This window comes from Mobula hypostoma, chromosome 11, assembly GCF_963921235.1.
Source record: "Mobula hypostoma chromosome 11, sMobHyp1.1, whole genome shotgun sequence".
Classification (NCBI taxonomy): Eukaryota; Metazoa; Chordata; class Chondrichthyes; order Myliobatiformes; family Myliobatidae; genus Mobula; species Mobula hypostoma.
This window is the reverse complement of record NC_086107.1, coordinates 3,821,050-4,109,407: the sequence shown is the minus strand read 5'-3', so window position 1 is coordinate 4,109,407 and position 288,358 is coordinate 3,821,050. Positions and strand designations below refer to the sequence as shown.

Sequence of the window (288,358 nt, the reverse complement as noted above, 5' to 3'; positions counted from 1 at the left end):
ATGGAATTGATGGCTTTCTTGCAAAGTTTGCAGATGATATGAAGATAGGTGTAGGGGCAGTTAGTTTTGAGGAAGTAGAGAGGCTACAGGAGGACTTAGACAGATTAGGAGAATGGGTAAAGAAGTGGCAGATGGAATACAGTGTTGGGAAGTGTGTGGTCATGCACTTTGGAAGAAGAAATGTAAAGGTTAACTATTTTTTAAATGGAGAGAAAATACAAAACACTGAGGTCCAAAGGGACTTGGGAGTCATTGTGCAGGATTTCCTAAAGGTTAATTTGCAGGTTGAGTCTGTGTGAGGAAGGCAAATACAATGTTAGCATTCATTTCCAAAAGACTAGAATATAGAAGCAAGGATGTAATGTTGAAACTTTATAAAGCACTGGTGAGGCCTCATTTGATGTACCGTGAGCAGGTTTGGGTCCCTTATCTTCAAAAGGATGTGCTGATACTGGGGATGGTTCAAAGGAGGTTCACAAAAATGATTCTAGGATTGAATGGTTTGTCATATGAAGAGCATCTGATGGCTCTGGATGGCATTCACTGGAATTCAGAAGAATGAGGGGTGACCTCATTGAAACCTATTGAATGATGTATGGCCTTGATAGTGGATGTGGAGAGGATGTTTCCTGTGTTGGGTGAGTCTAAGACCAGAGGAATGGGGAGGGATTTCTTTAGCCAGAAATTGATGAATCTGTAGAATTCTTTGCCAGGAGCAGCTGTAGAAGCTAGGTCTTTATGTATATTTAAGGCAGAGGTTGATAGGTTGATTGGTCAGGGCATGAAGGAATACATGGAGAAGGCAGGATATTGGGGCTGTGAAGAAAATTGGATGAGCCATGATCAAATAACAGAGCAGACTCGATGGGCCAAATAGTGTAATTCTGCTCCTATGTCTAAATGTCTTACGTTCTGTAATAAATCTTATTCTGATTCTGAGGTTATGGTTTCATCTTTACATACAAGAGGTCTGCTCAACAGTCTGAAAACAGTGGGGCAGAAGCTGCCTTTGAGCCTGGTGGTACATGTTTTCTGGCTTTTCTATCTTCTACCCGATGGGGGGGGGGGGGGGAAGAGAGATTGTCCAGCTTGGGTGGGCCTTTGATGATCTAGCAAGAAGCGTAGACCGAGTCCATGGAGGAGAGGCTGGTTTCTTGTGGTCATGGGCAGAGCAGTTGCCGTACCAGGCCATGATGCATCCAGGTAGGATGCTTTCTATGATATATTGATAGAGATTTGTAAGGTAAGTCATGCATGTAGACATTAAGTTGCAACACCATAACAAGGTATATTGTGAGGGCAAGAGTCCATCTCGTCATACTGCAGAACCAATAGTCTTATGACCACAAAGCAGAAGCTACCTTCAGCCTGGTGATACATGCTTTCAGGATTTATATTCTTTGCTATCAGGAAGAAAGTACAGGTGCCTCAGGACTCACACCACCAGGTTCAGGAACATTTATTACCCCTCAACCATCAGGTTCTTGAACCAGAGGGAATAACTTCACTCAACTTCACTTGCCCCATCACTGAACTGTTCCCACAACCAATGGACTCATCCAAGGACTCTTCATCTCATGTTCTCAATATTTATTGCTTATTAATTCATTATTATTATTTATTTTTGTATTTGCACAGTTTGTTGCCTTTTGCACACTAGTTGTTTGCCCACCCTGTTGGTTGTGGTCTTTCACTGGTTCGATTATGTTTCTTATATTTATTCTGTATGCTTGCAAGAAAATGAATCTCAGGGTTGTATATGGTGACATATACAGTATGTACTATCATCATAAATTTACTTTGAACATGGAACTTCTGCCCGAAGGGAGGGAGGAGAAGAGAGGTTGTCGGGGGTGGGTGAGGTCTTTGATTATATTGTCTGTTTTACAGCGACAGTGTGAGTGGAGACAGAGTCCATGGAGAGGTGAGGCTGGTTTCTGTGATGTGCTGAGCTCTGTCCACAACTCTCTGCAGTTTCTTGCAGTCACGGACAGAGTAGTTGCCGTACCAAGCTGCGATGCATCTGGATTGGATTATTTCTATGGTGGATCAATACAAATTTATGAGATTGAGCGGGGATGTGCCAAATTTCAGTGGAACTATGGAGTAAAAATGCAGGAAAGAGGAAGAGGGTTAAATTCCTCACCTCTCGTGTCTGCCTCACCATTGAACGAGATCAGCTGGAACAGTGGCTTCACATCTCCACAAAGACGTGGAAGTTCACTTGGCTGCTGAAAATTGCTCCTCATGTATAGGTGAGGGCAAGAATTTGGGTGGAACTGGTGAGAATAAAATGGGATTGGTGTAAATGGGTGGTTGATGGCCAGCCAAGACTCAGTAGGCCGAAAGGCCTGTTTCAAAGGTTTCAAAGGTACATTTAATGTCAGAGAAATGTGTACAATATACGTCCTGAAATACTTCTGCACAACCATCCAGGAAAACAGAGAAGTGCCCCAAAGAATGAATGGGAGTTAAATGTTAGAACCCCAAAGTCCCTCCCATGCATAAGCAGCAGCAAAGTGACAATCACCCCTCCCCCACCAGCAAAAAAGCATCTGCACCCTCCACCGAGCACTAAAGCAGGCAGCAAAGCATTAGCAAGGACACAGACTTGCAGTACCCCAAAGACTACTCGTTCACCCAGTATTCGACATACCACAGGCTCTCTCTCTCTCCCTAATAAGGGAGAAAGAGGTGTCTCCGTTTCACAGCGAGAGGGGAGACATAACAAACAACTCGCTGATTTATGATGTTAAAAGACCATTGCATCGCTTTTTCCGAGCTCTGTGCCCAAAGAACTCGGGTCTCTGGGCATACATTTCCAGCAGCCAGCTCGCTGCTTTCGATCACCCGTGTACTACCACGACACACTGGATTCCCGTAGAGACACCGACCTTCGGTCCGCCTGTCTCCAGAGCCACGAGATTCCGGAACTCCGAAGGCCAGCTAATCTCTTATGCCGCATCCTTGGCATATCACATAACAGCCAGTCATGAAAGAACCTTGAAAGGCAAAAATAGAGATATTAAAGATGGAAATAGAGCTGTTTCTGAAGATGTAAGCAAAGGCATCAGCGTTAGATGCCGTTGTCTCCTCCTAAGTGAGGGGACATGCGGTATTTCTCCACAATCCGGTAGACCATCATCTCTTACACCCTATCCCAAATCATGGCATTACCCAAGTATTTCAAAATGAATTATTTCACCCAGTAATACCCTGTTGGCATTGGCGCGTGGCCAAGTTGGTGTTGGCGCGTGGCCAAGTGGTTAAGGTGTTCGTCCAGTGAGTTGAAGGTCGCTAGTTCGATCCTTGGCTGAGGCAGCCTGTGTGTCCTTGAGCAAGGCACTTAATCACACATTCCTCTGCGATGACACCGGTGCTAAGCTGTATGGTTCCTAATGCCCTTCCCTTGGACAACATCGGTGGCATGGAGAGGGGAGACTTGCAGCATGGGCAACAGTTGGTCTTCCATATAACCTTGCCCAGGCCTGCGCCCTGGAAACCTTCCAAAGTGCAAATCCATTCTCTCATGAGACTAACGGATGCCTACAATACCCTGAAGTAGAAACTCCACTGCATCACCAGCACCAGCCTACACACCATCAATACAGAAACAGCCAGAACAGGGCCAGTAACATCATGAAGGATCCCACCCATCCTGCCTATGGACTGTTTGTCCCACTGCCATCAGGGAGGAGGCTATGTAGCATCCACACCAGGACCACCAGACTCAAAAACAGTTCCTTTTCCCAAGCTGTAAGGCAGATCCACACCTCCACCCAGTAACACACCCCCAAACACCACTACTTTATTATTTCCTGTCAGAGTGACCTTATGTACAGACACTCATGTGCCTAGTATCATTTTATGGATATACACTCAATCTATATATTAAAATTTCCACAGCACAGAAAAAGCAGGTATTCATGCCAACTGGTTCCTATCCTCCACATGAGCCCCACCCTGACTCCTTCGCAATGCCTTATAATGCTCAGCTATACACCCTTTGTCACCAGAGTTATTACCGGCAGAAATATCAATTTTATCTCCCTTACCAATGCTAGTTACAACAAAAACAGATTGTACCCCGCAAAGAGGGTGGCTGTCAGAACGTGTTTGAGTCGGTTTGTTATGCCGAAGTTCCATGCCTTTTAATCTGTGTACAACTAGGAGATTGAGATAAAATACTGAAGGGCAGAGACATATCATGTCTACGAAGATCCGTACAGTCAAGTCTATGGTATTTCTAGTTGCGATGTACGGCTGTGAGAACTGGACCATTAGTGAAGATGAATACAAAAGGATCAACACATTTGAACTTGGATGCTGGAGGAAAGTGTTAAGAGTTTGTTGGACAGCAAAAAGATCCAACAAGTCAATTCTTGAAGAAATACAGCCAGACTGCTCACTAGGGGGCTTGATTATGAGACAAAAGCTCAAATATTATGGCCACATCATGAGTAGACAGGATTCCTTGGAGAAGACTCCCGTGTTTGGTAAAACAGAAGGTAAAAGAAGGAGAGGACGACAGAGGCTACGATGGATGGATAATATTACTCAGACAATGTGTATGACCTTGGGCGATCTTGGAGAGGCACTTTCCAACAAGAAGGCTTGGTGTGCAGGAGTCCGTGAGGCCATGAAGAGTTGGATTCGACTTAACGCCTGAACAATAAACTACCAGGAGAGATGTAGACCAGGTGGACCCAAATTGAGAAGCAAAACAGGTCACAGGTGCACTGCGAACTAAAGCAAGACGCTAATGAAAATAACCAACTAATAATCGGAGGAGGAGCATCAGAGCCTGGAGGATTCTGCTGCCCCCTGGTGATGAGATCAACACATGACAGTAACTATGGCCTGTTGGGGTGCCACAATTGCATTGTGGTTAGCACAACACCATTACAACCTGGGCCATTGGAGTTCCAATTTCAATCCTGGTGTCTTCTATAAGGAGCTTGTATGTCCTCCCTGTCAAATGCATGGGTTTCCTCTGGGTGCTCCAGTTTCCTCTCACAGTCTGAAGACATACTGATTAATATGTTAATTGGTCATTGTAAATTGTGGCATGATTAGGCTAGGATTGAATCAGTGAGTTGCTGGCAGCATGGCTTGAAGGGCCAGAAGGGCCTGTTCTGTGCTGTATCTCAATAAATAAATACATAAATTAATGGGATCGTGCTGTGTGTAGACTTACATCTCTGTTTCCTATGATAAACAGTGATGACTCACTGCATACCTCCTTCCTTATGAAGATCACTTCAAAAGTGATCAGTTATTTAACCAGCCAGTATAATTATCATTTCCTTAATGGCAAAAAGAATCAAAGTGGAGAGAGGATAGGTTGTGGGAGCACACACTCGAAGGGTTGAGTGCTCTACGTCTGTTCCTACATCGTGTGGCACAGGGAGGTAAGGAGATGAAGAATGGAATTGCTCTTCTAAGTAGCAGCATGGATTCATTGGGCCGAGTGGCCTTGAGACATTACCGGATAAAATATAATAAGCTCTTTGCAGAATATTCTGTTAACAGAAAACAAATAAATGTAGGTTTATTGTACAAATTTTTGAGTAGAGGGCAGAAACAGCTAATACAAGAGGGCATATTTTAAAGTGATTGGTGGAAAGTATAGGGAGATGTCAGAGGAAGGTTTATTTTACACAATGTGGAATTCCCTGCCAGGGGTGGTGGTAGAGACGGATGCATTAGGGAGATTTAAGAGACTCTGGGGGCTGGATAGGTCTGTAACAGTGTTGTAGCTCTAAATAAAATAAATCTTAGAGTGGAATTTTAACCAATGACATTTTCTTTTAGCTCAGGGGAGATTCAGATACAGAGATATTTCCACCTGAGTGAGATATAAATTAAGGCCCACATATGGATGAAAGAAAAATGGAGGGTTATGTACACTGTTTCCTGTAAGCTGTACCGGTGCGCGGCCGCGCAGTAACTGAAACACTCCCGCGCACATAGCCTTTGCGGCCGCGCGGCTGGAATTTTCGTTCAAATAATGTTTTATAAGTGCCACACAGCTTAATTAAAGTGCCGTGTTAACATTTCTTGCTCACAGCAATAGTTGGTCCGCGTGGCTGTAAAAAAAGAGAGAACGTTGGGAGAGAGGGAAGGGATAGATTATTGGACTGATCCTGGAGCAGGTTAAAAGATCAGCCGTTCTATGTACAGCCATCTATTTAAACTAACTGTACGTTAGGTCCTGTTCTACTTTCTCCTCTAATTCCCATCAACTTCCCACACTTTACGGTGGCCACTCATCACACCAACCCGTCGTTGGGATGCGAGAGGAAACCAGAAGACCCGGCAGATGTCAGAGTGAGAATGTGCAAATCTCCGCACAGACAGCGCCCGAGGTCGAGCTGGGTCGGACCAGCGTCTCCAGCGCTGCGCCACTGTTGGAGAGGCCATGGGGACGTTCTTCAGCTTGGTCCCAGGAATGAGAGATGTCAACGCTGCCGAGAGAGCGCACAGGCTAGGCCGGCCCTCGCGGGGTAGGGCAGGTTAAAGGGAGATTTAATGGAAGCCCCTGCATTCACAGAAGGGTCTGCCAGACACGGGCGCTGAATTAGGCTATTCGACCCATCGAGTCTCCTTCGCTATTCCATCACAGCTGATGCATCAGGCCAAGCAGCATCCATGGAAAAGAGTAAACAGTCGACGTTTCGTGCCGAGACCCTTCATCATAGTTGATTTATTATCTCCCTCAACCCCATTCTCCTGGCTTCTCCCCGTAACCTTTGATACCCTTCCTAATCAGGAACCTATCAACCCCCACTTTAAATATACTCAATGACTAGGCCTCCACAGCTGTCTGTGGCAGTGAATTCCACAGATTCACTACCCTCTGCCTGAAGAAATTCCTCTTTATGTTGATGTAACTGAGTCGCCTGACTCCAGAATCTCAGACTGAAAGCAATCAAAGATACAGAGGAAGACGCACGGGACGAATTCTTCGTTAGGCGCCGAATTGCCATGTTCCCGAACTTGCTGGTAGGTGCAGATACGGGAAGAGCGGTCAATAGAGAATTGGATACATCCCGAACAGGGGAAGGCTGTAGAAGAAGGAAGAGAGGAGTGAGTAATTGTGGATCAACACGGGACAAAATGGGCCGAACGGCATCACTTTAGAGATGCGGCGCTGGCATTACTGAATTGATGCACGGGACAGGTTGGCGGGCGGGCGGGTCTGGGATCCACGCCGCGCACTCAGAAGCGACCGGTGCTTTTAAAATCTCGCCACCACCACCACCACCAACAACCCCCACCCACCCCACCCCTAACGTCCCATTTATAAACACCTCGACCCCCAACTCAGTGCTTCTGGCAAACTGAACAACAGCGGCAAACGCGAGCAAAGAGTTTGTAACGCATTCGGGTGAGTATTGGAAATGGTGACTGCGTGTCGTTTCATTGGGTTTGAACTCGATGCTAAAAATCGCGGGCGGTGGAGCGATAGGACGTGGAGACGTGGGTTTCATTCTGGGCTGAAGAACCGAGCGATAATTAAATTATGTTTTGGCAATGTCAAGTCAAGTCGGGAAGTGAACCAGCTGAAATGATGCTCTCTTTGGTCTCAGATCTGATTTGAATCTAATCAATAATTAAATTAGCTTTGGTAATGTCAAGCCAACTTGGAGAGTGAACCAGTTGAAATGATGCTGTTTTTGGTCTAACTCTGTTCAAGCAAGTCAGAATCAGATTTAGGTTTAATAACAATGGCATATGTCCTGAAATTTGTTGGTTTGCAGCAGCAGTACAAAATCATTTTTTTTAAATTACTATAAGAAATATATATGTATAAATTAATTGAGGAGTGCAAAAACTGAGCAAAGGGGAGAGGTAGTGTTCATGGGTTGATTGTCCATTCAGAAATCTGATGGTGGAGTGGTTGAAGCTGTTCCTGAAATGCTGAGTGTGTGGTTACAGGTGTCAGTGAGTTATATCATGGAATGATATTTACTGGACTAGATGTCCAACCTCTATTCAATGAGTTATTTTTATTGCGATGCATATTGACCAATTTTGATTGTTTTTTTATACAGTCTCCATGGACTTGCTCGGAAACCTCTCCCAATGCCAGTGTCTGATCATCCTCTGTGCTCTCTGCTCTGCTTTCCTATCCGAGAGTCGGCCAGTAAGGTGATAAATCATTCAACAAATGTTTTAAGTAAATGTTTCTTTTCGACAAACTTTTAATAAATACCTGCACATCACCTGTACCCACTACCTACTAACCCACCCCTCCACACCCGCAGCCACCACTGCTTTATCATTTCCTGTCAGCCACTTCATGTACAGATACAGACACTCCTGTATCTAGCGTCACTTTATGGACAACATCTGTGTATATAAGCTAGCTATTTATTGTGTCTTTTATTATTGTGTTCTTTATCTTTTGTGTTTTTTTGTGCTGTGTTGGATCTGCAGTAACAATTATTTCATTCTCCTTTACCCTTGTATTCTGGAAATGACAGTAAACAGTCTTATCTTATTTTCAGAATTGTTTCCAATATACTCATTTGTCTTGGATTGAGATATGTCTCAGGTATCTTGGTGTTATATTGGTGTCCTTGTCTAAGGAGGATATTTACAGTATTTACAGAACATAGAGGAGTACAGCACAGGAACAGGCCATTCGGCCCACAATGTTGTGCTGAACCAGCTAAAAAGTAAATAAAAAAGCACCCTCACACTAATCCCTCCTCGCTACACCATGTCCATATCCCTCTACCTTCCTCACATCCATGTGCCTATCCAAACATCTCTTAAAAGCCTCTAATGTATTTGCCTCTATCACTATCCTAGGCAGCACATTCCAGGCATCCACCTCTCTCTGAGTAAAAAACCTACCCCTTCCATCCCCCTTGAACCTACCCCCTCTCACCTAAATGCATGCCTTCTGATATTAGATATTTCAACCCTGGGAAACAGATACTCTCTCTCCATTCTATCATTGCCTCTCGTAACCTTGTAAACCTCTATCAGATGAAGATCAGCCTCTGGCACTCCAGAGAAAACCGCTCAAGTTTATCTACCCTCTTGTGATAGCACGTGCCCTCTAAACCAGGCAACCTCCTGGGGAACCTCTTCTGCGCCCTCTCCAAAACCCCAACATCCTTCCTATCATGAGGCGACCAGAACTGTATGCAATACTCCAGATATGGTCTAACCAACATTATATAAAGATACAGCACTTTTCCAGGCCAGTAAGCCCACACTGCCCAGTTACACCCATGCAACTAACTTACCCAATAACCCGCATGTCTTTGGAACTGGAGAAACCCAATTGCTGGCACAGTAATGCCCATCACGCTAACGGTCACATTGCTGTGCTACCCTTCCCCCTCTCCCCCTCCCCCTCCCCACCCAGGAATAGTGTTGGAGTCTAACGTTTTAATCCAAGAGGAAAGGGGCACAAAGCTGGTTCACAAACAATTTATTAAATGCAAATAGAACTACGAAAGATGGAAATGTATTTATTTATTGAGATAGAGCGGAATAAGGCCTTCCAGCCCTTCAAGTCACGCCTCCCGGCGATCCCCAGATTTAATCCCCTAGCCTAATCACAGGACAATTTACAATGAGCAGTTAAGCAACCAACTGCTATGTCTTTGGACCGTAGCAGGAAACCAGAGCGCCCAGAGGAAATCCACATGGTCACAGAGAGCATACAAACTCCTTACAGACAGCAGTGGGAATTGAACCTGGGTCACTGATGTGTTATCCTACGCACTAGACTGCCATTTGTCTTATTTTGAAACATGCTCCTGAGATCTTTATTTATTTTAGTTGTACCTAAGATCTGTATTTATCCTTGTATGAACTGTGTTTAAGTTGGTATTGGATTTGTTGTCTTCCTCTGCTACATTGACAACTGTATTGGTGCTCCTTCATGTACCCATGCTGAGTTCGTCATTTTCATCAACTTTTCCCCTGATTTCCACTCTGCCCTTAAATTCACTTGATCCATTTCTAACACCTCTCTCCCCTTTCTTCATCTCTCTGTCTCTATCTCTGGAACCAAACTGTTTACTGATATTTTTTATAAACCTACCAATTCCCATGGCTGTCTTGACTATGCCTCCTCCTCCCCCACTCCATCTCCTGTAAAAATACCATTCCCTTATCTCAGTTCCTTCATCTCCACCAGGATGAGGCTTTCCTTTCCAGACGTCGGAGATGTTCTCCTTCTTCAAAGAATGGGATTTCCCTTGCTCTACCATTGAGGCTGCCCTCACCCATATATCCTCCGTTTCCCAGACATCCACGTTCAACCCATCTTCCTGCTGCCTTAACAGGGATTGAGCTCCTCTTGTCCTCACTTACCACCCCATGAGCCTCCAGATCCAACACACCATTCTCCACAACTTCTGCCACCTCCAATGGGACCCTACTACTAAATGTATCATTACCTCCCTCCCCTCACTGTCCACTCTCTGCAGGGATCACTCTGTGATTTCCTTATCCACTCATCCCTCCCCACTGGCCTCCTTCCTCACACATATACCTGCAAGGAACAGAAATGCTATACCTGCCCATTCACCTCCTCCCTCAGCTCCATTCAGAGCCACAAACAGTCCTTCCAGGTGAGGCAACACGTCATCTGCTAATCGATTGGGATTGACTACTGTATCCAGCACTCCCAATGTGGCCTCCTTGCCATTGCTGAGACCCAACGTAAATCGGGATACCACTTCATCGTGCACCTCTGCTCCATCAGTCAAAAGCAGAATTTACTGGTGGCCAACCATTTTAATTCCGACTCCCATTCCCATTCTGACATGTCAGTCCATGGCCTCTCTTGCCACAATGAGGCCACTCTCAGGGTGGAGAAGCAACTCCTCATGTTCTGTCCAGGTAGCCTCCAACCTGATGGCCTGAACATTGATTTCTCCTTCCAGTAACTTTTTCCTCCTTCTCCTTCTTTTCCTCTCCCCTTCCCACTCTGGCATCTTACCTCTTCGCCTCACCTGCCTGTCACCTCCCCCTAGTGCCCCTCCTTTTTTCCTTTCTCCCATTGTCCACTCTCCTCTCCAGCCCTTTACTTTTCCCACCTACCTGGCTTCACCTATCACCTTCTACCTTGTCCTCCTTCCCTTCCTCCCACCTTTTTCCTCTGACATCTTCCCCTTTCCTTTCAGGTCCTGAAGAAGAGTCTCGGTCTGAAACGTCCACAGTTTATTCATTTCCTTAGATGCTGCCCATCTGCTGAGTTCCTCCAGCATTTTATGTGTGTTGCTCTGGTATTGGTTTATTCCTGTCACATATGGAGATACAGTGAAAAGCTTGTCTTGCATACTGTGCATACAGATCAAATCATTACACAGTGCATTGAGGTAGAGCAAGGTAAAACAATAACGAAGTGTAAAAGTTACTGAAAAGATGCAGGAGGGGTAAATGATAAGGTATAAACTCATAATAGAGTTTGAGGCCAAGAGTCCATCTCATTGTATAAGGTATCCATTCAAGAGTCTGATAATAATGGGCTAAAAGCTGTTCTTGAGCCTGGTGGCACCTGCTGCCAGGCTTTTGTATCTTCTGCCCAGTGGGAGAGGGGAAAAGAGAATATCCAGGCTGGGTGGGTGTCTCTGATTACGTTGGTTGTTTTACTGAGGCAGTGAGAAGTGTAGCCAGTCCATGGAAAGGAGGCGGGTACCTGAGATGTGCTGAGCTGTGTCCACAGCTCTCCGACATTTGACTTATTTTCAGATCGTCGGTAAAATCCATAGTTGCCTCATGTTAGCATTTTTGTACATTCCCTGTATTTTCAGGATTGTTTCAACAGTCGGTATATGTCTTAAAAGATGCAGGGCTTTGAACTGCAACATTGACAATTCCTCCACCCCCACCCCCCGCAAACACAGATACTGGTCGATCCATTGACTTCCTCCAGCAGATTTGATTTTTGATAGAGTATGTTTTATATGACCATAAAGATTTCGTGCAGAATTTATATAGAAATTCGAGTCTTGAGATTGGTGCATAAGATCAGAACCTGTCTTTATGACTGAGATTTATATTTGCCCTATTTTTACATGTAAGTGCAAGATTTGTGTTTTACTTTCAAATCTGCCCATGATTGTAATTGTTCTTATTTCTAATTCTATATTTGTCATTCCATTTCCAGTCCCGTTGTGTCATTCTCTCTGGTGTCCGAGAGCTGTGTTCATCTTCTGCTAACACATAACTGTAATTTCCATTTGGTTGTTTGGGGCTCAGCTGTTACTTCATTAATTCTACTCACTGGTGAGGTCACACTTGGAGTATTGTGGTCAATTTTAGTCACCCCGCTCTAGGAGAGATGACATTAAACTGGAGAGAGTGCAGAAGAGTTTTACAAGGATGTTGTCAGGACTTGATGGGCTGAGTTATAGGGAGAGGTTGGAGTTTAGAGTGTTAGAGACTGAAGGGTGATAATACAGAGTTGTATAAGATCCTGCGGGGTATAGACAGGGTGAATTGAGGATATCAAGAGTTGGGATATCAAGAACTAGAGGACATAGGTTTAGGGTGGGAGTCGTCAAGCACTACTGCACAGAAACAGGCCATTTGGCCCAACTAGTCTGTGCCTTATCCCATCGACTCACACCTGGATCAGAGCCCTCCATATCCTCCCATCCACATTTCTCAAGTGCAACAAACGAACCTGTATCCACCACTTCGTCTGGCAGCTCGTTCCACACTCACCTCATTCTGAATGAAGAAGTTCCCCCTCAGGATCCATCTAAATATCTGACCTTTCACTATTAACCCATCACCTCAGTGGAAAATGCCTGTTTGCATTGACCCTATCTATACATCTCATAATTTTGTAAACCTCTGTCAAATCTCCCCTCATTCTCCTGTGTTCCAGGAAACAAAGCCCTAACTTATTCAGGCTTTCCCTCTAACTCAGGTCCACAAGCTGAGCATCATCCCTGTATTCTCTGCAACATCTCTGCACTCTTTCAATCACATTGATATCTTTCCTGTAACTAAGTGAATACAACTGCACACAATACTCCAAATCTGGTCTCTCCGGCATCTTGTACAACTTCAACATAACAGCCCAACTCCTGTACCCAGTCACCAGATGTATGAAGGCCAAGGCTCCAAATGCTCTCTCTATAACTTTATCTATCCGTGATACCACTTTCTTGTTAGATTAGATTAGCTTTATTTGTCACGTACATTGAAAAACACAGTGAAATGTGCCATTTAATTCAACACACAACACAACAGTGTGTGTACTGGGAGCAGCCCACAAGTGTCACCATACTTCCGAAACTAACCACAACTCACTAACCCTGATCTGTACATCTTTGGGATGTGCGAGGAAACCCGGACTAACCCCACATGGTCACTGGGAAAAAGTGCAGACTCCTTACAGACAGGCGCAGGAGTTGAACTCTGATCGGTGATACCGGTGCTGTAAAGCGATTGTATTAACTGCTATTTGACCAAACCACTGGTAATATGGAACATTGGATCTATATTACCAGATTCCTCTCTTCTATCACACTCCTCAGTACCCCACCCTTCACTGATGCGAGCTGAGACGAGGCAGAATTGAGGTGGATGCCAGACCCGAGATGGAGGAAAGATTTGAGGTTTGATCAACTCAAGCCCCAAGCCAGATTGGAAAGTTCGGGTATGGGCCAAGTTGAGGTGACAGGGCCCGGGTCCGAGACCGAGGAACAATCCCAGGTTTCGATGATTTAAGCCAGATTGAAAGGCAGGGTATTGTGGTTGGAAGCAAGGGTCGGACCAGTTCAGTTTGCTGCTCCACAAGGTTTACTTGTCTCTGTGCTGAACCAAGGCTGCGGCCTGCAATTAACGGTCTCCTGACTCATGAACTTCAGTTCTGAATGCTGTTTGCTTACTTTTACTGTTTGCATGATTTTCTTTTTCTCTCTGTACATTGGGTGTTTGACGTCCTTCTTTTATTTTAATGGCTTCTATTGAGGTTCTTTGTTTTGTGTCTGCCTGTAAGGAGACGAATCTCAAGGTTGTATATAGTATATATACTTTGATAATAACTGTACTTTGAACTTTGATTTTTTGTTTTCATCAGTTGGACATCCAATGTATAATGATGGAAAGCTGGGGGAATGCGCATTGTCAATGTGGAAATATGACATGGACTCTGACCTCACAACCTACCTCATTATGACCTTTGGCTTTACGGTCTACCTGCACTGCCCTCTCTCTCTAGCTGTAACACTTTATTCTGCTTTCCCCTTGTACCACCTCAATGCGCTGAGCAGGATCAGGTTCTTTATCACTGATAAATGTCATTGTTTTGTGACAGCAGCACAGAGCAATACATAAAAAAATTACTACGTTACAAAAAGAAAAAATATATATTTCATAAATAGATTTGTATATGTGTATTGCTTCAATATAAATACAGAGAATTCTGATTCATTGGGCCATTGTTTAATCAGGCTAGCCACTTGTATGGGACAATTCTTAAAGAACAAAACTTATTCGAGAAAATGGCCAAGATCCCCTTGGTTTATTTATGACACTGTGCTGTTTAATTGGGACAGGAGGCTGTTGTTGAACAGTTTCTAACTATCAGTTGTACGCACTTGTCTGGTCATTAGACTCCACGCCGTACTTAGAGCAAACAGTTTTTAAATAGCGTCAGTCGCATGTGTTTGTTTAAAAAGCAGTGACTTTTGTTGGCAAGAAATAAGCAGTAAGACAATTCAGAACTGTTTTGCTCACCGCGGTTTCAAGCACTCAGACTCAGAAATGCCAGAAACGGCCGGGAATGAAAATGAAACTATTGCACTACTTCAACAAGTTAGGGACGACGAAGAATTTGAAAGTATCAACAGTCATCTTAAATATCAGCTTTGGACCCCACTGGACACTCATCTCTCACCAGTGGCTCCAAGTAGCTGTTTGCATGTGACTGCTGGAAACCCAAAACAGGTGAGGGTAACTGGCGGGCCCATACCCCAGTGAGATATGGACTTGCCTGTCCTAGCCTGCAAAGTCAGTTCCAGCGGACTGGGTAGATAAGATCTACAGTGCAATCCAATGGCCAGGAAAGAGGTTCTGCAATGCTCCATGGAGAGTGAAGGGCGTGCCAAGGCTCAGAGGTCATGGTCATCCATTGCAACCAAGGAAGACCCCAGATGTGATGACTTCATATACAACTGGACCCAGACTTACGAGGCCAAGAGATGGAACTGCCCCAGTGCAACATCTTTTTCTCTTTAAAAAATTGCCTGCACCATTTTCCTGTGATCATTGGATATGACGTACAACCACCAGTAATGTTGATAGTCTTGTAATTTGTTCTGTACTTCATTTAAATACACAATTTGTTACCCAATTAAATGGTACTTTGTCTTATTTATAGCTTTTTAACTATTTCCATGAAACTTTGGCTATTTGGGGCAGCCGCTTAATTGGGCCAAAATGTTCTGATCCCGATGTGTCTTAATTAACCAGATTAAGAGCTTTGCACAGTACAGTTTGCATATAGTGAATATATTACTTATAGTAATATAAGTTAGATTATTATATCTAAATTATAAAATATATAGTATAATAATACACTTATTAAATAACTAGTTAGATAAATAAATGGTGTATATATAAAAATAGTGCAAATTTACTCAGTAGGGACAACATGCAGAACAAGGTTTTCTCACTGTACCTTGGTACATGTGATGATAACAAAACAATTTACCAAAAATATGAACTTTTGTTTTTGCTCTGAACTGCGTGTTCTTCTGTTCACATCAGGAGGTCGGTGAGTGAGATGCAGCTGATGCACGACCTGGGGAGGCTTCTGTATGACAGTAAGAGGCAAGAGCTGATCAAGGACGTGGTGAGAAATATTCACACGGCCAGCGAGAAGGACATGACCCCCTACCCTGAGCCTCTAGGCCTTAAACAACCTCGCTCGTGCAACCTCGCGCCTGCAGCAAGAAGACAACAAAGCAGGGGGAAGAAGAGGAGAGCAAGGAAGAGCTTGCACGAGAAAACCGAGAACGTGAGTGCTGATGATATCTTGGAAACGGGAGCACCGCAAGGTCCCAACAGTCTCCCAATGGCTTCTCGCTATAACATGTCATTTCCCCTGGATTGAACAAGTTAGGTTGCTGGTAGATTAATTTGATCCAGTATTCCCTTGGAAATTAAATGTAAGCTAAAAGCAATTATTAGTGTCAGTGTCCAAAGCATGAGAGATGGAAAACAATGCAGTCACCTCTCAAGAGCCCTCTAAAATGCAAGGTAATCCCATCACTTAAAAGGACAGACAGGATGGGTATTAAATGCTGTTCTTTTCAGCAGTGCCCAGATCTTTAAAACAAAAATTAATAAATCAAATTAGCGTACTTTTCAGTCCACTTTGAATACATGCTATGTCACAGTACCAATGTCCGGTTTATTCACTGTCGATACTAAAGCTGCCAAACCAGTTTGCTATCAAATCAACTATTGGTCCAGATTTCAAATTTCCTTTTCCCAGCTCCACGCGGTCCAACAACACTGACCTGCATTAATATCGCACCTTTCACAGGACAAGGAGTCATAGAGACATAGAGCATTGGCTATGGCTCAATGGGAGAATCCTCTTCAAGTTCGTTTATTGTCATCTGACTGTACATATATACAACCAAACAAAACAACATTCTTCAGAACCATGGTGTACCCACAATACATATATACAACCCAACAAAACAACGTTCCTCTGGACCACAGTCACCCACTATATATATATACACACACAGCACATAAATCAAAATATTACCATAAATAAGTTAATAGAATGTAATTCAGGATGCATGTAGGGCACAACACGTAAACAGCTCACTGTCCTAGCAACGAGACCTTGGTGGTAGGGTGTTCTTTACCTGTGAGTTAGAAGTGAGGGTTGATGGTGTCTCCCTAGTACAGGGGTTCCCAACCTGGGGTTCACGGTCCCCTTGCTTAATGGCATTGGTCCATGGCAGAGAAAAGGTTGTGAACCCCCGCTCTAGAAAATTAGCAATTTACCATTAGATGTGGTGTTTCAGTGTGTGATAATGGTACAATAGAGGAACAGGCTATTTGGCCCTCAATATTAGTGTTGAACACAATGCTGAATTAAACTGAATCTCTTTTGCCTGTACACTATCCATATCCATGTCCATATTCCTCCGTTCTCTGTGTCTCTCTAGTAACATAATTGCATCTGCTTCCACCATCACCCCGAGTAACTTGCTCCGGGCATTCAGCACTCTGTCAGAAAAACCTGCCTCACTTATCCGCTGTAAAGGCCCCCCCCCACTCACCTCAGGGGAGGCACAGTATAGTGGCTGGCATCATGCTGTTACAGCACCAGCAATCAGGGTTCAATTCTGTAATGGGTTTGCAATTCTCCCCGTGACCACGTGGGTTCCCTACAGTCGCTCTGGGATCCAGCCACATTCTAAAGGTGCTGGGATTCGTGGGTTGATTGGTCACATGGGTGGAACTGGGCAGCACGGATTCATTGGGCCAGAAGGGCCGGTTGCTGTGCTGTGACTCGAATTAAATAAATTAATTCATGCCCTTTCTATTCTACCCTGGGGAAAAGGTTCTAACTAGCTCCCTTATCCATGACTGTCATAACTTTGTTAACTTTACCTAGTCTCCTCTCAGCTTCTGCCACTTCAGAGAAAATGACCCCAGTCTGTCCAGTTCTCCTGACAGCTCATGCCCTCTAATCCAGGCAGCATCCTGGTGAAGCTCTTCTGCACCCTCTCCAAAGCCTCGACACCCTTCCTGTAAACCACAGCGTCACCAGGAAAGTGTACAAACTCTTTGTAGGCAACTGCATTGTTAGAGAATCATATCGCATACTCTGCAACAGTCCAATGTGCCAGCATCCCATCTGGTACATGGGGATATAAATTTACGGCACTACCATGCCACCAGTCTAGCAGCTGCTCACACTCAGGTATACTTAACTAAATATATGTATATCTAAACACCTTGTTAATGAGAGAGGGCAGAGGAGAATGGCCAGACTGGTTCAAGCTGACAGGAAGGTGACAATAACTCAGATAACCACACCTTACAGCAGTGATGTACAGGAGAGCATCTCTGAACACTCAACACATTGAACCTTGAAGTGGACCAGCTACAGCAGCAGTAGACTACAAACATACACTCAGTGGCCACTTTATTAGGTACAGGAGGTAATTAATAAAATGGCCTCTGTGTGAGTGTACATATAATATACGTACACCACAGTAGCCTTGGTACTGTATCATATCATAGCTCGGCGCGTCAGAGTTCAATCTCAGTGTCCTCTGAAAAGAGTTTGTACATTCTCCCTGTGAACCGCTTGGGTTTCCTCACCCAGTCCAAAGACATAGCAGTTAGTAGGTTAATTGGTCATTGTAAATTGTCCTGTGATTAGGCTCGGGGTAAATTACTGGGTTGCTGGGCGGTGAGGCTCAGTAGGCCAGAAGGGCCCGTTCTGCACTGTATCTCTAAGTATTAAATATATAAAATATATTTAAAGCCTTTCCAGTTGCATCTGGAGGTGTCCAATAATGTTGTGTTTACTTCAGGGAAAGAAGAATTCTCTCTGTGTTGTCAATGCAGGTTTAGAATTGACACTTTATAAAATCTTTACTGGACTTGTAATTTATGTAAAATTAATGTAATGTATTTTCCTACCGAATAAGGTGCATATTTATTCTTTGTAATTTATGTTTTGCATAATTTATGACTTTGTAAAAATGCACTTTTTGTATGATAAAATTGCACCAGTATTACTTTGGAGATCAAAGTATTCTCTTGCTGCCATTAGTAATGTCATTATAAACAGACACTTGCACCGCAAGGCAGTGTCTGACTCACCTCCCACACCAGATGGTGAGAGGGAGAGTGTCCTTTGACTGTGGTATCATTTGCAAATCGCTGGAGACCTCAGCTGTCACAGATGTTAATCGTTATGACGCAGCCTTGCCAGCAAAGAGCAGCAGGAGACCTGGCAGAGAGAGCCGCATCTAGGGTATGAACTAACCGAACAGAAAGTCACATGGGACATTCTGACGTCCGAAGCCAAGACCCTGCCAAGGGTCTCCATGTCCTCTGCCAGGGACTGCCAAAGCAATAAACTTAAACATCCTTCTCTGTGGAAAACTAAAACTATTTCTCGCAGTGAAAAATATTAATATGTAGCTCCAGAGCAACACACAAAATTCCAGAGGAACTCAGCAGTTCAGGTCGCATCTATAGAGAGGAATAAGCAGTTGATTTTTTGGGCTGAGACCCTTCATTAGGTCTGAATCTTCGACTATTTATTCCACTCCATCGATGCTGCCTGACCTGTTCAGTTCGTCCAGCATTTTGTCTGAGTTGCTCTGGATTTCCAGCATCTGCAGAATCTCTTGTGTTTACGATACGTAGCTCTAGATGTTAATAAAATGTTGAAGTAATTACCATGACATGGACTTTAAATTTTACAGGATAATGCTCGCAATTGGGTATGGCCGTCTGCTCATCAGATCAGAGGCACCGTGGTAGCGTGGCGGTTAGCTTGACGTTATTACTGCCAGGGTGTTCCGGAGATCACAGTTCAATTCCAGTACCGTCCATGAGGAGTTTGCACGCTCTCCCTGTGAAACACGCAAGCTTCCTCCACATGCTCCGGTTTCCTCCCTCGAAGCTGTACCGGTTAGTGGGTTAATTGGTCATTGTAAATTGTCCTGTGATTGAGCTAGGGTTAAATCGGTGGGTCGCTCGGTGATGTGGCTTGTTGGGCCAGAAGCAGTCCTGCATGGTATCTCTAAACAAGTAAACAAACAAACAAATAAATAAATTACAAGTGGTTTCTGGCTCAGCTCTCCCAAGCTACTGGGCACAGAAATGTATTTATTTGTTCAAGATACAGCGTGGAACAGGCCCTCCAGCCCTTTGATCCACACCACCCAGCAACCCTGAACTAAATCCAGCCTAATCACAGGACAATTTACAATGACCGGTTAACTTACTAACCAGTACGTCTTTGGACTGCGGAAGGAAGCAGGAGGAAACTCACAGGGCAGACGTACCAACTCCTGACAAAGGATGTAGGAACTGAACTCTGATCTCCGACACCCAAGCCGTGCTAACTGCTATGCTACTATGACAGTATTTACTGAGTTACATTTGAAACAGTGAATTTTGGCAGTTGCTCTGTGCTTGTCCAAATGGATCAATTCCTGGTAAAATCTATTTCAGCTCAATAAAGTTGGGAAGATCCTTAAATATGTCTCATCTTTGAAATGATGCATTTGTGTTACTGAACAAGTTGTCAATAAGCATGTCAAAGTTTCTATCACCACAGTCACTGCAAATCTGAAACAAAACCTGATAATGCTGGAAACAAAACAGAATAAGAATCAGATTTACCAATCAGATCCCACTTTATTAGGTACACCAGCTCGTTAATGCAAATATCTAATCAGCCAATCATGTGGCAGCAACTCAATGCATAAAAGCATGCAGACGTGGTCAAGAGGTTCAGTTGTTGTTAAAACCAAACTTCAGAATGGGGAAGAAATGTGATCCAAGTGACTTTGGAATGATGGGGTGCCAGATGGGGTGGTTTGAGTATCTCAGAAACTGCTGATCTCCTGGGATTTTCACACACAACAGTTTACAGAGTTTATAGAGAGTGATGCAAAACACAAATAACATCTGGTGAGCGTCAGGTCTGTGAGTGAAAATGCCTTGTTAATGAGAGAGGTCAGAGGACAGTGGCCAGACTGGTTCAAGCTGACTGGAAGGTGACAGTAACTTAAATAACCACATGCTAGAACAGTGGTGTGCAGAAGAGCATCTCTGAATGCACAAAAGGTCGAAACTTGAAGAGGATAGGTTACAGGAGCAGAAAACCACACTGGGTTCCACTCTGAACCTGATAGAGAGGCCACTGAGTGTATTGTCATTGACATAGGACATGAAATTTGTCTGGTCAGGTCAGGTCAGGTCAGGGGCAGAGTCAGGTCAGGCAGTATCTCTGGAGAGAGAAATGGATTTGAAGCTTTGGGTCAAAGACTGATCATCAGAATCCTTCTTCTTTTCATGGACCTGAATAATAAGAGTCCATTTCGTTCTCCACAGATGCTGCCTGACCCTCTGAGACTTCCGAACATTTTCTGTTTTCAAAATCAGAATCAGGTTCAATATCACTGACATATGGCATGAAATTTGTTGTTTTGCAGCAACAGTACATTGCAATAAATAATAATAAAAACTATAATTTAAAATAAGTAAACATTAAAAAATAAATTAAGTAGTGCAAAAGTGAGGGAGAAATTGTGAGGAAGTGTTCATGGGTTCATTGTCCATTCAGAAATCTGATGTCTGAGGAGAATAAGCTGTTCCTGAATCGTTGAGTGTGTGTCTTCAAGCTCCTGTATCTGCTCCCTGATCATAGCAGTGAGAAGAGGGCATGTCCTGGGTAATGGGGATCCTTAATGACGGATGCCACTTACTGAGACATTGCCCTTATTCTGTCATCTTCCCCCCTTCCTTTCCAGAACTGAAGAAGGGTGCTGGCCCAAAACATTGACTGTTTATTAATTTCCTTTGTAATGCCTGGCCTGCAGGATTCCTCCAGTATTTTGAGTGTATTGCCTTTTAAAGATGCTCTCGATGTTGAGGAGGCCAGTGCCCATGATGGTGTTGGCTGAGTTTACAACTTTCTGCAGGATCAGAAACAGCTTAAAATTTTCTGTCAACTTTCCACATCAGCTTTTAGTTTGCATCCACCGATGTCGTTGTGTCACTGCTGGAGCAACACAGGTACAATCCTCACCTCAGCACCCACCACAAGACAGAAGAGCAGAATTAAGCCATTCGGCCCATTGAGTCTGCTCTGCCATTTGATTATAAGGCACTTTGGGTTTGTACGAGGGGCATCAGAAAGATTATTATTTCATTCTCCAAGGACAATATTGTCCAAATCCATGACCATGATTGTTCTTGGCAATTTTTCCTCCAGAAGTGGTCTGCCATTGCTTTCTTCTGGGCAGTGTCTTTACAAAATGGGTGACCCCAGACATTATCAATACTCTTCAGTGACTGTCTACCTAGTGGTCACATAACCAGGACTTGTGATGTGCACCAGCTGCTCACACGACCATCCACCACCTGCTCCCATGGATTCACGTGACCCTGATCAGGGGCTAAGCATACCTTGCCCATGGGTGAGCTGCAGACTAGCAGAGGGAAGGGGTGCCTTACAGCCCCTATGCTAGAGACTTATCACCTCCCTGCCACCCCACATAGATAGACACTTGAACAAAAGAAAAGTGGAGGGCTATGTGGGAGGGAAGGGTTAGAATGATCATGGAGAAGGTTTATAGAGGTTGGCACTACATTGTAGATAGTCCACAGCCTGGCTGTGGAAGGAGGAGTTTTTGGCATGGGACTAGAAACGCCATCTCATAAAATCCCAGATCTACAGAAATGGTAGCAGAATCTCCAAAGACCTCATCCCTGGGAGAGAGGGGATCTTCACCTGGAGGATGTATGAAGTTGTATGGTGAACAGGGAAACCACGAGGCTGACTAACCTTCTATCAGCCCAGACAGAGGTCTCTGTGGAGATGCTGTTGGCCACCTCTGCCCCAGTAGGGGTGATGGGCTAAAGAAGAAGAAGACTACATCGTGGGCTGACTACTACTGTGCTGTACTGTTCTATGTTCTATGTTCATTGCACACAACAGCAGAGGAACATTGCTACCCAAAGGTGAAAATCATTTTTTCGAACTCACTATTTGTGCAAATTCAAATTAATAAAATGCAGTTGTGTCTTGTTGTCAATATATTTATTGTCAAAGTACATGTATGTCATTGTGTACAGCCCCAGATTCATTTTATTGCGGTGACACAACAGAATCAGTGTAAGGAGTTTGTACGTTCTCCCCCAGTTTCCTTCAGGAGCTCCGATTTCCTCCCACGGACCAAAGACGTACTGGATGGTAGGTTAATTGGTCATTGTAGATTGTCCTGTGATTAGACTCGGGTTAAATCGTGGATTTCTGAGTGGTGTGCCTCGAAGGGCTGCAAGGGCTTATACCACTCTGTATCTCTATAAATAAACATCAGAAATCCAACAGGACAGACAAACAATCAATGTGCAAAGGGCAACTGTGCAAATACAGAAAATAAAAATAAAAATACAGAAATAAATATCGAGAGCATGAGATACAGAGTCCTTAAAAATGAGTCCATAGGTTGTGGGAACAATTTAGTGATGGGGCAAGTGAAGTCAGGTTCCTCTAGCTGAAACTCTCTGTGACTCACACCCGATTATCCCGCACAAGGTTACTACAATTCAGCTACGTACTTCATGTTTGCAGTGTGGGAACTCTCGTACATCGGTAACCCTGGAGAAACTAGCTGCCTTCTGTAAATCAGGCATGGTCTCTACTGTAAGAGTCATGCCAACTGCACACGTTTTCAAAGTAGCACCCTTTTGGGAATTTGTTAACGCTGAAGAGTAATATAATAGTAATTTATTCTTAATATATTCATACAGACAATGTAGTTCAAAGTGCTTTACAAAGGGATAAAGTGCAAACATGAAAATAAAAGACAAAAAGATGTTAGTTAAAAGAAAAGTTAAATAAATAGGTTTTGAGCTGGTGTTTAAAAGTGTCAACTGAGTCTGCATCCCTTACAGTTTTTTAGGTTCCACAGTTTAGGAGCATGCCTCAAAGAAGTTGACCTGCCAATTTTCTTTTGTGTGGGATTGTTTAAATTAAAGAGATGGGTGGAGGAAGACCAGAGAGCTTGGGCAGGATTATAAAACGAAAACAATTCTGTGATATACTCCGGTCCCAGATCATTGAGAGCTTTAAAAACAAGTAAGAAAACTTTAAAATGAATTCTGAAGATACAAGTAGAGTGAAGATAAAATGCAGAGTAGTTAGGATGGGAGTAACATGTTCTCTCATCCTGGTTTTGGTTAAAAGTCTAGCAGCAGCATTCTGAATGAGTTGAAGTTTGTCAATGGATTGCTTTGGAAGGCCAGTAAAAATGCATTGCAATAATCTAGTCAATTTGATATAAATGCACTCAGCAACATCTAGTTCAGTTTAACAAGAAAAAAATCTGATCTTTAAACAATACTACAACCTTAAACTGAAAGATCAATGTCAAGGGTCACTGTTGTAAATCCACTCTGTGAAAGGGCTGATGTCATAGTTTAACTTCCAGATGAGAAACTCAACAGCAGTTGGGAATTACATCCCTCTGCACAGTCCACATTCAGGGACTTTGCGTCTTGCCTCTTGGGAAGACATCACTGTGACATCAGTGGTAACAAAAGGAATGTTGATGCATGGGTCACCCTCTCTGTATATAAGGGAGTGTTTTCACATCAAGACACATCAACTCAATCACAGAGCGTGCACAAGAACAGGGAGTAGCAGCATCAACCTCTTCAGAAGTTTGGACTGGAATTCCACTAAACAACGCTTGGAGAATTGGTAAGTGATATTACTGGTGTTATAGAAAGTTTGAGTTCTAGATCATCCGGACTCATTGATGAAAATCCATAAGAATCTTTACAAGTTGATAGTTGCCTGGTTTATTGATTGTGTGTTTTGTGATGTTAGGATTGACCTAGCATATGGCTGGGATCTTAGGGTCCAAATCAGGCAGCATCTACGTAGGGAAATCAACAGTTGGTGTTTTGGGCTGAGTCATTTCATCGGGACTGGAAAGGAAGGGAAAGAAGCCAGGATAAGAAGGTGGGCGAGAGGAAGAGGAAGGAATATATGCTGGCAGGTGATTTGAGAGAACAGGTGAGGGGGATGGTCAGGTGTGTAGGTCAGGGGAGGATGGATAAAGTAAGAAGCTGGGAGGGGAAGGATGGAAGGGATAAAGGGATGAAGAAGGAGGAATCTGATAGGAACGGAGTGTGGACCGGGGGAGAAAGGGAAGGAGGAGGGGAATGAGAGGGAGGTAATGGGCAGGTGAAGAGATGAGAAAGGGTGAGAGGGAAATCAGAATGGGGAATGGAAAAAGAGGAACAGCAGGAGCAGGGAGAAATTATCAGAAAGTAGAGAAACTGATCTCATGCCATCAGGTTGGAGGCTGCCCAGGCGGAATATGAGGTGCTGATCCTCCAGCCTGAGTTTGGCCTGATCACGGGTGGGTACTTGTCACTACATTTGCTCTCTTTTCACACTATTTGTTTCATCGTTTTGCTATGCACAGATAAGGATGTGTATATATCTGATTGAAATTTATCACATATTTTATGTATTGCACTGTACTCCTGCAGCAAAACGACAAATATCACGACATATGTCAGTGGCAATAGATCTGATTGAAGAGGAGGCCAGGGAAGGAACTGTCAGAGCAGGAATGGAAAGTCAAATTCAACTGGGTAGCAGCTGGGAGATCCTGCATTTTGGCAGCAGATCAAGCAAAGGTGTTCCACAGTTCCTCCAGCAGTTTGTGTGTGTTGCTCAAGATTTCCAGCATCTGCAGGATCTCTTGTGTTAGGGTCCAAGCCTGCCGCTCTCTATGGTTGCTGGACTGGTTGATAGGGTGGTAAAGATGTATGGTACGCTTACCTTTGTTAATCATGATCCTGAGTTATGCTAGGAAGTTACAGGATGCTATAAAACTGCTTCAGCCACACCTGGTGTATTGCATACGGTTCCGGTCACCCCATTACCAGAAGATTTTGGAGAGGGCTCAGAAGGACTTTACCAGGATGCTGCCTGCATTTGAGGGAATGTGCTATAATGAGAGGTTGGATAAATAAGGTTCTTTCCCTGGAACAGCAGAGACTTAAGGTAGATTTGATAGAGGTTTACAACATAATGAGAGGTATACAGTGCTGTGCAAAAGTCTTGGGCACTTATATATGGCCAAAATACTGTGCTGTATTTGTCAATGTGGGGTGGTGGAAAGCAAGTTTGTAAATCTGCTGGGAGCAAAGGATGTTAACAATGCCATGGGCGGAGCACCATGGGAGGGGTGGGGGACAGGGGGCAGCAGAGGAGTGCCGGCGTGGGAGGGCAGTGTGGTGCAGGTGCAGACACACCCAGTCCTGAGACACCAAGCAAGGTCACTTGATCCCAAACAATTGGTTTACTGATCATTACAGAATGTCTCTCTGGTGCTTCCCACTCCCTGCCTCTCCCTGCCCCCTTCCCACTTTCAGTCCACAACAAAGACACATATCAGAATCAGGTTTATCAACACTCACATATGTCATGAAATTTGTTATTTTTTGGGAGAGCAGCAGGACAGTAAAATGCATAAAATTACTACAGTACTGTGCAAAAGTCTTAGGTACCATAGCTATGTATATTTTGCACAGTGCTGTACATTGACAACCAGTATCTTCTTCCTGGAATTGAAATGTCTAATAACAGAGAGTATGCATTTAAAGTTAAAAGTGTACATCTCAAGCAACAAGAGTATCCATCCATAGAAATTTGTAAGAGCCTTTGGAGACACAAACTAAACCTCAAGTTCCAAATAAAGCAGAGCGGTTGGCGTACTTTCTTCACGATTACATCAGTCAGTTGGGTGCAGGATAGATCTTCTGACACTTGGTGCAAAGGAACTTGAAACTGCTCACCCTTTCCACCGCTGACCCTTCAATGAAGACTGGCGAGTGTCCTCCACCCTGAATCCACAATCAGCTCCTTGTTCTCGCTGATGTTGAGTGTGAGAGGCTGTTATGTGGGCGCCACTCAATCAGATGAGAATGGAGGGACATGGACCATACGCAGGTAGATGAGATTCATTCAATTAGGCATCGTTAGCTTAATTAGAGACACAAGAGACAGCAGGTGCTGCAATCTGAAGCAACAAACAATCTTCTGCAGGAACTCTGCAGAGCCTGTGTGGGGGAGCGGGGAGCAAAACTATTGATGTTTTGGGCCAAAACCCTGCATCAAGGCTGCATGTTAGAGTCCCGCTATCCGAATTCAACATGAAACAATTTCTTTCCTCCTACAGATAAGATTATAAGAAACAGGAGCAGAATTAGCCATTCGGCCCATCGAGTCTACCCCACCATTTCATCATGGCTGATTTATTATCTCTCTCAATCCCATGCTCCTGCCTTCTCCCTGTAACTTTGGACATCCTTACTAATCAGGAACCTGTCAACCTCCGCCTTAAATATACTCAATGGCTTGGCCCCCACAGCCATGTGTGGCAGTGAATTCCACAGAATCACCACCTTCTGGCTAAAGAAATCCCTCCTTGTCTCTGTTCTAAATGGACGTCCCTCAATGCTGAGGCTGACCCCTCTGGTCCTAGAATTTTCCCCCTCCCCCGCAGGAAATATCCTCTCCACATCCACTCTACCTTGGCCTTCCAATATCCAGCATTTTGTGTGTGTTGTACCTTGCTAGTCCCTTTAATTTGCTCTGTTTATTTATGGTAATTAGAATAATTAGGCTGGCACGGTAGTGTAGTGGTTAGCACAACGCTTTAAAGTACAGGCCACCCAGGCTCAATTCTCACTGCTGCCTGTAAGGAGTTTGTATGTTCTCCCCTTGAACCCGCAGGTTTCCTCTGGGTTTCCAGTTTCCTCCCACAGTCCAAAGACGCACCAGTTGGTAGGTTAGTAGGCAGATCATTTTAGATTGTCCTGCGATTCGGCTAGGGTGAAATTGTTGGACTGCTAGACGGCACGGCTCAAAGGGCTGGAAGAGCCTATTCTGCGCCTTGTCTCAATAAATAAAGAAGTAAATAATTTTAAGTCTTTGCACTGTTCTGCTGCCATAAAACAACAAGTTTCACCTCATATAAGCAGGGACAATAAATCTGACTCTGATTCTGACTGTGAAGTACAACAGGTTACTGTGATATGGAGTGTGCTGCTTAAAAAGTTTAGGAGTGGATTCAACTAGACATTATGCAGGGAATGGATACTTGAAGGGAGCACTCTTGGATAGAGAGAGCCAGCTTGGGTAATGGACTGAATATTCTATCACTGCATGACCTGTAACCAGTAAGCAAACGGTTATCTTTTGCCTTCTTCATTTGCAGAGAAGATGGTCTCCCTAACCCTGGCACGTCTTGGCCTTATCGTCGTCTTCTGTGGCATGTCCTGGATTCTGTCCTGCGAGGGCCGACCCAGAGGGTAAGGCACTAGAGAAATGCCCTGCAGTGTATTGCAAGGGACAGGGCTCTTATGAAATTATATATATGTCTGTACTTTCCATTACCTCTGTAAAGCAGAGACCCCACCCACCCTGGACATTCGCCCCCTCCCCTCAGACAGAAGGTACAAAAGCCTGAAAGCATGTCCGCAAGGTTCAAGGACAGTTTCATTCCGCTGTTTTAAAGTTAAAAGTGAATTTGTTACCTTGCATATACAGAAATCTGCCACATACTACCATTAAATGCATTTTCTTGCGGGTATTTACAGGGAACAAATTAATACAATTGAATTTATGAAAACCTATACATAAGCAAATAACATACAGAAAATGCTGGAGGAACTCAGCAGGCCAGGCAGCAGCTACGGAAAAAGGTACAGTCAACATTTTGGGCCGAAACCCCTCGGCAGGACTTAAAATGATGACTGTACGTTTTTTCCATGACCTGCTGAGTTCCTCCAGCATTTTGTGTGTGTTGCTCGGATTTCCAGCATCTGTAGATTTTCTCTAGTTTGTGATATAAACAAACAAAACTGTCAAGCAATCAATGTGCAAAAAAAAAGAAAACTATTGAACAGTTCCCATTAAATAGTTCCCTGGTATGATAAATTGGACCCTTGACCTCACAATCTACCTCGTTATGATCTTACAGCTTGTTGTTTACCTGCTCTGCATTTTCTCTGTAACTGTTACACTTTATTCTGCATTTTGTTATTGTTTTCCTTTTTTCTACCTCACTGCACTGTGTAATGATCTGATCTGTATGAACAGCATGCAAGACACTGTATCTTGGTATATGTGACAACAGTAAACCCATTCCAATTCAAAGTTCAAAGTTCAAAATAAATTTATTATCAAAGTGCATGTATGTCACCACATACAACCCTGAGATTCATTTTCTTGCAGGCATACTCAATAAATCTGTAATAGAATAATAACTGTAAGAGAATCAATGAAAGACAGCACCAACTTGGGCTTTCAATCAGCGCATAAAAGACAGCAAATTGTGCAAATACAAAAAGAAAGAAATAACATACATAAATAAATAAGCCATAAAGATCAAGAACATGAGACGAAAAATCCTTAGGTTGTGGAAACATTTTGGTGACGGGGCAAGTGAAATTGAGTGAAGTTACCCCTCTGGTTCAGGAGCCTGATGGTTGAGGAGGAATAACTGTTCCTGAACCTGGTAGTGTGAGTCCTAAAGCCCCTGAACCTTCTTCCTGATGGCAGCAGAGAGAAGAGAGCAGGACCTGGGCGGCGATGACAATTCCAGAGAAAAGAGAGCGTGGCCTTAGTGGGGAGGAGGGAGGGAGAGATCCCTGAAGACAATTCTAATCTCAGATTAGCAATCTTTTTTCCGTAGGATGAGGTCGGTTACCGAGCATCAGGAGATGCACGACAGGGGTCATTTTCTCCAGGACTGGAGGAGGCTGCAGTGGCTGGAGAAGGTGATGGAAGACTTGCACACAGCTGTCGAAGTCTCTCCTGGTGATGCAGGTGTGGGGAAGACAGAACCGCCTTCTCTTCCTCAAATTCCAAACTATCTGGAGGAAAGCAGCAGTCGCCAACAGGACATGAGACCAGAGAGTTTCCTTGCCAGTGGTCCAGAGGAGGGAGCAAAATGGGATCTTTCTGGTGCTCAGAGGTGACCGACACTCAGAACAATCCATTTGGAGATCCTGCGAGTGATCCCAAATAAATCAACTGCTCTAGGATATAAATGCATAAAATCACCTTTATTTCATTGGACAGGAACAGGCCATTCATCCCACAATCTCTGCACTGGACATAATGCCAAATTAGACTAACCCCTCTGCCTGCGCGTGATCCATTCCCCTCCATTCCCTGTGTATTCATGCACCTATCTAACAGCTTGATAGAGGTGTATAAGATTATGAGAGACACACAATGGACAGCCAGCAACTTTTCCCCAGTCCGCAATGGCTAATATCAAAGGACATCTGTTTAAGGTGATTGGAGGAAAGTACGGGGGGCGGGGGGGGATGCCGGAGGTGGGTTTTTTATACAGAGGGTGGTGAGTACCTGGAACACCTTGCTGGGGATGGTGGTAGAGGCAGATACGGTACACTAGGGACACTTAAAAGATGGAGAGCATAGGTCCCCGAGGTTCTTAAGCACCTGAATTGGAGGGAAGGGTTACACTGATCGTAAAGTAGGATTATATGAATTAGTCCAACATTGTGGGCTGAATGGCCTGTTCTATGCTGTAAACTCTTAAATATACTATTGTATCTATTTCTACCACTTCCCCTGGCAATGCATTCCAGGCACCCACCACTCACTGTGTAAAAAACTTGCCCCTCACATCTCCTTTAAACCTTTTCCCCTCTCATCTTAAAAGCACCTTCTGTAGTATTTGACATTTCTACCCCTGGGTATAAGATTCTGACTGGCCACCCTACCTGTGTCTCACATAATTCTATAAAGTTCCATTTAATATTTTAACCACAGCTAAGCTTCTTTCACATAGGTTTTCTGAAATAAACACAAGCTAAGAGATATTTATTGTTATTTATATAATTTATTTTTGAGATTACGTTTCTTATTTATCCTTAAATATGCATATTGTTCATAATCCTGATGCATTCAAAAATAAAAATAAAATTCTCAAGTACTGTTTCTTTCACTTCCTGTTTCAGGAGAGTCTTTCTGAGATGGCTGTAACTTCTCAAGGATATACTTCAAAGTCAAAGTAAATTTATCATCAAAGTCATCATACACTACCTTACATTCAAGTTCAAGTTTAATTATTGCTCAAACCATACATGAATATAGACAATCAGAACAGAATTCCTCCTGGGCCAAGGTGCAAAACACTTTACCAAATGCACATAGCAAATAACACATATGATTATGATAGCAGAACAACATAGGAGGAACAGCAAAGAGGAAAAAAAAATAGCCCAATTAATAAGCGGCAATTAATTATTGATGGGAGATTGATGGGATGCTGTCCTGGTCCAACTTGTTCTTCCACTGTGCAAACACCTGAGGGCAGCACTGAGCGTACCCTGGCATGAAGCACCGAGCAAACACTGCAGGGTAGAACAGATGGGAGGGCCCAGTCCCCAGCCCAGTACCAATACCCACAGAGGGCTCTGCTCTCTCCCACACTGCCTCCAGTGTCTCCATGCCTGGGCAACTGCAGCAGGCGACCCCGCGCTGAAGGCCTAGACTTTGACACAACGGAGACAACACAGCTCCCCCCACCGTCAGTCTTCCCAATGAACCAGTGAACAGGACTTGCAGTATTTTACATTACCAATATCCAGCAGGGTCTTGTGATCACAATAAAAATGTCCAAGACAATCACTCGCACTGCACACCATCAGGGCACAATGGTACACAGCAAGTCTAGGCAACAACACAACAACGATATGCTCCATCACTATCAGGCAACTCACTGATGGGATTGTCCTGCAATTCCTGATGTTATTAGTATCCAGCAGTGATTTGAGATTATAAAAAGTACACACAAAGTGAACAAGTAGATCTTTGACTGGACCCGGAATGGCTACTGCATCCGAGCGCGCCACCTTCTTACCAAAACATAAGAACATAAGAAATAGGAGCAGGAGTCGGCCATCTGCCCCTTCGAGCCTGCTCTGCCATTCAATAAGATCATGGCTGATCTGGCCATGGACTCATCTCCACCTACCTGCCTTTTTCCCATAACCCTTAATTCCCCTCGTGCAAAAATCTATCTAACCTTGTCTTAAGTATATTTGCTGAGGTAGCCTCCACTGCTTCATTGGGCAGAGAATTCCACAGATTCACCACACTCCAGGAAAAGCAGTTCCTCCTCATCTCTGTCCTAAATTTACTTCTACAAATCTTGAGGCTATGTCCCCTTTAAATTGCATATATATTGGTTGAATTAAGTTGGTTGAGCCAGTCTCGAGGAGGACTTCATAGAATGCATCCATGATGGCCTTCTTGAACAGCATGTTACTAAACCTACAAGGGAATGCGCTATCTTAGATCTGGTCCTGTGCAATGAGATGCGTAAAATTAGTGATCTTGTAGTTAGAGACCCTCTTGGAAAGAGTGATCACAGTGTGATTGAGTTTCTCATACAAATGGAGGGTGCAATAGTTCAATCTAAAACAATGGAGACTACAGTGGGATGAGGGAGGGTTTGGCTAGTGTAGACTGGGAACACAGGCAATATGGTAGGACAGTTGAGGAACAGTGGAAGACTTTCAATGAGATTTTTCACGGTGCTCAAGAAAAGTATATTCCAGTCAAAAGCAAGGACAGTAAGGGTGGGGAGAGCCAGGGTGGGGATAACAAAAGAAATAAAAGAAGGCATCAAACTAAGAGCTCATCCATACTCATCCAGTCACCAAGAGTAGTGAGAAACTGGGAGATTGGAAAAACTTTAGAAAGCAACAAACTACCACTAAGCGAGCAATAAAGAAAGGGAAGCTAGATTATGAAAATAAACTAGCACAAAATATAAAAATGGATAGTAAATGTTTTTATAATTATATAAAGCCGAAAAAGATGGCTAAGGTGAATGTAGGTCCCTTGGAGGACAAGAAGGGGGAATTGATATTGGGTAATGAGGAAATGACCAAGGCTTTGAATAACTCTTTTGTGTTGGTCTTCACGCCTAACATGCCAAAGAGAGATGTTTTAGATGTGATGGGAGGTGAGGGCCTCGATACAATAGCTATCACTAAAGAGGTGGTGCTGTGCAAACTTGTGGGCCTGAAGATAGATAAGTCCCCTGGTCCTGATGGAATGCATCCCGGGGTACTGAAAGAAATGGCAGTAGTAGAGGCTTTGGTGATGATTTACCAAAGTTCTCTGGACTCTGGGCAGGTTCCAGTGGATTGGAAGCCGGTGAATCTCAAGCCACTGTTCAAAAAAGGATGTAGGCAAAAGGTAGGAAACTATAGGCCAGTTGGGAAATACTACATAATACATCTGTAGTTGGGAAAATGCTAGAAGCTATCACTGACAAATAAATAGCAAGGCATCTGGAAAGACATGGATCTATCAAGCAGATGCAGCATGGATTCAGCCAGAACAGGTCCTGTTTGACAAACTTACTGGAGGTCTTTGAGGATATAATGAGTGTAGTGGATAGAGGGGAACAGATCAACATTGCTTACTTGGATCTCCAGAAGGCTTTCGATAAGGTGCCACATAAAAGACTTATCCATTGGATAAGAATGCATAGAGTTGGGGTGATTTATTAGCATGAATAGAGGATTGGTTAGCTAATAGAAAGCAGAGAGTTGGGATTCATGAGTGTAACTCTGGTTGACAATCAGTGGTGAGCAGTGTGCTGCAGGGGTCAGTACTGAGACCCCCAAATGTTCACAATATAGATTAATGATCTGGAAGAGGGGGCTGAGTGTAGTGTATCTAAGTTTGCTGATGATACTAAATTCAGTGGAAAAGCAAATTGTGCAGAAGATACGGAGAGTCTGCAGAGAGATATAGCTGGGTTGAGTGAGTGGGCAAGGGTCTGGCAGATGGAGTACAATGTTGGTATATGCAACGGCATCCACTTTGGAAGGAAAAATGAAAGAGAAGGTTATTATTTTAATGATAAAAATTTGCAGCATGCTGCTGTGCAGAGGGACTTGGGAGTGCTTGTGCATGAATCACAAAAGGTTGGTTTGCAAGTGCAGCAGGCTATCAAGAAGACAAACGGTATGTTAGCCTTCACTGCTAGAGGGATTGAACTTAAGAGCAGGGGGGTTATGCTGCAACTATACAGGGTACTGGTGAGGCTGCACCTGGAGTACTGTGTGCAGTTCTGGTCTCCTTACTTGAAGAAGGTTATATAGGCTTTGGAGGCAATGCAGAGGAGATTCACCAGGTTGATTCCAGAGATGAGGGGGTAGACAATGAGGAGAGATTGAGTCACTTGGGACTATACTTTCTACTTTATACTTTATTGTCGCCAAACAATTGATACTAGAACGTACAAACATCACAGCGATATTTGATGCTGCGCTCCCCGCTCCCTGGATTACAAATATTAAATATTTAAAATAGTATAAATTAGTAAATATTAAAAACTTGAATTATAATTCATAAATAGAAAATGGAAAAATGGGAAGTAAGGTAGTGCAAAAAAACCGAGAGGCAGATCTGGATATTTGGAGGGTACGGCCCAGATCTGGGTCAGGATCCGTTCAGCAGTCATATCACAGTTGGAAAGAAGCTGTTCCCAAATCTGGCCGTACGAGTCTTCAAGCTCCTGAGCCTTCTCCCGGAGGGAAGAGGGACAAGAAGTGTGTTGTCTGGGTGGGTCGTGTCCTTGATTATCCTGGCAACACTGCTCCGACAGTGTGCGGTGTAAAGTGAGTCTACGGACGGAAGATTGGCTTGTGTGATGTGCTGCACTGTGTTCACGATCTTCTGCAGCTTCTTTCGGTCTTGGACAGGACAACTTCCATACCAGGTCGTGATGCACCCTAGAAGAATGCTTTCTACGGTGCATCTATAAAAATTAGTGAGGGTTTTAGGGGACAGGCCAAATTTCTTTAGTTTTCTCAGGAAGTAAAGGCGCTGGTGGGCCTTCTTGGCAGTGAACTCTGCTTGGTTGGACCAAGTCAGGTCATTTGTGATATTGACCCCGAGGAACTTAAAGCTTTTGACCCGTTCCACTTGTGCACCACTGATGTAAATTGGGTCGTGCGGTCCGCTACTCCTTCTGAAGTCAACAACCAATTCCTTTGTCTTGCTGATGTTGAGGGATAGGTTATTGTCTCCGCATCATGTCACCAGGTTCTTAATTTCCTCTCTGTACTCAAACTCATCATTACCCAAGATACGGCCTACAATTGTTGTGTCATCAGCAAACTTATATATTGAGTTCGATGGAAACTTGGCTACACAATCATGGGTGTACAGTGAGTACAGCAGGGGGCTGAGTACACAGCCTTGTGGGGCACCGGTGCTCAGAGTGATTGTAGAGGAGAGCTTGTCCCTGTACTCACTGGAGTTCAGAAGAATGAGAGGAGGTCTTATAGAAACATATAAAATTATGAAAGAGATAGATAAGATAGAGACAGGAAAGTTGTTTCCGCTGGTAGATGAGACCAGAACTCGGGGACAGAGCCTCAAAGTTCAGGGGAGTAGATTTAGGATGGAGGTGAGGAAGGACTACTTTTCCCAGAGGGTGGTGAATCTGTGGAATTCTCCGCCCAATGAAGCAGTGGGGGCTACCTCAGTAAATATATTTAGACAAGGTTGGATAGATTTTTGCATAGTAGGAGAATTAAGGGTTCTGGGGAAAAGGCAGGTAGGTGGCGGTGAGTCCATGGTCAGATCAGCCATGATCTTATTGAATGGCAGAGCAGGCTCGACGGGCCAGAAGGCCTACTCCTGCTCCTATTTCTCATGTTCTTATGTTCCCCTACTTCTAGTCTCACCCATCAGTGGAAACAACTTTCCTGCCTCTATCTTATCTATCCCTTTCATAATTAAGTATTAAGTATTCATTTTCTTGCAGGAATTTACAGGAAAATAAACAAAAAATTATAGAATTCATGAAAAACTCACACAAAGGAAGACTAACAAACAGTCAAAGTGCAGAGAAAGTCAAACTGTGCCTAAGACCATAAAATATAGGAGCAGAATTAGGCTCCATCTGCCATTTTTCAGCCCATTTTTCCAGCTGGTCCAAGTCCCTCTGCAGGCTCTGAAAACCTTCCTCACTGTCTACTACACCTCCAATCTTTGTATCGTCAGCAAATTTGCTGATCCATGATCATCTGCCATTTCTTTGTCCCCCATTACTACCTCACCAGCATCATTTTCCAGTGGTCCAATTTCAACTCTCATCTCCTTTTTACTCTTTATATAATTGAAAATACTTTTAGTATCCTGCTTTATATTATTGGCTCATCTGCCTTCATATTTCATCTTTTCCCTTTTGATAGCTTTTTTAGTTGTTTTTTGTTGGATTTTAAAAGCTTCCCAATCATCCAACTTCCCACTCATTTCTATGCAGTCCTTAACTTCCCTAGTCAGCCACTGTTGCCTACCCCTGCCATTTGAGAACTTCCTCCTCTGTGGGACATATCTATTGATTCCCTGAAACTTCAGCAATCTCTACTCTGTCATCGTCCCCGCCAGTATCCTCCTCCAATCCACCTGAGCAAGCTCCTCTCTCATGCCTCTGTAATTCCCTTTATTCCATTGCAATACTGATACATGCGACTTGCGCTTCTCCCTCTCAAATTACAGTATGAATCCAGTCACATTATGATCACCACGTCCTAAGGGTCCTTTACATTAAGCTCCCTAATAAGATCTGGGTTATTACACAACATCCAGTCTTTCCCCGAGTAGGCATTCAATAAATTCCCTCTCTTGCAATCTGACACCAACCTGATTTTCCCAATCCCCCTGCATCACAATTGTGTCATTACTCTTATTACATTCCTTTTCCAGCTCCCTTTGCAATCTCAATCCCGCATCTTGGCTACTATTTGGAGGCCTATTTATGATTCCCGTAATGTTTTTTTTACCCTTGCAGTTTCTTAACACCAGCCACAAAGATTCAACATTCGCTGACCCTATGTCGCCTCCTTCTGAAGATGTAATTCCATCTCTTACCAACAGAGTCACACCTCCACCTGTGCTTTCCTGTCTGCCCTTCCGATACAAAGTATATCCTTTGATGTTGAGCTCCTAACTCTGGCAAATAAAAGTAAATAAGTATTACTGAGATCATGAGTTGTAGAGTCCTTGAAAGTGAGTCTGTAGGTTGTGGAATCTGTTCAGTTTTGGGGTGAGAGACGTTATCCATGCTGGTTCAGGAGCCTGATGGTTGAACTGTTCCTGAACCTGGTGATGTGGGACCTAAGGCTCCTGTACCTCCTTCCCAAATGTTATTTGGGAGAAGAGAGCATGGCCTGAATGAGAGGGTCTTTGATGATCAGAAGGGTCAGAGCCGTCTCTATTTCCTGAGGCGACTGAGGTCCTTTAACATCTGCCGGATGATGCTGAGGATGTTCTACGAGTCTGTGGTGGCCAGTGCTATCATGTTTGCTGTTGTGTGCTGGGGCAGCAGGCTAAGGGTAGCAGACACCAACAGAATCAACAAACTCATTCGTAAGGCCAGTGATGTTGTGGGGATGGAACTGGACTCTCTGACGGTGGTGTCTGAAAAGAGGATGCTGTCTAAGTTGCATGCCATCTTGGTCAATGTCTCCCATCCACTACATAATGTACTGGGTAGGCACAGGAGTACATTCAGCCAGAGACTCATTCCACCGAGATGCAACACAGAGCGTCATAGGAAGTCATTCCTGCCTGTGACCATCAAACTTTACAACTCCTCCCTTGGAGGGTCAGACACCCTGAGCCAATAGGCTGGTCCTGGACTTATTTCCTGGCATAATTTATGTATTACTATTTAACTATTTATGGTTTTATTACTATTTATTAATGATGGTGACTTTATGCAACTGTAATGAAAACCAATTTCCCCCGGGATCAATAAAGTATGACTATGACTATGATGGTTGCTGCTTTCTTGTGGCAGCACTCATGGTGGGGAGCACGTTGCCTGTGATGGACTGGGCTGTATCCACTACTCTCTGTTGCCTTTTTTGTTCGTGGACGTTGGTGTTTCCATCCCAGCCCATGATGTAACCAGCCAGGATACTGCACATCTATGGAGGGCTGCAGAGTGTGGAGGAAGTTAGATGTTGAGAGCAAGAGGTGTTTGCTTGCCTACAGTGCCCTCTCCTGGTGATGCTCAGCTTAGATCTTCAGCGAGCCGTGCCAAAGTACCGCAGGGAAAAATCATATTCTCTAGTGTCGGGAGTCCAGTACAAGGGATGCAACAGTTGTAGACATAAGAATCTCTATGCCACAAAAGCCTGTAGAAATAGAAATTAATGGGTTCATGTTCGATCTCGTTTTGGTCCTTGCACTTTATTTGTCTGCCGGACACAAAGGCTCGACAATGAGCATTCAAAACTGCTCAACGCAGCACCAGCACCAGCCCCCCCACCAACAAGGACAGATATACGGAAAGATGCTGGGAAACAGCCAGTAACATCAAACAATCCCACCCACCCTGCTCATGGACTGTCTGTCCCACTCCCATTAGGGAGGAGGCTACGTAGCATCACACCAGGACCACCAGACTCCAAAACAGTTCCTTTTCCCAAGCAGTAAGGCTGATCAACACCCCCACCCACTAACCCACCCCTCCACAGTCCAACCACCACTTCCTTAGCATTTCCTGTCAAAGTCACCTTATGTACAGACAGTGCATGATCAGGGTGGGTGATCATGATGCAAATGGCCACATTAGTAACTCCAATGACTCACAACTTTAACACACAATGCCCTCAGTGCTGTGCTGAAAGCCTTCTTCACCACCCTGTCTACCTGTGACCGCCGTCTCGGAGAACAGTGTACTGTTCTTTACGCCAGTGTTCCTCTGTTCTACAGCATTCCCCAGGAACCTGTGTTTCACTGTGAACACACTACCTGGATTTAACTGTCCAAGATGCAACACCTCACACAAATCAAAACTGTAACGCTAATACATAAACTCAAGACATTCAGTAGATGCTGGAAATCAAGACCAGCTCCACATCTCTCTAGCTTAGCAGTTCGCGCATCGCTTTACGCCCAGCTGGGGTTCAAATCCCACTGCCGTCTGTGAGGAATTTGTACGTACTCTGCCTGGGTTTCCTCTGGGTGCTCCAGTTTCCTCCCCCAGTCCAAAGTCGCATGGGTTAGTATGCAAATTGGTCACATGGGTGTAATTGGGCGGTGTGCGCTCATTGGGCCGGAGGGAACCTGTTACCGTGCTGTATCTCTAAAGAACCTCAGTGAGCTGGACACCAATGTTGGCCAGATTCAGGGCTTTATGCTTTGGCTCTTGGGAGGGTCACCCATGCCAAACAGGCCAAAGGGTAGAGGCCAGACTAACTGTTGCAGAAACAACAATGAAGAATCCTTCTACATCTGAGTGCGACAATATTCCTGAGTCTTAGTACGGGACTCACATGACTGATGGTAGTGAAAACCAAGGGGAAGCTACTGACACGATGAAGGAAGCCCTGAACACTGCCAGAGATGGAGGACTTTTCATTTCTGCCCTAAACACCAGCGGTGTAAGGGACAGTAAGTATCCCTCAATAAAATAAGAAAGGAAATAAAGTGCTGGAGGAACTCAGCACATGGAGGAGAGTAAACTTAGATCCCCTCCAGTTCGCCTACCAGCCCCGACTAGGAGTTGAGGATGCCATCGTCTACCTGCTGAACCGTGTCTACGCCCACCTGGACAACCCAGCGAGCACTGTGAGGGTCATGTTTTTTGACTTCTCCAGTGCGTTCAACACCATCTGCCCTGCTCTGCTGGGGGAGAAGCTGACAGCGATGCAGGTGGATGCTTCCCTGGTATCATGGATTCTTGATTACCTGACTGGCAGACCACAGTACGTGTGCTTGCAACACTGTGTGTCCGACAGAGTGATCAGCAGCACTGGGGCTCCACAAGGGACTGTCTGGTCTCCCTTTCTCTTCACCATTTACACTTCGGACTTCAACTACTGCACAGAGTCTTGTCAGCTTCAGAAGTTTTCGGATGATTCTGCCATAGTTGGATGCATCAGCAAAGGAGATGAGGCTGAGTACAGGGCTACGGTAGGAAACTTTGTCACATGGTGTGAGTAGAATTATCTGCAGCTTAATGTGAAAAAGACTAAGGAGCTGGTGGTAGATCTGAGGAGAGTTAAGATAACGGTGACCCCTGTTTCCATCCAGGGGGTCAGTGTGGACATGGTGGAGGATTACAAATACCTGGGGATACGAATTTTGCAATAAACTGGACTGGTCAAAGAACACTGAGGCTGTCTACAAGAAGGGTCAGAGCCGTCTCTATTTCCTGAGAAGACTGAGGTCCTTTAACATCTGTCGGACGATGCTGAGGATGTTCTACGAGTCTGTGGTGGCCAGTGCTATCATGTTTGCTGTTGTGTGCTGGGGCAGCAGGCTGAGGGTAGCAGACACCAACAGAATCAACATGCTCATTCGTAAGGCCAGTGATGTTGTGGGCATGGAACTGGACTCTCTGACGGTGGTGTCTGAAAAGAGGATGCTGTCCAAGTTGCAGGCCATCTTGGACAATGTCCCCCATCCACTACATAATGTACTGGGTGGGCACAGGAGTACATTCAGCCAGAGACTCATTCCACCGAGATGCAGCACAGAGCGTCATAGGAAGTCATTCCTGCCTGTGGCCATCAAACTTTACAACTCCTCCCTTGGAGGGTCAGACACCCTGAGCCAATAGGCTGGTCCTGGACTTATTTCCTGGCATAATTTACATACTACTATTTAACTATTTATGGTTTTATTACTATTCATCATTTATGGTGCAACTGTAAAGAAAACCAATTTCCCCCGGGATCAATAAAGTATGACTATGACTATGAAACAGTCAACAATGTAGGCCAGTACCCTTATCTAGACTGGATTTAGGGTTAGATCCTGGGGAAGGGTCTCGGCTAAAAGGTCGACTGTTTATTCATTTCCATGGTTGCTTCCTGACCTGCAGAGCTCCTCCAGAATTTTGTGTGTGTTACTCTGTATTCTTTACTTTTCCTTCTGTGCTACCTCAGTTTTGATGATCTGTCTGGATAACATGCAAACCAAGGCCTTTCACTCTATCAACACACACAAAATGCTGGAGCAACTCAGCCAGTCATGCAGCATCTACGAAAATGATAAACCGTTGATGTTTCAGACCGAGACCCTTCTTTACAACTGAGCAAGAAGGGGAAGGATGCCAGAATAAACTGGTGGGAGGAGGGGAGGGTAAAGAGGCTAGCTGGAAGGTGATAGATGAAGCCAGGTGGGTGGGAAAGGTAAGGGGCTAGAGAAGAAAGAATCTGATAGGAGGGGAGAGTGGACAGTAAGAGAACGAGAAGAAGGAGAGGACCAAGGGGGGAGTAATGGCGGGAGAGAAGTAAATGATTACAGTGGGGAATAGGGGAGAAGGGAGGAGAAATGAACATTCATGCCATCAGGTTGGAGTGTACCCAGACAGAATACAGGATGTTGCTCCTCCACCCTGATCATACATGTGGCAGTGATAATCCAATTATTAAAATATTAGGCTTTCTGCCCACAAAGATGTTTAACTTGCGGTCAATTAAAATTAAAAAATTTCATTCATACATTTTTTATTAGTTATGGGAAGTGAAGGTTACAAATTCGATAAGGACAGATGGAGCTTCAGCAAGACCAGCTGTGAATTAATTGAATGGCAGATCACGCTGGGAGTGAGCGAATCCTCGATTCTTCCACCAGCTCACCGATGCTGATAATAGTGTTCTAAAGGCTGATTTCATCAGACAGGAGCAGAGTAAGCCAGTCTGGACAACCGAGGGGCTCCGTCTGTCCATCATGGCATGGTGTGTGTTGCTCTGGATTTCTAGCATCTGCAGAACCTCTTGTGTTTATTATAATGATTGATATTTTTTCAAACTCTCATGCCTTCACCATGTAATCGTTAAGCCCCTTACCAATGCCAGTCTCTGTTATAGAGAACGGGAAATGTGAGGAACGCGCTGCCAGGGGTGGTGATAGAGGCAGATATATTAAGGACAGTTAGGAGACTCTTAGACGGCGCTATGTTGCTGCTGGAATGCGTGGTGACACTTGCGAGCTGCCCCTCACAAATCCTTAGGTTGTGTTGGTTGTTAACGCAAACAATGCATCTCAGTGGATGTACTATATGCTTTACATCTATTGTACAATATTCTGTGTGTATTGTACATATATTTTGTTTTATTCTGTATTCTTTTGCTGATTGTGCTGCAGCAGTTTAGAGGTTAACATGACAAGATTACAGCACGGGGTGTCAGAATTCAGAGTTCAATTCCGACGCCATGAACCACGAGCCCATGGCGTTACAGCAAAGATTCTAGCATGGATAAAGTATGGCCTATTGGCAGAAGACAAAGAATGGGAATAAAGGGAGCCTTTTCTGGTTGGCTGCTGATGACTAGTGGTGTTTCACAGGGATCTGTGTAGGGACCGATTCTTTTTATGTTATATATCGATGATTGGGATGATGGAATTGATGGCCTGGTTGCAAAGTTTGCAGATGATACAAAGATAGGTGGAGGGGCTGATAGTTTTGAGGAAGTAGAGAGGCTACAGAAGGACTTAGACAGATTAGGAGAATGGACAAAGAAAAGGCAGATGGAATACAGTGTCAGGAAGTATATGGTCATGCATTTTGGTAGAAGAAATGAAAGGATTGACTGTTTTCTAAATGGAGAGAAAATACAAAAAAAAACTGAGATGCAAAGGGACTTAGGAGTCCTCATGTAGGATTCCCTAAAGGTTAATTTGCAGATTGATTCTGTGGTGTGTAAGGAAAATGTGATGTTAGCATTTATTTCAAGAGGACTAGAATATAAAAGCAAGGATGTAATGTTGAAATCTTATAAAGCTCTGGTGAGGCCTCACGTGGATATTGTGAGCAGGTTTGGGCCCCTTATCTTAGAAAGGATGTGAGAAATTGGAGTGTTCAGAGGAGGTTCACAAAGATGATTGCAGGTTTGAACAGCTTTTCACATGAAGAATGTTTGATGGGTCTGGGCCTGTAATCACTGGAATTCAGAAGAACGAGGGGTGACCTCATTGAAACCTATCAAATGGTGGAAAGCCTTGAGTGGATGCGGTGAGGATCTTTCCTATGATAGGAGAATCTAAATACTGCACTGCCTTGGCACATCATTATGCTTCACTGGAAGTTCAAAGTTCAAAGTAACTTTGTTATCAACGTACACCTCTGTCACCGTATACAACACCGAGATTCATTTTCTTGTGGGCATACACAATAAATCCAAGAAACACACTGGAATCAATGAAAGACCACACCCAACAGGGCAGACAAGCAACCAGAGTATGAAAGACAACAAAGGGAAAAAGCAATAATTAAGATAATTAATAAATAAATAATCTATTGATAGCGAAAACATGAGATGAAGAGTCCTTGAAGGTGAGTCCTGAGTTCAGTGATGGGACAAGTGAAGCTATTCTCTCTGGTTCAAGAACCTGATGGTTGAGGAATAATAACTGTTCCTGATCCTGGTGGTGTGAGACCAGAGGCTCCTGCACTTTCCTCCTGATGGCAGCTGCAAGAAGGGAGCATGACCTGGGTAATGGGGATGCCTATGATGGACGCAGCTTTCCTGTGACAACACTCCACGTAGATGTGCTCAGCGGTGGGGAGGCCTTTACCCATGACAGACTGGGCCGTATCCATTACTTTTTGTAGGGTTTTAGGCCATTGGTGTGCCCATATCAGGCTGCAATGCAGTCAGTCAATATACTCTCCACCACACATCTACAGAAGTTTGTCAAAGTTCTGGGTACCAGGTCGAATCTTCACTGACTCCTAAGGCGCTGTTGTGCTTTCTTGGTAATTGGATTCATGTGATGGGCCCAGGCCAGGTTCTCTGAAATGATAACACTAAGGAATTTAAAGTTGCTGATCATCTCCACCTGAGAGCCCCCGATGAGGGCAGGCCCATGGACCTCAGGTTTCCTCCTCCTGAAGTCAATCATCAGCTCCCTGGTCTTGCTGACACTGAGTGAGAGGTTGTTATTGTGGCACCACTCAGCCAGATTTTCAATCTCCCTCTTATACGCTGATTTATCACCACCTGTGATTCAGTCTACGACAGCGGTGTTGTCAGCAAACTTGCATGTGGGGTTGGAACTGTGCTTAGCCACACAATCGTAAGTGTAAAATGAGGAGAGCAGGGGACTGAGCACACAGCCTTGTGGTGCACCTATGCTGATGGAGATTGTGGAGGAGGTGTTGCTGCCAATCTGAACTGACTGGGGTCTGCAAGTGAGGAAATCGAGGATCCAACTGCACAAGGAGGTACTGAGTCCAAGGTCTTGAAACTTATGATTAGTTTTCAGGGGATGATGGTACTGAATGGTGAGATGTAGTCAATAAAGAGCATCCTGATGTATGCTTCTTTGCTGTCCAGATGTTGCAGAGTTGAGTGAAGAGCCAATGAGAGATTGATGAGGGTAGGGCAATGGATGTTGTCTACATGGATCTCAGTAGGTGTTTAGCTAAGTCCTCATGGGAGGCTAATTCAGAAGATTAGGAGTAATGGGGCCTGTGGCAAACTGGCTGCTTGGATTCAGAAGTGGTTTGTGCATAGAAGACAGAGGGTCGTGGTTGAAGGGACTTATTTGAGCTGGTTGTCTGTAATTAGTCATGTTCTGCAGGGATCTGTGTTGGGAGCTCTGCTGTTTGCGATGTATATAAATGACCTGGATGACAATGTGGATGGGTGGGAGAGTAAATTTGCTGATGGTACCAAGATTGGTAAAGTTGTGGATAGTGTAGAAGATTGGCAAGGAACACAGCACAATAACAGATCAGTAGTAGATATGGGCAGAGAAATGGCAACTGGAGTTTTACCCAGATCAATGTGAGGTGTTGCACCTTGGTAGGTCAAGTGCAAAGGTCCTTAACAATGTTGCTGAGCAGAGAGACCTTGGGATCCAAGTTCATAGATCCGTGAAAGTGGCCACACAGGCCTATAAGGTGGCCAAGGCGCTTATGGAATCCTTGCTTTTATTAGTCGAGGCATTGAGTTCAAAAGTCAGGAGATCATGTTGCAACTTGATAAAACTCTGGTTAGGCCACATCTGGAGTATTACGTACAGTTCTGTTCGCCTCACTATAGGAAGGACATTGAAGCTTTGGAGAGGGTGCAGAAGAGGTTTATCAGGATGCTGCCTGGTTTAGCGGGAATGTCCCATCATGAGAGGTTGGACAAACTTGGGTTGTTTTATCTGGAGCAGCAGAGGCTAATGGAAGATCTGAGATTCTGAGAGGCACAGACAGAGTAGACAGGGAGTATCTGCTTCCCAAGGCAGGAATGTCTAAGGTTAGAGGGGATGCATTGGTTAGGGGTGTAGTTTCAAGGGAGATGTGTGGGCTAAGTTTTTTATTCAAGAGTGATGGATGCCTGGAATGTACTGCCTGGTATGCTGGCAGAGGCAAATATATTAGAGGCTTTTAAGAGGCATTTGGATAGGCACATGGATATGAGGAAGATGGAGGGATAAGGACATTGTGTAGGTAGGAGGGATTCGTGTGGGGGTGTTTTTGATTAGCTTTTTAGCTGGTTCAGCACAACACTGTGGGCTGAGGATCCTGTTCCTGTGCTGTAGTTTTCTATGTTCTGGTGCTCTGATGTACGGTGGAGACCATTCTGACTGGGTGCTTTACGGCCTGGTGCAGAGCCTCCATTGCTCAGGGATGCAGGTTCAGCCAGCTCCATCGTGGGCACAATCTGCCCACCATCAAGGATAACTTTAAGAGGCGATGCCGCAGGAAGATGGCACCCAGCACTAGGGACCCTCACCAAATTCTGCAGGTGCTGGAAGTCCAAAGCATCACACACAAAATGCTGGAGGGACTCAGCAGGTCAGGCAGCATCTATGTCAAAGGGTACTGTCAAGGTTTCGGGCCAAGACCCTTCATCAGGACTGGAAATAAAGAGGAGAAGTCAGAGTAAGAAGGTCAGGGTAGGGGAGGAAGAAGTACGAGGTGATGGGTGATAGGTGAAAGCAGGAGAGGGGGCGGGGTGAAGTAAAGAGCTGGGAAGTTGATTGGAGAAAGAGATAAAGGGCTGGAGGAGGGGGAATCTGTTAGGAGAGGACAGCAGGCCATGGAAGTAAGGGAAAGAGGAGCACCAGAGAGAGGTGATGGACATGGAAGGAGATAAGGTGAGAGAGGGAAATGGGAATGGGGAATTGTGGGGGGGGGGTGCGGGAATTACCAGAAATTTGAGAAGTTGATGTTCTTGCCAGCAGGTTGGAGATAACCCAGATGGAATATAAGGTGTTGCTCCTCCAATCTGAGTGTGGCCTCATTGTGGCAGAAAAGGAGGCCATGGACTGACATATGGGAATGGGAAGTAGAATTGAAATGAGTGACTACTGGGAGATTCCACTTTTTTTTGGCGAAGCGGTCACCCAATCTACATTGGTTCTCACTGATACTTTATACTTTATTGTCGCCAAACAATTGATACTAGAACGTACAATCATCACAGCGATATTTGTGATATCTGTATCAGGTGCTCCCAGTGTTTCCTCCTGATACACAGGAGGCAACACTGGGAGCACCTGATACAGTAGATGACCCCTACAGACTCACAGGTGAAGTGTCACCTCACCTGGGAGAACTGTTTAGAGCCCTGTATGGTAGTGAGAGAGTAGGTGTAGAGGTAGGTGTGGCACTTGTTCCTTTTGCAAGGGTTAAGTGCCAGGTGGGCGATCAGTGGGGAGGGACGGGTGGACAAGGGAGCTGCGTAGGAAGCAATCCCTGAAGAAGGCAGTAAGTGGGGGAAGAGGGAAAGACGTACTTGGAGGTGGGATCCTGTTGGAGATGGTGGAAGTTACAGAGAATTATGTGCTGGTCACAGAGGCGAGTGGTGTGGTAGGCAAGGAAACAAGTGAGACATGCTCTTTTCTTTTTGTCCCCAGGGAGGAGCCTGAAGACTCAATATTGAACACACAATATTCTTCCACTCTGCCATCAGATTTCTGAATGGTCCAAGAACTCATGAACACTACGATGTTATTCCTCTTTTGCATTATTTATTTATTTTGTAATCTGTAGAAATTTTATGTCTTTGTAATGTACTGCTGCCGGAAAACAACAAATTCCACGTCATTTAAGTCAGTGAGACCAGCCCTGATCATAACGCCGAAGACATTGCTTGCTCGTCGGTGTAGCCGGCAGTGCGCAGGCGCAGTAGTGGTAGCCGGCAGAGGACAGTGCGCAAGTGTATTCTGCCGGCCTCTGAGTCTCGCGAGGTTTCACGGTGCGGGGCCTATGCGGACCTCAGGCGCCGCACAGCCACGGCTTGAAGTTGGGAATCCACCGTACATTTACGGGTTGCGAGCGGCTGTACCGGCCTCGGCAGGTAGGCACCCTACGGGTGTTGACAGTGTGCAGCGGAACAGGGTGGAGGGTCTGTGGGGGTAGAACTGAGCCGGGGAGGAGAGGGTCCCAGCCTTGGACCCGAATCGTCGCCCTGTTGAAAAGCGGAGGTTGGTGGCCGGAGTGGAGATCTCGGGGAGGCCAGGCTGAAGGCAGAAGGAGGGGATCCCTTGGGGTTGGTCGAGAAAAGAAGGTGGTTCCCAGAGGGAGGAAGGTGGGTACCGAGAAGAAGCGACACACACAAGATGCTGGAGGAGCTCAACAGGCCAGAGAGCATCGATTGGAAAGAGTAAATAGTCAATATTGGTGAAGGAGAAGAGGGCCCCGGTGGGGTGACAGAGGCGTCCGCGTTGGAGGAAGGAGAGGCGGGAGAAGAGGGTTCGGGGGCGGGAGTGGAGGAAGATGTGGCAGGAGACGAGTATCCGGGAGGAGGAGAAGAGGCTGTCAGGATGTGATGGGTGGCGAGATAGGAGAGGGTCCTGGATGGGGGTGTGGTTGGGGTTTTGCCCTGGGAATCCCTACCACCAATTGTTGAATGGGTGGGAAGCTTAAATCTCAAATCTTTGGAATAAGTTGTGTTTAAATGTCCATTTAATGGATGAAAACGTTAGAGTGCAATATGGTATTTGACTGAATTAAGAAAATATTCGAGCAGCTGAGCGAACACTCCAAAGGAAGATATACAGTGATAGACACTTTGTTAAGGAAGAGAGAAGGGTTGAGGGGGATGAGGAATTCCTGGAGCTTGGTGATTTGCCAGCTGATCATTTCGGAAGTGGAGACATTCAGGTTGTAGGACTAGGAAATATTACAGTGATAGTGGGGGAGGGGAATTTTTGTTTTGCTGACAGAAAAATGGAAATTTCTGGCAACTTGTTGTCTTTATATTTAAAAAAAATTCTGTATGAAGTTAAAATCTGTTGATATTTGATGTTTATCCTCTGTTAGTTGGGGTCAACAAGGATGTTGCATCCCAGCTGTCTACATGATACACAAGCCAGGGCAGTATGATATAGAGAACAAGTTACTCATGCAGAAGGCTCCCTGTCTCCATGCAGCTGATTAATTCAAAGGAACGGCAGAGACCGATACAGTTTGGTACCAGTGACGTCGCAAGAGTTGCCTGTCATCCTTGAACATAGGGAATCCAGCTCTGGATTTTTCACGAAGCTTTCCCTATGTGTGGGTATAGCCGCAAGGCAGTGGAGGTTTGAGGTCAGAGATTCTCTTCTCCTAGAAGCTCTGTCTGCCCGAAGCGACTGGTTTTAAGGCACTAGTTATCTGCCTTTGCCCCTTCTTCTGTCAGTACAAATGGTTTCCCCAGGCTTAGTAGCTAAGCTACATGTGAAGGCCAGGAGCTGGACTTGGATGTCAGAGGCTATTTGAGATGTACACCATTGGGAGCATTTAGAAGTTGATGGGAACTTATGCCCACTACCATCCACGGTTATAACGACCTTAGTGAACCCAAATATACAGAATATTATTGGTATTTCAAATCTGTTAAAACGTCAGCACTAAAGAAGGAAATAGAAAAAACAGTTAACATTTGACACGATGAACTCATTTCAGCTTTTTGAACCTTCTGGTATTTCTAGCATTTTCTGTTTTTTATATTTCAGATTTCTAGATTATTGGTGAAGAAAAATGTCTTTTAGTTTTGACAGGAAGGAAGATCTGTCTCTGTCTAGCCTCTCAGGGTTATCCGGGTGTGTTCTTGCTGCTGTCTTCATAGTGTGCCAAGGGAGACCTCAGTGTCTCCAAGGTGGAGAGTCATTTCACAAAGCAGTCTTTTTCTGTCTTCAGACAGGACAATCCAAGGGTACACACCATGTGTAGACGGATGGGATTAGTTCCTGTTGTCAGTGTGGTCAGTTACAGATCTAATGTGTCAAAGGGCTTGTTCCCGTTCTGTCCTATCTTCCAAATATACACTGAGTGGCCACACTATTAGTTACGTACTGTACCTAATAATGTGTCACTTACTAGCTCTGTTTTTAGTTAGTCCTGACAAAGGGTCTCAGCCTGAAACGTCGACTGTACCTCTTCCTAGAGATGCTGCTTGGCCTGCTGTGTTCACCAGCAACTTTTATATGTGTTGTGTTGTGTCACTTAGTGTATGCTTGTGGGTTTTCTGTTGCTGTAGCCCATCCCCTTCAAGGTTCAATGTGTTGTGTGTTCAGAGGTGCTCTTCTGCACATCACTGCTGTAACGCGTGGTTATTTGAGTTATTGTCACCTTCCTGTCAGCTTGAACCAGTCTGGCCATTCTCCTCTGACCTCTCTCATTAACAAGATGTTTTCATCCACAGAACTGACGCTCGCTGGATGTGTTTTGTTTTTTTTGCACCATTCTCTGTAAACTCTGGACATTGTTGTGCATTAAAATCCCACGAGATCTGTGGTTTCTGAGATACTGAAACCACCCCGTCTGGCACGAACAATCATTCCACAGTCAAAGTCACTCAGATCCCATTTCTTCCCCATTCCGATTTTTGGTCTGATCAACAACTGATCCTATGACCATGTCTGCATGCTTTTATGTATTGAGTTGCTGCCATGTAATTGGCTGATTATATATTTGCATTAACGAGCAGGTGTACCTAATAAAGTGGCCACTGTGTTGATGGTTTAAACATTTCTACATGGGCTGCCAATTTTACCTGAAATTTGGTGACTGATGTGAATGAACAATTATGAAGTTCTGAAACACATTGATGAAGGTAGAGCAGTGGATCTAGTGTATATGGATTTCAGTAAGGCATTTGATAAGGTTCCCCATGCAAGGCTCCTTCAGAAAGTAAGGAGGCATGGGATCCAACCAGACCTGCTTTGTGGATCCAGAATTGGCTTGCCCACAGAAGGCAAAGGGTGGTTGTAGATGGTTCGTATTCTGCATGGTGGTCAGTGACCGGTGGTGTTCTGCAGGGATCTGTTCTGGGACCCCTCCTCTTTGTGATTTTTATAAATGACCTGGATGAAGAAGTAGAAGGGTGGATTATTACGTTTGCTGATGACACAAAGGTTGGGGGTGTTGTGGATAGTCTGGAGGGTTGTCAGAGGTTACAGCGGAACATCGATAGGATGCAGAACTGGGTTAAGTGGCAGATGGAGTTCAACCCAGATAAGTGTGAAGTGGTTCATTTTGGAAGGTGCAATTTGAAGATAGAATATAATAAAGTGTGGAGGATCTGAGAGATCTTGGGGTCCGTGTCCATGGGACACTGAAAACTGCTGCGCATTTTGACAGTGTTGTTAAGAAGGCGTATGGTGGGTTAGCATTCATGAACCGTGGGATTGAGTTCAGGAGCTGTGAAGTAATGTTACAGCTATATAGGACCCTGGTCAGGCCCCACTTGGAGTATTGTGCTCAGTTCTGGTTACCTCACTACAGGAAGGATACAGATGCTATAGAGAGAGTGCAGAGGAGATTTATGAGAATGTTGCCGGGATTGGAAGGCATACCTTATGAGAATAGGTTGAGTGAACTTGGCCTTTTCTCCTGGAGCGACAGAGGATGAGAGGTGATCTGATAGAGGTGTATAAGATGATGAGAGGCATTGATGGTGTGGATAGCCAGAGGCTTTTTTCCAGGGCTGAAATGGCAACATGAGGGGCCTTAGTTTTAAGGTGCTTGGAAATAGGTATTGAGGGGATGGATGTCAGGGGTAAGTTTTTCACAGGGAGTGTTGGGTGCGTGGAATGCACTGCCAGCTGTGGTGGTGGAAGCGGATACAATAGGGCCTTTTAAGACCCTCTTAGATAGGTACATGGAGCTTAGAAAAATAGAGGGCTGTGCGCTAGGGAAATTCTAGAGTAGGTTACATGGTCAGCACAACATTGTGGGTGAAGAGCCTGTAATGTGCTGTAAATTTCTGTGTTCTATTATGCACAGTTGAAAAATGTAAACATAAATCTGGAATTGAGGTCTTTGATTACGACATAATTTCCCATTCTTATCTGAACACGACAGTGTACATTGTTTTGATGCTACGGCGGGTGCTACTGGTGGATAATTCAGAGTTCGGTGTACCATCTCATATCGAATCATGGTGTACGCATATAATTGGGAGCATATTTTGTCCTTCCAGTGGTACCTTGAACACAACTTCAAAGCATTTCAAAATCAGTTTTACTATCACTGGCATATGTGGTGAAATACATTGTTCTGTGGCAGCGGTACACAGCACTGCACCTCCTCAATGGCAGCAATGAGAAGACGGCCTGTCCCGGGTGGTGAGGGTCCTTCATGACAGATGCCGACTGTTTGAGGCATCGCCTTTTGAAGCTGGGGAGCCGAGTGCCCATGATAGAGCTGGCTGAGTTTGTAACTTACTGCTGCTTTTTCCAGTCCCGTGTAGTGCACCCTCCATACTGGGTAAAGGATACTTAACTGAGGAATAGTAGCTTGAGATTTGAGACTGAAATGCGATCACACTCCAAGTTCTCATGTTCCAGACTGTGATTATGTATTGACCTTGGGATGAAAGGAGTGCTGGAAAAGTCAGACTCATTGCTCATGCTGTTTCACTGGAGATGCTGATGCTGCAGTCTTACTCAGTATACCTAGGTTCCTTTTTGTCAGTTTTCCATTTCCTATTCCGAAATGTTGGATTGGTGAGCACCCATTTCAAATCAACTTCTCATTCCTTCTGTGTGGATCTGTACAAACAGCAGGATAAAACGTACAACAGTACAGCAAAGTGCAGACCCTTTGCCCACAATGTTTTGCTGACTTTTGAGCCTACTCCAAGATCAACCTAACCCTTCACTCCTACACAGCCCATAATCCTCCTCTTCTGTCATTGATGAAGACATCCTGAGGTAGAAAGAGCAGCACCACCTATTCCGGGTAGTCTCCAACCTGGTGGCATGAACGTTGATTTCTCTAACTTCCGGAGATTTCTCCCCCTTCTCCTCCTCTTTTACTGTTCAAACTTCAAAGTTCACTTGCTTTCAAATGATGTATACTATATACAACCTTGAGATTTGTCTTCTTGCAGGCTGCCACAAAATAGAGACAAAAGAATCCACGAAATATCCCCACAGAATAAAGACAATCGAACACCTAAAATGCACATAAACGAACAAATCATGCAGACAATAAAAAAGTAAACAAATAACATATAGAACATGAATACACAAGTAAAGGAACAAACATTCTGGTTTCCTTCTCCCATATTTTTGGCCTCACCTGCCTATCACCTCCCCCGGTGCCCCTCTATCTTCCCTTTCTCCGTGGTCCACTTTCTGTCCTGCCAGATTCCTCCTTCTCCAGCCCTTTGCCTTTTGCACCGATCACCTCTCAGTTTCTTAGTTCATCCCCCCCTCCTCCACCTACCTGGGTAATGATCTGATCTGTATGAACAGTATGCGAGACAAACTTTTCACTGTATTTTGGTACATATTTCAGTTATATTCCAATCCCAATAGTAGTTAGGCACTGTACCAGGAAGACTGTCTTCCAAAGAAATTGGTAAATTTGTTTAGTATTATTACACATGTGGATAAAGTGAAGCACAATAAGTTATTTGAAATATTACAGAAAACTCTAGATCTAGATTCGAAAGACCTACGCCTAATCAGAAATCTGTACTGGGAACAAACTGCTGCTGTAAGAATAGATAAAGTGAGTCAGTTTGCGAAAATCAAGAGAGGCATTAGACAAGGGTGTGATTTCTCCCCTGATTTATTTAATGTGTACAGTGAAACTATATTACAAAAAGTAAGAGACATCTTGGGAATCAAAGTTGGTGGTGAAAACATCAATAGTTTCAGATATGCAGATACTGTGTTAATTGCAAGTATGGAGGAAGAACTACAAAACTAATTAGGTTAGATTATGAGGACAGTCAATTGCAAGAAGACAGAATGTATGGTGATATCCAAAAAGAAGGAGAATCCTATATGCAGGCTGAGAATAAATGGGGAAGACATAAAACAAGTACAGAACTTTTGTTACTTAGGAAGCTGGGTGACATCAGATGGCAGGTGCGACTTGGACATCAAAAGAAGAATAGGGATAGCAAAAGACACCTTTATGAGAATGAAGAGTATACTGACCAATACTAAACTAGGCATGACAACCCGCCTCAGAGTACTGAAATGTTACGTTTATCCAGTTATGTTATATGGCTCAGAATGTTGAACAATATCTAGTAACATGAGAAAACGAATTGTAGCAGCAGAGATGTGGTTTTTGAGGAGGATGCAAAGAATATCATGGACGAAATGAATATCTAACGAGGATGTCATGAACAGAGCAAACACAAAAAGAGAAATAATGTATGAGATCATGAAAAGGCAACGTAACTTCATTGGACATGTGATTAGGAAAGAGGAGTTAGAAAGCACGGTAATTATGGGAAAGATTGAAGGGAAGAAAGCAAGAGGAAGACAAAGAGAACTGGAAATGAATACCAATGAATTGATCCACTTGACCCGAAACAGGAGTGTGTGGGCCATGGCAGTCAAAGCTCAAACTGGGCACGGCACCTGACGATGATGATGACACATGTGGGGATACATTGGAAAAACCTGTCTTGCATGCCATCCATACAAATCAGTTTATCACAGCAGTGCATTGAGGTAGTCGAAGAGAAAACAATATGTAAAGTATTACAGTTACAGAGAAAGTGAAGTAAGGCAGACAATGAGATGCAAGTCCACAGCAAAGCAGATTGTGAGGTTAAGAATCTATTCTTATCACACTAGGAGACTGTTTAGTAATAGGGGAACGTAAAGTGTCCTTGAGCCTCAGTATGTGATTTTAGGCTCCTGCCTGATGGGAGGGGGAAGAATAGAGATTGAGTGGTGACTTTAATTATGCTGACTGTTTTACTGAGGCAGCAAGAAGTGTGGACAAGAGTCCATGGAGGGGAAGCTGGTTTTCTTTCATGAGCCAAGCCATGCCCACAACTTTCTGCAGTTTCTTGTGGCCACAACCTGAGCGTGATGCATTCTGTAGTTCGTCGATTTAAAAATTGATGAGGATCTAAGGGAATGTGTCAAATTTATTTAACTTCCTGAGGAAATAGAGATACAGCTGAGCTTTCTTTGCCGTGGCATCTGTTGGAAGAAAAGACTGCCATTTACAAACGTTTGTATCTTAAGTTTGCTGTTTTCAAAATTAGGATGTTCTAAAATACTTTTCAACTCCTGAGATGCTGGCATGGTTGGTAGGAAAAGTGTAAATCAGCATGGTATTCACACTCCCTCTTATCTTCTAGGACGATATTAAATATAATTAGCCAGTTTTGTCTATTTCAGGGCTGTGTGAAATAACACTTCCATACATAACCTTACGTACATTTCTGCCATTCAACGAGTGAATAATAAGACATATTTTACACTGCCTTGTCCAAAGCACTGTGATAAGTTACTCTGCCCACCTAGCATAGGATTAAATTATGTGTTTGGCCTATTTTGTCATGTGGCTCCAAGTACTCTGAAACCTCGTCCTTCATAATCGACTCCCAACATCTTTCCAACTACTGAAGTCAGGCTAACTGGCCTATAAACTCCCTTCTTCTGCCTCCCTCCCTTCTTGAAAAGTGGAGTGACTTTTGCATTTTTCTAGTCCACAAGACCTTAAAACAGGAGCAGAATTAGGCCATCTGGCCTGTTGAGTCTGCTCCGCCATTCAATCATGGCTGATGCTTTTTTGTTACTCTCCTCCTCAACCCCAGTTCCCGGCCTTCTCCCCGTAGCCTTTGATGCCATGTCCAATCTAGAACCTATCAATCTCTGTCTTTAATACACCCAACGACCTGGCCTCCACAGCTCATGTGGCAACAAATTCCACAAATTCACCACCCTATGGCTAAAGAAATTTCTTCTCCGCATCTCTGTTTTGAAAGGGTGCCCATCTATCCTGAGGCTATGCCCTCTTGTACTAGACTCTCCCACCATGGGGAAACATCCTTTCCACATCTACTCTGTCTAGGCCTTTCAACATTTGAAAGGTTTCAATGAGATCCTCCCCCCCCCACCCCCCATCCTTCTGAATTCCAACGAGAACAGACACAAAGCCATCAAATGTTCGTCGTATGATAACCCTTTCATTCCTGGAATCATCCTTGTGAACCTCCTCCAATGCCAGCACATCTTTTCTAAGATGAAGGGCCCAAAACTGTTCACAATACTCAAGGTGAGGCCTCACCAGTTGCTTATACAGCATCAGCATCACACTCTTGCTCTTGTATTCTAGACCTCTTGAAGTGAATGCTAACATGGCATTTGCCTTCCTCACCACCGACTCAACCTGCAAGTTAACTTTCAGGGTGTTCTGCACATGGACTCCCAAATCCCTCCGCATCTCAGATTCCTAGATTTTCTCCTCATTTAGAAAACAGTGCGCACATTCATTTCTACTACCAAAGCGCATGACCTAGCATTTTCCAACATTGTATTTCATTTGCCACTTTCTTGGCCATTCTCCTAATCTGTCTTTCTGCATCCTACCTGTTTCCACAACGCTACCTGCCCCTCCACCAATTTTTGTGTCATCTGCAAACTTGGCAACAAAGCCATTTATTCCATCATCTAAATCATTTATATACAACACAAAAAGAAGTGGTCCCAACACCAACCCCTGCAGTGTTGGGACTGGCAGCCAACCAGAAAAGGATCTTTTTATTCCCATTCGCTGCCTCCTACCAATCAGCCAATGCTCTAACCATGTTAGTATCTTTCCTGTAATACCATGGACTCTTAACTTGGTAAGCAGCCTCATGTGTGGCACCTTGTTAAAGGCCTTCTGAAAGTCCAAATATACAACATCCACTGCATCCCCTTTATCCTATTTGTAATCTCCTCAAGGAATTCCAACAGGTTCGTCAGGCAGGAGTTTCCCTGAAGGAAACCATTCTGACTAGCTTGTTCTGTGTCACCAAGTACTTCATCACCTCATTGTTAACAATTGATTCTTAACATCTTCCCAACCACTGGAACCATTCCAGAATCTCGTGATTCTTGAAAGATCATTACTAATGCTTCCACAGTCTCTATAGCTAGCTCTTTCATAATCCTAGGTGTATTCCATCTAGTCCAGATGATTTACATACTTTCAGACTTTTCAGCATCCCAAGCACTTTCTCCTTAGTGATAGCAATGACTCTCATTTCTGCCCCCTGGCACTCCTGCATTTCTGGCATTTCGCTGGTGTCTTCCACAGTAAAGACTGACGCAAAATATGTATTATGTTCGTGTGCCATTTCATTGTCCCTCATTGCTACCTCTCCAGGCTAATTTTCTAGTGGTCCAATATCCACTTTTGTTTCTTTTACTCTCTACTGTGTATCTGGGGGAAAAAAAACCTTTTGTATCCGCTTTTATATTTTTGGCTAGCTGAGCTTCATATTTAATCTTTTCTCTCTTCATGGCTTTTTCAGTTGTCTTCTGTTGGTTTTTAAAAGCTATACCACCGGCCAGCTAAGGGCTCTACCCAAAAAGATTCAATATCTTCCGATCCGATGCCTAAGAATTTGATTTCATTTTTAACTGAGAGAGCCACATTACCCTTTCTTCCTACCTGCCTGCCCTTTCAATACAAAGTGTAGCCTTGGATGTTAAACTCCTAACTTTAATCTTTCAGCCATGACTCTGATGCCTACCATGTCATACCTGCCAATCTCTAACCACACAAGATCATCTACCTGATTCATATACTGTGTCTATTTGAATATAACACCTTCATTCCTGTATTCATCACCCTTTTTTGATTTTGGCCCTGTGTTACACTTTAACACATCCCACTGATTGCTATTTTGTCCTATCATCTGCCTGTCCTTTCTCACAGTCTCATGTCACACCACATCTATTTGTATACCAACTGTCCAGTCCTCAGCTCTAACACTCTGGTGCCCATCCCCCTGCCAAATTAGTTTAAACCTTCCCCAACAGCTCTAGAAAACCTGCCCGCAAGAGTATTGGTCCCCCTCAGGATTAGGTGTAACGCTTCCTTTTTGTGCAGGTCATTTCCATCCCAGAAGAGGTCCCAAAGATCCAGATAACTGATGCTGTCCCCTGCACCAATATCTCAACCACACATTCATCTGCTAAATCATCCTTTTCTTACCCGCACTGCCATGATCAAGACAGGAGCTGATTATAGATTTCAGGAGAAGGACTAGAGGTCATGAACCAATCCTCATCAAGGATCAGAGGTGAAGAGGGTTAGAGTCTTAAATTCCTCCACGTTATTATTTCAAAGAACCTGTCCTGGGTCCGGCACGGCAGTGCCTCTACTTCCTTGGGAGTTTGTGGAGATTTGACAAACTTCTGTAAATGTGTGGTAGACAGTATATTGTCTGGCTGCATCACATCAAGGGAAATTTCTGAAACGCCCATTCGCTGCTGTCGTTACTGTGTGGTCAGGAATCTTTCGGAGGGTAGGCCTCCAAATCCCCGGCCTTGCCTGCTTTTGGCGACCGAGAAGGAGGTCGAATCGCTCGGACAGAGATGACGCTCAGTACTCGGTGTGGGAGAGCTGATCAGAGCTCGAAGTTTTCGGATGACTCAGAGTCGGATTGTGGTCGGTGTGGCAGAGAGAGTTTTTCTTCCCTCTCCCGTCTGTGTGAGATGTGGGACATTTGAGAAACTTTGAACTTTACTGTGCTCATGGACTTCTTCATCACGTTGTGGTATTGTGCACTGTTGTAACTGTATGTTATAATTATGTAGTTTTGTCAGTTTTTTCAGTCTTGGTTTGTCCTGTGTTTTTTTGTGATATCACACCGGAGGAAATAATGTATCATTTCTTAAGGCATGCATTACTAAATGACAATAAAAGGGGACTAATGTGTCTTCATAATCTAAAATACCAATGTCCTTGAATGGAAAATCCTACAAAATGTAGTGGATATGGTTCAGTCCATTATGGGTAAAACATGAAATGTCGTAGGAAAGAAGAATCCATTATCAAGGAGCCTCAGCAGCCAGGTCATGCTCTCTTCTTGCTGCTACCATCAGCAAGAAGGTGCAGGAACCTCAGGACTCGCTACTACCCCCAAGCATCAGGCTGTTGATATAAAGGGGTTAACTGCACTTAAGCTCACTCAACTCATCACTGAAGTGTTCCCACAATCTATGGACTCACTTTCAAGGATTTTTCATCTCATGTTCTCGATATTAGTTGTTATTATTCCTTCTTTTTGTATTTGCACACTTGTCTTCTGCACACTGGTTGAGCACCCTAGTTGAGCAGTTTTTCATAGATTCTGTTATGGTTATTATTCTATAGATTTATTCAATATGCAAACAAGAAAATGAATTTCATTGTTGTATATGGTGACATATAATTAATTTTCTTTGAATGTGGCACAGTCAGCAATCCAGAGATTACTGCCCTGGAGGCCCTGCTTTTCAGCTTTTTGTCTAACTCCCCATATCTCTTCAGGACCGCCTCCCTTTTCCTACCTATGTCATTGGAACCAAAATATACCACAATTTCCAGCCGTTCAAACCTCCCTTTTTAGAATGCTGATGTTGTGACACATCTGATGGTGAAACATTATATAGTTGTGGAATGTGTTTTTTTTTGCTGTAGTTGAGAGAAAAATTGTGTCACATTCCCTGGGGATTAGAATGATTTTTGTTGTTCCATAGTTTAGTTATCTCCCTCTGTCAACAGCAACAAAGTGATACTGGCTGGATTTACTGAATCCAGTGTTTCCAGTAATCCTATCTTGCTTTTCATCAACATCATGTTTATAAGACATAGGAGAAGAATTAGGACGTTTGGCCCATTCAGTCTGCTCCACCAGACGATAATGGCTGATTTATTATTCCTCTGAACCCCATTCTCCTGCCCTTCTCCCCGTAACTTTTGATGCCCTTACTAATCAAGAACCTCTGAAACTCTGGCTAAAGAAATTTCTCCTCATCTCTGTTCTAGATGGATGTCCCTCTATTTCAGGTGCTGTCCCTCTGTCCTAGCCTCCCCTGCTCTAGGAGACATCCTCTCCACATGCACTGTGTCTCGGCTGTGTTATGACCATGGCACCAAGAAAAAATTTCCAATTTCCTTTCTTATGGTTGCTGACTGTTCACTACAGCCATACAGGAGGTTTACACACTAAACAACGGGTAAACTACAGCTTAGTTTCTGTATCCTGATTGTTCATTTTGGGAAGTTCTAGAAATACCCAGCAAGTCAAGCAACAACTGGAGAGAAAAACATTCAGTCCTTCCATGTTGATTACCTTGCCATTACTTAATTTTGTTACATTTTTCTTGCACCTGAAGTATTTTCCCTCCACTTACAAACCTGTGCTTCCATCCATTCTGACCTCCTGTGCGTTCTGGACTTTATTCTTTCAGGAGTTGAGGCCCTAAGCTTGGAATTTTTTCCATTGTTCCCCAACCCTCCAACAGTTCTCCTGCATTTGTTAACACCTACCTTTTCAATTTTGGATATTTGTCCTTGTATCCTTTTATGATCAAGAGGAGGTTGACAGGTGCTTGATTAGTCAGGGTGTCAAAGGTTTCAGGGAGAAGGCAAGAGAATGGAGCTGAGAGGGATAATAAATCAACCATGATGGAATGGCAGAGCAGACTTGATAGGTTTAGTCTTCTCTGCTTCTATGTCTTATCGTCTAAAAGCAAGGACTTCTCGACATCCTAATCATTTTTTAAATTTAAAAGTAAAATGACATGGGGAAGGTGCTTTGTCTCAACAGATCCAGTTGTTGGTCTATCCTATCTGTCTGATAACTTGCTTGTTTGATAATTCAATACACATTATCATACTTTGTCTTTGCTGGATGTGAAATGGATATCTTGTAGTAAGGAAATTGGTGGTGTCATGCTGTAGTCTGCTTACTTCGGGTACCCTGAAATTTCAAGCTTCAAATGGAGGAGTATATAGGAGGGAAGAGTTAGATTGATTTTGGAGTCAGTTGTAAGAGTAGGGCAGTATGGTAGCATAGTGCTTAGCATAACGCTATTACAGGGCAGCAACCCAGGTTTAATTCCCACTGCTGTCTGTGTGTATGTTCTTTCAATGACCATATATGGGTGAGTTAGTGAATTGGTCACATGGTACAATTGTTCAGCACAGGCTTGTTGGGTGGGAAGGGCCTGTTACTGCGGTCCCCAACCACCGGGCCGCGAGGAAACGATATGAGTCAGCTGCATCTTTTCTCATTCCCTGTCACGCCCACTGTTGAGCTCGATCGCACGTGAGCTCATTACGTATGCGTCATCCGTGTCAGCGCGGGAAGGAGATCAACTCCTCGAGCTGGCAAATGACGGCGGGCTGAAAAGTATGTTTGACAAAACATCTCTGCCGGCATTCCGGATCAAAGTCAAGGCTAAATATCCTGAGATAGAGACGGAAGCACTGAAAACGTTGCTTCCATTTCCAATATATCTCTAATGAATGCAACGAAAACTAACTTGCGGAATAGACTGGACATAAGGAACCCATTCGAGTATCGCTGTCTCCCATCAACCCTCGATAGGACCGTCTTGTTGCAGGAACACAAGTATTCAGACAAGGGCTCCCACTGATTCAGCGATATTGGTGCGTTGCAATGATTTTATATGTTCATACGAGGAAAATATGCGCTGTGTGTTTAATATCCAAATGTTATGATGCTATTGACTTATAATTGACTTACATAACCATATAACAATTACAGCATGGATACAGGACATCTCCGCCCTTCTAGTCCGTGCCGAACGCTACTCTCACCTCGTCCCACCGACCTGCACTCAGCCCATAATCCTCCATTCCTTTCCTGTCCATATAGCTGTCTAGTTTAACTTTAAATGATAATATCGAATCTGCCTCTACCACTTCTACTGGAAGTTCGTTCAACACTTACTTCAAGCTCCCCTGATAACTGATTCAGCGATATTGGTGCGTTGCAATGATTTTATATATTCATGCGAGGAAAATATGCGTTGTGTGTTTAATATTAAATTCATTAGATAAACCCTTTTAGAAACGAAATTGAGTGTATTAGCCACTTATCACCTATATTCTGGTCGTGATTAACACCCCTTCCGAGCAGAATCGCCAAAAACAGTTTGCAGAAAAGAAATCGGCACGTGCACGCATGCGCACTGGTGCCCGCGCAAGGCTTCATGGTCATTGTAGTCTTTTCGGGGTAAACAACGTATTTGACTGCTACTCTTGTCCGTTGGCAACCATCTCCGCGCCCTCCCCCCCCCCCCATCGGTTGGCCGGTCCGCAAAGATATTGTCAATATGAAACCGGTCCGCAGTGCAAAAAAGGTTGGGGACCCCTGCTCTATGTCAATTCAATTAAACTAAAAATTTGGTACAACATGGGCCGAAGGGTCTGCACTTTACTGTCATGCTATGTTCTACTGAGATAAGAATTATCTTTAAAATGGATGAAATTTCAGTGTTAAATTGGTTTTATTGCAAGTGTATTTTAGGAATGTTTTGGAGGTGATTAAATCTCCTCCGGTCCAATAGTTTGCCAAACAGCTTCTATTTCTTCCCTTTGTTTTTGCTGTATTTAGAGATACAGCGTGAAACAGGCCCTTCCGGCCCAGAGTCGCCCTGCCCAGCAACCTACTGATTTAACCCTAGCCTAATCACAGGAAATATTACATTGACCGATTAACCTACTAACAGAATAACTGTGGGAGCACCTGGAGGAAAGGCATGAGGACCATAGAGGCAGTCGATTGAACGTCACTTCTCTCCCTGTACTTTCTCCTGGCAATTCCGCGTAATGAATGGAGATGATGGCGTTGATGTGACCTTGGTATGCTAACTTGTTCGGAGCTGATTGCTACACACCCTTGAGAATTATCTTGATTGCCTGATTAACCTAATTCTTAAGAAATTACCTCAATTGAACATTTTTAGAGGTTTGTTCTTAATCTGCTGGAGCAGTTTCCTTTTTTCACATTTGCAAATTCCCCATTTTATTTTAATCCATACTTCAAATCCTTGAAGGAAGTGTTGCATTTTTTTTACTATTAGCAAACTCATCATAGTGTAGATAGGAAGTATAATGTCTTGTAATCCTTGCACTCCAGAAAAGAACAGGTCATTTATTTACATAGAATCAGTACAGGACTTTCAGCTCACGATGCTATGCTGACCCTTCAATATACTCTTAAGGTCAATCTAACCCTTCCTTCCCACGTAGCCCTCCATTTTTCTATCATCCATGTGCCTATCTAAGAGTCTATTAAATGTCTTTAATTTGTCTGGCTCTGCCACCATCTCTGGCAGTGTGTTCCTCGCACACCCACCACTCTCTGTGTAAGAAAATGCAGTTCTAAAGATAAAGAGAGACTTGCTTTATTTGTCACATGTACATTGCAACATACAGTGAAATGCATCACTTGTGTCAAATCAAATCAGTGAGAATTGTGTTGGGAGCAGACTGCGAGTGTCGCCATTTTTCTGGCACCAATATAGCATGCAGACAGTTTACTAACCCTAACCTTGAATCTTTGGAATGTGGGAGGATCCCCATTGATTTGACTTTATTTCTTACATCCCTCACATACATGACTAAAAATCTTTACGTTACATCTCAGTCTAAATGTGTAATCATAGTAATTTATAATCTATAATAAATAGAACAGTCAATGTAACATAGAAATACGCTCAAATCAGCGTGGATTAATCAGTCTGATGGCCTGGTGGAAGAAGCTGTCCCGGAGCCTGTTGGTTCTGTCTTATATGCTGCAGTACCATTTCCTGGATGGTAGCAGTTAGAATAGATTGTGGTTGGGGTGACTCGGGTCCCCAATGATCCTTTGGGCCCTTTTCTCACACCTGTCTTTGTAAATGTCCTGAATAGTGGGAAGTTCACAACTACAGATGTGCTGGACTGTCCGCGCCACTTTCTACAGAATCCTGCGATTAAGAGAGGTACAGTTCCCGTCCCAGGCAGTGATGCAGCCAATCAGGATGCTCTCAATTGTGCCCCTGTAGAAAGTTCTTAGGATGTGATCATGGGGAGAATGTACAAAGTCCTTACAGGCAGCAGCAGGAATTGAACCCTTTTAAACTACTCTTAAGATCAATCTAACCCTTCCTTCCCAAGTAGTCCTCCATTTTTCTATCATCCATGTGCCTATCTAAGAGTCACGATACATTTTCATTTACATTGGATTCCGGTTAATCGGGGCACATTTTGGCCCAATTAAGCAGCTGTCTCATTCAGCTGATTTCATGGAAGTAGTTAAAAGGTATAAAAAAGACAAACTACCATTTAACTAAGTAACAAATTATGCAATTAAATGAAATAAAGGACAAATTAGAACACTTCCAATACCTCTGCAGTAATATAAAACTGTATTAGTTCCTAATAGTTATTGATGGAGGAATTTAAAAAGCCATCCCACTACACAAGGAAATTGGAGCTGACAAATAGACCACTGGGCCTCCCTAAACCTGCCCTGCAATTCACTATCACTGTGACTGTTTGATACTGGTTCCAATTCCTCAACCTTCTACAATTCCCCATTCTCAATTCTTTGATCTTTATTTATGTATCTTCACTTTAAATAACGATCCTGGCAACAGAATTTCTGAGAATTTCTCTCTCTGGAAGGACTTGGCAGCATCCTGTATATCTGTAGTAAAACCTTTCCTTAAACTCCAAACTCTTTGTAATAAATGCTCGTATTCAGTTTGCCTTTGAAGCTACTTGATGGACCTGCCTGCTCACTTTAGGTCATTTGTGCATGAGAATACCCAAATTCCTCTGAACCTCATTCGCTTGCAGAATGGTAGCATAGTGGTTAGCACAGCACTTTACAGTGCAGGTGTCTCAGGTTCAATTCCTGCCACTGCCTGTAAATTGTATGTTCTATCTCTGACGTCTGGGTGCTCCGGGTTTCCTCCCACTGTTCAAAGACGGTACTGGTTAATAGGTTAATTGGTCATTGTAAATTGTCCTGTGATTAGGCTAGGATTAAATTGCTGGGAGATGTGGCTCAAAGGGCCAGAAGGACCACTTCTGCACTGTATCTCAATAAAATAAAAAACACAGTTAAGGAGATGTGTAAATTCTTCTTGAGCCTGAAGGTTGCCACAAACAAAATTAGAAGTAAATTTATAATCAATGTTCATAGTATATGTCAGTGGTCCCCAGCCTCCGGGCCGCGAAAAATGCAGGGGTGCAGTGGTAGCCAGAGCGTACCCAGCACATCTTTAAGAAAAACGACGAGATTAGATTAGATTATGAGGACACGCAGTCCTCTTTTATTGTCATTTAGTAATACATGCATTAAGAAATGATACAGTGTTCCTCCAGTGTGATATCACAGAAACACAAGACAAACCAAGACTGAAAAACTGACAAAAACCGCATAATTATAACATATAGTTACAATAGTGCAAGCAATACCGTAATTTGATTTTAAAAAAACAGATAAAAGACGGATGGTAAAAAAAGTCTCAAGGTCTCTCAAAAGTCCCAACATCTCACGCAGACAGTAGAAGGAAGAAAACTCTCCCTGCCATGAGCTTCCAGCGCCGCAAACTTGCGGATGCAGCATCCTGGAAGCACCCGACCACAGTCCGACTCTCAGTCTGTCTGAAAACTTCGAGCCTCCGACCAGCCCTCCGACACTGAGCGCCGAGCACCATCTCTGCCGAACGCTTCGACCCCAGCCCCGGCCACCAGCAACAGGCACAGCTGAGGATTTGGAGCCTTCCCTCTGGAGATTCTCGATTGCACAGTAGCAGCGGCAGCGAACCAGGCATTACAGAAGTTTCTCCAGATGTTCCTCCGTGCTTCTCACATCCGCCTCTATCAAATCAGGATTGTGCACAGCCCCTATTTAACAAATACGATATCATTTCACCGGAGAGGCTGCACGCGCTGTGTCGCACCACCATCTTCTCCTCCCCCTTTTCACTAAAACAATCTAATTAATTAGGTGCCACTCGGCATGTAAATGTCGGCCCAGATCAGAGGCGATTGCCAATTTCACTTGCTCTATGCGATGTTCACTGCTTTTTCCAGGGCACTGGAGCCTTTAGCTGTTCCATTGTTTGGTCAATTTAAAGGCCAGCCCAGACAGGCTGAAAAGACTGGGCTGTCAGGATCAAGGTGACATGTTGAATTTACACAAACTTCTAATAAAGTATAGGCACTGCCGTGCTTTATTTGTAATGACAGTTACGTGCTGGTCCCAGGACAGATCCTCTGACACTTTTCAGAGAGAGAAACGTCGATCCTTAATGCCGAAGAATTTAAAGTTATTAGCCTTCTCCACCTCAGTTCCTCTAATGAAGACTGGCTTCTGGGTGGCACCTAATTAATTAGCTTGTTTATTTCGGCTTTTTTCTTAAAGATGTGCTGGGTGCGCTCCAGTTACCGCTGCACCCCTGCATGCTTCGTGGTTTGCTGGTTGGGGACCACTGGTATATGTCACCATATACAATCCTGAGATTCATTTTCTTGCAGCCATTCATAGTAACAAAGCAGTACAATAGAATCATTGAAAAGCATTGAGGGACAGAGGGAGAAAAAGGAGAGTGAGAGAAAGAATGTGTGCATAAAAACAAGTAACAGATGGGGTACGAGGGGGAGGTGGGGCCTTAGCAGAAGTTAGAGAAGTCGATGTTCATGCCATCAGGTTGGAGGCTACCCAGACGGAATATAAGGTGTTATTCCTCCAACCTGAGTGTGGCTTCATCTCCTTTTTCTCCCTCTGTCCCTCTGAATATACCTCTTGCCCATCCTCTGGGTCCCCCCCACCCTCCTTGTCTTTCTTCCCGGACCTCCTGTCCCATGATCCTCTCGTATCCCCTTTTGCCTATCACCTGTCCAGCTCTTGGCTCTATCCCTCCCCCTCCTGTCTTCTCCTATCATTTTGGATCTCCCCCTCCCCCTCCAACTTTCAAATCCCTTACTCACTCTTCCTTCAGTTAGTCCTGACGAAGGGTCTCGGCCTGAAACGTCGACTGTACCACTTCCTACAGATGCTGCCTGGCCTGCTGCATTCACCAGCAACTTTGATGTGTGTTGCTATAGGTAATGAAATTGGTTCAGTGTTGACAGACAAGGAGACAGTACAAGGATAGTAATTGGTCTCTCATGTTCTCTCAATGTTAAGAAAATATGAACAATAAGATTGATAACAATTTACTTGAAGGAATAAGCATATTGATATGATTTTAAAGAAGGCACCCCTACAGCTATATTTCATTAGGAGTTTGAAGAGAATTGATAACCAAAAACCCCTGCAAATTTTTACAGTTGTACTGTGGAGAGCATTCTGACTTGTTGCATCACTGTCTGGTATGGCGCGGCCAATGCACAGGATTGGAAAGAGCTGTAGAGGGTTGTAAATTCAACCGGGTCCATCATGGGTACTATCCTCCCCACCATCTAGAACATCTTCAAAAGGCGATGCCACAAGTAGGTGACAGAACTTATTGCCTGTACTTGTGGGACTGAATTATAGGGCGAGGTTGGATAGGCTGGTAGTGTCTAAATCATGAGGTGCGTATGTAGGTTGAAGGTCCAGGAATGAAGAACAAGAAGCTATAGTTCAAGTTCAATTCCAAGTTTATTGTCATCTGACTACGTATATACAATCCCAAAAGAAGTAACATTCCTTTCAACCATACACAAGATATATCACACACAACACATAAAAGAAAATTATACTATAAAGATGTGCTTAGTGGTGGGATCCCGTTGGAGGTGGCGGAAGTTTACAGAGAATTATATATTGGACCCGGAGGCTGGTGAGGTGGTAGGTGAGGACAAGGGGAACCCTATTCCTAGTGGGGTGGTGGGAGGATGGAGTGAGAACAGATGTGTGTGAAATGGGGGAGATGTGTGTTGCTTGAAATTCCAGCATCTGCAGATTTCCTCGTGTTTGCGTATTCATCAATGTTGATGTGATAATTGTAGATAGCCACCTCCCTGAATATGCTCAAGTCTGTGATTTTGAAGCAGTGCTGCAGCACTGGTGTGTCACCCTCTGACCAGATCCTGATCTTTCTGAACTGGTTTGATTTGTTTAACTAGTGGTTGGTATGCAGGGGTTAGCAAAATGGATGTGTGGTCTGAGTATCCAAGGTGAGAGTTGGGGGTGGGGGGGGGGTAGAGTAGCCTTGTAAACTCCAGAAAAGTTGGTATAAGCCAGGTCTAATATATTCTTGCATCTAGTTGCGAAAGGTTTAAGGTGAGAAGGAAAAGATTTAATGGAAACTTTGGGGTCGGGGGAGCAACTTTTTTACACAGTGGTATTTATGTGGAATGGTCTACCAGAGGAAGTGGGCGATGCAGATTCAATAACGAGTTAGCTACGTGGATTGGACTGTTTAGAAGGTTACGAGGAAAATGCTGGCAAGCAGCACTAGCTGAGATGAGGCATTTTGGTCAGCATTGGAGCATTTGGGCTGAAAAGCCTGTTTTCATGCTGTAAAACTCTGACTCCACAGACAGAGAATTAAGACAATAAAGGCTAAGCTGGAAGCTGCTGTCTCGAGCATTGATAAATTGGAACAGTTGGAGAAAGAAAGTTATGTTTTCTGTGCTGGAGAAATGACATTATCTCTACCTGTACTCAGTGAAACTGAGCTTCCAAAGTTCATGGATTTGACTTTGCCTCTGTTTTGGGACTTGCTACCATCATGGAAGACTCTGCAATGTTGTTCATCTTTTTGTTTGAGTGATTACATTGTTCAAGCCGGAAATATTTGCAATAATGAAGTGAACCCTTTTTTTTGCAGGTTATGGGTGTCTGGTGTGCGGACTGAAGGATCTGGTTGAGTGGAGATCTTTAGTGTGGGATGGCTACACGGCCATACCCTTATGATAGTAATTCTAGTGACCCAGAAAATTGGGATCGTCGATCTCACAACAGACCTCGTAGACTCTATAAGCACTCCAGGTTAGTGAATGATTACAAATACTATGTGGAATTTGACATGTTGCATTTGAATTTGCACCTTTGTTTTAGCCTTGATGCATTGATATTTGGAAAATGATATTTGGAAATATTGTGCTGTGGTGTGCATGCATTTCAACGCCAGAAACCCACAGGACTGTGCGGCCCATTGTGCGAATACTGTGTGACTTGCTATTTAGATTAGATTAGATTAGATTCAACTTTATTGTCATTGTGCCGAGTACAGATACAAAAAGCCAATGAAATGCATTTAGCATCTGACCCGAAATGCAAAGAATAGTGTTATTTACAAAATAGCTGCAAATAATAAAAGTGCTACAGCACACAAATATAAAAGTACTGAGACAGTACAACATAACCAACACAAGAGATTTTGCAGATGCTGGAAATCCAGAGCAGCACACAAAATGCTGGAAGAACTCAGCAGGGCAGGCCGTATCCATGGAAATTAATAAATAGTCGACATTTCGGGCTGAGACCCTTCATCAGGTCGTCTCGACACTTCAGCTCTTTATTCCTCTCCATCAATGCTGCCTGACCTGTTGAGTATTTATACACCAGTGCTGTTTGCAGTTGAATTTTTGTGTGACTTAATAATTTCACACTGGTGAAGTGTTCAGCAAAGCTTAAACAATAGCCTGTTTCTATTCTTTCATTATGAGAACATGGATACTTCGTTATGACCTTGCACCATATTGTCTGCCTGCACTGCCCTTTCTCTGTAGAAATTATTCTGCATTCTGTTACTGGTAGATCTTCTACTACCTAAATGCACTGTTGTAATAAGTTGATCTGTATGAACGGCATGCAGTGGACAAGTTTTCCACTGTAGCTCAGTATGGTTGGCAATAATAAACCAGTTTACCAATTGTTATGTACCCCTGGGGTTTCTTTTTGCTGTGGACTGTCACTTTAAGGCACAAGAAAGAACTGAGACTAACTTTTGGATTTCTGCTGAGGGCGGGGGGGGGGCAGAGTCTGCCTTTCAGCTGGTGTTTACACTTTTACAAGGACACTGACTACTGCTGTCAGCTTTTGGGTTGCCATGGAAAGAGAGAGAGGTGGAGTTATTTGATGAACAATCGAGGTTATGGTTTCTCTGCAGCATGTTTACACTTCGCAAGGACACTGTCAGCTTCTGTGTTCTTACAGAGAGAGAAGGGAGGAGCTACTTGAGGGACAGCTGGTTTTCAGCATGGTGAGGTAAATAGAAGGTCAGCTGATAGACAGACAGACACATGATTTTGGACACTGGATGAGCTTTGTTGTGCCCACAGAAAGGGTGGGTTTTTGGAGGATCAATAAGGCGGATTGATCGGTGGCTCTCGCAGTGTGGAAAAGGTGTGACCGGTGGGAAGTTATTTGTGTGTCCAACCCTCACCTGGGTTGATAACTCACCCACAGAAGACGGTCTCCTCTTTTGTGGTCACATTCGGTGACTTTAAAGGAAGAGAAGAGGGGAGAGGAAGGTTTGAAACGGAAGAAACCTAGTGACAAAGAGGTCACTGTTTGGAATCTCCCTCTTTCTAAGTAGCCTATGAGGGTGAGTTTGAGTTCCATTCGAATACGAAGGTGTGACTGTCACGTAGTTAATCCACAAGAGTGGGTTCTCTGTTGAGCGGAGTATCTTTGTGAATCCCACTTGTGTGTTACCCTTGTTTGGGTGTGGTAGTTCATGGAAGAAAGGCACCCCTGTGGCAAATCACTGTTGGAGTTATTTCGTATGTTGTGGAACTGAATAAGTGGCTATCATGTTGTGTGTTTGGGGTTGGTTCCCTTGAAGATGGTCCCCTTAGTGACAAGCTACTGTTGGTGATAATCCATGTGTGGATTCTGTTTGAGTATCCTGTGGCCAGCACTTTGGAATGACCCGTAGCTGAATTTGGGTGTGGTACCACTTATGTTGAAAGGATATTCGTTGAAGATCACTGTCGGTGATATTTCCTGTGTGGAATGGAACAACTTCGGAGATAAAACCTACTACTATTGTTAATTTGTATTGTTGTCGTGGAATCTGTGGCATATCGACATAATTGCTTTCTCTCGACGTTTACCCTGGATTACAAATATCTCTCTCTCATCACCTATTCCGTGGATGAACTGAACTTCCATACTTTACCATCTCAAGACTCTAAGCCTTGTTTCCCCCAAGCTCAATAGTTTGGGAGTTATATTTGCACACATATATACACGTAACACTGCTAACTTGTTTGATTTATCGGGTTATATATTACTGTTTGGTGTAGTTACTAATAAATACCATTAGTTAATAGCAGTACCAGACTCCAAAGTGTTTTCTATTTCTCCTGGTTTTTTAACCCGTCACAGGGTACGTGATACAATGCAACGCACAAAATGCTAGAGGAACTGTTACAGCTACATGAGACCTTGGTCAGACCCCACTTGGAGTACTGTAATCCGTTTTGACGTTGTAGAGAGAGTGCAAAGGAGATTTTCAAGGATGTTGCCTGGATTGGAGAGCATGCTTATGAAAATAGGTTGCATGATCTTGGCCTTTTCTCCTTGGAGTTTCAGAGGATGAGAGGTCACCTGATAGAAGTGTAAAGATGATGAGAGGCATTGATCGTGTGGGTAGCCAGAGGCTTTTTCCCAGGGCTGAAATGGCTAACACGAGGATGTATAGTTTTAAGGTGCTTGGAAGTAGGTACAGAGTAAGGGTAAGTTTTTCATACAGAGAGTGGTGGGTGTGTGTAGTGCATTGTTGGTGACAGTGGTGGAGGCGGATACAATAGGATCTTCTAAGAGACTGTTAGATAGGTACATGGAGTTTAGAAAAATAGAGGACTATGCGGTAAGGAAATTCTAATTTCTAGAGTAAGTTTTCATGATCGGCACAACATTATGGGCAAAAGGGCCTATAATGTGCTGTAGATTTCTATGTTCTAAGTTCTGTTCCCCTCCATAGATGCTGCCTGACCTTGAGTTCCTCCTGCATTTTGTATGTGTTGCTCTGGATTTCCAGAATCTGCAGAGTCTCTTGTGCTTACCAATCTGCTATTGTTTGTTCATGGAGAGAGCTAAACTTGTTCCAAATTTTATCTTCATAAACTACTAAACAATTTTCCTTATCTCCTGAGAGTGTGGTGTAGGTGCAAGCTTCTATCTAAACTATTTTCCTCAAGTCTGTTAATGCGTCAGTGTGACCTGGTTGCAAGCAACCACAGCTTTGAAGCTTTTCACCGTAATTTTCTAGATCATAATGACAAATCCAGTCATGGTCAAGACATGGCGATGAAACATCAACTCCTGCCTGAGGAGAGACTTGGATCTGCTCCAGTTTTGGCTACCTTCACAACAGTTTCACAGTAGATGACATTTCATTGGCTCTTCACTCTGCCCTGGATCATCTATACAGTGAAGATGCACACATCAGGATGCTCTTCATTACACACCTGAAGACACAGGAGCAGAATTTGGCCATTCATCCCATCGAATCTGCTCCACCATTCCATCATGGTTGATCCCAGATTTCACTCAACCCCATACACCTGCCTTCTCGCCATATCCTTTGATGCCTTGACCGATTAAGAAACGATCAACTTCCGCCTTAAATATACACATGGACATGGCCTCCACAGTCTGTAGCAGAGCATTCCACAGATTTACCACTGTCTGGCTAAAAAAATTCCTCCTCACCTCTGTTCTAAAGGGTCAGCCCTCAATTTGACTACAGTGTGGAAATAGATAGATAGATACACTTTATTAATCCCGAGGGAAATTTCGTTTCGTTACGGTCGCACCAACCAAGGATAGAGCGTAAATATAGCATACAAAAAACCCCAACAATCAAACAACAAAATGCAAAACTATGCCAGATGGAAAATAAGTCCAGGACCAGTCTATTGTCTCAGGGTGTCTGGCCCTCCACGGGAGGAGCTGCACGTTCGATAGCCACATGCAGTAACGACCTCCCGTGCCGCCAAGTGTTGTATCACGGTGAAATGTGGCCGAAGTCCAACAGTAAAAAGTTCAATATCCAGTCTGCAAACACGTTCCACGATCGTAATGTATCGTAACCCTGAAGTCTTTATGAATTGGTAACTTTTGTATAATGTAATGAAATGGGGTCTGTGAAATCCTAAGATAGTTTGCTGGTTTGGGTGAGGAAGCTTGCAAATGTGTTTGCATTGTTTGGGGCAAGCTATTTTCTTTGATGACAGTCAATTTGTTTTATGGCCAGAAGGGATGTTTGATAACAGGGGACAGGATGGAACTTCTAAAGATCAAATGTGTGAATGAGATAATGATGAAGATAACAGAGGAATGTAATGTTTTGCTCAATAGAGCAATATAATCTTGTTCTTCGTGGGGGGGGGGAGGTATAAAAGTACTAAACAGAAGATCAGAGCCATTTTCCAGATGAAGCCTGGCTAGAGGTACATCTCCCCTTGCAAGTAAAATAATAAATGTGCTATAATGTGATCCAGTCTGAATTTGTGTAAACATGAGGAATTCTGCAGATGCTGGAAGTTCAAGCAACACACATCAAAGTTGCTGGTGAACGCAGCAGGCCAGGCAGCATCTCTAGGAAGAGGTACAGTTGATGTTTCGGGCCGACACCCTTCGTCAGGACTTACTGAAGGAAGAGCTCTTCCTTCAGTTAGTCCTGACGAAGGGTCTCGGCCCGAAACGTCGACTATACCTCTTCCTAAAGATGAATTTGTGTAGTTTGTTTTTGTGTAATAGAAGACCTAACTGATCAGTACACGACAACAGCTCGGCATTCAGTCCCCTCAAAACTGATTAATGAGCTTCAAGACCTTGGCTTCAATACCTCCTTGTCCAACTGTATCCTCCACTTCCTCACTTATAGACCCCCAGTCAGTTGGGATTGGAAACAACATCTCCTCCACAATCACCATCAGCACAGGTGCATCACAAGGCCGTGTGCTTAGCCTCCTGCTCTACTCGATTTAGGCTTTTGACTCAGGCTAAGCACAGCTCCAATGCCATATTTAAGTTTGCTGACAATACCACTGTCATAGGCCGAATCAAAGGTGATGAAGAATCAGCATATAGGAGGGAGAGTGAAAATGTGGCAAAGTGGTGTACAACAACCTCTCACTCAATGTCAACAAGACCAAGGAGCTGATTATTGATTACAAGAGGAGGAAGCTGGAGGTGGAGTGTGTCAGTAATTTTGAATTCCTAGGTGTTGTAATTTCATTGGATCTCTCCAGGGTTCAGCACATTAGTACCATTGTGAAGAAAACACAGCAGCGCCTCTACTTTCTTAGACGTTGGCAAAGATTAGGCATGTCATCTATAACTTTGACAAACTTGTAGTGGAGAGTATATTGACGGGATGCATCACAGCCTGATAATGGAAACATTAGTGTCCTTGAATGGAAAAGTAGTGGATGTGGCCTAGTCCATCACGATTAAAGCCCTCCTCACCATTCAGCACATCCACATGGAGCACTTTTGCAGGAAAGCAGCATCCATCAAGGATCCCCAACATCCTATCCATGCTGTCTTCTCACTGTTGCCATTAAGAAAGTGGTACAGGAGCCTCAGGACTCACACCACCAGGTTCAGGGAGTTATTACCCCTCAACCATTAGGCACTTGAACCAGAGGGGATAACTTCACTCACCAGCACTGAACTGGGACTATCTGGGAACAAAGAAATATATCTCAGTGTTGTATATAGTGACATATATTGTTAAAACCTTCTAATTATCGCCTGTTACCCGATGCAAGAACACACAGTACTACGGGAGATAAAGCAACTTCTTTATTAGTAGCTCGCTACTGGAAAGAGAGCGCACTTCTCGGACACACACGGGATCCGTACCAGTGGTCTCTCTCTCTCTCAAAGTACAGAGACACAGAGTTTTTATCTCATTTATGCCCAGCAACAGTGGTATTTTAAGACAAAGACCCTTTGGTTACCTTAAAAGGCAAAAGCCATCAAACTGAGATTATGCACAATGAGGTAGTTCCTCATTTTTTTTTAGACAGTTTTACCATATCGTGCAGGGTGAAACAAGAATTGCAAGGTCATATTGAGCCTTTGTCTAACTTAAGAGTATTTATAGGAACATACATCAAAGTTGCTGGTGAACGCAGCAGGCCAAGCAGCATCTATAGGAAGAGGCGCAGTCGACGTTTCAGGCCGAGACCCTTCGTCAGGGCCTGAAACGTCGACTGCGCCTCTTCCTATAGATGCTGCTTGGCCTGCTGCGTTCACCAGCAACTTTGATGTATGTTGCTTGAATTTCCAGCATCTGCAGAATTCCTGTTGTTAGTATTTATAGGACTAGCTTACAGACAAAGACAGAAAAGCGGAACCCAATTCACAAAACATAACTCCTGCAAAATTGTCAGTCCGAAAGCAACACAGGCAGACCACCCAGACAGAAGTCTGAGCAACCCCTCCTTAGAAGGGTCTGAAAACCATCCCCCAACCCCTTCAACCCTTCAACATGTCAATATGTATAGTGCAAAAGTCTTCAGCACCCTACATTTTTAAAATAAATTTTGTTATAGATGTTTAGTTGTTGTCTTCTGCATTAGTATGTCAATAGAAAAGAGCATTCATTTTTCAAAAAAATTAAATGTTAGAGAATATTTTGTATTTCACAGAAAATAACGTATTAAGTAATAGACCCTTTTCAAATAAAAACTTAGTAACTTTGTAGGTATATTGCTCAGTGCATGATTAAACAAAAATAACAAATCGATGCTAATGATCAATGATGTAATAAGTTGAATGAACTAAACTGATTAATTAAAACAGAAACGGGTGTAGAAGGCATCGAACTGGGCGAAGGACAACCAAGCTAAAGAGAGTGTGGCAGATGGGACAGTTTAACCTTCAAATCATCAATTCTTACACCATGACATGATTGAGCATAGCAACAAGATACGAGGTGGTCATTCTGCATCAGAAAGTCTCTCCCAAGCAGAAATTTTGCAGCAGACAGGAGATTAAAGTTGTGTTGTCCAAACTCTTCAGAAGAAGTACAAAGAAACAGGCAAGGTTGAAGACCAGAAGCGCGTTGGTCAGCCACGGAAGCTGAATGCAGCAGAGAAGAGATACATTAAACTGACTTCCTTCTAAATCGGAAGAAGTCCAGCGCTGTTATCAGCTCTGAACTCACAGAAACCACTGGAACCCAAGTACACTTCCGGACAGTGGAGAGAAATCTTGTCAGAAGTGACCTTCATGGAAAGTTTGCCAAAAAGTAAAAAGAAAGCTAAGAGACTCGCCTTTGCTCAAAAACACAAGGACTGGGGTGCTGAAGGGTGGCAGCAAATGCTCTGGACTGATGAGTCAAAATGTGAAGATTTTGGCTCAAACGAAAGGCAGTTTGTTCGTAGAAGAGCTGGAGTGTGATACATGGATGAATGTCTGCTGCCAACAGTGAAGCACGGCGGAGGTTCCCTGCAGGTTTATGGCTACATTTTTGCAAATGGAGTTGGTGATCTGGTTGGAATTAGTGACATCCCCAATGCTGAAAAATACAAATGGATTCTCATCCATCACACAATACCATCAGGGAGGTGTCGGATCGATCCCAACTTCATTCTGCAGCAGGACAGTGACCCCCAAATACCTGGCCACGGTCATAAAGAAATATCTTCAGTTGAAAGAACAGAGTTCTGCAAAAGCTGATATGGCTTCTTCAGAGCCCCGAGCTCAACCATCGAGGCTGTCTGGGATTACCAGGAGAGAGGGAAGCAAGCCAGACAGCCAAAGTCTGCAGAAGAACTGTGGCAAGTTCTCCAAGATGCTTGGAACCTCCTACTAGACAATTTTCTTAATGAAACTGCATGACAGTGTACCTAAGTGAATTGATGCAGTTTTAAAGGCAAAGGCTGGTTGCACCAAATATTAATTTGATTCAGTTTTTTACTGTTTACTGCTCTATATAGTAAATTTTTTGATTCTTTGAAATGTTTCATTTCATTATTTTTGAAAGCATCTTCGTTTACAGAATTTTTTGCAATGACCCATGACTTTTTCCACAGTACTGTACAGGTTTCCCCCGCCATCCGAAGGTAGAGCGTTCCTATGAAACGGTTCGTAAGCCGGAAGGTCGTAAAGCGAAGAAGCAATTACCATTCATTTATATGGGAAAAATTTGTGAGTGTTCGCAGACCCAAAAATAACCTACCAAATCATGCCAAATAATACATAAAACCTAAAATAACAGTAACATGTAGTAAAAGCAGGAATGATATGATAAATACACAGCCTATATAAAGTAGAAATACTTCTCTACAATCATTGCCTGCACTGTTCTCCGTAACGAAAATCTCACGGAATCGCTCTCGGCAAAAACCCGGCACCAGCACTCTGGGCAAAAACACACTCTCCAGTAACCGTTAAGCTATGAAGCTGCCAAATCATACCAAATAACACATAAAAATACACAGCCGATATAAAATAGAAATAATGTTTGTACAGTGTAGTATCACTTACGGAAATCAGGAAGACAGTGCCGAGCACACTGATAATGGTGTGTTAGGCTGAGTCGTCGAAGGTTGGGGTGGTGCAGTGACTCCCCACCCTCCAGGCAGCGACCCGATACCGATCCGCAAAGAGTGCAATGGTAGCCGGGATGCACCCAGCACACCTTTAACAAAAAAGCCGAAATAAACAAGCTAATTAATTAGGTGCCGCCCGGCACGTAGATGTCGGTCCAGATCAGAGGCAACACAACCAGCAATCGCCCTAAACCGACGTACCCTTTCAAAATTAAAGTCGTACTTTTCTGCAATCATTGCAGCGAAAATCTCACGCAGTTGCTTCACGTTCAGTTCCTGGATGACTTCACTTTCGGTCCGTTCGCTACTGCATTCGGTTTCGATTGTTATCCTTCCCTCTTGCAATTGCATCAGCTCTTCATCTATCAGTTCTTGGTCACGGGATGCCAAAACCTCTTCAACATCATCCTCGTCAGCTTCCATAAGCCAAATTCACTTCGTTCACCACAATCGAAATGCTTCATTATGTCTAGTTTTATGCTTACCCTTATGAGCTCTTTTAGGCTTTTCTGATACACAGGCACGTGTTTAAGCAATGCCGGCTAGAATGCAGTTCCGGATGAGGAGCTTGGCTGCTCAGGGTGTGCGCTGCCTTTTTTCGTAACAGTGAAAACACGTTCTGTTAGCGAAAACAGGGAGCTAATGTAGGTTTTTAGTAACAGTGAGGTTTCGTAAAGCAAACGTTGGAAAAGCAGGGGATACCTGTACTTGGATAATTAATTTACTTTGACTTTGAAACCTCACTAATGCCTCTATTTCCTTAGGAGGCTGAAAAAAACTTAGTATGTCCCCTTTGATCCTCACAAATTTTTGTCAGTGTACCATGGAAGGAACATGCCTGGATGCATCATGGCTTGGTATGACAACTGCTCTACTTGTGATCTGGCTCAGCATATCACTAAAACAACCTCCTCTCCATGGATTCTGCCTATGCTTCTCACTTGTCTCAGTAAAGCAGCCAATTAATCAAAGGCTCCACTCACCCCAGGCATTATTTCTTCTCCTCTCCCATCAGCATGGCAACGTAGTGGCTAGCATAATGCCGGACACTGTCTGCAGGGAACTTGTATGTTCTCCTCATATCCACATGGGTTTCCTCTGAATGCTCTGGTGTCCTCCCACATTCCAGAGATGCATGGGTTAGGGTTATTGAGTTGAGGACATGTTATGTTGGCGCCAGAAGCATGGCAACATTTTCAGGCTGAATAAAGGTAATCTTTATGTCCCCCTCTGGATCTTACAAGATCCCTACTCATTTTTCATTCCAATGAGGATCTGCTTAATCTGTCATGACTCATTATGGATTCCTAATTATTGGTTTGGCTCTTTGCATTAATTACCCTGTGCTTCAGTGCTTCACACCAGAATACCCTGTGAAGTCAAAACCACTTGTAAAGATTTTGCTATCTGCTAAATTATTCATATCTTTTTAATTATTTATATCACTTTTCACCCTTCTCTTTTTCCAAATCGTTAGCTTGCTGTTGCTTTTCATGCAGCTGTTCACTGTTATGTCAAAGTACCATAACCAAGCTCAGTTGTTTTAAACTAGCTTTTTTTAAAATGAAAAATTAGAACTCTGTATGAATACCACTGCAATTCCTTAATGAACTTCTATTACAACAGACAACTTTGAAATTCATCTCTAAGTAAATGCTTCATTACTATAATTATAAAAATGGCATCACGTGACCTATTTTGTAATAACTTTTATGGTGTTTAGCAAGCTATTTGTATGCCTTAGTTATAATCCTGTTAGCTTGGTATGTAGCCAGATAATTGATCAGATAAACATTTCACTTTCAACTTTAAACCTTTGGGTGTTGTGGTAACTTTGTAGTTAGGGGTGGCGGAGTTCAATTCTGGCTTCCTCTGTAAGAAAGTTTCTACATTCTTCCCTTGCGTGCTTGGATTTCCCCAGGTGCTCCGGTTTCCTCCCGCAGTCCAAAGATGCATGTCCTGTAGGTTAATTAGTCATTGTCAATTGTCCTGTGATTAAGCTAGTGTTAAATCGGTGGGTTACTGGTGGTGTGGGCTGGAAGGGCTTGTTTCGTGCTGTATCCTTAAATAAATAAAATAAAACACTGGAGGTAACTGCACAGGATTGGAAAAAGCTGCAGAAAGTTGTGAACTCAGCCAGCTCCATGAAGGGCTCTAACCCTTCCAACATTGAGGACATCTTCAAAAGGCGATGCCTCAAAAAGCAGCATCCATCATTAAGGACCCCATCACCTAGGACATGTCCTCTTCTCATTTCTACCGTCAAGGAGAAGCTACAAGAGCTTGAAGGCGCACACTCAACCAGCTTCTTCTCCTCTGCCATCTGAATGAACAATGAACCAATGAACACTTGCTCGGTATTTTTCCCTCTTTTTTTTTGTTCCCCCCCCCCCCTTTGCACTGCTGAATAATTTATTTTTTTATATGCACTACTTATTGTAGTTTATACTTTTTATTACTCTATATTGCACTGTACTGCTGCTGCAAAACAACAAATTTCACACATATGCCAGTGCTATTAAACCTGATTCTGATAATGACCAACACACCATAGCAAATTCTATTACATGTAAATGTATGTGGCAAATAAATCTGATCCTTGATGAAATAGGAAACTAAAATACTTGGGTCAGGCAGCACCTATACAGAGAGAAAACCAGAGCTAACTTTTCAAGTCAATGATCTGGAAAAGTATAAGGGCAATCATGTTTTAGATTGTAGCAAGGGGATGGAGTGGAGGTGATAAGGGATTGTCTTTCATAGGGTTGATGTACGCTTGGTGATGCCATTAATGTGGGGGTGAATTCTTGTTAATCATAGCTGAATTGTCTAGTCAAGTCAAATCAAGTCACTTTTTATTGTCATTTCGACCATAACTGCTGGTTCAGTACACAGTAAAAAACCCACGACAACGTTTTTCAGGACCATGGTGCTACATGAACAATACAAAAACTACACTGAACTATGTAAAACAACACAAAACTACACTAGACTACAGACCTACCCAGGACTGCATAAAGTGCACAAAACAGTGCAGGCATTACAATAAATAATAAACAAGACGAGGACTTTTGGAACAAAGGTGAGCAAAGGCCGTATGTAGCGAGACAAAACAGTGCTGGAATTGTAGGCTGAAGATCACCAGGACTTCCGGAAAACATAGAAGAGAATGCTGGAAATACTGCAGATTGGGTAGCGTCCAGTGAAAGAGAAACTCGAACAACATCACACATTAAAGACTTGAATCAGAATTCATTAATTAATTTGTTCTAACCATATCTGGAAACTCTGATAACCGAAAAGCATGAGTTTGTTGATTATTGTTTTGAGGGCTGCATCCTGTTTAGTCAGATGATTTGATGTTCCTCCTGTTTACTACCAATGGACTTGGCTGGAACAACTGAGATGGCTGAAGGATCAGGAATTGGAATGAGGCAGAGAGTTAAAGTGACAGGTTACTGGAAACTGAGGTGCAACCTAATGAACTGAATGGAGTCATTCTGCAGAAAAGTCATCCAGTCATTGTTTGGGTTCACCGTTTGAAAGAAGACCAACGCATTGTGAGCACTGACTGCACAACTCCAAATTGAGAAAAGTGCATGTGAGTCACTGCGTCACCTTGAGATCTTTGAGGTCTTTGAACCATGGGAAAAGGTCAAAGTTCAGATGTTGCATCAGAAATTGCTGTGAGAAGGAAGGTAGTTGGTGAAGCTTGACCAAGATTAGATAGTGAATGCTGAGAGGGGAATGGAAGATGTTTGGAGCCTGAGGTCCCACACCATCAAGGTCAGGAGCAGTTATTACCCTACAACAATCAGACTCTGAAACCGACCTGGATAATTTAACTCACCATTACCTAACCTACAGGCTCATTTTCAAGGACTATTTACAACTCGTGTTAATTTTATTTGCACAATTTGCCACCTTTTGCACATTGGTAGTATGCCAATCTTTATGTATAGTTTTTCATGAATTCTATTGGAGGCCATAAAACAGGAGGAGAATGAGGCCATTCGGCCCATTGAATCTTATCTACCATTACATCATGGCTGAATTATTATCCTTCTCAGCCCCATTCTTCTGCTTTCTTCCTGTAGGTTCTTGATTAGTCAAGAAGTCAAAGGCTAAATATATCCAGTGATACCTGCACAGCCATCTGTGGCAATGAATTCCACTGATTCACCACGTTCTGGCTAAAGAAATTCCTCTTCATCGCTGTTCCAAGTAGATGTTCCTCAATTTTGGGGCTCTACTGTATGGTGCTGGACTCCCTCAAATCAGGAGGCATCCTCTCCACATCCACTCTGTCTGCACCTTTCAATATCCAGTAGGTTTCAATGAGATCTCCCTTAATTATTCTAAATTCCAGCAAGTACAGGCCCAAAGCCATCAAAAGCTCCTCATATGTTAACCCTTTCATTCTTAGATCATTCTCACAAACCTCTTCTAGACCCACTCCAATGCCAACATGTTTTCTTAGATAAGGGGCCCAAAACTGCTCACAATACTCCTAGTGTGGTCTGACCAATGTCTTATAGAGCGTCAGCATTATATCCTTGGCTCTTATATTCTAGTTCTCTCCTTACTGACGACTGAACCTGCAAGTTAACCCTTGGGGGATCCTGCATAAAGACTCCCAAGTCCCTTTGCACCTGTGATATTTGAATTTTCTCTCCACTTAGTAAATAGTCCACACCTCTATTCCTTCTACCAATGTACATGACCATATATTTCCTTAGACTGTATTCCACCTGCCACTTCTTTCCCCATTCTCCTAATCTGTGAAAGTCCTTCTGTAGATACCCCACTTCCTCAATTCTACCTACCTCTCCACATATCTTTGTATCGTCCGCAAACTTGGCCACAAAACCATCAATTCCTTCATCCAAATCAGTGACATATAATGTGAAAAGAAGTGGTCCCAACACCGACCTTTGCAGCATAGCACTAGTCATGGGCAGCCACCAGAAAAGGCCTCCTTTATACCTATCTACCTCTTGCCAGTCAGCCAATCTTCTATCGATGCTAGTACCTTTCCTGAAATACCATGGGTTCTTATCATGTTATGCAGCCATATGTACAACACCTTGTCAAAGGCCTTTTGAAAATCCAAATAAACCAAATCCACTGACTCTCCTTTGTCTGTCCTGCCTGTTATTACCTCAAAGCATTCCAACAGATTTCTCAGGCAAAAATTTCCCCTTTTAGACTTTGGCCTGTTGGATCATGTGCCTCCAAGTACTCTGAAACCTCAATTGTAATAATAGAGTCCAAAATCTTTCCAACCTCTGAAGTCAGGCTAACTGGCCGATAATTTCTTTTCTTCTGCCTCCCTCCCTTCTTAAGGAGTGAAGTGACATTTGTAATTTTCCAGTCCCCTGAAACCATTCCAGAGTCGAGTGATTCTAACACCTCCACAATCTTTTCAGCCACCTCTTTCAGAACCCTGGGGTGTAGTCCATCTGGTCCAGGTGACTTATCTACCTTCAGACCTTTCAGCTTCCCGAGCATCTTCTCCTTAATTTTAACAATGACACTTACTTCTGCCCCCTGATGCACTCGTATTTCTGGCATTCTGCTAGCGTCTTCCACAGTGAATCTACAGTGAAGACTGGCACAAAACACTGTTTCAGTTCAATCACTATTTCTTTTTTCCTCATTAATAATTCTAGCTTCATTGTTCAGCAGTCCAATTTCTATTCTTGTCTGTCTTTTACTCTTTATCTACTTGAAAAATCTTTTTGTATATTTTATATTATTGGCTAGCTTAGCTTCATATTTCACCTTTTTTCTCTTGATGGCTTTTTTATTTGGCTTCTGTTGGTTTTGAAAATCTTCCCAATCCCTACCTTCCTACTAGTTTTTGCTATATTATATGCCCTCTCTTTTGCTTCTGTAATTCTTTTTACTCCAATGTAATACCGATACATTCGATTATACCTTCTTCTCAGACTGCGGTGTGAATTCTCTAACAAGGTTCACCAGATTGATTCCTGGGATGGCAGGACTTTCATATGAAGAAAGACTGGATGAATTGGGCTTGTACTCGTTGGAATTTAGAAGATTGAGGGGGGGGATCTGATTGAAACGTATAAGATCCTAAAGGGATTGGACAGGCTAGATGCAGGAAGATTGTTCCCGATGTTGGGGAAGTCCAGAACGAGGGGTCACAGTTTGAGGATAGAGGGGAAGCCTTTTAGGACCGAGATTAGGAAAAACTTCTTCACACAGAGAGTGGTGAATCTGTGGAATTCTCTGCCACAGGAAACAGTTGAGGCCAGTTCATTGGCTATATTTAAGAGGGAGTTAGATATGGCCCTTGTGGCTACGGGGGTCAGGGGGTATGGAGGGAAGGCTGGGGCGGGGTTCTGAGTTGGATGATCAGCCATGATCATAATAAATGGCGGTGCAGGCTCGAAGGGCCAAATGGCCTACTCCTGCACCTATTTTCTATGTTTCTATGTTTCTATATTATGAACACTGCCTCTTAGGTGTTCCTTTATCTTAGGCTCTCTAATCAAATCTGGATTATTATGTAACACCCAATCCAAAATTGTTGTTGCCCCAGTCGGTTCAACCACAAGCTGCTCTAAAAAGCCTTTCATCAGCATTCTAGAACTATCCTTGTGGGATCCAGCTCCAACCTGATATCTGTAATCTACCTGCATATTGAAATCCCCCATGACTATCACAACATTGCCTTTTTACATGCCTTTTCTATCTCCTGTTGTATTTTTAGCCCACATTTTGGCTACTGTTCGGAGGCTTGTATGTCACGCCCATTAGGGTTTTTTTTTACCCTTGCAGTTTCTTAACTCTAGCAACAAGAATTCTACACCTTCTGATCCTATGTCACCATGTCACCTTTTCCCGAGGATTTGATTTTAATTTTAACCAACAGAGCCACCCCATCCCTCTGTCTACCTGCCTGTCCTTTTGATACAATGTGTATCCTTGGATGTTTCGCTCCCAACTATGATCTTCTTGCAGCTACGACTCAATGATGCCGACATCATACCTGCAAATCTCTAACTGCACCGCAAGATCGTCTACATTATTCTGTATACTGTGTGCATTCAAATATAACACCTTCATTCGTGTATTCATTAGCTTTTTTGATTCGTCCCCCTGTTATACTTTAACTCATCCCACTGAGGTGCAATTTTGCCCCATCTTCTGCCTATCTTTCCTCATTAGTCTCAGTACACACTGCCTCTGCTTGTATAGCACTGCATCAGCTCTGTCACTCTGGTTCCCATTCCCCTACCAAATTAGTTTAAACCCTTCCCGGCGGCTCTAGCAAACCTACCCAAAAGATATTGGTCCTCCTCTGTTTCAGGTGTAACCCTTTTTGTACAGGTGACACCTTCCCTAGAAGAGATACCAGTGATCCAGAAATCTGAAATCCTGCCCCTTGAACCTCCTCCTTTAGAAAACCTGAAAACCCAATCCGAGACATCCCTGACCCTGGCACCTGGGAGGCAACAGACCATCTGGGTGTCTCGTTCAGATCCACATAATATGCTTACTGCTCCCCTAGTTACGGAATCCCCTATCATTACTGCACTCTTCGTCTCTCCCCTTCCATTCTGAGCCACGGAGTAGACTCAGTGCCAGAGACCTGGTCACTGTGGCTTCCCCTGGTAGATTGATCCCACAGTACGCCCAACTGTATCCAAAGCGGTATACTTATTATTGAGGGGAAAGGCCACAGAAGTACACTGCACTGGCTGCATGTTCCCTTTCCCTCTTTAATAGTTAGCCAGCCAGCCACCCACCTGCCTCCTGCAATGTAGGCTGACTACCTCCTTATAGCTCGAATCTATCACCTCCTCATTTTCCCGTATGAGCCGAAGGTCATCGAGGTGCAGCTCCAGTTTTTTTTTTAACATGGTCTCTAAGGAGCTGTAGCTTAATGCACTTTGTGTAGATGTAGTTATCAAGGAGACTGGAGGCCTTCCAGACTTCCCACATCTCACACAAAGAGCATAACACTACCTCTGGAATCATTCTCAGTGCACTGGCTGTGTTATAACACACAAAGAAACTTGCCTGAAATTTACTTGGAACAGCCGCCTGCTCTTGCCTAAACCCGTTGAGCCAAAGCCAGACCACTCTCAGTGCCCACTCATACAATTGCTGCTCTGCTTACACCTCCTTTCTTTTTATTGGCCCCATGCTGATAAAGAATTGTATTACTTCATTTTCCTGTAACTGCCTGCAAGAAAATGAATCTCGGGATAGTATTTGGTAACTTGTACGTACTTTCAAGATTCAAGATTGTTTAATGTCGCTTTCAGTACACATGTGAAAGAGAACAAAATAATTGTTACTCGAGATCCAATACAGCACAAAAAAAAACACAAAAAATGTAAATACCTGGGATAGCTTATACATTGATTGTATACCCATAAAAATAACTTTGTTAATAAATTTAATTGGACTTTGACTTTGGTGATAGGAATGTGGCAGAAATTATAACATCTCTTAATATAGAGCTACATCATGGTAACAGGCCCTTCCGGCCCAACGGGCCCATGCTGCTCAGTTACACCCCGTAACCAATTAACCTACACCATGCACGTCTACCACGATTTGATCTGCACAGGATGTGACCATGAACTCCATCTGGGCCAATTGCTTGCTGTTGGTTCACTCTGAGAAAGACTGATCCTGATGTTTGGGTACAGAGGACTGGGTACAGGTGCATCAGAGGCTGTTGGGGCAGGTGGCAATCACTGACTTCCTGTTCGAAGCTCATCGTGGAGTGATGTATTGTTACTTCATAGCAGGGGGTCCTAACCTGTAGTCCAGGTCCCTCAGTCAATGGTACACAAGAGGTTGGGAACCTCTGATCTATAGTGTACTTGATTCAACTTCATTTATCACATGCACATTGAAACTTTTCGAGAAGTGTGTCATTTGCATTACCAACCAACGCACACATGATTCCATATATTCCAGTGCCAAGATAACATGACTACGATATTGGAAGAACAACACATAACGTAACATAACAGAACATACTAAGTGGCAAAGCAACGTCAGCAAAAGAAGCCCTTCACACTCATGCACATGGACATTCCTCTACCACCCCCCCCCACCCCCAGAACTCTCAACTCTCATTCATGGACAGTCCTTCACCCCAGGTTACTGGGGGGCTCTGACTTCCGGGCTTCCGATCGGCCTTCAGGCTTTGATTGGTTGCACATGGTGCAGAAGTTAGTGCTGCTGCTTCACGGCTCTAGCGAACTGGATTTTCTGATCTCTGTGCTGTCTTTGTGGAATTTGCACTTTTTTCCTGTGGCCATATATTTCCCTTGAATGCTCCTATATCCCGAAGATGTGCAGGTCAGTAGGTTAATTGACTGTTGTACGTGGATGTTAGGAGAATCTTGGAGCACTTAGTAAATTAATGTATTATTGTCACATGTACCATGGTACAGTGAAAATCCTTGTTTAGCATGCAATCCATGCCAATCATTTCATCACATCTGTGCATTGTGGTGGTACAAGGGAAATGTAAAAAGAATGCAGAATAAAGTTACAGTTACAGAGGAAGTGCAGGTAGATAATAAGGTGCAAGAGCCATTCATAACAAGGTGAGGTCTTGAATCTGTTGGATCCTAAAGCTTCCTAATGGTTGTATGGAAGTCAAGAATGAGGCATCAAATTTTGTTGTTTTATGGCCAATTTATTAAATGTTATAACAGTAAAGAAGAACAAGAGGAAGAAGTGTCAAGAGAGCAAAGACCAGACTAAAAAATAGTCATCATTTCTTACTAGACCAGAGATAACAAAGTTTCAGTGATAACAATGAATCTATAATACAGCCAGATTCATGTGGTGTAACATCTGCTACTAAAAACAAACAAGTTTCTAAAAATAAAGAAGTAACTGTACTGTAATTATTCAAAAATTCAGTGAACAATTAGGTGTACTGCAGATTCCAGGTATTGGACCATCAGTTAGTTTTATTGGGCCATCAGTTAGTTGAGGCAGCCGTTTGTTTGGGACAACTCTTAAAGAATAAAAACTAATTGAGAAAAAAGCTGGAATTCCCTTCATTTATTTGGGACAGCAAGATGCTTAATTAGGGCAGGAGACTGTTGCTGAACAGTTTCTAACTAATGTCAGGCGCGTGCACTTGTGTGGCCATTAGACACTACACCATTATTGGTATGAACACTTTTTAAATAGTGTTAGTTGCATTTGCTTGTGTTCAAACAGCAGTGATTTTTGTCACTGATAGTTGGTGAGAAATAAGCAGTAAGACAATTCAGAACTGTTTGGCTCACTGTGTTTTCAAGCATTCGGACTTGGAGATGCCAAACACAACTGGGAGTGAAAATGAAATGATTTAACTATTTTAAGTTAGGAACTATGAATAATTTGAAGGTATTGACAATCATCTTGGTTGTCACAATAAAAATAAAGATTTGGTGGATGCAGTCGTCGACAGCATGGTATGAAGACGGTCCGTTATCTGCATGAGGTGTCTGCACTGATTTTGTTCATTTACAGTCAATCAAAAGAACACGGCAGTGTACACTGGATGAATTCCTCTACTGCAACTTTTGGGAACTATTACATATATACATATAGGTACCAATGACATAGGTAGGAAAAGTGATGAGGTCCTGAAAGGAGAATAGGGAGCTAGGAAGGGAGTTGAGAAAAAGGACCGCAAAGGTAGTAATCTCGGGATTACTGCCTGTGCCACGCGACAGTGAGAGTAGAAATGCGATGAGGTGGAGGATAAATGCGTGGCTGAGGGATTGGAGCAGGGGGCAGGGATTCAAGTTTTTGGATCGTTGGGACCTCTTTTGGCGCAGGCGTGACCTGTAAAAAAAGGACGGGTTACACTTGAATCCTAGGGGGACCAATATCCTGGCAGGGAGATAGCGAGGGCTACTGAGGTGACTTTAAACTAGAATGGTTGGGGGGTGGGAATCAAATTAAAGAGGCTAGGCGAGAGGAGGTTAGTTCACAACAGGGGGATGGGAACGAGTGAAGAGAGACAGACGGGTGTAAAGTGAGGGTGGAAGCAGAAAGTACTAAGGAGAAAAGTAAAAGTGGCAGGCCGACAAATCCAGGGCAAGCATTAAAAAGGGCCACTTTTCAACATAATTGTATAAGGGCTAAGAGAGTTGTAAAAGAGCGCCTGAAGGCTTTGTGTGTCAATGCAAGGAGCATTCGTAACAAGGTAGATGAATTGAAAGTGCAGATTGTTATTAATGATTATGATATAGTTGGGATCACAGAGACATGGTTCCAGGGTGACCAAGGATGGGAGCTCAACGTTCAGGGATATTCAATATTCAGGAGGGATAGACATGAAAGAAAAGGAGGTGGGGTGGCGTTGCTGGTTAAAGAGGAGATTAACGCAATAGAAAGGAAGGACATAAGCCGGGAAGATGTGGAATCGATATGGGTAGAGCTGCGTAATACTAAGGGGCAGAAAACGCTGGTGGGAGTTGTGTACAGGCCACCTAACAGTAGTAGTGAGGTCGGAGATGGTATTAAACAGGAAATTAGAAATGTGTGCAATAAAGGAACAGCAGTTATAATGGGTGACTTCAATCTACATGTAGATTGGGTGAACCAAATTGGTAAAGGTGCTGAGGAAGAGGATTTCTTGGAATGTATGCGGGATGGTTTTTTGAACCAACATGTCGAGGAACCAACTAGAGAGCAGGCTATTCTGGACTGGGTTTTGAGCAATGAGGAAGGGTTAATTAGCAATCTTGTTGTGAGAGGCCCCTTGGGTAAGAGTGACCATAATATGGTGGAATTCTTCATTAAGATGGAGAGTGACATAGTTAATTCAGAAACAAAGGTTCTGAACTTAAAGAGGGGTAACTTTGAAGGTATGAGACGTGAATTAGCTAAGATAGACTGGCAAATGACACTTAAAGGATTGACGGTGGATATGCAATGGCAAGCATTTAAAGGTTGCATGGATGAACTACAACAATTGTTCATCCCAGTTTGGCAAAAGAATAAATCAAGGAAGGTAGTGCACCCGTGGCTGACAAGAGAAATTAGGGATAGTATCAATTCCAAAGAAGAAGCATACAAATTAGCCAGAAAAAGTGGCTCACCTGAGGACTGGGAGAAATTCAGAGTTCAGCAGAGGAGGACAAAGGGCTTAATTAGGAAGGGGAAAAAAGATTATGAGAGAAAACTGGCAGGGAACATAAAAACTGACTGTAAAAGCTTTTATAGATATGTAAAAAGGAAAAGACTGGTAAAGACAAATGTAGGTCCCCTACAGACAGAAACAGGTGAATTGATTATGGGGAGCAAGGACATGGCAGACCAATTGAATAATTACTTTGGTTCTGTCTTCGCTAAGGAGGACATAAATAATCTTCCAGAAATAGTAGGGGACAGAGGGTCCAGTGAGATGGAGGAACTGAGCGAAATACATGTTAGTAGGGAAGTGGTGTTAGGTAAATTGAAGGGATTGAAGGCAGATAAATCTCCAGGGCCAGATGGTCTGCATCCCAGAGTGCTTAAGGAAGTAGCCCAAGAAATAGTGGATGCATTGGTGATAATCTTTCAAAACTCGTTAGATTCTGGACTAGTTCCTGAGGATTGGAGGGTGGCTAATGTAACCCCACTTTTTAAAAAAGGAGGGAGAGAGAAACCGGGGAATTATAGACCGGTTAGCCTAACGTCGGTGGTGGGGAAACTGCTGGAGTCAGTTATCAAAGATGTGATAACAGCGCATTTGGAAAGCAGTGAAATCATCGGACAAAGTCAGCATGGATTTGTGAAAGGAAAATCATGTCTGACGAATCTCATAGAATTTTTTGAGGATGTAACTAGTAGAGTGGATAGGGGAGAGCCAGTGGATGTGGTATATTTGGATTTTCAAAAGGCTTTTGACAAGGTCCCACACAGGAGATTAGTGTGCAAACTTAAAGCACACGGTATTGGGGGTAAGGTATTGATGTGGATAGAGAATTGGTTAGCAGACAGGAAGCAAAGAGTGGGAATAACTGGGACCTTTTCAGAATGGCAGGCGGTGACGAGTGGGGTACCGCAAGGCTCAGTGCTGGGACCCCAGTTGTTTACAATATATATTAATGACTTGGATGAGGGAATTAAATGCAGCATCTCCAAGTTTGCGGATGACACAAAGCTGGGTGGCAGTGTTAGCTGTGAGGAGGATGCTAAGAGGATGCAGAGTGACTTGGATAGGTTGGGTGAGTGGGCAAATTCATGGCAGATGCAATTTAATGTGGATAAATGTGAAGTTATCCACTTTGGTGGCAAAAATAGGAAAACAGATTATTATCTGAATGGCGGCCGATTAGGAAAAGGGGAGGTGCAACGAGACCTGGGTGTGATTATACACCAGTCATTGAAAGTGGGCATGCAGGTACAGCAGGCGGTGAAAAAGGCAAATGGTATGCTGGCATTTATAGCGAGAGGATTCGAGTACAGGAGCAGGGAGGTACTACTGCAGTTGTACAAGGCCTTGGTGAGACCACACCTGGAGTATTGTGTGCAGTTTTGGTCCCCTAATCTGAGGAAAGACATGCTTGCCATAGAGGGAGTACAAAGAAGGTTCACCAGATTGATTCCTGGGATGGCAGGACTTTCATATGAAGAAAGACCGGATGAACTGGGCTTGTACTCGTTGGAACTTAGAAGATTGAGGGGGGATCTGATTGAAACGTATAAAATCCTAAAGGGATTGGACAGGCTAGATGTAGGAAGATTGTTCCCAATGTTGGGGAAGTCCAGAACGAGGGGTCACAGTTTGAGGATAAAGGGGAAGCCTTTTAGGACCGAGATTAGGAAAAACTTCTTCACACAGAGAGTGGTGAATCTGTGGAATTCTCTGCCACAGGAAACAGTTGAGGCCAGTTCATTGGTTATATTTAAGAGGGAGTTAGATATGGCCCTTGTGGCTATGGGGGTCAGGGGGTATGGAGGGAAGGCTGGGGCAGGGTTCTGAGTTGGATGATCAGCCATGATCATAATAACTGGGGGTGCAGGCTCGAAGGGCTGAATGGCCTACTCCTGCACCTATTTTCTATGTTTCTATATTACACAGTTTTATAGTAATGTAGTGGTATATGTCTGACATATGTTGTGAAATTTGTTGTCTTTCTGGCAGCAGTACAATACATAATAATGGAGGGGAAAAACATGAATTACAGTAGGTATTTATATATAAGAAATAGTTAAATAAGTCGTGCACAAATAGAAATTAAAAAGTAGCGGGTTAGTGTTCATTGTTCATTCAGAAATCAGATGACAGAGGGGAAGAAGATGTTCCTGTTTTAGCATGTTTTTTAAAATCTATTCGATATACGTAATTGATTTGTTCATTATTATTATTTTTTTACTTTTTTTTCTCTCTGTTAGATTATGTATTGCATTGAACTGCTGCTGCTAAGTTAACAAATTTCACGTCACTTGCCGGTGATAATAAACCTGATTCTGATTCTCACAAAGTGCTGGTAGAACACAGCAGGCCAGGCAGCATCTATAGGAAGAGGTACAGTCGACGTTTCGGGCCAAGACCCTTTGTCAGGACTCGGCCCGAAACATCGACTGTACCTCTTCCTATTGGTGCTGCCTGGCCTGCTGCGTTCCACCAGCATTTTGTGTGTTGCTTGAATTTCCAGCTTCTGCAGATTTTCTCATGGTTGCTGATTCTGATTCTGCTATGTCATAGTAATTGAAGATCGTCTAATGTTATTTCCAGTACACAAGTGGAAGGCACCTTTCACTGTGTAATATAGTATATATAACACCCTTAATACCAGCCCACAACCATGACAATAACGCAGAGGAACAAATTGTTGTCACTTTGAATTCAAATGTAAATCTCTGACTATGAACATGTATTTATTACGGAAAGAAAAAAAACATCCCTGACATTGCTTGTGATTCTGCCGACTGCTCCAGCCTTGGGCCATAATCTCCAGAGACACTCAGCCATTTCTTTATTCATCTTATCACCTGCCAGCTTGTATTCCTTCCCACCCTCTCTACACCCCACCCCCACAACTTATTCTGGCTTCTTCCCCTTCCTTTCCAGTCCTGCTCAAAGGTCTCGTCCCAAAATGTTTGACTGTTTATTCCTCTCCATAGATGCTTCCTGACCTGCTGAGTTCCTCCAGCATTTTCTTTGTGTTGGTCTGGGTTTCCAGCATCTGCAGAATCTCCTGTGTTTATTTCTTTATTGCCTACAGTTTAAGCTATTTCATTAGTACCATGCCCTCCCTCCCATGCTCTGTGTACTAGAATTAATCCAAAACACTGCTGCCCGTGTCCAAACTTGGATCATTCATGTCACCTGTAACCCTGTGTTTGCTGGGCTGTAGTGGCTCCTGGTTCAGTAATACATATGGTATCTGACAGTACAATACAGGAACCAGATCCTTTTGAGACACTTCAAACATGACACTGAGTTAAATTCCCTGCTACCTGAATATGATCCATGTTCTTCCATTCTGTGTACATTCATGCTTAAATGAATTGGTTGGGCTTGGCCATGGATATTGTGTCCTAGTTGTCTACGTGATGTGCCAACCAAGGCATTATGATACAGAGAGCAAACTGTTGCCCATGCAACAGGCGCCCCCTCTCCACACGGTCAATGAATCTAAAGGAACAGCAGAGATCAATATAGTTTGTCACCAGTGGTGTCCCAGGAGTTGCCAGTCAGCACTGAACTCAACATAGTACTGCCTTAGGGTCTCCAACTCTAGATTTTTTTCTTCGTGGTTTACTACTGGTGCCTTCCCCATGAGTGGGTATAACTGCAAGGCATTGGAGATTTGAGATCAGAGTTTTCCTTCTCATAGATGAGCTGCCAACCATGGCTGACAAGCCCTAACTGCCCGTGGCGACTGGTTTTAAGGTGCCAGTAATTCGCCTGTGGCCTTTTCCTGTTCTGCTAGGCTTAGGTAGCTAAGCCACACTTGAAGACCAGGAGCTGGACTTGGTTGTCAGAGGTTTGTTTAGACGCACGCCATTGAGAGCACTTAATAAGTAGCAGGAACTTAACGTTTTACCGCCCCCGCCTATAACAACGTTAAGGAGCCCACTTTTAAATATCATTAATGTATGACATTATTTTATCTACTCCACCATTCCCCTTGTCAGCTCTTTCCAGATACCCACCACTGTGTATAATATTTCATTTGTCCCCCATATTCCTTTTGAACATTCCCCTTCTCACCTCAAGTGCATGCCCTCTAGTATTTGTCATTTCTACCCTGGGGAACATCTCCCCTTAGCCTTAGATACTCCAGAGAAGGAAACCAAATTTGTCCAACATCTCTTTATCCTAAGAGATGTTGCTTGACTCCAGCTTTCTCCAGAAGGTGGTCAATTGCTCCAGATTCCAGCATTTGAGGTCTGTTGTCTCAGCACTGTCAGATATGCTTCTGGAAGTGGCATTCTCCTTCCAGTAATTTTTTTCCCTCCTCTTTCCCTATTCTATTCCCCACTCTGGTCTCTTACCTCTTCTCATCTGCCTGTCTCCTCCCCCTGGTGCTCCTCCCTCTTCCCTTTCTCCCCTGGTCCACTCTCCTCTCATACCAGGTTCTTTTTCTCCAGCTCTTTACCTTTTCCACCTATCATCTCTCAGCTTCTTATTCTTACCTCCTCCTCCCTCACTCACCTGGTTTCACCTCTTACCTTGCTTGTCCTCCTTCCCCTTTACCCCACCACCTTATTCTGACAATTTCCCCCTTCTTTTCCAGTCCTGATAAAAGGGAACGTTGACTGTTTATTCGTTTCCGTAGATGCTGCCTGACCTGCTGAGTTCCTCCAGCATTTTGCGTGTGATGCTCTGGATTTCCAGCATCTGCAGAATCTCTTGTTTATGATAACACTGTTTAAAAGCTGTCCTCGAGTACACATTTGGTCATCTCTCCAAACGGCTCCAATTATGGCTTAATGCCAGGGTTTGACTGACATATTAGAGAAGTGTTGTGTTACATTTACTACACTTTTGTTGCTGTATAAAAGCAAATTGTGTGACAGATTGGGATGTTCTTCATTGTGTATCTAATGTTTAGACAAGCTGCAGACGTTGAACTGGTCTTTGTTTAAATCTTACTCTTGTGTTTTAGGAGCCGTGACTGTAGAGTACTTAAACTGAATTCAATCTGTACATCATTTCAGAATGTCAGTCAGGTTTATTATCGCTAACCTATGTCATGAAACTTGTTTTGTGGCAGCAGTACGGTGCAAGAATATGTTAAAAAAAGTGCAATAAGAGAGTAAAATGGTGAGGAGATGGTGTTCATGGACCATTAAGTAATCTGATGGTGGTGGAGAAGAAGCTATTCATAAGACGTTGAGTGTGGGTCCCAACCTGGGTTGCACGGACCTCTCGGTTAATGCTAGAGGTCCATGGCATTAAAAAGGCTGAGAACCCCTGGTTCCTGGTACCTAAGCCTCCTCCCTGATAAGTAATGAGGAGGAAGCTGGGGAGAGCTGAACTATGCACATCTATAGAACATAGAATAGTACAACACAGTACAACACCCTTTGGCCCACATTGTTGTGCCGACCCTCAAACCCTGCCTTCCATATAACCCCCCACCTTAAATCCCTCCATATACCTGTCTAAAGTTCACTAGTGAATCTGCCTCCACCACTGATTCAGGCAGGGTATTCCATGCACCAACCACTCTCTGAGTAAAAAACCTTCTTTTAATATCCCCCTTGAACTTCCCACCCCTTACCTTAAAGCCATATCCCCTTGTATTCAGCAGTGGTGCCCTGGGGAAGAGGCGCTGGCTATCCACTCTATCTATTCCTCTTATTATCTTGTACACCTCTATCATGTCTCCTCTCATCCTCCTTCTCTCCAAAGATTAAAGCCCTAGCTCCCTTAATCTCTGATCATAATGCATACTCTCTAAACCTGGCAACATCCTGGTATATCTCCTCTGTACCCTTTCCAATGCTTCCACATCCTTCTTATAGTGAGGCGACCAGAACTGGACACAGTACTCCCAAGTGTGGCCTAACCAGGGTTTTATAGAGCTGCATCATTACCTCACGACTCTTAAACTCTATCCCTCGACTTATGAAAGCTAACACCCCATAAGCTTTCTTAACTACCTTATCTACCTGTGAGGCAACTTTCAGGGATCTGTGGACATCTACCCCCAGATCCCTCTGCTCCTCCTCCTCCACACTACCAAGTATCCTGCCATTTACTTTGTACTCTGCCTTGGAGTTTGTCCTTCCAAAGTGTACCACCTCACACTTCTCTGGGTTGAACTCCATCTACCACTTTTCAGCCCACTTCTGCAATCTATCAATGTCTCTCTGCAATCTTTGACAATGCTCTACGCTATCTACAACACCACCAACCTTTGTGTCATCTGCAAACTTGCCAACCCACCCTTCTACCCCCACATCCAGGTTGTTAATAAAAATCACGAAAAGTGGAGGTCCCAGAACTGATCCTTGTTGGACACCACTAGTCACAACCCTCCAATCTGAATGTACTCCCTCCACCATGACCCTCTGCCTTCTGCAGGCAAGCCAATTCTGAATCCACCTGGCCAAACTTCCCTGGATCCCATGCCTTCTGACTTTCTGAATAACCTACCATGTGGAACCTTGTCAAATGCCTTACTAAGATCCATATAGATCACATCCACTGCACTACCCTCATCTATATGCCTGGTCACCTCCTCAAAGAACTCTATCAGGCTTGTTAGACACAATCTGCCCTTAGGGTTCGTTACCTAATACTAGATCTAGTATGGCATTCCCCCGAGTTAGCCTGTCAACATACTGTGACAGGAATCCATCCTGGACACAATTAACAAACTCTGGCCCATCCAAACCCTTGGAACTAGTCAGGTGCCAATCAGTATTAGGGAAGTTATAGTCACCCATGATAACAACCCTGTTATTTTTGTACCCTTCCAAAATCTGCCTCCCAATCTGCTCCTTGGTATCTCTGCTGCTACCAGGGGGCCTATAGAATACTCCCAGTAGAGTAACTGCTCCCTTCCTGTTCCTGATTTCCACCCATACTGACTCAAAAGAGGATCCTGCTACATTACCTACCCTTTCTGTAGCTGTGATAGTATCCCTGACCAGTAATGCTACCCCTCCTCCCCCTTTACCTCCCTCTCTATCCCTTTTAAAGCACTGAAATCCAGGAATATTGAGAACCCATTCCTGCCCTGGTGCCAGCTAAGTCTCTGTAATAATTCCATGCATGTATCCAAGCTCTCAGTTCATCACCTTTGTTCCTGATGTTTCTTGCATTGAAGTACATGCACTTTAGCCCTTCCACCTTCCTACCTTTACACCCTTTATTCTGCTTCTCTTTCCTCAAAGCCTCTCTGTATGTTAGATCTGGCTTTATTCCATGCACTTCTTTCACTGCTCTATTGCTCTGGATCCCATCCCCCTTGCAAATTAGTTTAAACCCTCCCGAACCATGCTAGCAAACCTACCTGCAAGGATATTGCTCCCCCTCGAGTTCATGTGCAACCCATCCAATCTATACTTGCATCCTTTTACAGATGTGCAGTAGAGAGCATCCTAACAAGCTACATCACTGCATGACACAGAAACTTGCCCAAGTATGACCACAACTTACTAACCTTAACCAGTCAGTCTTTTTGGAACGTTGGAGGAAACCCACTCGGTCACAGAGAGAACGTACAAACTCCTTACAGACAGCAGTGGGAATTGAACCCGGATCTTCTGCTCGCTGGTGCTGCAGTAGCGTGATACTAACCGCTTCAACTGTACCTCTGTACATGTGACAATAATGCACCAATTTACCAGTACAGTTTTGCATTTCTCAAGTACAACAACAAGCCAACTTCAAGAGGTGCTTCATTGAAATTCTGTGTTTGTGCAACCCGGAGTGTCAGTATAAATGCAACCGTCTGCCACTTCTCATTGTCCACCTGCTCCTTTCATTTCAGTCTGCTGTTTCTGTACTCCCTGGTGTCCTCCCCTATCAGCTCCCCAAATAGGAGAGCAATCCTGACCTTACTTGCTCTCTTAGACGGAGCTGGCTTTACAGCACAGTCGTTTGCTCACCTGGCATCACACTTTAAACATTGCTTAAGTACATAATCTTAAATAACCCATGTGCTACTTTTTGTCAACTTTACAACTCTGTTTTATAGATTTTTTTCCCTTATGGATGTAAAAGACTTCCTTCATCTATGATTTAAAATATTATATAATTTATTGTTATATCATATCATATATTGTATTTACATATTGCTTCCCCAGATGAGAATCACTTTACAGTTAGAGTCATAGAGCACTATAGCACAGAAACAGACTCTTCAGTCCACCTAGTCTGTGCCGAACAATTAATTGGCCCAGTTGCATTGACCTGCTTCTATACCATAGCCCTCCATACCCCTCCCATGCAGGTACCCATCCAAATTTCTCTAAAATGTTGAAATTGAACTCATATCCACTTCATCTGCAGCAGCTCATTCCACACTCTCAACAGCCTCAGAATGAAGAAATTTATCACAGGTTCCTCTTAAGTGTTGCACTTATCACCTTACCCAATGACCTCCAGTTGTAGTCTTACCGAACCTTAATGGAAAAGTCCTGCTTGCATTTACCCTATCTATACTCCTCATAATTCTGTATACGTCTATCAAACCTTCCCTGATTCTCCTACAATCTTGGGAGTGAAGACCTAACCTATTAAATCTTTCCCTGTAACTCGGGTCTTTAAATCCTGGCAACATCCCTGTAACTTTTCTATCTTATCTGCTTTAAACTCTGTTCATTTCAGCATGTGGTCCAGAAACTGAAAAGAACAAACTTTGTTTTCTTGTCTCAAGGGCAGTTTTGTATCTGCTCATTTTAGCTTAATAATTTAATATAGACTACATTCCTCAATGTCACCCTGTGCCGTGTGCTCGTGAGACCAATGTAAAAGAAATTGCTTTTGGTGCCATTGCAAAACCTGTCTAAGCAAGGATATCCTCTGGATGCTATTAAAGTGTTCATTTTTGTCAGCAGGCTTGTGGGTTTAGGGTGGGCAAATGGGTCTAAATCAAAGGCTTTTAATTAGATTAGCTCAAGTAGGGCAAAAGACTATCTTTGTGTACTGTACATGTTTCATAACCATTCATTGTCTTCAAATCATAATTTTATATTTGTTCAATATTGTTTAATGCCATTTCCAGTATACAAGTGTTAAGGAGAACGAAATAATTGTCACTCTAGATCCAATGCAGCACAAAATCACAATCCAATATGAACACAATAATAAAAAAAAACAATAAATATAAATACATAACTCATCAAAGTTGTTGGTGAATGCAGCAGGCCAGGCAGCATCTCTAGGAAGAAGTACATTCGACATTTAGGGTTATATACATGTATCACCATAAAGTGATGCTAGGCACAGGAGTGGCTGTACATAAGGACAGGAAATGATAAAGTAGTGGTGGTTGGGGGTGTGGAGGGGTGGGTCAGTGGGTGGGGGTGTTGATCAGCATTACTGCTTGGGGAAAGTAACTGTTTTTGACTGGTGGTCCTGGCATGGATGCTACATAGCCTCCTCCCTGATGGGAGCGGGACAAACAGTCCATGAGCAGGGTGGCAAGGGTGGGACCCTTCATGATGTTTATATCCTTATTGATTTTTTTAGGATAGGTTGTTAATTATGAGACATTTTTTTGTGGGAAAAATTGTGCATCTCCTGATTTTCAGTGGGTGGAACAGTGGCATATTTTGAATATTTCATTTCAATTTCCATGTAGGCTCTAATGACACAAAGCAATGCTTGACAGATGGTTGTCGAAGCAGCTGGTCGCTGACTGGAGAGGGAGGGAAAAGGGAAAAAAAGAAGTCTTGGTGCATCTAATGTTAAATTACAGCACCTTCACTTCTATTTGGAGTAATTGCAGTCACAAATGCGGAACAAAGGAGGCTTGTGGTAGTGGTGTGGTGCTCCAGACGTCAGAGCCTACACAGCGGCACACTTCCGAGGCAGCAAATGCCAGAGAAGTGATTGAAATTTGTGGCTGATTTGAAAGCCTGCACAGAAAGGTTACCTTGTGAATCAGGCAGCTCGAGAGCTGAGGGCTCTGAAGGCGGCTCAACGATGCAGTGGTTTGCTGCAGGGCTCCCGAAGCTCATAAATAAGGCAGGGAAGTGATGAGTACGGGTCGCGGAGATGCTGAGATTCAAAAGTGATGTCCGAAGATGCTGCCGGCGCTGGCTTCTGTCTACAAGTGCGATTGTACTGGGTTTTATACTGGTCTTGCATTCAGAAATCTTTTTCCTGCTGTTTCCTTCCACTGACATCGAGGTATGTGCAATTATCTGTGGAGGGAAATATTGTCTAATATTGATTTGGAATGGAAAATAAAACTTAGATGTACTAAAATTTAACAAATAAAAACATTTAAATAAAAATTTAACAAAATTCAATTGGAATGAGAAATAAAATTTAGATGCACTAACTTCGATGTGTAAAAAAACTTAAACACAAGAGATTCTGCAGATGTTAGAAATCCAGAGTAACACACACAAAATACAGATGGAACTCAGCAGATCCGGCAGAGTCAATAGATAAAACAGTGTGGTCGAATATTTAAAAGATTATATAAATGACTTTGAGTGGAATGGAGACAGTTTAATCTGTTGTTCAGACAGAGACAGAATTGTTTGAACTGAAGAACCTAAAAGCTTGAGTTTAATTCAGGACGATAGCCCAGAGATGCAACCTCCCAGAAGGTATTCTGTTTAAGTTAATGGTCTGGTTTGATCTTTAACAAGCCTTGTATTTGTAGAAGCTGCCAGAAGCCAACAGTTTTCATAGACATAGTCCTCTGATTTTCCCCCCCACTGATCCACATGGGTATCCTGTTTGAGGAAGCATAAACACGAGATTCTGCAGATGGTGGAAATCCAGAGCAATACACACAAAATGTTGGAGGAATTCAGCAGGTCAGCTAGCATCCATGGAAATGAATAAAAAGTCGATGTTTCAGGCCAAGACCCTTCTTTGGGAGTGGAAAGGGAAAGGGGAAGACGCCAGAATAAAAATGTGGGGGGAGGGGAAGGAGGATCGAAGTACTGGAGGACAGCAGAGATCCCAGAGGGGAAGCAGTGAGAGAGGGTCTCACTGAACTCCCATTGAAGAGAAGGTTTACATGGATACTGAGTTCCTCCAGCATTTTGTGTGTGTGTGTGTTGCTTGAGGAAGCAGCTAGTTTTTAATTTTCCTCTGCTGTCCACCTTAGTACATCATCTGATAGCAGAAGATTGCAATGGCAGGTCTGAATACATAGATGTGGCTGAAGTGATGCGTGTTTTGACTAATAAGGGAGCTCAATTTTAAATTTAAGATGGCCTATTTTTGTAGAACAATCTGAATTTTGTTTTATAGAATCTATTTTATTCAGTATGAATTTCGGATTCTACACTGTTCAAGGGAGATTGAACAATTTTGCCCAGTTGGAACATTACTGTTTATTCTGAGCTAGTATCAGACACATCAGTGATTAATTAATTGATTTCACAAGTAGTATTCAGATAGTTTGTTTATTCAGTACTTGCCAGCGCCATGAAAATTACCAGCTATTTGTCCTATTTATATTTTAAATGTGTCAACTTCCTTATCCTCCCCAGACTGTTACACAATGTTGGAACTTCAGTTCTTTTCTCTGCAGTATGTGAGTGTGATTTATAAGGATGGCACTTGCTAATTTTATGTCTCCAGTGAAGAGTTTGGCAGATCTTCCAGTCTGTAGCCTCAGAATCTTTTCTGACCCGATTATGCGGCAAACACGTCGATATAGTGTGAGCAGGCAACTTTGCTGAATTTGCATTACTGAGTTGTTTAGAAATTGGGTGAGACACAGCTTGAGGGCACATATAGAGTAGTTTTGAGATCAGTGCGGAGAAATGAGCTATTTCACTCAGTGGCTGGTTATGGTGTTTTGTCCATTGCGTGAATAACTTTTCACCCCTCCTCTGCCCACGTCAGAACAACCTTCTGTCACTTTTTCACTCATGCTTATTTAGTGTTAACTTAGACAGACAGGACAAAGATGTGGCAGATGGAATACAGTGTAGAAAAGTGTCCAGTCATGCACTTTGGTAGAAGGAATAAAAGTGTGGACGCTTTTCTAAACGGGGACCAAATATGGAAGTGCAAAGAGACTTGGGAGTCCTGGTGCAAGATTCCTGAAAGGTTAACTTGCTGCTTAAATTGGTGGTAAGAAAGTCAAATGAAATGTTAGCATTCATTTTAAGAGGACTAGAATATAGGACATTATGCTGAGGTTTTATAAGGTGTTGGTCGGACTGCATTTGTGCTCAGTTTTGGGTCCCACATCTAAGAAAGGATGTACAGGCATTCGAGAAGGTCCAGAGGAGATTTACGAGAATAATCCCAAGAATTAAAGGGTTAATGTATGAGAAATAATTGATGGCTTTGGATCTGGAGTTTAGAAGAATGAAGGGGGATCTCATTGAAATCTGTCAAATATTGAAAGGCCCTGACCAAGAGGATGTGTCCTTTAGTGGGGGAGCCTAGGACCAGAGAGCACAGCCTCAGAATAGAGGGATGTTCTTGAAGAACAGAGATGAGGAGGAATTTCTTTCAGCAGAGGTAGTGAATCTGAAGTTCATTGCACAGAAGGCTATGAGGGCTAAGTCACTGAGTATAATTAAATCAGAGGCTGATTAGTAAGGATGAACCTGTTGGAATTCTTTGAGGAGATTTCATGTAGGATAGATAAAGGGGATGCAGTGGATGTTGTATATTTGGACTTTCAGAAGGCCTTTAACAAGGTGCAACACAGGGCTGCTTACCAAGTTAATAGCCCATGGTATTACAAGAAAGTTACTGCAATGGTTAGAGTTTTGGCTGATTGGTAGGAGGAATCAAGTAGGAATAAAAGGATCCATTTCTGGTTGGCTGCCAGTGAGTAGAGGTGTTAAGTAGAGGTGTTCTGCAGAGGTCGGGGTTAGGACCGCTTCTTTTTATGCTGTATATCATTGATTTAGATGATAGAATATATGGTTTTGTTTCTTAATTTGCAGATGATACGAAGATTGGTGGAGGGGCAGGTAGTATTGAGAAAACAGGTAAGCTGCAGAAGGACTTAGTTTAGGAGAATGGGCAAGGGAGTGGCAAATGAAAAACGATGTTAGAAAATACATGGTCATGCACTTTGGTAGTAGAAATAAATGTGCAAACTATTTTCTAAACGAGGAAAAATCCAAAAATCTGAGATGCAAAGAGACTTGGGAGTCCTTGTATAGAACCATGTAAAGGTTACCTTACAGATAGTTGGTGGTGAGGAAGGCAAATGCAATGTTTGCATTCATTTTAAGAGGTCTAGAATACAAGAGCAGGGATGTGATGCTGAGGCTTTATAAGGCACTAGTGAGACCTCACCTTGAGTATTGTGAACGGTTTTGGGCTCCTCATCTAAGAAAAGATGAGCTGCCATTGGAGAGGGTTCGGAGGAGGTTCACAAGGATGATTCCAGGAATGAAAGAGTTATCATACAAGGAACATTTGATAGCTCTGGGTCTGTACTCGCTGTACTTCGAATGTTGAGAGGCATAGACAGAGTAGATGTGGAAAGGATGCTTCCCATGGTGGGGGAGCCTAGAACAAGAGGGCACAGCCTCGGGATGGGGGGGTGTCCATTTAAAACAAGAGATGCGGAGAAATCTCTTGAGCCAGAGGGTGGTGAATTTGTGGAATTCATTACCACAGGCAGCTGTGGAGGCCAGGTTGTTGGGTGTATTTAAGGCAGAGTTTGATAGGTTATTGATTCACCATGGCATCAAAGGTTACAGGGAGTGGGATTGAGCGGGGGAGAAAGGATCAGCCATGATTGAATGGTGGAGCAGATGCGACGGGCCAAATTCTGCTCCTATGTCTTATGGTCTTAAGGATATCAAGGTTCTGGGAGATCAGTGGTGTTATGGATAGCATAGAAGACTGGCAAAGTATACAGCAGGATATAGATCAATTTGCGATATGGACAAAGAAATGGCAGATGGAGTTTAACCCTGTCAAATGTGAAGTGTTGCACCTTGGTAGGTCAAATGCAAAGAGACAGTACACTGTTAAGGATAAGACTCTTAACAGTATTGATGAGCAGAGGTATCTTGGGGTCCAAGTTCATAGTTCCCTGTAAGTGATTACACAGGTTGATAAGGTGGTTAAGAAGGCACATGGCGTGTTTGCCTTTATTGGTCAAGGCACTGATTTCAAAAGTCAGGAGGTTATGATTTAGCTTTATAAAACTCTAGTTAGGCTTCATTTGGAATATTGCATACAGTTCTGGTCCCCCCATTATAGGAAGGATGTCGAGGCTTTGGAGGGTGCAGAAGAGAATTACCAGAATACACCCTGGATTAGAGGGCATGTGCTATCACATGAGGTTGAACAAACTTGGGTTGTTTTCTTTGGAGTGGCGGAGACTGAGGGGAGATCTGATAGAGGTTTACAAGATTATGAGAGGCATAGATAGAGTAGACAGACATTGTCTTTTTCCCAGGGTTGAAATGTCAGATACCAGTGGGCATGCATTTAAGGTGAGAGGGACAAATTCAAAAGAGATGTGAGGGGCAAGTTTTTTCACACAGAGTTGTGAGTGCCTAAAGTGCGCTAGCTGGGGTGGTGGTAGAGGCAGGTACATTAGGGTCTTTTAAGGACATTTAGATATGCACATGAATGTGAGAAAATGAAAGGATGTGTATATTATGTAGGCAGAAGAGATTAGTTTGCCATTTGTTTACAAATTTAATTGGTTTGTCACAACATTACGGGCCAAAGTGCCTGTTCCTGTGCTGCACTGTTCTTTGTTCTTAGGCAGGAGAATGGGGTTGAGAGGAAAAATAAATCAGCTGTGATTGAATGGTGGAGCAGACTGTTGTAATTGTACTGGTATTGAATCTTGGAATTGCTGGTTACGCTCTCTTGTTTAAAAACAGTTCTGGTTCTAATGATTCTCGTTGTATCAATGGTCAATTTTGAAATGCTGGAGAGGTACAGGATCTGTCTCATTTGACAGTGGCAGTGCCATACAATGTAATGGATGGTGTCCTTGATATGAGAGGGACAATTTACTGCAGTGTGTCCAGTAGTGATGAAGGAAGGTGAGTTGGGCTGCTTTGTCTTGTATACAGTGTCATGTTGTTGGAGCTGGATTAATTCAACAGTGAGAATATACTTTTTAACATCTGATTTGTGCCTTGTAGATGTGAGAGTAAACTCCTATAGAATTAGGGGTGTTACCCTAGGGTTTGAGTACAAATGGGAACTCATGATCAGAATCGTTAAGTTTCCATCTCCATAGATGCCACCTAACCAGTTGACCATTTCTAGCATGTTCTATTTTTATTGCAAATTAACCAGCATCTGTAGGTTTCTTGTGGTTTGAGTAAGCTGTGGAGATGGGCAGATGGGGCATGTCAGCCATGGTTGGCAGCTCATCTAGGAGAAGGCGAACTCTGATCTCAAGCCTCAGCTGCCTTGCGGTATACCCGCTCACGGGGAAGAGTTCAGGAGTAAATCCTGATGAAAAGCTTGGAGCTGGAGTCTCTAAGGCAGTCCTACATTGAGTTCAACACTGACTGGCAACTCCTACGATGCCATTGGTGCCAAACTATATTGGTCCCTACTGTTCCTTTGGATGATCAGCTGCATGGAGAAGAGAAGCCGGCTGCATGGGCAGCAGCTTGCTCTCCATTATCATACTGCTCTGGCTTGTGTATCATGTAGTCAGCTGGGATGCAACATCCATGGTTGATCTTAAGCAGAGGAGGGCCTACTAGTAATGGAAGATTGTTTCTGAGGCAGAGAGAAGTGTACAGTTAGTACTAGGACCATTGTTTTTATCATACATTTTTTATCATGACTCATATTTCTAAATTCATGGCTGATGTAAACATGAACAAAGTGGCGGAATGGGTAGATGGGCGGCGAATCATTTTCAATGACAAGAATTGTGGAGTAATCCACTTTGACAGGAAGAATGGGCTGAGGACAGTATAAACTAGAGGGCACAATTCCAAAATAGAAATAACAAATCTGGGGACATAATTGCATCATTCTCAGAAAGTGGAAGGATGGGTTGAGAAAATGGTTAGAACACCATATGGTAGAAAACAAAAAAATCACGAAGATCTTTTATAAAGCAGTGAATTGGTCACAGCTGGAGTATTTTATCCAGCTGTAGGTATTTAAAATCATGCGAATCGGAAGCAGGTTAAATTTGTTGTTTTGCAGTAGCATTACAGTGCAATACATGATTAAAAATCAATGAATTATAAAAGTATATATATCAAACATTAAAAGGTAGTACAAAAACAGAGAGAAAAAATATTGAGGTAGTGTTCATGGGTTCATTGTCCATTCAGGAATCTGATGGCACAGTGGGGAAAAAGCTGTTCTAAAATGTTGAGTGCTCATCTTTAGGCTCCTGTACCACCTCCCTGATGATAACAGTGAGAATTACATCCTGGCTGATGGGGTTCCATAATGATGGAGTTCACCTTTTGAAGGTGTCCTGGACATTGGGGAGGCTAGCACCCGTGATGGAGCTAGCTGAGTTTATTACTTTCTTGAGCCTTTTCTCATCCTGTGGGAAATATAGATAGAGGAAATAAAGGGGTCAAAAAGCCAGTAGAATCATACAGCCCCACTGCTCCATGCTGACTGTGATACTAGCCATCAGTCAAGATGATATATTAAGGTAATTGGCAGAAGATCCAAAAGTGACAAGAAGGGATTTTTTTTTACAAAGGGAGTGTTCATGGTGACATGGCAGCGTAGTGGCTTGCATAACGCTTTACAGCACAGCAATCGGTTTCAATTCTCACCAATGTCTGTAAGGAAACTGTACGTTCTCCCCGTGACTGGTTTTTCTCCAAGGTGCTCCAGTTTCCTCCCACATTCCAAAGATGTATGGGTTAGGTTTAGTAAGCCGGATGAAGAAATTACAAGCAGGGTAGACAAAGGAGATGCAGTTGATGTGGTGTACTTAGACTTACAGAAGGCCTTTAACAAGGTGCCGCACATGAGGCTGCTTAGTAAGGTAAGAGCCGATGGAATTACAGGTAAGTTTCTCGCATGGGTGGAGAATTGACTGATTGGCAGAAAACAGAGTGGGAATAAAGGGATCCTATTCTAGCTGGCTGCCAGTTACCAGTGGAGTTCCACAGGGGTCGGTGTTGGGACTGCTGCTTTCTATGATGTATATCAATAATGTGGACTATGGGATTAATGGATTTGTGGCTAAATTTGCTGATGATACAAAGATAGGTGGAGGAGCGGCTAGTGTTGAGGAAACTGAGAGCCTGCAGAGAGACTTAGATAGTTTAGGGGAATGGGCAAAGAAGTGGCAAATGAAAAACAATGTTAGAAAGTGTATGGTCATGCACTTTGGTGGAAGAAATAAATGGGCAGACTATTATTTAGATGGGGAGAGAATTCAAAATGCAGAGATGCAAAGGGACTTGGGAGTCCTTGTGCAGGATACCCTAAAGGTTAACCTCCAGGTTGAGTCGGTGGTGAAGAAGGCAAATGCAATGTTGCCGTTCATTTCTAAAGGTATAGAATACAGGAGCAGGGATGTGATATTGAGGATCTTAAGGCACTCATGAGACCACACAGAGTATTGTGTGCAATTTTGGCCTCCCTATTTTAGAAAGGATATACTGACATTGGAGAAGGTTCGGAGAAGATTCACAAGAATGATTCCAGGAATGAAAGGGTTACCGTATGAGGAACGTCTGGCAGCTCTTGGGCTGTATTCCCTGGAGTTCAGGAGAATGAGGGAAGATCTCATAGAAACATTCTGAATGTTAAAAGGCCTGATCAAATTAGACATGGCAAAGTTATTTTCCATGGTAGGGGAGTCTAGGACAAGAGGGCACGACTTCAGGTTTGAAGGACGTCCATTTAGAACAGAGATGTGGAGAAATTACTTTAGTCAGAGAGCTGTGGAAGCCAAGTCATTGGATGCATTTAAGGCAGAGATAGATAGGTTCTTGATTAGCCAGGGCATCAAAGGATATGGGGAGAAGACAGGGGAGTGGGGAGGACTGAAAGAATTGGATCAGTCCATGATTGAATGGCGGAGCGATTCAATGGGCCAAATGACCTACTTCTGCTCCTAGATCTTATGGTCTAAGCTGTGGGCATGCTTTGTTGGCGCTGGAAGCATGGCGACACTTGCAGGCTGCCCCAGCACATCCTCTGACTGTGTTGGTCATTGACGCAAAATGATATTTTTCACTGCTTCAATGTTTCGATGTATATGTGACCAATTAAGCTAAATCTCTTTACAAAACTATTCTCTGTTATTGTCTGGCACAGCCAAGGGGTAGTAGTGCTGTGAGAATCAATTGTGGCATATAAAAGGAAGCAAGGTAAGTATCTGCAAAGAGAACTTGCAGGGCATTGGGACCATCTGGGATTGGTACAGATTGATAGGCTGAATGCTCTGTTTTGGTGCTCTGACCACTCTGTGATTCAGGAGCTTGCCATTGCTTTGACAGAGTGCATTGGAGGTCCTTACTGAAGGTTAAGTCAACTATCTCCTGTTTCCTCCCACAGTCTAAAGACATACAGGTTAGTAGGTTAATTGATTGTAAGTTGTTGTGGGGTTAGGCTAGGGTTAAATTGGTCGATTGTTGGGCCACGCAGTGGGCCAGAAGGCCTTGTTCTGTGCTATATCTTGAAATTAAAAAATCAGTAGTCTTTGGAGAGTTGCAGACCGGATTTTTAAAAATGAAGCAAGTTCAGTTTTTCAGTTGTACCTATGTTACCTGTCTCCTGGTCACTGATTCATTGCCTTAAAATGTAACTATGGATGGATATTTCTACATGGCACCCAAATAGGAATACTGGTTGTTGATGAAAATAAATATACCCAGCGTGACATGCACCAATGCTGGAGGACCTCAGCAGGTCAGGCAGCATCTATGGAGAAGAGCAAAGGTTTGATGTTTCGGGCTGAGTCCCTTCATCAGGACTGGAAAGGAAAGGGGAGGAAGCCAGAATAAGAAGGTGGGGGGAGGGGAAGGAGTACAATCTGGAGGGTGATTGTGTGGGAGAGGGGGGATGAAATCAGAAGCTGGGGGTGATAGGTGGAAAATGTAAAGGGCTAAAGAAGGAATCTGATAGGGAAGAGTGGACCATGGGAGAAAGGGAAGGAGGAGGGGCACCAGAGGGAGGTAGTGGGCAGGTGAGAAGAAGTAAGAGGGGAACAAGAATGGAGAATAGTAAAAGAGAGAGGGAGGAGCGGTAGATATTACTGGAAGGTAGAGAAATGGATGTTCATATTGTTGGGTTGGAGGCTACCCAGACGGAATATGAGGTGTTGCTCATACAAGCTGAGACTGGCCTCATTGTGACCGTGGATGTGGAATGGGTATGGGCAGAGGAATTAAAATGGTTAGCCACCGGGATGAAGCGTGTACCCAAATCTTGGTGGTGTGTGGTATCCATGATGGCCCAGAACCATCCTTCAAACATAGCATGCACATGAATAATCCAAGATTTGGCTTTCTTTGGTTTACCACAGTAACAGTATCACCCTCGGGCCTTTTCCCATAATAATGTTACTAACCCGCAGAGTCTCACAATACGAGATTGAACCTATGACTGCCAACATTTTCAAGGACTTTGCCTACTTTTTAACATTGTGCAAACATGACTTCAGCTTTGAATCAAAATCAAGTTTGGTGTTACAGACATGTTTGTTTTGTGGCAGCAGTACAGTGCAATATGCAAGTTCAATTGTCATTCTACCATACACAAGAATACAGCCAAACGAAACAGCATTCCTCTGTTTCGTTTGCAAGTTGCAAAACACACCACCAGTCGTCACATATTCAACAAAACACATATAGCATGTATAATTATGAAAGCAGAAAAACATAGTCACAAAAAATAGAAAATGGCCCAAGGCCCTGAGTATCTGTGACATGGCCTGTAGATTGATGGTGCATGGAATGTTGTCCTAGAGCCACATCTCTTCAAGAACTAGCATGCAGCAGTCCTCATCACGTGCAGCCACAGATGACTGCAGTCCACAATAAGCTGCTCCAAGAAATGGACCCTTGGTGGCCACTTTATTAGGCACACATGCACTCTTGCTCAATTATGCAAATTAGCCAATCAAGTAGCAGCAGCGCACAGGACAGACGTGGTCAAGAGGTTCCATCATTGTTCAGACCATACATCAGAATGGGAAGAAATGTGTTCTAAGTGACTTTGACCCTGGAATGATTGCTGGTGCCAGTTGGGGTGGTTTCAGTTTCTCAGAAACTGCTGATCCTCTGGGATTTTCATGCAAAACATGATTGAGGTTCTCTCCAGAGTTTATAGAGAATTGTACAAAACACAGGAAGCACCTAGTGAATGGCATTTCTGTGGGTGAAAATGCCTTGTTAATGAGAAAGGTCAGAGGAGAATGGCCAATACTGGTGGTTTAAGCTGACAGGAAGGCAATGGTAATTTCAGATAACCATGTGTTACAATAGTGGTGTGCAGAGGAGCATCTGTGAATGCTCATCGAACCTTTCAAGTGGATGGGCTACAGCAGTGAAAAACCATGAACATGCACTCAGAGGCCACTTTATTTTTTACATGCGGCACCTAATAAAGTGGCCACTGAGTGTGTATCTTTTTTCAAAAAAATAAGTAGTGCAAAGAAGTGAGGTAGTGTTCATGGGTTTCATGGTCTGTTCAGAAATCTGATGACAGAGGAGACAAAACTGTTCCCTACACATTGAGGCTCCTCAGGCTCCTGTACCTCCTCTTGATGGTAGCAATGAAAAATGTTTCTGATAGTGATGCACTTAGAGGGCTGAAATTATTGTCAATTAATATTTCATGAATATTTTGGTAAACGGACTCTTAAGTTCAAGAACACGAGAGACTGCAGATGCTGGAAATCTTGAGTAACATAACAGAAAATGCTGGAAGAACTTGGCAGATCAGGCAGCATCTATGGAGAGGAATAAACAGTGGACATTTTGGTTGAAGCCCTTTATGATGTCCAGGAATGCTGCCTGACCTGCCGAGTTTTTCCAGCATCGTGGCTCCAGGACAACATATAGCTCATGCTACTTAGGGACTTGGGCTAGATTATTATTTTTTGTGTGACTGTATGTTTATATGTGCTCTCTGTACCTTGTGCCAGAACTCTTAATTTCAAGAACGTTCTTAAAATCATCAAGTATATGCAAAGCAAAGGTTGATGGGTTCTTAATCAGTCAGAGCAACAAAGGTTTACAGGGACAAGGCAGGCAAATTGGGTTGAGAGGGATAATAAATCAGCCATGATGAAATGGTAGAGAAGATCTGATGGGCTGATTGGCCAAATTCTGCTCTGAGGCTTTTTGACTTGTGACATTGATCATTCAGATGATTCATTTCTTTCTCTGCAGCAACATCTCACACATTTTATTGCTTTTCTTTGGTGGACTATTCTTTCAGTGAGATACTGTTTGCTATGAAAGAAGCATTCAGGTTTTATTGACCTCAGTACTTGTTCTATTTTTCTCCTTGTGCACTTAGGAGAAGAACAGTTGAGAGGTAGGAAGCAAGAGGTTTTAAGTCCCTTGGTTTAACTCGCCAACCCTTGAGTGTTTGCATTGAATATGAACAAAATGTTTGTTAATGTTCAAAAAAATGCATTTTTATATATACACAAGTCTGATTGTGAAATATTGATTGTAAAAGTTTGCATCTCATAGAGCAGCATAGTAGGATTCAAAGTTATTTACTTAAACCCCTCACCCCTACTGGGGCAGAGGCCACTGACAGCAGCTTGCCAGAGACCTTTGCCCAGGCCAAGATTTTCAGTGTCTTCCAGTGTAACCCACCTTCGTGGTGTATGCTTCCTCTCCCAGGGGTGAGGTCTTTGGAGCTTCTGTTGATGTTTTTGTAGCTCTGAATTCTTTCGGTATGGGGTCGCTAGCCCTATGCCCAACCCCTGTTATTTTGCAGCCAGCCTTGAGTTTAAGCTGACATTGGATGGCAGCTTACTGGTAGTTCAAAAGGCTAGGAATATGACTAAAAACATTACTAATAACATATTTTCTGAGGTAAATTGTGGTAAATTATCACTGCAAACAATGAAGAAGCAAGGGAAGGTGAAGCGGACTTGAGGAATGAGCTGTGCTGGTGCGATGCAAAGTCAGAGTGGAATGTGTTTGAGACGGTTTCGGAGTCAGACTTGGGAGTGGAGCTGGAGTGAGTGATTAGTAGAGGAGGCGTGGTGGAGGAGTCTCAGTGCCTGTCCATCAAAACCGGGAGTGAGGTTGAATTGCTTTAAGTGCCAAGCTGATTTGAGAATGTCTTCAGGCTGGGTGGCGAGGTCTAGGACCAGAGTATATCGTTGCTGCGGAGCCTGGATTCTAGAGCGAGGCACAACCTGGTGCTTGGTCGATTTATACGCCAGCCCAGACAGTCTGGAAAGACAGGGTGTCGGGACTGGAGGTGAGGGTCAGGCCGATTTTCCCTGGCTCTTTCACTCATCTTCTCATGGCGCTGAGGCTGTGAGGCTGCTCAGGTTGCTATGCACTCCGTGTCTGCGAGCTTTGTGGCTCCTTGCCCCATTATATGATGAACTTGAAATCGAGGCTATGGGCCTACTCCGGCTCTGGGTCTATGGACTCAGTTTGGTTCAGAATGCTGTTGCTTGCTTTCATTGTTTGCATTATTTGTGTTTTTCTTTCTTTTTCCTCTGTGCATCTTGTGTTGGTCTATTTTTAATTGGGCTCTTTCAGGTTTCTTGCTTTGTGGCTGCCTGTAAGCAGGCAAATCTCAAGGTTGTATAATTGCTACATACTTTGATAATGTACTTGGGACCATTCATGGCAGAGTTGTTAATAGTGAGGAACTTTTAGTTCAGGCAATTTCATTTCTTTTGATCGCCCTAGCACTCAAATGACAATCTGTGGCATGCTTGCCTTCATCAGTCACAACATTGAGGATAGGAGTGGGATATCATGTTGTATCTCTACTTGTGGGTTCTGAGGTTCCTTAAGGTTGTTATAGCCAACCATGGCAGTAGGGATAAGCTCCCACTACCTATTAAAATCTTCCAATGGCATGCATCTGAGATAGACTCTGACAGCCAAGTCCAGCTCTTGTTCATCATGTGCGCCTCAGCTACCAAGCCCAGTGGAACTCTTTCTACTGACAGAAGAAGGGGCAAAGGCGCCATAAAACCAGTCACTTTGGGCAGATAGGGTTCGTCAACCATGATTGGTAGCTCATCTTGGTGAAGGAAAACTCTGATCTCAAATCGCTGCTGCCTTGCAGTTATACCCACCCCCCCCATGGGAAAGACTTCGGGAGTAAACCCCGAGGAAGATTCTGGAGCTGGAGTCCCTAAGGCAGTCCAGCATTGAGTTCAGCACTGACTGGCAACTCCTACAATGCCATTGGTGTCAAGCTGTATCAGTCTCAAACGTTCCTTTGGATTCATAAGCTGCATAGAGAGTGGGAGCCTGCTGCATGGGCAATAGCTTGCTCTCCATATCATACTGCCTTGACTTACAGAGGGCTTCGGTGGTGAAGCAGTCACACAGTGATAGGAAGGATGCCATTAAGATGCAAAGGGTGGAAATAATTCATGAGGATGTTACTGGGACTAGACAGCTTGAGTTAAAAAGATACGTTGGGATTTTCCTTACCGTTGGCATATCGGTGGCTAAGGGATGACCTTACAGAGGTTTAAATACTGGATGCCTCAGCCCTATAGCTGGAGCTCTGAGTCCACTGGGGAAGGTGAAGCCCAAAGTTTATGAATGTGTGTGTCTTCTGGAGGTTGGAGGTGACCTGTCTTAAGGTTGGAGGGCTGTGTATGTGTGTGGTTGGGAGGGAGGTACAAGACATTTTTGCTGTTGTTTTGTTGCTTGTTGTGTTCCCAGGCCATGCTCTCTTTTCGCTTCTGCCATCAGGACTCTCACCATCAGGTTCAGAAACAGTTACTACCTCTCAACCTGAAGGCTCTTCACTCAACTTCACTTGCCTATCATGGAAATGTTCCCCAAACCAAGCTACTCACTTTCAAGGACTCTTCATCTCATATTTTCAATATTTATTGCTTATTATTATTTCCTTTTCTCCCCCTTTTTTTTGAATTTGCATAGTTTGTTGCCTTCTGATCTCCGATTGAATGCCCAAGTTGGGTGGTCTTTCATTGATTCTGTTTCCGTTATGGTTACTATTCTGTAGATTTATTGAGTATCCCCACAAGAAAAAAAACTAAGGATTGTATATGGTGACATATATGTACTTTGATAATAAATTGACTTTGAAATTTGAGTTTTTTTGTTGTGTTCTGTGTTGTTCTTCTGAACATTGTGAGCATGCTGTGTTGACACGAGTGTGTGGTGACACTTGCAGACTGGCTCCAGAGCATCCTTAGGTTGTGTTGGTTGTTAATGCAAACACTGCACTTCACTGTATGTTTGGTTGTACAGTGCTTGGCAAAAGTCTTTGGCAAATGTAAAAAAATCTGTGAAATGAAGATGCTTTCAAAAATAATTTTCATATATCAAAAAAAATTCTATGGAGAGCAGCAAACAGTAAAAAAAAAGCTAAATCAAATCAACTGTGTGGTGTGACCACCCTTTGCCTTTAAAACTGCATCAATTATCTTAGGTACACTGTAGTGCAGTTTTATAAGAAAATTGGCGGGTAGGTTATTACAAGTATCTTGGAGAACTTGTCTCAGTTCTTTTGCAGACTTTGGCTGTCTCGCTTGCTTCTTTCTCTCCAGGTAATACCAGACAGCTTTGATGATGTGGAGATCAGGGCTCTGTGGAGGCCACACCATCTGTCGCAGAACTCCTTGTTCTTCATTTCACTGAGGTAGTTCTTCATGACCCTGGTCATGTACTTGAGATCAATATCCTGCTGCAGAATGAAGTTGGGACTGATCTGGCACCTCCCTGATGGTATTGCGTGGTGGAAGAGAATCTGCTTGTACTTCTCAGCATTGAAGATTCCATTAGTTCTGACCAGATCAGCAACTCCACTTGCAGAAATGCAGTCCCAAACCTGCAAGGAATGTCCTCCGTGCTTCACTGTTGGCTGCAGACACTCATTCACGTAGCACTCTCCAACTCTACTGTGGACAAACTGATTCTGTTTGAGCCAAAATTTTCAAATTTTGACTTGTCCAGCGCGCTTGGTGCCATTGTTCAGCACCTCAGTCCTTGTGTTTTTGTTCAAAGGTAGGTCTCTTGGCTTTGTTTCCACTTTGGAGGAAGGGACTTCTGGCAGCAACTCTTCTATTAAGACCACTAATGTTAGACTTTTCCGGACTGTAGAGGAGTGTACTTGGGTTCCAGTGGTTTCTTTGAGTTCAAACCTTGTAGTAGTGCTGGATTTTGTACTTCTTCAGACGAGTTTGGACAGCATATCTTTAAATTCCTGTCTGCTGCAAAATTTTTACTTGGGAGAGACCTTGCTGATGCAGAATGACCACCTTGTGTCCTGTTGCTATGCTCAATCGTGTCATGGTGTAAGAATTAATGATTTGAAGATTAACTGTCACATCTGCCACACACTCACCATTTAGTTTGGCTGTTCTTCACCCAGTTTGATTCCTTCTACAGCACTATCACTCCCGTCCCCATTCCCTGCCAAATTAGTTTAAACCCTCCCTAACAACTTTAGACTACCTGCCCACAAGGATATTAGACCCCCTGTGGTTCAGGTGTAACCCGTTCCTTTTGTACAGATCATAGCTTCCCCAGAAGAAATCCCAAGATGCATAAATCTGAACCCCTGCTTCCTGCACCAGTTCCTCAGCCAGGCAATCACCCTCCAAATCATCCTATTCCTATCCTTACAGGCACAAGCAGCAATTTAGAGATTACTACCCTGGAGGTCCTGTTTCTCAGCTTTCCACCTAGCTCCCTAAAATCTCTCTTCAGGATCTCCTCACCTTGTCTACCTATGTCATTTTTGCCAACATGCACCAAGATTTGTGGCTGCTCACCCTCACCCTTGAGAATGCCATAGACCCAATCTGAGACATCCCTGATCCTGGCACCAGGGAGGCAACATACCATTTGAGTGTCCATCGTGCACACGGAACCGCGTCTCTGTTTCTCAAAGTAGAGAATCTTAACAATGCTGCAGTCCTCTTCACCTCTCTGCTCTTCCGAGCCACAGCACCAGATTCGGTGCCAGAGACCCGGTCACTGTGGCTCCCCCTGATAGGTTGTCCCCCTCAATAGTATCTAAAGTTGTATACTTATTATTGAGGGGAATGGCCACAGGTGTACTCTGCACTGGCTGTGCAGTTCCCTTCCTTCTCCTGACAGTCACCAAGTTGCCTGTCTCCTGCAGGCTAGGGGTAACTACCTCCCTGTCGCTCCTGTCTATCACCACCTCATTCTCCCGTATCAGTTGAAGGATTTGGAGCTGTAGCTCCAGTTTCTTAATACGTTCTGTCAGGAGCTGCCGCTTGGTGTACCTGGTGCAGATGTGTTTATCCGAGAGACTGGAGGTCTCCCAGACTTCTCACTTCCCACACACAGTACGAAACACTGCCTCTGGAGCCATCCTCACTAAACTACTATGCTTTAACAGATGAGGAATGAAGAAATAAGGACAGGGAGAGAGAAATTTACCAAATACTTAACCTCACCTAAGCCAGGTCTTGCTGAAGTTTGAGGAACCAAACTGGAAGAATGACTGCTCTGCTTGCACCTTTGCTATTTTTACTGGCCCTTTCTAATGAATGCCTCTTGCTGTTTGATCACTCAACTCAGAGAATCTGCTGTGAAGCGTTGCCTGCAAAATCTTGATGGCCTTCCTGACTGAAAGCTAGCTCTTATGCACTTCCTCACATTGATTGTCCAACTTGGAGAAATCTGCAGTGAAACTCTGCTTATTAAATGTTGTTCATGGACCTGACTGAAAGTCATTGATCCTCGTGTGTGTGATCGTTAGCATCCTGTTTGTTATCTTTGTTTCATCATTCACTGGGCATTATACCTAGAAAGTAAACAGGTTTTTATTTGAACAGTGGTCTGTTACTTAATATGTTACTTTCTTTAATGAAATACAAATAATTCTCTGTAACATTTAATGTTTGGAAGATGTAGGTTTGGAAATCTAAAATTTGCTCTAACTGACACACTAATACAGAAGATAAAAAATAACCATCTAAAACAAAATGTATATAAAAAAAACCTAGAGTTCCTAAGACTTTTGCACATTATTGTACACATGATAAATAAGTCTGAATCTGAAAATCATGAGGAGCATAATTAGGTGGATAGTCACAGTCTTATTCCCAGGGTAGCAGAGTCTAAAACCAGAGGACATAGATTTAAGGTGCGAGGGAATGATGTGAAGGGAATCTGAGGGCAATTTTTCAAAGGGTATTGTTTATATTAAATAATTCGTCAGAGTAGCTGTAGTGCTGGGTACTATTACAATGTTGAAGAGACATTTAGACGGGTACCTGGATAGAAAAGGCTTAGGAAATGGACCAAACACAGGCTAATGGGTGTCACCCAGATAGACTTCGTGGTCGGCATGGGTGTGTTGGGCTGAAGGGGCTGTTTCCATGCTGTGTAACTCTGACTCTGATGTTAAGCACGTAAATTCTGAGAAGTGAGTACCAGTCAGAAAGTTGCTTTCTTGGCTGGCTTTTGCCACTCCTCTAACTTCTGCCTTAGGTCCCACACTACCAGGTTTGGGAGCGTTTACAACTATCGGACTCCCTAACCAAGGTGGATAATAACTTCACTCACCTCAACACTGAACTGATTCCACAACCTATAGACTCACTTTCAAGTGTTCTATAACTCATGTCCTCAGTATTACATATTTATTTTCTATTTTCACTGTTTGTTTTATTTTGTACTTTGGCCGCTTGTCAGTTTTTGTGTGTAGTTTTTCATTGATTCTGTTGTATTTCTTTGGTCTACTGTGAATGTCTGCAGGGTTGTATATGATGACATATAATTACTTTGGTAATAAATTTACTTTGAACTTTGAACTTCTATTAAAACCAGCAGTTTCTCAAAAAAATTATATTTATGGGAGGATGAAGGGTCCAAGGCATTGTCCAGGGTCCTTACCACCCATTCCACAATCTCTTTGACCCACTACCATCTGGAAGGAGGTACAGGAACATCAGGACTAGGACTGTCAGACTGGGTAACAGCTTCTTCCCTCAGGCTGTGAGATTAATGAATACCCTGCCACCACCGAGATCTCATCATTAGGAGAGTGATCTGACTATTGCTTACCTGTTGCACACTACATGTAGTTTATTAGCTTATTTGTGGGAATATTTTGGTTTATGTGCTGTGTATGATCTTTGGGTGCACCATGATCCAGAGGAACCTTGTTTGTTTGGTTGTAAAGAGTTTAAAAAGGCAGGTTGCTGCCAACGGCTCTCTTTTGGATTGGGACTTACAGAGTGTCGTGGGAGCTGAATTCTGAAGGAAGGCAGTTTTTTAAAAAAACTTCTTTGAGTGCAAGAAGGACGAGACTGCGCAGGTGCATGACGTCAACAGGACAGCGCAGAGAGTTTAAAAAGGCAGGTTGCTGCCAACGGCTCTCTTTTGGATAAGGACTACAGAGCGTCGTGGGAGCTGAATTCTGAAGGAAGGCAGTTTTTTAAAAAAACATCTTCGAGTGCAAGGAGGACGAGACTGCGCAGGCGCGTGACGTCAACAGGACAGTGCGGAGAGTTTAAAAAGGAGACCACCCTATACAGCGGGCAACGGAGTGAGTGGGAGCAGAGTGTAGGGCTTTGGCTTCAAGGGGCTTCGGCGGTAAATGGGAACAGGCGAGAGCAAAGCACCAACTCTTTTTTTTTCTCCTCCTCCCCCCCCCCCACATTCGCCAATTGGCCCGGGCAGACTGGAGCAGCAGGTCTCTCTCACACAGCTAACGGTACGAGCTAACGGTTTAAAAAGTTTGTTTGTTTGGCGAGGTAAGTGGGTGAGTAGACTTATTTTTCCTGTTTCATTCCTGTAGAATTAGATAGCATGCCTGCAGGGTTAGTGCTTTGTTCAGGGTGTCAGATGTGGGAATCCTGGGAGAGCTCCAGCCTCCCTGATGGCCACATCTGCGCCAGGTGCACTGAGATGCAGCTCCTCAGAGACAACCCCCCCCCCCCCCGTCACTTTACGGTTACATTGCAGACCTCATGCCTACACTGGTACAGTCACTGTGCTATCAGACAGTGGGGAATATCTGCAGATGCCAGAAATCCAAGCAACACACACAAAATGCTGGAGGAACTCAGCAGGCCAGGCAGCATCTACAGAAAACAGTAAACAGTTGATGTTTCTGGCCGAAACATCGACTGTACTCTTTTCCATTGATGCCACCTGCCCTGAGTTCATCCAGCATTTTGCGTGTGTTGCACAGTCACTATCCTACTGTTTTCATATGTCATATTTCCTGCTGCTACCGACAAGAGTTCCTCCTGTCACTTTGTCATTTCCAGTCAGTTACCTGATGTTCAGATACTCCTGCACCTAGCGTCACTTTATGTGGATACCATCAGTCTATGTGTATAAACTAATCTATGCCTGTAATTTATACCTATTAAGTACATACAGCCACACTCAATAGTTACTTGTACATTATGTTTTGTAGAATTGCTGTCATTTTTTTTGTTTATGCTGCATCAGATCCGAGGCAATCATTCTACTTAACACCTGTTTACTGAACAATGACAATAGCCAGACTTGAATATTGAGTGATCAGAATCGAATGCAATACTCCGAATGTAGCCCAGAGTTTTAAAAGCTGCCAAATAACTTCCCGACTCTTGAACTCAATGCCTCAACTTATAAAAGATACATCTTCTAAATCAGCCTGTACGTCCACTTTCAATGAATTATGGACGTGGATCTGTTAAAGATCTTGCAATTAACAGTGTATTTGTCCCAGAGAAATGGTAGAGCTGGGAACAACATTTAAAACACATTTCACGAGGAAATCTGTAGATGCTGGAAATTCAAGCAACACACACAAAAAATGCTGGTGAACGCAGCAGGCCAGGCAGCATCTATAGGAAGAGGTACAGTCGACTTTTCGGGCCGAGACCCTTCGTCAGGACTAACTGAAAGAAGATCTAGTAAGAGATTTGAAAGTGGGAGGGGAAGGGGAGATCCAAAATGATAGGAGAAGACAGGAGGGGGAGGGATGGAGACAAGAGCTGGACAGGTGATTGGCAAAGGGGATATGAGAGGATCATGGGACAGGAGGCCCAGGGAAAAGGAAAAGGGAGAGGGGGGAAAACCCCAGAAGATGGGCAAGGGGTATAGTCGGAGGGACAGAGGGAGAAAAAGGAGAGAGAGAGAAAGAATCCGTGTGTATATATAATAAATAACAGATGGGGTATGGGGGGAGGCGGGGCATTAGCCGGAAGTTAGAGAAATCGATGTTCGTGCCATCAGGTTGGAGGCTACCCAGACGGAATATAAGGTGTTGTTCCTCCAACCTGAGTGTGGCTTCATCTTTACAGTAGAGGAGGCCATGGATAGACATATCAGAATGGGAATGGATTTTAATTCACACATCACGACAACTCAAGCACGTTTAAATGCTTTTATTAGTAAGAATATAATTTCCTTTTTTAAAAGTATTTACTAATGGTTACTATGAATGTTAATATAAGCGATGCCAAGTCATTGAAAGGCACTTGATAAATTCTTCATTTCTTCACTGATGTTGCTCACAGTGTGTCCTTTCTGTCTTTAAATTTTGTTCTTCACAGAGGCATCTGGTAAAGCCTCTTCACCACTCTCGTCACCTTGACTCGATGCACATAACGTCGGAGAAGCTCACCAGCTGCTGCTTTTCAAAGTAAACACTCTCCAATGAATTGGGTAGTGGATTTTGATTGGAGTGGTACTGTTCAGTACCTGTACGATCATATCTCAGAACCTGTGATCCATCCTCGACACAGGTGTATGGGCTGCCATTCTCTGTTCCAAAAAATTGATGAAGGTCTGGGAGAACACAGATTATCTTCTGCACCATCATGAACACCAACCAACCTGGAACTCTCATGGTGTTGATTTCTAGCACTCAGGAGTGACATTGCTGAGTCTGACTGCAGAAACTGGAGTTGTTGCTGCTATTTATTGAGGGGAGGATAAACACAGTGCTCAAATATGGTCGTTGTAATGATGGCTTCATCATATTAGGACATTAACGTTATATCTGCCCATATTTAGTCATTTGGTTCATCTAGTTGTCAACCATTGTTGATGTGTAACTATGTCACACAATTCAGCTTCCCCCAATAGATAGCAGCAACAACTCCAGTTTCTGCAGTCAGACTCAGCAATGTCACTCCTGAGTGCTAGAAATCAACACCATGAGAGTTCCAGGTTGGTTGGTGTTCATGATGGTGCAGAAGATAATCTGTGTTCTCCCAGACCTTCATCAATTTTTTGGAACAGAGAATGGCAGCCCATACACCTGTGTCGAGGGTGGATCGCAGGTTCTGAGATATGATCGTACAGGTACTGAACAGTACCACTCCAATCAAAATCCACTACCCAATTCATTGGAGAGTGTTTACTTTGAAAAACAGCAGCTGGTGAGCTTCTCTGACGTTATGTGCATCGAGTCAAGGTGACGAGAGTGGTGAAGAGGCTTTACCAGATGCCTCTGTGAAGAACAAAATTTAAAGACAGAAAGGACACACTGTGAGCAACATCAGTGAAGAAATGAAGAATTTATCAAGTGCCTTTCAATGACTTGGCATCGCTTATATTAACATTCATAGTAACCATTTGTAAATACTTTTAAAACAGAAATTATATTCTTACTAATAAAAGCATTTAAATGTGCTTGAGTTGTCGTGATGTGTGAATTAAAATCCATTCCCATTCTGATATGGCACACATTTTAACTCCACATCCCATTCCCATTCTGATATGTCTATCCATGGCCTCCTCTACTGTAAAGAAGAAGCCACACTCAGGTTGGAGGAACAACACCTTATATTCCGTCTGGGTAGCCTCCAACCTGATGGCACGAACATTGACTTCTCTAACTTCCGCTAATGTCCCACCTCCCCCTCGTACCCCATCCGTTATTTATTTATATACACACATTCTTTCTCTCTCTCTCTTCTTTCTCTCTCTGTCCCTCTGACTATACCCCTTGCCCATCCTCTGGCTTTTCCCCCCCTCCCCCTTTTCCTTCTCCCTGGGCCTCCTGTCCCATGATCTTCTCATATCCTTTTTGCCAATCACCCATCCAGCTCTTGGCTCCATCCCTCCCCCTCCTGTCTTCTCCTATCATTTGGGATTTCCCGCTCCCCCTCCCACTTTCAAATCTCTTACTAGCTCTTCCTTCAGTTAGTCCTGACGAAGGGTCTCGGCCTGAAACGTCGACTATACCTCTTCCTATAGATGCTGCCTGGCCTGCTGCGTTCACCAGCAACTTTGATGTGTGTTGCTTGAATTTCCAGCATCTGCAGAATTCCTCGTGTTTAAGATGTAAGGCTGTAAAGTTAGCATTCTGGGATACTCTACTCTTCAAGCAGATAACGTGGCCAGCATTTCATTGTTAGCAAGACAAAAGAGATAGTCATTCCATTTTTTTAAGAGGTGAGAGAGGCAAAAAACAGGAATTTGTAGGCCAGTTAGCCTGACTTCAGCGGTTGGTAAGATATTGGAGTCCAGTATTAAGGATGATTTTTCAGGGTACTTGATGACACTTGATAAAGTAGGACAAAGTCAGCATGGTTTCCTTAAGGGAAAATCTTGTCTGATGAATCTAATGAACTTCTTTGAAGAAATAACAGATGGGATAGACGGAGGAGAGTTAGTAGATCTTGTTTCCTTGGATTTTCTCAAGGCCTTGAACAAGGCCCCACATGAGGCAAAATGAGCCCATGGTATTACAGAGACTGTGTTAGGGATCTGGAGCTGCAGCTTGATAACCTGCTTATCAGGGAAAGTGAAGAGGTGATAGACAGGAGCTACAGGGAGGTAGTCATCCCTAGGCTACAGAGGTCAGAAAACTGGGTCACTGTGAAGAGAGGGAAGGGAAATGCCCGGATAGTGGAGAGCACACCTGTGGCTGTCCCCCTCAGCAACAAATATCTTGTTCTGGATGCTGTTGAGGGGGATGACCTGACAGGGGACGCCCACGGTGACCGGGTCTCTGGCACTGAGCCTGGCGCTGTTGTGCAGGAGAGAAGGAGGGAGAAGAGAAATGCGGTAGTCGTAGGGGATTCCATAGTCAGGGGAACGGACAGGAGATTCTGTGAACCTGCTAGAGATACCCGCATGGTGTGTTGCCTCCCTGGTGCCAGGGTACGGGATGTCTCGGATCAGGTCCTGAATATTCTGAAGGGGGAGGGTGAGCAGCCAGTTGTCTTGGTACATGTTGGTACCAATGACATAGATAGGACAAAGGAGGAGGTCCTGAAGAGAGACTTCCAGGAGTTAGGAAGGAAGCTGAGAAGTAGGACCTCCAGGGTAGTAATCTCGGGATTGCTACCTGTGCCACATGCTAGAGAGGCAAGAATAGTAGGTAATCAGGCAGATGAATGCATGGCTGAGAGACTGGTGTAGGGGGCAGGGCTTCAGATTCGTGGATAATTGGGATCTCTTCTGGGGGAAGTATGACCTGCTCAAAAAGGACAGTTTACACCTGAACCCGAAGGGGACCAATATCCTGGCGGGAAAGTTTAATAGAGCAGTTAGGGAGGGTTTAAACTAATTTGGCAGGGGGATGGGAAACGGAATGACAGAGCGGAGGAAGGGGAAAACAGAAATAAATCTAAGATAGTGAGCAGTAAAGATGTCAGGAAAGATAGGTCAAATTTGTAAAGCGAGAAGTACCAAATACTGGTCTTAAGGTGTTATACTTAAATGCACGCAGCATAAGGAATGAGGTGGATGATCTTGTACAGCTACAGATTGTCAGGTATGATATTGTGGCCATCACAGAGACCTGGCTAAAGGATGCATATCTCTGGGAGCTGAATGTCCAAGGGTACACGGTGTATTGGAAGAATAGGAAGGTAGGCAGAGGGGGAGGTGTAGCTTTATTGGTAAGAAATGACATTAAATCATTAGAAAGAGGTGATATAGGATCGGAAGGTGCAGAATCTTTATGGGTTGAGCTAGGGGTAAAAGACCCTGATGGCAGTTATTTATAGGCCTCCAAACAGCTGCAGGGATGTGGACTACAAATTACAACAGGAAATAGAAAAGGCTTTTCAGAAGAGCAGTGTTATGATAATTGTGGGGGATTTTAACATGCGAGTAGATTGGGAAAATCAGGTCGGCACTTGATCTCAAGAGAGGGAATTTGTAGAATGTCTGCGAGATGGCTTTTTAGAACAGCTTGTTGCTGAGCCCACTAGGGGATCAGCTGTACTGGATTGGGTATTGTGTAATGAACCGGAGGTGATTAGAGAGATTGAGGTGAAGGAACCCTTAGGAGGCAGTGATCATAACATGATTGAGTTCACTGTGAAATTTGAAAAAAAGAAGCCGAATTCTGATGTGTCGATATTTCAGTGGAGTAAAGGAAATTACAGTGGCATGAGAGAGGAGCTGTCCAAAGTTGACTGGAAAGGGACACTGGCGGGAAAGACAGCAGCGCAGCAGTGGCTGGAGTTTATGCGAGAAGGGAGGAAGGTGCAAGACAGGTATATTCCAAAAAAGAAGAAATTTTCAAATGGAAAAAGGATGCAACCGTGATTGACAAGAGAAGTCAAAGCCAAAGTTAAAGCAAAGGAGAGGGCATACAAGGAAGCAAAAATTAGTGGGAAGACAGAAGATTGGGAAGTTTTTAAAACCTTACAAAAGGAAACCAAAAAGGTTATTAGGAGGGAAAAGATTAACTATGAAAGGAAGCTAGCAAATAATATCAAAGGGGATACTAAAAGCTTTTTCAAGTATATAAAGAGTAAAAGACAGGTGAGAGTAGATATAGGACTGATAAAAAATGATGCTGGAGAAATTGTAATGGGAGATAAGGAGATGGCAGAGGAACTGAACGAGTATTTTGCATCACTCTTCACTGAGGAAGACATCAGCAGTATATCGGACACTCAAGGGTGGCAGGGAAGAGAAGTGTGCGCAGTCACAATTACGACAGAGAAAGTACTCAGGAAGCTGAATAGTCTAAAGATAGATAAATCTCCTGGATCAGATGGAATGCACCCTCGTGTTCTGAAGGAAGTAGCTGTGGAGATTGCGGAGGCATTAGCGATGATCTTTCAAAAGTCGATAGATTCTTCATGGTTCCGGAGGACTGGAAGATTGCAAATGTCACTCCGCTGTTTAAGAAGGGGGCAAGGAAGCAAAAAGGAAATTATAGACCTGTTAGCTTGACATCGGTGGTTGGGAAGTTGTTGGAGTCGATTGTCAAGGATGAGGTTACAGAGTACCTGGAGGCATATGACAAGATAGGCAGAACTCAGCATGGATTCCTTAAAGGAAAATCCTGCCTGACAAACCTATTACAATTTTTTGAGGAAATTACCAGTAGGCTAGACAAGGGAGGTGCAGTGGATGTTGTATATTTGGATTTTCAGAAGTCCTTTGACAAGGTGCCACACATGAGGCTACTTAACAAGATAAGAGCCCATGGAATTACGGGAAAGTTACATACGTGGATAGAGCATTGGCTGATTGGCAGGAAACAGAGTGGGAATAAAGGGATCCTTTTCTGGTTGGCTGCCAGTTACCAATGGTGTTCCATAGGGGTCTGTGTTGGGGCCGCTCCTTTTTACGTTGTACATCAACGATTTGGATTATGGAATAGATGGCTTTGTGGCTAAGTTTGCTGACAATATGAAGATAGATGGAGGGGCTGGTAGTGCTGAGGAAACGGAGAGTCTGCAGAGAGACTTGGATAGATTGGAAGAATGGGCAGAGAAGTGGCAAATGAAGTACAATGTTGGAAAGTGTATGGTTATGCACTTTGGCAGAAATAATAAACGGGCAGACTATTATTTAAATGGGGAAAGAATTCAAAGTTCTGAGATGCAACGGGACTTGGGAGTCCTCGTACAGGATACCCTTAAGGTTAACTTCCAGGTTGAGTCGGTAGTGAAGAAGTCGAATACAATGTTGGCATTCATTTCTAGAGGAATAGCGTATAGGAGCATGGATGTGATGTTGAGGCTCTATAAGGCGCTGGTGAGACCTCACTTGGAGTACTGTGGGCAGTTTTGGTCTCCTTATTTAAGAAAGGATGTGCTGACGTTGGAGAGGGTACAGAGAAGATTCACTAGAATGATTCCAGGAATGAGAGGGTTAACATATGAGGAGAGTTTGTCCGCTCTTGGACTGTATTCCTTGGAGTTTAGAAGAATGAGGGGAGACCTCATAGAAACATTTCGAATGTTGAAAGGCATGGACAAAGTGAATGTGGCAAAGTTGTTTCCCATGATGGGGGAGTCTAGTACGAGAGGGCATGACTTAAGGATGAAGGGCACCCATTCAGAACAGAACTGCGAAGAAATTTTTTTAGTCAGACGGTAGTGAATCTATGGAATTCGTTGCCACGGGCGGCAGTGGAGGCCAAGTCATTGGGTGTATTTAAGGCAGAGATTGATCGGTATCTGAGTAGCCAGGCCATCAAAGGTTTTGGTGAGAAGGCGGGGGAGTGGGACTAAATGGGAGAACGGATCAGCTCATGATAAAATGGCGGAACAGACTCGATAGGCCGAATGGCCAACTTCTGCTCCTTTGTCTTATGGTATATTTTTACAGTCAGATGATAATTGTGTTGGGGTCCTGAATTACCCCTATGAACTGTGCTTTTGAAAAGAGAGAGAGAGTTATTTAACACCAACAACTTGTTTGTTAAAGAGAGAGAGGGACAAAGACTAACTGTTAGACTGTCACTTTAAGGCACTGGAAGTAACTTTTGGATTTCTGCTGAGTTGGAGTTGGAGATGGCACCGAGCAGCTTGTAAGTTGCTATGGTGACCGAAGGCAGTGTTATTTAATGGGTACTTGATGTTATGATTTTCGGCAGGGTGTTGATATTTCTCAAGGACAGTTCGCTTGCTTGCATTTCTTTACAGAGAGAGGAAGGAGTAGTTATTTCAATGACAGTTGATGCTCAGCATGAGAAGATAAAATAGGAAGTCAGATGATAGACCTCAGACACATGTTCTGAAAACTGAATGACCATTGTTGTGCCCGCAGGAAAAGTGGGTTTTGGGGGATCGATCAGGCGATCGATCAGTCGCTCTTGCAGTAGAAAGAGGAAGAGGGTTGACTGGTGGGGAGTTGTCCATGTGTCCACCCTCGCCTGGGGGATAGCTCCAGCATAGAAAACCAGTCCCCTTTGCTAAAATCGCAGTCGGTGACTTTTAAAGGATTTCAAAGGACAACGAGAAGATTGATGGCATCAGCTCACCTGAAGACTCAAATCTCTCCCTCTCTCTCTCTCTCTCTCTCCATCACTACTCAACTCAATACCATGAACTGAACTGAACTTTACTCATCATTGTAAGACTGTATCTTTTTACCCCTAGACTTAAAGAAGCTTGGTTTTTTCATACATATATTTCCACACTTACTGATATACTTACTTATATATATATAATCATTGCTAACCTGTTTGATTTATCTGCATTTATATTACTGTATTGCATAGTTACTAATAAATGTTAGTAGTTTATAGCGATACTGGACTCCAGAGTGTTTTCCATCTCTGCTTGTTCTTTATTCCCGTCACGGGGTACGTGACACAATAAAATGAACTTGACGTGGGAAAAGTTGTGTAAAAACAAAATGCAATTTTAGTTACTGTATATGGTAGGTAATGGAAAAATGAGTCAGTTTGGCTGGGAAAGAACTGACCTCCATTGTCCATAAAATTAATCCTTGGGGTGTCCTGAATCCGTAGTCCCATTTGTTAAATATTCTTTGGATTATTTTTCCATTTTAAATTGGCTGCTTCAGTAACTGGAGCCATAAACTGTGTTCTGTCACTTGTGCATCATGCCATATTTGTGTTCACACCGCTTTGATGCCGAACCTCTGGCTTTCCTTCCAAGTTTGTGTCTTGGGCTTTAGCAGACACAGCAGTGAGTAACTGCTGATTGCTATTGATAGTATGGTAGAATTGAAAATAAATGGACATGTTTTTGTATGTATTTTGTATGGCTGTGAGTACCTAGGACATTGCATCAATTTTCATGTGTTCTTCAGATTACACATGGGGTGAGATGATACTGTAGTGATGAGAGTACCACTTTATAGCGCCAGTCACCAAGTTCAGTTCTCACCGCTATCTCTAAGGAGTTGGTGCTGCATCGGATCCAGAGTAACAGTTGTTTTGTTCTCCTTTACACTTGTGTACTAGAAATGACATTCAACAATTTTGAACTTTGAATCTTGAATCTTCAGTCTTGAAGTGGATGGGCTACAGCAGCAGAAGATTAAGCCAGGTTCCACCTGGCATGACATCTAATGAAAAGACCATTGTATTGACCTCCCCATGCTTGGCCCGTAGTCCTCTAAACCCCTTTTGTCCATAAACCATGCAGAGCAACACGGTAGTGTAGCAATTAGTGTGATACTTTACAGCAGCCCCAATCAGGGTTCAATTCCCGCCACTGTCTGTGAGGAGTTTGTCTGTCCATCCCGTGACTGCATGGGTTTCCTTCTTTGCTCCCACATTGCAAAGACGTATGGATTAGTAGGTTAACTGGTCACATAGGTGTAATTGGGCGGCTGTAATTGGTCACTGGACCAGAAAGGCCTATTACCCTGCTGTATCTGAAAATAAAATCGCATCAGTTCATAGTCCAGTTTAACATTTCAGCTTTTTTATCGTGGGATTCAAACTCATTACCTTTGGTTTGTTGGTCCAGTTTCTTTATGTACAGTTCTATAGTGAGCTGATAATGTGGATATAGTATACAAGTAGTGTAATTTCTAAATATACACTTAAGGTTTTCTTTCTTTCTTTTTAAATCTTTTTATTGAATAAGTATACAAAAAGGTAAACCATATAAACATTAATACAATGTTAAAATATAATAGAATTCCAGAAGGTATCAATACCAAAAAAAAACTACAAACAATGTAATTTAAACATAAAAAACCAAGATAACATAATAGTATACTAAATTTTATATATATATCAATGGAAAGAAAAAGAAAAAAAACCCCAAAAAAAAACCCACCGTGCAACTAACTAAAAGCAAAGCAAAGCAATGGGCTAACTTGAAACCAAACAGAGTTAAACCTAAAATCACGTCCTCAATCCCGACCTCCTTTAAAAACAGTGAAAAAAAACAAGAAGGGTATGTATTACATTAAATGAAAGTATCGAATAAAAGGTCCCCAAATCTGTTCAAATTTAAATGAAGAATCATAAAGGTTGCTTCTAATTTTCTCCAGATTCAAACATAAAATCGTCTGAGAGAACCAAAAAAAGGTAGTTGGAGCATTAAGCTCTTTCCAATGTTGTAAAATACACCTTTTCGCCATTAAAGTAAGAAATGCGATCATTCTACGGGCTGAAGGGGAAAGATTACTAGAAATTTTAGGAAGTCCAAAGATAGCAGTAATAGAGTGAGGAGAGATAGCTACATTTAATACCTTAGAAATAATATTAAAAATATCTCTCCAAAAAGTTTCCAAAGTAGGACAAGACCAAAACATATGAGTTAAAGAGGCTATCTGCCCCGAACATCTATCACAAAAAGGATTAATATGCGAGTAAAAACGCGCTAACTTATCTTTGGACATATGTGCTCTATGAACCACTTTAAATTGAATTAGGGAATGTTTAGCACAAATAGAGGAAGTATTAACTAATTGTAAAATCTGCCCCCAATCATCCACAGAAATGGTAAGCCCCAATTCCTGTTCCCAATCTACCCTAATCTTATCAAATGGAGCTTTCCTAAGTTTCATAATAATATTATAAATCATAGCCGATGCACCTTTCTGACATGGATTGAGGTTAATTATCGAATCTAAAATATATGTAGGAGGAAGCATTGGAAAGGAAGAAAGTATAGTACTTAGGAAATTTCTAACTTGTAAGTATCTAAAAAAATGTATTCTTGATAAATTATATTTATTAGATAATTGTTCAAAAGACATAAGGGAACCATCTAAAAATAAATCCAAAAACCGTAAAATACCCTTAGTCTTCCAGGTTTGAAAAGCGCGATCCGTAAAAGAGGGAGGAAAAAATATGTTACCTAAAATAGGAATCGCTAACCCGAATTGATTAAGATCAAAAAATTTTCTGAATTGAAACCAAATGCGCAAAGCATATTTAACTATCGGGTTAGAGACCTGCTTAAGGCGTTTCGAATCAAAAGGGAGAGAGGAGCCTAAAATAGAGCCAAGTGTATAACCCTGAACAGATTGTAGTTCCAATGCTACCCATTTAGGAATAGATAGTATATCCTGATCAAGTAACCAAAATTTCATATGTCGAATATTAATAGCCCAATAATAGAATCTAAAGTTAGGTAATGCTAAACCTCCATCTCTCTTAGCTTTCTGTAAATGTATTTTACCCAGTCTCGGATTCTTATTCTGCCAAATAAATGAAGAAATTTTAGAGTCAACTTTATCAAAGAAAGATTTTGGAACAAAAATTGGTAATGCCTGAAACACATATAAAAATTTTGGCAAAAAAAACATCTTAACTGCATTAATACGACCAATCAAAGTTAAATATAAGGGAAACCATTTAGATGAAAGTTGAATAATATGGTCTATTAATGGTAAAAAGTTAATCTTAAATAAATCTTTATATTTACAAGTAATTTTAATCCCAAGATAAGAAAAATAATTATCAATCAATTTAAATGGAAATTTATAATATAAGGGAAGATGTTTATTAATCGGAAAGAGTTCACTCTTACTAAGATTTAATTTATAACCTGAAAAAAAACCAAATTGTGCTAATAACTCTAAAACAGCAGGAATGGATTTCTCAGGATTAGAAATATATAACAGTAAATCATCAGCATAGAGTTATAATTTATGGGACTTTAATCCCCGAGTTATCCCAGTAATATTTGAAGATTCTCGAATAGCAATTGCAAGAGGTTCTAATGCAATATCAAATAATAGGGGACTAAGAGGACAGCCTTGTCGAGTACCTCGAAAGAGAGGAAAAAAAGGTGAGTTTAAAGAGTTAGTACGGACCGAGGCTACAGGGGAATGATATAACAGTTTAATCCAGGATATAAATTTCAAGCTAAAATTAAACATTTCAAGCACCTTAAATGAATAGGGCCATTCTACTCTATCAAAAGCTTTCTCGGCGTCTAAAGAAATAACACACTCAGGAACATTTTGTGAGGGAGTATAAACAATATTTAACAATGTACGAATATTATAAAAAGAGTAACGACCTTTAATAAAACCCGTTTGGTCTTCCGAAATAATAGAAGAAAGTACTTTTTCTAGTCTATTTGCTAATAACTTAGAAAAAACTTTAGAATCAACATTTAATAAAGATATTGGTCTATAAGATGCACATTGAGCAGGGTCTTTATCCTTCTTTAGTATTAAAGAAATTGACGCTCTATTAAAAGATTCAGGAAGTTTACCAAGTTTCAGAGAAGCCTCAAAGACCCTACAGAGCCAAGGAATCAATAAAGAAGCAAAACATTTATAAAATTCAACGGTAAACCCATCCGGGCCAGGAGCTTTCCCCAGATTCATAGAAAAAAATAACATTCTTAATCTCATCCATAGTAATGGAAGTATCTAATATATAAGACATATCCTGTGAAATCTTAGGGAAGTCTAACTTATCTAAAAAATCATTCATATATTTAGAATCTCGAGGAGACTCTGATTGATATAAAGAAGAATAAAAATCACAAAAGGTTTGATTAATCCCCACATGATCCAGTATCAATCGATCATTTTGGTCATAAATCTGATTGATTTGAGATTTAACATAATTAGATTTCAATTGATTAGCCAGCAGCTTGCCAATTTTGTCACTGTGAACATAAAATTCACTTCTTGTTTTCTTTAATTGGTTTACAATCGAGGACGATATTAATAAACTGTGTTCCATTTGAAGTTCAGTTCTTTGTTTGTATAACTCCTCAGAAGGAGCCATAACATATTTCTTATCAATTTCTTTAATCTTGTCCACAATTGGCATCTCCTCCTGCTTCTGTTTCTTCCTCAAAGCAGCAGAATACGAAATAATCTGACCACGAATATAGGCTTTAAAAGTGTCCCAAAGAGTGTTAACCGAGATATCCTCTGTATGATTAATTGTAAAAAAAAGCTCAATCTGTTCATTCATAAAGTTAACAAAGTCCGAATCCTGAAGCAACAGCGAATTAAAACGCCATTGTCTATTATTTTGTATATTGGCCATAATTTTAATAGAAAGCTTAAGTGGAGCATGATCCGAAATGGTTATAGAATCATAATCACATTTAATCACTGAAGGAATAAGACGAGAATCAATAAAAAAATAATCAATTCTTGAATAGGAATGATGAACATGTGAAAAGAAGGAAAAATCTTTTTCCTGAGGATGCAGAAAACGCCAAATGTCCGTCGACCCAGAATCAGAAAGGAAAAAGTTAATCAAAGTTGCAGATTTATTAGGTAAGGTCCGTAAAGGAGCCGAACGATCCAAAGCTGGAGACAAACAGGTATTAAGATCTCCGCCCTAGATCAATGAAAACTCGTTCAAATTCGGAAACTGATTAAACAATGATTTATAAAATTCCGGACAATCCATATTAGGAGCATAAACATTAACCAAAACTACTTTTTTATTAAATAGTAAACCACTAACCAATAAAAATCTACCATTCGGATCAGAAATAATATCCTGTTGTATAAAAGTAACTGAGGAATCTATAAAAATAGAGATGCCTCGAATCTTAGCATTGGAGTTCGAATGAAATTGTTGCCCTTCCAGAATTTAAAAAAATGTAGTCTGTCCCCCCTCCGTACATGGGTCTCTTGTAAAAATAAAATTTGTGCTTTAAGTCTCCGGAACACTTAAAAAACTTTTTTCCTTTTAATAGGATGATTAAGACCGTTAGTATTCCAGGAGACAAAATTAATAATAGACTCCATAAATCCTAAAGTCAACCCACATCGAGGGGGATTGACGATAGGCTCGACCCACGAACCCGGAGAGGAAACAGAACATACAAAAGATACCGGGAAAAAGGACGCAACCAGTACTTCAATAATGTATATAGCCCAAAGAGAAAAAAACTAAAACGTGAAGCCCCTCCCACCACCCCCCGCCCCAAGACCCCAAGGCAAAATCTAAAGCAGACCCGCCGGAAAGAAGCAAGTGCTAAAACTACCCCCATGACTTTCGGTATACGCTCCCTAAAAAAAAGGTATAAATATGAAAAAGATCAGCTAATTGTAAAACAGTAAAAAAGTAAAAAAAAAGGTAACTCAATTAAAATACACACACAACAGAACAAAAGCCAGAAAATATATATTAAAAAAAAACCACAATAAACCCCAAACCCATGAATAAACAAAAAAACAACAAGAAAAAATAAGATTATTAACATAAACTAGTTATAAAAAGCAAAACAAAATAAAATTTAAAAAAAAACTACAAAATTTAAGGCCACACAGGAAATACGTAAGATGACAAACAGGAAGTAACCACCCAAAATCCCCAGGGAAAAGAAAGAAATGACGCAGTTAAAAAGAAAGTTTAGCAACCATATTAAGAAATCAAAAAAATAAACTTTTCTGCCCAAATAGGGCACGAAAAAGTTAAAACCAACCAATTCACAGCCTCCGATCAACGGAGATAATTAAAAAAAATAGCAATTAAGATGTTGAAGGTGACAATTGATCCAGATAACTCTGGGCATCCGATGGAGAATCAAAAAAACGAAGGACTCCATCTGACATGCGAATCCTTAGACGTGCAGAGTACAGCAGCGCTGGTCTTAAATCCATCTTATAGAATTCCGACATCACAGATCTGTAGCGAACCCGTTGGTCCCAGATTGGTTTACTGAAATCTTCCACGAATCGGAATTTAAGATCCGAAAAATCAATAAAACCTTTAGATCGAGCGAATCGAAACAGTCTCTCCTTATCTTGAAAGTAATGAAAACGTAAAATAACATGCCTAGGTCTATCTGACCTAGACGAGTGTGATGGGATTCTGTGAACACGATCCAGTAGCGGTGGTTGGTCAGGAAATACAGTAGGGAATGCATCTTTTAAAAGTTGAGAAAAAAACTTCATGGGGTTGTTAGATTCAACAGCTTCACGCACCCCAATCATTCGTACATCCTGCCGATGCATCCTAGATTCCAAGTCAGAGTTTTTAAAAGTCAGAAAGTCAAGTTTCGTCTTCATTACATTAATTATTTCTTCGATTTTCCCCATCTTAAGCTCACTTTGTTGCGCAGATTTTTGAAGATCAGATATAGCCAACTGATGTTCCGCAATGGATGTTTGCATCTTATCGATTGAATCGGCAATTTTCTGGAGATTAATTGAGATCTCCGTATGAATCAGGTCCATAACAGAACCTGCAATTTCCGTACGAATCATCTCCCTAACAGAGGTTGAAATTTCCCTCTGAATTAACTCTGATATAGCTTTCAAAGTCACCGGTGATTCAGTCGGAGGAAAATCCATGCCTTTCGGTTTAACCGGAGGTTTACCATCCTTGCCGTCTTTCCCGTTCTTAGACATAGCAGATCTAAGTTCCATCCAGTTATCAGAGAGTTCAATTTAATTCAAAGTATTGTAAGAGTTGATACCTTAATGGTTAATTAAAGTATAGCTGATCATAGAAAAAAAAACTCAGAGGTAATGGAGCGAGTCAAGAACGCGACTTCACTCCATGAGCGCTACCGGAAGTCCCCCACACTTAAGGTTTTAAAAATAAGTGTTCAGATTCATTCAGAGCTCAGTATTTCAGTTCCTTCAATCCTATATTTAAGAGCATCAACGTTGCACCAACATTTAAGGTCGGATTTCATATTTTTAAAGAAATAAATTGCATGGTTTCCTGTTGAAATTAACTACCATAGCATCAGAATGGTTGGTGATCCTTGGGTTGTGTAGGTTGTTAATGCAAACCATGCATTTCACTGTATGTTTCAATGTACATGTCATAAATAGACTTCAATCTTGTCCATTCGCCCCCCCCATCCCTCCCCACTGATCTCCCTCCTGGCACTTATCCGTGTAAGCAGAACAAGTGCTACACATGCCCTTACACTTCCTCCCTTACCACCATTCAGGGCCCCAAACAGTCCTTCCAGGTGAGGCATCACTTCACCTGTGAGTCGACTGGGGTGATATACTGCGTCCGGTGCTCCCGATGTGGCCCTTTATATATTGGTGAGACCCGACGCAGACTGGGAGACCGCTTTGCTGAACATCTACGCTCTGTCCGCCAGAGAAAGCAGGATCTCCCAGTGGCCACACATTTTAATTCCACATCCCATTCCCATTCTGACATGTCTATCCACGGCCTCCTCTACTGTAAAGATGAAGCCACACTCAGGTTGGAGGAACAACACCTTATATTCCATCTGGGTAGCCTCCAACCTGATGGCATGAACATTGACTTCTCTAACTTCCGCTAGGCCCCACCTCCCCCTCGTACCCCATCTGTTACTCATTTTTATGCACACATTCTTTCTCTCACTCTCCTTTTTCTCCCTCTGTCCCTCTGAATATACCTCTTGCCTATCCTCTGGGTTACCCCCCCCCCCTTGTCTTTCTTCCCGGACCTCCTGTCCCATGATCCTCTCGTATCCCCTTTTGCCTATCACCTGTCCAGCTCTTGGCTCTATCCCTCCCCCTCCTGTCTTCTCCTATCATTTTGCATCTCCCCCTCCCCCTCCCCCTCCAGCTTTCAAATCCCTTACTCACTCTTCCTTCAGTTAGTCCTGACGAAGGGTCTCAGCCTGAAACGTCGACTGCGCCTCTTCCTATAGATGCTGCTTGGCCTGCTGCGTTCACCAGCAACTTTGATGTATGTTGCTTCAATCTGAATTATTCTGTTTTAGAAATGTTAATTGGAATCTATGTAAATGTATAACAGATTTTTAGACTGTGGACCAAGACCTGAGGGTTATTGTGTCAAGACGTTTACACCTACCTGATAGTTGATTTCTTAATTTTTCTGTTCTCAAGTTATGGACATTTGATTTTGGTTTCCTGAAACATAAGAGCAAAACTATGCCATTCAGCCCATTGAGTCTGCTTTGCCATTCCATTGTGGCTGATTTGTTATCCCTCTGAACCCCATTCCTCCTGCCTTTGACACCTTTACTAATCAAGAACCTATCAACCTCTGCTTCAAACATAACTGATGACTTGTCCTCCACAGCCGTCATTAGCATTGAATTCTGCAGAATTCTGCAGAAGAAATTCTGACAAAAGAAATTTGTTCTAAAGTGATGTCATGGAAGGAAAGTGTTTGTCACTTAGATTCCAGGCGGCTAAACAAACAACAATGTTTACACCAGTCAATGCACCATTAAGCTGGATGCCATCTGCCGTAAAACAAGAGGCAGACAGACAGACCTATCCAAACCCATCTTTACCACATTCTCATCAAATTCCTCTCCACCTACCCTCCAAATTCTACCACTCATTTACCGTAAATTCTGTTCAATTTTATTTATTATTGTCACGTACTGATGTACGATGAGAAACTTCCTTTTGCTTGTCATCCACACGGATAATTTCATTTCATCAACACATTGAGGTAGGACAAGGGAAAACAACAAAATGTGGAATAAATTATTACATTTACAGAGAAAGTGCAGACAGACAATGAGGTGCAATGTCATAATGAGCTAGATTGTGAGGTCAGGAGTCCATCTCATTGTGCAAGAGGACTATTCTAAATCTTATAACAGCAGATTAGAAGCCATCCTTGATTGAAGTGGTATGTGGTTTCAGACTTTTGTATCTTCTACCTGATAAGAGTGGGGAGAAGGGAGAAAGTCCGGGTTAGATGGGGTCTTTGGTTATGCTGGCTGCTTTACTGAAACAGTTGAAGTGTGGACAATTTATTATTGTAATGTATAGTTTTTTAATGTATTGCAATGTACTGCTGCCACAAAGCAACAAATTTCGCAACATATGCCAGTGATACTAAATTTGATTCTGACCTGAGAATGCAGTTGAGTGGGAACATAAGTCCATGATTAAATGACTGAGTAGATTCCATGGGTTGATTGGCCTAATTATGTTTATATGTCTTATGTGAAAGCATTGTACTGGTTAGGGGTTGTATGTAACGTATTTCTTATTTAATGAAGCTGACGTAAACCCAGAAATGGTGTGATTAATAGGATATAACTATCTCCCTTTGGAATTTGAACAGATTGCACTTACAGTTGGAAGTCAACAAAACATGAATGATTGGTCCTTAACCAGGATGACACATTCGTTGTGAAAGGAGACCCAAGATATTTGCAGCTTGCTTAAAAAGAAACTTTGCCTCTGGCTGTTTGCTGTGAAGTTTAAAAAGTAGGAGAAAAATCAATAGAAATAATTTAGCTATAACATTGTTAAGACCGAATGCCATTTAGTCAGCTGGATCTGTTTAAGCATTTAACTGAAATCTTTTACCCAAAGCAATTAGACCTGGTGAGGTCTGTGCAGAGGGATTTTTTATAGTGAAAGTGGAGCTTTGCCATTGTGGCTGGAACAAATCGGTAGCTTGGTTAAATGGTGTTCAGGAGGCTTTTAGTGAAGCATATGGCTGGAGTGCGGTGGAGGAAAGCAACATCCATCATGAAGGACCCCCACCATCCAGGCCATGCTTTCTTCTCATTTATTCCATCTAGAAGAAGGTACAGGAGCACCTCAGGACTCATATCACCAGGTTCAGGAACAGTTATTACCCCTCAACCATTAGGCTCTTGAACCAGTGGGGATAATTTCACTCACTCAACTTCACTGGACTCTTCATCTCATGTTCACTATTCATTGCCTTCTTCTTCTTCTTCTTCTTCTTCTTCTTCTTCTTCTTCTCCTCCTCCTCCTCCTCCTCCTCCTCCTCCTCCTCCTCCTCCTCCTCCTCCTCCTCCTCCTCCTCCTCCTCCTCCTCCTCCTCCTCCTCCTCCTCCTCCTCCTCCTCCTCCTCCTCCTCCTCCTCCTCCTCCTCCTCCTCCTCCTCCTCCTCCTCCTCCTCCTCCTCCACCTCCTCCTCCTCCTCCACCTCCACCTCCACCTCCACCTCCACCTCCACCTCCTCCTCCTTCTTCTTCTTCTTCTTCTTCTTCTTCTGTTGTCTGTTGTACATTGGTTGTTTGTCCACCCTGTTGGGCACAGTCTTTAATCGATTCTATTTTGGTTCTTGGGTTTGCTGAGTATGCCTGCAAAAAAAATGAATCTCTGGATTGTACATGGTGGCATATGTGTACTTTGATAATAAAATTACTTTCAACAGGAATGGAAGGATATGGAGATTGTGTAGAGAGAAGAGATTGGTTTAGTTGTGCAATTTATTACTGATTTAGTTAGTTCAGCACATTATAAGATATAGGAGCAGAATGAGTTCATTCAGCCTGTTGAACCTGCTCAACGCTAACCCTCTCAACGTCATTCTCCTGCCTTGTTCACATGACTTTTCACACTCTTACTAATCAAGAATCTATCAAACTCCGCTTTAAATATACCAGGTTCCGCAGATTCACCATCCCCTGACCAAAGAAATTCCTCCTCGCTTCTGTTCTAAAGGTACATCTCTCTATCCTGAGTCTGTACCCTCTGGTCCTAAACATGCCCCCCCCCCACCACCATTATAGGAAACATTTTCTTCACTCTATCTAGGCTTTTCAATATTCAATAGATTTCAATGAGACCCCTCATTCTTCTGAACTCCAGTGAGTACAGGGCCAGAGCCATCAAACGCTCCTCATACATTAAAACACAAACAAGAGAAAAGCTGCAGATGCTGGAAATCTGAGCAGCACACACAAAGTGCTGGAGAAACTCAGCAAGACATTTCGGCCCAAAATGTCGACTGTACTCTTTTTTTTCTCTCTATAGATGCTGCCTGGCCTGCTGAGTTCCTCCAGCATTTTGTGTGTGTTGCTCGTACATTAACCTTTCATTTTCAACATTGTAGGGTGAAGGGCCTGTTCCAGTGCTGTACTGTTATGTTCTATGCTTATCTGCTGTGTACAGATTTCTATAATTTAATAACAGATTGAGAATATTCAGGGCACCAGACATCAGCATGCTTTGGAAAATCTATCACCAGCCACCTTCCTCATACCACACCATTTTCAGCTTAACAAATAAACAGCTTATAAACTTCACAGATATGTTTCATATAGTCTTTCTTTCTTTTTAAATCTTTTTATTGAATAAGTATACAAAAAGGTAAGCCATAAAGGCACTAATACACTGTTAGAATATAATAAAATTACAGGAAATATTAATACAAAAAAAATGATACAAACAATGTAATTTAAACATAACATACTAAGGTAACATAATAGTATATATATATATATATCAATAGAGAAAAGGGAAAAAAAAACCCCAAAAAAACCACCATACAACTAACTAAAAGCAAAGCAAAGCAATGGGCTGACTTGGAACCAAGCAGAGTTAAAAAACTTAAAATCACGTCCTCAATCCCGACCTCCATTAAAAACAGTAAAAAAAACAAGAAGGGTATATAAATATGGAGCAAAAAAAAGAGGAGAAAAAAATTACATTAAATGAAAATATTGAATAAAAGATCTCCAGGTCTGTTCAAATTTAAGTGAGGAATTATAAAGATTGCTTCTAATTTTCTCCAAATTCAAGCATAATATCGTCTGAGAAAACCAAAAAAAAAGGTAGTTGGAGCATTGAGCTCTTTCCAATGTTGTAAGATACATCTTTTCGCCATTAACGTTTCATATAGTCACAAACACAAGAGTTACTGCAGATGCTGGAAGTCTCAATTAACACACACAAAACGTTGGAGGAGGTCAGGCAGCATCTGTGGTGTGGAATAAACAGTTGACATTTTGAGCTGAGACCCTTCAGGACTGGAAAAGAAGGGGGAAACCAGAGTAAGGTAGTGGGAAGAGGGGAAGAAATATAAGCTGGCAGATGATAGGTGACACCAAGTGGAGCAGAAGGTGGGTGGGTGTTGGGGGGTGGGGGAGGTAAATTAAGAAGCTGAGAGGTGATAGTTGGAAGAAGTAAAGCACTGAATAAGAACGAATCTGATTGGAGAGGGGAGTGGACCATGGGCGAAAGGGAAGGTGGAGGGGAATCAAAGTGAGGTGTTGAGCAGGTGGGGAATGGGGAAAGAAGGTGGGGAGGGTGGAGAAATTACTAGAAGATAGAGAAATCAATGTTCATGCTGATCACAATGTCTCATGCTGATCACAATGTCTCATGCTTTTGAACTCCTAGCATCCCTTGAAAAATATACGCAAAATGCTGGTGGGGGCAGTCGCCAAGGGAATACTTTGTTATCAACTTGCAGATTGTGGCTAATGAACAGGATTATTGAATATGCCTGGAAGCAAATGAGTCTCAGGGTTGTTTGTATATGGTGACATCTAATTACTTTGATAATAAATTTAGTTTGAATTGTTTTTACAGTGAATTTTGTCACTGTTAGAAAATATACAAAATTCACTTGTAAGGTAACTGTACCTCCGCGGTATTGTAGTGAATGGCATCTAAACCACATGACACTGATAAAAAAGAACAGTTACCAAAAGTGTACAAAGAGGAAACTAGTTTAGCCCCTTGAAGGAGCAAAAGTATATTCGTACATTTGACTTTTGGATTTAATGCCATGGGAGCTCGCTCATGTAGGGGTTGTCTGTAAGTTGGGCATTCTTAACCCAGGGTTAACCTGCATTCCTTCGTGCTGTTGGTGATCACCTCCAATTCTAGATGCATCAACCAGAGTACGCAGTTTTTAAAAATTACCAGAACACAATTTTCAAAATCACTTAGTCATTAACTTAGTGAAGAACTCCCTGGACGCTTCACTGTTATGAAACAAAAGTTGATACCATGCCACATAAGGAATTGTTAGAGCATAAACATTTATGCTCTAACAATTAAAGGAGAAAAATGATGGAAAGATTTAGAAAGGAAATTAGAAGACTGCAGATATTGTGGCTGAGCTGACTAGGACTCAGCAAAGTGACACTATAAGAGTAGTTAGAAAATAAGTTAAAATTTGGATAATTGCTTAACTAAAGATTAAAGACAAATAAAGCTAATCATTAGTCTTTATCTCTGCTTGGCACCAGTATATTTCATAAACCTGTACAGGTGGAATGAATATAATAGTGTGAATTAGGACAGGTGTACCAACTTTGGGTAAATTAATTTCCCGAAAGTAGAGCAAATGAGGTGGCCAGTGTTACATATTTTCATTCGTATTTGATCAAAGCAGAGGTGAGAATTTTGGCTGCAGACTAATTGAGCCATCAGCAGTGTGAGCTATGCTGTAGTCTCAGTGTTGGCATGAAATTGTGTTCTGATGTTACACACATTGAAGATTACAACTTCAGTGGAAGAATTAGTAATGAAGTAATCATTTAAATGTTTTTTTTTGCTTTCTTTTTGACCCTGACCAGATTGTTTTGATTTTCAGCGCTCCTTCACGTGCACCAAAGTTTGGAGCAGCCCGAATTAACAAAATGAGCCTCCACGCAGCTAGTGGATATGAGCGGTCGCGGGATAGGCGCAGATCAAGCGATCGATCACGTGACTCATCGCATGAACGGACAGAAGGGCAGCTCACACCTTGTATCAGGAATGTTACTTCACCGACCAGACAGCATCATGGTGGTAAGCAGAATTTTACTTCACAGCACTCGTGTTGTAAATGTTGAGGCTTTGATTTCTCTGTACATGAGCAGTGAGTCAAAATATGGTGAAGTTTCTTTTCTGTTTTTGCTTTGACAGATGGATAGGGTTAGTGTTTTTGAGGGCTCCCCTAACTTGCCAGGGGTGTTGCCAGTTTTGGCCCCAGTTTTAGGCCCCTTGTAAGAAAAGATGTGCTGGCACTAGAGAGAGTCCAGATGAAATTAACGATTATCCCCTGGAATGAAAGAGTTAATGTTTGAGAGCCTTTGATGGCTCTGGGCCTATACTTGCTGGAGTTTAGAAGAATGAAGAGCATCTCATTGAAATCAATTGAAAGGTATTTGGAGAGAGGGTTTCCTTTGGTGGGGGAGATCAGGATCAAAGGGCACAGCCTCAGAATGGAAGGACGTCCACTTAGAACAGAGGCGAGAAGGAATTTCTTAGCCAGAAATTCATTGCCATTGATGGCAGTGGAGGCCAAGTGAAGCAGAGGTTGGGAGGGATAATAAATCTGCCATGATGGAATGGCAGAGCAGACTCAATGGGCTGAACTCTACTCCTATATCTTATGGGTTTTGCTGGAAGAGTGTGGCAGAAGAATGAGAGCCCCACTCTCCATCCTGCTTTGTTAATGAGAGAGGTGGGTTGCTGGGTGATGCGTCTCATTGGTCCAGAAGACTGCTCTGCACTGTTTTTCTAAATACAGGGTATAACAAAAAATATTGAAGATGACATAATGCACAGCACTTGCAGTCGCACATTACTGTCTTCAGCACACTCAAACTCCTGAGAGTCTCCTGATATAATAGTTCAGAGTTTCTGCATTAGTTGCCAGTAATGAAACAATGTTGTTGCGTTTGACAGGCTTACCGGCCTCAAATGTGATAAGTATCAAAATCCTTCACTTAAACAGCCTAATACTGCTCAGGGGAATTAGGTAGGAAAGATGTCTGTCTGCTGCCTGACAACTATTGCCTTCAAGCAAAAGATTATAGTCGTAGTTGCATTTCAGTGTTTTATTAACAGTTGCTTTGATCTATCTAAGAATCATAGAGTTGAACTTTGACGAGATTCCAATAAATGCCCCTTCAGTTGGGGCATAGCACTATTTATCAGTACTGCATGTGCTTTTGTTTTGGTAAACCTGTCCAATTAATCGCACATTGATTTTTTTTCTTATATACTTCAAATGTTTCCTATTCATTAATTTACTCCAATTATTTTTGAAAATTTACTATCCTTTAAGGTGGGGTGGGTGGAGGTGGGACAAACTCTCACTGCCTATAAAATGTTCCCAATGGCGAGCATCTCAAATGGTGTCTGACAACCAAGTGCAGCTCCTGGCCTTCATGTGTGGCTTAGCTACTCAGCCTAGCGCAACAGTTTCTACTGACAGAAAAAGGGGCAAATGCAGGTTACTGGTGCCTTAAAACAAGTAGCTTCAGGCAGATGGGGTTCATCAGCTGTGGCTGGCAGCTCATCTCAGAGAAGGAATACTCGATGCCTAGTCACTGTATCCCCCCCTAAGGGGAAGTCTTTAGGAGTAAATCCCCAAGGAAAAAATTTGGAGCTGGAATCCGTAGGGCAGTCTTGCGTTGAGTTCAATGCTGACTGGCAAGTGCTGTGACACCACTGGTGCTGATCGGTATCTGTCTCTGTCATTCCTTTGGATTCATCAGCTGCTGGAGGGGTGGCTGCTACATGTGCAACAGCTTGCTCTCCATATCGTACTGCTCTGGGTTGCATACGCAACATCCACAGTTGACCCCGCTCAACAGAGGGGCCCTCCTTTCTACCCCACCCCCCCACTGATTCTTAAAGCAAAAGAAGATGAAGATTTGTTTTATTTGTCACATGTACATTGAAACACAAGGTGAAATGCGTTGTTTGCATTAACGACCAACACTGTCTGAGGATGCCCTGGCATAGCCTGCAAGTGTTGCCATGTTTCTGGTATGCCCACAGCTCACTAACCCTTAATAACTGGTATGTTTTATAGGATGTAGGAGGAAACCCATGACATCACGGGAGGAATGTACAAACTCCTTATAGATAGCAATGGGACTTGAACCTCACTCAGTGATCACTGGCAATGTAAAGTGATTGTGCTAACTGCTAAGCGACCTCGCTGCTGCAACATGTGCAAGCAATGTACTTCTGAAATTTATTTAAAAATCGCAAGCTGTTTGTGAGACTCAGCAGGTCAGGCAGCATCTGTAGAGGGAAATGAACAGTCAACATTTTGGGTCAATACCTTTATTCTGGGCTTATTTGTCTACCAGCTGTTTTTTTAATAACTTCAAGTTCAAATTTATTGTCATCTGACTGTACATATACACAACCCAGTAGATATACAACTGTACATATATACATTCCTCCAGACCACAGAGTACCCACAAAATATGTATCACACACAGCACATAGAACAAAATATTACCATAAATAACTTAATAAAAATATCATTCAAAATGCGTGTTGTGCGCGGCACAGCTGAACAGCAAATAGCTCGCTGTCCTAGTGATGAGGCCTCAGTCATGGCAGTGTTTGCATAGTCTCTCAGACTGAGGGAAGAAGTTGTTACCCAGTCTGGCAGTCCTCGTCCTGATGCATCTGTACCTCCTTCCTGATGGTAGTGGAAATGGGTGGCAGGGATCCTCAGCAGTGCTTGGGACCCCTAATCAGTACAGTAAACAGTAAACCCTTAGTGGCGAGACCTTGGTGGTGGCACAGGGTGGCCAGATTTCAGCATCTGCAGTCTCTGGTGTCTCCAATGCATTTCCAAATCTACACCACTCTCACTGTTGTACCAACAGCCTTATTTTAACAGAGAGGTAAGAGGTAGCAAACTCAGTTCCACTGCTTTCAATCTGAAATTGCTAGTCAGAGTGTATAACAGTGCCATCATACAAGTCTTGGAACCACTTAAGCTTCAATTAGCCAGGATTTGGCAGAGAGATCTCTATGCATCTCTTCATCAATGGGCTTAATTCCAATTTGAAGGGCAACAAAACTTGCAAGGTAGAGAATTAATACAAAAAATGGATAAAGTTTCTAGTGTTAAACTATAAGACCATAAAACAGAGGAGCAGAAAATCATTTAGCTCATCGAGTCTGCTCGGCCGTTCCATCATACACAAAATGCTGGAGGAACTCAGCAGGCCAGGCATCCATGGAAAAAAGTACCATTGACCCTTCAGGGTGAGACTCCTGCCAAAGGGTCTCGGCCTGAAACATCGACTGTACTTGTTTTCCATAAATGCTGCTTGGCCTTCTGAGTTCCTCCAGCATTTTGGGTGTGTTACTCGGATTTCCAGCATCTGCAGAATTTCTTTTGCTCACCATTCCATCATGACGGATTAATTATCCCTTGACCCTATTCTTCTGCCTTCTTTCCGTAACCCTTGATGCTCTGACTAATCAAGAACCTATCAATCTCCACTTGAAATATACCCAATTTTTATATTGTAGGTGTTAATGAAATGTTGTCTGGACCTTTCAGCTGGTTAGTGAATCCCCTTCTTTAAAGATTAGCTTTATTTGTCACGCCTACTTAGAAATATACAGTAAAATGCGTTGCTTGCGTTGAGGATTGTGCTGGTGGCAGCCTGCAAGTGTCACCATGCTTTTGGCTCCAGCACGCACACAACTTAGTAACCCTAACCTGTACGTCTTTAGAATGCAGGAGGAAACTGGAACACTCAGAGGAAACCCACACAGTCGGAGGAGAATGTACAAACTCTTTGCAGACAGTGGGAATTGAACCCCAAACTTATAGCAGGCACTGTAAAGTATTATAGTACCTGCTGTACTACCATGGCACCCTTCTGTCACAGCGAAGGAAGAGCGTAAAACTAGAAAGAGAGACTCAGTATTAAGCAACACACACAAAATGCTGGAGGAGCTCAGCAGGTCAAGCATCATCTATGGAAATGAATAGATAGTTGATGTTTTGAGCCGAGACCCTTCTTCAGGACTCAGTTTTTACTGATTACTCTTTGAAGAATGAGAGAAGATGGGGTGAGAAAAAACACATTGAAATAGAGTCCATCAAAAATACTTTGGGATCATCTGGCGTTGAAGATATGTCATTAATGCAAGAGATTCTGCAGATGCTGGAAATCTAGAACAACACACTCAAAATGCCGGAGGAACATGGCAGGTCTGGTGGCATCCGTGGAAATGGATAAACGATCAACAATTTCAATTGAACCCCTTTTACCAGGTCTCCATCAATTTTGCCTGACCTGCTGAGCTCCTCCAGCATTTTATGTGTGTTGCTGAGAATTTTTCATGTCTTGGAGCTAGTGTGTAGCAATTATACTTGATTACTTTCGCCTGTAAACCCAAAATAGATACGACAGTATTTCACAAAATATTAATTATCTTCCTTGATAAATTCAAATATTTTCTGTGAGCATATGATTGAAGTGACAAAAACTGAAGCTTGGAATCTAAAGACTAAATTTGTATTTTGTCTACAAACTGAAGTGTAGTCTATTTATAATGCCTGCATTTAACATTATCAGCAATTTGTGTTTTAATAAATACAGTAGTGAACTGTTATGTATGGTCGTGGAAGTAAATCTTCATTGGAATATTTTTCAAGGCCAAACCACAAACTGCTGCTGTGGGAGCTTAAGACAGTTAATCAAGTTCGATGAATAAAGACCTCTCTAAGTATTCAAAAGTGAATTCTTTGCTAAAGCTTTATCTATGAGCAAGAGAGGTGCTGCAGTTCCGGGAATCTTCAGATCCAAAGGTTGCTGGAGCAAGAGTGGTGGTGAGAGTGGAAGAAAGTGGAGAGCAGAGGCTGCAGTGGAAGAAGCTGAGGCGTGACTGCGCCACAAAGTGCTGGTGGGGGCAGTCGCCAAGGGAAGAGTTGGACTTGGAAGCCTTGAAGTCCCCCATTTTGACAAAGTACAAGGGAGAGAGCGACGAGAACTGGTCCGGAATGAAGAAAGGGCAGCTGTGGAGGAGGAGAGGACCAGCAGAGCAGTGGCAATGAAACAACAAGGAGCCTGGACCAAATGGGAGCAGGTGATTGAGCGAAAGATCACATGGGATGATCTCTGGAAGGTGGATCCACACCGCATCAAGTTCCTTATCCAAGCTGTTTATGACGTCCTTCCTAGCCCATCCAACCTGCACTGCTGGGGCCTTGCAGAACAACCAGCTTGTCCCCTCTGTGAGAAGACCAGTACGCTAGAGCATATTCGGAGCTGCTGCCCCAGAGCTCTTGCCAATGGCCGTTATCGGTGATGGCATGACCAGGTCCTCTGAACACTTGCTGAGACAATCTGCAGCACCCTTAACATCTGCCGGAAAACAAGACCAGTCAAGAATACCATCTGCTTTGTCAAAGAGGGGGAAGGACCATCAGAACACCAGAAAGCAACCGGGTTGCTCTTCACTGCGCAGGACTGGAAGCTAAAAGCAGACCTGGGAAAACAGCTGCAGTTTCCTCCCCACATCACAGAGACTACATTGTGGCCCGACATTGTGTTGTGGTCCGACTCACTGAAGCACGTTCTTATGCTTGAGCTTACTGTGCCATGGGAAGAACGCATGGAGGAGGCCTACGAGCGGAAAAGAGCCAAGTATGAAGATCTGAAGAACAACTGCCAAAGAAGAGGCTGGAGAGCAAAGTGTTGGCCCGTGGAGGTCAGGTATCGTGGCTTTGCAGGCCAGTCGCTCTGCAAAGTATACACTGCACTTGGAATCACGGGAGAGAGAAGGAGGAGAGACATTTCTACCATCACAGATGCAGCAGAGAAAGCGTCAAGATGGCTCTGGATAAAGAGGGCAGATCCATGGGTTGCTGCTAGGGCACAGGCCAGGGTCTGATCAACCCCGGTCGGGTCCCCTGGGCGAGGGTGTATGATGCTGAAAGACCCGAAACACCTGACGACCCCGGGTAACATTGCTGATGATGTGCCCTAGCTTAGCATCATGCAGATGTTTCTGTAAGAAAAAAGAACATTGGAATATTTTTCAAGGCCAAACCACAAACTGCTGCCATGGGAGCTTAAGACCAGCTGCATTCAGTAAATCAAATTGGATGAATAAAGACCTCTCTATGTATTTAAAAGTGATTTCTTTGCTAAAGCTTTATTGATCTTGCATAGACATCATGCCAATTTCTCAAGGCACAAGCTGGCTGATGGTCCTGTGTAATACAGGGCCTTAGTAAAATAACCTTGTTTTAGAAAGTGCAGAGGATTCCAGTTAATTGGGACACATGGGGGTCAGTACATTTTAGCCCAATTAAGTGGCTGCCCCATTTAACTGAAGTTTCATAAAAGTAGGTAAAAAAGTATAAAAGACAAAACTGCCAATTAATTGCGTAACAAATTGTGTATTTAAATGAAATACAGAACAAATTAGAACACTACTAATAGTACCACTGTGGCATAAAACTGTGTATTAGTTCCTCATAGTTGGCGAGAGGAATTCATCCTGTGTATGCTGATATGTTCCTTTGATTAACTGTAAATGAACAATATCAAAACAGACACCTAATGCAGATAATGGATGGCTTGTGTACAATGATTTCGACGATTGCATCCTCCAAATCTTCCTTTTCATTGTAATATTCAAGATGATTGTTGATACCTTGAAATTTTTTGTGGTTCCTGACTTGTTGAAATAGTAAAATTGTTTTATATTTGCTCCTTGCTGTTCCTGGCATCTCCAAGCTTGAAACTGCAGTGAGCAAACAGTTCTGAATTGTCTTACTGTTTATTTGTCACTATCAATGACAAAAATCACTGCTTTTGAACACAAGCACACACAACTGACATCATTTTAAAACTTCACTTGAAGCACAGTTTAGTTTCGAACGGCCACACAAATGCCTGTGACTAATGCTAATTAGAAACTGTTCAGTAATAGTCTCCTGCTCTAATTAAGTGACAGTGTCCCCAATAAACATAGGAAGTCTCTGTAAATATAACACTATATTCTGCATTTGTACCTTTTGAACTTTTATACTACCTTAATGTACACTTATGGGCTAATTTATCATGTAACTCCTGTACCTAGTAAAGTGGCCACTGAGTGTATGTTTGTGGTCTTCTGCTGTAGCTCATCCACTTCACAGTTTTATGTGCTGAGCATTCAGAGATGCTCCTGATACACTACTGTTGTAACACATGGTTTTTTGAGTTACTCTTGCCTTCCTGTCAGCCTGAACCAGTCTGGCCAATCTCCTCTGACCCCTCATTACCCAGGTGTTTTTACCCACAGAGCTCTCGCTCACTGGATTTTTTTCAGTTAGTCGCAACATTCTCTGCAAGCTCCCAGGAGATAAGCAGTTTCTGAGCGATTCAAACTACCCCGTCTGACACCAACAATCATTCTACAGTCAAAGCCACTTATCACATTTCTTCTCCATTCTGATGTTCGGTCTGAACAGCAATGGAACCTCTTGACCATGTCTGCATGCTGTTATGCATTAAATTGCTGCCATGTGATTGGTTGATTAGATATTTGCATAACGAGCAGGTGTACCTGATAAAGTGATCTCTGAGTGTATGTCTTCATCTGATTCAGAGGAACTGATATCATTTGGCTTTTGTTTAGTAAAGAAAGCCCAGAGTATGTGGATTTGTATTTCACCGTCCGATTTGCCAAAAGATGTTTTGAAATCAAATCAACGCTCTCTGTTACCTTTATTACCTTTGCAGAAACCCACATCGAAATGGCTAACTGACTCCAAACCTGTTATACGATACCCAATTCTGTTATTGCTAAACCATCAGTGCTAAGTAATAACTTTGAAATATACTTCAAGGATTTATAAGCCACTTATTAAAGATTTGGTTTCTGTTTACTTACTTCATCAGAGCCACTATTTGTGGCGTCGTACAGCCGCGAGAGATTTTTGCAGTTGTAATTTATCCCAGCAACATTAGGAGTTAGTCTTAGAAAAGTATGGATAGATTCAGTGTAACTTAGAGTCGAAAACTCTCATTAACAACTGATCAGACTCCATGCAAGGGCAGTTCAGAATGAAGTCATGATAGAAAAGTATGGATAGATTCAGTGTAACTTAGAGTCGAAAACCCTCATTAACAACTAATCAGACTTCATGCAAGGGCAGTTCAGAATGAAGTCATGAAAACATCAAACAAGTAATATCCGATGCTGCTGTTATTATCAAAGTAGAGTACAAATTACTAGTTGTCAAGGTTTTTGTTAGACCCTAAGACATAGCAGACTCGGGCCATTTAGCTTTTTGAGTCTGCTCCATCATGGCTGATTTATTTTCCTTCTTAACCCCATTCTCCTGCTTTCCCCCCATAACCTTTGAGACCCTCACTAATCAAGAACTTAACAACCTCAGGTTTAAATTTACCCAATGACCTGGCCTCCACAACTGTCTGTGACAATAAATTCCAACAGATTCACCATGCCCTGGCTCAAGAAATTCCTCCTCATTTCTGTTCTAAAGGAATGTCCCTCTTTTCTGAGGCTGTACCCTCTGGTCCTGGACTCGCCCAGACAGCATAAATGCAGAAGAAAAGGCATATAATATAGCAAAAATCAGTGGGATGTTAGAGGAGTAGGAATCGTTTAAAAACCAACAGAAGGCAATTTAAAAAGCCATAAAGAGAGAAAAGATGAAATATCAAAGAAAGCTAGCCAATAATATCAAAGAGGATACCAAAAGTTTTTCAGATATGTAAGGAGTAAAAGAGAGACAAAGGTGGATACCAGACCTCTGGAAAATGATGCTTGAGATGTAGTAATGAGGACAAAGAAATGGTGCATGAACTTAAGTATTTTGTGTCGGTCTTCACTGTGGAAAACACAAGCAGAACACTAGAAATGCGAGCGTGTCGGGAGAGATCTGAGTGGCATTGCTATTACTGAGGAGAAGCTTGGGAAGCTGAAAAGTCTTAAGGCAGGTAAGTATCCTGGATCAGATGGACTACACCCCAGGGTAGCTGAAGAGATTGTGAGGGCATTAGTAATGAAGATTCGCTAGATTCTGGAATGGTTCCAGAGGACCGGGAAAATTTAAGGAAGGAAGGCAAAGGAAAGGAAATTATCGGCCAGTTAGCCTGACTTCAGTGGTTGGAAAGATGTTTGCGTCCATTATTAAGGATGAGGTTTTGGGATACTTGGAGGCACATGATAAAATGGGCCAAAGTCAGCCTGGTTTTCTCAAGGGGAAATTTTGCCTGAGAAATCTGTTGGAATTCTTAGAGGAAGAAGGAGTAGGAGTAGTAGTCGTCATACTTTATTGAACCCGAGGGAAATTGGGTTTTATTATAGTTGCACCAACCAAGAATAGAGTATAGATATATCAATATAAAACCATAAATAATTAAATAATAATATGTAAATTATGCCAGGAAATACGTCCAGGACCAGCCTATTGGCTCAGGGTGTCTGACCCTCCAAGGGAGGAGTTGTAAAGTTTGATGGCCACAGGCAGGAATGACTTCCTATGACGCTCAGTGTTGCATCTCGGTGGAATGAGTCTCTGGCTGAATGTACTCCTGTGCCCAACCAGTACATTATGTAGTGGATGGGAGACATTGTCCAAGATGGCATGCAACTTAGACAGCATCCTCTTTTCAGACACCACCGTCAGAGAGTCCAGTTCCATCCCCACAACATCACTGGCCTTACGAATGAGTTTGTTGATTCTGTTGGTGTCTGCTACCCTCAGCCTGCTGCCCCAGCACACAACAGCAAACACGATCGCACTGGCCACCACAGACTCGTAGAACATCCTCAGCATCGTCCGACAGATGTTAAAGGACCTCAGTCTCCTCAGGAAATAAAGACGGTTCTGATCCTTCTTCTAGACAGCCTCAGTGTTGTTTGACCAGTCCAGTTTATTGTCAATTCGTATCCCCGGGCATTTGTAATCCTCCACCATGTCCACACTGACTCCCTGGATGGAAACAGGGGTCACCAGTGCCTTAGCCCTCCTCAGGTCCACCACCAGCTCCTTAGTCTTTTTCACATTAAGCTGCAGATAATTCTGCTCACACCATGTGACAAAGTTTCCTACTGTAGCCCTGTACTCAGCCTCATCTCCCTTGCTGATGCATCCAACTATGGCAGAGTCATCAGAAAACTTCTGAAGATGGCAAGACTCTGTAGTAGTTGAAGTAGTTGAAATAACAAGCAGAATAGACGAAGGAGAATCAGTGGATGTTGTTTACTTGGATTTTCAAGAGGCTTTTGACAAAGTTCTGCATGAAAGGCTGCTTAACAAATAGAGCCCAATGATAGTACAGGAAAGATACAACTATGGGTAGAAGATTGGCTGACTGACAGGAGGCACAGAGTGGGAATTATTGGGGCCTTCTCTTGTTAGCTGTCGGTGACTAGTGGTGTCCCGCAGGGGTTAGTGTTGGAACTGCTTCGTTTCAAGTTGTATGTCAATGATTTGGATGAAGGAATTGTTGGCTTCGTGGCAGACAATATGAAGATAGGTGGAGGGGCAGATAGCATTGAGGAAGCAGGGTGTCTGTAGAAGCACTTAGATTGGGGGAATGGGCAAAGAAATGGCAAATGGAATATAATGTCAAGAAATTCAAGGTCATACACTTTGGCTGAAGGAATAAAAGCGTGGACTATTTTCTAAAGGGGGAGAAATTTGAAAAATCAGAGGTGCAGAGGAACTTGGGAGTCCTCGAGCAGGATTACCTTAAGGTTAATTTGCAGATGATAAGGAAGGCAATTGCAATGTTAGCATGCATTTCAAGAGGACTAGAATACAAATGAAGGAATGTAGTGCTGAGACTTTAGAAGGCGGACCACACCTAGAGTGTTCTGAGCAGTTTTGGGCCCCTTATCTAAGGAATGATATGCTAGTATTAGAGACAGTCCAGAGGAAGTTCATGCGAATGGTCCCAGGAATGAAAGGGTTAACATATGAGGAGAGTTTAATGGCTGTGTGCCTGTATTCACTGGAGTTTAGAAGAATGAGGGTGGCATCTCATTGAAACCTATCGAATATTGAAATACAGTGGATGTTTCCAAGAGTGGGGGAGTCTTGGACCAGAGGGCACGGCCTCAGAATTGAGGGATGTCCATTTGAAACAAATGAGGAAAAATTTCTTTAGCCAGAGACTGGTGAATCTGTGGAATTCTTGGCTACAGAAGGCTGTACAAGCCAAGGCATGGGGTATATTGAAGGTAGAGATTGATAGGTTTTTGATTAATCAGGGTGTCAAACGGCAACAGGGAGAAGGCGGGAAAATGGTTTTGAGAGAGGTAATAAATCAGCCATGATGGAATGGCGGATCAGACGCAATGGGCTGAATGGCCCAATTCTGCTCCTATGTCTTATGGTCTTATAGTTTAACATAAACTTTTAGTTTCTGTTGTCTCATTATGTCAATGACTAACACAGTCTGAGGACATGCTTGGGACAGCCCACAGGTGTCACCATGCTTCTGGCACCAATATAGCGTGGCGTCAACTGTTGAGGTAGTGGGAAGGTGGGTTGAGCATGGATGTCTGGGGCTGCTGTCCCTGCAGGTGCCCATGGCTACCCTTTCACTTTGAAGAAAATGGGAAGAAGTTGAAGGAGAAATTGTTGAGTGTGAGTACCAGTTCATCCAGATAGAGGAGGAGGGTGGTGATGGTGGAGGGTAACTTGTTGAATCTTTTGTTGAGAAAGGAGTGAAGATCTTTAAGGCCTTCTTGATGGGGGATAGAAATGTATAGGGACTGGACATCCATGGTGAAAATGAGCTGGTCAGAGCCAGGGAATTGAAAGTTGAGGAGATGGAGAGTGTGTGAAGTGTTTAGGATATAGGTGGGAAGGGACTGAACCAAGGGGAATAGAATGGAACTGAGGTATGTGGACGTGAGTTCAGTGGGGCAGGAGCAGGCAGAGGCAATGAGCCTACTCAAACAGTCACATTTTGTTGCTTGTCATGTTCTGCGTTGTTCTGCTGAGGATGGAGAGCACGCATGGCACCAGTATATGTGGTGGATTGTGTTGGTTATTAATGCAGATGATGCGTTTCACTGTATGTTTCGATGTACATGTAACAACTACATCTGAATCTGATTTGACCTTAATTTTTGATTTAGATTTAGGGATACAGCATAATAGAATGCTATTCTGGCCCAACAAACCTGCTGTGCGCTTTTGTACCCAAATGACAATTAGCCTACTAACCCATCTGACTCTGGGATTCGAGAGGAAACTGGAGCACCCCGGAGGAAACCCAGGGGGTTACGGGGAGAATGTACAAACTCCTTATAGAGAGAAGTGAGAATTGACCTGTGTCATTGGAACTGTAAAGCGTTCCACTAACCCCTATGCTACGGTGCTGCCCCGATTCCTCTACCAAATTCAAGGAGTATTCAAGTACTTCACCAAAACTAATTTCCTTGTTGTTGAACATATGAGGGTGTGTTCCAGTCATATAATTGCTTAAACAGAGAGTCTCTTTCTTCCAACATCATTGGGAGAATTGCATAGTGATGATGAGGGTTTGACACAGATTGGGCAGGAGTTGGGTGTGTCTTTGTGGGGTTTACAAGAAATGGTTTCAAAATGCTATTGCATTTTTGTTATTTCTGCTATGTTATTTTTGCCTTCAGACAGAGAAAAAGATCATATCTCTACTTCACGGCCCAGCAGCCCTCGTCTTCAGAAGGCTTCCCCAAATGGCTCTGGTATCATTGGCAACCTCAGCCGGAATTGCAGCCAGTCCAGTGTTGATGGACCTTGTAAGTCAGGAGGAGAGATGGTTTTTGTGTACGAAAGCCCAAAGGAAGGAACTCGAAGCGTGCGCACTTCAGAGCGAGTGACGCTCATTGTCGACAACACCAGATTCGTTGTGGATCCATCCATCTTCACAGCACAACCGAACACAATGCTGGGCAGGTAAGCAGCATCCACCAGTCTTTCCTGAACAATGTATTCCACTTAGAACCTTAAACCTGTGATTCATGTTTCATATATCTCTGCAAAAGAGTGACAGAACCCTGACATAGTTATCCAACCCCTGAAACCGAAGCTGTGCTCCCGTATGCTTGTGACCACCTAATCATGTAACTGCTATTTGGCCTATTTTGCTTATGCTAGGGAAGTCACATTAATGCTATCCCTGCTCTTTTTTTTCTGTGCAAATGTTTTTGACAAAAGGCATTGGTCGGACCACATATGAAGTATAGTGAGTTTTTTTGACCCTTATCTAAATAAGAATGTTCTGTCATTGGAGAAGTTCCAGAGGAGGTTCACACAAATGATCCCAGGAATGAAATGGTTAGTGTATGAGTAGGTCTACGTCTGTGCTCATTGGAGTTCAGAAGAATGAGGGGATGGATCTCATTAAAACTTATTGAATATTGAAAGGCCTAGATAGAATGGATGTGGAGGGGGTGTTTCCTAGAGTGAGGGAGACTAGGACCAGAGAGCACAGCCTCAGAATAAAAGGACGTCCCTTTAGAACAGAGATGAGGGAAATTTTATTTCGCCAGATGGTGGTGAATCTGTGGAATTCATTGCCACATACAGCTGTGGAGGCCAAGTCATTGGGTATGTTTAAAGTGGAGGTTGATAGTTTCTTCATTAGTAAGGGTGGCAAAGGTTATGGGGAGAAGGCAGGAGAATGGGGTTGAGAGAGAGAGTAAATCAGCCATGATGGAATGACAGCAGACTCAATTGGCCAAATGGCCAAATTCTGCTCCCATGTCTTAATTGTCTTTTCCATTTCAAATATTTATCCATTCCCTGGGGATCACTGGTCTCCTCAGTGCCTGCATCAAGACATCTGGGATTGTGGACGTTTATTTGCAGAGTGCTTCAACCTAGTATCGAACTGCTGCCTAGGCTCTTCATTTACTACCAGCAACTCCCCCTCATCCCTGTCCATTAACCCTAATCTGTCACCTAACTCCCTGTGTCATTATAGAGAGCAAAGATGGCCCCCACACATGAAGAGCTCCACCAAACTCTTAAGTTTCTGAAACTTTGCTCTGCTACCTCCTGTCTGATGAGATGTGAAATCGTATGGGCCTGTCATTACGATTGCGATTATAGTTTTAGAACATAGAAACATAAAACATAGAAAACCTACAGCACATTTCAGGCCCTTTGGCCCACAATGTTGTGCCGATCATGTAACCTACTCCAGAAGCTGACTAGAATTTCCCTACCGCATAGCCCTCTATTTTTCTAAGCTCCATGTACCCATCTAAGAATCTCTTAAAAGATCCTATTTTCGTCTCCTCCTACCACTGTCGCTGGCAGTGCATTCCATGCACCCACCACTCTCTGTGTGAAAAACTTACCTCTGACATCCCCCTTGTACCTACTTACAAGCACCTTAAAACTGTGCCCCTCATGTTAGCTATTTCAGTCCTGGGAAAAAGCCTCTGGCTATTCACACGATCAATGCCCCTCATCATCTTTTACACCCCTATCATCCTCTGTCGCTCCAAGGAGAAAAGGCCAAGTACACTCAACCTATTCTCAAAAGGCATGCTCTCCAATCCTGGCAACATCCTCATAAATCTCCTCTGTACTCTATAGTATCCATATGCTTCCTGTAGTGAGGTGACCAGAACTGAACACAGTACTCCAAGTGGGGTCTAACTAAGGTCTTATATAGCTGTAACATTACCTCGTGGCTCTTGAACTCAATCCCATGGTTGATGTATGCCAACACACCATACACCTTCTTAACAACACTGTCAGCTTATGCAACAGCTTTGAGTGTCCTATGGACACGGACCTCAAGTTATCGCTGATCCTCTACACTGCCAAGAGTCTTACCATTAATATTATATTCTGTCTTCAAATTTGATCTACCAAAATGAACTACTTCACACTTATCTGGGTTTTCTCTAATGCTTTTCCTCTCACTCCCTGCACCTGCAGAATCAGACTTTCCTTCACGTTGGCCCTGAGCCGCAGGTACTGCAGTAGCATAGCGATTAGCACAACGCTATTATCACCACCCGTGGCAGTGTGTTCCATGCATCTACCGCCTTATGTATAAATAAATATATAAGTAAACTAATACTGCCTTTGACAGAGAGAAGTTGTTGCCTCAAGTCTATGCTGGCTATAAAAATGTTCGTATGAATCCCATTCCCTGTTTATTTCCCTGTAAGTCACACATGGCCGTCATTCTCTGATTCTTCTGCCACCAACTTTATACTGGGAGTACATCATAACAGTAAGTCCTTGGCGTGTGGGAAGTCACCAAAGATCCCAGGAAAGCCAACACAACCACATGAAGCATGGGCAGACTACACAGACAACACTGGAGATGAGGTGTTCAATTGAGGGTGACCTGGGTTCAACTAGGTCACTGAAGTTATGCAACAGCCTCTAACCAGTGAGCCACCATACAAAAAGATAAGGAAATTCAAAAAGACTTTCTTACCCGGTGAGTTATGAGAGTATAGAACTTATTGCCACTGGAAATGGTTGATGGTAAGAGATGGGTGTATTTAAAGGGAAAACAGCTAACAAATGAAGGAAAAGGAAGTTATATTAATGGAGTTACTGAGAAAGCAAGAAACTTATGTGCAATCATGAATTTTTTTTTAGCAGAATGCCTGTAGAATGTTCAATGAATCTATACATCAGTGGTGGGAAAACTATTGGAGAAGGTTCTTAAAGACAGTATTTATGAGCATTTGGAGAAGCATAGTCTGATTAGGGATAGTCATTATGGCTTTGTGAGGGGCAGGTCACGGTCATGAGCCTGATTGAATTCTTTGAGGAAGTGACAAAACATCAATGAAGGTAGTGTAGTGGATCTGGTATATATGGATTTTAGTAAGGTGTTTGGTAAGATTCCCCACGGTATGCTCATTCAGAAAGTCAAGAAGCGTGAGATCCAAGTAAACTTGTCTGCATGGATTCAGAATTGGCTAGCCCACAGAAGTTGGAGGCTGGTAGTAGATGAACCATATTTTGCCTGGAGGTCGGGGACAAGGGATGTTCCACGGGCATCTGTGCTGGGACCTCTGCTGTTTGTGATTTTTATAAATGACTTGGAATGGCAGAGCAGACTCAATGGGCTGAACGGCCTAATTCTGTTCCTATGTCATATGGTCTTACAGTTTTTATGGAGCTGGAATGGTACCTCACTACTCTTGAGCTCAATCCCCCAATAATGTAATCACTCAATCAAATTGCACTGCAACTTTGAGGGATCTATGTACGTGAACCCCAAGATCCCTCTGTTCCTCCACACTGCTAACAATCCTGCCATTAACTCTGTATTCTGTCTTCAAGTTGAACCTTCCAAAGTGAATCACTTCACACTTGTCGGAATCGCATACATCTGTCTTCTCACCATATCCTTTGATGCCTTGTTTGATCAGAATGTCCACTTTAAATATAACCATGGACTTGGCCTCTACCGTCATCTGTGGCAAAGCATTCCACAGATTCACTACTCTCTGGCTAAAAAAATTCCTCCTTACCTCTGTTCTAAAAGGTTGCCCCTCAATGTTGAGGCTGTGCCCTCTAGTTCTGAATACCCCCAGCATAGGAAATATTCTCCCCCCCCACATATTCTTTTAAATTCTAGTGAGTACAGGCCCAAAGCTGCCAAACCCTCCTCATATGTTACCCCCTTAATTCCCAGAATCATCCTCGTGAACCTCCTCTGGACCCTTTCCAATGACAATGCATCCTTTCTGAGAACTGGGGCCCAAAACTGTTGGCAATACTCCAAGTGCAGCCTGATTAATGTCTTATGAAGGCTCAGCATTATCTCCTTGCTTTTATATTTTATTCCCCTTGAAGTAAATGGCAACATTGCACCGCATTCTTCACCACAGACTCAACCTGTAAATGAACCTTTTGGGAGTCTTGCATGAGGACTCCCAAGTCCCTCTGCACCTCTGATGCTAGAACTTTCTCCCCATTTAGATAATAGTCTGCACAATTGTTCCTTTTGCCAAAATGCATTAAAATACATTTCCCAGCACTGTATTCCATCTGCCACTTTTTTGTCCACTTTTCCAATTTGTCTAAGTCCTGCTGCAATCACATTGCTTCCTCAGCACTACCTACCCCTCCACCTATCTTCATATCATCCATAAACTTTGCCACAAAGCCATTAATTCCATTATCTAAATTATTGACAAACTCTGTGAAGAGGAGTAGTCCCAATACTGACCCATGAGGAGCACCACTATTCCCTGGCAGCCAACCAGAAAAGGTCCCCTTTATTCCCACTTGCTGCCTCCTGTCTGTAGCCATTCCTCTATCCATGCCAGTACCTTTCCTGTAACGCCATAGGATTTTATCTTGTTAAGTAGCCTCATGTGTGACACCTTTTCAAATGTCTTCTGAAAATCCAAGTAAATGACATCCACTGCCTCTCCTTTGCCCACCTCTCTAGTTACTTCCTCGAAGAATTCTTAACAGATTTGTCAGGTGAGATTTCCCTTTACAGAAATCATGCTGACTTTGACTTATCCTATCATTAGTCTCCAGGTACCCCAACCCTCATCCTTAATAATGGACTCCAACAGTTTCCCAACCTCTGAGGTTAGACTAACTAGCCTATAATTTCCTTTCTTTTGCCTTCTTTCCGTCTTAATACCGCTGTGATGATTGTACGTTCTAGTATCAATTGTTTGGCGACAATAAAGTATAAAGAGTGAAGAACACTTGCAATCTTCCAGTCCTCTGGGACCATACTGGAATCTAGTGATTCTGGAAAGATCATGACCAATGCATCTTTTATCTCTTCAGCAGCCTCTCTCAGGACTCCAGGATGTAGTCCATTTGGTCCAAGTGACTTATCCACGTTAAGACCTTTGAGTTTGCCTAGGCACTTTTTCCTTTGTAATAGCAATGGGACTCACTGCTTCCTGACACTCATTGACCTCTGGCATGCTGCTAGTGTCTTCCACAGCGAAGACTGATGCAAAGTACCCATTGAGTTCATATGCCATTTCGTTGTCAGAATCAGGTTTATTATCACCATCATGTGACGTGAAATTTGTCCTCCATTACTACCTCACCAGCATCATTTTCCAGTGGTCTAGTATCAACTCTCACCTCCCTTCTACTCTTTATATAACTGAAAAAACTTATAATATCTTGCTTTATATAACTGGCTAGCTTGCCCTCATATTTAATCTTTTCCCTTCATGTTGCTTTTTTAGTTGCCTTTTGTTAGATTTTAAAAGCTTCCTAACTTCCCACTCACTTTTGCTACCTTATACGCCCTTTCCTTGGCTTTTATGCAGTCCTTAACTTTTTTTGTCAGCCACGGTTGCCTGCCCCTGCCATTTGAGAACTACCTCCTCTGTCGGACATATCTATCCTGCACTTTGTGAACTGTTCCCAGAAACTTCAGTCATCTCTGCTCTGCCATCATGCTTGCCAGTATCCTCCTCCAATCCACCTGGGCAAACTCTCTCATCCATCTGTAATTCCCTTTATTCCATTGCGATACTGATGCATGTGAGTTATGCTTCTCCCTCTCAAATTGCAGTATGAATTCAATCTTTTTATGATCACCATCTCCGAAGGGGTTCTTACCCAGCACCCAATCTAAGGTGGCCTTTCCCCACATAGGCTCAGGCTCAAGCTGCTGCAAAAAGCCATCTCTTAGGCATTCAACAAATTCCCTCTCTTGCAATCCAGCACCAACCTGATTTTCCCAATCCCCTTGGGTATTGAAGTCCCGCATTACAATTGTGACATTACTCTTATTATATGCCTGTTCCAGCTCCCTTTGCAATCTCTTTCTTTCTTTCTTTCTTTCTTTTTAAATCTTTTTATTGAGTAAGTATACAAAAAAGGTAAGCCATATAAACATTAATACAATGTTAAAGTATAATAAAATTCCAAAAGATAACAATACCAAAAAGAAAATACTACAAACAATGTAATTTAAGCATAAGAAACCAAGATAACATAATAGTATACTAGATTTTATATATATCAATGGAAAAAAAGAAAAAAAAAACCCCAAAAAAAAAACCCACCGTGCAACTAACTAAAAGCAAAGCAAAGCAATGGGCTAACTTGAAACCAAACAGAGTTAAACTTAAAATCACGTCCTCAATCCCGACCTCCATTAAAACAGTGAAGAGAAAACAAGAAGGGTAAATATTACATTAAATGAAAATATCGAATAAAAGGTCCCCAAATCTGTTCAAATTTAAATGAAGAATCATAAAGGTTACTTCTAATTTTCTCCAGATTCAAACATAAAATCGTCTGAGAAAACCAAAAAAAGGTAGTTGGAGCATTAAGCTCTTTCCAATGTTGTAAAATACATCTTTTCGCCATTAAAGTAAGAAATGCAATCATTCTACGGGCTGAAGGGGAAAGATTACTAGAAATTTTAGGTAGTCCAAAGATAGCAGTAATAGGGTGAGGAGAGATATCTATATTTAATACCTTAGAAATAATATTGAAAATATCTCTCCAAAAAGTTTCCAAAGTAGGGCAAGACCAAAACATATGAGTTAAAGAGGCTATCTGCCCCGAACATCTATCACAGAAAGGATTAATATGCGAGTAAAAACGCGCTAACTTATCTTTGGACATATGTGCTCTATGAACCACTTTAAATTGAATTAGGGAATGTTTAGCACAAATAGAGGAAGTATTAACTAATTGTAAAATCTGCCCCCAATCATCCACAGAAATGGTAAGCCCCAATTCCTGTTCCCAATCTACCCTAATCTTATCAAATGGAGCTTTCCTAAGTTTCATAATAATATTATAAATCATAGCCGATGCACCTTTCTGACATGGATTAAGGTTAATTATCGAATCTAAAATATATATAGGAGGAAGCATTGGAAAGGAAGTAAGTATAGTACTTAGGAAATTTCTAACTTGTAAATATCTAAAAAAATGTATTCTTGATAAGTTATATTTATTAGATAATTGTTCAAAAGACATAAGGGAACCATCTAAAAATAAATCCAAAAACCGTAAAATACCCTTAGTCTTCCAAGTTTGAAAAGCGCGATCCGTAAAAGAGGGAGGAAAAAATATGTTACCTAAAATAGGAATCGCTAACCCGAATTGATTAAGATCAAAAAATTTTCTGAATTGAAACCAAATGCGCAAAGCATATTTAACTATCGGGTTAGAGACCTGCTTAAGACGTTTCGAATCAAAAGGAAGAGAGGAACCTAAAATAGAACCAAGTGTATAACCCTGAACAGATTGTAATTCCAATGCTACCCATTTAGGAATAAATAGTATGTCCCGGTCAAGTAACCAAAATTTCATATGTCGAATATTAATAGCCCAATAATAAAATCTAAAGTTAGGTAATGCTAAACCTCCATCTCTCTTAGCTTTCTGTAAATGTATTTTACCCAGTCTCGGATTCTTGTTCTGCCAAATAAATGAAGAAATTTTAGAGTCAACTTTATCAAAAAAAGATTTAGGAACGAAAATTGGTAATGCCTGAAACACATATAAAAATTTTGGCAAAAAAAACATCTTAACTGCATTAATACGACCAATCAAAGTTAAATATAAGGGAAACCATTTAGATGAAAGTTGAGTAATATGGTCTATTAATGGTAAAAAGTTAGTCTTAAATAAATCTTTATGTTTACAAGTAATTTTAATCCCAAGATATGAAAAGTAATTATTAATCAATTTAAATGGAAATTTATAATATAAGGGAAGATGTTTATTAATCGGAAAAAGTTCACTCTTACTAAGATTTAATTTATAACCTGAGAAAAGACCAAATTGTGCTAATAACTCTAAAACAGCAGGAATGGATCTCTCAGGATTAGAAATATATAAAAGTAAATCATCAGCATAGAGTGATAATTTATGGGACTTTAATCCCCGAGTTATCCCAGTAATATTTAAAGATTCTCGAATAGCAATTGCAAGAGGTTCTAATGCAATATCAAATAATAGGGGACTAAGAGGACAGCCTTGTCGAGTACCACGAAAGAGAGGAAAAAAAGGTGAGTTTAAGGAGTTAGTACGAACCGAGGCTACAGGGGAGTAATATAACAGTTTAATCCAGGATATAAATTTCAAGCTAAAATTAAACATTTCAAGCACCTTAAATAAATAAGGCCATTCTACTCTATCAAAAGCTTTCTCGGCATCTAAAGAAATAACACACTCAGGAACATTTTGTGAGGGAGTATAAACGATATTTAACAATGTACGAATATTATAAAAAGAGTAACGACCTTTAATAAAACCCGTTTGGTCTTCCGAAATAATAGAAGGAAGTACTTTTTCTAGTCTATTTGCTAATAACTTAGAAAAAACTTTAGAATCAACATTTAATAAAGATATTGGTCTATAAGATGCACATTGAGCAGGGTCTTTATCCTTCTTTAGTATTAAAGAAATTGATGCTCTATTAAAAGATTCCGGAAGTTTACCAAGTTTCAAAGAAGCCTCAAAAACCTTATAGAGCCAAGGAATCAATAAAGAAGCAAAACATTTATAAAATTCAACGGTAAACCCATCAGGGCCAGGAGCTTTCCCCAGATTCATAGAAAAAATAACATTCTTAATCTCATCCATTGTAATGGAAGTATCTAATAAAGAAGACATATCCTGTGAAATCAGAGGGAAGTCTAACTTATCTAAAAAATCATTCATATATTTAGAATCTCGAGGAGACTCTGATTGGTATAAAGAAGAATAAAAATCACAAAAGGTTTGATTAATCCCCACATGATCCAATATCAATCGATCATTTTGGTTATAAATCTGATTGATTTGAGATTTAACATAATTAGATTTCAATTGATTAGCCAGCAGCTTGCCAATTTTATCACTGTGAACATAAAAATCACTTCTTGTTTTCTTTAATTGGTTTACAATCGAGGACGAGAGTAGTAAACTGTGTTCCATTTGAAGTTCAGTTCTTTGTTTGTATAGCTCCTCAGAAGGAGCCATAACATATTTCTTATCAATTTCTTTAATCTTGTCCACAATTACCATCTCCTCCTGCTTCTGTTTCTTCCTCAAAGCAACGGAATACGAAATAATCTGACCCCGAATATAGGCTTTAAAAGTGTCCCAAAGAGTGTTAACCGAAATATCTTCTGTATGGTTAATTGTAAAAAAAAGCTCAATCTGTTCATTCATAAAATTAACAAAGTCCGAGTCCTGAAGCAACAGCGAATTAAAACGCCATTGTCTATTGTTTGGTATATTGGCCATAATTTTAATAGAAAGCTTAAGTGGAGCATGATCCGAAATGGTTATAGAATCATAATCACATTTAATCACTGAAGGAATGAGACGAGAATCAATGAAAAAATAATCAATTCTTGAATAGGAATGATGAACATGTGAAAAGAAGGAAAAATCTTTTTCCTGAGGATGCAGAAAACGCCAAATGTCCGTCGACCCAGAATCAGAAAGGAAAAAATTAATCAAATTTGCAGATTTATTAGGTAAAGTCCGTAAAGGAGCCGAACGGTCCAAAGCTGGAGATAAACAGGTATTAAGATCTCCGCCCCAAATCAATGAAAACTCGTTCAAATTCGGAAACTGATCAAACAATGATTTATAAAATTCCGGACAATCCATATTAGGAGCATAAACATTAACCAAAACTACTTTTTTATTAAATAATAAACCACTAACCAATAAAAATCTACCATTCGGATCAGAGATAATATCCTGTTGTATAAAAGTAACTGAGGAGTCTATAAAAATAGAAACGCCTCGAATCTTAGCATTGGAGTTCGAATGAAATTGTTGTCCCTTCCAAAATTTGAAAAAACGTAGTCTGTCCCCCCTCCGTACATGGGTCTCTTGTAAAAATAAAATTTGTGCTTTAAGTCTCCGGAACACTTTAAAAACTTTTTTCCTTTTAATAGGATGATTAAGACCATTAGTATTCCAGGAGACAAAATTAATAATAGACTCCATAAATCCTAAAGTCAACCCATAACAAGGAGGATTGACAATAGGCGCGACCCACAGACCCGGAGAGGAAACAGAACATACAAAAGATACCGGGGAAAAGGACGTAACCAATACTTCAATAATGTATATAGCCCAAAGAGAAACAAACTAAAACGTGAAGCCCCTCCCACCGCCCCCCACCCCAGGACCCCAAGGCGAAATCTAAAGCAGACCCGCCAGAAAGAAGCAAGCGCTAAAACTACCCCCATGACTTCCGGTATACGCTCCCTAAAAAAAAGGTATAAATATGAAAAGGATCAGCTAATTGTAAAACAGTAAAAAAAATAAGTAAAAAAAAGTTAGCTCAATTAAAATACACACAGAACAGAACAAAAGCCGGAAAGTATATATTAAAAAAAAACCACAATAAACCTCAAACTCATGAATAGACACAGCAACAAAAAAAATAGGATTATTAACATAAAATGATTATAAAAAGCAAAACAGAATAAAATTTTTAAAAAACTACAAAATTTAAGGCCGCACAGGAAATACGTAAGATGACAAAAGGGAAGTAACCACCCAGAATCCCCTGGGAAAAGAAAGAAATGACGCAGTTAAAAAGAAAGTTTAGCAGCCATATTAAGAAATCGAAAGTAAACTTTTCTGCCCAAATAGGGCACAGAAAAGTTAAAACCAACCAATTCACAGCCTCCGATCAACGGAGAAAATTAAAAAAAGGCAATTAAGATGTTGAAGATGAAAGTTGATCCAGATAACTCTGGGCATCCGATGGAGAATCAAAAAAACGAAGAGCTCCATCTAACATGCGAATCCTTAGACGTGCAGGGTACAGCAGCGCTGGTCTTAAATCCATCTTATAGAATTCCGACATCACGGATCTGTAACGGACCCGTTGGTCCCAGATTGGTTTACTGAAATCTTCCACGAATCGGAACTTAAGATCCGAAAAATCAATGAAACCTTTAGATCGAGCGAATCGAAACAGTCTCTCCTTATCTTGAAAGTAATGAAAACGTAAGATAACATGCCTAGGTCTATCTGACCTAGACGAGTATGATGGGATTCTGTGAACACGATCCAGTAGCGGTGGTTGGTCAGGAAATACAGTAGGGAATGCATCTTTTAAAAGTTGGGAGAAATATTTCATAGGGTTGTTAGCTTCCACGGCTTCCCTGACGCCAATCATTCGTAAATTCTGCCGTCGCATTCTAGATTCCAAGTCAGAGTTTTTAAAAGTCAAAAAGTCAAGTTTCTTCTTCATTACATTAATTGTTTCTTCGACTTTCCCCATCTTAAGCTCACTTTGTTGCGCGGATTTTTGAAGACCAGATATAGCCGACTGATGTTCCGCAATACATGTTTGCATCTTATCAATTAAATCGGCAATTTTCTGGAACTTAGTTGAGATTTCCATATGAATCAGGTCTTTAACAGAGCCCATAATTTCTGTACGAATCATCTCCCTAACAGAGGTTGAAATTTCCCTCTGAATTAACTCCGATATAGCTTCCAAAGTCACCGGTGATTCAGTCGGAGGGAGATCCGTAGCTTTCGGTTTAACCGGAGGTTTACCATCCTTGCCGTCTTTCCCGTTCTTAGACATAGCCGATCTCAGTATCATCCAATTGTCAGAGAATTCAGTTTAATTCAAAGTATTGTAAAAATTGATGCCTTAATAGTTAATTAAAGTATAGCTGACCATAGAGAGAAAAAACTCAGAGGTAATGGAGCGAGTCAAGAACGCGACTTCACTCCATGAGCGCTACCGGAAGTCTCCCCTTTGCAATCTCAACCCCACATCTTGACTTCTGTTGGAGTCCTATATATAATTCCCATAATGGTTTTCTTTAACCCTTGCAGTTTCTTAACTCCACCCACAAAGATTCAACATTCCCTGACCCTGTGTCACCTCTTTCTAAAGATGTAATTCCATTTCTTACCAACAGAGCCACAGCACTGCCTATGCTTTCCTGCCTGTCCTTTCGATACAAGGCATATCATAGAAGATAGGATAGTACAGCACAGTACAGGCCCTTCGGCCCACAATATTGTGCCGACCCTCAAACCCTGCCTCCCATATAAGCCCCCACCTTAGATTCCTCCATATACCTGTCTAGTAGTCTCTTAAACTTCACTAGTGTATCTGCCTCCACCACTGACTCAGGCAGTGCATTCCACGCACCAACCACTCTCTGAGTAAAAAACCTTCCTCTAATATCCCCCTTGAACTTCCCACCCCTTACCTTAAAGCCATGTCCTCTTGTATTGAGCAGTGGTGCCCTGGGGAAGAGGCACTGGCTATCCACTCTATCTATTCCTCTTATTATCTTGTACACCTCTATCATGTCTCCTCTCATCCTCCTTCTCTCCAAAGAGTAAAGCCCTAGCTCCCTTAATCTCTGATCATATTGCATACTTTCTAAACCAGGCAGCATCCTGGTAAATCTCCTCTGTACCCTTTCCAATGCTTCCACATCCTTCCTATAGTGAGGTGACCAGAACTGGACACAATACTCCAAGTGTGGCCTAATCAGAGTTTTATAGAGCTGCATCATTATATCGCGACTCTTAAACTCTATCCCTCGACTTATGAAAGCTAACACCCCATAAGCTTTCTTAACTACCCTATCCACCTGTGAGACAACTTTCAGGGATCTGTGGACATGTACCCCGAGATCCCTCTGCTCCTCCACAGTACCAAATATCCTGCCATTTTCTTTGTACTCTGCCTTGGAGTTTGTCCTTCCAAAGTGTACCATCTCATACTTCTCCGGCTTGAACTCCATCTGCCACTTCTCAGCCCACTTCTGCATCCTATCAATGTCTCTCTGCAATCTTTGACAATCCTCTACACTATCTACAACACCACCAATCTTTGTGTCGTCTGCAAACTTGCCAACCCACTCTTCTACCCCCACATCCAGGTCGTTAATAAAAATCACGAAAAGTAGAGGTCCCAGAACAGATCCTTGTGGGACACCACTAGTCACAATCCTCCAATCTGAATGTACTCCCTCCACCACCACCCTCTGCCTTCTGCAGGCAAGCCAATTCTGAATCCACCTGGCCAAACTTCCCTGGATCCCATGCCTTCTAACTTTCTGAATAAGCCTACCATGTGGAACGTTGTCAAATGCCTTACTAAAATCCATATAGATCACATCCACTGCACTACCCTCATCTATATGCCTGGTCACCTCCTCAAAGAACTTTATCAGGCTTGTTAGACACAATCTGCCCTTCACAAAGCCATGCTGACTGTCCCTGATCAGACCATGATTCTCTAAATGCCTGTAGATCCTATCTCTAAGAATCTTTTCCAACAGCTTTCCCACCACAGACATAAGGCTCACTGGTCTATAATTACCTGGACTATCCCTACTACCTTTTTTGAACAAGGGAACAACATTTGCCTCCCTCCAATCCTCCGGTACCATTCCTGTGGACAACGAGGGCATAAAGATCCTAGCCAGAGGCTCAGCAATCTCTTCTCTCGCCTCGTGGAGCAGCCTGGGGAATATTCCGTCAGGCCCCAGGGACTTATCTGTCCTAATGTATTTTAACAACTCCAACACCTCCTCTCCCTTAATATCAGCATGCTCCAGAACATCAACCTCACTCATATTGTCCTCACCATCATCAAGTTCCCTCTCATTGGTGAATACTGAAGAGAAGTATTCATTGAGGACCTCGCTCACTTCCACAGCCTCCAGGCACATCTTCCCACCTTTATCTCTAATCGGACCTACCTTCACTCCTGTCATCCTTTTTTTCTTCACATAATTGAAGAATGCCTTGGGGTTTTCCTTTACCCTACTCGCCAAGGCCTTCTCATGCCCCCTTCTTGCTCTTCTCAGCCCCTTCTTAAGCTCTTTTCTTGCTTCCCTATATTCCTCAATAGACCCATCTGATCCTTGCTTCCTAAACCTCATGTATGCTGCCTTCTTCCTCCTGACTAGATTTTCCACCTCACTTGTCACCCATGGTTCCTTCACCCTACCATTCTTTATCTTCCTCACTGGGACAAATTTATCCCTTACATCCCGCAAGAGATCTCTAAACATCGACCACATGTCCATAGTACATTTCCCTGCAAAAACATCATCCCAATTCACACCCGCAAGTTCTAGCCTTATAGCCTCATAATTTGCCTTTCCCCAATTAAAAATTTTCCTGTTAATGTTAAGCTCCCAGCTAGGCCTTCTTTCAGCCATGACTCAGTAATGGCCACGTCATTCCGACCAATCTCTAATTGTGCCTCAAGTTTGTCTACTTTTTTCTGAATGCTATGTGCATTTAAATACAGCACCTCCAGTCCTGCATTCCTTGCCCTTCTGAATTTTGCCTCTGATACAACTTAACTCTTTGTTCTGTCTGCATTTGTACCCAGTCATTGGCTTGTCCTTCCTTACATTCATGTTACATTCTTTATCTACTTGTAAACTTGCTGGCTCATCCTCAGCTCTATCATTCTGGTTCCCGCCCCCCTGCTATGTTAGTTTAAACCACTCCCAACAGCTCTGGTAAACCTGCCTGCTAGAATATTGGTCCCCCTTGGATTCAAGTGCAACCTGTCCCTTTTGTACAGGCCACACCTGCTCCAGAGGAGGCCCCAATTATCCAGAAATCTGAATCCTTCGCCTCGCACCAATTCTTCAGCCAAGCATTCATCACCACCTTATTTTATTCCTATACTCACTGTCGCGTGGCACAGGCAGCAATCCCGAGATTACTACCCTTGAGGTCCTGCTTCTCAGATTCCTCCTTAACTCCCTGTATTCTTTTTTCAGGATCTCCTCCCTTTTTCTACCTATGTTGTTGGTATCATGTGTACCGTGACTTCTGGCTGTTCACCCTCCCCTTTTAGGGTATTGTGGATGCATTCAGAAACATCGCAGACCCTGGAACCTGGGAAGCAACCTACCATCCATGTTTCTTTTTGCATCCAAGGAACAGCCTACTTGTCCCCCTAACTATAGAGTCTCCTATTAATGCTGCCATCTTCCTCAGTTCCCTACCCTTCTGAGCCAGCGGCACGACTGCTGTTGATTCCCCCAGGTAGGTTCCACACCCTCCCCCCCAACTATACCCAAAATGGAGTACTTACTGTTGAGGGGATGACCACAGGGGGGCTCTCCACTATCTGACATTCTCCCTTTCTTCTGAGAGTCACCCATTTATCTGTTTCCTGTATCCTCGAGGTGACTACCTCCCTGTAGCTCTTGTCCGTCACCTCTTCACTTTCCCTAACAAACTGAAGGTCATTGAGCTGTAGCTCCAGTTCCCTAACACAGTCTCTAAGGAGTTGCCTGTTAGACCACACTTGCAGTTCTGGTTCCCTCATAGGAAGAATGTGGAAGCTTTAGAGAGGGTGCAGAGGAGATTTACCAGGATGCTGCCTGGATTAGACAGCATGGCTTATGAGGATAGATTGAGTGAACTAGGGCTTTTCTCTTTGGAGTGAAGGAAGATGAGAGGTAACTTGATAGAAGTGTACAAGATGATGAGAGGCATAGATCGTGTGGGCAACCAGAAACTTTCCCCAGGGAGAAAATGGCTAATATGACAGAGCATAATTTTAAAGAGATTTTATCTCACCCTCTTTCAGGCCCCAGAGTTGTACAGGTGGAAGCGTTAGAATGTCATTCAGATCCAGATTTGAACTTGAAAGTCAGTTGAATTTATTGTCATCTGAACAAGCACAGGTTGGATGAAAAACTTACATGCAGCTGCATCACAGGCGCATAACATCAGATAATCAGCATTCACATGGAAGTGATAAATTAAGTGCAATTGTTAGAAGAAAAAACTAATTAGATTTTTTTTTAAAGTCCATTTTAGTGCAGAGTGATCAGTGGTCATCGTGTTAGTAAACTAGTGATTAGGCTTGTGTTGGTTGCTTCAAGAACCGAATGGTTGAAGGGAAGTAACTGCTCTTGAACCTGGTGGTGTTGGGGCTTCAGGCTTCTGTATCTCCTGCCTGATGGTAGCTGCGAGAAGATGTCCCAGAAGATTTCATTAATTTACTAGGCGCTAACATTGAATGAGTGATTGCAGCTTCATCTCAACATTAGGTGAGTATACAAATGGTGAAATACCTTTCACCATGAGGAAGATGATGCAGCAATACAATTTTTATTATTTTTTTATTTAGCGAAACAGCACAGTAATAGACCCGCCTGGCCCAATTGCCCCCATGTGACCATTACCCTATTAACCCGTATGTCTATGGAATGTGGGAAGAAATCCACACGGTCACAAGGAGAATGTGCAAACTTCTTACAGACAGCGCAGGAATTTATAGTGTTACACTACGGTGTTGCCTAAATAAAGAGTCCTGTCCTGAGCTACTGGAAACCCACAGGGTCACGAGGGGAATGTACAAACTCCAGTTGTGGGATTTGAACCTGTGTCACTGGAGCTGCCACGGTGCCACTCTGATTGATGGACATGTTTCTAACCACTGTGTGTTCCCACAGGATGTTTGGATCGGGCAGAGAGCACAACTTCACACGTCCGAATGAAAAGGGAGAGTACGACGTGGCAGAAGGAATCAGTTCTACTGTGTTTCGAGCTATTTTAGTAAGTTTATGACATTGAAGTGTGTGATCTGATCACGCTGCTGCTGCCTAGCTGAGCTTGAACTAATCTGATAACAAAAATCTGCTGCTTTCGTACGGATGGGTGATTTTTATTTGAGTAATTTTTTTTTAAATAATAGGAAGTAATAGTTAATCACTTGCACCATTTGAAGCAACGCGAGTACATAATTCAGTGCTTCTGATAGACCCCGTGAGCAGCTATTAATATGCATTTGAGTTGACTCATTTTTACAAATTTTAAAATAGCATGCTGTCAGAAATGGAGCAATATGCAGAATCTGAATTAGGTTTATCACTGACTGATATGATGTAAAATGTGTTTTGTGGCAGCTGTACATTGCAAAGACATAAAATTGCTATAAATTACAGAATGAATAAATCATGCAAAAATGAAAAGGCATCAGGAGGTTAGGTTCGGAAATCTGATGGTGTAGGGCAGGGCTTCCCAACCTTTTCATTATGCCATGGACCAATACCATTAAGCAGGAGGTCCGTAGACCTCAGGTTGGGAACCCCTGTTGTAGGGGAAGAAGCTGTTCTTGAATTGTTGAGTTTGTGTCTTCAGACTTCTGTATCTCCTCCCTGATGGTAGCAATGAGAAGAGGCCACGTCCGGGATGGTGAGATTCCTTAGTGATGGATGCTGCCTTCTTCAGGCATTGTTTCTTGATGATGTGGAGAGACTGTTTCCTATTGTGGGGGAGTCTAGGACCAGAGGGCACAGCCTCAGAATAGAGAGACATACATTTAGAACAAAGATGAGGAGGAATTTTTTAACTAGATGGTAGTAAATCTGTGGAATTTATTGTCATGGAGGCCAAGTCATTTAAATAAATTTAAAGCAGCGGTTGATAGGTTCTTGGTTGGTCAGGGCACCAAAGCTTATGGGGAGAAGGCAGGAGAATGGGTTAGAGAAGGATAATAAATCAGCCATGATGGAATGCTGAAGGAGCAGATTCAATGGGCAGAAGGGCCTAATTCTGTTTCTTTGTGTTACACTATTGTGATAGGGAGTGCTGTGTCCGTGATGGAGCTGGCCGAGACTACAATTCTCTGCCGCCTCTTTTGATCCTGTGCATTGAAGCCTCCCTACCAAGCTACGATAAAATTGTATATTCTCCATCATACAACAATAGAAATTTGCAAGAGTCTTTGACATAATGAATCTCCTCAAACTCCTAATGAAGTGGAGCCGCTGGCGTTCCTGCTTCACGATTGCATCAATGTGTAAAACGGGTTTGAAATGCTTGGCTTACACCATCACTTGGTTGTGATGCATTTTGGTCGTACAGTATGTTCAGGAGTCTTTTAATAAATCAGCAGAACCCCAGAGTGTTGATGCCACATGGCTGGGTTTCGAATGCTAAATAATGCATTCCCATCTGTTCATTAGGACATAGTAGATGCAGGCATTCGTCCTGTTATTGGGGAATTAGCGACTGACTTGTTCATCTGCTTTATTTTCTCTCCCTGTGAAGAACTTAATTCATATTTTGCAACATCACAAGATATTGTAAAGGTTGAAAATAATTCTTTTTCTTCAAGAATAGAAAGAGGGAATAACAGACAAAACACTGAGGGAACTCAGCAGCTCAGTTAGCATCTAAGAGGAGCAGTAAACAGTCAACATTTTGGGCTGTGATTCTTCATCAGGTCCTGATGAAGGGCCTTGGTTTAAAATGTTGACTGTTTATTCTTCTCTGTAGATGCTGCCTGACCTGTTGAGTTCCTCCTGCATTTTTTGATTTTACGTGTGTTACACTAGATTTCCAGCATCTGCAGAATCTTTTGTGTTTATAAAAGGAAAGAGAGAGATTACTTCAATTTGTCACAAGTATATCAAAATAAACAGTGAAATGTGTTGTTTTGCTGAGGATGTCTGAAGACAGCCCAGCTGTGTCACCACATCTCCGGTGCCAACTTAACATGACCACAGCTCATGAACCCAAACCCTAACCCTAACCCGTGCATCTTTGGAATGTGGGAGGAAAGTCATACAGTCTCCTTGCACAGCATCGCCGGAATCCTGGGTCCTGATGAAGGGTCTTGACCTGACTGTTTATTCATTTCCATGGATGCTGAGTTGCTGCAGCACTTTCTGTGTGTTGCTCTGAATCTCCTTACAGAGTGCACTAGGAATTGAACCCGGAGCGCTGGTGCTATATAGCGTTATGTTAGCCTTTACCCTTCTGTGCTACCAGCAGACACGGTGGCACAATGCCACATGGAGAGTCCCTCCAGGTCACATGCCATTCTGACTTAGAATTATATCACCATTCCTTTGTACTCATCAGATTCATTTCTTGAAACTGACAGCTCGAGACCGGCTGAAGGTCCTGCTTCCTTGCTGTATAACTATGACTCAACGGCATGTGGGCACAGTGGTGCTAGTTCAAGAAGATGGCTCATCATTCCCTTCTGAAGTGCAGTGGTGCAGGCAATAAATATGACATATGCTTACGTCTGTAAAATGAATCGATAGCAAGATGAATTACGTGCCTATTCATTGGTAAACAATATCAATGAATAAAACATACTTCCTAAGTAAGGAGTACAAGTACTCTTTGGCTTTTTAAACATTCATCCCTTGTAGTACAGATGCACCAACCTAAGCAACGGTTTCCATAGAGCTTCTTCACTCGTCATGAGCGTTTTGAGTTGGTGATTCATCAGCTATAGCATGTATTTACAGCACATGACACTGTATGAGAGGGCTGTGGTACATAGCAAGCGAGCAAACAGGGCAGGAGCACAATTCCCACCTAAAAATGACCAATTCAAATTGTCTGATATTAGAGAAAAGTGACCTGTGAAAGTTGCTGAGTTGTTTCCGAACCCTGCTGGGCCACAAGGGTTAGCCGTTATCGCTGGCACTAAGGGTTCAATTCCCGCAGGAGTTTGTACGTTCTCCCTGTGACTGCATGGATTTGCTCTATAGTTTCCTCCCACATTCCAAAGACGCAGGTTATTGTTAGTAAGTATTAGGCATGCTATGTTGGCGTCAAAGCATGGTGGCACTTGTGGGCTGCCTTCAGCAAATCTTCAGACTGTTTTGGTCGTTGACACATGATGCATTTCACTGTATGTTTCGATGTACATATGACAGCTCTTTTTAAGTGAGCTGGCTCTAACTACTTCTCAACTCTTTCCATTTTGATTGCCATGGTGTGCTTCATGGTTTGACTTCTGTTCTTCCCTAGTTTGGCACACTGGTCTTCATCAGTCAGGCCACTGGCAGATAGTGATGCTGGTGCGGCTGTGCTTGTGTTCCGCTGTGGTTTATTGTTGTAGAAAAGTTATTACTAAGCTGGAAAGAATTCAGAAAATACTTACAAGTATGAGTAAGAGTGGCTAGTCACAATCTTATTCCCAGGATAGGGGAGTCTAAAACTAGAGGGCATAGACCTAAGGTGAGGGGGAAAGATTTAAATTTTCTTCATAATGGGATGGTGGGTATATTGAACAAACTGCCAGAGGAAGGATAGAGGCAGATACATTTAAATTGTTTAAAACACATTTGGACAGGTATGTGAATGGGAAAAGTTTAGAAGGTAACGGGCCAACCTCAAGCAAATGGGATTAGCATAGTTAGACATCTTGGTTTTGTCATGGAAACACTAACAACACCAGAGTGGCTTCGAGTTTTGTTTTAAGAGTTTATTAACTTGATATCATGGAGAGCCTGCAGCAGTCTCCACCACCACCAGAACTCTGATTTTTAGGTTATACAGAGCTCATATTTATACAACGAGACAAACAACTTTGCATAACTTTGTTTAGCATCCCACAGTCAGAACGTGATCAAAAGACATGTCAATTATTTCTGAGCATGAGTCTAACAGGTCTCTCTGTTCCCTGTTACCAGGACTCATAATTTACCCCCAGACACATCCTTCCTCCTGGTTCCAGGATAAATTAGTATCTTATTTATTTGCATTCCTGGCACTGCACTGGTCATCTAAGGTGATTTTCAACTCATATCAGCACTCATAAGTCCAGCTGCTCCAGAGTGGTCAAATATCCCATCATACACAAGTTTTAACCATTTCCATGCAAACACGAGGAATTCTGCAGATGCTGGAAATTCAAGCAACACACATCAAAGTTGCTGGTGAACGCACCTCGAACAACACCTTATATTCCGTCTGGGTAGCCTCCAACCTGATGGCTTCTCTAACTTCCGCTAATGCCCCACCTCCCCCTCATACCTCATCCGTTATTTATTTATATACACACATTCTCTCTCTCTCTCTCTCTCTCTCTCTCTCTCTCCTTTTTCACCCTCTGTCCCTCTGACTATACCCCTTGCCCATCCTCTGGGTTCCCTCCCCCTTTTCTTTCTCCCTGGGCCTCCTGTCCCATGATCCTCTCATATCCCCTTTGCCAATCACCTGTCCAGCTCTTGACTCCATCCCTCCCCCTCCTGTCTTCTCCTATCATTTTGGATCTCCCCCTCCCCCTCCCACTTTCAAATCTCTTACTCACTCTTCCTTCAGTTAGTCTTGACGAAGGGTCTCGGCCCGAAACGTCAACTGTACCTCTTCCTAGAAATGCTGCTTGGCCTGCTGCGTTCACCAGCAACTTTGATGTGTGTTGCTTAACCATTTCCACCACAGGTTTGCATGGGCAAGTTGAGCTGAAAGGCCTGTTTCTGTGCTGTTTAATTGTATAAATTAAATATTCATAAACATCTAACTCTTTTATGTAGTCTGAATTAAAAATATTGGGCAAAAAAACTGAAATGCTGGAATCAGACATTAAAAAAAAATAGTGTTTAAGAGATACAGCTTGGTAACAGGCCCTTCCAGCCCAATGAGCCCTTGCTGCCCAATTACCACCCACATGACCAATTAATCTACGAACCCGTATGCCTTTGGAACGTAGGAGGAAACCAGAGCACTCAGAGGAAACCCACGCAGTCACAAGGAGAACATACAGACTTGTTACAGACAGTGGTGGGTATTCAACCGGCTGGGTTGCTGGCACTGTAATAGTGTAACGCTAACTGCTGCGCTACCGTGGAATGAGAAACAAATAATGTTTTGGATTAAGACCCTTTGAACTGGGAAAGTGAGAAAACAGGTTGGCTTTAAACTGCAGAGTGGTTGGAGGATATGGCTCATCAGTACACAATTCAAGTAAACTTTCTCTTCAAAGTTAAACTGCAGCTGCTGGAAATCTTAAACAAAAACAGAAGATCCTCAACACTCAGCAGGTCAGGCAGTGTCCGTAGAGGGTGAAACAGTTAACATTCCAATTGAAGATGAAGAATCAGAGTCAGATTTAATATCATCGGCATATGTCATGAAATTCGTTGATTTTGTGGCAGCAATACAATACATAATAGAGAAAAAGCTCTGCATTACACTATATAATATTGAATAGTTAAATTAAGTAGTGCAATAAAAATAGAATTTTTTTTTTTAATGTAGTGAAATAATGTTCATGGGTTCAATGTCCATTTGGAAATCGGATGGCAGAGGGGAAGAAGCTGTTCCTGAATTACTGAGTGTTTGCCTTCAGGCTTCTGTACCTCCCTCTTGATTGTAGCAACGAGAAAAGGGGCATGGCCTGGGTGTCCTTAACGCTCCTTAAAACTGTGTCCTGGATACTCTGAAGGCTAGTGCCTATGAAAGAGCTGAGTAAGTTTACAAGTCTCTGCAACTTACTTTGATCCTGTGCAGTAGATGCACCCCCACCCCATGCCCCAGACCATGATGCAGCCAGTTAGAATGCTTTCCATGGTACATTTGTAGAAATTTGCGAGTGTTTGGGTATCATACCAAATTTCCTCAAACTCGTACTGAAATATAGCAGCTGTCATGCCTTCATTGTAGCTGCATCAGTGTGTTGGGTCCAGGTTAGATCCTCAGAGATAGTGACACCCAGGAACCTGAAATTGCTGTATTGTACTGCTGAGCATTGAGGGCGTACTGTGTTGGCATCGGAATGTGTGGCAACACTTGTAGGCTGCCCCAGCTCATCCTTAGGTTGTGCTAGTTGTTAAATGCAAATTAAGCATTTAACGGTACATTTTGGTGCACATGTAATAAATAAACCTCAATCATTTTTTTTTTTACAAGCCTCCACAATCTATGAACTCGCTTTCAAGGACTCTGCAACTCATGCTCCCAGTATTACGGTGGATTCCAGATCATTGGGACCAGTACATTTTGGCCCAATTAAATGGCCTCCCCAGTTAGCTGAAGTTTCACAGAAATAGTTAAAAAGGTATAAAAAATACAAACTAATTAACATTTAATGCACATAAATGAAATACAGAACAAATTAGAATGTATCAGAACTGCAGTACGATAACCAGACAACAGAAATTCTGCAGATGCTGGAAATTCAAGCAACACACATCAAAGTTGCTGGTGAACGCAGCAGGCCAGTCAGCATCTCTAGGAAGAGGTACAGTCGACGTTTCAGGCCGAGACCCTTCGTCAGGACTAACTGAAAGAAGAGTTAGTAAGAGATTTGAAAGTGGGAAGGGGAGGGGAGATCCAAAATGATAGGAGAAGACAGGAGGGGGAGGGATGGAGCAAAGAGCTGAACAGGTGATTGGCAAAGGGGATATGAGAGGATCATGGGACAGGAGGTCCAGGGAGAAAGACTGGCGGGGGGGAAACAAAACTAGAGGATGGGCAAGGGGTATAGTCAGAGGGACAGAGGGAGTAAAAGGAGAGAGAGAGAGTGAGAGAAAGAATGTGTGTATAAAAATAAATGACGGATGGGGTATGAGGGGGAGGTGGAGCATTAGCGGAAGTTAGAGAAATCGATGTTCGTGCCATCAGGTTGGAGGCTACCCAGACGGAATATAAGGTGTTGTTCCTCCAACCTGAGTGTAGCTTCATCTTTACAGTGGAGGAGGCCATGGATAGACATATCAGAATGGGAATGGATTTTAATTCACACATCACGACAACTCAAGCACGTTTAAATGCTTTTATTAGTAAGAATATAATTTCTTTTTTAAAAGTATTTACAAATGGTTACTATGAATGTTAATATAAGCGATGCCAAGTCATTGAAAGGCACTTGATAAATTCTTCATTTCTTCACTGATGTTGCTCACAGTGTGTCCTTTCTGTCTTTAAATTTTGTTCTTCACAGAGGCATCTGGTAAAGCCTCTTCACCACTCTCGTCACCTTGACTCGATGCACATAACGTCGGAGAAGCTCACCAGCTGCTGCTTTTCAAAGTAAACACTCTCCAATGAATTGGGTAGTGGATTTTGATTGGAGTGGTACTGTTCAGTACCTGTACGATCATATCTCAGAACCTGCGATCCATCCTCGACACAGGTGTATGGGCTGCCATTCTCTGTTCCAAAAAATTGATGAAGGTCTGGGAGAACACAGATTATCTTCTGCACCATCATGAACACCAACCAACCTGGAACTCTCATGGTGTTGATTTCTAGCACTCAGGAGTGACATAGCTGAGTCTGACTGCAGAAACTGGAGTTGTTGCTGCTATTTATTGAGGGGAGGATAAACACCGTGCTCAAATATGGTCGTTGTAATGATGGCTTCATCATATTAGGACATTAACGTTATATCTGCCCATATTTAGTCATTTGGTTCATCTAGTTGTCAACCATTGTTGATGTGTAACTATGTCACACAATTCATCTTCCCCCAATAAATAGCAGCAACAACTCCAGTTTCTGCAGTCAGACTCAGCAATGTCACTCCTGAGTGCTAGAAATCAACACCATGAGAGTTCCAGGTTGGTTGGTGTTCATGATGGTGCAGAAGATAATCTGTGTTCTCCCAGACCTTCATCAATTTTTTGAAATCGAGAATGGCAGCCCATACACCTGAGTCGAGGATGGATCGCAGGTTCTGAGATCTGATCGTACAGGTACTGAACAGTACCACTCTACTCAAGATCCACGACCCAATTCATTGGAGAGTGTTTACTTTGAAAAGCAGCAGCTGGTGAGCTTCTCCGACGTTATGTGCATCGAGTCAAGGTGACGAGAGTGGTGAAGAGGCTTTACCAGATTCCTCCGTGAAGAACAGAATTTAAAGACTGAAAGGACACACTGTGAGCAACATCAGTGAAGAAATGAAGAATTTATCAAGTGCCTTTCAATGACTTGGCATCGTTTATATTAACATTCATAGTAACCATTTGTAAGTACTTTTAAAAAGGAAATTATATTCTTACTAATAAAAGCATTTAACCGTGCTTGAGTTGTCGTAATGTGTGAATTAAAATCCACTTCCATTCTGATATGGCACACATTTTAATTCCACATCCCATTCCCATTCTGACATGTCTATCCACGGCCTCCTCTACTGTAAAGATGAAGCCACACTCAGGTTGGAGGAACAACACCTTGTATTCCGTCTGGGTAGCCTCCAACCTGATGGCATGAACATTGACTTCTCTAACTTCCGCTAATGCCCCACCTCCCCCTCATACCCCATCCGTTATTTATTTTTATACACACATTCTTTCTCTCTCTCTCCTTTTTCCCCCTCTGTCCCTCTGACTATACCCCTTGCCCATCCTCTGGTTCCCTCCCCCCCTTGTCTTTCTCCCCAGACCTCCTGTCCCATGATCCTCTCATATCCCCTTTGCCAATCACCTGTCCAGCTCTTGGCTCCATTCCTCCCCCTCCTGTCTTCTCCTATCATTTTGGATCTCCCCCTCCCCCTCCCACTTTCAAATCTCTTACTAACTCTTCCTTCAGTTAGTCCTGACGAAGGGTCTCGGCCTGAAACATCGACTGTACCTCTTCCTAGAGATGCTGCCTGGCCTGCTGCGTTCACCAGCAACTTTGATGTGTGTTGGTACTATAACCAGTACCACAGACAGTAGTAAAGATGTCGTCTACAGATTACAACAGAAGATAAAAAAAAATGCATGCCATGATAATCATGGGAGATTTCAATATGCAGCTAAATTGGGAAAATCAGGTTAGTGCTGGATCCCAAGAGGGAGAATTTCTAGAATGCTTACGAGATGTTTTTTTAGAGGAGTTCATGGTTGAGCCCACCAGGGGATCTACTATTCTGGATTAGGTGTTGTGCAACGAAGCAGAATTGGTTAGAGAGCCTAAGATAAAGGAGCCCTTGGGGGGGGAAGTGATCGTAATATGAGCGAATTCACCTTGCAATTTTAGAAGGAGAAGCTAAAGTCAGATGTATCATTATTACTGTGGAGAAAAGGGAATTACAGAGGCATAAGAAAGGAGTTGGCCAAAATTGATTGGAAAATAACACTGGCAGGGATGACAGCAGAGTAGCAATGGCGGAATTTCTGGGAGCAATTGGGATATATACATCCCGAAGAAGAAGTGTTCTAAAGGCAGAATGCCTCAACCATGGCTAACAATAGAAGTCGAAGCCCATATGATAGCCTAAGAGAGAGCACATAATAGAACAAAAATTAGTGGAAGTTAGAGGATTGGAAAGCTTTTAAAAACCAACAGAAGGAAACTAGTCATAAAGAAGGAAAATATGGACTATGAAGATAAGCTAGCCAGTACTAATTAAGAGAATACCAAGAGTTTCATCAGATACATAAAGTGTAGAGAGGCGAAAATGATACTGGAGTGGTAGTAATGGAAGGCAAGGAAATGGCAAGTGAGCTGAATAGATATTTTGCATCAGTCTTCACTGTGGAAGACGCAAGCATTATGCTGGAAGTTCGAGGGTGTCAGTGGGCAGAAGTCAGTGAACCATTACCAGGGAGAAGTTTCTTTGAAGACAGAAAGGTCTGAAGGTAAATAAGTCACCTGGACCAGATGGTATACACCAGCGGTCCCCAACCACCGGGCCGCAAAGCATGCGCTACTGGGCTACGAGGAAACGATATGACTTGGCGATATGAGTAGGCTGCACCTTTCCTCATTCCCTGTCACGCCCACTGTTGAGCTTGAACGCATGCGAGGTCATTACGCACGCGTCATCCATGTCAGCGCAGGAAGGAGATCAGCTCCTCGAGCTTGCAAATGACAGCAGGCTGAAAAGTATGTTTGACATAACATCTCTGCTGGCATTCTGGATTAAAGTCAAGGCTAAATATCCTGCGGTAGCCACGAAAGCACTGAAAACTTTGCTTCCATTTCCAACATCATATCGCTGTCAAGGAGAGTTTACTGAAATGAATGCAACGAAAACTAAATTTCAGAATAGACTGGACATAAAGAACCCCCTTCGAGTATCACTGTCTCCTGTCACCCCTCGATAGGACTGTCTTGTTGCAGGAAAACAGGCCCAGGGCTCCCACTGATTCAGCGATATTGGTGTGTTGCAGTGATTTTATATGTTCATATGGGGAAAATATGTGCTGTGTGTTTAATATCTAAACGTTACTTAAAATGTTATGATATTGACTTATAAGTGACTTATATAACCATATAACAACTACAGCACAGAAACAGGCCATCTCTGCCCTCCCATGCCGAACTCTTACTCTCACCTAGTCCCACCGACCTGCACTCAGCCCATAACCCTCCATTCCTTTCCTGTCCATATACCTATCCAATTTTTCTTTAAATGATAATATCGAACCTGCCTCTACCACTTCTACTGGAAGTTCGTTCAACACTTACTTCAAGCTCCCCTGATAATTGACTTATCACTATATTCATGCGAGGGAAATATGCGCAATGTGTTTAATATTAAATTCGTTAGATAATCCCTTTTAGAAACAAAATTGAGTGTACTAGCTACTTATCACCTATATTCCGGTCGTGATTAACACCACCCCACTCCCGAACAGAATCGCCAAAAACGATTTGTAGAAAAAAATCGGCAGGTACACGCATGCACACTGGTGCCGTGCAAGGCTTCATGGTCATTGTAGTCTTTTTCGGGGTAAACCCAACGAATTTGACTGCTACTCTTATCCGTTGGCAACCCTACCCACCCACCCTGGTCGGCCGGTCCGCAAGAATATTGTCAATATTAAACCGGTCCGCAGTGCAAAAAAGGTTGGGGATCCCTGGTATACACTACAGGGTTCTGAAAAAGGTGGCTGAAGAGATTGTGGATCAAGAATTAATTGATTCTGACATGGCTCTGGAGGAATGGGAAAATTGCAAATTTCATTCCACTCTTCAAGAAAGAAGAGGGGCAGAAGAAAGAAAACTGTAGGCCAGTTAGTCTGACCTCAGTGGTTGGGAAGATGTTGGAGTCAATTGTTAAAGATGTGGTTTTGGAGTACATCAAGGTACATGATAAAATAGGTCATAGTCAGTATGGTTTCCTTCAGGGAAAATCTTGTTTGACAAATCTGTTGAAATTCTTTTAAGAAATAACAAGCAGGATAGACAAAGGAAAATGGATGCATGTTGTGTACTTGGATTTTTAGAAGGCCTTTGACAGGATGCCACACATGAGGCTGCTTAATAAGTTAAGAACCCATGTTATTACAGGAAATGCACTAGCATGGATAAAGCAGTGGCTGATAGGCAGGAGGGAAAGAGTTGGGAGCCTTTTCTGGTTTGCTTCTGGTGACTAGTGGTGTTCCACAGGAGCCTGTTGAGGCTGCTTCTTTTTTACATTATATGTCAATGACTTGGATGATGGAATTGATGGCTTTGTGGCCAGGTTTGCAGAGAATACAAAGATAGGTGGAGGGGCAGGTAGTTTGGAGGAAGTAGAGAGGCTGCAGAAGGATTTAGATTAGGAGAATGGGCAAAGAAGTGTAAGATGGAATACAGTGTCAAGAAGTGTATGGTCATACACTTTGGTAGAATGAATGAAAGGGTTTACTATTTTCTAAATGGAGAGAAAATTAAAAAATCTGAAGTGCAAAGGGTTTCGGTCCAAAACATTGACTGTTCTAGATGCTACCTAGCCTGCTGAGTTCCTCCAGCATTTTGTGTGTGTTCCTCACAACTTCTATAAACTTTTCCTGTCTAACCTTAGGTACACATACTCTGGTATTTGATGTTTCTTCTCTGAAGACTCTAACTGTCTGCCCTATCTGTGTCTCTTAGGGTTGTACATGGTGACATAGATGTACTTTGATAATAAATTTACTTTGAACTCTGAAACGACCTCTACTTTTGTTTTTGATCATTTATTAATGCCTATCTTGACATTTTTGTGTCTAATCTTATGTTCTCTCATTATGTAAGCTTTCAGGTTCACAATCCTCTGCATGCAGTTAGGCCGTGACTAATCCAACAGCAGCCTCTCTACTTCCCTGCTGTACTGGAAGAGAACAGTTCATGCTGTTAGTTGAAGTCCCTGTTAGATGTTTTTAAACATCCGCAGAATCTCTTGCATTAAATTTTCTCCTATTTTGCATCAGCCATGTTTGAGATGTATTTGTTGTTTATTATAAGTAGTAGGAACTTGCACTGTACTTCAGCCGCAAAACAACATATTGTCTCCCACACTATCAACGACTTTATCCGCTCAGGGGATCTCCCATCCACTGCTACCAACCTTATAGTTCCCACACCCCGCACTTCCCGTTTCTACCTCCTACCCAAGATCCACAAACCTGCCTGTCCTGGCCGACCTATTGTCTCAGCTTGCTCCTGCCCCACCGAACTCGTTTCTGCATACCTCGACACTGTTTTATCACCCCTTGTTCAATCCCTTCCGACCTATGTTCGTGACACTTCTCACGCTCTTAAACTTTTCGATGATTTTAAGTTCCCTGGCCCCCACCGCTTTATTTTCACCATGGATGTCCAGTCCTTATATACTTCCATCCCCCATCAGGAAGGTCTCAAAGCTCTACGCTTCTTTTTGGATTCCAGACCTAATCAGTTCCCCTCTACCACCACTCTGCTCCGTCTAGCGGAATTAGTCCTTACTCTTAATAATTTCTCCTTTTGCTCCTCCCATTTCCTCCAAACTAAAGGTGTAGCTATGGGCACCCGTATGGGTCCTAGCTATGCCTGCCTTTTTGTTGGGTTTGTGGAACAATCTATGTTCCGTGCCTATTCTGGTATCTGTCCCCCACTTTTCCTTCGCTATATCGACGACTGCATTGGCGCTGCTTCCTGCACGCATGCAGAACTCGTTGACTTTATTAACTTTGCCTCCAACTTTCACCCTGCCCTCAAGTTTACCTGGTCTATTTCCGACACCTCCCTCCCCTTTCTAGATCTTTCTGTCTCTGTCTCTGTCTCTGGAGACAGCTTATCCACTGATATCTACTATAAGCCTACTGACTCTCACAGCTATCTGGACTATTCCTCTTCTCACCCTGTCTCTTGCAAAAACGCCATCCCCTTCTCGCAATTCCTCCGTCTCCGCCGCATCTGCTCTCAGGATGAGGCTTTTCATTCTAGGACGAGGGAGATGTCTTCATTTTTTAAAGAAAGGGGCTTCCCTTCCTCCACTATCAACTCTGCTCTTAAACGTATCTCCTCCATTTCACGTACATCTGCTCTCACTCCATCCTCCCACCACCCCACTAGGAATAGGGTTCCCCTGGTCCTCACCTACCACCCCACCAGCCTCCGGGTCCAACATATTATTCTCCGTAACTTCCGCCACCTCCAACGGGATCCCACCACTAAGCACATCTTTCCCTCCCCCCCTCTCTCTGCATTCCGCAGGGATCGCTCCCTACACAACTCCCTTGTCCATTCGTCCCCCCCATCCCTCCCCACTGATCTCCCTCCTGGCACTTATCCATGTAAGCGGAACAAGTGCTACACATGCCCTTACACTTCCTCCCTTACCACCATTCAGGGCCCCAAACAGTCCTTCCAGGTGAGGCATCACTTCACCTGTGAGTCGACTGGGGTGATATACTGCGTCCGGTGCTCCCGATGTGGCCTTTTATATATTGGTGAGGCCCGACGCAGACTGGGAGACCGCTTTGCTGAACATCTACGCTCTGTCCGCCAGAGAAAGCAGGATCTCCCAGTGGCCACACATTTTAATTCCACATCCCATTCCCATTCTGACATGTCTATCCACGGCCTCCTCTACTGTAAAGATGAAGCCACACTCAGGTTGGAGGAACAACACCTTATATTCCGTCTGGGTAGCCTCCAACCTGATGGCATGAACATTGACTTCTCTAACTTCCGCTAGGCCCCACCTCCCCCTCGTACCCCAGCTGTTACTCCTTTTTATGCACACATTCTTTCTCTCACTCTCCTTTTTCTCCCTCTGTCCCTCTGAATATACCTCTTGCCCATCCTCTGGGTCACCCCCCCCCCCCCGTCTTTCTCCCTAGGCCTCCTGTCCCATGATCCTCTCGTACCCCCTTTGCCTATCACCTGTCCAGCTCTCGGCTCTATCCCTCCCCCTCCTGTCTTCTCCTATCATTTTGCATCTCCCCCTCCCCCTCCAGCTTTCAAATCCCTTACTCACTCTTCCTTCAGTTAGTCCTGACGAAGGGTCTCGGCCTGAAACGTCGACTGCACCTCTTCCTATAGATGCTGCCTGGCCTGCTGCGTTCACCAGCAACTTTGATGTATGTTGCTTGAATTTCCAGCATCTGCAGAATTCCTGTTGTTTACATTTCACAACATACTGTATGTCACTGATAATAAATCTGATTTATCTTTAGACTGCTGCATCTGCTTCCTGTTATTCTATTTATAATTGATAAATTGGTTTATTATTGGCACATAGACAAAGATACAAAATGTACCGATTGATGTCGCAAGGCAGTGGCATGCACGGACGCAGCGGCAATGCGAACTCCAACCAGCAGTGAACTTTTTCCTGCTCGTCTTTACTTAGACTAAAAACACTGCTCAATGTTATGAACATGAAAATCTGCAAGTCTGTGTTACTAGTGAGAGCAATAATGAAGGTGCTGCCTAGTTATGGGCTAACGTAGGGAGTGGGCTCTCGCTGTGCACCACGGTCTACTCCAGCTACTTGGGGAAGCGGCAGTGAGAAGCGGTGTGCTCTAACGCAGAAGTGTAATAAGCCAATTAAAGCGATACTTGAAACAAATCCCTACAGGCCACTTCTCCTATCGATTCTACTCCCTAATGTCCAGCTGCTGGAAAATAAACTGCATTATTTATGTCTGTCTCTGAACCAGTGGGTGCCAGGAAACTGTTGCACACTCGACAGAAATGTGGCTTCAAGATCCCATTCCAGACTGTAGAAGTTTGTGCATTGCTTAGGGATCGGGACACTGCCTTCAGATGGGAGGAACAGGACAACTCTAAGGTCAGCAAGAGTCGCACACTCCCAAGTAATCAGGAAGGCAAAGTGTGAGTACTCACTGAACATTCACAACCACCTTTGTGACACCCAACCACAACAGATTGCAAGTCTACCCATAGCGATAGTGACACCTCCTGTACTGAGGGGCTGAATGCCTTCTATGCACCATTTGACACAATGAATGGTGTGGCATCAAGGAAAGGCCCCTCTCTTTCTGAGGAACTGGTAGCCCTTCTAGCTGCAGCCAAGGTGAGGAGAATCCTAGCCAGGGTAAACCCACACAAAGCTGTGGGACCGGGCAAGATACCTGGTCGGGTGTTCATGGACTCTGTGGACCAGATAACATCCCTGTAGGCTTCAAGACAACCACTGTTGTTCTGGTACCCAAGAGAACAATGGTAACAGGCCTAAATAATTACTGCCCTGTGGCACTGACTTCACCAATCATGAAGTGCTTTGAGCAGCTGGTAATGGATCATATAAAATGCTACTCTGGACCACTTTCAGTTCACCTACTGCTCAAACCAGTCCACTGATGATGCCATAGCTTCAGCCTACCACTGTCTGTTCTGCCTAGAAAATGATGCCTCGTATGCCAGGATGCTGTTCATTGACTTCAGTTCGGTGTTTAACAGAATCATCCTTCAGGCTGCTGGGTAAATTGTCCTTGCTGGGGCTCAGCACCCCTCGCTGTAACTGGATCTTGGATTTCTTAACGGAATGACCTCGTCAGAACGAGTTGGCAACAACATGGCAAGCTCCATCACAGTGGACACTGGTGCTCCCAGGGCTGTGTGTGCTGAGTCCACTGCTGATGCATGACTGTACAGCCAGATTCAGCTAACAGCATCATCAGCTTCGCAGATGATACTACTGTGGTTGGCCTCATCAGTAACAGTGATGAATCGGCAAACAGTGAGGAGGTAGAGAGGTGTGAGAACAAACTGAGTCCCAACATGGCCAAGAGAAAAGAAATGATTGTGGACTTCAGGAAGGTAGAGGTCCACCACTCTCCATTGTACATCAGTGGCTCTGCAGTGGAGATAGTGAAAAGTACAAAGTTCCCTGGTGTGCACATAATAGACAATCTAACCTGGACTTACAACATTTCCTCACAAGACAAGAAGGCACAACACGTCTACACTTTCTGAGGAGGTTGGGGGACGCAAGGCTCCCCGCCCCCATTCCAACAGCTTTCTACGTTAGCACTGTTGAGAGCGTCCTACCTGGCTGCATCATTGTGTGGTTCAGAAGGTGCAAAGCAACAGACCACAGGACCTTACAGAAGATAGTTAAAACAGCCAAGAGGATCACCGGGGTCTCCCTCCCTTCCCCCCCCCCACCCCAATTGTGACAATTACCAGGAGCATTGCAGACAAAAGGGCTCAAGGCATTGTTGAGGATCCCTACCACCCGTCCCACAATCACTTTGACCCACTACTGTCAGGAAGATGGTACAGGAGCATCTGGACTCGGACTGCCAGACTGGGTGACAGCTTCTTCCCTCAGGCTGTGAGACTAATGAATACCCTGCCACCACCGAAGTTTCATCACTAGATCCCGCGAGTTTTTTACTGTTAGCCTGTGCTGCATGATTTTGTATTATATTTTGTTAACTTGTTTATTGTAACATTTTTGTTTTTATGTGCTGTGAGTGTGATATATGTTGTGGGTGCACTGTGGTTTGGAGGATTGTTGTTTTGTTTGGTTGTATATATGTACAGTCAGATGACAATAACCTTAAACGTACTGTGAAAATCTTGGTTTGGCACACTGTTCATCCAGATTTCAAGGGAAAAGCAATAACAAAATGCAGAAAAAGGTGTTACAGCTACAGAGAAAGTGCATTGCAGGTAGACAGTAAGGTGCAGGACCACGACGAGGTAAATTTGTAAAGTCAGTAGTCCCATCTTTTTGTACTGGAGCAATGCTCTGCCCGAGGTTAGTGGAGCTGTCTTCTCATGGCACCCCATCTGTTGGTAGAGCAGTGTAACTGCAGTGTGATATTTACAAAGGCTGTTTCAATATTAAACATAGAAAATAAATCAGTCACAGTAATAAAGTAAGGATAAATTGTAGACACATTCAGACATGTTAGTGTCACAAGAGTGATTCCGGGAATAAAGGGGTTAATGTGTGAGGAGTGTTTGATGGCTGTAGGCTTGTACTCGTTGGAGTTCAGAAGAATGAGAGGGGGGTCTAATTGAAACCTACCGAATATTAAAAGGCCTAGATCAGAGGTTCCCAACCTTTTTTATGCCATGGACTCCCTACATAACCAATAACCAAGGGGGCTGTGGACCCCCAAGTTGAAAACTCCTGGTGTAGATAGAGAGGATGTTTCCTATAGTGGGGTAGTCTAGGACCAGAGGGCACAGCCTCAGAATAGAGGGATGTCCATTTGGAATAGAGATAGGGAGGAATTTCTTCAGCCAGAGGGTGCTGAATCTGTGGAATTTATTGCTGTAGATGGCTGTAAATGCCAAGTCATTGGGTATATTTTAAAGGAGAGGTTGATGGGTTCTTGATTAGTCAGTGTGTCAAAGGTAATTGGCAGAAGTGAAGAGAATAGGGTTGCGAGGAATAATAAGTTAGCGATGATGGAATGGTAGAGCAGATTTGATTGGCCTAATGGCCTCATACTGCTCTTGTGTCTTATGGACTAGTTATCTGAAAACCACATTTGGTATCAATTTTCTCTTTGCAGTAGATTGACTTTTAAAGATGACTTGTGGGACTAACACGGCACCATTAGATTTCCCTTGGGGCTCAATAAAGTTTCCAGTCTGACCTTGGACCTTATCGTCTGCCTGCATTGCACTTTCTCTGTAACAGTAACACTTTATTCTGCATTCTGTTACTGTTCATCTTGTACTACCTCAGTGCACTGTGTAATTTAATCTGTATGAACATTATGCAAGAGAAGTTTTGTTCCTTGTATCTTGGTACATGTTGCAGTAATAAACCAATCCCATTTTTGTTTACTTATCTTGCTGTTGTAATGCCATTGAACTGCCGTCTAGTAAGATAAAATGCGCTCTTGACTTCATTATGGCCTTGCACTTTACTGTCTGCCTGCACTGCACTCTTTCTGTAATTATAACACTTCACTCTGTTATTGCTTTATCTTGTGCTACCTGGATGTACTGATGTGATGTATGAACAGCATGCAAAACAAAGTTTTTCAGTGTACCTTGGTACATGTGATAATAATAAATCAATTTACTGATTCTAAATACTATCGTATGGACGGGAAACTAACAAATCAGCATCTGTGGAGGGAACCAGGCTGTCACTATGTCGGGTCATAGAGGATAGATCGCCAGAATAAAGGGGAAGGGGTGAAGCAAGAGCTGGCAGGTGATTGGTGGATCCAGGTGAGCAGAGGGACAAGGGAATGGAGGAGGAGAGAATCAAATCAGAATCAGTTGGGTTTATTAGCACTGATATGTGTTGTGAAATTTGTTGTTTTGCAGCAGCAGTACAGTCCAATACATAAATAAGCCATTAGAAACATAAAAGAATAAATACATGGTGCAGAAAGAGAGCAAAATACTGAGCTTCACTTTTCCTGGAGTTCCCATCACCACATCCTTCTGCCCCTCCTTCCCACTTTCTGATGTTCCATTCTCTCATTCTTTACAACTTCTCAGCTTCATACTTCATCCCCTTTTCCCTTACCTGGTCTCACCTGTCACCTGCCAGCTTATCCTTCTTCGTCTTCCTCCTTCCTCTCCAGTCCTGCTGAGGGGTCTCTGCCCAAAACATTGACTGATACTTTATACTTTATTGTCGCCAAACAGTTGATACTAGAACGTACAATGATCACAGCAATATTTGATTCTGCGCTTCCCGCTCCCTGGATTACAAATATTAAATATTAAAAATAGTAAAAATTAGTAAATATTAACAATTTAAATTATAAATCATAAATAGAAAGTAGAAAAATGGAAAGTAAGGTAGTGCAAAAAAACTGAGAGGCAGGTCCGGATATTTGGAGGGTATGGCCCAGATCCGGGTCAGGATCCGTTCAGCAGCCTTATCACAGTTGGAAAGGAGCTATTTCCAAATCTGACCGTACGAGTCTTCAAGCTCCTGAGCCTTCTCCCGGAGGGAAGAGGGACGAAAAGTGTGTTGGCTGGGTGGGTCATGTGCTTGATTATCCTGGCAGCACTGCTCTGACAGCATGCGGTGTAAAGTGAGTCCACGGACGGAAGATTGGTTTGTGTGATGTGCTGCACCATGTTCACGATCTTCTGCAGCTTCTTTTGGTCTTGGACAGGACAACTTCCATACCAGGTTGTGATGCATCCTAGAAGAATGCTTTCTATGGTGCATCTATAAAAATTAGTGAGGGTTTTAGGGGACAGGCCAAACTTCTTTAGTTTTCTCAGGAAGTAAAGACACTGGTGGGCCTTCTTGGCAGTGAACTCTGCTTGGTTGGACCAAGTCAGGTCATTTGTGATATTGACCCCGAGGAACTTAAAGCTTTTGACCTGTTCCACTTGTGCACCACCGATATAAATTGGGTCGTGCGGCCCGCTACTCCTTCTGAAGTCAACAACCAATTCCTTTGTCTTGCTGACGTTGAGGGATAGGTTATTGTCTTCACACCATGCCACCAGGTTCTTAATTTCCTCTCTGTACTCAAACTCATCATTACCCAAGATACGGCCTACAATTGTTGTGTCATCAGCAAAGTTATATATTGAGTTTGATGGAAACTTGGCTACATAATCATGGGTGTACAGTGAGTACAGCAGGGGTCTGAGTACACAGCCTTGTGGGGCACCGGTGCTCAGAGTGATTGTAGAGGAGAGCTTTTCCCCTGTTTTTACAGCCTGGGTCCTGTCTGTGAGGAAGTTGAAGATCCAGCTGCAGATCTGAGCGCTAAGGCCTAGGTTCCAGAGCTTAGGAATCAGTTTATTTGGAATGATGATATTGAAGGCAGAGCTGTAGTCAATGAAAAGGAGCCTTACGTAAGTGTCTTTATTCTCCAGGTGTTCTAAGGAGGAATGTAGGGCTAGAGAGATGGCATCTGCCGTTGACCTTTTGATTAATCACTTCCGTAGATAGTTGACCTGCTGGGTTCCTTCAGCACTTTCTGTGTGTTGATGTAGTGTTCAAGGTTCATGGGCCGCTCAGAAACTGGGATACCAGTTTTATAAATCAAATGTCATCCCCTCCATGTTCTGTGGCTTTAAGTGCTGTTGCCTGTTTGTTGAGTGAGTTCTTGCATCTTTTGATCGGCCACTAACAGTAAAATCTTGTTACCTTCGGTTTCACTTACCAACATACTAAATGTTTGCTTTTCCAGGATTATTACAAGACGGGGATCATCCGCTGTCCAGATGGGATCTCAATTCCTGAACTGAGGGAAGCCTGTGACTACCTCTGCATCTCCTTTGACTACAGTACCATCAAATGCAGAGATCTCAGTAAGTCATGATCATAGGGTGCTATATGTACAGTAGAGTAAACTACACTACATGAGAGTGACCTCCGCTGTGCAGCAGAGAACAAGCGGCAGCTGCAAAAGGAGAGACTGAGCAGCCAAAAGACCCAACCACTAACCACCACCACCACCACCATTTACTCTTGCCCAAAATGCAGCAGAATATGTGGATTTCGGATCGCCTCGACAGCCACCTGAGGACCCACCCATAGACAACCCCTTTGGAGAACGTCATACTCAACTTGAGTGTTCACACTGTTAATGTGCTACAGCACAGAAACAGACCCTTCATCCTATCTAGTCTATGCCAGACTATTATTCTGCATAGTCCCATTGATCTGCACCTTAGCCCTTCATACCCCTCTCATCCATGTACTTATCCAAACCTCTGTTAAATGTTACAGTCAAACCTGCATCTACATTTCCACTGGCAGCTCATTCTACACTCGCACACACTCTTAAGTGAAGAAGTTCCCCCTTGGGTTTGCCTGAAATCTTTGTGGGTTTCAATATTTCCTTGAGGGTCTGTCAATATTTATATTCATAGAGTCACAGAACATGTCTTCTTCTTAAGTCCATCACTCTATGGGGTAAAGTCTGCTGACAGTAGATCACCAGAGTACTCTGTCTTGCACTGAAGGTTGATTGGCTCTGTGGCTTCCACTTGCACCACCTGACTTCATACATCTTCTAGGAGAAGCTCTTTGGAGCTTCTTTTGGCGTTTTTGTAGCTCTGGATTTTTATGGGGTGGGGTTGATAGCCCCATGCCCAATCCTCTTACTTTGCAGCTACTCTTGGGACTATCCATGGCAGAGTTAGTCATAAAACACTACATCATAGAAACAGGCTCTTTTTGCCCATCTAGTGCATATCAAACCATTGATCTGCCTTGTCCCATTGACCTGCACCTGTACCATAGCCCTCCATACCCCACTCACGCAAGTGCCTATCCAAGTTTCTCTTCAATGTTGAAATCGACCCCATATCCACCACTTGCGGTGTCAGTTCATTCCACACTCTTACCACTTTCTGAGTGAAGAAATTCCCACACAGTTAAAGTCTCACTCAACCTCAGTGGAAAAAGGCTGTTCGCATTTACCCTATCTATACCTCGCATAATTTTACATACTGTCTTTCGGCTGAATTTGAATATCCAAATATTTACAGTGCCTATAAAAAGTATTCACACCCCCTAGAAGCTTTCATGTTTTTTTTACAACATTGAATCACAATGGATTTAATTTGGCTTTTTTGACACTGATCAACAGAGAAAAAACTCTTCCGTGTCAAAGTGAAAACAGATCTTCGCAAAGTGATCTAAATTAGTGACAAATATAAAACGCAAAATCATTGATTGCTTAAGTATTCACCCCCTTCCAATCAGTATTTAGTAGATGCACCTTTGGCAGCAATTACAGCCTCTAGTCTGTATGGATAGGTCTCTATCTGCTTCAATGTTGTAAAACAATAAAGCATGAAAACTTCTAAGGGGGAGTGAATAATTTTTATAGGCACTGTATCTCCAATAGGGATGACCAGTAAGTATTGAAGTGATATAGAATGTGCCAAATTGTATAGAGTCTGAAGAACATGAGGGTGGTGAGTATATGGAACGAGCTGCCAGAGGAGGATGTTTGTGGCAGGTACAGTAGTATCATTTAAGAAGCAAGAAGATAGAAACATAGAGGGATGTGGCTGAGAGGAATGTTGGACAAACGCAGGAAGTTGGGGATAGCTGGATGGGCACTGTGGTTAGCATGGACTGGTTGGGCTGAAGGGCCTGCTTCCATGCTATAATTGCTCAACACCCAGGAGAAGCCTTCGGCTGTCCTGCCTTTGGCTGCTCTTCCAAAGAATAACCCATTCACAGTCCTTTGATCTCCCACCATTGAACTAGTGAGGAGGAAGAAGTTGAGGGGTTAGATTCTTTGCAGATTTGATTTTTTTTTTGTGATTCCTGCCTCTTTGGATTCTATAATGGAATTGCTGCAAAGTCATACACAAGAAGCCTCTGAGAAGTTTCAACAATTCAGCACTGAATTTAAACAAATAGATGGTAAATTGGATTCTATTCAACAAACTCTTAATGAACACGATAAACGTATTAAAAATAATGAGGAAAACTTGTCGGCTCTGGAAATGGAAGTGGATGAATTGCAGAAGCTTTGTGAAAAGCAGTCGAAGTCCAACAAAAAGTTAAGACAGAAGATTATCGACCTAGAAAATAGAAGTAGAAGGAACAACCTACAGGCTCTGGGTCTTGAAGAATTAATCGAAGGTAACCATCCTATGGAGTTTTTTGCAAACTTCTTGTGAGAATTATTTCCAGAGATTTTGACATCTGTGCCTATGATCAATTGAGTTCACAGATCTCCTGCGTTTAGACCTCCTAACACTCAGAGACCAAGATCAGTAATAATCTGTTTTCAGGAATGTAAAACAAAGGAATTCTTAATTCGCGAATCTCGTCGAAGAGGCATGATTGACTATAATGATCGCAAGATTAGAATTGTTGAAGATTATTTGCCTGAGGTTATGCAGTTCAAAGAAGTTATGTCCAAGCTTTTTAATATGGGTTTCAGGCCTTCCCTTCGCTACCCAGCCCGACTTGGAATCACACTTAAAGACAGTTCTTTCGAATGGTTCCACTTGACTGTTGAAGCATAAAAGTTTTTAAAATCCGAAGGCTAACTGTTTAGTTTCTCCTTACAAGAAGACACAAGATTAAATGAGAAACTTTTAATTCAGAAATCCCATTGAAGGGGCATGATTGGTTATAGGGTGGAATATTAAGATTCTCAAAGGTTATTCGCTTGAGGTTATGCAGCAATGTGCTAAGTTTAATCAAGCTCTGCTGGAATTTTTTTAACAAGGGTTTTAACCCGTCCCTTGGCTACCCAGTTTGACTGAGAATCTCATTAAAGATGGATCCTTTGAATGGTTTCGTTTGAATGCTGAAGCACAAAGATTTTTTATATTTGAAGGCTAATTGCTTAGTCTGTTTTTCCATGAAGATATAAGATTAATGTGTAATGTCCATCTGTATGAATAATTGTATCTTTTACTTTTGGTAAACCTTTGTAACTAATTTCCTTTCGTATTTTTTAATACTGTATTTTTGATATATGAGAATTGAATCTCTTGTTTGGGTATTGTTTAGTCTGGGTTAGAATATAAATAACCTTGAAACTAATTGGAGCGATCAACAGGTTTTTTGGGGGGTTGTCCGTAGTTTGTAGATGCCGACTTTCTTTTGGTCGGTTTTCTTTCTTTGGGAGGTGGACAAGGTTATGTTTTTTCTTCCCAGAAGCTGCTTTCAAATTTTTAGCCAACTTGTTGCTTGCTTACCATTTCTCAAGGTTTATGGCTTAGTTTTTAACTTACATTTTAACCCTTCCTTTAAATAATATTAAAAATGGGCCAAACTATTAATTTACTCAGTTTTAACGTGAAAGGGTTAAATCACCCTGTTAAACGTAATCAGATTGTTGCTTATATTAAGAAATTTAAGGTCCCTATTATTTTTTTACAAGAAATTCACATACACAAATGTGATAATCTACATTTTTTTTTAGCCGTTGGAATGGACTTTGTTTTCACTCTTCTTTTCAGGCCAAATCTAGAGGAGTTTCGATTCTTATAGATAATTCACTTTCCTTTGTCCAACTTAAAGTAGTGTCTGATACTAATGGACGTTTTGTTACAGATTCAGGAAAACTAAGTTAAATCTTCCCTTCAATGGGAGTTCAATGAAACCATCTCTCACTGCTCCCCGTCTGTAATTTCTTCGGCTGTTCAACTTTTCGACCACATTTTGACTCAGACTCGCTATCACAGCCATATATCCAGCTCTTGGCTCCATCCCTCCCTCTCCTGTCTTCTCCTATCATTTTGGATCTCCCCTTCCCCCTCTTAATATCTCTCTTCTTTCAGTTAGTCCTGACGAAGGGTCTCAGCCCGAAACATCGACTGTACCTCTTCCAATAGATGCTGCCTAGCCTGCTACATTCACCAGCAACTTTTATGTGTGTTGCTTGAAATTCCAGCATCTGCAGATTTCCTCATGTTTGCGTATAGTATTTGCGAATGTGTATGCCCCAAATGTAGATGATCCAGGATTCATTGAACGTTTTTTTTCATTTTTACCATATCTGAATTTTTATTCTTTGGTGATGGAAGGAAATTGTAACTGTTGGCCAGACCCAATTTTAGACCGATCATCTTCTAAACCAGCGTCTCTTAATAAATCAGCTTTGTTTATTCAATCCTTTTTATTGAGGTGTGGTATAGTGATGTATGGTGTTTTTTTTTACATCCTTTAGATAGGGAATATTCATTTTTTCCCCCTTGTTCATCACACGTATTCCAGGATTGATTATTTTTTTATCGATAGTCAAATGATTTCATCAGTTTGTTCCTGTGAATATAAAGAGATTGCTGTTTCAGATCATGTGCCTATATTTTTATCTTTAAAATTCCCTGGTCGTCTTCAAACCAACAGATTTTGGCGTTTTAATACAACTTTTTTTATCTGATAAGGAATTTTTAAAATTTCTAGAGAAGCATAATATTTTGTTTATTGAAGAGAAAAAGGAAGAGACTTCTAATCTTATTGTATGGGATACTTTCAAGGCCTATATTAAAGAACTAATTATTTCTTATACTGCAAGTGCTAAGAATAAAGCTAATAAAGAAAGAATTGAATTAGCCAATCAATTAAAACAATTAGATAAAAAATATGCTATAACTCCAGATCCTGTTTTATATAAAGGACGTGTTGAAGTTAAAACTAAATATGATCTTCTGTTAACATATGCAATTGAAACTCAACTTCTTAAAGATAAAACTCAATTTTACATTCATGGAGATAAATCAGGCCAAGTATTGGCCAACCAGTTAAAAACTTCTGTAGTTAAACGACAAATTAAAGAAATTTGCAGAACTAATGGGGATAGGACAACTGATTACTCTGAAATAAATGATACCTTTAGAGAATTCTATTCTAAACTTCATAGTTCTGATTCCCCTAAAGATAATACTGTAATGAATAACTTTCTAGATCAATTAAATATCCCTGCACTTTCTGCAGATAATTGCAAACAGATGGATCAACCCATTTCTTATGAGGAAATCACCAAGACTATATGTTCATTACACTCGGGGAAGGCTCCGGGTCCAGGTGGATTTTCTGGAGAATTTTATAAGGCCTTTTCTTCATTAATTATGCCGCAGTTACGCTTAGTCTTTTTGGATTCTTTCAAATTGGGTAGTTTCAATCTTTTTATGAAACTTCTATTTCGCTTATCCTAAAAAAGAACAAGGATCCAACTGAATGCTCTTCATATAGGCCAATTTCATTAGTTAATGTAGATACTAAAATTCTTTCTAAAGTTCTGGCTCATAGGATTGAAAATATTTTACCTTCTATTATTTCTGATGATCAGACTGGATTTATTAAAAACCAACATTCCCATTTTAATATACGCTGTGTTTTAAATGTTACTTACTCTCCTTCTCAGGAGATATCGGAATGTGCGATATCCTTAGATGCTGAGAAGGCCTTCGATCAGGTTGAATGGAATTATTTATTTGGAACTTTAGAAAAATTTAATTTTGGACCAGATTTTATTCAATGAATTAAATTACTTTATCTATCTCCTGCTCGCATTCTTACTAATTTTCAAAATTCCAAACCACTTAAACTTCACCGTGGAACTAGACAAGGCTGCCTGTTGATTCCTTTGCTTTTTGATTTAGCTTTAGAGCCCCTTGTCATTGCTTTTCGAGAATCTAATGATATCTGTGGTATTTTAAGGAGAGGTATCACCCACAAAATCTCGCTTTACGCTGATGATAGTTTGCTTTTTATCTGTAATGTTGAGACCTCGTTACCTTGTGTACTTTCTTTACTCTCCCATTTTAGCCAGTTTTCAGGATATAAATTGAACCTACATGAGAGTGAATTATTTCCTTTAAATAATTTGGTATCAATTAATACTAATCTCCCTTTTAAAATTGTAAGGAATCAATTTACTTATTTGGGTGTAACAATCACTAAGAATTACAAACACCTGTTTAAAAAAAACTTTCTTACTTTATTTAACCATGTAAAAAAGGTATTATTAAATTGGTCACCTCTTTCAATATCGTTGATTGGACGTATTAATTCTATTAAAATGAATATTCTACCTAAATTTATGTCTCTTTCAGGCTTTACCCGTTTTTATTCCTAAATCTTTCTTTGACTCTCTTGAATCTATTTTATCCTCCTATATATGGAAAAATAAACGTTCTCATTTAAATAAAGTTCATCTTCAAGAACCTAAAAAGTCTGGAGGTTTAGCCTTACCTAATTTTAGGTTTTATTACTGGGCAGTTAATATACAATATCGTACGTTTTGGCTATATTATATTAAGCATGTAGACTGGTCCGGTATGGGTTTCTTTAGAGGCTAATTCTGTTAATAACTTTACTATTATTTCTCTTCTTGGACCTTCACTTCCTTTATTTGTAATGTAACTAACTGATAATTTAATAGTTAAACATACTCTGAGGATCTGCATACAATTTAGAAAACATTTTGGTTTATTGAGATTTTCCTTTTCTAGTCCCATGTATTCTAATTTTCTTTTAAACCCTCCATGACTGATTTAGTTTTTAAAGAATGGGACAGGTTGGGTATTAAATGTTTTTGGGATCAGTTTGTTGGAGGAAATCTTTTCTCATTTGAACAATTGTCAGCTAAATATAGCCTACCCAAAACTCACTTTTTTAGGTATCTACAAATCAGAGATTTTCTGAGATCTCAATTATGCACATTTCCTATAAGCTCAGATAAGAACTTACTAGACGTAATTTTTAATTTGATACCTATTTACAATGGTTCAATATCTAATATTTATGGTATGTTACTGGAGACGAGGAATGTTCCTTTAGACAAAATTAAGAATCTCTGGGATCAAGATTTATATCTGAGTAAACTTGGAATGAAATTTTTAAACTGGTTAATACTTCATCGCTATGTGCTCGCCATACAATTTAAGGTGGTACATAGAGTCCATATGACTAAAGATAAGCTTTCTCGTTTTTATTCGGATATATCTCTCTACTGTGACAGATGCAATAATGGAGAAGCTTCATTAATTCATATGTTTTGGACTTGTCCATGTCTTGAAAATATCGGAAGTTTTTCAAACTTGTTTACTTTTCAAAGTAAATTTTAAGCCTAATCCTCTGATGGCCCTATTCGGTATTGTTGCAGGACAAGATATCAAGTTGAAGACATCTGGTTTACATATTTTGGCCTTTAGCTCTCTTATAGCTAGGAGGGCGCTTTTATTTAAATGGAAAGATGTGTCTCCTCCTACTAATGCTCAGTGGTTATGCGACGTTATGTCATGCTTAGATTTAGAAAAGATTTGTTGTTCAATTTCTGAATCTCATCAAGACGTTCAAACATTGTGGGGACCCTTTCTGAATTATTTTCAAAATTTTCAAAACCCTCAATTCGTTGTTTAAATTTAAATGTTGGCTATTATTAATTTTTATTATATGAGAAGGTATTTTACCTTTTTTTCTCCTTAATAAACAGCTTCAGTCTTGGTAGGAGTTAGACTTTTTTTTGTAATAAATTAGTATATTTCAATATAACTTTGACTAACCTACATGAATTTGGGGTAATGAGATTGTTATTATGAATAGATATAATGTAATTGGTAGTTGTTTTTTTCGACCTTTATGTATACTTTCTTGTACTCTGTATTCTTCTATGTAGAAACCAATAAAAATATTGGAAAGGAGATCTCTCTGGTGGAAAAGCATGGGCATTAATGTGGATTAGTTGTTACAATAACATTTTCCCTTTCCTTTTGAATTACTTATTTAATTTGTTTTTTTATAAGTGAGTGAGGCCTCCATCAGTTTGGGTCAACCATGGATGCTGTCCAGATATGCAAACCAGGGCAGTATAGTATGGAGAGCAAGCTCCCCCTCTCCACACATCTGATGAACCCAAAGGAACAGTAGGGACTGATATATTTTGGCATCAGCAGCGATGCAGGAGTTGCCAGTCAGCGTTGAATTCAATGCACAACTCCCTTAGGGACTCTAGCTCCAGATTTTTCCTCGACGTTTACACCTAAAGCCTTCTCCATAAGTGGGTATAGTCGCAGGGCAGTGGAGGTTTGAGGTCAGAGTTTTCCTTCTCCTAGATGAGCTGACAAGCCCTATCTGCCAGAAGCGGCTGCTCTTAAGGTGCCAGTAATCTGCTTTTGCTCCTTCTGTCATTAGTAATGGTTCCGTCGGGCTTAGTAACTAAGGCACACATGAAGGCCAGGAGCTGGACTGGTTGTCAGAAGCTATTTGAGATGCACACCATTGGGAGCATTTAATAGGTAGTCAGAGCTTATCCCCATTGCCACCCCGGCTATAACAACCGTAAGGAACCTTTTTTTAAATATATGCTACTTATTGCAATTTGCAGTTTTTATTATTATTTATTACAATGTACTGCTGCTGCAAAACAACAGATTTCACAACATATGCCAGTGATATTAAACCTGATTCAGATTCTGATCTACAGTGATTTTATTGAATTACAGATTAAGCTTAAGTAGTCTTTTCCTCCCCTCTGGTTTGTAAGTTGATATGTAACTCGCCTGAGCATCTGGTTTCTGTGTGCCTTGTAACTCTGAGGTGCTTACTGACTGGATTTTTTTGTGCCTTTAAGGTGCTCTAATGCATGAGCTTTCCAACGATGGTGCGCGCAAGCAATTTGAATCTTACCTGGAAGAAATGATTCTCCCGCTGATGGTGGCGAGTGCTCAGAGTGGCGACCGAGAATGCCATATTGTAGTCTTAACGGATGACGATGTGGTCGACTGGGATGAGGAGTATCCACCACAGATGGGAGAAGAATACTCACAAAGTAAGTTGGTGATGTAGCAATGTTATATACAGGTGATATTTGAGTTAAGGAAATTTGCCTTTATAGAATTCACGGTTCACTTCCCAAATTTGAGATGCAGAGTAAAATTTGCTTTCATGTTGTTTGTGTGTCTGTGGGTGTGGCTGACAGGTTAGAGGGCAGGGGGGTTGTATGGAGTAGATAAATCAACATGATTTTGTTTTCTAAGCTCATACTTCCTGACATATGTGATGTATAAGCCTATTCTGTAGGAGCACAGGGGTCACCTGTACTCGTAGGATCTTGGAGCTGATTATCACATTAATTTTAATCTTATTATTATTCACCCTTAAGAGCTCACTCTAAGGCACAATTATTCAGTGACATGCTGATTTGCTGTACCTAATTCCGTTTGCAGTTTTGTCCTTGGTCTAGGGTGGTGATCTTGTCTTCCTGTATTCAGTTTTTTTGAAATCTAAACTCATGGTTGTTGGTCTCCTTAAACTTCTTTTAAAACCTACTTTGGAATGATGTGATAGGAAGCTGTTGCTGAATTTATGTGGTGCCGGCAGTTAGATGACAGGTTCCTGATGGTGCCTAATACACTTACATTAGTGTGACTACCTCAGTTCCTTTGTGCAGATATCCTCAGTAACTAACTCAGCTCTGGCTGTGAACATGCTAGGCTTGAGTTTGACTCTGAAAACCTAGTCCAAGGTATAAAAACCAGAAGACTCCAGTAAGAGCAGAATTAGGCCATTTGGCCTATCAAGACTTATTCCGTCATGGTTGATTTTTATCATTCTCATACCCTATTCCCCTGCCTTCTCTCTGTAAACGTTGATGCCGTGACTAATCGAAAACCTATCAATCTCTGCATTGAATAATACCCAATGAGTTGATCTCCACGGCTGTCTGTGGCAATGAATTCCACAGATTCACCACTCTGTCTGAAATTCCTCCTCATCTCCGTTCTAAAGGCATGATCTTGTATTCTGTGGCTGTGTTCTCTGGTCCTAGACTCTCCCACCATTGGAAATATCCTCTCCACATAATTGAGCATCAGTGTGTCTCTCTCTGTGCCTGTGTTTCTGTCTGTTTGTCTGTGTCTGACTGTCCTAAACACTTCACTCTCTCCCTGTCTAATGGAATTGGAATGGCTTATTACTGTCACATGCACTGAGATCTTGCATTCAGTTCATACAGATCAGATCGGTACACTGGGCATTGAGTTAGAACAAAGGAAGCAATAACAGAATGCAGAATAAATTGTTATAGTCACGTAGAGAGTGTAGTACAGGAAGACAGTAAGGTGCAAGAACATGAAGTAAGGTTTTCTTTGAGCAAATTGGGAGGAGAAGACATAATATTTATTGTATTTACAGATATAGCACTGGACATGCCCTCCTGGCCCTAGAAGCCATATCGCCCAGCAACCCAACTATTTAACACTAGCCCACTCACAGTAGAATTTGCAATGGCCAACAAACCTACTGGTCATTACATCTTTGGACTGTGGGAGGAAACTGGAGCACCCGGAGGAAGCTCACATGGTCACGGAGAGAACGTACTAACTCCTTACTGACAGTGCCATAACTGAACTCTGGAATGCCCCGAACTGTAAGAGTGTCGCACTAACCACTGCGCTACCATGGCACCCTAATAGCAGAGGTTATAGCAGAGCGGATGGGTTCTTGATTAGTAAGGGTGTCAGAGGTTATGGGGAGAAGGCAAGAGAATGGGATTGGGATGGAAAATAAATCAGCCATGGTGAAATGGACTGAATGGCTTAATTCTGCTTCTATGTTGAATGTTTGGCTGTATTTGCCCAGCTCGATCAGGGCTTTAGAGATTGGGGAGGAGAGAGAACCAAGCTGAGAAAAATGAAGGACTGAGTATATAATCGTAAACCGTACACTAGTTTTCAAATTGTGTCTTGTATTGTTCCCTGCAGCCGACTAAATATCGTTGTAGAAGACTTGAGGTTAAATAGAGATACAAATGTGGTTACAGATGAGCCGCTCATTGAATAACTTGACGGGTTTGAGGGTTTGAATGGCCTATTCTACTGCAGAAAGATGAAAAGGGGTTTGGAATGTTGGAACTTCAGCAACTGAAGCAGTTTCGCAAATTATAATGGGGCGAGCTAGTTCCGGTTGTCACATTATAGGAAGGATACAAGGCTTGGAGAGGGTGCAGAAGAGGTTTACCAGGAGGTTGCCTGGATTAGAGGGCATGTGTTATAATGAGAGGTTTGGACAAACTTGAGTTGTTTTCTCTAGATTGGTGGTGGCTGAGGGGAGATCTTGTAGAGGTTTATAAGGTTATGAGAGGCATAGACGGACAGTATCTTTTTCCCAAGGTTCAAATGTCTAGTGCCAGAGGGCATGAATTTAAGATGAGGGGTAATTTCAAAGGAGATGTGAGGGCAAGTTTTTTTACACAAAGAGTGGTAGGTGACTGAAATGCACTGCCTGAGGTCATGGTAGAGGCAGATACTTTAGGGACTTTTAAGAGATGTTTAGATAGGCACATGGATGTGAGGAAAATGGAGGGATACGAACAATGTGTAGGCAGAAAGGGTTGATTTAGTTGGCTATTATATTACTAATTTAATTTGTTTGGCACAATGCTTATTGTTCTATATGCTATGCAAGCATCTTCAGTTAATGGTATTGCTTCAATTGCTGGGTAAGCTGTTCTAGTTGTAACCCTTAGATTCTGTTGGCTGTGTAAGTCTTGGGAAGACAATCTCAGGCCCCACCAAATGTGTGAGATTGAGGTGCACAACCTCCTGTTTGTGTGGATGCTGCATGATGTGTTACCCTGTTACAAATCAGTACCACGAAATCACAGATAGTACACCATATGCAATTAAATGATTTAGCTTTATAATTCTTAATTCGACTAGAGGGTTAGTAAAGAAAAACAAAAAGAAAAGGGCCCATTTTAATGAAACAGTCTAACGTGCACAATTTGGAGCTCACGGTTTCCGTTCCACTGGTCCTCCATCGACTTCCCCGGGCTTCGTCGACTCCTGGCCCCATTTCAAGTCCACTCTGTCCTGCTGTCTATGACCTCTCTGTTCTAGCATCTTCTCTCTCCATCTTCCACCAAACAAAAGACCCAGGTCGCCACGGTCTCAGGCACACAACAAGAAAAAAACACTCCCTTCACTGGACAGCGCACATTCCAAAGCCCCCATTATCTCTAGACATAACCCAAGCACTGCTGCTACAGAAAAACCATTACATTAATAGTGAACCCTTTCCCAGGGCGTTACATAGTGATGTTGATTAAACATTGGCCAGGACTCAGGATAGCCCCCGTTTGAAATAGTGTCACATGATTTTACACATCATAAACCTGCGAGCTTAATGTCTGTTCTTCTTCATCTTAGAGCTAAGCTTTTAGCATAGCCTTTGGCTCAAACAGCCGCATCCCAAATGCTGGATGCTACTGAAATGTCAACTGCTGAGGTATATAAGATGAAGGGAGGCATTAATCATGTGGATAGCCAGAGGCTTTTTCCCAGGGCTGAAATGGCTAACAGGAGGGGGCATAGTTTTAAAGTGTTTGGAAGTAGGTTCAAGGGGAATGTCAGAGGTAAGTTTTTCTCACAGTGGTTGATGTGTGGAATGCACTGCCAGCGATAGTGGTAGAGGCGGATACAATAGGGTCTTTTAAAAGATTCTTAGATAGATACATGAAGCTTAGCAAAATAGAGGGTTATGCGGTAGGGAAATTCTAGGCAGCTTCTAGAGTAGGTTACATGGTTGGCACAATGTTGTGGGCTGAAGGGCCTGTAATGTGCTGTAGATTTCTATGTTCTGTGTTCTATATCCAGATAGATATCTTCAACGGTGATTTGTACAGAGCAGGTCTTGCCTGCCACTCATTTTAGACCGATGTTTCCAGAGCTGTTGGATGGATCTGCAGCACCTGATTTCTCCCCCAGCCACCTCCTCTCGTTTCCATTCCTCATTCTGGTTCCCCCTCGCCAGCCCATCACCTCTCCGAATCAAAATCAGGTTTATTATCACTGAAAAGTGTCGAGAAATTTGTTTTGCGGTAAGAGGTTTCATGTATTTGCAGCATTTTATGTATTTTGGTACAATACATAAAGTATTACTATAATTTACAATGAGAAATATAAATATAATAAGCAGTACAAAAAGAAAGCAAAAATAGTGGGATAGTCTTCATGGGTTCAATGTCCATTCGGAAATCTGATGGCAGAGGGGAGGAAGCTGTTCTGAATTGTGTGAGTCTTCAGGGTCCTGCACCTTCTCCTTGAACATAGTAACGAGAAGAGGGCATGTCGCAGGTGGGGAGGGTCCTTAATGATGGCTGTCGCCTTCTTAAGGCACCACCTCTCGAAGATCATTGTCTTTTGAAGTGTCTCTCAGCTAACGGGGCAATACCAGATTTCTTCTCCCTACTCCTTCTCTCTTTTCCATTTCCGATTCTGGTTCCTCTCTCTTCCCTTCTCTTCTCCTCACCTCCCCCGGTTTCTCTCCTCCTTCCCTTTTTCCCCATGTCCACTCACCCATCACAGTGGCGTAGTCGCTAAGTACCAGCGATCCAGGTTCATTTAATTCCTGCTGTTGCCTGTAAGGAGTTTGCACATTCTCCTTGTGATTCCACTGGTTTCCTTCCACAGTCTAAAGACGTACTGGTTGGTAGGGTGATGGGTGATTGAAAATTGTCCTGTGATTAGGCTAGGGTCAAAGCAAGGCATTGCTGGGCTGCATGGTTTGAAGGGCCCATTCCATGCTGTATCTCAAATTTAAAAAAAATAAAAAGATTCCTCCTATAGCCCTTTACCTCTTTCATTTATCACCTCCCAGCTTTGCATTTCATCCTCCCTCCCTCACCCACCCATCTTCCCCCTCACCAGGTCTCACCTATCAACTGCTAGCCTCTCCTCCTTCCTCTCTCCCCACCTTCTTATTCTGGCATCTTCCCCCTTACTTCCCAGTCCCAATGAAGGGTCTCGTCTTGAAGCACTGACTGTTTATTCCTCTCCATAGATGCTGCCTGACCTGCTGAGTTCCTCCAGCATTGTGTGTGTGTGTGTGTGTGTGTGTTGCTCTGGATTTTCAATATCTGCAGAATCTCTTGTGTGTCTGATCTTCAGCACTAATTTGTGCTGGTCGCAATGCATTGGGCTGATGAATATGTCTTTGCATATCTTGTAATAACTGTATTTTCTGCAGCCATGGAGTAAAATGTCAGCACAGAACTATTGAAATTTGAAACAACAAAAATACTAGCACAGTGGTTAACACAGCTCTTTACAACACCAGAGATCACTGATCATCGTTCAGTTCACACTGATCTCTACAAAGAGTTTGTATGTTGTCCCGGTGACTGTGTATGTTTCCTCCCACATTCCAGAGATGTACAAGTTCGGGTTAGTGAGTTGTTGGCGCTGGAAGTGTGTTGACACTTGCGGGCTGCCCCAGAACATCCTCGGACAGTGTTGGTTGTTGATGCAAGCGATAGATTTCACTGTAAATATGACTTATAAAGCTATTCTCTTTATAGAAACATAGAAAACCTACAGCACAATACAGGCCCTTCGGCCCACAAAGCTGTGCCGAACATGTCCTTACCTGAGAAATTACCTAGGGTTACCCATAGCCCTCTACTTTTCTAAGCTCCATGTACCTGTCCAGGAGTCTCTTAAAAGACCCTATCGTATCCGCCTCCACCATCGTCGCCGGCAGCCCATTCTACGCACTCACCACTCTCTGCGTAGAAATCTTACCCCTGATATCTCCTCTGTACCTGCTTCCAAGCACCTTAAAACTGTGCCTTTTCGCGCTAGCCATTTCAGCCCTGGGGAAAAAGCCTCTGACTATCCACACGATCAATGTCTCTCATCATCTTATACACCTCTATCGGGTCACCTCTCATCCTCCGTCGCTCCAAGGAGAAAAGGCCAAGTTTACTCAACCTATTCTCATAAGGTAAATCTCCTCTGCACCCTTTCTATGGTTTCCACATCCTTCCTGTAGTGAGGAGACCAGAACTGAACACAGTGCTCCAAGTGGGGTCTGACCAGGGTCCTATATAGCTGCAACATTACCTCTCGGCTCCTAAACTCAATCCCACGATTGATGAAGGCCAATGCACCGAATGCTTTCTTGACCACAGAATTTGTCTTTAAATTTGAGCAACTGCTGCTTCTGTCAGAGCCCAGCAGCTAAGGCGCAATCATTACTGAATTGTGTTTCAGCCTCTGACTAAATATGCTGCACGCTGCGGGCTTCTCTTCTCAATGTTCCAAAATAACCTTTGTCTCTGGAGTGAAGGAGGCAAAGTGACTGGATTGAAGTGTACAAGATGATAAGAGACGTAGATAGAGCAGACAGCGAGAGACTTTTTCCCAAGGCAGAAATGGCTAATACCAGGGAGTATAATTTTAAGGTGGTTGGAGGAAAGTATTGTGGAGGGGGGAATGTCAGAGGTAAGATCCTTTATGTAGAAAATGGTGGGTGCATGAACCCCGTCCAGTTGTGGTGGTACAGGCAGATACGTTAGGGACATTTAAGAAACTCTTAAATAGGCATATGGATGATAGAAAAATAGGATATGTGGGAGGGAGGGGTTAGATTGATCTTGGAGTAGGTTAAACATGCAACATCCAGACAGAAGGGCCTGTACTATGCTGTAGTGTTCTAATGAACTAACTACGGCACAAAGTTAATCCAAATAGTAAAAGTTAGCATCCAAAAACCACAGAAATCAGCCATGATGGAATGGCAGAGCAGACTCGGTGGGCCAAGCTTTTGCAGATGCACTGTCAAAAGTATCCTGACTAGTTGCTTTGTGGTCTGGTATGGCAACTTGAAAGCACAAGAATATAAGAAGCTGCAGAGAATTAGCCCAATGGGCTTAGCCCAATATATCACAAGAAAATCCCTCCCCACAATTGATAGTATCTACAGGAGGGATGGGCCCCAAGCAGTCAGTGTCTAACAAAGATCAAATATTGAAAGGCCTGGGTAGAGTAGATGTGGAGAGGATGTTTCCTATAGTGGGGATGTCGAGGACCCCAGGTCACGGCTTCAGAATAGAGGGACATCGATTCTAAACAGAGAGAAGGAATTTCTTTAGACAGAAGGTCTGATTCAGAGGAAGTTTATTGCCACTGACAGCTGTAAAGGCCAAGTCATTGGGTATATTTAACAGAAGTTGATAGGTTCTTGATTAGTCAGGGCATTCAAGGGTACATGGAGAAGGCAGGAGAATGGGGTTGAGAGGGATAATGTATTGGCCATGATGGAATGGCAGAGCAGACTCGATGGGCTGAATTACCTCATTGTGCTCATATGTCTTATGGTCTTATGGACATGTATTGTGGCAACATGGATATGTTTCAGCTTCCCAGACACACTCTGCCATTGCCTACCACACCTGTTTTAACACATCTGTGATTGTTGAGCCTAAATCCTTTTAGTTCCCTGAGTTGAGCTACAACTGAGACCGCCGATATCTGAGGTGTATGATGGTACTCATTGTTAAAGGGGTCGCTACTACCCAGCGTTGGTCTCTGCTCACTTCATCAACACTATTGAAATATAAAGACCTTTGATAAATAAGGAGACTCTACTGCTAGTGGCAGTGGAATTGGAAATTAGAGGGTTAAAGATTAAAGAATTGCTTTGAAACATTGAATCATTCAGTGAAATGCATCGTTTTGCATCAATGGCCAACACAGATTGGGGATGCGCTGGGGGAAGTATCACTGCACTTCCGATGCCAACGTAGCAGGCCCCCAACTTACCACTCCTAACCTGTATGTCTTTGAAAACTGGGTCAGCCAGAGGAAGAGTGCATGGTCCTGGGGAGAATGTATCAATTCCTTAGAGACAACAGTGGGAGTTGAGCCCCGAATAGTGATTGCTGGCCCTAGCTTACATTACCATGCCACTTGAAACAGGACTGGTGAAGAAACCTCCCTGCAGGAGAGTGGTAAGAATTGAGAGGAACGGAGTCACTTTCACTGGGAATTGGATAATTACCTGAAGGAAAGAAACTGTCAGGCTGAGGATAAAGAACGGAAGACTAACATTAATTAGAAAGCTCTTGCAAGGCGACTTCACAAAGCAAAGGTTTCTCTGCTCATCTATAGTTCCAAAGATTAGCTGATGCACTTCCCATTCTCAATATCTACAGAGAACACAATTGCATCCGTCCTACTGAACTTCACTGGCCTTTTGAAACATGACCACAGCGGTAACCATTGCTGCTTTGGCTCTGGAAGCTAGTTAGTTACAAGAGAAAAGCTAATCACTGAAGATTGATTATCCATATTGCATTCTCGCTGTGAACCAGATGGTGTCTTGCTTGGGACCTGCTGCCCTCTGCCAAGCCAGTCCTTGTTCAGTAAAATAACCTTGAGGCTGACAGGCTGGAATGCAAACCACACTGGAGGGGGGCAGGCTGGAATGCGTACTCGAGCTGCAACATACTTTTGTGTGCACAAGCTGTCATATTTGCCTGTATTGAATTCAGCAGGAATTATTTTTTTTATTACAGAGAGTTGTAAGTATAGCCCAGTCCGTCACGCAAATGTGGCGCAGTAGTGCAGCAGTTAGCATAACACTATTTCAGTGACAGTGACAGTGACCTGGGTTCGATTCCCGCCTCTGTCTGTAAGGAGTTTGTACGTTCTCCCCATGACCGCCTGGGTTTTCTGTAGCTGCTCGTTTCCTCCCGCATTTCAAACCTATACAGATTAGTAAAGTAATTGATTACATGGGTGGTGTCGGGCTTTTGGCCTAGAAGGGCCTGTCACCCTGATGGGTCTTTAAATTTAAAAAAAGACTTCAAGTCCCCACTCAGCCTTCAGTTTATGAGAGAAAAGCTGCTCAGTCTGTTCAATAATAAACTTCACAATTTGAACAATTTATAAGGGGTTAGTGTAATGCTTTACAGTGTTGGTGACTCAGGTTCAATTCCTGCTGCTGTCTGCAAAGAGTTTGTATGTTTCCCTGTGACTGTGTGGGTTTTCTCCCACATTCTGGGTTAAGGTTAGTGAGTTGTCGACATGCTACGTTGGCACCACAAACCTGGCAACACTTGCAGGCTGCCCCAAGCACATCCTTGGATTGTGTTGGTCGTTGATGCAGAAGATGAATTTCACTGTATGTTTTAGAGTGAATGTGACGAATAAAGCTAATCTTTTATCTTAGAACAAATAGGAACAGTCCATTTTAAGTGCAGATTGGTCATAGTGTTACTAGTGATTAGAGCTGTGCTAGTTGGTTCAAGAACTGAATAGTTGAAGGGAAGTAGCTGTTTTTGAACCTGATGGTGTGGGACTTTAGGCTTCTGCATCTCCTGCCTGATGGTAGCTGTGAGAAGATGGCATGGCCTGGATGGTGGGGTTCTTCGATGGCAACTTCATGAGGCAGCAACTTCGGTAGATACTACCGATGGTGGGAAGAATGAATGGGTGATAGCAACTTCGGACAAACCCCCTTCTGTAGATGTGCGCTGGAGAGTATACTGACTGCATCACAGCCTGCTTGGAAATCCCAATAACCTTGAATGGAAAAACCTACAAAAGGTGTTGGATACAGCCCAGTCCATCACAGGTAAAGCCCTCACCACCATTGAGCACATCTACATGAAACGTTGTCACAGGAAAGCAAAATCTATCATCGCGGGCCCCCACCACCACCCAGTATCATACTCTGCTCTCACTGCTGCCATTCGGAAGGAGAACCCACGCCACCATGTTCAGGAACAATTATTACCTCTCGACCGTAAGGCTTTTGAACCTCAGCTCTGAACGGATTCCACAATCTATGGACCCACTTTTATGTTCTTGATATTTATTGTTTGCTTATTTATTATTACTTAGTTTTTTCTATTTTTTTGTAATTGCAGTTTGTTGTCTTATGCATGTTGGTGTTTTCAATGATTCTGTTATGTTTCTTTGTATTTACAATGGATACCCACAAGAAAATGAATCTCAGGGTAGTATATGGTGACATATATGTACTGTAATAATAAATTTTTGAACTTGTTTGCTTGTTGGAATACATCCATAATAATGTGACTCTTATCTCATCTCAAGTTATTTACAGTACCAAGTTATACCGATTCTTCAAATATATTGAGAACCGAGATGTAGCCAAGACTGTGCTGAAGGAACGAGGACTGAAGAAGATCAGGCTGGGTATTGAAGGTAAGCTGAGGATTTGCCTGGATATTGCGAAATGGAGTAGAGTTCCAGAGTCATACAGCACGGAAACAGCCCGTTCAGTCCTACTACTCCGTGCTGCCCAAGGTGTCCCATCCAAACTCGTTCAGAGTCAGGTCTAATATCACCGGCATATGGCACAAGATTTGTTGTTCTGTGGCAGCAGCACAATGTCGTACATAATAAAAACTATGAATTACAGTGAGAAGTGTCCTGGATCTGGGGAAGCTAGTGCTAGCTAAGTTTACAACTTTCTGCAGCTTTTTCTGATCCTGTGCGGTTGCTGTGGCCCCACTTTACCAGACGGTAATGCAACCAGTTAGAATGCACTCCATGGTACACCTGGCCCATGACCTACTAAACCTTTCCAGTGCATGTACCTATCCAAGTGTCCTTTAAAAATTCTTATTGTACCTTCCTCAGATTCTTCCTCTGGCCATTCATTCCAAACAGATGTGTAAAACAAATGTTGCCCCTCAAGTTCCTGTTATATCTCTACCCCCAAGCCTAAGCCAGCCCTCTTGTTCTTGATTCTCTAACCCTGGGAGAAAGACTGAGTGCATTCGCCCTATCTATGCCCACCATGATTTCTCAGAGGAATAATGTCTTGTAACCTAGTCCCTCAAGTTTCATCAACTTTCTTGTATTTGAACTGATCGTAAATCATCTCTCTGTCAGCATATTCAAGATAGTTTAACATCATTTCCAGTATACAAGTGTAAAGGAGAGGAAATAATTGTTACTCAGAATGCGATGCAGCACAAAAAAAACAGTAAGATAATAAAAGAAGACACAACTAATATAAATACTTAAGAAAGCTTGTATCTAGAGATTGATTGTATGTCTGTAAAGTGACGCTAGGCACGGGAGTGTCTGTACATAAGGTGACTGATTGGAACTGATAAGTAGTGGTGGTTGGTGTGTGGAGGTGTTGATCACTTTGGGGAATGTAACGGTTTTGGAGTTTAGTGGTCTTGGCATGGATGCTATGTAGCCTCCTCCTTGATGGAGTCCATGGGCAGGGTGGGTGGGAGTTTTCATGATGTTACGGACTATTTCCCGGCTCCTTTCTGTAAATGTATCATTGATAGCGGGTAATTTTCAGATACAGAGGCATTTGACTCTGCCTGTGTTGCTGAGGACCACTTGTCATGTTGTGGGCTTTGTTATCACGGTGTATGCTCTGTGTTCAGGTTACCCCACATACAAGGAGAAGGTGAAAAAAAGACCTGGGGGCCGGCCCGAGGTCATCTACAACTACGTGCAGCGTCCCTTCATCAGGATGTCCTGGGAGAAGGAGGAGGGTAAAAGCCGCCACGTTGACTTCCAGTGCGTGAAGAGCAAGTCCATCACCAACCTGGCGGCGGCGGCAGCAGACATCCCCCAGGACCAGCTGGTGGTCCTGCACCCCACACCGCAGGTGGACGAGCTGGACGTGCTGCCCAACCTGCCGGTCAATGGCAACAACGAAGGCGAGCTGGAGCCGCCGCCCCCGCCCCCGGCCGTCTGATGCCTCGCGAGGAGGAGGTGGGGAGCTGCCGGAAACCCCAGAGCATGCCGTTGCCAAATGACATCCTCGTATTGCATTTATCCGTGCGAGAGAAAGCGTGTGTCAACGTCGTACACTAACATGAACTTTCGGCGTAACCAAGTTACAGCTTGTATTTTCCAAACACCAAGGCCGAAAGCCGATTGCTTTTGTTGCCAGGAAGAGGAGTGAGAGCGTGATGTATTTGTTTCTTCCATTTTTATTTTTAAATGCACAATGTTATTTAGAAAAGGCTATTGCAATCTGGGTGCTATGTACCGGGGGAATGGCTTTGATCTGTAATATTTCTTTTGTGTTTGAAAAACCACGTGTTCTGTGAAATGCATTAAATTTCTGCAGATACAGCATGGGGCAAAGTGATCTCTAGACTCTGTGCACCAAATTTGCCCTGGTGGTTTGAAGCATTTGTTCTTCGGGCATAGTTATTCCTTGGGGATGGTGGGTTATAGAGCCGATATTTCTAAGTATTGCTGTGTGCAGAGAGGAGTGCTGCTCCATGAAGTTTAGTTTCCTGAAATATATGTACATGTTGCAGGAGTGTTCTTTGCATTTCTAACAGCTGAGGAATGATTATATAAATAAACATCTCAAGCATTTCTCTTGTTCGGTGAAGTTTTCTTACAACCTAATTCAAAAGTGTCAAACTGACTCTACAATATTTCTCCATGTGACAAGATCTCAATCCCAGTACCACTGGAGGATAAATATGGGTTCAGAACACGGGGGTGTATTTATCACCACTGTAAAAAAAAATAACTTAAGTGTGCAGGAGGGTACTGACGGTGAGCAGTCCAAAATATTGCACCTCTGGCACCTGCTCCCTCAAAATTTGCTGTTCTCATGAGTGAGACTTGAACCTCAAAAGAAGTTTTTTTGAAGGAAAAGGGTGCCACAGTAGTGTAGTGGTTGGCACGACACTATTACAGCTCAGGGCGTGGGAGTTTGGAGTTCAATTCGGTGTCCTCTGTAAGTCTGTGTGTTCTTCCCATGAGTGCGTGGGTGTCCTCTGGGTGCTCCGGTTTCCTCCCATATTTCAAAGACATACCAGTTAGTAGATTAATTGATCGTTGTAACTTGTTCAGTTAAGGCTAGGGTTAAATTGGGGGTTGCTGGGCTGGGTTGGTGCTGCCCTCCGGTGTTCAGCCAGTGGAAGACAAGCTGGATTGTGTTCATCTGCACTGAGTGATGCGAGGGTCTGTTCTTGCAGAAACGTGGCTTCGGGACGACATCCACGCACCGTCAATCTACAGGCCATGACATCCAAGGACTTGGGCTATATTGCTTAAAAAAATGTTTTTGTAACTATGTTTTTTTGCTGCTGTTATTCTATGTGCTATGTGTGATTATCGTTTTACACCTTGGCCCCAGAGGAACACTGTTTTGTTTGGCTGTATTCATGTTTATGATTGAATGACAATTAAACTTGAACTTATCTGAACTTTAACGGTCAAAGGACTAAGGAAAAATTTTCATCCAGGGATGCAGAGGGTCAACAATTCAGCCTTGAAAGAGTTGTGCTGCCTGTTTAAAAGGTATTAGTATGAACATTGAGGGGTCATAACGGGAATGAATGTACAGCAGGAGACACAAAGTGGGTTTAGATCTGTTATTCTGCTGTGAAATTAAAGAACTGATAGTGGTACCTATTAAGTTATGGCAGCTTTGCAGAAGGAATGAGAACATTGAGGAAATTCAAGCAACACACATCAAAGTTGCTGGTGAACGCAGCAGGCCAGGCAGCATCTCTAGGAAGATGTACAGTCGACGTTTCGGGCTGAGACCCTTCGTCGGGACTCACAAAGGGTCTCAGCCCAATTGTAACATTGACTGTACCTCTTCCTATAGATGCTGCCTGGCCTGCTGCATTCACCAGCAACTTTTGTGTTGCTTGAAATTCCAGCATCTGCAGATTTCCTCGTGTTTGTGAGGAAATAACAAGCTGGTGTGTAACTGTTGGATTTTATTTAGAGATACAGCCTGGAACAGGCCCTTTGAGCTGTGCCTCCCAGCAATCCACTGATTTATCCCATATCTAATCACAGGACAATTTGCAATGACCAATTAACCTACCAATCAATATGCCTTCGGACAATGAGAGGAAACCGGTGCACCCAGAGGAAACCCACGCGCTTGTGCAAAGGAACGTACAATCTTGCTTACAGAGGATGCCAGAATTGAATTCAAAATTCCCAACACCCCAAGCTGTAATAGTGTCGCACTAACCGCTACACTACTGTGACAGCCCACTTTCTCAATGTCTTTGCAATGTTTGTATCAAGTTCTCCTTCTACCCTTAAACACAATCTTGCTCTTTATTGGTTTCTTTGCTTTAATATATATCCAGCTCTCTTTCCAAAAATAAAATATACATTAACGAACAGTGAAACATTGAACAGAACCACAACTTGCAAGAGGTGGTAGTTTCCAGGTATAATATTAAAACTGGTGACAGTGGACACACTGTTCAAGCAAAGGGGGAAAGTTGGGGAATAAATTAAAATGTTTTATATATACACAGACAAAAATCAGCTCCTCCATGGACAGTCCCAAGTCTGGTTATGAAAGGAGGAGGGTTGGGTTTGAAGTCATTGGGTGCATTTAAGGCAGGGATAGATAGGTTCTTGATTAGCCAGGGCATCAAAGAAGAAGGCAGGAGAGTGGGGATGACTAGTTGAATGGCGGAGCAGACTCGATGGGCTGAATGGCCTACTTCTGCTCCTATATCTTATGGTCTTATGAACTCCTCCCCACAGACAGTCCCAAACCCGGCTGTGAAAGGAGGAGGAGCGGGTATGAACTCCCCACGGACAGTCCCAAACCCGGCTGTGAAAGGAGGAGGAGCGGGTATGAACTCCCCACGGACAGTCCCAAACCCGGCTGTGAAAGGAGGAGGAGCGGGTATGAACTCCCCACGGACAGTCCCAAACCCGGCTGTGAAAGGAGGAGGAGCGGTTATGAACTCCCCACAGACAGTCCCAAACCCGGCTGTGAAAGGAGGAGGGGCGGGTATGAACTCCCCACGGACAGTCCCAAACCCGGCTGTGAAAGGAGGAGGGGCGGGTATGAACTCCCCACGGACAGTCCCAAACCCGGCTGTGAAAGGAGGAGGGACGGGTATGAACTCCCCACGGACAGTCCCAAACCCGGCTGTGAAAGGAGGAGGGACGGGTATGAACTCCCCAAGGACAGTCCCAAACCCGGCTGTGAAAGGAGGAGGGACGGGTATGAACTCCCCGTGGACAGTCCCAAACCCGGCTGTGAAAGGAGGAGGAACGGGTATGAACACCCCACGGACAGTCCCAAACCCGGCTGTGAAAGGAGGAGGAACGGGTATGAACTCCCCGTGGACAGTCCCAAACCCAGCTGTGAATGGTTCGCCATGGGGCTGCAACCCTATCCCGTAAAAAAACCAGAGCTGCAGAAGCTCCAAAGACCTCATTCCTGGGAGAGAAAGGACGCACGTGGTGATAACTTGAAAGTGTGGCCCAGGACAGAGGACTCTGGTGAGCTGCTGTCAGTGGCCTATGCCCCAGTAGGGATGATGGGCTGAAAAGAAGAGGAAGACAGACAAAATAATCAGCAAGTCTCCATTAAAACAAACAGGTCACTTGGCTGGGATAAGTGGTTGAAGAGAATAATGTCAGTACAAATTCTGTTTACACCATATATACAAATATTTTAAGCTTAAAAGATTTTTTTTTACATGATTCCTCTTAAAAAATACTGTACAAACTGACTAAACTCTGCAGCCTTAAGCAATGTTTCACAGCAAATACAATAAACATCTGTACAACACACACAAAATACTGGAGGAACTCAGCAGGTCAGGCAGCATCTAAAGAGGGGAATAAACATTTGGCGTTTCAGGCTGAGACCTATTAACAGGACTAAAAAGTAAGGGTGAAGATGCCAGAACAAGCAGGTGGGGGGAGAGAATGAAGTAAGAAGCTGGGAGGTGCTGGGTGGAAAAGGTAAAGGGCTGGAGAAGAAGGAACCTGAGAGGAGAGGAGAGTGGACCATGGGAGAAAGGGAAGGCAGAGGGGATCCAGGAGCAGGTGATAGGTGGGTAAGGAGAGAGGTAAGAGGCCAGATGGGGAAGGAGAAATGTTTACCAGAAGATATGTCTGGAATAAAATCCTACATGAAGAAAAATTAAAGCCAGACTTCGACGATTAGTTTTGCAACAGAAATAACTGCCTGTGGTGTTTAAATTAAAAAAAAACACCTTTGCTGAGTTAAATTCCAGAAAGAAGCCACAAAAATAAAGTTGTGCAAAGCTCAGAATATCCTCAGTACATGTCAGCAGCTCTTCACCAAGCAGCTTCAGTGTAGGTTTTTCTAAGGGCAATGCGAGGGCAGTGCAGGGCGCGTGTGTCGTGGGTTCCAGTTCCCACAATTTGTCAGCTCTGTGCAACATGTCGACAAACAAACACACACACTTAGCAGCGAGGAGCAGCTCCACCAGCATTCAGCTTTGGGTAAGTCAGTCCACATCGAGGCCGGCAGCACAGAACCCATCAGAGGGGCCAAGGTAAGTCGCTGAAATCAACCGGGCCTCCTAACCCAGCGTCGGCCTCCAAAAGACTCATAATTACTGCCATGGCTGCCTCATCGTTGCTGGGACTGCTCGCTGAACGATCCTCGATCACGTCCACACCCAGCTGACAACTGCCACCTGAGGAAACGCAGGGGAGATTGCGAGGGCATCAATTAATTAACAGGCACACTGCAAGCCAGAAGATCTTACATAAGCAAATGTCACGGTGCTGGGAAACTAAGTCGAAAAAACGTTGGAGTCCAGTTTCAACACAGCAAATAGATTTCACAGTCACGGAACACTACAACACAGCAATGGGCCCTTTGGCCCATCTATAATCTGCCTAACCCCATCAACCTGCACCTGGACCATGCCCCTCACATCCATGTAACCATCCAAATTTTTCTTCAACATTGAAATCAAACTTTCACTTTCCTCCACTTCCTCTGGCAGCTCGTTCCACACTCGCATGACCCTCTGAGTGAAGAAGTTCCTCTTCATGTTCCCCTTAAACATTTCACCTTTCACCCTGAACCCATGACCTCCAGTTCTCGTCTCACCCAACCTCAGTAGAAAAAGCCTGCTTATATTTACCCTATCTATAGATTTAGAGACAAACAGCACAGATTAGTCCATGCCGACCAATGTGCCCAGCTAGCTACTCCCCATTTCCTGTATTCAGCCCATAACCTTCTCAGCCCCACAACTCCATGTATCTATGCAAATGCTCCTTAAATGATAAACACAAGATTCTGTAAATGCTGGAAATCTTGAGCAACACAAAAAGAAAAATTCTGAATAAACTCAGCAGGTCAGGCAGCATCTTATGGAGGGGAATGATGATAATAAAGGCTCATGACGAACGGCCTTGGCCCAAAACGTCGACCGTTTAATTCCCTCTGTAGATGCTGCCTGACCCGCTGAGATCCTCCAGCATTTTGCGTGTGTTGCTCAAGATTTCCAGCGTCTGCAGAATCTCTTAGATTTCCACTCAATAGAAATAGTTTCCCCTTTTAATGCCTATTAAAAGACCCTGGACCCAGGGTTGAGATTTTTGATTGGAGAAAGGCTAACTTTGAGGAGATGTGATAGGATTTAGGAGGAGTGGATTGGGACAATTTGTTTCATGGGAAGAATGCAATAGAGAAATGGAGGTCATTTAAAGGTGAAATTTTGAGAAACCATAGAAACCATAGAAACTACAGCACAGAAACAGGCCTTTTGGCCCCTCTTGGCTGTGCCGAACCATTTTCTGCCTAGTCCCACTGACTTGCACACGGACCATATCCCTCCATACACCTCCCATCCATGTATCTGTCCAATTTATTCTTAAATGTTAAAAAGAACCCGCATTTACCACATCATCTGGCAGCTCATTCCATACTCCCACCACTCTCTGTGTGAAGAAGCGCCCCCAATGTTCCCTTTAAACTTTTCCCCCCTCACCCCATATCCTCTGTTTTTTTTTTCTCCCCTTGCCTCAGTGGAAAAAGCCTGCTTGCATTCACTCTATCTATACCCATCATAATCTTATATACCTCTATCAAATCTCCCCTCATTCTTCTACACTCCAGGGAATAAAGTCCTAACCTATTCAACCTTTCTCTGTAACTGAGTTTCTCAAGTCCTGGCAACATCCTTGTAAACCTTCTCTGCACTCTTTCAACCTTATTTATATCCTTCCTGTAATTTGGTGACCAAAACTGAACACAATACTCCAGAAACAACAGGAACTCTGCAGATGCTGGAAATTCAATCAACACACATAAAAGTTGCTGGTGGACGCAGCAGGCCAGGCAGCATCTCTAGGAAGAGGTGCAGTCGACGTTTCAGGCTGAGACCCTTCGTCAGGACTGATGAAGATTCGGCCTCACCAATGCCTTATACAACCTCATCATAACATTCCAGCTCTTATACTCAATACTTTGATTAATAAAGGCCAATGTACCAAAAGCTCTCTTTACGACCCTATCTACCTGTGACGCCACTTTTAGGGAATTTTGTATCTGTATTCCCAGATCCCTCTGTTCCACTGCACTCCTCAGTGCCTTACCATTAACCCTGTATGTTCTACCTTGGTTTGTCCTTCCAACGTGCAATGCCTCACACTTGTCTGTATTAAACTCCATCTGCCATTTTTCAGCCCATTTTTCCAGCTGGTCCAAGTCCCTCTGCAGGCTCTGAAAACCTTCCTCACTGTCTACTACACCTCCAATCTTTGTATCATCAGTAAATTTGCTGATCCAATTTACCACGTTATCATCCAGATCATTGATATAGATGACAAATAACAATGGACCCAGCACTGATCCCTGTGGCACACCACTAGTCACAGGCCTCCACTCGGAGAAGCAATTCTCTACTACCACTCTTTGGCTTCTTCCATTGAGCCAACGTCTAATCCAATTTACCACCTCTCCATGTATACCTAGCAACTGAATTTTCCTAACTAACCTCCCATGTGGGACCTTGTCAAAGGCCTTACTGAAGTCCATGTAGACAATATCCACTGCCTTCCCTTCATCCACTTTCCTGGTAACCTCCTCGAAAAACTCCATTAGATTGGTCACACATGACCTACCACGCACAAAGCCATGTTGACTCTCCCTAATAAGTCCCTGTCTATCCAAACGCTTGTAGATTCTGTCTCTTAGTACTCCCTCCAATAACTTACCTACTACCGACGTTAAACTTACTGGCCTATAATTTCCCGGATTACTTTTCGATCCTTTTTTGAACAACGGAACAACATGAGCCACTCTCCAATCCTCCAGCACCTCACCTGTAGACAGTGACATTTTAAATATTTCTGCCAGGGCCCCTGCAATTTCAACACTAGTCTCCTTCAAAGTCCGAGGGAACACCCTGTCAGGTCCCGGGGATTTATCCACTTTAATTTTCCTCAAGACAGCAAGGACCTCCCCCTTTTCGATCTGTACAGTATCCATGATCTCACTACTTGTTTCCCTTAATTCCATAGACTTCATGCCAGTTTCCTTAGTACATACAGACGCAAAAAACCTATTTAAGATCTCCCCCATTTCCTTTGGTTCCGCACATAGCTGACCAGTCTGATCTTCAAGAGGACCAATTTTATCCCTTACAATCCTTTTACTCTTAATATACCTGTAAAAGCTCTTTGACTGCCAAGGCAACCTCATGTCTTCTTTTAGCCCTCCTGATTTCTTTCTTAAGTATTTTCTTGCACTTCTTATACTCCTCAAGCACTTTATTTACTCCCTGCTTCCTATACATGTCATACAATTCCCTCTTCTTCTTTATCAGAGTTGCAATATCCCTTGAGAACCAAGGTTACTTATTCCTATTCACTTTGCCTTTAATCCTGACAGGAACATACAAATTCTGCACTCTCAAGATTTCTCCTTTGAAGGCTTCCCACCTACCGATCACATCTTTGCCAGAGAACAACCTGTCCCAATCCACGCTTTTTAGATCCTTTCTCATTTCTTCAAATTTGGCCTTCTTCCAGTTCAGAACCTCATCCCTAGGACCAGATCTATCCTTGTCCATGATCAAGTTGAAACTAATGGTGTTATGATCACTGGAACCAAAGTGCTCCCCTACACAGACTTCTGTCACTTGTCCTAACTCGTTTCCTAACAGGAGATCCAATATTGCATCCCCTCTAGTTGGTCCCTCTATATATTGATTTAGAAAACTTTCCTGAACACATTTTACAAGCTCTAAACCATCTAGACCCCTAACAGTATGGGAGTCCCAATCAATATATGGAAAATTAAAATCCCCTACCACCACAACTTTATGTTTCCTGCAGTTGCCCGCTATCTCTCTGCAGATTTGCTCTTCCAATTCTCGTTGACTATTGGGTGGTCTGTAATACAATCCCACTAATGTGGCCATACCTTTCCTGTTTCTCAGCTCCACCCATAATGACTCAGTAGACAAGTCCTCTAATCTGTCCTGCCTGAGCACTGCTGTAATATTTTCCCTAACAAGCAATGCCACTCCCCCACCTTTCATTCCTCTGCCTCGATCACATCTGAAACATCGGAACCCTGGAATATTAAGCTGCCAGTCCTGCCCCTCCTGTAGCCAAGTTTCACTAATTGCTATAACGTCATTATTCCACGTGTCAATCCACGCCCTCAACTCATCCGCCTTCCCCGCAATACTCCTAGCATTGAAATATATACACCTCAGAAGATTTTTACCACCACTCACAACCTTTCTATTAGTGGATTTGCTTGAACTTTTAACATCTTTTATTTTCACCCCAGCCACACTGTCAGCTCTGGCACTCTGGTTCCCATCCCCCTGCAAATCTAGTTTAAAGCCTCCCCAAAGAGTACAGAATCTTTATGTTCCTGTTAGGTTGAAAGGAAAGGTTAAAAGTTTGAGACAGCCATGGTTTTCAAGGGATATTGGAAACTTGGTTCGGAAAAAGAAAGATATCTACAATAAATATAAGCAGCTTGGAGTTAATGAGGTTCTTGAGGAATATAAAGAATGTAAAAAGAATATTAAGAAAGAAATTAGAAAATCTAAAAGAAGATACGAGGTTGCTTTGGCAAGTGGGGTGAAAGTAAATCCCAAGGGTTTCTACCATTATATTAACAGCAAAAGGATAGTGAGGGATAAAATTGGTCCCTTAGAGAATCCGTGTGGACAGCTATGTGAGGAGCCAAAAGGGATGGGGAAGATTCTGAACAATTTCTATTCTTCGGTATTCACTAAGGAGAAGGATATTGAACTGTGTAAAATAAGGGAAACAGGTAGGGAAGTTATGGAAACTATGATGATTAAAGAAGAGGAAGTACTGGAGGTTTTAAGGAATATAAAAGTGGATAAGTCTCCGAGTCCTGACAGGATATTCCCTAGGACCTTGAGGGAAGTTAGTGTGGAAATAGCAGGGGCTCTGACATAAATATTTCAAATGTCATTAGAAACGGGGATGGTGCCGGAGGATTGGCATATTGCTCATGTGGTTCCATTGTTTAAAAAGGGTTCTAAGAGTAAACCTGGCAATTATCGGCCTGTGAGTTTGACGTCAGTGGTGGATAAGTTGATGGAAAGTATTCTTAGAGATGGTATATATAATTATCTGGATAGACAGGGTATGATTAGGAACAGTCAACATGGATTTGTGCGTGGAAGGTCATGTTTGACAAATCTTATTGAATTTTTTGAAGAGGTTACTAGGAAAGTTGACGAGGGTAAAGCGGTGGATGTTGTCTATACGGACTTCAGTAAGGCCTTTGACAAGGTTCCACACGGAAGGTTAGTTAAGAAGGTTCAATCATTAGGTATTAATATTGAAGTAGTAAAATAGATTCAGCAGTGGCTGGATGGGAGACGCCTGAGAGTGGTAGTGGATAATTGTTTGTCATATTGGAGGCCGGTGACTAACGGTGTGCCTCAGGGATCTGTACCGGGTCCAATGTTGTTTGTCATATACATTAATGATCTGGATGATGGGGTGGTAAATTGGATGAGTATGTATGCAGGTGATACTACGACAGGTGGAGTTGTGGATAATGAAGTAGGTTTTCAAAGCTTGCAGAGAGATTTAGGCCGGTTAGAAGAGTGGGCTGAAAGATGGCAGATGGAGTTTAATGCTGATAAATGTGAGGTGCTACATTTTGGTAGGACTAATCAAAATAGGCCATACATGGTAAATGGTAGGGCATTGAAGAATGCTGTAGAACAGAAGGATCTAGGAATAATGGTGCATAGTTCCCTGAAGGTGGAATCTCATGTGGATAGGGTGGTGAAGAAAGCTATTGGTATGCTGGCCTTCATAAATCAGACAATTGAGTATAGGAGTTGGGATGTAATGCTGAAATTGTACAAGGCATTGGTGAGGCCAAATTTGGAGTTTGTGTACAGTTTTGGTCACCGAATTATAGGAAAGATGTCAACAAAATAGAGTACAGAGAAGATTTACTAGAATGTTACCTGGGTTTCATCACCTGAGTTACAGAGAAAGGTTGAACAAATTGGGTCTTTATTCTCTGGAAAGTAGAAGGTTGAGGGGGGACTTGATAGAGGTATTTAAAATTATGAGGGGGATTGATAGAGTTGACGTGGATAGGCTTTTTCCATTGAGAGTGGGTGAGATTCAAACAACAGGACATGAGTTGAGAGTTAAAGGGCAAAAGTTTAGGGGTAACATGAGGGGGAACTTCTTTACTCAGAGAGTGGTAGCTGCGTGGAACGAGCTTCCAGCAGAAGTGGTTGAGGCAGGTTCGATGTTGTCATTTAAAGTTAAATTGGATAGATATATGGACAGGAAAGGAATGGAGGGTTATGGGCTGAGTGCAGGTTGGTGGGACTAGGTGAGAGTAAGAGTTCGGCATGGACTAGAAGGGCCGAGATGGCCTGTTTCTGTTCTGTAATGGTTATATGGTTATATTAGGTTTGTCCTCAGAATAACCACAGTTTCTGCACATTGACAAATTTCCTGACAACCTTGTAAATCCGCCTCCTGCAATATTTTGACACTGTTGAGTGTGAGGCTTGGAATTGGACACAGTTTTGAATTGTGAGCAGTTTTGGGCCGATATCTAATTAAAAATGTGCTGGCATTAAGAACACAGAGGAGGTTCACGAGGATGATCCCAGGAATGAAATGGTTAATGTATGAAGAGTTTGATGGCTCTGGGCCTGTACTCACTGGAGTTTAAAATGATTGGGGGGGGGGATCTCATTGAAACCTATCGAATATTGGAAGGCCAAGATAGAGTGTATGTGGAGAGGATGTTTCCTATAGTGGGGGAGCCTAGGACCAGAGGGTCCAGCCTCAGATGTCCACGTAAAACAGAGATGAGGAGGTATTTCTTTAGCCAGAGAGTGGTGAATCTTTGGAATTCTTTGCTACTGACAGCTGTGGAGGCCAACACATTGAGTATACTCATAGTGGAGGTTGATAGGTTCCTGGTTATTAAGGGAGTCAAAGGCTACAGGGAGAAAACAGGAGAATGGGGTCGATGAGGATAATAAATCAGCTATGACTGAATGGTCAAATGGCCTAATTGTGCTCCTATGTCTTATGTTCTTACCAGCAAAGGCCTCAACATACCAGACCTTTTGCCATTAGAAGCAAGAAAACCTGGTATTTACAGGCAACCCGCTGGGTCACCAACGGGTCCCTCAAATGTAAAGCCAGTAAAAGCTCAATTATTAGCAACGTAAGGCACTTAAAAAAGCTGGAATCACTGAGTGCTCTAACCTATGAATTGTCCCTAGCACTGACAAATCCTGCTCATTAGGACAGCAGATCATTGAGCTCCCCATTGTTAAAGTACCCTCTGGTTGTCAATATCTGACTTACAAATAAATATTTGATTTTATATTTTAAAAGGGAGACTTAAAGACCAGATTAAAGATATTGATTCAATACTAGAACGAGAGCTGGGAAATAATGATTCTTTTTATACTACATGAAAACAGGTTCCTCTGGCCCTGCAAGCCCGCACTGCCCAATTACACCCGTGTCACCAATTAACCTACTAATTCCAAAGATATTCGGCTTAGGGTCTGTGAATTGTGGGCACGCTGTGTTGGCGCCAGAAGCATGGAGACACTTGGCCCCCAGCGGATCCTTGAACTATGGTTGTTGACGCAAAACGATGTGTTGCACTGTACGTTTCGATGTATGTATGACTGATGAAAGTAATACTTGTCTTTACTAGGATGTTGCCTGGATTAGAAGATATGAGCTAGAAGAAAAGGTTGGACATCCCTGGGTTGTTCAGAGGCTGAGGGGAGAGCTGACAGAGGTTTTTTAAGTTATGAGAGGCACAATTAGAGTAGATAGTCAGAATCGTTTCCTCAAGGCAAAAATATCAAACACCACAGGAGTTACCTTTCAGTTTAAAGTGAGGGAGTTCCTTCAGCCAGAGAGTGGTGAATCTATGAGGAATATTAAATCCGCCATGATGGAAATGCGGAGCAGAATCGCTGGGCCACCTCTGCTCCAATATCTTATGGTTTTATAAATACATCTTTCTATTTCTTTTCTCCTTGAGGTACTTATCAGGAGCGTTGCATATGCAGATCATTGTCAATGATCCCTCCCATCCGTCCAACAATCTCTTTGACCCCCTACCATCAGGCAGGATGTAGTGTAGCTTTAGGAAAATTGAGAAGATTGAGAAGCAACTTCTTCCCCCAGGCTGTAAGACTACAGAACTCCCTGCCACCACCCAGGTCTCATCACCTATGAAGCTCCATTAGTGTTATACTGTTAACTTTCTAACTTGTGTCATAAACGCACCGTATTATTTCTTGATGTAGTTGTGGTGGTATTACTTTATGTGTTGTGTGTGAGTTATATGTACTGAGTTGTGGACCTTGGTCTGGAGGAACGTTGTTTTGTTTGGGCACCACGGTAGCACAGCGTGATGCTGTTACAGCTCGGGCTGTCAGAGTTCAGAATTCAAACCTGGTGTCCTCTATTCATCCTCCCTGTGGAATGCTTGTGTTTTCTCTGGGTCCTCTGCTTTCCTCCCACAGTCCAAAGACGTATCGGTTAGTAGGTTAACAGGTCATTGTAAATTGTCCTCTGATTAGATTAAGGTTAAATCGGGGTTGTTGGGTGTTGCTGGGCAGTGTGACCCAAAGGACTAGAAGGGTCTATTACGTGCTGTTATGCTAAATAAAATAAAATAGGAAATTGAACTTTCCTTAAATAGCTTCATGCAATTTGTCCCCAAGATGCTGTGTCGTGTCAGGAAAAGCAGAAAGGAAAGCTGAATATTCCTGGGTAAAACATAGAAAACTTACAGCACAATACAGGCCCTTCAGCCCACAATGCTGTGCTGAACATGTACTTACTTTAGAAATTACCTAAGGTTACCCATAGCCCTCTATTTTTCTAAGTTCCATGTACCTATCCAGGAGTCTGTTAAAAGACCGTTTTGTATCCAACAGTAGTGCTCATTGACCAAGAAACAGAGAAGACACATGGCCATCTCATGCTGTACTTTCGATGGTTTCATCCTATCTTCCACTGCCATGGCAAATACACAGACATCTTGCAAAAGTGCAAACTATTTCCTGGCAACAGCACTTACTGAGCAGTGAGGAGCTGTCTGTGTACGGATATCCTGTGCTTTCCGTCATCTGCCCAGGCAGAATGCCAGTACTGGCAACATCTGGTGTTCCCCCATTCACCATCTAAAGGTAGAACAAAATGCATCAGACACGTTGGATAAATGTGTTTCTTGTAAAATTTGTATATAATTTAGAGCAACACACTAATTGCTGGACAGGCTCAGCAGGCCAGGCAGCATCTATGGAGGAGAAAAAATGGTCAACCTTTTGGGTCAAGACCCTTCATCAGGACTGGAAAGGAGGGAGGAAGAAGCCCACCTACTTGGCTTCACCCATCACCTTCTAATTTGTCCTCCTTCCCCTCACCTCACCTTATTTTTGTTTCTTTCTCCTTCCTTTCCAGTCCTGAAGTTTGGATCTTGGCCTGAAATATCAACTATTTATTCATTTCCATAGATGTTGCCTGACCTGCTGAGTTCCTCCAGCACTTTGAGTGTGTTGCTCTGGATTTCCAGCATCTGCAGAATCTCTTCTGTTTGTGTATAATTTATGTATTTCTTGTGAATGCAGCTTGTCTGACGCTCTGTGCCTGTGATGCTGCTGTAAGTAAGCTTTTCATTGCATATGTGAACACATGTGGATAACAATAACTTTTGACAAGGGGCCTGTCAGTGTGTTCTCCGGCTCCCGTTGTTGTGTACAACAGCTCCAACTGATGGAAGAGCTGAGAACAGCAGCAGAGGCCACCACTCTCGATACCAAGGAATCCGTCAGCACTCAGCTGCTCTCAAGCAGGTACATTCCAGTGTCTCTGCCCCATCGCTAGACTCCACAGCAAGCGCACTGGAAATACCCATGACCGCAAGGAACTACAGAGTCATGGACACAGCTCAGAACCAGTCTCTCCTCTAGATTTAACATTTAAAATTGTTTCATATAATTTCCAGTACTCAAGTGTAAAGGAGAATAACATAACTGTTAGTCTGGATCTGATGCAGCACAAAAAAAACACAACAATAATAAAACATAATAAATATAAATACATAAGATAGCTTACATAAATATTGATTGTAAGTCCATAAATTGACTTTAGGCTGTACATAAGATGACTGACAGGAAATCATAAAGTGGTGGTGGAATTAGTGGGTGGAGGCATTGATCAGCCTTACTGCTTGGGGAAAGTAACTTTTTGAGTCTGGTGGTCCTGGCAAAGGCTATTGACTCTGTCTACACTTCTACCCAGATGCATCACGGCTCGGTACAGTAACTGCTCTGCCCGTGACCACAAAAAACCACAGAGAGTTGTGGACACAGCTCAGCACTTCACGGAAACCAACCTCTCCTCTATTGACTCTGTCTACATGTCTCACTGCCTCAGTAAATTAGCCAGCAGAATCAAAGACCCCACCCACCTGAGACATTCCCTCTTCCCCCATCTCCCAATGGGTAGAAGATACTAAAGCGTGTAAGCACCAGCTCGAGGACAGGTTCTACCGGGTTGTTATCTACCTACACTGCACTACTTCTGTAACTAACACTTTATTCTGCATTGCTGTTCTCCTTTTCACTACCTCAGTGTACGTATGTACAGAATGACCAGTGTGGATGGCAGGCAAAGAAAGGCTTTTCACACCTTCTCAGTGCATGTGACAACAATTACACAATTAGCAATTACTTCCTCTAATTGTTTCCACACTCTACCCTCCTCTCCTATCATATCCCATCATCTGCAGCCCCTTGTCACCTTTGCCCATCACCTCCAAACCTCTGTCACTGTTCCCGGTCTCCCCTCCTCCATCTGCCTATCAACCCCCTCATCTGGATCCACCCATCTCTTCCCATCCTCCGTCACTATTCCCAGTCTCCCCTCCTCCACCTGCCTGTCGCTCTCCTCACCTGGATCCACCCATCTCCTCCCATCCTCCGTCACTATTCCCGGTCTCCCCTCCTCCACCTGCCTGTCGCTCTCCTCACCTGGATCCACCCATCTCCTCCCATCCTCCGTCACTATTCCCAGTCTCCCCTCCTCCACCTGCCTGTCGCTCTCCTCACCTGGATCCACCCATCTCCTCCCATCCTCCGTCACTATTCCCAGTCTCCCCTCCTCCACCTGCCTGTCGCTCTCCTCACCTGGATCCACCCATCTCCTCCCATCCTCCGTCACTATTCCCAGTCTCCCCTCCTCCACCTGCCTGTCACTCTCCTCACCTGGATCCACCTATCATTTGTTGTCCCTCGATCCACCCGTTCCCCTCAGCTCTTGATACTGTCAGTCTCCCCTCCATCTCTTGGTGCAGGTGAAGGATCTCAGCACAAAATGTCCATTTTCCTCCACAGATGCTGTGTAATGTGCTGAGTTTCATCAGTGCGTTGTGTGTTGTGTGTTGCTCGAGAATAGGTCTACCCATTGATTTGGTGACCGGCAGCGACAGTGGACCCAGCTCATGGAATACATGAAGCCCGATAACTTACTTTCTTGCCAACTGGCGACACCGTGTCAGGGGGTGGCGTGCTGGTCACGTTAAGAGGACTGGAACTACAGCTCGAAGGGGATGATCCTCTAATCCTGTCAAAAGTAATGGGAAGGAATTTGATAAATGGCAAAATCCTCTAGCAATCAAATCATAGCATCAGATGTAGAGGAGGTGGACATGTGATGCATCACATCTGCCCATTCTTTCTGAAAGAATTCTCATTCACCCTGCATGGGGCAGCAGCGTTAGTGTAACTATCACAATGCCAGAAACCCAGGTTCAATTCCCGCTGCTGTCTGTACATTCTCCCCATCACCATATGGGCTTCCTCCAGGTTCTCTGGCTTCCTCCCACATTCCAAAGACGTACAGGTTAGTAGGTTAATATGGGTGTAACTGGGCAACGTGGCCTCACTGGGGAGGGTTTATTACCCTGCTGTATCTCTAAATCTTAAAAAAAAATTAAATCTCATATGATCATATACATATGTTTAAATATGTTCAAAAAGAAAGGGTAAAAGTAAAGACAGATATTGTTCATGGGTTCACTGTCCATTCAGAAATCTGATGGCGAGGGGGTGGGGGGGGGAAGAAACTGTCTCTGGATCATTGAGTGTGAGTCTTCAGACTCCTGTACCTCCTCCCTGATGGTAGCAATGAGAAGAGGGCATGTTCCGGGTGACGGGGGTCTTTCATGACTGATGCCACCTTTGTGAGGCATTGCCTTTTGAAGATGCCCTGGCTGCTGGTGAGACCAGTGCCCACGATGGAGGCTGCGTCAAAACACCACCACTCTTCTCAAATACAGATGACATCAGAACTAGGAGCAGGAGTTGGCCATTTGGCCCATCAAGCCTGTTCTGCCATTCAATAGGATCATGGCTTGTCTAACCCAGGGGTTCCCAACCCTTTTTATGCCAATGGAGCCTTATCATTAACCAAGGGTCTGTGGACCCCAGGTTGGGAACCCCTAGTCTAACCTCTCCTTGATCTTAGAGTAGGTTAAAAGGTCAACACAACACTGTGGGCCGAAGGGCCTGTACTGTTCTATTTTATTTATTTAGAGATACACATAGTTACAGGCCCTTCTGGACCAATGAATCAGTGTTGCACAATTACATCTGTGTGACTAATTAGCCTGCTACCCTCTCCATCTCTGGAATGTGGGAGGAAATCCACATGTACGAACCCCCCACAGGCAGTAGTGGGAATTTACTGGCACTGTAAAGCCACACACTAACTGCTACGCTCCCCTGTGCCCCCCCCCACTGCCCATCCACCCCCCATCAAGACTGTAAGGTCCAAGAGCAGAATTACACCATTCAGCCCATCAAACCTGCTCTGACATTCTATCACAAATTCAAATTTACAAGGACCTTGCCTGGATTGGAGAGTGTGCCTTATGAGAATAGGTTAAATGAACTTGGCCTTGTCTCCTTGGAGTGACAGAAGATGAGAGGTGACCTGATAGAGGTGTATAAGATGATAAGAGGCATTGATCATGTGGATAGTCAGAGGCTTTTCCCCAGGACTGGAATGGCTAACATGAAGGGCATAGTTTAAGGTGCTTGGAAGTAGGTACAGAGGGGATGTCAGAGGTAGGTTTTTCACACAGAGAGTAGTGGATATGTAGAATGTACTGCCAGCGATGATGGTAGAGGCGGATACAATAGGGTCTTTTAAAGGACTCTTGGATCGGTATATGGAGCTTAGAAAAATAGAGGGCTATGCAGTAGGCCAATTCCAGGCAGTTTCTCAAGTAGGTTATATCATTGGCACAACATTGTGGGCTGAAGGGCCTGTAATGTGCTGTAGATTTCAACAATCTATGTTCTATGGCTGATTTAATATCCCTCTCAAACTCATTCCCCTACCTTCTCCCTGTAACCTTTGATATCCTGACTAATGAAGACCCTATCAACTTTGCTTTAAATATACCCAATAACCCCACCCACCCCCCCATAGCTGCCTATGACAATGAATTCCACAGCTTCACCACCCTCTGGCTAAAGAAAATATCTCTGTTCTAAATGAGCATCCCTCTATTCTGATGCTGCTCTGGTCCTAGACGCCTTCACTCTAGGAATTATCCTCTTCACATCCACTCTATCAATATTCGATAGGTTTCAATAAGATTCCCCCGCCCATTCTTCTAAACTTCATTTATTATTAACCCCTGATCTCATTTTCAGATTTGTTATTAACCCCTCAACATACATTTTCATCCCAGTCATATGTAAACAACACAAGCAGCAGATCCCCCAGTACTGATCCCTACTCACCTTCCTTCAGCCATAACAACACCCCTTCATCACTACCCTCTGCCCTCTATGGGCATGCCAATTCCAAATGACTAGCAAACCCTCACTGAGCAGTGTCAGCACTGCCCAGGCTGAGCAGTGTGAAATGGTTAATGCTGTGTCTTCTTTTGGGGTATCCAGGGACGGGCAGCACCTCTGGTGAAGGGGCTTACTGTGTCCATTCCAGGCTAGCTCACTCACCTTTGGTTCCCACCAGAAACTCAGCTTTCACGTGGGGCTCCAAGCAGTAGTCTGCATGCGACAGTGGCCTCACCCGGGTACACCGCTGTGACAGGTGGGCTAAACCAGGTGAGGGTAGCCAGCTGCCTCATACCCCGGTGAGACAGGGCCTTGCCTGTACCAGCATGTGACGTCAGCTCCGGCGGACTGGGTGGATGATATCAATAGAAAGATCCAGTGGCCAGGAAGGTGGTTTCTGCAATGCTCCGTGGAGAGCAAAGGGCATGACAGGGCACTGAAGACGTTATGGGCATCCAATGCAACCAAGGAAGACCCCAGTGTGTGATGACTACTCGTACAACTGGACCCAGACTTCCAAGGTCGAGACAGTTACACTCCCCCACTACAACAGCTTTTCCAGTTTAAAACCTCTCCCACACAGGTCTCCTGCTGGATACGACAGACAAACGAGATACCTTCTTGACAGCATCTCGAAAAGCTGGTTAAATTGAGGTTACCTTTGTAGCTCCAAGACTTCTTCAGCTATCATCCGACCGATTTTCCCCGCTCCAGCACGGGTCCCCCCAGGAATGCCGGGAACAGCGGTGACAGTGCGCTTTGAACTGGCTGGAGAAAGAGGGAGAGGAACTTCAACAAAGCCACCAGGTTATTTATTCATTTTATATTATTTAGAGATGTAGCGAAGTACAGACTCTTCCAACCCGCCAAGCCACAATACCCAGCAACCCACTTATTTAACCCTAGTCTAGTCACAGGACAATTTACAATGACCAGTCAATGTAACCAGTACATCTTCAGACTGTGGGAGGAAACTGAAGCACCTGGAGGAAACGCACGCAGTTCACGGGGAGAACATACAAACAACTGCTCACAGGCGGTGCCAGAACTGCAGAACACCCCAAGCTGTAACTGACCGCTATACTACCATCACACCCTATTTTCTTGGTTATCTCCTTCCTCCTTCCTGGAACATAGAACATTACAGCACAGAACAGGCCTCTTGGTCCATGATGTTGTGCTGACCTTTTAATCTAACATTGAATCTAACCATCCCCTCCTACATAGCCCTCCATTTTTCTATCATCCATGTGCCTATCTAGGAGTCTCTTAAATGGCCCTAATATACCACCACTCCCAGCAGTGCGTTCCACACTTTCTGTGTAACAATCTTACCTCTAACGTCCCCCCATACCTTCCTCCAATCATCTTAAAATAATGCTGCCAAACAACAAATTTCATGACATATGCAAGTGATATTAAATCTGATTCTGATTTGGATTTTGCCCCTCTTATTAGCTTTTTCTGCCCTGGGAAAAACTCCCTGGCTGTCCACTCGATCTACGCTTCTTATCATATATAAAACTGTACGATATAGGAGCAGAATTAGGCCATTTGGCACATCGAATCTGCTCTGCCATTTCAGCATGGCTGATCCACTTCCCCTCTGAACCCCATACTTGGGTCTTTTCTCCATATCCCTTCATGCCCTGATTAATCAAGAATCTACCAACCTCTGCCTTAAATATACACAATAACTTGGCCTCCGCAGCTGCCTGTGGCAACGAATTCAACAAGTTCACCTCCCTGTGGCGAAAGAAATCCCTCCTCATCTCTACTCTAAACGGACGTTACTCTGTTCTGAGGCTGTGCCCACTGGTCCTAGGCTCCCGACCACAGGAAACATCCTCTCCACATCCATTCTATCTCGGCCTTTCAACATTCAGTAGGTTTCAATGATATCCCCCTCATCCTTCTGAATTCCAGTGAGTACAGGCCCAGAGCCGTCAAATGCTCCTCATATAGCAACGCTTTCATTCCCAGATCATTCTTGTAAACTCCTCTGAACCCAAGATGCCTGACATATCACTGACATTTGCTGTGAGATTGTTTTGCGCAGCAGTACAGTACAAAGTCATAAAAATCTATTGATTACAAAATTCAATGGTGCAAACAAAGCAGGAACAACGTGGGTGGTAAAGAGCACGGAAGACAAACGCTGCCTGGCCTGCTGCGTTCACCAGCAATTTTTTTGTGTGTTACACGATTCCTAAACAGGTTAGGCATCACCTCTGGGTTTAGACAACATTTCAGGCCTCCCCCCACCACCCCACCGCCTCTCTCTGGCAGCCGATATAAAGCTTCTACATTCTGCTTTAAATTCAAATCCACTCTGTACCTTCTCTGGTCTGCAGCACACTGTCCATGTTGGGAGGAGTGTTGGCGAGAGGCAGATTGGCCGAGTCGCCTCTGTCCAGAGAGCTGGTACTGAAAATAGACAACAGCATCTCACAGTTAGCCTGCTCCTCCTGGGACTCAGGGCCTAGACTGATATTCTTTTAAACTGGCTGGACACAGAGGAATTTACAGACTAATCCTTTCATTCCTGGAATCTATAATGTATGAGGAGTATTAGATAGCTCTGTGCCTCTACTCACTGGAGTTTAGAAGAATGGGGGGGGGGAATAATCTTATTGAAATCTATTGAATATTGAAAGGCTTAGACCAAGTGGAGCATATTTCCTATGGGGGGGGGGGTGAGTCTAGGACCAGAGGGCACAGCCTCAAAGCACAAGGACGTCCCTTTAGAACAAAGGTGAGGAGGAATTTCTCTAGCCAGAGGGTGGTGAATCTGTGGAATTCATTGCCTCAGATGACTGAGGAGGCCAAGTCATTGAGTATATTTAATGCGGAGGTTGATAGGTTTTGAGCATCAGAGGTTATGGAGAGAAAGCAGGAGGAGTAATAAACCGGCCATGATGGAATGGTGAAGCAGACTTGATGGGCCAAATGGCCAAACTCTGCTCCTGTGTCTTATGGTCTAATATTGAGCAATTAACAATGTGCTGGAGTGAGGTAAACACAAAATAATCTGCAGATGCTGGGATCAAAGCAACACTCACAACACACTGGAGGAACTCAGCAGGTCGGGCAGCATCCGTGGAAACGATGGGTCGACGTTTCGGGCCGGAACCCTTCGTCAGGACTGTAGAGGGAAGGGTTCCGGCCCAAAACGTCGACTCATCGTTTCCACTGATGCTGCCCGACCTGCTGAGTTCCTCCAGCGTGTTGCGAATGCTGGAGCGAGGGAAGGAACTAGTGACACTTCGGATCAAAACCGTGTATCAAGTCAGTCCTGGTGCAGCATTTCGACTGGAATTGTGTCTATCTGCTTTCCTGCCACACCTGCTGCTCGACCCACTGAGTTCCTCCAGCAGTTTGCTTGTAAGCAACTGAGAAATTCACTTTCCCATTCTCTCCTCCCTTCCCCAATGTCTCAACTTACAAGACAACGGTGTTTGTGGAAACAATATATTCGACTTCCTTGGTCCATGGGTTCAGGAAGCTGAACCAGTGACTGCGTAGAGTGATGAAGGAACCATCTTTGATCCTGAACTGATAGCAGCTGGTGGTGATCTTGTCCCTGCTCTGTAATACTGCAAAGAAATACGCCACAATCAGACAGGTGCAGAGAATACCAACAACATCCTCCAGCTTTATAAAAGCATATTCAGCCAGGAGTCAAGTTCGAACAAGATATGCTGCGTCATCAGTTAGTCACAGAGTCATAGAGCTCTACAGCACAGAAACAAGCCCTTTGGGCTGAACTATTCTTCTACCACACTCGCCCGGATCACGGCCCTCCATGTCATCAGTTAGTCACAGAGTCATAGAGCTCTACAGCACAGAAACAAGCCCTTTGGGCTGAACTATTCTTCTACCACACTCGCCCGGACCACGGCCCTCCATGCCCCTCCATCCCCCTCCATCCATGTACCCAGCTGAATTTGTCTTCAATGGTACTTTTTGGGTTAAGGAAGTGAGTTATATATACTGTATTGTGCACCTTGGTTTGAGGAACGTTGCTTCACATATGATCTGGTCTTGTCCTCTTCTAAAAAAAATACTGGAAAGATATATATCTCAGTAGTTCTGCGTATTGATTTACAACCACATCCTATTACTGCAGTTTTTGGACTACCAGTGATAGACTCTAGTCATTTATCCTCGTCAGCTTGTCGTCTAATTGCATATGTTACATTAATAGCCAGAAGATCCATTTTACTTAAATGGCAAGATTCCAATCCCCCTGCTACATTTCAATGGTTTTCCCAAACAATAGCATGCCTAAACTTGGAAAAAATTAGGAGCAGTACTACGGATCCTTTGGTTAAATTTGAAGAGACTCGGAGGCCTCTTTCATATGATGTAAGTTGACTCTTTCAGAATCTTTTGTAATAATTTTTTGTTAATGTATAGAGGAGCGGAGTTAACAACAAATAATAATTTCAGCCGTTGCAATATGACAGCCCATTATTTGTTTGTTTTTCTTAGTGTCGTTTAGTTTTTCCTCTTTATAAAATATCTTTTTCATAGTTAGTTGCTATGAGATTGGGAGGCTAAACTATATTTGTCACTTGGAATCTGTGCTTGCACATGTTAACTGTTATTAATGTAATCCTGATCTCTTTGCATCATTACTATTATCGTTATGTTAATCAATTTTGAAACTTAATAAAAAGATTGAAAAAGAAAGATAGGTGAAGCCAGGTGAGGGAAATGAAGTAAGAAGGTCAGAGGAGATAGGTGAAAGAGGTATAGGGCTGAACAAGAAGGAATCTGATAGGAGAGGAGAGTGGACCATTGGAGAAAGGGAAGAAGGCAGGGAACTGGGGGAGGTGGTGGGCAGGTGAGGAGAAAGGAAGGGGTAAGAGGGGAGTAAATGCCAGATAGAGGAAAGTAATATCCACAGAACATATTAAACTTGTGTTGGAACCTGATGATTATGCAGTCTGATAGTTTTGGACAATGGACAGCATCTTAACTGGCTGCTTCATCGTCTGGTATGGGGCGGGGGAAGGAGGTTGGCACTGCACAGGATTGAAATGATCTGAAAAATGTTGTAAACTTTGTCAGCTCCATCATGGGCACGAGCCTCCCCAGTATCCCTGATATCTTCAAGGAATGATGCCTCAAAAAAGTTGGCATCTATCATTAAGGACCCCCATCACCCAGGACATGCCCTCTTCTCTTTGCTACCATCAGAGAGGAGGTACAGGAGCCCGAAGACACACATTCAGGAACAGCTTCTTCCCCTCTGCCATCAGAGTTCCCAATGGACATTGAACCCATGAAGACTACTCTTTTTGAACGACTTATTTAGTTTAACATAATATATATTTTAAATATATATGTATTACAGTAAATACATATGACAGTAATTTAGTTTTTTTATTATGTACAGTATTGCAATGTACTGCTGCAACAAAACAACAAACATCACAACATATGCCAGTGATAGTAAACCTGATTCTGATTCTTCAAAAGTCAAGAATAAGTCATAAAGCTTGTTGCTTGTAGCTATTCATCGAACATTACAAGACCAAAGAATGGACAAAGGAAAAAGAGGGAAAGAACAAAAAAAGCTGGGGTCGTCTTACACAAAAACTAGGTCAGACTACAAAGATAACAACATTCCAGTGATAACAACTAATCTATAAAATAGTCAGATTAGAGAGGCATGGCAACTGTTACAGAAAAACTAAGAAGCTTCCAGAAAAAATAAACAATTACTGGAAAATGCACGGAACGACTACACTTGCATAGACGATTCTATAAAGACACAAGCAAGCATAGGAAAGTTGAACTGTGAGGAAAATAGTAATTTTTGCGGGCAGGTTTGCTATAGCTATTGGAGAGAGTTTAAACTAATTTGGCAAGGGGATGGGAACCAGGATGACGCAGTTGGGAAACAAGCAGAGACGACGTGTAGTGAGACTGTGAGGAAGGACAGACAGACAATGGGGCAAAATTACAGGCAGTGGGACGAGGTGAAGTGTAACATGGGGGCAAAGTCAAAAAGCAAGCATATAGGACTTAAGGTGTTATATTTGAATGCTCGCAGCATATGGAATAAGGTAGGTGATCCTGTAACACACTTAGAGATTGGCAGGTATGATGCCGTGGGCAGCACTGGAACGTGGCTGAAAGAAGATCATAGTTGGGAGCGTAATATCTAAGGATACACATTGTATTGAAGGGACAGGCAGGTGGACACTGGGGGCTGGGTGACTCTGATGGTTAAAAAAAATGAAATCAAATCCTTAGAAAAAGGTGACATGGGATTGGAAGATGTAGAATGCTGGTGGGTAGAGTTATGAAACTGAAAGGGGAGAAAGACCCTGCTGGGAGTTATATACAGGCCCCCGAACAGCAGCCAAGCTGTGGAATATAAATTTCAACGAGAAATAGAAAATGTATGTAATAAGGGCAATGTTACGATGGTCATGGGGGATTTCTCGTGAGACCTTGGATTTGTGCCTTGGAAGGTTTCCAGGGCGCAGGCCTGGGCAAGGTTGTATGGAAGACCGTCAGTTGCCCATGCTGCAAGTCTCCCCTCTCCACGACACCAATGTTGTCCAAGGGAAGGGCATTAGTACCCATACAGCTTGGCACCAGTGTTGTCGCAGAGCAATGTGTGGTTAAGTGCCTTGCTCAAGGACACAACACACTGCCTCAGCCTTCAGGCTTGAACTAATGACCTTCAGATCACTAGACGAATGCCTTAACCACTTGGCCACGCGCCAACAATGTACAGGTAGCTTGGGAAAATCAGTTTGGTTTGGGACTGGATCCCAAGAGGAGAAATTTGTTGAATGCCCAACAGATGGCTTTTTAGAGCAGCTTGTGGTTGAGCCCTCTAGGGGGAAGGCAATTCTGGATTGGGAGTTGTTTAATGAACCGGATTTGTTTAGGGAGCTGAAGATAAAGGAACTCTTGGGAGGCATGATCATGTTATGACAGAATACACCCTGCAGTTTGAGAGGGAGAAGATAATGTCAGATGTATCAGTACTACAGCAGATTAAAGCGAAATACTGAGGCAAGAGAGAGGAGCTGGCCAAAGTTGATTGGAAGGGGACACTAGCAGGGATGACAGCAGAACAGCAATGGCTGGAGTTTCTGGGGGTAATTCAGAAGGAGAAGGATAAATACATCTCAAAGATGAACAAGTATTCTAAAGGGAGAATGATGTAACTGTGGATGACAAGAGAAGTCGAGGACAACATAAAAGCAAAACAGAGGGCATAGAACAACTAGGGGTCATGGGTTAAAGGTGTTTGGGGGTGTGGAGGGGTGGGTTAGTGGGTGGAGGTGTTGATCAGCCTTACTGCTTGGAAAAAGTAACTGTGTTTGAGTCTGGTGGTCCTGAAGTAAATGCTAATGCTATGTAGCCTCCTCCCTGATGGGAGTGGGACAACCTTCCCGTCTGCCCAGTGCAGTTTCCACACAACTTGTCAGGATGCTCTCTACTGCACACCTGCAGTAGGTCATGGGTATGGATGTGCATAGTCCAGCTCTCTTCAGTCCCCTCGGAAAGTAGATTATAACTGGCTAGATACCTGCTTTACTTTCTTACCTTGTCGGTGGCACTCTGCAAGGTGCACGATATCATCTTGGTGGAAATATTCATAACAAGAGGTCCCAAGCAACTCTTGCGGCAAATATCCCAGAATCACTGTTGCCCTGGAGACAAAAATATTTCAATATTTTCATACATCACAACCAGAGCTAAGGGAAAACAGTTAAAATATACAGTGCAAAGTAGACCAAAGTGTTTCTACATCTCTTTTACAGTCATAATAGTCACCAAATACACCCTGCCTTCTTTCCAAAAGTCTTTTTGGCAGACTTGTTGCATTACCGTCTGGTATGGAGTCACTTCTGCACAATATTGGGATGGAGCTGCAGACGGTTGTACACTCAGCCGGCTCGATGGGCAATAGCCTTCCCACCATCGAGGTGAAGGCTCAAGAGGGAGCGGCTCACTGGGCCGGATGGGACTGTTCCACTCTGTATCTCTAAATAAATAAACACACAAGCTTCTTACCTCTGATCCACAAAGACGAACTTGCCATCTATTGCATGCCGGGAAACGTACTCCGTCGACTTCACTCTGATCTCACTGCCGACTGGCTGTGGGACAATGTGGGGGTGTAGGCGGCCAATGGCAACAAGGCAGCTCAGGCTACAGCCTTGATTGTCGGCCTCATTGTCCTCATCCAACCCAATCTTTGTCGGGGGCCAGCTCTTCAGGTAACCACTGCTGTGGATTGTACAGAAACTTTTGCGGTCAGCTGCAAGGCACAGGGGTGAAAACGTCAGCTGGAGGTGTGTTCCCCTTACACCAATGTTCAAAGTAAATTTATTACCTAAGTACATATACACCCCAGAACACATTCTACACAATCAGGAAGGCTCACCAACGTCTCTACTTTCTGAAGAAGCTGGACTTTGCAAATCTATACTCACATCATTCTACAGATGCACAGTAGAGAGCATCGTTACAAGCTACATCACTGCATGGTACAGAAACCGTACTGTGGTGGACAAGAGGGCTCTACACAGGTAGTCAAAACTGCCCAATGCATCACCAGCACCAACCTACCCGCCATCAAGGACAGGTACGCAGAAATGTGCAGGAAAAGGGCCAGTAACAGCATGAACTATCCCACCCACTCTGCTCATGGAACGTTTGTGTGGTCTGACCAATGCCTTATAAAGTGTTAACATAAATGACATATATTACAGTATGCTTCGACGTACGTGATAAATAAATTTAAATCAAAATCTGAAATCTGAATCTGTTTATTCCCTTCACAGATGGTGCCTGAATTGCTGAGCTCCTCCGGCTCTGGATTTTCAGCATCTGCAGAATCACATGCGTCTATGACACCTTACCTTTTTTCTTGGAGCAGTTTGAAGAGAAATCCTTGTCCTCCACCTTGACTGACGGTCTGTTGCACTTCATCCGGCAGAAGAAGGAGCGCCTGGCTCCTGAGCACAACCGAGTGGGTCCTGGAGTTATGTCCGTCTTCACTGGCAAACCCGCTGTCCAAAGGGAACAAAGCAAGCGTGTGAAACGCATGCAGCATTGTTCATGTAAGATGGGGAAAAAATTGTCCAAAGTCTTGTACAACTGCAACAGAACAGTCCTGAAGAAGTGTCTCGGCCTGAAATGTCGACTGTTTATTCCTTTCCACAGATCTGGCTAACGTGCTGAGTTCCTCCGGCATGTTACGTGTGTTCCTTTGGATTTCCAGCATCTGCAGAACCTCATATGTTTATGGTAACACTGCTGCAAATGATGTATATGAGATAAGGAGCATTGATAGAGTGGGTAATGGGAGACTTTTTCCCAGGGCAGAAGAGGCTAATACAAAGGGGTATAATTTTAAGGTGATTGGATGAAAGTTTTGGGGAATGTCAGAGGTAGTTTTTTTTAAAACACAGAGTGGTGGGTGTGTGGAACACGCTGTGGGGGTGGCGGAGGGAGATACATTAGAGACATTCAAGAAACTCTTAGATAGGCACATGGATGATAGGCTACGTGAGAAGGAAGCGTTAAATGAATCTTGGAATAGGTTAAAAGGCCGGCACAACATCATGGGCCGAAGGACCTGCACGGTCTGTAATGTTCTATGTTAAAACAAGTTTCTTGTTGTTTGTAATTGATAATAAATCTGATTCTGAGACTTGCTTGGTAATGGAAATGACCTTTGCAGATCGGGCAGCACGGCAGTGTAACACTGTTACACAGCCAGGGAGCTGGGTTCCAGTCCGTGAGGAGTTTATACATTCTCCTCGTGACCACTTTCCAAAGGCGGGCAGGTTGGCAGGTTACTTGGTCACATGGGTGTAACCGGGCAGTGTTGACCAGAAAGGCCTGTGACCAGACTGAATTGCTAAATAAATGAAGAAATGTTATGTTTGAATGTGCCCCATATTCAGGGCTGGGAAGGTGCTGAGTACTCAATGCCATAATGCTGGCACTTTAACATATAGAGTAACAGAGTTACATACACGGAAACAGGCCCTTCAGCCCAACTGGCCCATGCTAACGACCGCAGCCTCCCTGCCTAGCCCAATTGCCTGGGTGTAGAACAATGTAGAAAGACTTTTTCATCCACTTTGCAGTCTCTTCCACTCTTACTGCCTGCTGCTCAATACCATCTCCCCAGAAAAAAATTTGGGTCTTACTTTTGGCGTCTATTAGCCGCTCCCTTGGGGCACTGTCAAATGAGGAGAGCTGCTCTTTCACTTTTGCAATGTCCTTTGGGTGAAGGTAATCAAACAGGCTCTGACCAATCAGATCAGTCTGCAGTGAAAACAAAACACAAGAGGAAAATGTCATCACAGCGAGAGATCTGTGACAGCAGTACTGTACAATACATCAAATGACTACAGTCTTAGGCATCCCAGCTTCCGTATATATATGTGCCAAAGGCTTTTGCACAGTACTGTTTGCTGGTGCTATTAAACCTGACTTATCCTGATTCTGATTTTTTTCCTCGATATTCTTTTAATCTTATTGATGGTGTCGATTTACCGTTTCTTCTAAATGACATCTCTGATAGTAAAACATTCCCAGTGTTGCACAGGACTATCAGTATAGACTTATTGCCTAAGTACATGGAGTGAACTCGAGGTCTCCAGAACATGGTGAACGCCAGAATGCTGTTAACATCACAAGATAAGATTCCATTACAAGGTTCCTTACCTGGCTGTAATTGAGGATTTTGAAGACTGATTCAGATACAAAAAGTATCTTTCCTCTGTCACAGCCCACAACGAAAAGAAATCCGTCAGCTGCCTGTCGGAAAAGAATTAGATTAGTGAGTAATCATCTTCCAGTCCAGCAAACCAATTCTTCCTCCAATTCCCATCACCAATTCCTTCAAACAGACCAATAATAAATATCAATGATTTGTAAATTAATCTGCACCAACAATATTCAACAAAATGCATTGTTTGTATCAAACCATATGAGCAAGGACTGTGCTGGGGCAATTGTAAGTGTCGCCACACTTTCAGTACCAGCATAACATGGTCACAGTTTACAAACCCTAACCTGGACATCTTCATAATGTGGGAGGGAACCGGAGCATCTGGAGGAAACCCCTGAGATCATGGGGAGAACCTACAAACTTCTTACAGAAGGCAGTGGAAACTGAACACTGATCTTCCAGCTGGTGCTGTTACGCACTGTGCTAACCGCTACGTTACTGTGTTGTCCCAGTTAGAACGGACGCTGTACAGACAGGGGGTTCTTCAGCCCCCCAGAGCACTGAAGACCAAGACCTCATACCACTCCACCATCCTCTCAACTGCCCTGTAATCTCCCTTTTTATCGATCCCACTAACTACCTAGCTCTACTGAGCCTAATCACTGAGTCCATTACTCTCCAAGGCACTGCATTCTAGATCCTAACCACTCACTAATCAGCAAAGCTTTTCTTTATGGCACTTCTGTGTCTTATAGAACATAGAACAGCGCAGCACAGTACAGGCCCTCTGGCTTGTGTTGTTGTGCCGACAGTTTAACTCAGTCTAAGATCAATCTCACCCTTCCCTCCCACACAACCCTCCATTTTTCTATTATCCACATGTGTATCTTGGAGTCTCCTAAATGTCCCTGCCACTCCTGGCAGTGCATTCCGTACACCCACCTCTCTCGGAGTAAAATGGCTACCTTGGACATCCCGCCTATACCTTTCTCTGAAATTATGCACTTCCACCCTGGCAAAGAAATCTTTGGCTGTCCACTCCCTCGATGCCTCTTATCATCTTACACATCTCCATCATGTCACCTCTCATCCTCCTTTGCTTCAAAGAGAAAATTCCTCAACCCATTCTCATGAGTCATGCTCTCTAATCCAGGCAGCAACATGGTAGATGTGCTCTGCAGCCTCTCCAAAGCTTCCACAACCTTCCCATAATGAGACGACCAAAACGGAACACAATGCCCACGGTGTGATTTAGCCAAAATTTTGCAACACTACCTCACAGCGGCTCTTGAACTCAATACCCTGACCCATGACGGCCAACACACCGTAAGCCTTCTTAACCACCCTATCAACTTTCACAGCAGCCTTGAGGAATCTATGGGTGTGGACCCCAAGGTGTCTCTGTTCCTTCACACTGAGACAGGATCCTGTCATTGACCCTGTAACTCTGCCTTCAAGCTAAACCTTCCAAACTGAATCACTTCACACTTTGACAATCATCTTTGCTTGTTAACCCTCCCATTAACAGGAACTTTACATATATATATATATTTACTTCCAGAAGGTTCATGATTTTAAATACTTTCAACCCTTTTATGTACTTAAATGTTTCACCTTTTATTTATTCACAGAATGTGACCAAGGCAGAGGAATAGGATTAGTCCACACTCAACCACAGTCTCATAGTGTAGTGGATCTGCCTCCTAATCCCATGTTACAGGAAGGCTAAATGGGCTGAATGGTCTTTCCCTTCCCGGCTTTTTTTTTTGCTGGGATTTATTTTATTTTCCAAAGCCAAACCTTTTATGACCATTTTCCCAAAACTCAACATCATTATGATGGCGCCAAGTGGCTGCCTCTTCCAGCTCATCTGCGGAATCAGCTTAAATTCCTCTCTTTAATGTCTCTAAAGCTGCGCGGCAGATTGTAATATCATAACAGTGACTGTCAATCTCCCCTTTTGCTGTGAAAATGGGTGATATCTCTTTGTGCCTTGTTGGTGAGTGAAAGAGAAAGACAGCCCTTGGCATGTTAAACTGTGGGTCAACAATAGTTTTAGATCATGGTCTCTTTTTCAGTGTTCTGCAGTTGCTTGGTGGGTGGAGGTTGAAGACGCTTTTTGGTGAAATGGGTGGGGGGAGGGAGATTTATGCATTGATACTTTGCTGCTGCTTGTGCCGGGGGCGGGGGGCGGCTTTGGGTTCTAACATTTTCCTGTCGTTCATTCTTTTGGGGTTCTTCTGTCTTTCATGGATGTCTGCGAAGACAAGTATTTCGGGTTGTATACCATATACATTCTCTGATAATAAATGAAACCATTAGAACATCATTCCCAATGATGTTCCCTCTGCCAATAATGTTCATTAACACAACATTCTGCTCCCCAACCACATTCAGGCTATTTTCTGCTCACAAGCCTTCACTGGCATTAATTTCCCAGATGCAGAGCAGCCACTTGGTGTAATATAGGCAGGAACAGATGTGTTTTAACACCGGATTACAGCTCAGGAGAAGGTGAAATATGTGCACAGAAGGAGAGTAATCAACATCATTACTATACACAAGTATCATGAAAGGATATGGTGTTGCCATTTATAATATGACTTCTATAACATTTAAATATTATAATATATTAGTTATATATTATATATAACTATGGAGTCATAGAAAAGTATGGCACAGAAACAGGCACTTCCGTCTATCTAGTCCATGCTGAACCATTTAAACTGCCTACTCCCACTGACCTGCACCCGGATCACAGCCCTCCGTACCCCTCCCATCCATGTACCTATCCAAACTTCTCCTGAACGTTGAAATTGAAATTGCTTCCACCACTTGCGCTGGCAGCTTGTTCCACTCTCAGCCCTTTCTGAGTGAATTAGTTTCCCCTCAAGTTCTCCTTAAACATTTCAGCTTTCACCTTTAACCCATGACCTCTAGTTGCAATCTCAACTAATTATTACATAATATTATATTATATTAATATATAGGGTTCCTTAAGGTTGTTATAGCTGGGAGGTGGTAACAAGGATAAGCTCCCACCAACTATTAAATGATTCCAATGGCGTGCACCCCAAATAGCCTCTGACAACCAAGTCCAGCTCCTGGCCTTCATGTGTGGCTTAGGTACTTAGCCCAGCGGAACTGTTTCTACTGACAGGAAAGGCCCCTTAAAACGAGTCGCTTCAGGCAGATGAGACTTATCAGCTGTAGTTGGCAGCTCATCTAGGAGAAGGAAAACTCTGATCTCAAACCTCTGCTGTCTTGTGACAATACCCATTCATGGGGAAGGTTTCGGGAGTAAATATCAAGAGAAAAGTCCGGAGCTGGAGTCCCTAAGGCAGTCCTACGTTGCATTCGATGCTGACTGGCAACTCCTGCGACGCTGCCAGTGCAAAACTGTTTCGGTCTCTACCATTCCTTTGGGTTCACCAGATGCGTGGAGAGGGGGAGCTTGCTACATGGGCAACAGTTTGCTTTCCATATCCTACTGCCCTGCCTTGTGTATGTAGATAACTTGGAGACCACAGCCATGGTAGACCCTGACCAATGGAGGCCTCAGATATTAATATATAATACAATAATGTATATTATACATTAATATATGTAATATATAGTTATTAATATATTTTAATGTAGGGAATGGAGGGATATAGATCTGTGCCGGCAGTTACGAGTAGTTGGACTGGAACTGTGGTTGGTTCAGATGTGGTAGTCCAAAGAGCATGTTCTACATGAAGTGGTGGAGGGGTGGGTGTTAGGTGCATGGTAGCACAGCAGGGGTAACACGGTATTGTAGCAGTTAGTGCTTTGCACCACCGGTGATCAGGACTCAATTCCTGCTGCTGTTTGTAAGGAGTTTATATATTCTTTTCATGACCATGTGGGTTTCATCCAGGTGCTCTAGTTTCCTCCCACAGTTCAAAGTCATACGGGTTAGGACTACTAAATGGTGGACATGCCATGTTGGCGCAGAAGTGTGGCGTAACTTGCGGGCTGCCCCCAGCGCATAGTTGCATTGTGTTGGTTATTGATGCAAACAACGCATTTCACTGTGTGTTTTGATGTATGTGACAAATAAAACTAATCTTTATCTTTAAATCTTTATTCATATTTATAATATCTGAAGATCTTAAGAGAATTACATTCCATGTAAACTCACTTACTGTCATTAGGTGGGGAATATATTGACTGATTGCATCACATCCTGGTATGGAAACGTGAATGCCCTTGAACTGAAGATCCTACAAAACGTAGTGGCTATGGTCCAGTATATCATGGGTAAAGCCCTCCCCACCATTGAGCACATCTACCCTGAGGGCTGTCGCAGGAAAGCAGCATCCATCATCAGGGACCTCCACCACCCAAGACATGCTCTCTTCTCACTGCTGCCATCAAGGAGGTGGTACCGGAACCTCAGGACTCACACCACCAGGTTCAGGATCAGTTATTACCCCTCAACCAAAGAGGTAACTTCACTCAACTTCCCTTGCCCCATCATTGAAATGTTCCTACAACCAATGGAATTTCAAGGACTTTCAATGACTCTTCATCTCATGTTCTCAATATTTATTGATTATTTATTTATTATTATTATTATTTCCGTTTTTTTCTTTTGTATTTACACAGTCTGTTATCTTTTGCCCACTGGTTGTCTGCCCTGTTGGGTGTGGTCTGCCACTGATTCTATTATGGTTATTGGATTTATGGAGTATGCCCGCAAGAAAACAAATCGCAGTGTTGTATATGGTGACATATATGTACTTTGATAATAAATTTACTTGGAACTTTTTGAACTTTAGAGCAAAACCCGCCTAATTATCTCATGATGCCATTCTTTGTTTTGAATCTCTTTCCCCAAATTGTCTTTCAATGTTTATCTTTCTTCTCTTAAATATATCATAGAATATAGAATACTATAGCATAGTACAGGCCCTTCAGCCCAAGACATTGTACCAACCTTTTAACCAACTCTAAAATCAATCTAACTCTTCCCTCCCACATAGCCCTCCATTTTTCTATAACCCATGTGCCTAATTAAAGTTTCTTAAATGTTCCTTATGTATCTGCCTCTACCACCACTCCTGGCAGCACGTTCCATGTACCTGACATTCTCTGTGGAAAAACCTACCTCAGACATCCCCCCTATTCTTTCTTACAATCACCTTAAAATCATGCCCCTTCATATTAGCCATTTCCACCCTGGGAGAAAGTCTCCGGCCACCCACTCGATCTACGACTCCTAGAAGTAGCAGCCTCAAGGAATATAATTAACACAAGAGATTCTGCAGATGCTGGAAATCCACAGTAGCACACACAAATGCTGGAAGAACTCAGCAGGTCAGGCAGCATCCATAGAGGTGGATAAACAGTCAACATTTCAGGCCAAGACCTTCGAAGGTCAAGTCCTGATGAAATGTCTCGGCTATTTATTCCTCTCCATAGATGCTGCCTGACCTGATGAGTTCCTCCAGCGCTCTGTGTGTGTTACCTCAAGGCATATCAATGCTTTGTCCTTCAAAATACTCCTTGAGGTAGCTACTTCCACCAGGATAAGTGGTGTGGACTGCAGAACCAGATTATCTGCAGTATAAGTACAACACGCTTTAGGTGATGAGCTGGTTAATTTGTTCTTCACTTATAGTTAAAGGGTTTAAAAGAAAGGATGGAGCCTTCATCTTGGATATTTAACTATTCAATTTGTTTCTGTCCTTCCAGACAGGTCAGTTCATCTAACAATCAGAGAAAGCCCAAGATCATTTGTTCCTGGAGCGTTAGAAAAGGCACAATTTCCAAAGAAGGTCATAGCCAGGCAAGCAGACAATAAACAGCACAGTCTTGGGAGTTCATCAAAAACAAAACAACATGGAACTATTTTAAAATAAACCAACCCTGAGGATGAGATGCTTCAGCTCATCGTCGGACAGAAAAGCAGGTTTGTAGTTGGCTTCTGTGTAGGCATTGGTAGCTCCTGAAACACAGAAATCAACACAACAGATTTTAAACAACACGGAATAGACAGTGCAATGAAATTCCAACTGCTAATCTACACTCAGTGGTCACTTTATTAGATTGTACCTCTTGAACCTAATGAAGTGGTCACTGAGTGTACAGCAACACACATCAAAGTTGCTGGTGAACGCAGCAGGCCAGGCAGCATCTATAGGAAGAGGCGCAGTCAACGTTTCAGGCCGAGACCCTTCGTCAGGACTGAGTGTACAGTCGTGGTCTTTGGCTGCTGTAGCCCATCCACTTTAAGGTTCAACGTGTGCGTTCAGAGATGCTCTTCTTCACACCGCTGTTGTAACACATGGTTATCTGAGTTACTGTCACGTTCTTGTCAGCTTGAACCAGCCTGGCCATTCTCCTCTGACCTCTCTCATTAACATGGTGTTTTCACCCACAGAACGGCTGCTCACTGGATTTTTGTTTTATTTTTCCACACCTTTCTCTGTAAACTCTACAGCAGGAGTTCCTGACCCTTCCTGAAGCAAGGGTCCGTGGTTCCCTTGCTTAATGGTATTGGTCCATGGCTTAAAAAAGGTTGGGAACCTCTGCTCTAGAGATTGTTTTGCATGAAAATCCCAGGAGATCAACAGTTTCTGACATACTCAAACTACCCCAACTGGTTCCAAATCTGACAAAGTCACTTAAATCACATTTCTTTCCCATTCTGATCTTTGGTCTGAACACCAGCTGAACCTCTTGACCATGTCTGCATACTTTTATGGGTTGACTTTCTGCCACATGATTGGCTGATTAGATATTTGCATTAACAAGCAGGTATACAGGTGTATCTGATAGAGTGGCCACTGATGATATATTTGAACTACTTATAACATTTACTGGCAGTGTTGCAGATGAAGGATCTGAAGCATTGTTGAGGATCCTTACCACCCATCTCACAGTCTCTTTGATCCACCACCATCAGGAAGGAGGTACAAGAGCAACAGAATGAGGACTGCCAGACTGGGTAACAGCTTCTTCCCTCAGGCTGTGAGACTGATGAATACTCTGCCGCCACCAACGTCTCGTCAATAGGAAACGAGTTGCTTACTGTGCTGTGCACAACGTGTACTTTGAAATATATTTTATTAATTTATTTGTGGTAATATATTGGTTTATATGGTGTGTGTGTGTGTTATATGTATTGTGGGTGACCGTGGTCCAGAGGAACGTTGTTTCGTTTGATTGTATATATGTATTGTGGGTGACCGTGGTCCAGAGGAACTTTGTTTCGTTGGGTTGTATATATGTATTGTGGGTGACCCTGGTCCAGTGGAACGTTGTTTCATTTGGTTGTATATATGTATTGTGGGTGACCGTGGTCCAGAGGAACGTTGTTTCGTTTGGTTGTATATATGTATTGTGGGTGACCGTGGTCCAGAGGAACGTTGTTTCGTTTGGTTGTATATATGTATTGTGGGTGACTCTGGTCCAGAGGAACGTTGTTTCGTTTGGTTATATATACGTATTGTGGGTGACCCTGGTCCAGAGGAACGTTGTTTCATTGGGTTGTATATACGTATTGTGGGTGACCCTGGTCCAGAGGAACGTTGTTTCGTTGGGTTGTATATACGTATTGTGGGTGACCGTGGTCCAGAGGAACGTTGTTTCATTTGGTTGTATATATGTATTGTGGGTGACTGTGGTCCAGAGGAACGTTGTTTCATTTGGTTGTATATATGTATTGTGGGTGACCGTGGTCCAGAGGAATGTTGTTTTGTTGGGTTGTATATATGTATTGTGGGTGACCGTGGTCCAGAGGAATGTTGTTTCGTTGGGTTGTATATATGTATTGTGGGTGACCGTGGTCCAGAGGAATGTTGTTTCGTTGGGTTGTATATATGTATTGTGGGTGACCGTGGTCCAGAGGAATGTTGTTTCATTGGGTTGTACATGTATATTGTGGATGTACCCCATTCTCCAGAGGAATGTTGTTTTGCTTGGTTGTATATATGTAGTCAGTTGACAATAAACTTGAACTATTAACTGAAGGTATTGCAATGTACAGTACTTGAGCAACAATTCACTTTGGACCTCGGGTTCCCATCTCTAATCCTTAGTTTGGAGACCCATTAAGAAAACCCGATTGTTGAGATTTGTTAACACCTTTATTTTTGGATTCTATGAGAACAAGGAAGGATGAATCACGGAGATCGTGATGTATAATCACCTAGCAATTCTTTGTATGAAAATTACAGTTGTTTGAGATCCAGGACACCTTCACAAAAAAGAACAACAGTCTTGCAGGATTGAAGGGCTGGCTGTCAAAATATTCAAAAGATTAGCTTTATTTGTCACATGTACATAAAAATATCAAAGCGTACAGTGAAATGCTTCGTTTGTGTCAACGACCAACACAGTCTAAGGATGTGCTGGGCATAGCCTGCAAGTGTCGCCAAACTTCTGGCGCCAACATACTATGCCCACAATGTACTAACCCTAACCCTTTGGAATGTGGGAGGAAACCAAAGCACCCGAAGGAAACCCACACAGTCACATACAAACTCCTTACAGACAGCAGCAAGAAATGAACCCCAATCACTGGCACCGCAAAGCGTTACGCTAACCGCTACACTACCCACTGATTACACTTGTATATCTCCTACTAAACACAAGCGCACAAAGCAAGGTTAATTGTCATTCAACCATGCACATGAATACAGCCAAATGAAACAGCGTTCCTCTGCAACCATGGTGCAAAATGCGGAAACAGCAGTCACATATCGTGCATGGCACACATAGCACATACAATTATGATAGCAGCAAAAACAGTTACCAAAAAAAATTGAAAAAAGTAATACAGCACAACTCTCCAAGTGTCACGGCCTATAGACTGATGGTGTATGGATGTTGTCCTGGAGCCATGTTTCTGCAAGAACAAGCACACAGTAGTTCCCCATCTCATGCTAGCTCAGCCTCAGATGAACACAATCCAGTTTCATACTACATATTCACCTCGAAGGGTCTTCATGTGCTGTACAGCCATCCTAAGCACAGTAAGCTTGTCCAGTTTCCTAGACATGGCGTTGCACGTTGGCACCATTGATGCCAACTCATCAATGAAGCTGTTCATCTTATCCCGCCGCCGCTTTTCAATCTGGCTGTGAGCCTCCCTGAAAAACAAATCAAAGAACAGGATGCACCGTTTCTCCTGAAGCAAGCTCAACAAGAAGTCACACTGCTAAACGGTTTCTTGTTATTCATTATTATTTAAAGACAGCTTCCCCTCTGCTGTCTGTTTTGTTTGCTTTGTCAATTATCGCCCTCATTTACAAAACATATTTATTATTTATTTAACTTACTCATCGAGCACTCTTCCCGCAGACGATATAGTTCAAAGTGCCTTACGATGGGATAAAGTACAAATAAAAGACGAAAAGATGGGTCACGGCACAGGATCAGAGAACGCTGCAGGAAGTTGGAAACTCAGCCACCTCCATCAAGGACACTAGTCTCCTCAGCATCGAAGACATCTTCAAAAGGTGATTCCTCAAAAAGTTGGCATCTATCATTAAGGACCCCCATCACCCAGGACATGCCCCCTTCTCATAGTTACCATGAGGAGGCACAGGAGCATGAAGGCACACACTCAACATTTCAGGAACAGCTTCTTCCCCGCAGATTTCTGAATGGACAATGAACCCATGAACACTACCTCACTATTCTTCCCCTTCCCCTTTCTTTCTGCAATATATATGTTGTTGTTGAGTGCCGTTGAGTCGCCATCGACTCATGGCGACCCTATGGATAGTGTAGCTGTCCACAAGGTTCTCGTGGCAGGATACGGAAATAGATTGCCAGGCCTTTCTTCTGCGCAGATACTGCTGCTGCCCAGGTTGGGATCCGACTAGATTCCGACTCGAGACCATCTGCATCAGAATCCAGTGCTGATGCCACTACACCATCGGCCAGCCTGTATACCGTTGGAAGTCAGAAGTTTACATACACCTTAGCCAAATACGTTTAAACTCAGTTTTTCACAATTCCTGACATTTAATCCAAGAAAACATTCCCTGTCTTTCCTGGTCAGTTAGGATCACTACTTTATTTTAAGAATGTGAAATGTCAGAATAATAGGGAGAATGATTTATTTCAGCTTTTATTTCTTTCATCACTTTCCCAGTGGGTCAGAAGTTTACATATACTTTGTTAGGATTTGGTAGCATTGCCTTTAAATTGTTTAACTTGGGTCAAACGTTTTGGGTTGCCTTCCACAAGCTTCTCACAGTAAGTTCCTGGAATTTTGTTCCATTCCTCCAGACAGAACTGGTGTAACTGAGTCAGGTTTGTAGGCCTCCTTGCTCGCACACGCTTTTTCAGTTCTGTCCACAAATTTTCTATCTGATTGAGGTCAGGGCTGTGTGATGGCCACTCCATACCTTGACTTTGCTGTCCTTAAGCAATTTTGCCACAACTTTGGAGGTATGCTTGGGGCCATTCTCCATTTGGAAGACCCATTTGCAACTGAGCTTTAACTTCCTGGCTGATGTCTTGAGATGTTGCTTCAATATATCCACATAATTTTCCTTCCTCATGATGCCATCTATTTTGTGAAGTGCACCAGTCCCTCCTGCAGCAAAGCACCCCCACAACATGATGCTGCCACCCCAATGCTTCACAGTTGGGATGGTGTTCTTCAGCTTGCAAGCCTCACCCTTTTCCCTCCAAACATAACGATGGTCATTATGGTCAAACAGTTCAATTTTTGTTTCATCAGACCAGAGGACATTTCTCCAAAAAGTAACATCTTTGTCCCCATGTGCACTTGCAAACTGTAGTCTGGCTTTTTCATGGCGGTTTTGGAGCAGTGGCTTCTTCCTTAGTGAGCAGCCTTTCAGGTTATGTCGATAAAGGACTCGTTTTACTGTGGATATAGATACTTGTCTACCTGTTTCCTCCAGCATCTTCACAAAGTCCTTTGCCGTTGATCTGGGATTGATTTGCACTTTTTGCGCCAAAGTACGTTCATCTCTAGGAGACAGAATGTGTCTCCTTCCTGAGCGGTATGACGACTGCGTGGTCCCATAGTGTTTATACTTGCCTACTATTGTTTGTACAGATGAACGTGGTACCTTCAGGTGTTTGGAAATTGCTCCCAAGGATGAACCAGACTTGACATCATTTTCTGACCTTAATTCGATAGAAAATTTGTGGGCAGAACTGAAAAAGCATGTGCGAGCAAGGTGGTCTACAAACCTGACTCAGTTACACCAGTTCTGTCTGGAGGAATGGAACAAAATTCCAGCAACTTACAGTGAGAAGCTTGTGGAAGGCAACCCAAAACGTTTGACTCAAGTTAAACAAAATTTAAAGGCAATGCTACCAAATCCTAACAAAGTGTATGTAAACTTCTGACCCACTGGGAAAGTGATGAAAGAAATAAAAGCTGAAATAAATCATTCTCCCTACTATTATTCTGATATTTCACATTCTTAAAATAAAGTAGTGATCCTAACTGACCTAAGACAGGGAATGTTTTTTAGGATTAAATGTCAGGAATTGTGAAAAACTGAGCTTAAATGTATTTGGCTAAGGTGTACGTAAACTTCTGACTTCAACTGTATCTACCTCTATCTACTTAAGTTTTATTATTATTGTGTACAGTATTGCAATGTATTGCTGGCACAAAACAACAAATTTCACAACATAATGCCAGCGATATTAAACCTGATTCTGACATGAAAATAAAAGACAAACAGATGTTAGTTAGAAGTGAGGTTGAATTAGTAGCTTTTAATAGCTGGCGTATAAAGGTGTCAACTGAATCTATATCCCTTGTAGTTCTAAGCATTGAGTTCCACAGTTTAGGAGTGTAGTTAAATATCAATTTAAGAAATGAAATTAACAATCTTCTTTTAGTTATCCACTCAAGAAGTGAACATTGCTGGCTAAACATGCAACCATTCAGTAAGGATAGTGACAGTGGACCTTCTCAATGAATTGGAATTGTGTGGTAAAGGCATTTATCCGGCACATTTCAGAATCAGAATCAGGTATGTCATGAAATTTGTTGTTTTGTGGCAGTAGTACATTGCAACACATAATTCAAAACAAACTATAAATTACAGTAAGAAATTACCTATATTAAATTAAGTAGGTACTATATAAAGAGAAGGGAAAAATAGTGGTGTACATGTGTTCATTACTCATTCAGAAGTATGATGGTGGCAAGGAAGAAGCTGTTCCTGAAACATTGTGTGGGTTTCTTCAGGTTCCTGTATCTCCTCCGTGATAGAAACAATAAGAAGAGGGTATGTCCTAGGTGATGGGGGTTCTTAACAATGGATGCTACCTTGCTGAGGCATCATCTTTTCCTCTGATCACTAAGCAAAATTTTGAGTGTCGTTATTTACCAATTACGAAGAACCTCTTGCTCTTAAGTAGAGAACAGATTTGTAATTGGCAGAAAGATATGGACAGAGCTGGGAAATGTCCTGGTCTATATTGGTCCTTCTCACTCGGGAGTTCTGCTTGCTCATTATAGGAAGGACCTGGAAAACTTAAAAGAGGGTACCGAGGAGATTTACCAGGATGTTGCCTGGATTAGAGAGCATGTATTATGAGAATAGGCTGAGCGAGGTTGGGCTTTTCTATACAGTATAGAGTAAAGGAGGATGAGAGATGACTTGATAGATGTGTACAAGACGATAAGAGGCAGACAGAGTGGACAGTCAAGGACTTTTTCCCAGGGTGGAAATGGACAATACAAGGAGGCGTAACTTTAAAGAAAACTCTAGGGGAGATACAGAGGTAGGTGTATTTTTAAACACACACGCATGCTGCCAAGGGTGTTGTAGATGCACAACACTGTGGGCCGAAGGGCCTGTACTGTTCTATCTTTTACAGCCACAACAGAAGTTATAGATCAAATAACTTCCTTCTGTGCTGTATTTCATTTTGATTCTAGAACCACCTGGCCAAAGAAAATCATTCGCGATTATTCCATTGCAAATAACATGGATTTTCAACATTACCATCTCCACTCATCTCACTGCCCATGGGAGCGTAGTGGTTAGCACGACAGTATTACAGCTCGGGGCATCAGAGATCAGAGTTCAATTCCAGCATCCTCTGTAAGAAAGTCTGCACGATCTTCTCGTGACCCGGTGGGTTTCCTCCCATCCAAGGATATAGTAGGTTAATTGGTCATTGTAAGTTGTCCTGGGATCGTCTAGGGTTAAACCAGTAGGTTGCTGGGCAGCACAGCTCTTTGGGTTGAAAGGGCCTGTTCCGCACTGTATCTCTAAACACAAATAAATAAGAGCAAGCTATAGTCAAGATCACAGGCTTTAGAGACAGAGGATTACCTGGCATTTTTCACTCTCCCATGTTGGTCCGTACATTCCATCCTAGACAAGGAGTGAGACAAATGCTGTGAAACTATCCAACTTATGGACCACAAAAAGCTCAAAAGCCAGAGGTACAAAAGTTATAAAAGTGGATTCAGTGCATCGTAGGATGAATTGTACATCACACAGAGATTGCTTGAATCTATTGTACTTATTTCTGTCAGCACGGCGCTGAAGAGCAACTGAAACAAAGCCCTAAAAACAGGCTTATTTATTTGGGGGAGCTAATAACTGGATTGTGGATGACCATTGAAAGGAGCAGCAGATATTTGTAATAAATAGATAAAGCCATAAGACATAGGAGCTGAATTTGGCCATTCGGCCCATTGAGTCTACTCTATCATTCGATCACAGCTGATTATTATCCCCTGCAACCCCATTCTCCAGCGTTCTCTCTGTAACTTTTGACACCCTTACTAATCAGGAACTTATCAATCTTCGCTTTAAATACTGAATAAGACCATTGGACATAGAAGCAGAATTAGGCCACTCAACCGTTCGTGTTTACTCCGCCATTTCATCATGGCTGATCCATTTTCCCTCTCGAGCCCATCCTCCTGCATTCTTCCCGTAACTTTCCATGCCCTGACTAATCAAGAACCTATCAACCTCTACCTTAAACACAGCCAATGACTGTGGTAATAAATTCCACAGATTCACCACACTCTGGCTAAAGAAATTCTTCCTCATCTCTATTCCAAATGGACACCCTCTAGTCCTACTCCCCCTCTATAGGAAACACCCTCCCCATGTTCAGTCTATCCAGGCCTTTCAACATTCAATAGGTTTCAATGTCATCCCTCCCCATTCTCCTAAATTCCAGCGAGTATGAGCCCAGCACCATTAAATGTTCTTTATACATTAAACCTTTAATTCCCAGAATCATTCTTGTGAACTTTCTCTGGACCCCCTCCAATGCCAGCACATCCATTCTTAGATAAAGTGCCCAAAACTGATCACAATACTTCAAGTGAGGTCTGATCAATGCCTTATAAAGCCTCAGCATTACATCCCTGCTCTTATATTAAGCAAGAGGATGAATCTCAGAGTTGTACTCTGTATACATAATTTGATAACAAATGTACTTTGAATCTTTGAATATTCTAGTCCTCTTGAAATGAATGCTAACATTGCATTTGCCTTCCTTCCTTAACTCAACCCGCAAGTTAACCTTTAGGAAATTGTGCAGGAGGACTCCCAAGTCCCTTTGCACCTCTGATTTCTGAATTTTCTCCGCGATTAGAAAACAGTCTACACATTTATTCCTTCGGTGCATAACCACGCTCTGTCTTACACTGTATTGCATCTAACATTTCTTTGGCCATTCTCCCAATCTGTCTAAGGCCTTCTGCAGACTCCCTGCTTCCTCAACACTACCTGCTCCTCCACCTATCTTTGAGAGTAGCTTGCCAAATCGCCACCCTTGAGTGCTTATGAAGGCCATCTCCCAAGAGGCATTTAGAGGGATATGGGCAATGTGCCTCTAGTTGACATTAGTTAGACTGGAATTGTGGTGATGGTCCAAAGAGCTTGTTTTAAGTGGCACAGGTTTGTGGCCTGTTTTTTTTTTTTTGGTTCGCAAGGATGGTTTTTTTGGCATCAGTGTGGGTCAGGTTAGGGGTAGGGACAGGGATGAGGTCAGGGGCAGTAAACGGAGAGCTAGGAGAAGGAACCAGAGGTTGGAGTTCAGGCGCCAGAGGCTAGCGATCTCTGAAGACATTGTCCAATTGTTTGAGGTCTGGAGAATGAGGGCCGACGATCACTGAGGTCAGGAAACAGTGAGTCCTGGGACTGGAGGTCCGAAGTTAGTTGGCAGGTCCTGAGGTTAGAGATGCCTGATCAGAGAGTCCTGGGTCAAGGCCCCTAGGTAGGTGAGTCCGAAGGTTGAAGCCAGAAAGTCAAAGTTTGTATGTTAGGGAATCTGGAGGTCAGAGGCCCAATGTCTGCAAGTTCAGGGCCACAGTCTGGAGGTCGGAGGCTCAGGGACAGCACGTCTGAGGTTGGAGGACCATCTCTGCGTATGGGTACACTGGTGGTAAAAGAGTTTGTTTTATCATTGTTGCTTGTTGACTGCACGTTGCTCTGTTTATCATGGTGGCACACTTTGTTGATGCCAGAGTAAGCAGTGACACTTGCAAGGTGCCTCCAGCTCATCCTCAGATTGTGGTGGTTGTCAACACAAACAACACATTTCATTCTATGATTCAATGTACTGCACGTGTGATGAATAAATACATCTAAACCTACCAGAAAGTAAAGTGTTGCAAACTAATTTTTAAACTAACTTTTGACCATACCTGCTATGCTGGTCTTCTTTGTCTGTCTCCATACTGTCCCTGAAAACAAGAGGTAAATGGGAGATCACGTATTACAAACTTGATTGATTGTTTTGATGAGGTGAGCAAGAAGGTTGATGAGGGCAGGACAGTAGATGTGGTTTATATGGACTTCAGTAAGGTCTTTGAGAAGGTTCCACATGAGAGGCTGCACTGCAAGGTTTCATCACATGGGATCCAGAGAGAACTAGCTAACCGGATATGCAACTGGGTTGATGGTAGAAAGCAGAGGGTGATTGTAGATTTTTTTTTCCCCAAACAGGAATCACATGACTAGTGGTGTGCCTCAGAAGACAGTGCTGAGTCCATATCTATTTGTCATCTACATTCAATTGCCACTTTATTAAGTACACCTGTACACCTGCTCGTTAACGCAAATATCTAATCAGCCCGTTGTGTGACAGCAACTCAATACATAAAAGTATGCAGACATGGTCAAGAAGTTCAATTAGTGCTCAGACCAAACAACAAAATGGGAAGAAGTGTGTTCTAGGTGACTTTGACCGTGGAATGATTGTTGGTACCAGATGGGGTGGTTTGAGTATCTCAGAAATGGCTGATCTCTTGGGATTTTCATGCACAACAGTCTCTAGAGTTTACATAGAATAGTGTGAAAAACAAAAACATCCAGTGAGGAGCAATTCTGTGGGTGAAAATGCCTTATCAAAGAGAGAGATCAGGGGAGAATGGCCAGACTAGTTCAAGCTGACAGGAAGGCGATGGTAACTCAAATAACCACACATTACAACAGTGGTGTGCAGAAGACCATCATTTCTTTGAAGTGGCTGGGCTACAGCAGCAGAAGACCACTCGAGGTTCCACTCATGTGGCAACTTTATTGGGTATATTCCTGTACCTAATAAAGTGTCCACTGAGTGTGCATCAACAAATTGGCTAAGAAGGTACGAGGCATGGTTCACAAGTTTGAAATCCGCAGTTTTATAGGTAATATAACGGACAATGAAGAATATTATCAGAAACTACAGGGGCATCATCTGAGTACATGGGCCAAGGTACGGCAAATGGAGTTCAATTCAGATGTGCGAGGTTTTGTATTTAGGAAGGTCTAATCCAGGTAGGACTTTCACAGTGAATGGCAGGGCCTTGTGAAGTGCCGTAGAATAGAAGGATCTTGGAGTACAAGAACATGGGTCACAGAAAGTGGAGTCACAGATAGACAGGGTGATGCACTCCCAGAATTTTACAGAGCTATCGTGGAGAGCATTCTAACTGGCTAGCTATATCAGCCGCTGGGGCCACTGCACAGGACCTGCAGAGCGTTGTAAACTCAGCCAGCTCCATCATGGTCACTAACCTCCGCAGTATTGAGGATACATTCAGTAGGTGATGCCTCAGAAAGTCTGCATCCATCATTAAGGAACCCATCAGCCAGGAATGCCCTCTTCCCATTGCTACCATCAACGAGGAGGTAACTTTTTATATCTACTGCTTATTGTAATTTTTAGGTTTTATTTAATTATTACAGATTACAATGTACTGCTGCTGTTAAACAACAAATTTCACGACATACGACATGCTATTAAACCTGATTCTGATTCAAAAGATCATGGAGCTGGTTAGCTATTCCAGGTTAAGAATCAATATCACTATCCAATCATCATCCCTTTGCTGCTTGGGTAGGTTTCCTGCAATAGAGACAGCACTTGAAAAGTGTTCCTTTAGTTACAAACGATGGGTATTTTACCCATTGCGAAACGGTGAAATATTCAATCAACTTTTATTTATTTATTTTATTTAGTGATACAGAGTGGACCAGGCCCTTCCAGCCCTTCCAGCCCTTCAAGCAGTGGCATCCAGCAATCTGCCTATTTAGCCGTAGGCTAATCACAAGACAATTTACAATGACCAAGTAACCTACACCTTTGGACTCTGGAAGGAAAACACAGCACCCGGAGGAGAGGCACACACACATGGGAAGGAACGTACAAACTTGCTTACAAAGGATGCTGGAACTGAATTCCGAACTGACCCTCTGAGCTGTAACAGCAGCGTGCTAACTGCCTCGTTACTGTGGCACCCCATTAAATGAGATGCTAGAGATGTTTAAATACACAAAAGATCAGCTACCTAGATGCACAGGCATGGAAGGAGAATGGGATGACGGCGAGAGGAAAAGAAGCAGGAAAAAAATTACAGGGATATTGCCAGGGCTTGAGGACCTGTTATAGGGAAAGTTTGAATAGGTTAGGACTTTATTCTCTGCAGTGCAGGAGAATGAGGGGAGATCTTAAAGAGGTATACAATAGAGGCTAGAAATAGGAAGATAATGCAGCTAAATACGTGGCTAAGGAGTTGGTGCAGAAGGGAGGGCTTCATGTCTCTGGACAAATGGGCCTTGTTCCAGGGAAGGTGGGACCTGTTCTGACAGGACGGGTTGCACCTGAACTGGAGGGGGACTAACATCCTTGCGGCAAAGTTTGCTACTGCTGCTCCGGGGGGTTTAAACTAGATTTGCAGGGGGAGGGGAACCAGAGTGTTAGAGCAGATAGTGAGGTGGAGGAGGATAAAGGTCATGCGAGAACTGCAAGTATAGTGCATGGAATAAAGCCAGATCTAACATATAAAGAGGCTTTGAGGAAAGAGAAACAGAATAAAGGGTGTAAAGGTAGTAAGGTAGAAGGGCTAAAGTGCATGTACTTCAATGCAAAAAGCATCAGGAACAAAGGTGATGTACTGAGAGCCTGGATACATACATGGAATTATGATGTCGTGGCCATTACAGAGTCTTGGCTGGCACTAGGGCAGGAATGGATTCTCAATATTCCTGGATTTCAGTGCTTTAAAAGGGATATGGGGGGGGGAAGGGGAGGAGGGATGGCATTACTAGTCAGGGAACTTGATGACGGTGAGGACAATATTAGTGAAGTTGATGTTCTGGAGCATGTTGATATTAAGGGAGAGGAGGTGTTGGAGTTGTTAAAATACATTAAGACAGATAAGTCCCTGGGGCCTGACAGAATATTCCCCAGGCTGCTCCATGAGGCGAGGGAAGAGATTGCTGAGCCTCTGGCTAGGACCTTTATGGCCTCGTTGTCCATGGGAATGGTACCGGAGGATTGGAGGGAGACGAATGTTGTCCCCTTGTTCAAAAAAGGTAGTAGGGATAGTCCGGGTAATTATAGACCAGTGAGCCTTATGTCTGTGGTGGGAAAGCTGCTGGAAAAGATTCTTAGAGATAGGATCTATGGGCATTTAGAGAAACGTGGTCTGATCAGGGACAGTCAGCATGGCTTTGCGAAGGGCAGATCATGTCTAACAAGCCTGATAGAGTTCTTTGAAGAGGTGACCAGGCAAATAGATGAGGGTAGCGCAGTGGATGTGATCTACATGGATTTTAGTAAGGCATTTGACAAGGTTCCACGTGGTAGGCTTATTCAGAAAGTCAGAAGGCATGGGATCCAGGGAAGTTTGGCCAGGTGGATTCAGAATTGGCTTGCCTGCAGAAGGCAGAGGGTCATGGTGGAGGGAGTACATTCGGATTGGAGGGTTGTGACTAGTGGTGTCCGACAAGGATCAGTTCTGGGACCTCTACTTTTCGTGATTTTTATTAACGACCTGGATGTGGGGGTAGAAGGGTGGGTTGGCAAGTTTGCAAACGTCACAAAGGTTGGTGGTGTTGTGGATAGTGTAGAGGATTGTTGAAGATTGCAGAGAGACATTAATAGGATGCAGAAGTGGGCTAAGAAATGGCAGATGGAGTTCAACCCGGAGAAGTGTGAGGTGGTACACTTTGGAAGGACAAACTCCAAGGCAGAGCACAAAGTAAATGGCAGGATACTTGGTAGTGTGGAGGAGCAGAGGGATCTCGGGGTACATGTCCACAGATCCCTGAAAGTTGCCTCACAGATAGATAGGGTAGTTAAGAAAGCTTATGGGGTGTTAGCCTTTATAAGTCGAGGGATAGAGTTTAAGAGTTGCGAGGTAATGATGCAGCTCTATAAAACTCTGGTTGGGCCGCACTTGGAGTACTGTGTCCAGTTCTGGTCGCCTCACTATAGGAAGGATGTGGAAGCATTGGAAAGGGTACAGAGGAGATTTACCAGGATGCTGCCTGGTTTAGAGAGTATGCATTATGATCAGAGATTAAGGGAGCTAGGGCTTTACTCTTTGGAGAGGAGGAGGATGAGAGGAGACATGATAGAGGTATACAAGATATTAAGAGGAATAGATAGAGTGGACAGCCAGCGCCTCTTCCCCAGGGCACCACTGCTCAATACAAGAGGACATGGCTTTAAGGTAAAGGGTGGGAAGTTCAAGGGGAATATTAGAGGAAGGTTTTTTACTCAGAGAGTGGTTGGTGTGTGGAATGCAGATACACTAGTGAAGAGTACTGGAAAGGTATATGGAGGAATTTAAGGTGGTGGGGGGTTATATGGGAGGCAGGGTTTAAGGGTCGGCACAACGTTGTGGGCCGAAGGGCCTGTACTGTGCTGTACTATTCTATGTTCTATAAAATTGAGGGGTATAGATAGATTGAATGCAAGCAGGCTTTTGTCACTGAGGTTGGGTGAGCCTAGAACTAGAGGTCATAGCTTAAGGGGAATCTGAAGGGGATCTTTTTCACTCGGAGGGCGTGCAAGTGTGGAACGAACTGCCAGGAGAAGTGGTGGAGGTGGGTTTGATGCAACATTTATGCGAAGTCTGGATAAGTGTATAGGTGGGAGGGGAATGAAGGGATATAGTCCAGGTGCAGGGTCATGGGACGAGGCAGATTAACCATTCAGCATGGACTAGGTGGGCCAAGGAGTCTGTTCCAGTGCTGTCGAGCTCTACGAGGCTGCAACAGAGTAATAAGAGAAAGAAAAAGAATGTAAACATGAGGCAGGAGGTATGGAAAGGGGCAGAGTGGTTGAAAGGCAGCTATTACAGCAGAACATCAGGGCCAGCAGGAATGGGTAAAAGTGATCATCAGGAACTGGTTTGTGAAATGGAACTAGTTTGTGGAATAGAACTGAACTCATTCACAAATGTCCTGTGAGCAACGAGGCTTGGTGACGCCTTTTCCTCAACCAAATTTTAACCTGAAGTGGCCTGACCAGTTGTTCAATTGCAATGCCAGTCAGGGATAAGCAATTAATGCCAGCCATAGCTACAACACCCACATTCGAGACGCAGCGCAGCAACAAGTCCATGCCAAGGTGTTACAAAGTCTTACAGCACTAAAGCACAGCAACCAGTCCTAACACGTCCAACACAGAGTGCAGTTAGCGTAACACCAGCAACCCAGGTTCAATTCCCGTTGCCATCAGTAGGGAGTTTGTACCTTCTCACCGTGACCGTGTGGGTTTTCTCTGGGTGTCATAGAGTCTTAGAGCACTACAACACAGAAGCAGACCCTTTGGCCCCTCTAGCCCATGCTGAGCTATTATTCTCCCTAGTCCCACCAACCCATACCTGGTCAATAGTCCTCCACAACCCTCCCATCCATGTACCTATCCAAACTTGTCTTAAATGTTGTAATCAAACCTGCATCCACCAATTCCACTGGCAGCTCATTCAACACTCTCACTGCCCTACGAGTGAATAAGTTACCTCCCCCCCCCGCACATCTTCCTCGTAAACATTTTACCTTTAGCCCTTAACCAGTTACCTCAAGCCCTTGTCTCACCCAACCTCAGAGGGAAAAAAACTGCTTGCAACGACCCTGTCTATACCACTCATGATTTTATACACCTATATCCAGAGAATAAAATCCTAACCTATTCAACCTTTCTTTGTAACTTAGATGCTCAAGTCCTGACAATATCCTTGTAAATTTTCTCTGTACTCTTTCAATCTTACTGATATCTTTCCTTTAGATAGGTGACCAAAACTACATATAATACTCCAAATTATGGAGTGGCTGCCATTAAGCAGACAAATTTCAAGGTGCATAATTTATACATTCTTTGAAATTAGCCCCACCAACATCTTATACAACTTCAACATTATATCTTATCTCCTGTACTTAATACTCTGATTTAAGGCCAATGTGCCAAAAGCTTTCTTTATGACCCTATCTATCTACGACGCCACTGTCAAAGAATTATGGATCAGTATGTTCAGGTCTCTCTGTTTTACACAATCTGTTCTTGGTGCTCCAGTTTCCTCCCACATCCCAAAGATGTACAGGTTAGTAAGTTATTGGGTCACATGAGTGTAACTGGCTGGCAGAGGCTTGTGACCGTGTTGTGTATCTAGTCATAGTCATAGTCATACTTTACTGATCCCGGGGGAAACCGGTTTTCATTACAGTTGCACCATAAATAATTAAATAGTAATAAAACCATAAATAGTTAAATAGTAATATGTAAATTATGCCAGGAAATAAGTCCAGGACCAGCCTATTGGCTCAGGGTGTCTGACCCTTCAAGGGAGGAGTTGTAAAGTTTGATGGCCACAGGCAGGAATGACTTCCTATGACGCTCTGTGTTGCATCTCGGTGGAATGAGTCTCTGGCTGAATGTACTCCTGTGCCCACCCAGTACATTATGTAGTGGATGGGAGACATTGTCCAAGATGGCATGCAACTTGGACAGCATCCTCTTTTCAGACACCACCGTCAGAGGGTCCAGTTCCATCCCCACAACATCACTGGCCTTGCGAATGAGTTACGAATCTAAGTAATAGATATAATAAAATAAAACTGCGTATTTTATTTAGGGATACAGTGCCAAACAGGCCCTTCCAGCCCTTTGAGCCGCACCACCCAGCAACCCCTGATTTAACCCTAGCCTAATCGCAGGACAATTTACAATGATCGATTAACCTACTAACAGGTACGTCTTTGGACTGTGGGAGGAAACCAGAGCACCAGGAGAAAATCCACGCATTCCACAGGGAGGACTACTGAATGTTGAAGTGGCTAGATAGGGTGGATATGGAGAGAATGTTTCCTATGATGGGGGTGTCCAGAATAGAGGGCACAGCCTCAAAATTGAGGGGTGACCCTTTAGAACAGAGGTAAGGAGGAATTATTTTAGCCAGAGACTAATGAATCTGTGGAATGCTCTGCCACAGACTGTGGTGGAGGCCAAGTCCATGGGTATATTTAAGGCGGAAGTTGATTGTTTCCTGATTGATCAGGACATCAAAGGATATGGCGAGAAGGCAGGTGTATGGGGTTGAGTGGGAACCAAGATCAGCCATGATGGAATGGCACAGCAGACTTGATGGGCTGAATGGCCTAATTCTGCTCCTATGTCTTATGGACATACAGACTCCTTACAGAAGATGCCAGGATCGAACTCCGAACTCTGGCGCCCTGAGCTGTGATAGCATCGTGCCAAACACTACACTACTGTGGCATTACTGAGCTCTTGGTCCATATCTCTCTAAACTTTTCCTAGCCATCTACCTGTCTCATTGTCTTTTAAACAATGAAATTGTACCAGTCTCTACCATTTGCTCATTCCATGTACCTACCACCCTCTGCGTGGAAAATGTGCCACTTAGATCCCGTTTAAAATGGTTCATTTCACACCATTAACACCAGTAAAAGGAAAATTTCCACAGATTCTCATCTATACTCTCGAATGTCACATCTTCTCATCTTCATGGAGTGTTTAATTGTTGGCATTCATGTAGCGGATAGCATAACGCTATTACAGTACCAGCGATCCAGGTTCAATTCCCACTGCTGCCTGCAAGGAATTTGTACATTCTCCCCATGATTGTGTGGATTTTCTCCAGGTGCTCTGGTTTCGTCCCACATTACAAAGACATAGTGATCGGTAGGTTAGAGGGAGAGAGAGAAAAGATTAACTTTATTTGTCATATGTACACTGGAACATACAGAGAAATGTGTCATTTGCATAAAGTCAAATCGGCGAGGAATACATTGGGGGAGCCTGCAAGAGACACCATGCTTCTGCACCAACACAGCATGAGCACAATTTATTAACCCTAATCCGTTTGTCTTTGGAATGTGGGAGGAACCCAGAGGAAACCTGTGGGGTAATTGGGAGAACGTACAAATTCCTTACAAATAGTGTCAGGGATCAATGATTGCTGGTGCTGTAAAGCAATCGGATGGGCGGTGCGGGCTCATTGGGCTGGAAGGGCCTGTTACCAAGCTGTATCTCTAAATAATAAAAACTAACAAAATAAAGTTGAGCATTTGCCCCATACCTCTTTAAACCTTTCCCTGCCATCTACCATCTAAATGCCTTTTAAACACTGGATCTGCACCTGGACCTGGACAAGTACATTAACACACCTACCACCCACTGTGTGAAAAACATGCCCCTCAGATCCCTTTTTAAATGTTTCCCCTCTCACCATCGACCAGAATAAGGAGTAAATTTCCACATCACAGATTCTCAGCTATGCTGTCAAATGTCACACATCCTCATCCTCACGGAGTAGTTAATTGTTGGCAGTCAATAACAATACCTTGATAAACCCTGGGGACAGAAAACTTGTTTCCTCAGTGTAATGGAAACTCTGTTGTGGGTGTCACTCACCAGTCCATTAGAAACTCCCTCAACTACCTCCAAATTCTCTGTCTTTGTGTATTTTAGGACACTGACTAATTGGGAGCTTTTAATACTTGAATAAGAAGTCAACAAGCCTGGAGGTGTGGGAAGGAATGACAAAAACACTTCAACCACAGATATGGTTAAAAGGTAGACATTGGGCTCGACACTTTTTAATTGGAATTACAGATTCATAAGAAGATTCATGCTGTATAAGGTTCAGGCCTAATTTGGAGCAGTGTGTCCAGTTTCAGTCAGTTCCTACAGGAAAGATCTAGAGAAGCGTGAAGGAGTGCAGAAAAAATTCACAAGGATGTTGCCGGACTTGAGGACCTGAGTTATGGGGAAAGGTTGAAAGGATTTCATTCCCTACAGCATCCGAGAATGAGGGGAGCTTTGATAGAAGTACACAAAACTACGAGGATTATAGATGGGTTAATGCAAGCAGGCTTTTTCCACTGACGCTGGTTGAGGTGAGAAGAGAGCAAGAGATCATGGGTTTAAGGGTGAAAGGTGAAATGTTTAAGAGGAACATGAGGGGCAACTTCTTCACTCAGGGGATAGTGAGAGTGTGGAACGAGCTGCTGGTGGAAGTGGTGGAGGTGGGTTCGATTACAACATTAAAGAGAAGTTTGGAAAAGTACATGGATGGGGAGGGATATGGAAGGCTTGGTCCGGGTGTGGGTTGATGGGACGAGACTGAATAACCGTTCAGTCTCGACTAGATGGGGCCAGTTTCTGTGCTGTAGTGCCCTATGACTCTATAAATCCTTGTAGGCAGGGAAACAATAACCAAAGAAAAGAGAAAGTACTCTTAAAACTTACTGATACTCTGTGGAACTTCCTTTCCTTTTCCTGTTGAAGTCCATAGCTGCTGTGCCCAAGGAGCCTGATAGCAATCCTGTTGGATCGGTCGAGATAAAATCATTTATTGTCGAGGATATGTCCATATTTTGGTCTGCCATTGGATAATCTGAAATACAGTGGATTCCGGTTAATTGGGCCATCAGTTAATCAGGGCAGCTGCTTATTTGGGACAATTCTTAAAGGACAAAAACAAATCAAGAAATTAACCAGAAATCCCTTCATTTATTTGGGACACTATGCCACTTAATTGGAACAGGAGACTGTTGCCGAACAGCTTCTACCTAGTGTCAGTCTTGTGCACTTGCTTGGCTGTTAAACACTACACCATGCTTACAGCGAACAGTTTTTAAGTAGCGCCTGTTGGGCCAATGGATGCCAATTTAAAAGGCAGAGATTTGTGATAATCTTGTTATGGATTACGACACTACTTCATGCAGGAAGGTGATGAATGCAGTCCACTATCTGCACTGGAAGTCTGCGCTGATTTTGTCCATTTAGTCAATCAAAAGAACATAGCAGCGTTCACTGGATGAAATCCTCCATCAATAACTATTACAAACTAATACAGATATCTATCAAGCAACACACATAAAAGTTGCTGGTGAACATAACTATTACAGTTTTATAGTATTGGCAGTGTCTAATTTGTTCTGCATTTCATTTAAATACATTATTTGTTATTCAGGTGAATGGCAGATTTCGTATTTGTACCTTTTTAACTATCTCCATGAAACTTCAACTAGTTGGGGCAGCCTCTAAATTGGGTCAAAATATACTGGTTCCAATTAACCAGAATCTGCTGTATTGCCAAGTACAATTAATTCTTAATTCAACCGGTCATATGTGTGCATCAATTGTGACCCACTACGTCTACACACTATAAGACCATAAGGCATAGGAACAGAATTAGACTATTCAACCCATCGAGTCTGCTCTGCTATTCTGTCACAGCTGGTTTATTTTCCCTCTTATCTCCATTCTCCTGCCTTATCCCTGTAACCTTTGACACCCTGACTAGTCCAGAACCTTTTGACCACTTTAAATATACCCAATAGTTCAGCCTCCACAGATTCACCACCATCTGGCTGAAGAAATTCCTCCTCTTCTATTCTAAAGGGGTGTCCTCCTATTCTGAGGCTGTGCCCTCTGGTCCCAGACTCGCCCACTATTGGAAACATCCTCTCCACGTCCACTCTATCTAGACCTTTCGATATTCAGAAAGTTTACCAAACTAACCGCCCTTTAGGCACCCACATATCTCCATAATCAAGCAGGTAACATATGACTCGTCTCCCACAATGGTAAACGCCTGCAATCAGGTAACCACAACCTGATTCTTTCACCTCAGTCCAAGGAAGCCTCTAAGCAACACCCAAGTGCAGTAGCTTGAAGCCAAGAAATTGTGTGCAAAATAAAATCAACGAAACTGCTCCCCTGAGATGCAAGTGATTCAGTATTCACTCCTGTGAAGAACAAGTGTAGAACTCTGTTTCTGTAAGTGCTTCCACTCACTCTCCTTTATCTATCCTGTCTGTTATTTCCTAAAAGGCTTGTCAGGCAAGATTTCTCCTTAAAGAAACCATGTTGACTTTGGCCTATTTTATCATGTGCCTCCAAGTGCCCCAATAATTCATCCTTCACAATAGTTTCCAATATCTCCCCAACCACTGAAGTCAGGCTAACTGTCCTATAATTTCCAGTCTTTTGCCTCCCTCCCTTCTTAAAGAGTGGAGTGGCATTTGCAATTTTCCAGTCCCCTGGAACCATTCCAGAATCGTAAACTCCATCATGGGCACTAGCCTATCCAGCCACATCTTCAAAAGGTGATGACTCAAAAAGGTGGCATCCATCATTAAAGACCCCCATCACCCAGGACATGCCCTCTTCTCATCATCAGTCCGAATACACACGCTCAATGCTTCAAGAACATTCCCCTCCACCATCCGATTAGTGAATGGACAATGAACCCACAGGCACTTCCTCAGTACCTTTACTCTCTTTTTTGCCCTACTTATTAATTAATGTCCATAAGTTTTCATTGTAATTTATAGTTTTTATTACTATATATTGCAATGTACTCGTGCAGCAAAAACAGATTTCACAACATATGCTGGTGGTATTAAATCAAATTCTGATTCTGAAGAGATCTTTGTCCGGCCAATTTACAGAAGAATACTTACCAATTCATCTGCTTGAAATGATCCTACTTCCTCCCTTTTGTTCTTTGTCCTAAATCAATGGTGAAATAACATATTTGCTTTCCATCGCACCTTTCACAAACTCATGCCCTCTCCTCATTGCTACCATCAGGTAGGAGGTTCAGAAGCCTGAAGACACACACCACCAGATTTCTGAATGGACAAGGAACCCAAAACACTTCCTCAGTATTTTGCTCTTTTTTTGCACTATTTACGTCATTTTACCTATTCCCACTACCGAGGACATCTTCAAAATACAATGCCCAGGAAGGCGGTAACCATCATAAAGGACCTTCACCATCCATGACATGCCCTCTTCTCATGGCTATCATGAGGTACAGGAGCCTGAAGAGACACACTCAACATTTTAAGAAGAGCTTCTTCACCCCCTCCGCCATCAGATTTCGGAATGGACAACAAACTACAAACACCACATCACTATATTGTTATCTTTTCGCACAACTTGTTTAATATCTTATATGGAGTCACAGAACACTACAGCACAGAAACAGTCCTTTTGGCCCGTCTGCACCTGGACCATAGCTCTCTGTACCCGCACCCCCTCCCCACAATCCATGTACCCATCCAAATTTCTCTTAAATGTTGAAATCCAACCCGCATCCACCACTTCCATTGGCAGTTCGTTCCACACTCTCACCACCTCCAAGTGAAGCTCTCCTCATGTACCCATTAAGCTAAAGATGGCCGGCAACTTCCTCCAGTTCATCCGCAAAACAGTTTAATTTCTTCGCTTCAATATCTTTTCAGGGTGCAGCCCTGTGGATTCCTCACTGGTGTTGCCCACTGAAGCATTGCAGAAGGCTGAAACAGTGAGACAGCAGTACACACTGCTGTCAAAATGGGCAACACTGCATATTGCAACAATTGTGACCTCTCCTCTCACTGTGGCAAAGGGATACATATCTCTCCCTCGTTAGTTTGACAGAGAGCCTGCGGGATGTCGAGGTGTTGGAATGGGGTGGACAAGTGGTCCTTTTGAATGACTCTAGATCATGGCCTCTTTGGGGGCTTTCCTGTTGCTTGCATGGTGGGTGGTGGGGGGAGGGCAAGGTTGATGCTTTTGTTGCCGCTTATGCGTGGAAGGGGAGGGGGATTCATGGTTCTTATGTTTTTCTGTCATTCATTCTTTAATGTTTTTCTTCTCTTTTGTGGATGTCTGTGAAGAGTAAGAATTTCAGCTTCTCTGATATTAAATTGAACCATTAATCTTTTCACCTTTCACTCTTAACCTATGACCTCAAAACCTCCATTCTGTCTAGGCCTTTCAATATTAGACAGGTTTCAATGAGATTCTCCTCATTCTTCTACATTCCAGTGAGTACAGGTCCAGGGCCATCAAAAATGCTCCTCATACATTAACACTTTCACTCCTGCAGTCATTCTCGTGAACCTTCTCAGGGCCCTCTCCAATGCCAGAACATCTTTCCTTGATAAGGTGCCAAGAACTGCTCACAATACTCCAAGTGCGGTCTGACCAATGCCCTATAAAGCCTCAGCTTTATATCCTTGCTTTTATATTCTAGTCCTCTTGAAATGAATGCTAGCATTGTACTTGCCTTCCTTACCACCAACTCAACCTGCTGGTTAAACTTTAGGGAATCCTGCAAGAGAGATGTTGGCCTGGGAGAAGATATGGACGTTGGTTTGATTAACCTTCCAGTGAACTAGTTGGATTAGGTGGACACAACTTTGCCTGTGTCAAGTGTGGCTCTACCAGTATCCAACATTCCCTCAGATTTATTTCACAGCTGCGTGGACCAACCATTGCTCAGAACTGCACGCACTTTAAACTTTTTTTTGTAATATGCACACTATGAATATTTAGAATTAAAATAGAAAAATCACATACTTTTGATTTTATTTATTAATTGAAAGGTATAATGAAATACTGTACAGCAAAAAAAAACACTTTTTGTTAACCTTCTGACCTGTCTTTATTACAAATCCATTTTCTATAAACATTGACAAGGGAAAATTTGCAGATGCTGGAAATCCAAACACGCACAAAATGCAGGAGAAACTCAGCAGGCCAGGCAGCATCGATGGAAAAGAGTCCAAATGAAGGGTTTCAGCCTGAAACGTTGAGTGTTCATTCATTTCCATAGATACTACCTGGCCTGCTGAGTTCCTCCAGCATTTTGAGTGTGTTGTCTATAAACACTGTCCAGATTAATTTTGCATCAATTTTGCATTAATTTTGAAAGATACATCTTAATCCACATTAGTTCATCCAAATGTCCCACTTCCAGTCTTTTCTGGATTTACATTTGATTGAATTCATGAGACTGAACCCATGTTTGCAGTCGGTGCATAAGCGTGAAGTTTCAATGATGTCAACAAGAATTGACAGTTTTTCAGTTCTAAGCACGTAGTTCAACATGTCAGTGAACGCCTTAATTGAATCAGTCTTAACTTACTCAGAAACAACAAATTTGAAATCACAATACTGCTGTGGTATTTTTGAGGCAACACTTTCTTCGTTGTTCGTAACAGTAGCTGAGTTTTTTTGTCAGTCATACATTCTCTTTTCCAAATTCAAAACTGGTTCCGTTTGCAATAGCAACAGGGTCAAAGGCTTGCTATTCTCTTTAACTCATTGTCAGGAAATCTATTATCCAAGTGATTACACACATTATATTCACATTGTATGAAAGAAAATTCCAGCTGTGCAGCAACAAAGGTTATGTGCATGGGACCATTTCAGTTACTGCATGGCCAGGCACCCGCGCGGCTTAGAGGGAGCAGAGTCAGTATCTATTAAAAGATCTTATATAAGCTGGCTGTATCTAAAATAGACACAGCTTATTTTACAAAACATTCCGGCAGCTCCAAGAAAAGAGAAAAAAAAAAATTAGCCAGTTACTGCAGTCAATCCTGTTGCCAAGATACATTCCAGGCCATTTGAACACTTGCCATCTAGGCCACTTCCTCACGAACTTCCCTTTTAGAAATCTGAGCTCTTGCCAAGTGCTCTGTCTCAGAAACACTGCAGTTTATTTCAAATGTCACTCCCTTGCCTAATGAGCAGTTCAGCGCTCTGGAAAGCAGTAAATGCTTCTGTCGACCTAAACTGTGCCAAATAGAATTTGCACAGCAAATCTTGTTTTCTTTGCATGCCTCTGTGCAGTCACAAACAGCCTTAGGTAAGTGTGTGGTTGGGCAAGAACCTTTGCCAAAAACACAAATTAGGGTCAAACAATAAAGTAGGTCAGATGAATCAGCTGCTCAGGAAGAGGTAACACCGCACTGCTGAATTAACTCTTCATACAGCAAATGGATTTGAAAAGAGGAGGTGCTTTCAGATTTTGTTTTAATGGACCACTCAGATTCATTCATTCATCACACATACGTCAAAATGTACAGTGAAATGTGTCGTTTGCGTTAACAACCTAAACAATCAGACTCTTGATCAGTCTGCTGCATAATGGTGAGGACTACTCCATTTAGACCACAAGATATAGAAGCAGAATTAGGCCATTCGGCCCATCGAGTCTGCTCCACTATTTCATCAAAGCTGATCCAATTTTCTTCTCAACCTCAATCTCCTGCCTTCTTCCCGTATCCCTCATACCCTCATGTGCCGTGTGCCTCTCTGCTACCGCTGTACCCCTGCGTTCTTCGTGGATCGGTATCGGTTGGTGGCCCGGAGGGTGGGGGCCACTGCATCACCCAAACTCCGATAACTCAGTCTAACACACCATCATCAGTGTGCTCGCTGTCTTCCCGATTCCCATAAGTGATACTACACTATACATACATCATTTCTACTTTATATAGGCTGTGTATTTTTACGTGTTATTTGGTATGATTTGGCAGCTTCATAGCTTAAAGGTTACTGGAGAGCGCTTACGCCGTGTTTTTGCCGAAGGCGCTTGCGTGAGATTTTCGCTACAGAGAACAGTTCAGGCAATGATTGTGGAAAAGTATTTCTACTTTATATAGGCTGTGTATTTATCATATCATTCCTGCTTTTACTATATGTTACTGTTATTTTAGGTTTTATGTGTTATTTGGCATGATTTGGTGGGTTATTTTTGGGTCTGCGAACGCTCACAAAATTTTCCCATATAAATAAATGGTAATTGCTTCTTCGCTTTACGACATTCCGGCTTACAAACTGTTTCATAGGAGCGCTCTACCTTCAGATGGCGGGGGAAACCTGTATTTAGTAGATGCACCCTTGGCAGCAATTACAGCCTTGAGTCTGTGTGGATAGGTCTCATTCAGTTTTGCACATCTGGACACTGCAATTTTTCCCCATTCTTCTTTACAAAACTGCTCAAGCTCTGTCAGATTGCATGGGATCATGACTGAACAGACCTTTTCAAGTCCAGCCACAAATTCTCAATTGGATTGACGTCTAGACTCTAACCTGGCCACTCCAGGACATTAACTTCGTTGTTCTTAAGTCATGCCTGTGTAACTTTGGCTTTATGCTTGTCTTGCTGGAAAACAAATCTTCTCCCAAGTCGCAGTTCTCTTGCAGACTACATCAGGTTTTCCTCCAGAGTTTCCCTGTATTTTGCTGCATTAGTTTTACCCTTTACCTTTTCAAGCCTTCCAGGGCCTGCTACAGTGAAGCAACCCCACAGCATGATGCAGCCACCACCATGCTTCATAGTAGGGATGGTGTGTTTTTGATGATGTGCGGCGTTTGGCTTATGCCAAACATAGCATTTAGTCTGATGGCCAAAAAACTCAATTTTGGTTTCATCAGACCATAGAACCTTCTTCCAGCTGACTTTAGAGTCTCATACGTGCCTTCCAGCAAACTGTAGCCAAGACTTCATGTGAGTGTTTTGCAACAGTGGCTTTCTCTTTGCCACTCTCCCATAAAGCTGTGACTGGTAGAGCACCTGGGCAACAGTAGTTGTATGTGCAGTCTCTCACATCTCAGCCACTGAAGCTTTAACTCCTCCAGAGCTGTCATAGGTCACTTGGTGGCCTTCCTCACTAGTCCCCTTCTTGCACGGCCACTCAGTTTTTGAGGATGGCCTGCTCTAGGCAGATTTACAGCTGTGCCATATTCTTTCCATTTCTTGATGATTGACTTAACTGTACTCCGAGAGATATTCAGTGACTTGAAATTTTCTTGTATCCAACTCCTGACTTGTGCTTTTCAATAACCTTTTCGTGGAGTTGCTTGGAGAGTTCTTTTGTTTTCATGATGTAGTTTTTGCCAGGATACTGACTCACCAGCAGTTGGGCCTTCCAGATACAGATGTATTTTTACTACAGTCAATTGAAACACCTTGACTGCACACAGGTGATCTCCATTTAACTAAATATGTGACTTTTAAAACCAATTGGCTGTACCAGAGATGATTTGGTGTGTCATAAAGGGGGTGAATACTTGTGCAATACTTTGTGTTTTATATTTGTAATTAATTTTGATCATTTTGTAGAGATCTGTTTTCACTTTGACATGAAAGAGTCCTTTTCTGTTGATCAGTGTCAAATCAAATCCACTCTGATTCAATGTTGTAAAACAATAAAACATGGAAACTTCCAAGGGGGGGTGATTATTTTTTATAGACACCATATATATACCATTTACAACCTTGAGATTCATCTTCTTGCAGGCAATCACAAAACAAAACACATTGGAACCCATGAAAAACCACACACAACAAAGACCAGTGAACATCCAATATGCAAAAGAGGTCAAATCACGCGAACAGTAAAGAAAGTAAACAAGTAACATATAGAACGCGAGCTGCAGGGACCCCGGGAGTGAGTCGACAGGCTGCAGAGTCAGTTCAGAGCTGAAGGGAGTGAAACCAGTTCAGGAGCCCACAAGCTGCAGGGCAACAACTGCTCCCAAACCTGGAGGTATGAGACCCAAGACTCCTGCATCTTCTGCCCATTGGTAGAAGTGAGAAGAGACGGAGACAGGTCAAACACAGGAAGACACTCTTGGTCCTCAATGCTTTAATCTAGACCCATTTTTTAATCGGCGCAGAATGAACACAGGTTTGTTTTCTGCTCTCGGGCCTTTATACAACTTCTACCCCCAGAAGTCCCAAACCATGGGTCTCACCTTATAACTAAAGCTGCCCTTCCCAGTAACATCTTTGTGAATCTTGTCTGCATTTCTCCATCTAAAGTTCTGCCTTTCATTAAATAATTGGAGAGAGTGGGAAGTAAAACAAGGGAAGTAAACATTGCCCCTGATAATAACAGGAATTCTGCAGATGCTGGAAATTCAAGCAACACACATCAAAGTTGCTGGTGAACGCAGCAGGCCCGGCAGCATCTGTAGGAAGAGGTGCAGTCGACGTTTCAGGCCGAGACGCTGCCCCTGATAAAATCATTTGGTTAACTTAAAATCACTTTCCCATTTTTTCCTCTCTCCAAAGCAGAATTAGCTGTTTAGTAATACAGTAAAGGAATTAACAAATTGGGGTGTATAGGATGTCCAGGGAGGGGCAGCACCTCTGGTGAAGGGGCTGATCATGTCCATTCTGGGGCAGCTGACTCACCTTTGATCCCTAGCTCTCATCTGTGGATCCAAGTAGCTGTTTACATGTGACAACGGCCACACCCCAGTACACCGCTTCAGCAGGCAGGTTAAACCAGGTGAGGGTAGTCGGCAGGCCACATGCCCTTGTGGGATGGGGACTTGCCTATCCCAGCATGCGAAGTCAGCTTAGCCCCGGCGAACCGGGTGGATGAGACTATAGGGAGATCCAACAACCAGGAAAGCTGTTCTGGAATTCTTCATGAAGAGCGAAGGGCATGATAAGGCAAAGAAGTAATCATGGTCATCCACTCAGAATATGAAGTGTTACTCCTCAACTTGAGAGTGGCCTCACTGTGACAGTAGAGGAGGCCAAGGACTGACATGTTGCAATGGATAGAACTCAAATGGGTGCCATTTTAATTCCACCTATTGTGGCAGGCACAGCAAAGTTGTTTGAACAAAGAGAACAACTATTTCCACACTGTTCTGTACAGATTCTCACCCAAGAACCTTACCAGTTCGACAGACTGTTGAGGTGGCTGTCAACAATATCTCCAGCAGAAATTAATGTTTTGCAATGCAATTACAAGATCAAAGACACAGGAGCAGAATTAGGTCATTTGGCTCAATGCGTCTCACCCGCCATTCCATCATGGCTGATTTATTAGTCCTCTCAACCCCATACCCCAAAAGATGTGCCAGTTAGTAGGTTAATTATTCGTTGTAAATTGTCCTGTGATTAGGCGAGGGTTAAATCGGTGGATTGCTGGGCGGTGCAACCTGGTGAGCCAGAAGGGCCTGTTCTGTGTCCTATCTCTAAACAAATAAACAAACTATTCTCTCAGTTCCTGATACAAGTTTTTTCCCCGCCTGAGAATGAACTCTATCCATGATTGTTCATATGTCGCTGCCTTTTGGAAGCAGAGCTAAGTTTCAGACTTCTTACCCTGCACCATCACTAAGACTGCCTGTATCCACCTGCAGAACATCGCGTGAACCACCTCAGCTGAAACTTTCACCACTGCTTCGGTTTCCTCCTGAACTGCCCACGACCACAAGAAACTGCAGAGTTGTGGAAGCAGTTCAGCACATCACAGATACAAGCCTCCCCTCCATGGGTTTTGTTTACACTTCTCACTGGCTTGGTAAAACAGCCAGCATAATCAAAGACTTCATCCATCCCAGATATCCTCTCTTCTCTCGCTCCCATTGAGCAGAAGATACAAACACCCAAAGACACATACCACCAGGCTCAAGGACAACTACGCTGCTGCTATCAGTGTAAGGAAAGAGTGAATTGTGATCCTTCCTGAGTTTTCATCCTTACAGACCTGTTGTCCCTGTTTTTCTAAATTATGTGTCTACCCTGAAGGTTGTAAGTGATAAGGAGGTGTGCAGTGGTGAAGAGAGTTTTATCTTAGGCTGGTTCACTGCTATTGCTGACACAGAGAACAATATGTCAAGTCAGAGCATGTCCAATTGAAGTTGGACTGTGTCAAGTCGGAGTGTGTTGAAATGAAGTTAGACTATGTCGAGAGATAGAGAGAGTGACAGAGAGAAATAGACAGAGACAGAGAGAGAGAGAAACAGGCTGCGTGAGATTGTCAGATCTGTGTCCCCTCCAGCATTGCAGAGATTGGCTTGCTTAGTGAATGATAAGTATTATGATGATTTCTGTACTGCTACTACTGTAGTCATTTGTATTGCATTTGTGCTACTTCTAATAGAGTGTTTGCTTGTGGTTGAATATGTGTAAAGTGTCTCCTTTCTTTGCAGATACAAATGAAAATACCCTGAGCTGAATAGGAAAAGAATAAAAAATGAAATTTTAAATAATTTTTTGTTGCAATCAGATTCTTAAATGGTCCCCTAATACAGTGAAATAGACTCTTGATCTCACAATCCACCTCATTATGGCTTTGAACCTCATTATTTACCTACACTGCATTTTCTCTGTAACTGTAACACTTGCTTCCGCAATCTGTGATTTTTGTCCTTGTCCTATCTCAGTGCACCATGGTGATGAAATGATCTGCATGGGTGGCATGCAGAACTGTATCTTGGTAGATGTGACAATAAGAAACCAATTTAATTTAATTTATTAACTATTCTAATACAGGCCTGACCGGCTTCCCTTGTTCTACCTTCTATAGACGTCAACTCATCCATCATTAGGGATCCCCACCACCCAGGACATGCTCTCTTCTTGCTGCTGCCATCAGGAAGGAGGTACAGGAGCCTCAGGACTCACACCACCAGGCTCAGGAACAGTTATTACCCCTCAACCATTAGACTCTTGAACCAAAGGGGATAACTTCACTCACCTCAACTCCGAACTGATTCCACAACCTATGGACTCACTTTCAAGGACTTTACAACTCACATTCTCACTATTATTTACTACTTATTAATTTATTATTATTTATTTGTATTTGCATATTGTCTTCTCTTGCACATTGGTTGTTTACCCATCTTTGTTTGTGTATAGTTTTTCATTGATTCTATTGTGTTTCTTTGTATCTACTGCCCACAAGAAAATGAATCTCAGGTGAGATATATATACCCACTTTGATAATAAATTTATTTTGAACTTTGACAAATTGCAAGATAAAGAAAGAATATACCACAAACACAAGAGTTTCTAAAGATGCTGGAAATCCAGAGCAACACACAGAAATGCCGAAGGAACTCAGCAGCATCCATGTAGAGGAATAAAGAGCCAACATTTCTGGTGGAGACCCAGCAGGCTCAAAGACATTAGTAGTCCCGTGTACTGCACTGGGGCTGACAGCTTAGAGTTATGCTCACAGGTCTTCGGAGTGGCACTTGGAATCTCAATCTTCCAACTCAGTGCTTAAACCAATCATTCAGATTGCGAGCACTTCCAGATCTGAAAAGTAATGTGCAGAGGATGCTTCCTATAGTGGGAGAGTCTAGCACCAGAAGGCACAGCCTCAGAATAGAAGCCTGTCCCTTTAGAACAGAGATGTGAAAGAATTTCTTTAGCCAAAGGGGGGTAAATCTGTGAAATTCATTGCCACTAATGGTTGAGGAGGCCAAGTCATTGGGTATATTTAAAGCAGAAATTAATAGGTTCATGATTAGTCAATGCATCAAAGATTATGGAAAGAAGGCAGAAGAATGGTGTTGAGAGGGATAATAAATCAGCCACGGACAGACTCAGTGGATGAAATAGCCCTATTCTGCTCCTGTATCTTATGGTCTTAACTTAATGTATGAACTCACAGCTTTTGATTTGTGTGCTTGTAACTTCTGAGAGCTAAATGTCTTTCACATTCACAGCTCAATTTGCTTTTACAGAGATGGGAGCTCCATAAAATCAAAACCAGTCCTCTTGCAGGTCTCAATCAGCATACTAATTAAATTAATAATCAACTAAACTAATCCCTTCTGCCTACACAAATATCCCTATCCTTCCATTCCTCTCACATTCACGTGTCTTTCTTAGAGCCTTTTTAACGTATCATACCCAATCGATAAAAGGCTAGAGACTAGGGTCAGCAAGTAATTAACATATAACATAGTATAGTACAGGCCCTTCAGCCCACAATGTTGTGCCTGCCAAAATAAAACTAACTTTTCCTTCTCCCCCCCCATAGCCCTTTATTTTTCTATCATCCATATGCCCGAGTCTCTTAAATGTCTCTAACGTATCTGCCTCTACTACAACCCCAGCAACGCATTGAACACACCCACCATTCTGTGTAAAAAAAAACATACCTCTGACATCTTCCACCTTCCCTCCCGCCCCAAGTGCTTTACTCAAATCGCCTTAAAATAATGCCCATTCTATTAGCCATTTCCGCCCTGAGAAAATGTCTCTGGCTGTCCACACAATATATGCCTCTTATTATCTTATACACCACTATCAAGTCAGTGCTGTGGCCAACATTTTTCCCCTCAAACAATGCCAGAAAAATAGACAATCAATTCCATCTACAAACCACAGTAGCATAGTGGTTAATGTGACACTATTACAGCTCAGGGCATTGGAGTTCGAAGTTCAATTCCGGTGCAGTCTAGGCGTCATTCTCCCTCTGACTGCATGGTTTCATCTGGGTGCTCTGGTTTCCTCTCACAGTCCAAAGACGTACCAGTTAGTAGGTTAATTGGTCATTGTAAACTGTCCTGTGATTAGACCAGGGTTAAAAAATGTGGGTTGCTGGGTTGTGTGGCTCATTAGGCCAGAAGGGCCTGTTCTATGGGGTATCTCTAAAATAAATAAATAATAGATTTATCCAGAATAGCCTTGAGTAACTGGTTGCCACACTTCAGCAGTAAACGTAATTTAACAAGAATTTAATTAATGTACTATACAGAACTCATGTGGGTATGTAACGTGTAACATGAATGCAAACATCCATTTTTACAATGTATTTTCTTTAGAAACACACCACTCACAGGAAGGGCATACACACTTCTTAGAGGACACCAGAAATGATTTCCAAACTCCAACACCCCAGACTGTAATAGTGTCACGCTAACCACTATGTGACTGTGCGAAGGCAAATGACAGTGGGAAGGGGGAGTGAAGGACGCTTGTAAAAGAGGTGTATAAAATTACGAGGGGCAGATAGTTACAGCTCAGGTTAGGGGAGTCTAAAACAGGAGGGCATTGGTTTAAAGTGGGAAGAGAAGGAGACCTGAGGGATAAATTTTTCACCAAGAGGGTGGTGGATATATGGAACAACCTATCTGAGAAGGTGGTAGAAGGCAAATACAGACAAATATGATCAGAATCAGGTTTATTATCTGGACACATAAGCCCATAAGACATAGGAGCAAAATTAAGCCATTTGGCCCATCAAGTCTACTCTGTCATTCCATCATGGCCGATTTATTACCCCTCTCAACCTCACATTCTCCTGCCTTCTACAGCAATCTATTGATAAACTACAGCTCATTCAGAATCCCATGCTAGACTTTTAACTAAAACCAGGATACGAAAACATATCACTTCCATCCTAACTACTCTGCATTGCCTTCCTGTATCTTTTAGAATTGATTTTAAAGTTCTCTTACTTTTTTTTCCCCAATATTCTCAATGACCTGGGACTGGATTACATCACAAAATATTTTTGTTTTATAATCCTGCTTGAGCTCTCAGATCATTTTCCAACAATGTCTTAAATTTAAAAATCTCTCTCGAAAGGTAATTGGCAGGTCAGCTTTTTTGAACTCAGTTTCTAAACTGTGGAATTCAATGCCTAAAACTGTAAGGGATGCAGACTCAGTTGACACTTTTAAACTTCAGCTCAAAATCTATTTATTTGATCTTGCTTTTCACTGAAATATTTTTGTCTTTTATTTTTATGTTTGCACTTTATCCCATTGTAAAGACTTTGAACTGCATCGTCTGTATGAAAAAGGCTTGATAGATGTTAAATAAACAATAAAATAGGTTTTGTAAATGAGGGAAGAAATTAATGACGCAAACAAAAAAGAGAGTAGAGAGGAAGAATGCAGTATTATTATTATTCTCCCCATAACCTTTGACACCCCTACTGATCAAGAACCTGCCAATCTCCTCTTCAAATATACTCAGTGACTTGGCTTCCACAGCTGACTGTGGCAATGAATTCCAGAGATTCGCCAACCTCTGGCTAAAGATATTCTTCCATCTCTTTTCTAAAGGGACGTCCCTCTATTCTATTCTGAGACGGTGCCCTCTGGTACTAGACTCCCCCACTATAAGAAACATCTTCTCCACATCCACTTTTTCTAGGACTTCAATATTCGATAGATTTCAATGAGATTACACCACCGCCGCCCCCCCCCCACATTCCAGAGCTATCAAATGCTCCTCATGTGTTAACCCTTTAATTCCCAGGAAAATTTTCATGAACCTCCTCTGGACCCTCTCCAATGCCAGCATTATGTTAGGAAATTTGTTGTTTTGTGGCAGCAGTACAGTACAATATATAAAAAATTACTATAACTTACAATAAGAATATATTTAAAAAGTGCAACAAGAGAGCAAACAAGTGAGGTAGTGTTCATGGTTCAATGTCCATTCAGAAATCTGATGCCATTGGGGAAGAAGCTGTTCCTGAATCACTGAGTGCAGGCTGCCGTACCTCCTCCCTGACGGTAGCAATGAGAAGAGAGCAGGTCCTGAATGGCGAGGACCCTTCATGATGAATGCCACCTATCTGAGGCACCAGCTTTTGAAAATGTTCTCGACAGTGATCAGTGAAGATAGGCAACTTGGTGTGCACGGTTGAGACGAACACAGCCAGTTTCCATGGAGTATTAGTAACAGGTGATCTATAAGCGAGAAGGAAAGCAGCTAATGCTAATCCCTCAGCTGCAGTGACCAGGTTCAGTGCTAATTTGGGTACTGTCTGCCCGCAGACACCTCCCTCTTTCTGCTGAGTACACAGTCCCCTCCAACATTCCAAACCAAAGTTGCTCTGATAGGTTATAAACACAGGAAATTCTGCAGGTGCTGGAAATCCAGAGTAACACACATAAAATGGCAGAGGAACTCATCGGGTTAGGCCACATATATTGAGAGAAATAAAAAGTCGATGTTTCGGGCTGAGACCCTCCATCTGGCGGGCTAATTTGCCAATGTAAGTTATCTCTATTATAGACACAGTAGCAGAAGAATGTAAGGAGAGAATTGTAGTAACATACAGCAAAATAAAAAGAAATAACTGGTATTGCTCAACTGGGAGCTGCTGTGGTCCTGATGGGTTAGAAATACAGTACAGCACAGTACAGGCCACTCGACCCACAATATTGTGCTAACTTTTGAACCTACTCTGAAATCAATCTAACTCTCCTCTCCCACATAGCCCTCTATTTTTCTATCATCGATGTGCCTGTCTAAGAGCTCCCACACACACACACACACACACACACACACACACACACACACACACCACACACACACACACACACACACACACACACACTTGTCTCCAATCACCTGAAATTTATGCTCCCTTGTATTAGTGTTGGGTGGCAGGGTGGAGATAGGTCTCTCCCAAAGGAGGTGTAAGGAACTCCTTCCCTCTGCTAGCCTACCCTTGGGCAAGGTGTAGCACCTGCTTAGCCTCCTGATCAGGGTCATGTGAAGCCATGGGGGCAGGTGGTGGATGCTCGTATGAGTAGCTGGTGCATATCACAAGTGCTGGTTCTGTGACCACTGACGCCAGGCAGACAATCTCTGAAGAGTATTGATAATGGACACTGCCTAGAAGAAGGCAATGACAAACCATTTCTGCAGAAAAATATGCGAAGAACAATCATGATTATAGTCCACATCACAGGACCCGGCACATAATGATGATGATGATGTATTAGCCATTCCCCCACGGGAAAAAGTTTCTGGCTGTCCACTCTATCTATGCCTCTTACCATCATGTACACCTCTATCAGCTCACTTCTCATCCTTCTTTGCTCCAAAGACGAAAGCCCTAGCTCACTCAACCTATTTTCATAAGACAGGCTTCCTATGATCTAGGCAATAGCCTTGTAATTCTGCTCTGCGTTGAAAGCCCTCTTATCGTAATACAAGTTCAAAGACCAGTTTGCTCTACACTATACTGCAGAGTTGTGGACACAGCTCAGCACATCATGGAAACTAGCCTCCTCTCCATGAACTCCACCAACACTCCTCACTGCCTCAGTGCAGCCAGCATAATCAACGATCCCACTCACCTCAGACATTTTCTCTTCTCCCCTCTCCCATCACAAAAGATGCAAAAGCCTGAAAGCATGTACCACCAAGCTCAGGAACAGATTCTATCCCACTGTTACCAGACTCCTGAATGGACCTCTTGAATGATAAATTGGCCTCACAATCTACCTTGTTGTCATCTTACACTTTATCATTTCCTTACCTGCGGCACACTTTCTCAGTAGCTTTTGCACTTTATTCTGCATTGTTATTGTTTTCCCTTGTTCTACCTCAATGCACTGTGTAATGATGATCTGTATGAACAGTATGCAAGACAAGCTTTTCACTTTATCTCCGTACATGTGATAATAATAAACCAATACCAATCATTAACCATAATTAGATCACAGACTGCGTGTAAAAATGTATAGTGACACTATCACAGCTTGGGGCAACAGAATTCCGAGTTCAATTCCAACATCGTCTGTAAGAAAGTTTGTATGTTCTTCCTGTGAGCACATGGGTTCCCACCCCACCGGTGCTCTGGTTTCCTTCCACATTCCAGTTAGCAGGTTAATTGATCGTTGTAAATTGTCCTGAGATTAGACAAGGGTTAAATAGGTGGGTTGCTGGGCAGCATCGACCGTTGGGCCTGTTCCACGCTGTACAAACAAACAATCTGCTGGAGGAATTCATCAGGTCAAGGAGCATCTGCGTATTATGGCAGCAACTTTATAGAGTTCAAGCAAAATATCTGTCTTTTTTTACAACTGATGTCAGAGGGAAGCATTACATTTCGCAGCTCCCATCGGGCAGAAGGTAGGGAAGCCCGAATTCTAAAACCAGCGTGTTCAGGAACAGCTCAGTACATCTCACAACTACAATCGGGCAGGAGGTACAGAAGCCTGAAGCCTTACACCACCACGTTCAGGAACAGCTACTGTACTTCCCTTCAACTATTCGGTTCTTGAACCAACTGGCAAAACACTATTCACCACAGTTCAGCAACGCTATGACCATGTTAATCACTTTGCACTAAAGCAATTTTTTTGTTCTAATTATAATCTTCCCTGTAAAAATGGTATGTAATTTATATTTCTTTCTTCTGAATGCTCCTTATCTGATGCTTTGTGTCAGTAACGCTGCTGCAAGTATGTTTTTCACTGCACCTGTGCACACATGTACCTGTGCAGATGAGTCATAAAGCACTACAGCTCAGAAACAAGCCCTTCAGCCCATCTAATCTGTGCTGAGCTACTAATCTGCCTAGCCCCATTGACTTGCACTGGGACCACAGCCCTCCATCCAAATGTGCTCATGTACTTAACCAAATTACTCTTAAATGTTGAAATCGAACTGACATCCATCACTTCCACTGGCAGTTCATTCCACACTCTCACTACCATCTGAGTGAAGAAGTCCCTACTCACGAGATAAACTTTGGTCAAATGTTGCGCAATTCATTTTTTTTTGCACAAATTCTACTGTATTTCTTTACTTTTCTTTAAATGTCTGCAAGAAAATCAATCTCAAGGTAGTATATGGTAACATAGTCATAGCACAGCACAGAATCAGGCATTTTGGCCCATCTAGTCTGTGCTAAACTATTTAAACTGCCTACTCTATTGAACTACGCAGACCATAGCCCTCCCATCCACACACCTATCCAAGCTTTTCTTAAACATTGAAATCGAGTTTGCATGCACCACTTGTGCTGGCAGCTCCTTCGACACTCTCAACCCCCTCCAGGTGAACAAGTTTCCCCTCATGTTCCCTTAAACTTCTCACCTTTCACCCTCAACCCATGACCTCTGGTTGAAATCCCACAGACACTTAGTGGAAAAAGGCTGTTTGCATTAACCCTATATATACTTCTTATCATTTTGCATATGTACATACACACACACATATTGGACTTTGAATTTGAATAAATTCGAATTTTGACTTTGGAGAAAAAGGCCCTTCCTGTCCATCAAACACCCACTTATACTGAACCTACCTACACTAATGTCATATTTAATTCACCCTACATCCTCACCAAATCCACCCCTCCGAGATTCTTCCACTCACTGACTAACTAGAACAATTCACAGTGGTCAATTAACCTACTTTCCTCCAACACCTTTGGGGCATGAGAGGAAATCAGAATAGCTGGAGGTTAGCATGCAAATTCCAAACTGATATCATCGAGGTCAGAACTGAACACAGGTCTCTGGTGCCATTAAGTACTTTTACACGGAGCACTGCCACAAGAAAATACATCCATCATCAAGGACACCCCACAGTCCAGGCCGTGTTCTCTTCTCTCTACTACCATCAGGCAGGACGTACAGCAACTTTAGGTCCCACACCACCAGGTTCAGGGATAATTATTACCCTGCAACCATTAGGCTCCTGAGCTGCTGAGGACAAGCTCATTCACCTCGACTCTGAAATGATTCCACAATCTACGTTCAGGGACTCTACAACTCATGTTCTCAGTATTATTTTTAAAAATTTGCACAAGTTGTCTTCTTTTGCATGTTGATTATTTGTCAGGCTTTGTTTACGTATAGTTTTTCATAAATTCTGTTATATTTCTTTATTTTCCTTAAATGCCTGCAAGAAAATTAATCTGCAGGTATATATGGTGACATACGTATACTTTGATAATAAACTTATTTTGATTTTTGATTGAACCCAGGTCTCTGGTGCTGAAAGCTAACTGAAGAATGAAAAATGAATCTCAGGGTCGTATATAGAGACATATATGTACTCCGATAACAAATTTACTTTGAACTGCGTCACTGGGCCAAAATCTATTTAAAAAACCCAATGTTCCTTAAAATTAATATTTACAATCAGTTGGATATAAATGACTTCTATGGAAAATACCACGATTGCTGCCTCAGCAAGCTACAGAGGGTTAAGACTCCAAATGACTCAAATCTTAAGAAAACACTGCCAAACATTCTGTGGTTTTGAACTCACTCTTGTCAAATATTAGGCAAAATCTAATCTGCCCATTCACGAGTGAGATCTGCTGCAATAGCAATATACATTTACATGCACCCTTAACAATTAATGTTAAATGTTAATTTCAAAGCAGAAAATATCAAACCAGTTGACACCAAATGCATACGAGGATATTAGTACAGGGGACTAAAACATCACAAGCTTTCATTTTAAGCACAAGAGATTCTGCAGATAACAGGAATTCTGCAGATGCTGGAAATTCAGAGCTACACAAAAAATGCTGGAGGAACTCAGCAGCTCAGGCAGCATCTATGAAGGGGAATAAACTGTCTAGGCTTAGGGCCAAAATGTTGACTCTTTAGTCCCCTCCAGAGATGTTGCCTGACCTGCTGAATTCCTCTTTGGTTTTAAATTATCCCTCCATGGAGAGAGTGGAATACAAAATGTAAGTCAAGGAACCTAAAAGCATAACCATCAACGGCGGTGAGATTGCAATCAAGAATATCTCATCTACAAGGGAGCAGGACAATTGGGGATGAAAGTCATTGCCTCTCTGTGCAGACATACAAAGTACAAGACCAGAGAGAGATATAAAAATAACAGACTGCAAGAAAAATGGGGTTTGGATTACCCGGCCAGTGACAGAATTAGGAGGGAATGCAGGCAATCAGAGGTGGGAAAGAGCTCCTGGAATGGAAGGGGAGCATGGATGGAGCGTCAGTGAAGAATGGAATGCAAGTTGGGAATAAGGGAGAGCCAGTGATTGGAGGCGGTGTAACAGGTAGTGAGAAAATGAAGCACTGGTGATTTAACACCAGAGGAATTCAGCAGGTCAGGCAACATCTCTGGAGGGAAGTAACAGTCAACATCCTGACCCTAAGCCTAATGAGGGAGATAGAGGGAATGCTGTAACAAGAGGGAATGCTGGTGATTGGGAGCAGAGGGAGGGAGCGCAGGCGGTTGGAATGGGAGGGAGAGCAGGTGATCTCAATGGAGGGAGGGAGCGCGGGTGATCTCAACGGAGGGAGGGAGGGAGCATGGGCGATCGGTATGGGAGTGAGTGAGGAAGGGAGGGCAGGTGATCTGGACAGGAGGGAGGGCGGGTGGTCGGGAGGGGAGGGAGCGCGGGTGATCGGGACTGGAGGGAGGGAGGGTGGGTGATCGGGACAGGAGGGAGGGAGGGTGATCGGGACAGGAGGGAGGGAGGGAGCGCGGGTGATCGGGATGGTAGGGAGGGAGGGAGGGAGCGCTGGTGATCAGGAGGGGAGGAAGGAATCCCCGGTGATCAAACCAAGAGAGAGGGTGCGCCAGTGTGGGAAGGGGAGGGGGCGAGCGCGCGTGGGCGATCCGGGAGGGAGCCCCTGTCAGAAGGAGCGCGGGCGATCCGGGAGGGAGCTCCCGTCGGAGGGAGCGCGGGCGATCCGGGATGGAGCTCCCGTCAGAGGGAGCGCGGGCGATCGGGGAGGGAGCCCCCGTCAGAGGGAGCGCGGGCGATCCGGGATGGAGCTCCCGTCGGAGGGAGCGCGGGCAATCCGGGAAGGAGCTCCCGTCGGAGGGAGCGCGGGCAATCCGGGAAGGAGCTCCCGTCGGAGGGAGCGCGGCGATCCGGGATGGAGCTCCCGTCAGAGGGGAGGGAGGGAACGCGAGTGATCCGAGATGCACCTCCGGTCAGCGGGGAGGGAAGGAGCGCCGGTAACCGGGGAGAAAGCGCGCCCCGGTGCGCAAAGCTGCTGCCCGGAGGTAGGCAGCGGTACTCACAGGGTGAGGATGACGGGCCGCGATGCGGCTGTCCCCCGGCTGCCCAAACTGGCGCTGTCACCGGCTCCGGTGGCCGTCCCAGCCGTTCCCCCGCCGACCACCGACCGCCGCCACGCAGGGATCCCCTAACCTACTTTCCACTGCTGACGTAACCGCTGACCTGCTTCTGCGCTCCCCACGCCCCAAGGCCAATCACAGCCCGCCCACAGCAACTGACCTATCAAAAGCCGGCTTGTCGAGTGCTACAACCAATCGAGAGTTACCATTCCGTGAGGACCGCGCCAATCACACACCAGTACTTGCCGAAGGCGGGCTAAACATTCACCTATCAGAATGCTAATTTCGGTGCCGTCCTCTAATAGGTGAGCGGGGAGATAAGGCTGCTTTGTGATTGGGTAGGGTTACGGGCGCTTGGGCTCTGGTTGCTGGGGCAACGGGGTACAACGCCCGGCTTTTCAGCGTGGTGGAAGCTCCGGACGTGGTTGTGGGCGGCTGAGTGTCCTGTGGGTTCTCAATGAGGCGCTCCCTTAGAACCACACCTCCCACAGTGTGACCTTCCCTCAATACTGCCCCGTTCACGGCGGGACCCTCCCTCAGTACTGCCCATCGCACAGTGCAGTGCTCTCTCTGTACCCCTCCCTCAGACCCATCCACCATGCACGGCTCTCCCTGCACCACTTCTATCATGGGACACCCCCTCAATTCCACCCCTCCCTTAGTACTGCTTCTCTGACAGGATGGTAGGCTTGCTTCAGTTTTCATAGAGGGTCTGGAAGTAATCCCAGCAATAGCCATATTTGTTTCCCATGATGGGGGAGTCTAGTACGAGAGGGCATGATTTAAGGATTGAAGGGCGCCCATTCAGAACAGAAATGCGAAGAAATTTTTTTGGCCAGAGAGTGAATCTATGGAATTTGTTGCCACGGGCAGCAATGGAGGCCAAGTCATTGGGTGTATTTAAGGCAGAGATTGATAGGTATCTGAGTAGCCAGGGCATCAAAGTTATGGTGAGAAGGCAGGGGAGTGGGACTAAATGGGAGAATAGATCAGCTCATGATAAAATGGCGGAGCAGACTTGATGGCCAAAAGGCCAACTTCTGCTCCTTTGTCTTATGGTCTATTTGGCAATTTGGGGGGATATAAGAACCCAGAAACATTAAAGAGGCTAGAGAAGAAGAAATCTGATAGGAAAGGAGTGCGGACCATGGGAGAAAAGGAAGGAGGAGGGTCACCGGGGGAGGGGGAAATTGCTGGAAGTTGGAGAAATCAATATTTATGCCATCAGGTTGGAACCAACCCAGAAGGAATATTAGGTTGGTACAGTACCAAGGAAACTGTAGATGCTGTGGGATCGCCTATGAATGAAGAATCTGAGCATAATCATTTATAAAGGTTATTTTCTGGCTCAACTCTATTTTCTTCTTAAATTTTCAGAAATCTCTCAACCTCTGGTTTTAATGAACAGAATGACTGATCCTCCACACCCATCCTGAATGGAGAATACAAGAGATTTCCCATCCTCTGCATGAAGAATTCTCTCCTCAAGCTTCACCGCAGTTTCTTTACATTTTTAAGCTCAAATGAATGAACATCTAGACTTCCTGTCTCCAATCATAGATGTGACCATTAACGGTACCGAAATAGCTATTTTACTATTTACTATGTCAAACATGGTGTTGATAAATTGGTTTATTATTATCATATGTACAGTACTATGGTACATACAATGGAAAACTTGGTCTTGTGTGCCATCCATACAGATCATTTCATTACATCAGTGCATTGAGGTAGAGGGGAAAAGAATAAAAGAATGCAAAATTAAAGGCTACAGTTGTAGAGAAAGTACAATGCAGGCAGAAGATAAAGTGCAAGGCCATGATGAAGTAGATTGTGAGTTCAAGTGAGTCATCACCAGGTTCAGGAACAGTTATTACCCCTCAACCATCAGGCACTTGAACCATTCAGGATAACTTCACTCAACTTCACTTGCCCATCACTGAACTGTTCTCACAACCAACAGACTCACTTTCAAGGGTTCTTCATCTCATGTTCTTGACATTTATTGCTTATTTATTTATTTGTTAGTGTTTTATTTTTCTCTTCAGC

The 288,358-nt window shown here is 43.1% G+C and overlaps 3 protein-coding genes across 6 annotated transcripts; 2 read left to right on the top strand and 1 right to left on the bottom strand.

Moving 5' to 3' along the window:
* Positions 1-24,408: 24,408 nt before the first annotated feature.
* Positions 24,409-30,082, top strand: LOC134354217 (parathyroid hormone-like). Its single transcript, XM_063063114.1, has 3 exons — positions 24,409-24,478; positions 28,017-28,110; positions 29,496-30,082. Exons 2-3 carry the CDS (start codon positions 28,022-28,024, stop codon positions 29,779-29,781), a joined length of 375 nt encoding a protein of 124 aa, XP_062919184.1. The 5' UTR covers positions 24,409-24,478; positions 28,017-28,021; the 3' UTR covers positions 29,782-30,082.
* A 16,908-nt stretch (positions 30,083-46,990) lies between these two features.
* On the top strand, positions 46,991-212,441 carry LOC134353559 (BTB/POZ domain-containing protein 10). 4 transcript variants are annotated; one of them, XM_063061588.1, is made up of 9 exons: positions 46,991-47,130; positions 67,844-68,004; positions 140,131-140,327; positions 152,928-153,213; positions 169,683-169,785; positions 190,248-190,368; positions 199,116-199,313; positions 209,389-209,499; positions 210,708-212,438. In XM_063061588.1, exons 2-9 carry the CDS (start codon positions 67,904-67,906, stop codon positions 211,022-211,024), a joined length of 1,434 nt encoding a protein of 477 aa, XP_062917658.1. In that variant the 5' UTR covers positions 46,991-47,130; positions 67,844-67,903; the 3' UTR covers positions 211,025-212,438. The 4 variants fall into 4 exon arrangements, with proteins under 4 accessions (XP_062917658.1, XP_062917660.1, XP_062917661.1 ...); XM_063061590.1 differs by lacking the exon at positions 46,991-47,130 and adding an exon at positions 76,020-76,134 and having other exon boundaries at positions 67,870-68,004; positions 210,708-212,441; XM_063061591.1 differs by lacking the exon at positions 46,991-47,130 and adding an exon at positions 117,435-117,516 and having other exon boundaries at positions 67,960-68,004; positions 210,708-212,441.
* A 3,133-nt stretch (positions 212,442-215,574) lies between these two features.
* On the bottom strand, positions 215,575-286,398 carry bmal1a (basic helix-loop-helix ARNT like 1a). Its single transcript, XM_063061587.1, has 17 exons — positions 286,253-286,398; positions 265,168-265,315; positions 255,827-255,865; positions 253,488-253,529; positions 249,136-249,293; positions 246,066-246,145; positions 240,168-240,260; positions 239,648-239,765; positions 238,349-238,498; positions 237,498-237,744; positions 237,027-237,133; positions 232,894-233,044; positions 231,787-231,875; positions 230,108-230,216; positions 227,109-227,202; positions 224,657-224,759; positions 215,575-215,738 (listed from the first exon to the last, which is right to left on the bottom strand). Exons 2-17 carry the CDS (start codon positions 265,305-265,307, stop codon positions 215,581-215,583), a joined length of 1,878 nt encoding a protein of 625 aa, XP_062917657.1. The 5' UTR covers positions 265,308-265,315; positions 286,253-286,398; the 3' UTR covers positions 215,575-215,580.
* Between the last annotated feature and the right edge of the window lie 1,960 nt (positions 286,399-288,358).

Coding starts and splice junctions, on each gene's coding strand:
- LOC134354217 (XM_063063114.1), top strand. CDS start 28,022: ATGGTCTCCCTAACCCTGGCACGTCTTGGCCTTATCGTCGTCTTCTGT. Junction 28,111..29,495: donor TGCGAGGGCCGACCCAGAGG/GTAAGGCACTAG, acceptor TTTTTTCCGTAG/GATGAGGTCGGTTACCGAGC.
- LOC134353559 (XM_063061588.1), top strand. CDS start 67,904: ATGGCTACACGGCCATACCCTTATGATAGTAATTCTAGTGACCCAGAA. Junction 190,369..199,115: donor CATCAAATGCAGAGATCTCA/GTAAGTCATGAT, acceptor TGTGCCTTTAAG/GTGCTCTAATGCATGAGCTT. Junction 199,314..209,388: donor GGGAGAAGAATACTCACAAA/GTAAGTTGGTGA, acceptor TCTCATCTCAAG/TTATTTACAGTACCAAGTTA.
- bmal1a (XM_063061587.1), bottom strand. CDS start 265,307: ATGGCAGACCAAAATATGGACATATCCTCGACAATAAATGATTTTATC. Junction 240,261..246,065: donor TGAAGCATCTCATCCTCAGG/GTTGGTTTATTT, acceptor CTTTTCCGACAG/GCAGCTGACGGATTTCTTTT. Junction 227,203..230,107: donor GAAGTCTTGGAGCTACAAAG/GTAACCTCAATT, acceptor TACTTTTGACAG/GATTAGAGGATCATCCCCTT.